Source organism: Phalacrocorax aristotelis, chromosome 6 (assembly GCF_949628215.1).
Source record: "Phalacrocorax aristotelis chromosome 6, bGulAri2.1, whole genome shotgun sequence".
Taxonomy (NCBI): Eukaryota; Metazoa; Chordata; class Aves; order Suliformes; family Phalacrocoracidae; genus Phalacrocorax; species Phalacrocorax aristotelis.
The window spans coordinates 34,828,458-35,069,931 of NC_134281.1; the positions used below are offsets into that span (position 1 = coordinate 34,828,458).

The 241,474-nt window shown below is 47.7% G+C and overlaps 5 protein-coding genes across 19 annotated transcripts; 4 read left to right on the plus strand and 1 right to left on the minus strand.

Moving 5' to 3' along the window:
* Positions 1-3,909: 3,909 nt before the first annotated feature.
* On the minus strand, positions 3,910-12,360 carry SEC22B (SEC22 homolog B, vesicle trafficking protein). The gene is made up of 5 exons (XM_075097134.1): positions 12,043-12,360; positions 11,656-11,765; positions 6,783-6,943; positions 6,281-6,427; positions 3,910-5,920 (listed from the first exon to the last, which is right to left on the minus strand). The coding sequence occupies exons 1-5, from the start codon at positions 12,115-12,117 to the stop codon at positions 5,766-5,768; spliced, it is 648 nt and encodes a 215-aa protein (XP_074953235.1). The 5' UTR covers positions 12,118-12,360; the 3' UTR covers positions 3,910-5,765.
* A 59-nt stretch (positions 12,361-12,419) lies between these two features.
* On the plus strand, positions 12,420-97,177 carry PACS2 (phosphofurin acidic cluster sorting protein 2). 11 transcript variants are annotated; one of them, XM_075097135.1, is made up of 24 exons: positions 12,420-12,618; positions 43,457-43,544; positions 46,818-46,907; positions 51,365-51,490; positions 53,511-53,673; positions 54,722-54,795; positions 55,560-55,640; positions 57,938-57,997; positions 59,277-59,434; positions 61,515-61,605; positions 62,351-62,428; positions 63,202-63,323; positions 64,088-64,223; positions 64,929-65,033; positions 66,559-66,665; positions 67,384-67,538; positions 70,953-71,063; positions 77,155-77,263; positions 84,386-84,428; positions 88,161-88,203; positions 89,442-89,577; positions 92,937-93,163; positions 95,062-95,175; positions 96,173-97,177. In XM_075097135.1, the coding sequence occupies exons 1-24, from the start codon at positions 12,491-12,493 to the stop codon at positions 96,289-96,291; spliced, it is 2,664 nt and encodes an 887-aa protein (XP_074953236.1). In that variant the 5' UTR covers positions 12,420-12,490; the 3' UTR covers positions 96,292-97,177. The 11 variants fall into 11 exon arrangements, with proteins under 11 accessions (XP_074953236.1, XP_074953238.1, XP_074953239.1 ...); XM_075097137.1 differs by having other exon boundaries at positions 62,354-62,428; XM_075097138.1 differs by having other exon boundaries at positions 62,354-62,428; positions 64,091-64,223.
* Positions 97,178-105,451: 8,274 nt separating this feature from the next.
* MTA1 (metastasis associated 1) lies at positions 105,452-194,687 on the plus strand. Of its 3 annotated transcripts, XM_075097148.1 has the most exons (20): positions 105,452-105,720; positions 124,866-124,933; positions 127,275-127,368; positions 136,212-136,338; positions 136,525-136,588; positions 142,004-142,121; positions 143,712-143,814; positions 147,123-147,222; positions 148,653-148,841; positions 149,968-150,042; positions 158,002-158,060; positions 167,902-168,017; positions 168,874-169,025; positions 170,680-170,869; positions 171,245-171,334; positions 173,175-173,327; positions 174,394-174,429; positions 185,605-185,636; positions 188,509-188,660; positions 193,006-194,687. In XM_075097148.1, the coding sequence occupies exons 1-20, from the start codon at positions 105,693-105,695 to the stop codon at positions 193,142-193,144; spliced, it is 2,085 nt and encodes a 694-aa protein (XP_074953249.1). In that variant the 5' UTR covers positions 105,452-105,692; the 3' UTR covers positions 193,145-194,687. The 3 variants fall into 3 exon arrangements, with proteins under 3 accessions (XP_074953249.1, XP_074953251.1, XP_074953250.1); XM_075097150.1 differs by lacking the exon at positions 185,605-185,636 and having other exon boundaries at positions 105,457-105,720; XM_075097149.1 differs by lacking the exon at positions 174,394-174,429 and having other exon boundaries at positions 105,457-105,720.
* A 9,306-nt stretch (positions 194,688-203,993) lies between these two features.
* CRIP2 (cysteine rich protein 2) lies at positions 203,994-219,518 on the plus strand. Of its 2 annotated transcripts, none has more exons than XM_075097151.1 (8): positions 203,994-204,136; positions 213,921-214,015; positions 215,980-216,037; positions 216,498-216,638; positions 216,816-216,884; positions 217,322-217,416; positions 218,218-218,275; positions 218,439-219,518. In XM_075097151.1, the coding sequence occupies exons 1-8, from the start codon at positions 204,094-204,096 to the stop codon at positions 218,504-218,506; spliced, it is 627 nt and encodes a 208-aa protein (XP_074953252.1). In that variant the 5' UTR covers positions 203,994-204,093; the 3' UTR covers positions 218,507-219,518. The 2 variants fall into 2 exon arrangements, with proteins under 2 accessions (XP_074953252.1, XP_074953253.1); XM_075097152.1 differs by lacking the exon at positions 203,994-204,136 and adding an exon at positions 207,816-207,985.
* Positions 219,519-228,743: 9,225 nt separating this feature from the next.
* On the plus strand, positions 228,744-232,945 carry CRIP1 (cysteine rich protein 1). 2 transcript variants are annotated; one of them, XM_075097155.1, is made up of 6 exons: positions 228,770-228,826; positions 228,862-228,904; positions 231,824-231,918; positions 232,039-232,096; positions 232,230-232,277; positions 232,585-232,945. In XM_075097155.1, the coding sequence occupies exons 2-5, from the start codon at positions 228,865-228,867 to the stop codon at positions 232,268-232,270; spliced, it is 234 nt and encodes a 77-aa protein (XP_074953256.1). In that variant the 5' UTR covers positions 228,770-228,826; positions 228,862-228,864; the 3' UTR covers positions 232,271-232,277; positions 232,585-232,945. The 2 variants fall into 2 exon arrangements, with proteins under 2 accessions (XP_074953255.1, XP_074953256.1); XM_075097154.1 differs by having other exon boundaries at positions 228,744-228,904.
* The last annotated feature ends 8,529 nt before the right edge of the window (positions 232,946-241,474 follow it).

A 241,474-nucleotide genomic window follows, 5' to 3' on the forward strand; every position in this document is an offset into this window, starting at 1 on the left:
GTGCAGCCTGCTCCAAGGCCACACTAAGCTGCAAGACTGCCTGGCCTCCCTTCTCGCCTCAATGGTCCCCTCTTCTCCCAGGGCAGATGCCGGGGGCAAGATGCCACCACAGCTGCGAGGGGCTCATAGCCACGCATGGAGCAGGGGGGACACACGGCTCTACGAGAGGTCCTGGGGAACCACCTGCACCCCAGGCTCATGTGGGCTCTGGCACCATGGCGAGCCACGCGGGTCCTGGTGTGGAGGACCTGGGGTCACTGTGACTCCAGCAAGCACATTTAGTTCTGCTCCTTCATGCAAATCCTGTGTCTGCTGCCATTTTTGGGGGCCCCAGCAGCAGCCGACAGGGAGGGTGCATTTTCTGCTCTGGGTGCTGTGCTGTGATGAGGCTGGGGAGGCCCATTTCCAGCAAGCGTGGGTATTGTGCCAGGGGAGCAGAGTGTGTTGGGGCGACTGGGGAGCACCTGCAGGGCTGGGGTGCTGCTGGTGGGATGCTGGGGAAAGGAAAAGAAAAAGAAAGCGGTGACAGAGGAAACAGGTTAATCATCTCTCTGCAGAGCACTGGGGCTCAGCCGTAGGGGTTTTTCTGAGCTATGATTCAAAATCACACTGGGCTCCTCCATGCAGCCGTCAGCCCAGAGGAAGCCCCATGGCAGGGGTCTGGCAGCCCCGCCAGGCTGGGCACGGGGAGCGGGGACTCCCCAACTTCTGCTTTAACCCCTCCAGCAGATTTGCAAGCTCAGACGTGACTGCAGCCAGCTGGGAGCAGCCACGCAGGATGCTGCAGGCCTCAGTGCTGTGGGCACGGCCCCCCGCAAACCCAAGGGCACCCCTGCACCCGCAGGGGACCCAAATGGTGCCCAAGCTGGGGGAGAAGAGGGGGAGGTGGTACGGCTGCCCTGGGGGAAGCAGAGCCGAGGACATGCGTAGGCAGCTGGGTTGCAGACTGTGCAGGAAGCGCAGGCAGAGCATCTGCAGTGGAGAGGTCATACACCACCTCCACCCCCGATGATGGCTGCGGAAGCTTGGGAACAGCCAGACCCCCAGTGACCCCCAAAGGGCTCAGGTCTGGGGGGCCAGCATGAGTCCAGAGATGGATTGAGGAGGCTGCAGGGGCCAGGTAGGTGCTCCAGGTTCTGCCCAGCTGTGTCACCCCGGACGGGGGAGTGGGGTGGGAGAGTTTGGGGGTGCACTGGGATGGTATGCAGCGCTGACTCAGGCCTGTGCGGGAGGGCTGGTCCCAGCAGTCAGCTGCCCGCGGCCAGTAGCCAAGCCCAGCACCTTGCCATCTGAAAAGCATTCATTTTCGGGCAGCAGAAAATCAACATCCTCCTTTCTGAAAGGTCACCTCAGCAGCAACACAGCAGAGCAAATTGCAAGGAGAGGGCAGAGAAGGCGACCTGCTGAGCGCCGCAGCCCAGCTCTGCGGGGGCCTGGGTCTCTCCCTCCCTGACCCTGGTGGGATCAAGAGCCCCCCAGACAGAGCATTTGGCTGGGAAAGAGCCCCTGGGTGCCAACCAGCCCACAGCAGCCCCCAAGGGAGGGAGGACAAGGACTAGGGGGCTTGAAGGCTGAACCCCAAGCCCTGCCACCCCGGCAGCCCAGTTATCTGGCATTGGGTGCCCCCGGGCAGGTGCTTGTCCTGCTGCAGGGATCTGGCACGGTCCTCCAGGCCACGGGGATGTTCACTCATGGCAAAGCAGCTGCCAGAAACCACCCGCAGTCAAACTCCCCTGGGGCCCCAGAGGGAAAGATGCTGAAAGTAGGTTTTTTCTAAAAACCTGCCTGAAAGAGGGGTTTGCAAGTGCAAGGAGCTGGTTCAAAGAGGGGGAAGCAGCTGGTGCCCAAGTAAACACAGAAACCAAAACCTTGCAGTGCCTGAGTGGCTGCTCCCCAGGAGTGATGACGGTGCAGAGCATCACCGTGGCCCCTGCCAGGAGAAACCTGGTTTGTATTTGACACCATGGCTGGAGCACCCTGCCAGCCTTCACCGTCCTGCACACTCTTCCTCTCCGCAGTGCCGTGCCCCACCCATGGCAGGTTTGGCAGCGTCCAGGAACCAGATATGCCTGTCTGCCCTTGCTGCTTCACTTTTCAGACTTTTGGGGGAAAAACCCCAGCACCCAGCACTCACATGCCTGGCAGTGTAAGCCACCCAGCACAGCCCCGTGATAGGTCAGGGTGGGCACAGCCACGCACAGTCCCTCCAGCAGACACTACCCCCAACAGCACCCCTGGCCCTGTGCACACAGAGTCACCCAGGGATGCCCAGACCTGAGCTGAGTAGTGGCAGCAGCAAGTGCAGCCAAAACCCAACGGCTTTTCTGAATGCTCACTCTTGTGACAAGGTTTGCCACCTCTGTGCTTAGACGATGAGCAGAGCAGGCCCTGGGGCACCTCTCACCACCCCCTTTTTCTTTGCACCCTGCTGCTCTCGGCCTGTACCCTGTGCCAAGGGTTTCCCAGCGGCAACAGGCATGCCATGGGGCTAGGGAGAGCCCAGCTCCGCCCCTCACACCCTCCAGGACAGGAGGCTCGGGTGCTGCAGAGGTACCAGGACTTTGCACTGCTCCCAAGTCCTGCTTTCCCTTCTGCTCCACATGCGCCTGGCATGGGACAGTCACTCTCGGGCTCTGCTGGGCTGAAGGGAGCAGGCACAGGAACCCAGGGGATGCCTGGTGGGGGAACCCAGCAGGCAAAGGCTGCTCTGGAGGCAGAGGGGCAGCTTAAGAACAGAAATGAGGTGGGCATCGGGTAGGAGGTGACTCAGGCAAATGCTCTGCTGGGAAGCATCACCATCCTGCTCAGTCACAGCATCCCAGCTGCATGATGGGATGAGGCCGGGTGGCACAGCCTTGAGTGGCATGGTCTGGGAGCCCTTGCAGGCAGACCCCCAGCTCCATGGGGATGCAGCCCAGGGCCAGCGAGAGGCACAGGTGCCCTCCGGAGGAGCCCCCTTCCTCTCCCCAGCTCTGGGCACGGCTCTGCACCATGCAGCAGCTCTGTGCAGGCACTGCCATCTGCAGGCAGCAGCTCCAGGGCCAGCTCTGGGCCTCTGCCAGCACTAAGTGTGCAGCGCTGCGACTACAACCTCTCCCAGCACCAAGCGCAAAGCACCATGACCCACAAGAGAGCAGCAACCAACAACCATGGTCACTCACACCCAGCAGGGCTGCACCCACAGCTCACTGCTGCACACCAGGGCAGGGAGCCACATCCCTGAGCCCACAGGTGCTCACTCAGCCCAGCCTGAAGCAAACTGTTGGTTAATGCATGAAGAAACCCCTCTGCCCCAAGCAGCCGCGCAGAAGCAACCAAGCTCACACCTGGCTGCTCAGGAGGCACAGCTTGCCTACACCTCCTTTACACAGAACATCAGCGGCGCCTCTGTCCTGTGTGATGGAGGAAAAGGAGCTCTCTGTTTTTAACACAGCAAAGGAGTTGCTTAAAAGTGCTTCCTGGAGTCTCATGCTGGCATGTGGGAGAGACTGTTCCTTGTCTTTCTCTTTAGGAAAGCAGCATTTACAGCTCCATGCCTCGTTACTACTCACCCACACTCTGCTCCTAGCTTGCTCTGCTTCACTTGTGCCCCAGGTGAACATCACCCTAAAACTGTCCCCATGAAAGTCTGCCCATGCACCCATGAGGCTCTGCCCATGATGAGGGACTGCCTGCCCACATCCAAGAGGCAGAGACAAATGCCAGCAGGGAAAGAGACACCTGCTGTAACCAAAGTATAGTCTTTCTGCCAGAAAATGGCCGAGATCATGTTTTTCATCTAGCTCTGCCTCCAAAAAGGAGCCCTTATCCCAGGTGGCTTCAGCTATGGGGCCTTTACCCTCTTACATCCTTGGAAGGAAAGAACGCATCCTCTGAGATCACAGAAACAAGACATGGGAAACTCCGCACTGCAGAGGGGATTTTTCAGAAGCATTTATTTCACTGCTGACACTGGGGCTGCAGGAAGCAACTGCTCACCGAGCTGCCCTTTGCTGCAGAAACTTCACCCCCCTCAATCACAACCACCCACCTATGGTCAGTGTCTGCTCACCTTTCAGCACCTACATTAGACAGACCTACATCACTGGGACATTCACTTGTTAGGGACACCACTTAAAAGGATTAAAAATAATGATGATGGTAAAGCAATCTACAAAGTTAACGCATGGAGGCATCATGCAGCAACCAGATGATTTCAGACTACGTACAGATCAGATTTGCTGGGTTTAGTGGTGGATGAGTGCTAACTGCTTCCCTGCCAGTCTGACACGGTGCCACACTGAGGAATGCTCCCAGACAGGACAACAGCTCCCTGTTTCCTACCCAGTGGTAGGAAACGCTTCCAGGTCACAGCTTATACTTCCAGAACTACACAAGATTATGTGTTTGTAAAAGGTGCTGGGAAGTCCTGAAGCTTCCTTCTGTGACACTGCCTGCTTCCTACCAAGTGGCAGACACCTGAGTGCAGAAGAGTGCCTGAGCTGTGGGGTTTCTTTTTTCTCTTTTTTTAAATAAAAACAAAAGCTAACTGGTAAAGTGTTATTCTTAGCAGAGGTGGACCAAAAAAAAAAAAAAAAAAAAAAAAAAAAATCACATTACACTGGACATATATAGATTGGCCCATGAGAAAGAAGCTATATACTATATACTATTGTCCCATAATGAGCTTTTCTTCACCTACAGTTTCAACTTCCCAAGCGAGGTAGGGAGAGGGTGACCACAGGAAAAAAAGATGGTGTTTCCAAAGGATTCCACTGCTTTAAAGGTATCCTTTTAATCCCTTCATGTAAAGTTCTTTAAGGAAACACTGCCTTTTCTTCACAACAACATTCAGAGTTTTGGTTTTTTGGTTGTGTTGGGTGAGGGAAAGAGGGAGAAAGAAAACAAGCATCCCAGAGACAAAATGCTGGCAGTTTTGACACACTTTGGAAGGAAAGCACAATTATAAAAAGGAAGGAAATAACATAGTGAATCTGCAGATAGAAGGGAAAATAGTGCTGGCATAGTTTGCACTGTGCCCGCTCCAACAGCACTTGAATTACACACCCTGCTCACATGGAATCATACTGTCATGGACAGCCATCAGGAGAGGGAAAGTGGACACTAACAAACCTGTAGTTTAATTTTGTAGGAATCAGTAATACAGAAGCCTTTCATTGCCCCTCCTAGTACTAGACAGAATGTATTTTAAGGCATAATTTAACATCCATTTCTTCCTAAAGCAATTTAAAGTGTAACAAGCCAAGATGTCAGACACAGAAAACTCAACAACAGCTATTCTGACAGAGGTGAAAGCTATTATATGTACAGTGCAGTATTTGCCTTCGAATGGGAGAGTCTCGTCTTAAAAAAAAAGAAAAATTACTGCAGACCCAGATTCTAAAAAAAGCAAACATTGCCAATACAAGGAATGTTCATTAGAGTCCAGTTCCCACTAGAGCTATTCAACAGGCAGACATACACTGCACTGATTGACTATTCCCAGAGCATGCCCCCGGGAGGGGGGCAGAACCGTGAGAGGCCAAACTCTGCAGTACCCTAGTGCAAACTGCCTCAGAGGAAAAGCCTGTAGTCAACAAGCCTTTACACCTACTGTTAGGCTTCACTAAGAGATGTTGTAGTCAGGTGCCACCTAACAATTTCAGGACGCTCCCATAAAGGGGATGGTCCTGTGTGGATTCTAATGCACATCCCCCGTGAACAGTGTCCTGTACACATACACCTGCCAGGCTACCGGCTTTCCCTCTTCTGTGACTGCAACCGGCTCACAGCCACCAGAATCTCACATAAACAATCAACATGATAAAAAAGACAGCTACAGCCGCAAGCTTGGCATAAGTGGAACGCATATTCAGATACTTGGCGTCCTGACGGTACTTCTTGGACAAACTGGACAAGTTGTTGGCCTTGGAATCAAGAGCTGTTAAAGGGAAAGGGGAGAGAAGTTAATATTAGCTCTACCAGATGTTCCCCAAATGTTACATTAACTGTACAAGTTTCTCTGGAGCAACTGGAAGCACAGCAGTTCCACATGCCAGCACACCGTACGCCTATCTGCAGTGCTCTAGTGCTTTTCTTGCTGGGATGAGAGCCACCCAAGCTGGTGAGATGCTGGTCTCGCCCAAAAGAGGCACCAGTACCTACCGGGTACTTCAGGATGCAACTGACCCACCGAGTCCGTTGCTTTTCTCAGGAGGCTCAGGGATCAGCAAGACTTTCCCTCCGGTATGCTCGACCTATCCAGCTGACCAAGGGGACAAATACTGGCCATTCCCTGTACCTGAAAGTGCCTCTCCTCGCTGTAAGACTTCCTCAATGTTGGCCACCATAATCCTCTGCACATCTTGCAGCTCTGTGTTGATGGAGCCCAGGTTCCTCCTCGCCCGGCTATCGATGTAGAGCTTCTTGGTTTTCTGGATGTAAGTATCTGGAACAAGAGGGGGCCATCAGAAGGAACCTCACCTAATACAGAGCAGCCCGGCTGCCGAAGGAGTGGGAGTGCTGCTGAGACAGCCAGCAGACTGCATGCAAATATTCACTGAGTGAGGTCAAGAGACTTAAAGCAGGAAATCTGAATCAAAGGACATTTACCATGTCCCTACCACCTCTCTCCTCTCTTGCTCAAAACCACCCATTTCTCTAGTGCCAAAAAAAGGCTGAACTGTTGTTGATTTCACAGACCAAGCTGAAGAGGATCCTGTGGCTGTTGCTCCGTCCCCCCACCCCCACCCCCACCCCGGAGCAAGAAATTTCCTAACTAGCCACAGGGAGAGGGACCTCACCGAATTCAATGAAGGAATAGGGCCTGGAGACTGTTGGCACCTTCTTGCCATGCTGCTCATCAAACTCTGAATGCAAGTCTTCCAGATATGCAAAAGCCAGTTTCTTGGGGAATGCAGCTTCACACAGGACCAGGTAACACACTCCTTTCTCAATGATGTAGCTAGAATAGCAGACAGAGCCTTCATCAAACAATTTTGAACCTATTCTATCAAACACCAACCTGCATACCTTTATTCCTATGAAGCAACGAGAATTGGGTACAAGGAATTTCAGTCTGCCACATCTGGATAAGGTGTAAACTTTTCTACAAAGTAATGGCTTATTTTTTCTTTACCTAAAATATATTTTCTTGTAGCTTCAGACCCTGTACCTGTGCCAATGGCGCCGAACTTTGACTTCCTGGAACAAAAGTTGGCCTGTGAGTACCATCAGCTTAACAAAATACCAGCAACAAAAGAGTTATAATTTTGGAGTGAAAAGGGGAGGACAGTCACCAGAAAGAGGAGAGCACAAGAAAGTTTGCCAGCAGATTAGAGGGGAAGGTGGCCAACACGGCTCTCAGACAATGCAGTACAGCCAAGTACCTGAGGCCCACAAACGGGAAGCTCTGCCCTGAGATCAGGGCATACACAAAAATTTGGTCTCAGTTTGCTAAAAAGCCACCCAGTGACTGCCAGGTCCTGCTTTCCATTTCGGAGGGCTGGATATCCCCTTCCCCCGCACCCCAGCCTGCTGGTGGGGTGTTGCTCTCCATGTGCATGACCTCAAAGGCAGCTGGAGAAAAATACTGGTGCTAGATGGGTTCTGGTGGCTTCCCCTGCAGGTTTGCCATCAGTAAGCATGTCTGTGCTACCAGCTCTTCGGCTGCGATGTTAGGAGCTCCAAAAAGTACACTGGGACAGGAGCTGCTCTTGCTGTGCAATGCTGTTTGGTTTGTTCAGCAGCTGAATGCGCAGAGGTCCTGTTCTCCTCCTCCCACCACTCCATCCCAGTTACATCTAATCTGTATTTGTTTGCAGAGGTTTAGTGCTGACCTTGTTTCAGTGTGAACTCCAGCTCCTCTGCCAGCACTGAGAACAGGGGCCCTTCATTATAATTCAGCTAAAAAGTCTACTGAAAGAAGGGATAAGATAGAACCAATCTTGAGATTATTTAGGTTATATCTGCTTCGCTACAACCGTCTGCTGTTGCACATTCCCAACTACATTTTCCTCCTCATTTAGCCAATTAAAAAACAAAGGCAACAGTATTTCCACCAAAACCAAGGGAGCAGAGACGGTAGATAGCCCTGCACACACTTGTGAACGTTCCTCTATATTTTTCAGGGTGGAACTGAAATACTGCTTTTGTTACCTTCCTTTGACTTTCTGCATAATGCCATTATGTAGCAGTCTAGTTAGCATAAAGATTAACAGTGTATTAAAGAACTGGCTCAGTCACGAGGGCACTGTAATTAAATAAGTAGCTTAAAATTTTGTTAATAGTTGCATCAGGCTTACCAAACAACTTGCCCTTCACACTGCTTTTCCAATTACCCCAACAGGTCCAAGTCCTTTGAATTAACCATCCTCAGCTTGTTTCTGGGCTCAGGAGGATCCACTTCTCCTGCCTCTGTGTGGCCCGTGTGTGAATCCCACCAGCCTTCAATAACAACCAATCCACCCCAACCAGAAGCAAGAAACGCCAGTTACTATAATCCATTCCACAAGAACGTCCCCACAAGCCCATGCTTTTATTCCTTCTTATGTCCCTCAGCTTGGACTGCATCAGCACGTAAGACTAATCCTACAGGACGTCACACCTCTTGTTCTTCCTTTACCCTTGGAGACCTGCTTGACAGCTTGGAGCTCCTACAAAGAATCACCTGGAGCTTGATTTAGCCACTGTCATGAACAGCAATATTTGAAAAAGTCTTTTGAAATAAGCAAAACTGGTGTCAGATAGGAATTCTGTCAGTGTTCCTTGAGAGCCAGGGCAGCAAACGCAAGATGAGAGCAGTCAGAGGAACATTCTCCACAGGAACAGCTCTGCTATCTCTGCTCCAGCCAGCTGGTCCCACCTGGAGCTCTTCAGCTGTATTTCCTGCTTGCTTTTCCCCTGATGTGATATTAGATGTCTTGGATTTAAAGCTGATCATCAGCACCACAGAGAGCAAGCATATCTCATCCTGTCCCAGACAGATAATTTTGTCAACCACAGAGCAGAGCTCCTGCACAGCTGGGCTCCTCATTTTTACACTTTGTGCATGCCTCCAAGCTTTAGCACAGCACCTGAGCCTGCTAACTGCTCAGCAGGGTATGCACACAAAGGGTGGACGCTGCCATTTGCCGCTGCTTATACTTCTGCACTCTGGATTTCCACACACTGCCTACAGCCAATAGGTTTCTTAAAATTATCTTGGATCATTTTGATAGAAAAAAGCTTTATCCTGGTAACAGTGGCAAAGGCCAAGGGTTGTTTTCAACATGACAGTTTAAGAGCCCGTTCAGCCATTCATCAGCCAAAGGTCAACTACTGGCTGACAGCAGAGCAGACGCCATCTGTGTTTCTGTAACTGCACAGCCACATGCACCGAGCAGTGAAACTGAAAGGGTGACACAGCTTTTGGAGCCGAAGCCTAAACATTACATTTGACAGAAATCACTTCAGCAGCTGTAGTTTAAGCTTCACGTTTCAGCAAGACTAGACTCTTCTCTGAATTGGTCAAGCTAAAAACGTTCAACGCCACCTCAGCAAGTTCAGCAATATCCTTGGCCACACTTCTAATTCTCACACCACAAAATGCTCTTCACTGGTTTGTGCTGCCCTCCGCAGTCAGAGCTCTGATTTGACAGAAGAGAAAAAAAAAAAAATGGTGTGCTGCATTAACAAGCAGCACAGTCAGCAGTCAGCATTATTTTAGACTAAATCTCAAACTCCCCCATTTGCTCCCCTTCCTGTACTATTATCACAGGAAGCTTTCTGATCTTTTCAGACAGGTCCTGCCTTAAGGGAGGTGGTGGTTGAGTGCTTTGCAGCAGCAGCTGTCAGTTGCCTGAGGACACTGCCTAGGGATTAACTCAGTACAGGAGAAATGCTCCTTTCCCTGCCTATCTGCCAGCCAGGTAACCTGGCTGTTTCTTTGAGACAGCTGTCAAAATACGAGCTTGCCCAAGTACTCCCACCTCGTCAGAACTGGTGACATTACAGCCACCATTCAGATGCTTCGACCTCCCAGGAACTGCAAGTGACACAGTCTTCCCAGACACAGCTCTGCTTGCATCATGGAAGCAACACAAGAAGGGATTTACTAGGCTCTACACAGACTCTTTCCCAAGGCATCACTGCCAGTCAGTGCTATACCTGTGCAGTGCCATAAAATGAGTTTTTAAATTCTAGTAAGTTAAAACTTCTAGAATGAAGTTGATGCAGAGCAGTGGTTTGCAGTTAACTCTGGCAACAGCACCCAAACCTGAGAGGAGATGGGGATGGCCAGACTATTTTAATCAGGGCCATCCTCTGACCGCTACAACTCCCTGTCTAAGGCAACCAGAAGCCAAAAGAAAAAAGATAACAGGAACTCTTGCTGCAGTTATCATATGTAAGCCAACCACAAGGAAAGTTGCCCTCAAAACCTCATGGCTTTTGCCAAAGATTGCCCTTCCAAAAAACTCCTGTTCCTATCTTGTCATGTTGCTGAATCTCTGAAGGAAGGGACAGGGCAGGAGATTAGCTAAAGAACGCTTGTTATAGAAGCAGAGACCTAAAGCCCACCTTGCCCTGCATTCAAAGGCCATCCTCCTGCTCACCCAGCTGTAAACATGCACCTTGTCACCAGGGCTTGGGAATCAAGAGGGATCCCACAGCTGGCAGCATGGCAGAAGCGGCGCCAAGCACAGAAAATCTTGGTGCATTGCTAGCAAAACTGTACAACTCTGCCTTGGTGACCTCCCATGGCACCTGATCTCAGGGACTTCTCACACAATTATTTCTGCTAATAGCATAATCCTGATTCTTGACAAGATCTTGGGCCTGCTTAAGTTCCCAAGCATTATTCTGCTAGGTAAGTATATGTCAGGTAGAGAAGCATTCCTGTTCTCAAACATCAGCTTCCTCTCCTGCCTTTCACTGACAGTCAATTCTTCCTCCATTCGCTTGCTTTTCCAGTCCCCTTGCCACGGGTTAGGGAGTAAGGATGTCTGACCTGCACTCTCTGTAAGTTTTCATTATTTTATGTTCAGGTTGCCCTGCTAGAGCCAAAAGCGCTTTTAAATTGAGAGTTTCCGAACAGTTTAGGAAACCCATTAAACACACCCAACACATTTGGCAACAACAAGACTGACTTTACAAGATGAGAGAAAAAAAATTGTCAGTTATTAAGGAAACAATAGTTTAAAAAAACCAGGGATGCTCCATGTGCTTCTGCACATGAAGATAGTGCATGGAAAGGTATGTTCTCATAGGATACGCAGAGAGGAGAATCTTGTGCAAGAGGGGCTCACAGGAGTACTGCCAGCCTGGTTTCACCAAGGACATTCTTTTCCAAACAGAAAAAACACAGGAGGTACAGAAGACGCGCTGAAGGTATCTTGGAGTGCAAACAGAAAAAGCTTAAAGGGAACAGAAGCATCATTGTCTTCAGCAAAGGCAGAACTATGAACCCACCTGAAAAACAAGTACCAGGCAGCAGTGCTGAGAAGTAACAACTCACACACTCTCCCCTTAGAGCAGCGATTACACTTCAGCTCGCAGGGCAGAGAGCTCAATAACTCACCCTCTCTCCGGCAGCCCAATTTCTAACAAATCCTCACTCTGACCCAGAAGTGCCTTCACTTACTTCCGCGGTGGCAGAAGCCTGTGAATATGTCCCCCACCACACCTGCAGGTACTTACTGGAAAGCCATGGCTCCCGCTTCCAGAGTGCATCTTGTGGGGGACTGCTCGTTCAGCTTGCGGAAGAGCTGCTTGGCTTGGCTCTGGTACTGCTGCAGATCGCGGCCTGACTGAGGAGGGAGGGCAGGCCGTCAGGGGCGGCTGCTACCGGAGAGACGCCGCCGCCCGCAGACAGGGTGCCCGGGGGGGCCTCGGGCGCAGTCCCAGGAGAGGGAACTGCCCCCAGCACCGCGAAGGCAGCTCTGCGGGCGGGACATGCTTGTGCGAGAGCCGCCCGCCGTGTGAGGTGCGGCTGCGAGGGGCCGGTTGGGCCGCCGCCGCCCCCCGCCCGCGCCTCACCGACGCGCACCAGGCCGGACACCCCTCCCGCCACATGCGCGGCCCCACCTGCTCGTCCTCCTGCATGGAGGCGGCCAGCGGGAGCCCGTCCGCCACGCGGGCGATCATCGTGAGCAGCACCATCTCCGCGCCCCGCCGCCGCCTGCCACGGAGCTAGCCGGAAACGACCGTTCCAACATCCGGTCCCACCGCCGCGAGCAGCACGGGCGCTTCCGGCCGCGCGGCAGGAAACCGCCCGGGCGGCAACACGACCCCCCCGATAAGGGGCCTCAACGGGGGCATAGTAGGAAAAGCGCAGACCCGGGCGCAACGAGACACCCCCTCCTTGACCACGCCTCCTCAGCACAGCCACACCCCCGCTGAAGCACCGCCCATACGCCACAAAGTCACGCCCCAAACTCATCCCACCCAGTGACCCCGCCCCATCACACGTGACACCCTCCCTCACTGGGGCGGGGCGGCGGCGGCCCGGTGGGCGCGCGCCAGGGCGGCAGCCATGGCGGCGGCGGCGGAACGAAGCCGCCTCAGCTTCCCGGGCGGTGCCGGGGCCCTGGGGCGGCCGGTGCCTATGAACCTCTTCGCTACTTGGGAGATCGACGGTTCCAGCCCGAGCTGCGTCCCCAGGTAACGGTGGGCAGACCCTTCCCCTCACAGAGGGCGACCCACCGGGGGTTTCGCGACTGGACGCGGGTTGGAGGCCCGCACCCAGCCGCGAAACCCCCGGCGGCTGCTTCCTCAACGCCCCTTTCCTCTCCGCTTTGTAGTCCTTCTCTCAGTTTTAGGGTCCCTTTCCTCCATTTTGGGGTGTGTCGTTCCCCCCATTACTTCAGCGATGGGCAGGTTCCTGCTACCCCTTCAATGGATTTTGGGCTGGGCGGGGGGTGCAAAGCCTGTGTGAAAGCACCCCCTAACCCTAAAAAGGGAGGGGGTACCACCCTCTGCACCAGGTCGCCCTATGGCCCCCCCATGCGTTGAGTGCCCCCCCCCCCCCAAAAAAAAAAAAAAACCCAAACCAACAACCTGGCTTGGGGTGTGTGTCGGTGGCAGGTTTTGGGGTGTCCAGCTCCATCTTGCACCGGGTTGTGCTCCCTGAGCCCCACCGTCCTGCGTGGGGTGTCCCGTTAACGGGGCCCTTACCCCATAAATGCCCCATGTCAGTTGTCTCAGGGAGGGCATCACTTTCTCTTTTGCTGGTTTTTCACCCGCTACCGCTCTCAAATCTTTCCCCGCCTCTGATGTGTGTGTATAAACACATGGATGCATCCCTGGCTGTGCTTTTTTTAGCGTGTATGGGAGGGATCCCTTTTAGCTTTTATAAAACTTGAGCTTTTCAAGTCTGGCTTTAACAGAATGCCTTTGAGGATTTAAACACGGCGAAGGTGAATCTTTGAAGCGCTCCTCTTTCCCTCTGTATTTTTTTAATGGGATGCAGCAAGTGAGCAAAAAGGGAACAGAGTCATCGGGCTGACCTCACAGGAATGTAAAGCTTTGCAAGCTTTACAAACACCCCCAAATCCCTCTGTCTTTTGCACCATCCAGATAGCAGGTTGGACTGGATGGCAGTGCCTGTGTCTTGCAGGGCTAGCAGCTTGCTTGTGGGACTAGTAACTGTCTTAGCTTAAACATTACCCACACTCGTAGTGTGGGTGACAGCACGGGCAGGAAGATGGCATGGGGTAGAAGAAAACCTGAGTCCTGCAGTTGCAGATGGTCTTGGTTTATAACAGCTTATCTGTGCTGACAGCACCTTGGAATATCTGTTGGGCAGCAAGTTTCTCCACTTGTGTCTTGTTTAGCTTTTCTTCTCTGCAGCAGGAGATCTTGGAAGGGGAATTGCACCAAGGGGAACGTGCCCCTCTTCAAGGAGTCACTCTGCTGTGGAAGGAGTTGCCAGTATGGGAGGAGCTGGAGAAGCAGTTGGTGCACTTTTCATTTTTGCACTGGATTCCAGTGCGGCTTGCATTGACCCTGGTGGTGTACAGAGGACATGGGAGCCCTCGTGTAATGCCATTTTGAAAACTGTTCTCTCCACTGTACTTCAACTACAGGAAGGTAGTTGGGTTTCTATCTCATCCAACCTCATAACAGTGCCTGTTAAACTGAAATTAAAAAAACACAAATGTCTGTCACTGTCAAGGACTTTTAGTTCTGCATTATCATTTATGCTGATACTTGCAGATCTGAAAACGAGCTCACAACATAGCTTGCTTCTTTGCAAATCTGTAGATGACCAGAAAATGCAGTGTAAGGACACTGGCCCTGCCTTGATGCGGTAGGGCATGGGGGTGCATCTACACAGGACTTGGCATTTAGGTGGGTCCTGGGTGCTTGAATTGGGTTGGGCAGGTGGGCAGCAGATTGCAGGCAGCTGGTTGAGGTGCCTGGAGGAATCTGAGTGATGCAAAGGATGTGTGGGTACCTGGGCAGGTGGGGCAGAACTGGGGCTTGAAGGAGAAATTTTGGAGTCACTGAAACAAGCTGTGAAGGAGGGGCTGGTAGAAGCAGTCAGGTTGTGTGCCCTGGGGCCTGAGGCAATGGTGGGAGGGCTGGGGTAATTGGGACTTCTAGGAATGTAGCTTTTTTTATGAGGGAATGTGTGTAGCAGTGGATCCCTCTGGTTTCAGCCCTATTGTTGCCATTACCTTTGCTTGCTGTTCCTGGGTGCCCTTTTCTCCTGGAGCCCTGTGGAGTAACGGGAGATCCAGCTGCTGCATCTGCTGCTTTCACAGCAAGCAGGTCTTTCCACAACCCCGCTGGACGTGGGCTGCCCCATGCGGGCTGGGCAAGCATGCGAGGGTTTGTATAGGGTGCAACGTGTGGCAGGTCTGCAGTTGTAGCTGTGGATGCCAAGTTTTTTGTTAATCTGAAATGAAGTCAGGAACAGCTGAGGTTGCAGCTCCTGCAGTGATGGTAGTCTGATTGCATGGTGAGGTGTGTGCTATGCTGCTTGTGCTGGGCAGTCAGTGAATCCTGTAGCAGCAGCTGGGGTGCAGAGCCTGGACGCTCAATTCTGCTGTTTCTAATCATTTAACATCATGTCTTGTGATGCTACACTGGGTCCATGCTTTGCATTTCATTACAGACTTTGCAGCAAACTTCTCTGTCAGAGAAGGCAGGAGTTTGAAAACCTTTAAGTTATACTATTGCCTCTGTAATTTAAGTTCATGTTGTATTGATTTTTCATGTGCACAAAGGCTTTTAGGATTCTTTGTGTTAAAGCGAGAGAGACTGGGGTGAAAACTGCAGGGGAAACAATATTCAAAATGAGCTTGTTCTTCAAGGAGACATCTGTGAGGATGTGGAGGAGAGTGGACCTTGGTGTGTGGTCAAGTACTGTGGAACTGCCTTGGTCTCTCCTGAGATTTCCATCAGTTACAAGTTCCCCTCCGGGTTCCTGTTGACAGGACAGGCCTTCCTAGTTGAGAAGAGGCTTGAACTTGGCAGAAAGTCAGAGGATTCATGGCAGAGGGGCATGTGTTTGGGGAGGGAGTGTTGCTTCCTTCCCTTTTCTTTTTGGTACCATAAATCTTACCCCATTTCTAAACCAGCTTACTATTGGAGAAATGGAGCGGGAGGGGCTGGGTGGAAGCAGCTCCTGGAGCAGGCTGTGCTTGTGTTTCTCTAAATTGTGTGGGTGGGTGTTGAGGTGGAGGGCCTCGTGCAGATGTGGTGTATGCTTCCCAGACGATGGCTGAGAACTAGGCTGTGGGAGGAAGATCACTAAAGCACTGCTCTTCAACACACTTTTCTTTGGTGCGTGATTTACTGAAAGTTGATTCAGCCTCGGGGGGGATGTCAGTGAAACCTGGAAGGCTGCTGTGGTGCCTCCGTAGAGTTTGCTTGTGTGAAAAGGCTGTGTCTAAACTTAAGGAAGAATAATAGAGATGAACCATAGCGTTGTTCCGCAGTTGTGTGTTCTGAATGAAACACAAGGTTAGGTGGTGTTTTGCACTTGTGCTGGTCTCCCTTTCTCTTCTGCCATTCGCTGAAATGATTTTCTGACTTCTTTCTTCAGCACATGTAGCTCCTGGGGGTTTTGACTGACCACAGTGCTTCTGAAACGCAAGTACTTTCTTTTAGTCGCCCCAGAAACATGACTCAAACTGTGTCACTATCTGGGTGTAACTGCTACATACCAGGAGGGAGAGATGCCTACCTTTTTCTGCTGTTTCTTTCTTCTGTGCATTGAAACATTCTCCTTTGCGGAAGGTTCCATTATGTAAGGCTCTCCCTACCACCTGTAAAAACTGAGAGTGGTCTTCTTGCTGTGTGACTGTAAGAGAATCAAAACTTTTCCCTCTGTTTGCTCACACTGAAAAGTAAATAATACTTGGGGGGGCATAGGGTTGGGGTTAGGTTTTTTCTTTTTTACTTTCCAATCTCTTGATGAGGTTGTGGATGTGAATGGCGGGATGCAGCACCATCCTGTTTTGAAGGAGCCTCATGGGGAGACAGCAGCATGGGGAGGCTGTCTAGTGGAAGAGTGGTCATGGGGGAAAGCTTTGTTGGAAGGGGGTCTGGTGGAGCAAGAGAAGGTGAGGGTCTGTGCTCCCATTCAGAATGGGTTTTGGTTTAGGCTACTGCCTTAATTGTCACATACTTGGAAAAGTTCCTGCTAAGCTTTGAACTGGGAAGTGAAGTTGAGTGTATTGAGACCAAACTGCACATGGAGCAGATGTGACTTGGTATCCCTTGGAGACCCGAAGGCAGCTGTGGAGCAGATCTGGGAAAAGACAATGCTGGAGATCTGAGGCTGCTTAGTGGGCGCTGCCTGAGCATTTCACATGCCACCTTGTGTCAGTACCTTGTCTGCTGGGTGAGGAAACACGAAGGGAATCCGCACGCATCCCCTGGACTTGAGCAGGAGGTTACTGGTGCAGGGATGTTACTGATCAGTGTGCCGTGGGGATCGTCTTGCAGCACAGGGACTTTGACACCAGCCCTGGCGCGGACATCCCAGGGGCAATGGAAACTGATTGGGGTGAGGCTGTGGATTCACAGCAGCTGAGTGGATCCTAACAGTTTGCTCATGCTCCAGGCTATGTGCTCCTTTCCCTCTGCCAGCTCCCTTCTGATCTGTGTCTCTTGGTTTCCTGTAGATTAATGAGTTGCAGTCGTTTGCAGAGGGGTCTGCGAGCATGTAAAGGTAACAGCACAGGCGTGTGACTAGGAGGGACATAGTGAGGACTGCTGGAGGATCCCCTCTCCCAGCTGAGTGCTGAGGAGGTTGTGACCTGTGTGGAGTCCAGAGCTGGCTGTTCTCTGCGAGGCTTTGCTGTAAATGTGCTCGGAAGGGAGAGGCTTTGCCTCTTGGTATGAAGGATATGGTGCCTATGCTGGGAATGGGGACTTCGCTTGGCCAGTCAGAGCATGTTCTGGCCCGACTCGAGCAACGGCAACCATGTGCCGTATCAGCAGAGAAAGGCAGGTAACTTGCTAGAGTAATTATTATAATCAGGTGAAGATACATAATTAAAAACGCTGATTAATTCAGACAGGGAGAGATATGAATTTAAATGTATCTTAACCTCTTGATCTATTGATATGCTGACATTTAGGAGAGAACTCTTGTTTGTTAGGATAACTGCTGGCATGTTTGTTTGGAGCTGACTGTAGATTTTTGGTACATTTGGAACTAGGAAAATGTCTAATTACTCAGATGACTAGGTACGTTTCAGAAGTGCTTAGTTGGAGGCTTTGTTTTGACTTTGTTTGAATAGCACGGAATGCCTAACATTTTACACTGAAGCGAATTGAATACAAATGAGTGCACAGGATAGGCTTAAAAAAAAAAATCACTAAGGTGATGTTGAATATTTGAGATACATGATGAAAAGCATCCACAACTGAGCAAAGGAGATGAAATGCTTGGGGTAAAGTGCAGTGGCCAAAACCAACCCCTTTATTCTTAGAGCCAGGAGATCCTATTTCTCCTAGTCTTCATGGAAGAGATCAAGACCAAAATAACATTACTTCAGGCAAGATCAAGTGATCCCGTAATGCTCCCCATGTAAATCCTATCACAGCAGTTACTAAATTTGTCACTTTGTACAATACTACTACAATACTGTAACTTGGACTCTTGTATTCAGTGGCAAAAATTTTCTGTCTAGAGGCTGAGTGGTTTGTTGGAGTCAAACTTCCGGTTAGACCTATTTTGAGTTGTCTTTTAGCTGACGTAAGGTGAAGCTTGTGCATGTCAAGAACAATTCTGAAAAAGTCTTAACATCTCAAAGGCGCTAGCAAGACATCTCTGGTCAGGGCTGTGCATGGTTTTCATTGGGATGCTTTGCACATGCCCGGTGCAGAAGGGCATTGTGAGTGCAAGGAAAGGGCTGCTCTTTCAAAGGGCCTCTTTCCTTGCCTTCCACCTAGTGAAGGTGCCCATGGGACCTTCCCCTTGTGTCCTCTGGACAGTCTGGCCTGTGCTCCTGCAGCCCTGTGTGGCAGGAGGTGACCCTGCAGCTGCTTGTCCAGGAAATATCAGCTCTGTCGAATGGAGCCATTGATACTCCATCTTTCATCAGCTCTGAGCCTGCAGATGATTTCTGTGGCAAGCTTGTGGCTGTATCAAATTAGCTATGAAATGATTTGCATAATAGATTAATCAACCAGTAATAAAGCATCCCTTTTCTGCCAAGAAAAGAAAAGCAACAACTCAGCTGTTACAAGAGGCCATTATGTTCCTTGCAACCCTTAATCTTTCTTTTTTCGCGAGCATTTCATGTTTTGGCCTCGCGCAGGAAGCTGGCCTGCTCACTGGTTTTATTTGTCACATCTTGGCAGGTTTTTCCAATTCTTTTGGGCCAAATTTTGCCACCGTTATGGCGACCTTCTAGGGAGGGTACTTCCTATGGAATTGGTGGCCGGCTGCCAAACGACTCTGTATTGCCAGGTCCTCCATTAGCGTCTGCTTTCCATTGGCTTACTGAAGAAAGTTAAATTCCTTTGGGCCCCTCATGTCCCTTCAGAACTGCCCCATTTCCCCAGGAAGTCGGGGAGCAGGAGGACAAGTGGGAGTGGGGAGCCTCAAAGAGCATGTAACTGTGAGTGGGCAGGAACGGTCACTGTATTTTTTTTTCCTGTGTTTTTCCCTCCCTGTAAGATGGCTGTATGACTTTCCTAACCTGTATGGGTCTCCTTTGGCTCCAGACATGACATCTGTGTGTCCTTGCTTGGTCAAAGAATGCCATCTCCTAAGCAGTGCTGGGGGTGTTTTAGTCCGAATGGATCCTTCCTTGCAGATAAGAGGCTTAACTGCCTAATTGAATGTGATAGCGTGAAGCTCCTCTCATGGTGAGGTTTAATTGGATTATAGTACTGTACAGTGATGTGGAGGCTTGCAAGGCATGCAGCCAGCTTCACAAGGAGAGAGTGAATCCTTGCTAATCATTCACGTTTAAAACAACGAATTGCCTAGAGAGCTCTGACGTGCATGCTGCAGCCAGGAGCCGGGGAGGAGGGATTCCCCAAAAATGAGGGTCATTGACTGCTGCACATGCAGACCCTGTCCTTGGGTCAGTGCAACTGTAGTAGAGGGTCTGCAGATCTGCCTGGTGAGCCCAAGCCTGGGGAAAGGAGGAGGAGGTGTGCTCCTCATGCATGGAAATGTAGATGTGTGGGCTCTTGTTGCATGCTGGAGTCTGGAACACGTTTCCTCCTCTAGAACCACTTCAGCCTTTCCTGCAGTGCTTTGTGTGGCTGTGTCACTTGTCACGAGCTGTGCCTTGCTTCTGAGGTGGCCAGCTTGTTCCTTCTCATCTAGCAGCTGCAAGCCTGCAGGCCAGTCTGGCTTCAAGTGCAGTTTCTTGCAGGGCAGTTACTATTTTTGATCAGGAGCTCAAATGCCAGTGTTGGATCTCCCTGCCCCAGTGGGAAAGCAATCTAATTTTTAAAATGTGCAGCAAAAATAAAAATCAGAGCAGTTTATATGCTGTGAAGTTTGCTTGGTGGAGGTTCTCGTGCATATGAACTGGAGATGGGGTCTGCAAGCCAGAAAGTGTGCTGTTGCTTGCCTGGGTTGGGGTGGTGCATGGTGGCTGCTGCACCTTTGCAGCACTTGTGTTTCGGGTGCAGCTCCCAAAACACAGGCTTTGTGCTTTGTGGAAGTCGCTGCCTGCCTGAACTGCAGAGTGGCTGTTCTTAGAAGTTTTTGCACGGAAAGCGTTTGGTTTACTGATATTTCAAAAGAGCTTGAAATCTACATGGTTGCTTAGATCTTATTTCAGAAGAGTTGTCATGGAAGATAGCATTTGTTCTCCTGAAAGCAGACAGATTAGCATAAAATTTCAACTTTGACATTGTGCGCAGTGTGCTCCTCATCCATAGACTCTGCTAGTTTGGAGAGTTAACTCTCTTTGATTTTTGAACATGCATGAAATGCCCCCAAGGACAGTGTGTGCCATTTGGGCAGGGAGCAACAGCGCTGGGACACTCGGAGGTTTTGATCAATTCACCCTGTTCCCTGCAGCAGCTTGCCTGAACTGTGTTAAAGTGAAATAGATAAATGTGATCACTTTGTGGTTGTTAGGAGGTGGTAGTGTAACCACTTTCTCCCCTCCAGAGACAAGTGCTCCAAGATGTATAGGACACCCCTTAAGCTGTAGTTTGGTCTAAAGATAAACCAACTCCCCTCTCCTGGTGGTTCACCTTACTGGGCAGTCAGGTGCTCTGGAGCTTGTAGGAGGTAAGCGGAAGAGAGTAAGGAAGAGGGAACACTGGTGTTTAACCAAAACCTGCAGAGCCTGCAGGTCCTCCTGGGTCTTGGGGAGGTAGTTTCTTCTGTTCTAAAAAGAAAAAGAGAAACAAATCTGGTGATCCGGGATGGATTTCTTTAAGCGTATGTTGCTGGGGAGAGGTGGAAGTTTGAAGGTGTGAGGCTATAAAGGAGGGAGGGATCAAGTGTGTGCCTGCGTGCAGGGTGAAGGAAGACACATTTTCACTGCTCAGCAAAATGTTTTGCTGTAAAAATCTTCTGAAGAAAGACACTGTCTCTTTCCATCAGATCCCTTTGCTCTGTTAGGCTTGACTGTTCAAAAATCCTTCCCTGCTTCTTTTATTTTTCTACAAAGCTACTGTAGTGTGAGGGCTTGGAGGTGCTCCTCGCTGTTGGTAAGTAAATGTCATGTGTGAGAGAGATATTCCTAAAGGGGTCTTTGCCTCTGCAGGGAAACACATGGAGAGCTGCAAATTGGAGACATGGGAAAACCATGGAGCTCATAATGTGGTTCTAGTCTGTGTTTCAAGGGTTTCTAGTGCAGGGCTCATTAATGGCCAAAATGAGCAGCAGCTTGCACATATATTTGTCTGAGATGTGTTTCCCAACAGGCACTAGGGCCGGATCTAGATATAGAACAGAGAATAACCCCCATCAAGAGATTCTTAGGAAGCCTTATCTATATATAGTCTATATAAGTTTGTATCCCCTTTCTGCTGAGAGGACAGTTTCTGCCTGGGGAACGTGGTTAATGCAGATATACCCCAGCTTCTGAGAACCGGGCAAAGGTCCATAAGTGTCACACCTGCTGCATCCTGTGTGAGTGATCCTCAATGTGTCCAGGCTCCTATGGCGGTGCGTTGCGGTGGGGAATTCTCTGCCAAGGGCCCCAGCTGTGCTACCCTGTGCTGTGAGTGTGCTATTGTGGCGAGCTGGTGACATGCTCCTGTGGCCAGCAAGGCTTATCATCTGTGGGAGCACGCAGCAGCCACCGGCCAGAGGGAACAGCTGTGAAGGCTGGGGCATGTCGTTTGTGCGGAGGTGATGGTGCCTGCGCCTTCAGAGCACGCTTGTCTGTTGGGTACTCTCATCGAAGTGGTGAGATTGTAGCTTGGCAATGCCTTGTCGTGAAACAGCTTTTGTAGGACTTTATGCCAGTGCAATTCCCTTTCTTCCTGCTTACTAGAGTGTACCATGAGAGGAACCTGCACAGACATATTGCTGCTTCTGGAATGAGAAACAATTTGCGGTGCTCAGTCTACCTGCTTCATCTTAATGCAGCCAAAAAAAAAAAAGACTAGCAGGTGGCTTCGGTCAGAAGTGGGAACACACAGCGAGGTGGACAAGGCTGCCCTTTCATACAGCAGCATGGTCTCTTATTAATTTATGGGAGGGTGCAGCTTCACAATTAGATGTCTGAGGCAACTCCCAGCCAGCCTCCCTTTCCATATAGTACACAACTTTTTCCAGCTGGTGCACCACCGGGTTTCATAGCTGTCCCGACAGCTGCTGAGGGCCAGCTGTGGAGGACCATAGCCGCCTTTCTACTGCAGGGAGTTTGCTGCCCACCTAACATTTTTGCAGTGCATCCTGAAACCAAAGAAGTGAGAGTCTGGGGAACTTTGTACCAGCTTGAACTGTTGATCTGTGAATAGCTTGTGAGGTTCTATTGGACCTGCTGGAGCCACAGCTTCTCTTTGGATGCATTTGGCTCTAGGATTGTGGGTCTAGGTCTTTTTAAAAAAAGAGCAGCCTTGTTTTCTACACTGGAGACGTTGATTCCTTTCTCATGTCTTTTAGGGAGGTCTGACAGCATAACTTTTAACCGTGTTCAGGCTGAATCCTTGACAAGATGTGCTTTGCCTTTCCTAAGCCCATGAAAGTCGTAGGGCTGTTGGAGGACATCTCCTCACACACATTTTTACAAATATAGCAGGATCATCTGAGGTCACTCGGTCTTGAGTTTCTTCAGGGAGAGCACACTTCAGCTGGAGGCTGTGCTTGAGCTAGGTTTTACTGCCTCTGGAGGGGCTGTTCTGAAAATGAGTGTCTGTAACGTGGGGTCTAATCTCAAGACAATCCTGCAAACTTTCCAGCGCATCAGATATCCGTGCAGATTCTTTATTTCACCTTGTCACGTGTGTCCTGATTTCGCTGCTGCCTCAACCATGTGAACTCAGTGGTTTGTAACGGGGACAGAGATATTACCGTTCTCAGCACAGCAGTTGTATTATCCATTTCCTGGCTGTGGGGTGCCAGCATTGGGGTCCCTACCTTTTTACTGTTTCATCTGTGCAGTGGGTTGTTTTGGGGGTAAGACATTAAGCATTTACCAGTCCTCTGCCTGTTCCAGCAAAGCTCCAGCAGCTCTCTTGCTGACGAGCTCTTTCTCGGATGTGTGCAGAGCTGTGCATACTGTCCTGACACCCTTCAGGTAAGGTTATAGGTAGCTTTTACCAGCTCCTCTTAGGCTGAAGTGTCTGGTGGCTCTTTGTAATCTACCTGCTTAGGCTGCTGCTTGCCAGCACTTTCTGCCCTGTACCAGTGCAAGCATTTGAGAGTTCACATGGTAAAGCAGACCAGGGCAGGATTTGGGGCATAGAGGTGAGGAAGTGGGTTGTATATCAGTGGGATTATCCCTCTGCTGTGCTTTGCTGCATGATGGTCCGAATGGTTGTGCAGGCAGAGTGTGGGGAGGAGAATGGAGCAGGTAACCCATTTAACCTAGTGCTGCAGTTGGAAAGGCATCAAGTGGAAGCAGTAAGTGGTTTTGCATGCTCCTGATGCATGCACCACATCTCTGATTTAGCAGAGCTTCTCTTCAGGCTGGGGAAATAATTTTTAATAACCGTGGGAAGAGAAGTGTAGCCCGTTGTTTAGAGGCTTGTGTTCTAGCTGTGTGCTAGAAACCCTGGGTGGTCCAAATCCTTGTGTGCATTCTCCAGCTTTAGGCTGCTGCTATCAGAGCTGCAGAGTGGGGCAAGGGGAAGAGATGGTTGGGGTGGATGTGATCATTCCTTCTTTTGGGCTCGAAGGGGAGGTCTCTGGTGGAAAGAAGATTTTGGGAGCTAGCAGATTGTCAAACAGGCACTTTCTAACTTGAGTAATTGACAATGTAACCAAAGCTACTGGAGATTGTTGGGGCTGTAACTGAATCTTTCACACCGATTCTTATGCAAATTCAAACATGTGCTCCTCGTTTCTAATGGGACACCTACAAATACAACTGGCTCTATTCAGAACTCGGCATCCATGCACTGGATCTTTAATTGCTAATGACTATAGTAAGAGTGTGACTTGTAGAGCTGCATTTCTAACAGTTTCTCAGTGCTGCTCTTACGTGTACACATGAAGTTTTCCTGTAGATTTTATGTTAGTGACCTATGGAAGTTCTGGCACGTGGTTTGGTGCTGAAACTGTCCATTGCCATACTGCTCTGGTTCAGCAGCAGTGTGAGCTTGAACATTTCAGTGCTGTTTTCTTTGCTGATGTGTTGGGGCTCATTGAAGGTAAATTAAATGGCCTTGAGCTCTGCAGAAAATAATTTGGTGTATTTAACACTGAGTGCAAATAATCTCAAGTTTCTACCCAGCAGATCTATGACCGTGAGTTGATGAGCACATTTGATAAGTATTATTTTGGGCTCCTGGGGGAGAGATTGGTGTCTGCAACCTCCTGGCATAGCTTCAAAATTAGGCTTGTTTTTTTCATAAATGCGCCACGTGGAGTTGTTGGTCAAAACCATGTGGGCTTACTTTCTTTAAAATATAAACAGCCTAAAATGTTTGTGTATGTACTGGCTGGATATTTTGTGACTGTAAGCATTTCCATGTTTCTACAAGAAATGAAGGTAATTATATAATAAGCAAAGATTCATATGGCTTAACTTGTCTCCCATCTGGCATTAGTTAAATTGGTGTTTTCATCTGCATGACCCCTCTCTGGGTGGGGACAAACGATGAAAACAGAAAATGTGGCTGAGAAAGACCTTACTAGGTCGTCTTCTCGCCCATGTAAAGGCTGGAGCAGCTCTGCTGAACAACCCCTGACAGCTGCTTGGGGGAGTGACTATTCCCTCTCTGTCATGGTCCATGTTACTGGGTAGGTATTGTAGGAGTTTTAAAACAGTTGGGTTTAGTTGACCAAGGAGTTGCCTGCCCTGTATGCAGTCCTTCCCCAGTGTATAATTTTATATTCAGACTAAACAGAATGAACAACAGCAGGAAGAGCTTTCTTTTTAAGAAAGCAAGCTATTGTTAGAGCATCACTTACCATAAATCTCTAGTGCTTCTAATCCTGCTTTCCTGCCATGGCCCTTTCTACCCTTCTATCTGCATACCGATTTACAGTTTGCAGGGTCTGCTCTGAGTTTCGTGGGGCTGTCCTGCAGCATTCCTCTGTGGTCTTTTCCTCTTGGATGGGCAGTTTTCAGTGTCAAAAGGATAATTCCAAAACGTCTGCTTTTATGAAAATATACCTGCATGCTTTCTAACTGATAGAAAGATGATATGCTGCTTTCCTGATCAAGTTGCACTCACTGCCTTAAAATGAAGGATTTGCAAGGAAAGCCGAGAACTGCAAGAACTGGATCATACATATTTCATGTTGCTAGTGGCTTGCTAGGGGCTGAACTCCCTTTTATTTGCTCTTCTACCTCTTCCCTATGCTGTGCCTGAGACCGTGCCAGAATTTAAGGTGCTCCTATTTCTCCTTAAGGCTGGCGGGATCTGTACCTTCTTTCTGCCAGGATTCTGCTTTATTTTGCTTAATAGATTGAAGACTGTTAATGTAGGCTTTGTCCTTGCTGCACAAATAGACTTCTGGGTGTCTCTAGGTACTTGGATAAGCTTTGCCTGCTTGTGTTTGGTCCCGGTGAGGATCTGAGACAGCTGCTTGCAGCTACCAAAGCAGATCAGAGGACTTTTTTTTTTTTTTGTCCCAACATGTAGCATTCAGCAGCTCAAGTGTAAAGCTGCTCGCTGAGACAAAACTCTGATGGTGCTTTACCCTTGGCCCATGGTGAAGTGCTTGAGGACCAGAAGCCTGGCCAGTGCTCAGTTCAAGCAAGTGGATAGAGCCTTTTCCAGGGGAACGGATTTCAGAGGGGGATTTTCTCAGTTCAGCCTTCGGTCAGCATGCTCCTGTTTTTCTGACATGTAAATGGCAGGTCCTGCTGGGTGTCCTTTAAAAAACGTTTATAATAAGCTTTTGCTGTTCATTTGATTGTTTCCTTGTTCCAGGATCATAACCTAAATGTACATGCAGCCTGGCAGTGCTGAGTGGCTCTGTTTATATTCCTCCTGCACCTGTGTTCAAGACCAGCTTTCTGGTGCTGGTCCCTTGCCATGCACTTGTTGGGTGCAGAGTGCTCAGCGCTTCCCGGTGCCTGCGCAGATGCTGATGGTACTGTGTTTTGAAGAGGCATTTGCCTTGTCTGGGTTTGGATGCTTAGGTTCTCTTTGCAGCATTGCTCTCCTGAATGTCCGAGTAGCCTAGTTCCTGGTGTTTCTTGCTTTGAACAGTGCTAGCATCCAAGAGTATCTCTGGATTAAAAAAACACCTGTTGCACCCAGGTGCTTGAGTACACACTGTGGTCCAGAGCTGGGTTGTGAGTAGGTTTAGCCTGACCTCACCAGTGTTTCAGCCGTGTGCTGCCTCCTGCGGTATTGCAGTATTTACATCTCTGGCTTCTCTCAGCATTGCCATAGGACACTGCTGCGGCTTCGAGCTGTGAAAGCAATGTGTAGTGCTTGGCCTCCCAGCAGACTTGGAGTCAGCGCATGCTTTACTGTAGAACGAGTCACTGTAAAACTATATGGTGAATATAGTAAACTATATGGTGAATATGGTAAAGTCGTACAGTTCTTCACAGGGTCCCTGGAGAGGCAGGGAAAAGGTGCTTTGTATTTTGTGTTCTTCTAAGTGCCATGTAAATGCCTTTGGTACTAAAACAAGAAGCTGTGCAGGAATCCTCCTTTGCTTATCTCTGACTAGCAGCGTGCTGGATACTGGGCCTGTGTTTGTGAGAGGCGGCCATGATGGTGAGCGCTCAGAGGTAGCTCTTGGTTTAGGACAACCGTAAGATGATTTCACTCTGCTTTTCTTTGCTTCCACTAGGTTGTCGTGTTTCTTTCTGGTGGTGGTCAGATTTGCTGATGGTTCATATTTTAGCTGGGAAAAATGTCCCTTGTTGGGATTCTGGTATGTCTGTGTACAATCAAAAATGTTGAGTGGGCTGGGAATAGCTTCCAGCATAGCTGTATCAGTTTCTTGGAGCTCTTTTGTTCGGTAGAAATTCCTTTCTTTTCTCTCCCCCTTCCCATCCCCCTGACAACCCACCTCTTTTCTACAAGGACATGCTGAGGTATAATTCACAATCGTGTGACTGAAGTGAAATATGCACAGCTGCAAATGCTTTTTTAAATGATACTTCATTGTTAAGGCATCTCTGAACAGGTTTGCCGTTCCAGTAGCCAAGTGATCAGAATGTGGTAACAAAGAAGATTTTGTTGAAAACACTTGACTCTCTTTTATTTTTATCAAGCTCTGAGAATGTTTTGACCACTCACTACTTTTGCATGCAAATAAGAAGTATCTGGAGCAGGGTGGATACACGGTGGGGAAATACATTAGATGTGTCCCTGAGAAAAGGGTGCGTAGTTGAGTTTTCCTTTGCTCTCCCTGTGTTGGTATTGCAGAAATCATATGGCAGCTGGAGTATAATAGAGGACACATTAGACAAAAGTTTTATTGATGTCTGAAGCATCAGGGCTACCCAGTCTTGCATCCTGCAGCTCTCCTCTATCTTCACACTAAACAGAGAAACTTTGCAACTCTCTTTTCTCCTTGGATCCATCAGACTTGACACTTTTGTGATTTCTTGCTTTTTATGGTGCATAACAAACCCCAGCAGCTAGAAGCTGCAGGCATACAGTGTTCTGTGGCAGTCACTGTGGCCCAGGACTGCCAGGGTTTGGTATGGGGCTGACTGAATCACAGCCATACCAAGAGTCAACCCCTGTTTATAGGTAAGTTGAAATAGATTTTTGACATCCAGGTTATCACAGAAGGCTTGTACCAGTTTGAAGGCAGAATTTGGTATAGCTCAGTGTGAACAATTCTCTAATCTCTGAAAATTCAACAGTTCATTTTGTCTCCCAGAGTTTTTGTCTCTTCAACAGTGAATTCAGGCTCCTTCTCTGTCTTTTGTTCCTCTGTTTTCTGTCCTCTGCCAGCAGACTGCTGCTCCTCCTGCTGACAGTCTCCTGGGCTATCTTGGTTCCAAAATTATCACCAGATTTTCCAAGCTATTGCATGAGTAACTTCAGACTTTTCTCCTGTGAGTGAATTGACACTCTCCACCAGCCCTCCAAAAGGACCTTCTCTGAATAGAAGCTAATCTGTGTTTGAGATAGCACATTTGCAAACAGATGACCCTGCTAAGTATCAGTCTTGGGGGGTCATCTGTCTCTGCAGTGTTCTTGCTGATTCAGGTGTGAAAACAAATTGCTTAGTAATTTGTAATTATATGAACATTTATGTGTGGTCAGAATTCATATATGTAACGTACGAAAATCTTAGTCAAACAGTTGTAGCATGCACTCTCTTGCCTCTCCAGTGTTTCCCTTCAGCCAGTTTCGAAGTGCTTGCTGTGAGCTGATGAGCAACCTTTGCTTCACAGTGGTGGAAGTGAAGGCTACCACCTGGGGAGTGGTAGCAAATCTATGCTGGGTCTCTGGAGAGCTTGGGCTCACCAGGATTGAGGGAGCCCCCAAAACATTTTTCTTTTTCTTTCCCTCTGTAGGGAAATATGATTTCTTCAGAGATGTGGATTTGACTGCCTCAGTGCTGACTATCATGCCAAACGATGGCCTGGGAGACTTCTTGCAAATTGCATGCAAAATCTTAAAATGGGAGGCGTTATTCTACTGTTTGTAAGATGTGAAAAGGCAGGGATGGCCCCTCTCATCATAGCATCAGTGTAAGTACCCAGGTTCCAAAGGAGAAGAGCACAAGGGATGGTGGTTTTATATTGCCCTGTAACAGATGGGCACAGAGAAGCAGGTTTATTGTTTTACAAGTACCCCAACAGAGAATTTGTTGCATCATCCTTTTAAATCTCAGCTCAATCTGCCAGATGTGGAACATTTAACAGCTTTAGAAAATGTGGTGGTTAGTAGATTGTTTGCCCTGTTAGTGTATTTGAGGCTGTTCATGAAAAATCTCAGCAGAAACACATGAAATGTATTTTTGTACATTATATATGACTAGCTATAGGCCTTGATGCAAAGTTTAATGTGCTTGCTGTTAGCTGTAGTCATGTAGTGAAAATCAGAGGTTAAGTGTGGTCCTCTGAGTGAGGAGGGCACAAAAATTAAGGATACATCCTATCCTGATGGTTGAAAAAAAAATGTTGTGGTACTTGTCCCTATCTCATCCCCACTGATGACCCTCAACTGTTTCTGTGACAGAAATGCTCTTTGACAGGCTGAGTATGTGCACCTGCTTTCAGGATGTTCCTTGCCTCATCCATAAACAGAAGCACTGACCACAAAATAACACTGATACCTATTCCTTGCTCTTAGCATCACTGTCATGTTAGTGTTAGCTGATTGCATCAGGCAAATGTATTAGAAGAGAACATTTTCAGTTTGCTGAGACTGGTCTGGCTGTAGAGTTTGGCCTCCATGAGTGATCTCATGGTGTGGTCCTATTCATAAATGGAGTAACTCTGTCTTAATGCTCCTTAGGCTCCCCGGTAATCCCTCCCAGCAGTGAACCTTAATATCCTGCTGAGGAAGAGCCGCCTCGCATCCAGCCTCTGCTTGTTCATGCCTCATTTACCTCTGTCTGCTTATTCTGTAGAGTACCTACAGTTTATCTTGATAAATCTGGGAGTAGTGGGAACTTGTAAGCCTGATGAAAGGTTGTGGGGACTAAATGGGTGGTGATTGTTACAAATCACTGTTTTATTGCTTATACTAAGCATTAAAATCTTAAGAGGGTCTGGAACAAGTTCTGAGCAGTGAAGACCAGCGTCCTAGACCACTGTGTGTCTATCATGGCTTACTGTTTTGCTTGTTGACACAGGTCACTCTTATATTTTAATAAATATGCTTGACAAATTGAACTAACAAGTTCAGGCATTTGGTTTGCTTTGCTACTCCCTTATTGCTTTCAGGAATGAAATATCACCAGCAGTGATGCTGAAGAAATGTAGTATCTAAATAATATTGAATCTCTGCTTGCCAGCTCAACTTACGACAGCTGCTGGAGAGGTTTAGAATATTAAGCAAATGCAAATGTTTCTCCAGAGTACATCCCTGCATTCTGCCTGCTACCGCAAACATTTGGCACTGTGGGTTCTTCTGAAGTCCTTTAGTAAAAATTGAGGTTCCTTTTTTTCCCTGAAAAAGGTGATATAAGCTTTCAGAAAAGAGGGTAAGCAAAGTCTGAGTTGCCAGGTTTTCTTCGTTTTCCATGAGAAATGCAGTGAAATCTCAGTCATGGTGGGGGTTTTTACAGAAAAGAAAACAAGTAGAAAACCTTGTGCTGGGTTATTTCCAAACAAGTTCTTTATTTTTCAGTAGCGGCTCTTTAAAGTAGAGCATACAGAGTATATTTAGATGTGAAGAGAAAGACTGCGGGGGAGGGAAAGACATTTTTAAAGTGTTGTTGAGAGACATTTTGAGATCACCTGGAGACTGGGAGCTTCCCTAAAGGAAGCTGCTCTCACTGAGAGGGGATCAGAAGTCCTCTGAAACCTGAGCTGTTCACAACCCCACTGCAAGGCCTGGAAATGCATCTTCTTCTGGCTGTCCCCAGGCCGTAAGGACAGCCTGGTGGTGTGGGCTCCTTCCTGTTCAGGTATCTCCTCAGAGTCATGGGAAGGTGCTTGATGCAGTCTTTGTCAATGCAAAATCTGCTGCTGCACTGTAACCTCCACAGGTCAGCTTTAAAGATTGCAAGAGATCCTAGTTTCTGTTCATTAGTGCACTTTTAGTGGGTTCTGTATTTTTCAAGGCCTTTGGTGGAGAGCTTGTGTTGTGCTTGACAGCAGGCTAGGGACTGCACCCTCTATAAGCCTTTTCAGTCCAGTTTGGCTGGTTTTGGAATTCAAAATACCGCTTATGGTTACTGCTGAAGTTCCTTCCCTGGCAGTAGTTTCAATTCGGCCATCTGGTTCTTCCATCAGCCTAGGTAATGTGGCTAACTGTTTGGCTTTTAAAATCTCACTGGATCCTTTATTCCTGTTCTCTGGTGATTTCCTCCCCAGCTTATCTGTGCTTTTCTGAGCACTCCAGCAGGCAGTTTGCAAATAAGCGGAATATTTGATGGAAGAAAAGCAAAAGATAGGTGCCGGAGCACAATGCAACTTCACCCAGAGGCATCGAGACGCATTTCTTGCCTTGCAAGGAATGCTGAACTCTTTTGCATTTTCAGACCTCCTCTGACCACTGTTACTTTTGCAAAGCTCCGCTCAGTTTGCCCCTTCCATTCTGGGGAGGCATATCTGCAAGGGATGCTGTATTTCAGCTGCTTTACCTTCGATGTTGTGTTGCAGTTTGAGGGATGTTAACCAGTGTTTCCAATGTGTTTAGTGCTGAATAGTTCCCCAGCTTTAGCGGCAGGATCGGGAGTGCTTTGTGAATTATATTTAGTGCTTATGGAGGCTGCTTTGTCAGCTGTGTTTTGTTGCCTTGTAAAAACTGGCACCATTCGAATCTAAATATATGCTTCTGGGAACGAAGAACCTTCCTTTTATAATTATTTTCATGTGTTTGATTTGGGAACATCCTTTGAGCTGGGACCACAGGGTAAATCGGTTGTCAGAGTTGTTATAGAATCATAGAATGTCCTGAGTTGGGAGGGACCCCAAATTCACACCATGTGTGTGAGGGTGTTGTCCAAGTGCTTCTTGAATATCGCCAGGCTTGGTGCCGTGACTGCCTCCCTGGGGAGCCTGTTCCAGTGCTCCACCACCCTCTGGGTGAAGAACCTTTTCCCAATATCCAACCTAAACCTCTCCTGGCACATCTTCCTGCCATTTCCTTGAGTCACCAGAGAGAAGAGTTCAGCGCCTGCCCCTCTTCCTCCTGAGGAAGCTGCAGGCCGCGGTGAGGTCTCCTCTTAGTCTCCTCTTCTCCAGGCTGAATAAACCAAGTGACTTTAGCCACTCCTGATATGGTTTCTCCTCTAAACCCTTCACCAACTTCATGGTCGTGCTCTGGGTACTCTGTAGTAGCTTTATATCCTTAATGTACTGTGGTGCCCAAAGCTGCACACAGTACTCAAGGTGAGGCCGCAGTGCAGAGTAGAGCAGGACAATCCCTTCCCTTGACAAGCTGCAAATCAGGGCTTGATGCACCCCAGGGCACGGTTGGCCCTCTTGGCTGCCAGGGCACACTGTTGGCTCATGTTCAACTTGCCATCAACCAGAACCCCCAGGTCCCTCTCCGCAGAGCTGCTCTGCAGCCTCTCATTCTCCAGTCTGTATGTACATCCAGGTTTGCCATGCCCCAGGTACAAAATCCAGCACTTGCCCATGTTAAACTTCATACAGCTGGTGATTGCCCAGCTCTCTAATTTGTCCAGATCTCTCTTCAGGGCCTCTCTGCCCTTGAGTGTCAACAGCTCCTCCCAGTTTTGTGTCATCAGCAAATTTAATTAGTCCTGCATCCAAGTCATTAACAAATGGCCTCAATTAACCGGCCTCAAGATGGATCCCTGCAGAACCCCACTAGTGACTGGCTGCCAGCCTGATGTAACCCCATTTACTATGACCCTTTGAGCCCAACCCGTCAGCAAATTGCTCACCCACTGCATTACATGTTTATCCAGCTGTACGCTGTACATTTTGTCGAGGACGATACTATGAGAGACAGTATCAAAAGCTTTACTGAAATCCAAAAAGATTACATTGACTGGCTTTCTTTGGTCAACTAAGTGGGTGACCTTGTCATAGAAGGAAATCAAATTTGTTAGGCAGGACTTTCCCCTTGTGAATCCATGGTGGCTAGGACCAACGACTGCATTGTCTTTCAGGTGTTTTTCTGTAATTCCCAGAATAATCTTCTCCATAATTTTACCAGGCACAGAAGTGAGACTGACATGCCTGTAGTTACCAGGTTCATCCCTGTTGCCCTTCTTGAAGATTGGGACAATATTTGCCAGCTTGCAGTCAACTGGGACCTCTTCACGTCCCCAAGAGCATTAAAAAAATTGAGAAAGGTCTTGCTATGACATCAACCAGCTCTTTAAGTACCCTTGGATGAATCCCATCAGGCCCCATCGACTTATAGGGATCCAGCTGGAGCAGCAAGTCCTGCGCAAGTTCAGTGTTTATTAGGAGTTTACCATTGCCACAGTCATGGTTCACTAGCCCAGGGCTCTGGGGGGTCCCTGAGCCCACCATTGGTGTTGTAGACCAAGGCGAAGAAAGCATTAAACGTCTCCACCTCAATGTGTCCCTGCTTGTGAGGTGACCATCCTCATCAAGCAAGGGGCCAATGTTATTTCTAGCCTGCCTTTTGCCAGAGTTGCAGTCTTCTGTGCGAAGCCCCTGTGCACAAGTGAGCTGGTGCTGTGGGGCTCAGTGCTTGCCTGCCATGGTGCTGTCGGAGCAAACAGCTGAGGTGCTGCCAGCATTACACAGGGTGTTTGTTACGGCTGCAGAAATGGCTCTTCATGGAGCTGGTGGTTCTCCTAACCTTCTTTCCAACCTGCTGTTGAATTCATTGGGGTTTGGAGTTGCACCTTTCCTGTTGCTGCTTCTTCCCTGTAGCTAAGGTTATGTGTGCTGTGTTTTGGAACCTCTGCATGCTGGAAAGAAATCATAGTTTGGGGTGCTATATAGTCCTGCTGTGCTTGAGGCATGATGAGAATTGTGCAAAAAAATTGTCTCCAATATATGTAATGAGTTCTGATAGCTCTCTGACTGTTGTCCCATTCATCTCTGGAGTTGGGGAGGGGGGTGCTGGTGTTAAACATGGAGCAAGTAATGGAACAGCATAGACCATCGGCTCTGCAGGGTATTGGGGTGGCTGGCTGCACATGCTGAACTGGAAGAAGGCTGGAATGGCAGGATTTGAAAACTGCTGCAATGAGAACAGCTTTGGGATCTGTGAAGTGTTCTAGTCTGAAACCAAGCCTGCCAGTGGGATGCTTTGCATATTTGATTGCTGTGCTGGCTGATACCAAACGTACCATCAAAGTTCACAAATGTTTTGCACTGCTGCTGGCTGCTCTGCCTTTACTGTTACAGGACATTTTGAGTTCTCAGTAAAAAAAGGCAAACAGCCGCTTGAGGTCTAAATTATGCTTGTGTGGTTCTCCCATCTTGTTTATTTCAGGCCGTACTGCGAGCTTCACAAGCAAAACCCTGTTCATCTGGCACTCAATGCAACTAGTTTAAATCAAGATTACAGAATGATGGTCTGTTTAGAATGGGCCACTTGCCCTGGCTTTGCTGCCTTGGGTCCAGATGGGTCAGCAAGGGAAAAGCAAGCTTAAAAAACAAACAGAAAAACCCATCTGTAAAACCAAAACTCCTTTTAAAAAAACCTCCTACAACAGTTTTCAGAAAGTCTGTTTGTTCAGAGTGGTGTAAGGTAGTTATCTTTCAGAGAAGTACTGAGTCTTTTTGAATTCCATGCCATCAGGATCTTGGCTTTGACTGGGAGGGCCGCGTGTCTGACGGTGGCTCTTGAATGGGGCAGCATGTGGGGATGGCTGAGTGAGAAATAACTTGATGCGACCCATGGTATGAGCCTGTCTGGTCTCTGGAGCGACAGGCTGTTTGGCTCACCTGTTATCAGAAGGTGTTGTGGAAGCTGAAGTGGAGAGGAATAAGGCCGAGAGATGGCAAATTGTTCATGCCCTGAGAGCAAGCTCTAATTTGGGGACACCAAGAAGCCATCTGTCTTTCCTTGCCTGATTTCTTAGCTGGAGGCTTCTTAGTTCTGATTTCTCATGATGAAGAGATCACAGTGACAGGTAACACGAGCAGAACTGAGCTCTTCATTACAGGCTCTTCTGACATGGGCCTGAAGTCAAGGCTCCTGTTGGCATAGTTTTCACCTCTTGATGGGGGCCTTTGATGGCTGATTTACAAAGGGGAAGATAGGATATTTCAGGCCGAGTCCTGGCCTCTAATGCTTTGCAGGCCTTAGGGACAGTATGTGCTGTGGCTGGGACTGTGGTGTCTTGCTGGGGTACCAAGTGGCTAAGAAGAGTGCACAGAGAGCACAGCACCAGGTGGCACAGCAGCAAGTTCTTGCTGTGGACCATTCAGCAGTGGGAATGAAAAGCAGAATAACACCTAGCATTTTGAAAGTAGTTGAGCGTTGAGAGTGCTTGGAGACCTGTGCTTCATGCTACCGAAAAGAAAATGGTAAATACTGTAACAGCCTGGCTGGTGCAGGACCTCCCTCTGAATCTACCTACGCTCAAATGTGTGCCAGCTCCTCGCTGCTGAGTGCGTATACAGGCTTGAGGCGGAGCAGGGGAGCTGCTGGGGAAGTAGGTGTTCGGAGAACAGGATTCTTGATGCAGTAGTGAAGGAGGATTTGCCATCAGACTACTCTGGAGGGGAGCGAGGAGGAACAAGCAGGCTGTTGGAGAAACTGGTCTCATTTGTTGCATGGTTGAGGGGAGCTGGTCACGTGTGACTGTGATATCCCTAGTTGCTGTGGAGATATTACATTTCCCAATCTGATGCTGATGCTGCGTTTGGGATGCTGTGCTCAGGGCTGAGGCATGGATGTCTTGGGGGGGGGGAGTGAGGTTTATCATCGAGGCAAGGCACATGCTGGAAAAAACATGTCCCTTGAGGCATTTTCTTAAACCTTTTCATCTCATTGACTGATCCCTGTAACAGAGCCAGCTACCACTGCAAGGATTTCCTCTGGTGTGTGCTGGAAGGCTGGGTGCCGTCTTTGTTCTTGCAGCCGGCTGCTGCATTGTCAGCTTGGGAGGGGGATGCTAGTACAAATGAAGGCAGAGATGTGCTGCTCTGTGCTTTGCAGCAAGCTGTGGATCAGGAAGCCTTTAGCTCTAATGTTTCTTCTCATCTGCTGGCTACTTCGTGCAGTTCCCACTAGTCCCAGAGGGTTCAGGGGTGGATGGGGACCGCTTCTGGCAGGCAGGGAGAGCGTTCCCATGGTATGCCTTGAATAGCCAATACCAGCGATCAGCCTGCTGTGTGACAAGCGCTGCTGTCTGGGGCAGGGGGGCCAGCGAGGAGAAAGCAGGATGCCTAAGGGAGGGGAGAGCTGCTGGGTTTGTTCCAGCTGCCAAAGTGTCTCTTCTTCATCCCCTACCCCCCTGATTTGTTTTTGCGTTCTTCCTCCCAGGGTCTCCTTTTGGTCTGGGGTGTGATTCATTTGGTCATTTGTGTATATGCTTTTGTGCCAACCTGTAAGGCATGTGGTGGGAGCTGCCCTCTACCATGGCCGGCTCACATAAGCTTAGTGGGTTGTGCCTCTGTTTTGTTGCCAGCTAGCTGAGAAACGAAGCCCTAGCTGCAGAAATGGCTTGACCAGCCTACATCCTAAAGGCTCCCTGTCCCTGACATGTGCTACTTTGCTCTCGTTAGGTGCTCAGATGGGAGACTTGCATTTCACTGCTGCAAGGCTTTCAGGGCGAGAGGCTGTACTGGAGTGCATGGGTATCTTGTGCAAGCTTGTTAGACCCACAGCTACCACTGGTCTTTGGTCAGACGATGTGGCTATGCCTGGTCTGTTTCCATCTTGGTGGTGGTACCTTTGGTTACTCCAGCTACTACTAAGTTAATACAACAAATACCGGGTGTGTTTGTCTCATCTGTAAAATAGAAAATGTAATCCTCATGGTCTGTCAAAGGAGCCTTAAACATGAATCAGCTTTTCATTATTTGCTTCCTTTAGTCTTTAAAGCTAATAAAACACCTTCTTACTGCCGCAAAACTTTAAAAACATTGATCAAACCTAATCTACCAGTACCATCAACTCTTCATTGGTGCTCCCTTTGGTGTCAGGATGCTGCACAGTCCTGGTGTTCCGGATGCCAGGTTTGAAAGAGGCAAGCCAAGAGAGGTGTATTTAACTAGTCTTCTGCCTGTGCTTGGCTTTGCAGGCAGCATGGTGTGAAAACATAGGTGGGTTTGTCTAACTCCTCTGCGCTTCATTGCCTGTCTGAGAAACAGACCTAATCCCTGCTTCATGTTTTGGGGTTGGTTCCCTGCCCCAGGTCACCCTGTAAAGGGATTTGAAACCATCAAAATGAAGAGTGAGAAGCCAAATCTATAGCAGTGTGTGCAAGAACAGAGGTCTTGGCTGAGATCAACAGATGTATGAAGAGAGCAGTTTCAGCTCTCACTGAAATGACTTCTTAAAGGGAGAGAAAGCTGTTGTTTCTTGGTAGCACAGTTCAGAGCACGTACCTGGAGGCGAGCAGTTGGCGACAGACAAGCTGATTTCCTGCCAGTGTGACTTGAAATACATCAGATCTCAGCCAGGAATACACCAAGTCAGAACATGGTGTGACACAACTGTGAGCTTCCACAAGAAGTTTTGCTTGGCTACCTGAAGAGTATGTGGAGCTGTGGAGATTTAGCTTTAATATCTCTGGGTTTCGCTGGCTTTGCTGTCCCTCAGTAGTGCCCTTTCCTTTCCGGACTGCTGAAGTGCTAAGAAATGAGTAGTGCCAATGGAATATGTAAACTCTATGTATTGTGAGCCAGGGAAGGGTTTAGAGGAGAAACCATATCAGGAGTGGCTAAAGTCACTTGGTTTGTTTAGCCTGGAGGCCGAGGGCAGACCTCATTGCAGCCTTCAGCTTCCTCACAGGGGGAGGAGGAAGGGCAGGCACTGATCTCTTCTCTCTAGTGACCAACGATAGGACCCGAGGGAATGTCAGGAAGGTGTGCCAGGGGAGGTTTAGGTTGGATATTGGGAAAAGGCTCTTCACCCAGAGGGTGGTGGAGTGCTGGAACAGGCTCCCCAGGGAGGCAGTCACGGCACCAAGCCTGGCGATACTCAAGAAGCCCTTGGGCAATGCCCTCAGACACATGGTGTGGATTTTGGGGCTGTCCTGTGCAGGGACAGGAGTTGGACTCGATGATCCTTGTGGGTCCCTTCCAGCTCAGAACATTCTATGATTCTATGATTTGGCTTGCAGGGATCCTGATTCCTTTCTGCCTTGGGCGAATCCCCTAGAGCCAGACAGCAATGTCTTGTCCCACTGAAAGATGACATCTCTCAGCATTTTCCAACTGATATGTTGGGGTATCTAAGCTCTGATGCACTTAATCCTTGGTCATATTAACTGCATGCTGCTCCTCAAGTAGCAAATGTGCCCATGCAGATTTCTAGGATCTTTTAAAAATGATGCAGTTCTGCAAAATTTTGATACCCACACCCCTTTTGCATGTTCAGTGTGGAGCAGGTATAGTTGAAGTGAGCAGCACAATATTTCAGCTGTAAAATGATAGTGTCTGGCTGTGTGTGTCCCTGTGAGGTCCTGGGTAAAGCCTGTTGTGTAAAATAAGCTGCCATCCTCTTACCTATCCGAACAAGACCTGCTTGCTACAGCATTTCTGTGGATCTTAGTCTCTAGAATCTTAAGAGCTTCATTCTCTATTAATGCTGGGAAGAGGATTTCAAGATCCTTGAGAGCAAGAACAATGAAAATACTTGCTCTGCAATTGTTTCCTCGTCGTCTTAAAGCTAGAACAGAACAGCTAGCTTGAAGGTTGCTGTTTACCTTGGTGGTGTGAATAAAGGAGAAGCAAGCAGAGACTAATATGGGACTGTTACGTTCCTTTGCATGTTACTCAGATTGTTTCTGGCATGACAAATTGGGGCGTGTGACCTCTGTCTCCTCATTTAATTTGTTCCTGCTTTGGAGGTTACTTGAGAATGGGACCAAGATTAGATCGTTTTGAGGGAATTGGCTCATAAGCTCTGGGAAGTGAAGAAACATTCTTCCTGCAGCTTCTACCATTTATACCCTTGCCTGGAGGCCCCACTCTGATCCTTCAGTGACATAAGAGGACAGCTCATCTCCCCTGCTTTCTCCCCAAGCTAAGTGTTGTAGGCCAGTACAGAGTTCTGCCTTTAGCATGTAAATATGCAGCAACAACTACATCCACTTGTTCTTTTCTTCCTGGCCATGGGTGAAGCAGGTGTAAGAAACGGCTTCTGCAGTTGATTGTTCATGTGCTGCAGGCGTTCATACCTTGGTTAAGCAGCTGTCTTAGAAAAATGCTGTGCAAGGCTTCTCACTCCAGCCTCTCCTGCACAGATGCCCCTGCAGCTATGTGCAGAATGATTCTGTCTGGGCCAGTGTGTGTGTAGGTGGGTCTTTGCCTCCACTTCTCCTTCAAATGGCTTACAGTTTATTTTGGGACTGACTTGGGTGTAAAGTGTCAGCTCACAGCAAAACACTCAAAAGTTGAGGTTGAAAGCATCGGGGTTGGAGGCTGCTTGCTGTCCTGAAATGCTGAAATAACTTGGGTGAGGTGAGTCAGATTGGACTGAGTGACCAAATGGAAACTATTTTTTTCCTTATAGCCATTGGCTGATTGAGGTTTACAGACCTCAGAAAAGCACACTCCTGGCATGAAATGTTTTCTCTAGGAACAATGTCTTCACAGCTTTTAGCCTGGACAAAGGGTATCTGTGTAGTGAGCTAGAGTCTTCCTGCCCCAGCTCCCATCTTGCACTTGGAGCCCACTATAGCTGTGGATGCATCTGTTATTACTCTCAACTTCTATGGGGCTTAATTAAAATACAGGTCTTTAATTTTTAATTTTTCCTTCCTGTTGATTCGACTGTCTCTGCATGAATGAGGTCTCAGTACAATTACTATGCTCCCTGTGGAGACACAGACATTTAATTCAGTGAGGCAGACTCTTTCTTGGAGGGAGTTTATTTTCCTGATCTTTCTACTCGGAGGGATGCAAAAGCAAAACATCCAGTGACTAAAGAATGTGACGCTTTATTTGGCTGTTTCTGGGCATGTTTGCTGGATCTTGGTTACTAAAATGTTATGTTCTTTGCAGATAACTGCCTGTGCAAAGAGCTAGTGATGAAGCTATTCAGCTCAACTTGCATTAGCAGGGAGAGTTGAAACCATTGGGTCAGGTCCAGGTTTCTTCTTCAAAACTGCATTCTAGCAGCAGTGATGTAAAAATGAAGAGTTTTATTCTTGTGGAACACATTAAGCTGGCTGATGATTTATTAACCTGAGAATGGGGTCAGGCAGGTACCTTGTGCCTTCTTGCCGTGGGGGGGAATGCTTGTGACCAGAGGGAACGCAAGCTCCTCAGCAGGCACTGCCTGCTGCTGCGTGGGACCCAGCTGTGCTCCTAGCAGGGAGATCTATGAACCTTCAAAAAAGGGTGGAAATCTTGGCGCTCAGATTTCCGTTGCCCTTATTTAACACTGCTGTGGTAACTTAGCACTTTTGCTGGCTTAACTCCCCATGTGCAACCACAGGTCAATGTTGAAGCAAACACGCAAAGAAAGGGCTTGCACGCACGTCCTGTGTTGTAGTCCCAGGCTTTTTATAGACTGCTCAAAATACTTCAGGCTCTTTCAGCTCCAGACTTGAGGCTTCTTCAGTTCCCCTCGTGTGTCTGTGCTCTAGGTTATTTTCCCTCCGTTCACGGAGATCAAATATATATGTATGTGAAACTTGCAAATTAACAGGCTCATTGATAGAAATGTTTTGTGAGACCAGTCCCCTTCTGATCCCTGAGATTTAACGGAAGTACAGCAAAATTTAGGCAAAAGATAAGTGTGTGAAAAGAGGTGCCACCATTATCAGAGGTAGTTATGGCAGACAAATCCTTGCCGTACCCGTGGGTGTGAGCAGTTCAGGATCCCTGTGCTGGCGGCAGGGGCACCGTGCTGGCTCTGGATGCAGCGATGTGCTGGAATATGCCTTTTCATGATTACTTGAGTAAGGTACGGCCCCGTTCTGCCATGTATTCTGAAGATTGCTTTGATTTGGAAGCTGCAAACTTAAACAGAAGATCCGGAACAGTAGGTGTGTTGAGGGTAAGAGTGATTTGGTGGGATTTAAACTCTGATTTTATTCCCCCCACCCCGTGATGGAGAATATAAACATTTCATTGTTGTTTGTGTGAAACGCCTTCTAGTACCAGCAGCCCAGCAACGGGGGGATAAAGAAAGCAGATGCATCCCATGTCTTTTTAACTGCTTTTGTTTTTCTGATTGTTGTAAAGGAGGCTTTTAATATTTTTAATTTTTTTTCCAAGCAGCAAGTGCTCCACAGGGCTTGATCAAAGCTCATAAATGATGAATTGAAGGAATGCCCAGCGGAGAACAGAAAGCCCTCCTTGTGCTCCGTTGTGTACGCTGAGAACACCATTGTTTCTTCCTGTACCTTTTTCATCCTCGAGCTCTGGGCCAGAGAGAAAAGGCCTTTGTTCCTTGCCTGTCAGCTGAGACAATGCCAGTGTGTTGTCCTACCTCTGCTCTCAGCACCTGATGGCCCAAGCTCTGTGGGTTTTGGCAAACCAAGCGTGATTGTTCTCCGGCTACAGCGTTACAAAGAAAACAAATGGCATCACAGCCTGCTTTCTCCAGATCCTGGCCCGGCTGCTTCACTGCAGCGGCCACGTGTGTCTCTGCTTACCACTTTGTTCGGGATGTGGAGGGAAAGCTGGTGGCCTCTCCCACGCTCCAGGCTGAGGGATGCAGCTTCACCTGACTTCGAGTGGACAGGGACACTGAGGTTTGCGGCTGAACGTGCTGGCCTGTGCTCTCCTGCTTGCACAGGCACCTGCTTTGTTCAGGCAGAGGCTCTGCCCATGCGTGAAAGCACACTTGGTTTCCCCTCTGCCAGCCCAGCAGCGGCTGCAGCTGTCCTGCCCGCTTCTGCCGTCCCTCCGCCAGCACCCAGCGCCTCCAGACTCGCGCTCTCTAGCACGTTTGTCTCGATGACACTGCACAGCTGCTGGTGGTGTGACAGAAGCAAACGGAGGCCCAGGCAGACCCAGTTTTTCCACCTTCCTTGTAATTTCTGTAGTGTCTCTGGCAGTGCTGTCTTGGTGCAAAACTCTGCAAAGGAGAGAGTTTGTAGTTCTCTCTACCTTGTTTGGGGGGTACAATAGTAGGAACCAGTGCCTTGCAAATGAGCAGGGGGAGCAGATAGCATGGGCTAGGGTGGAGAGGAGGCTGACAAGGGCAAGTTTGGAGAGGTGCTTGAATTAAGACCATGAGGAGCTATGACCATCTCTTCCCTGTTCCTAGCCCCGCATGAGAGGGCAGAGTTCAGGCAGAGCCACAGGTGTTTCTGGATAAGGCAGGCAGCAGCTGTTGCAGCACCCACCACTGCTCCTGCTGGGAATAGCCTTTAGTTGCGTCTCTCCTGCAGTTCTGTACCCAGGCTGATAGTGTCTACCTTTGGGCATTGCAGCAAAACAATGTTTCAGCTTCCTGCTGTGGTGGGAAGACACAAGTCACCCTTGCAGTGGTGATTTGTCAGCTTCCTGGCACCAGTGTGGAGTCCTCTAGATCAAGAGCAGGTCAGTCAATGGCACTTGTGCTACTGCTGCCTAGGCTTGCACCAAAATCCACTGTCAACTCCTCTTCCCTTTCTGTCTCCTGCTAGACTTGACGCCTTTGTGAACAGCCCTGATACTACACTTTATCTGGGAGAAAGAGTGGGTTTCAGAGGACTCATACTGAGGCTTGCAAACATCCTGTGGCAGAGGCCAAAGAGGCCCATGCCGTGGTGTAGGGACCTGACATAAAGGCAGTGCCAGCTCCTGGCCAACATGACAGATGATGTCTAGTCACTAGAATCCACCTGGAACCTTTCTCTGGCCTCTGCTTTCCTCAAGTTGAGCTGTCTTTCCTTCAGGTTTATACCTCCCTGCAGTTTGTTTTCTAGGAAAGCCCTCTTAATTACACCAGCTAGTGGTAACTTCTGTGAAATTGTGACAGTGCAAATATTGTGGACCCATTACCTCAGAGCCTTAACTCAGCTGCACCTAGTCCAAATTTTATCCCCGCCCTGGCTCCCTGTGCTGGAAGGCAGAAGTGCAAACAGCTTTAACCAGAACAATGTAGCATTGCCCGGGTAAAGAATGTGATTTACTTGCATATGTGTGGCATGTGAAGGACAGGGCCAGAGGGCACTGCTTGAGTCCTCGCCTTCTTTCTTTTTTCTTTTTTTTTTTTTTTCCTTTCCATTACAGATGCCTGAGCCACTTGCTAGCATTTTTGTTTGGGGGGGAGGAGGAGAATGCGTGGGTTGACAAGAGGAGGTGGGAGTGAGATCTTTGGGAGCCAGCAGTCTGAACCTGAAAAAGCCAACAATTTAGGAAAGCTTTGTGGATGGGTTTAAAATTACCCTGACCCAGTGCTTTTATATTGCTGGAATTTAATTCCTCTGACTTCCAAATTCCTCTGACTTCCAAAGCTTTTGGTCTGACTCAGAGCAAGAGTTCCCAGGCTGTGGTCAGTAGAAGTCTGTGCTGTGAAGTGCTCTCATGCAGCCATGGGTCTGTACCAAACAGACAGACGCACCTTCTGTCCACCTCCGTGTGTTTTCAGTCTGAAAAGCCAAGGACACCTCAGATACTTCTGCTGGCTTTATGTCTGTATCGGTGTGCAGCTTATGTCTGGAGCCTCTTTTCCCTCAAACTGGGATACCTCTGCATGTAAAGTCTGTTCAGAGCTTTTTCTTTTCCAGACATGATTATAACTGTTTCTCTTCTGTTCCTGTTCACAGGTTATGCAGCTTGACATTAAAGAAACTGGTAGTCTTAAAGGAGTTGGATAAGGAGCTTATTTCTGGGGTCATTGCTGTCAAAATGCAGGTAATTGCTGCTCAGTTCTAAGAAACGAATGTGTTGCTTGGGTAAAAATACTGGGAGATGCCTAAACTGAGCTGCTCCTCCATGTGAGGGTCTATTGTAGCCACGGGCTCCTTCCCAAGTACATCAAGGCATTCCGGAAGTGTGGAGTCTCTTGTGATCCTTCCCCCATGTTCGTGCTGCGTTTCACTGTTTTAAGAAAACATATTGTTCACTGAGGGCTCAGCATGAACTTCTCTCTATGTAAAAATGCTCTTTGCAGATCATATGCTTTTACCCCTTTTTCCTGAGCTGTCACTAAATCCAAGCCTGATTCTCTGTTTAACGTGCTTCAGCTCGCTTTAGGGCTGAACATCTTGGTAATTTGGCCCTGGTTTGGGGGGTCTGGAGTCTGGGCCTTCCTCTGCTGAGGGACAATGCTGCTGTCAGGAATCCAAGTCACTTCGTAGCCAGGTGCTTGTCAGTGAATTTGTGCCTGTACATTTTCATTTGTTTCCATAAAATACAGATGTCATCCTAGGTAAATAACCCACTTTACAGCATGCGTTTGTGCCATTTAATTAGGTGTCTACATGTAGGTCACAGTGCCTGGAGGCAGGCTAGGAAAGAAGGGGACTCAGTTCCACAGTATGTCACAGCATCAGTTTGGCTGACATGCTCCCACCACTGCAAATGCTGAAGTACTTAATGAGTAAAAGCCTAGCAGACCTATAAGTAGAAAAATACCATTAACCATGCTGAAAAGCAGCTGCTTTTCAAATAAAGAACCGGGCAAACCCCTGCAGAGAGCTGGTTGTGTCAAAGCACACAAAATCTAGCTTGGAAGGTGAACTCATGAAAGCTTTCCAGTGCAAGAACATGCACCTGGGGATTTAACTGGTATATCTCATCTCCATAAGCAGTCCAGCTGGGGTAAAAATGTGTCCCTCTAGGTTGGAGGGGGTGCATGCACACACAGCAGAGAGTAGAAGAGCAGGGAATCTTTTCATACACCTGGATTCATGCCATCCTCAGAAGCAGCACAGCAGTGGGTTCCTAGGCTGTCGGATATTGCTTATCAGGACTGAAAACTTTCCATGTGTTTGTACTCCTAGATGGTAGATGCATCACTGTAAGGGCCTGAGGCTTGTCAGTGAATGATCTATGCCCAGAGTGTGTCAGACATGGGTTGGAGAATTCAGTAGCTTTTACTAGAGCAAAACCTTCTCTTCCTGTCTAGGTTACTGCTGACTGCTTATACTTTCTATGGGTGAAAGCTTGCCCCAGACATGCAAGTCCAAAGGGAATTTTAACACATCGGACTTTCATGTCTATTTTGAGTACATGTTGTGATCTGCTTTGCTAAAATAATTCAGATGCTGGAACCTGAGCAGTTCTTCTGTAGTCCTCTCTACAGCAGGGCAGATTCCTGAAGCACTGGAAGGCAGAAGGACTTGTCCTGTTTGGGATGCTCATCTGTCAAGTCCCAGGCTGCAGCTTGCATCCCCAGGCCATCCTTATTTTTGCCCTTGATATGTCTGTCTGGTTGACCTAGAGGTGACAGTGGCTAGAACGACCACTGTCCCAGAAAGTGCCTCACCTTGGGTGTCCCATATTTCTTTGTGATGTGCTATTTAATGGTGGTCAGTAGCACTGCAGCTATCTCGGACACAGGCAGATTCGAAGCCCTGTTACTAAAAGTCCCTTTATAGCTTGCAGGTTATGATGATGATGCTAACAAGCTCTTTCAGAGACACTTAATTTGCCAGCACTCTGGTTTCTGATGTGGCTATTGTTTGAGGCTGATGATACTGGATCATCAAATATACAATCTCTGTCAAATGACTCACTGCCTTTGCATGGAGAATTGTGAGAGAGAGGTGTCAGGCACTGGAGTCCTTCCAGAGGGGATGACTGAATTCAGACCTAATGAGAGCAGCTTACCTGCATTTCCCTTGTCTCCTTGCAGCTGCCTGAACAGTGATGTTCAAGGAGTTGTCAAGTGTATTTCCCGAGCTGTTGCTCTGTTCATCCACTGTGGTCTTTTAAAAGCAGCTATATTTGGTTTTGCATTAGATTTTGAGTTGCATAACAAGTAAAGCCAGATTGTTGCTATTAGGAGCTTTGCACCAACAGAACAGATGCAGCTGTTGCCAGCGGCGAGGTTAACTGTGCTTTACTTGCATGCCTGCTGCTTTTCCTGGGAGGAGCTTTTCAGTTCCTCATCCTGCTCTGCTCCATCTGTCTTCTGATCCACTGGAGCTTAGGTGCCTTGTCTTTTCCACAGCGGAGCCTGTGCTGTGTTGTGCAGGAGCTGAGGCACCGCTGCAAATCACAGCATTCACTCTGGCTGCACCAATGACATATTTGGGGAGTTGTAAATGAGTCTCTGCTTCTCTCTCATCTTGGGATGCTATTTGGGGCTGATGTGTGCAGACCAGATTTTCCTTCGGATGTAGCTGGGAGGTGTTTACTCCCCGAGTCTGCCTCTGGTTTCCCAGATGCTGCTTTTTTCAGAGCTACAGTTCTGTGCTTCTGGGAGATCAGCCTGTCTGGACAAAGTCAGATCTGCAGCCTCAGCAGAACATTGAGCCAGGGACCTCTGAAACTTGCCACTGATGTTTGAACAGTGCAGAAGGATTTGCTGGGCAGCAGTCTGTTGCACTTTCCTGCTAGTGTTCCCTGAAACATTCCCTGAAATGAAATGTTCACACAGTAAATAGCCCAGTAACTCGGTTAGCATACAGCAGCCCAAACACAGGGTTGATTTGAAGTTGCCCTGTAATACTCCACTGTGATGCATAGTGGACTTTTTTCTTTTATAACTCCAACTACTCACAGCTGTTTAAACAAGTTAAAATCTCTACTTTCCCCAGGGAGGGGCATGCACAAAAAGAAAAGACTAGTCTATCGTGGCTAACACTGGAGATTTAAGTATGACACTGCGGCCTTCAAACCCAGGAGATGATGAGCCTTGTTACCTATTGGCTGAAGTAAAAATACGAGACTTGAACTTGAGGGGTGGGGGTTGACTCATAGCTTTTCAATGCTGGGGCTTGGCAGAACAAAACCTGCTTTGTTTCAGTTACGAACAGTAAATATGCCCAAATCTTTATTAGTCAAATCTCTCCCTTTCATCTCATTAATATCTCACAGAAATGCAAGGTCAGACCCATCCATTCACTTTCTCAGTGGTAGTCCCTGACCGTGCTCCCCCGTTTTCAGTAAATAGCACTGGGGTGGGATGTAAGGACTGGCTTCTGGGGAACTCACCCGGTGGACTTGGTTTCTGTACAGGGCTCCAAGCGCATCCTGCGGTCTCACGAGATTGTATTGCCCCCGAGTGGACATGTGGAGACGGAGCTTGCGCTGACCTTCTCACTGCAGGTAAGGTGCGATGTGGCCTTAGGCCATGTGTGCTTGCTGGACTTGTTGCTTTGCAGTGAGCAGAGGTGCACTGTGGGTCTGACGTGAAGATCCTTCTAGTGCTGCCAGAGATGCTTTTTCTTAAGGCAGTCCCAGACGTTTCTGAAGAGCTATCTGAGCTTTTTGGCTTGTCTCTGGGTAGTCAGCTGTGGGGAATTTGAGCACAAAATGGTGCCGATCCAGGATCTGGGAAGGGAGAAGCCCACTAAGAAAGCTGCTATATAAACCGTTAGAATTGTTCTTGGGGCAAACTTGCGTCATGGAAGGCAGATCTCCAATACTGACTTGTCTGGGGGGAACAGGCAAGTTAGATGCTAGCTGCAATTTGCTTGTCCTCAGTGCAACAACACACATTTATCTGAATTGCCTCTTGCATTGGGGGCCTGGAGCAGGGTGCTGGTTCACAGTATTAAGGGACATTCCTTGTTGTGCATCGTGTGTTTGGAGCCCAGGAACAAGAGGACTTTGCTGCAGTCTGTGCTCTTCACGTTATGGCTGTGGCAGGAACTGGAGCAGAGCAGGATGGCTCTCTTGCCTTTCCTTGCCTTGCTTATGAATCGGCACTGGAGGGTGGCATTGTGGGGGGTGGCATGGAGTGTCAGGCTGACAGAAGGCAGTAGTAGGAATGGGACAGGTGAACCTCTGATTTGGAGTTGCTGAGGGAGGCACCATTTGGGGAAACAGGAGCACTATGCAGTTACTCCTGGCTCTAGAGACATAGAAATAGCTGGCATTTGGAGCATTTTATTGGTTCCTCTTTTCCTCAAAGCATGCTGTTCTGGTGCTGCCTCCTGAGCAGGGAAATAAGGTAAATAGAGGCTGGCTTGCTGCAAGCAAAAGGGAGGATCCTGCATGCCTAGAGCAGAGCCAGGCAGACGCTCAGAAGCATTCATATCTGGATTACCTGTGTTTTGGGACTGTTGGTTAGATCTTTAAATCAGGAGTTTGATCTCGTAAGGAGAAAGGCTTAGGCGACGTTGTTAGACTGGTTGTTACTCAGACCTGTGCAAACTTGAAGCAGATAAGATTGCAGACGGGTGATAATCCTGTGGCTAACCAGGCAGATACACAGATGGCTGATGCTTCTGGTTCTGTCCTGATGCAGCCCACAGACTCGGTTAACTGCAGCATTGCATCCCCTCCTTTTGAGAACAGAAATAACAAAGCCACATGCCAGGAATACATATTAATGGATCCTGAGGCTGCAGCTTTCGCATGGTTGGGACCAGAGCTGTAAGATGAGCCAGGTCTCCCTTGCAAGTCCTTATCAGCAAGGAGCAAAGTATTTCTGCAGATCTTTTTTGAATTAACTGGGAATAGGGTTGGGTTTTTTCTGGGACTCAGAGCAGTGCTGCAGCAGGACACAGAGCATTGCCTTTAACTTGATTTCTCCTGAAGGGGCTGGGAATTGAGCCAGAATAGGGGAGAGCAGTGTCCGTGACAACGAGCCTTCTGAAGAGGTGAGCAAGCTTAATGCAGACATGTGCTACTGGTCTCTGACTGCAGGAAGGATTGGTGGTCTTGGATGCAGTAAGGCCTGGGAAGCCTTTCTGAAATGGCACAGCAGGATTTTTATGACAGCTTTTATTGTTTCTTAATTGGATGATGGCTGGAAACCTAGCTAACAACTGCAGCTTAAGCCAGATACAGTCTGAATTTAGTGCCTGGGATGTATTTGAGAGTGGTGATGGGCCTGAAAGTAAAAGCACATGGATGTAGCAGTGCAAGAGGATCTTAGTGTCTTGCAGCAGCCAGTATCTCCATATTGCACTGTCAACTCTTCAAACTGTATGCCTTGCTATGTGCTAGCTGTCTGGATTTGCAGCCCCTCCTATGTTCAGTCACCGCATTCTCAGCTGCTTCTCCTGCGTGAAATGCTTATCCTTTGCGCAGAGTGTTTCCTTGTCAGAGCTAAGCTAGAAAGGTGACAGTGCAGGTTGGCATAATAGTGAGCAGCCCATTGTATCTGGCAGGCCTACACTCAAACAGAAGGGAGGAGTTTCCTGTTGCTCTATTATACAGCTGGGGTAAGACTGGAGTTATTGGTGTATCCAATCCTGTTTCACCTTACCAGCTAGGGCTAGACCATTGGTAGCCTTTCTGGCTGGTGAGCTGCCATCACCCTTACTGCTGGAATCACTGATTCTCCTGACCTTCTGTGGGTTTCGCAGGATCAAGTGGAATTCCCCAGATATACCAAGCACAACATCATAGCTCTCTGGAGCACTTAATTCCCATGTTTAATCTAATAAATCTTTCCAGATGTAAGGAATTACATCACTGGAGCTTCAGAAGGAACGTCTTGCCCTGAGTCTCGCTGTTCTGCTGTGTGTGATAGATCCTTCTTCTCACCCCTCAGAGGTGCCTTGGAGTGCCTGGTGTCTCCTCTAAAAGCCTTGTTTTCAAACGTTTTGAGCCAAAACGTATTCCTCTCAAATTTCTGTCATGGGCAGACAATTACTGAGAAGTTTTGATTGAAACCATTCCGTAGAGTTGATAAGCCATGGCTCATGTTAAAAATAGCTCATCTGTGCTATGAAAATGGCTCGGCTTTTCTTCTAGAGGCCCTTGCTTTTAACTGAGCAGCGGAGTGGCCTGAGTCTCTCTGTACCTTTCTTTTATCATCTCCCTGAATGCTCATCAGAGGTGGCCAGGCAGCATACCTTTGAAAAACAGAAACTTGCACATGTATGGACTTGAGCTGTCCATTTAATCCCTGAAAACTTGTACACATTGAAATCAAGCTGGCCTGGGACCAAGTGTGACTTGGGACTTCAGTTGTGGGCTCATACTGCAGCAACCTTGGTGTGGCCCAAGTGCCTTGATCCAAGAGCAAGGTCTCCTTGCTCTTGGATCTCTTGCTTCTCTTCCCAAACACGGAAGGGCCCCAGAGGTAGGGAGATGGTAGATTTGAATGCAAAAGGTGCCTCTGGCTTTTTGAGCCCCTTTTGCCCCTTTCCCCCCAATAACTTTCTTCCATCCTTGTTTAGGGCCCTTGCATGTCTGTAAAGTTAAATTCAGGCTTGTTCTGGACTGCAAATTAATATCTTGGGCTTTCTGGTGGCACTCAGCATTTGTATTTATCAAACATTTTGATAGGCAGGAAGTTATTTTTACAATGTCCCAAAGAAAAAAGAAAACCCAAAACCAAAAAGAAAGAAACCACCACCAAATGTAGGTTTTGCCTATGAGAGAAGCATCCTTCACTTGGGAATGTCCTGTTTGAGATCCCTGCAATTAGGTTCTCCTGTCTGCAGGTTGCTTAGTGCTATGTATTTGGTATATTTGGAGCATGTTTCCCATTCACCTCTCTTCTCAAGATGGGACTCTGCTACCTGGTCAAGTGGCTGCTGTATCTTTTCTTGAAGGTTGCTCTTCCACTGTATGTCATCTTCCTCCCACAGCCAGTGAGCCAGGCCCCAGGGGCTGTCAATGCTCTGGTGGGCATCCTGGCAGAAAGAAGGGCCTGACTGCACTAATGGTCTGTGCGGATGAGCAGGCCAAGCTGAAATAGTGTGGTTAGCCCCACTCTTTCCCTAATAGCCTCTGCATGACATCATGGCCTCTCTGTTGTTGAGGACGTTTTGGGGTGATACATAAACAACTGTATTTTCTTGTATGGAACATGTCTTGAAAGGATTTGTCTTTGCAATATAGCCCGGCAGTAGGATGGGATTTTTTTTTTTACTTAACTACATAAAATACAACCACTGGGAGTAATAGAAGTTTGAGTATATTAATGCTGGAAAACATTGATACTTGCAAAAGCTGAGTGCCTGAAGGAGACCACATCGTCCTGGAGAGAATCATCATGTGACCAATTTGGTCTCTGTGCGTTAGCAAATTAGGCATCAGCAAATCTTTGGCCTCTTAGTAGCTGTGCCTCTCTTCGCTTGCCATTCAGAGCACAATAGGTTCTGAAATGTGTGCAGCAGGGGGTCAAACAGTGTGCTGGAAGAAAGGCAGTGTCCTGCCAAGTGTGCAGGGGTCTGCGGCTGTCCCTGCCACTGCAGGATGCGCTGTTTGCACAGAGGCAGCCCACACCCCCAGGCAGCACCTCTGGGGCTCCAGTTCTGGACAACCTCCACTCAGCTGTTGAAGGAAATGTCTCCTGGAGGCTGCTCATCTCCCTGGAACCGGGCTTGGGCTCAGCCCTTCCTGAACCGAACAGCTCTGTGCCCCTGGATTGTGTTTTCAGTGTGCTTGGCTGGGGAAATGAAAGCCCAGAGCTGAGCTGTTTGGGCAGAGATGAAGGCTTCCTTGGGATAATGAAGGCTTGTCCACTGAGTGCAAGTTAGCTGTAGGCACTTCTAAAAACCCTGGGGTTAGGCCCTAGGAGCGGAGTTCACTTGTGAAGGCAGCTTGGGAGATAATGTCAAGAGACATAATAAACTTTTTGATTGTGTTTCCCACTGCAGTATCCTCACTTCTTGAAGAGAGAAGGCAACAAGCTTCAGATCATGCTGCAGCGGCGGAAGCGGTACAAGAACCGTACCATTTTAGGTTACAAGACACTGGCTGTGGGGTCTATCAACATGGCTGAGGTGAGCAGCATTTGACATGATCTGTTTACAAAGGTGGACATTTTCCCTTCTCTTTAAACCGAGTGTTGTCACTTTCCTCATTGAGAAGTACCTGGTGGGATTTCACATAGCTGTCTTAATAACTGTAATCAGTATTTACAGGGCAATATTTTAAGCAGCTTTTACTACTGAGTAATAATACTGAACACTTTCTGTATAGTATCTTGAGAGCTAAAGCTTTAATGAGGCTAGCTTGTTACCTTGTGGGCGTTTTGTTGTTGTTGCATGTTTTTTTCAGAGTTAAGGGGTCCAGATTGTGAGTGCAGAACAATGCAGATAAGGTCACTCATGCAAGCCTTCCAACCCTATGAAATGTTAAAATTACAGCAAGGTTTGCTGTCCTTCTCTGTGGCACTCTATGAGAGTTCAGGATCAAGTCGTTTCTCTCATTTTGCTTGAAACACTCTTTGCAGTTCTTATTTCATGGCTGTTGGTAATTTAGGTGGAGTTCTAATCATGAGAGGTAAATGATAAAATTTTCAGATTCACACCTGAAAATTAATGCTGGAACCAAGTATGGATAAATTATTCACTAAGGCTTTCTGAATGGCTGAACTCCATGCTTCATTATTTCATGCCCTGTTTAATCTTTGCTGTTTCTGTTTCTGAGCATTTAGAGATGGGCTGAGCAGTAGCAAGTTCAGCTTAATGCCGATATTTTTCATCAGACTGCATTCTGTCAACAAATCATTTTCATGCAAAATAAGCTAGTGTTATGCTGTGGTGAGATATTACTATATTAAATAATTCGTTATAAAGACATGACCTTGTGAGTTCAGCTTCCCTTAGCCTTGCAGTAAATGGTGAACTCCCCATTTGAATTGGCTAAATTCAGATTTGTTGTGGTGTAGCTAACATTTTTCCTGTGCGGTGTTTGATTTGTTTAAGAACTAGAAATTAAATACTGCTGTAAGGCAGAAAACATGTGGGGCCATTAGTTAGACCCATCAGTGAACTTCTAAGTGTTGGGCATTTGCTGCTTCTGTGTGTGGTTTTCTTATGTCTTTTTGTAATGTCAGCTGACTGGGGTTAGAGTCAAAAATTCTAAGGTCCGCTGTATAGGAAATAGTTGCTCTCCAGCTCATCTGGAGTATTTCTGAAATTGAAGACTTCAGGAAAACAAATTTTACAAGCACCCCCCTCCCTTTTGCAGTTTATAGTATAATGACCCCTAAACAGCACTGACACATTTCTTAAAATTCAAAAAAAAAAATCTCTTAGCTGTTGAAGCAAAGCAGTGAATTGGAGTTGTGAGTCTGAGCAGAGTTTAAGAGGAATGGAGCGTATGTTCCTCATCAGCTCAGGGGAAAGCCATGTGGGAAGCTGACAAAACAGCCTGGTGTGTCTTACAAAGCTGAGGTGCAGTCATGGAGAAGTGCTTTCTGACTCTGGTGGGGCAAGAGAAGAACATAAGAGCTGTCAGTGGCAAAGGAAGGAGAAACCCACACTGAGATGTCCCTCTGCCCCCACCACTGTCTTGGTTTTTTGTGACTAAATCTCCTGAGATTCAAGTGCCAGCTCTCTGGAGCAGGGATTTTTGCTTTAGGAAGCACTTTGCATCTGTACCTCACCAAAAATTTTTGCCTTTACTGGCTTTTCTGCTGGGCTTTAACACAAAACTAAGTTCCTTAATTAAGTGTTCAGAAGGTTGGTAACTTGATAATTCAAATTAGTACTGTGCCATGGAAACAAATTCATAGTAATGAGGTAGTGAAGTGTTGTGCTTCAGGGATGAGATAATCAACTGTCAAGCTTAGAACACTTTTTCTTTCTTTCCATCACTTCCATTAGAATTCGAATAAAATCTCAACTAGCATTGTGTATTGCATGCAAGGGGCTCCTGGAGTTGCAGGTTGTTGGCTTGCTTCTGTACTTGGAAATGTGGAGTAACTACATTAACACAAATGACTCTTGTATTATGCAAATTATGCAGGTTTAAAATATTTAAATACAGGTTTCTACTGCTTAATTTCTGTCCCAGGTCATGCAGCACCCAACAGAAGGTGGCCAGGTTCTGAGCCTTTTCAGCAACATCAAAGAGGCTGCAGTGAAGGTAGCAGAAATCTGGATCTTCTCCTTGTCAAGTCAGCCGATTGACCATGAAGACAGCACTATGCAGGCCAGCCAGAAAATTAAGTCTACAGGTAAGAGCGCAATCACATGCTCTGAGGACCAGTGTTTTCCTGAACTAGCTGGACTGAAACCCCACCTGGGCTCAGATGATTCATGGGACAAATGAGAACTGGTTTGCGCAAGTTGCTGTGTCTAGAACTGATTAATGCAAAGAAAACCCACTTTGCAAACCTGTTGCTGTATAAGCAGGGAGTGTGACAAGAGTGGGAGATTGAATTGTCAAAGCTTCTCCTGCATATCACGCCAGGCCTGAGCCATCCAGCGAGGGTTGGCTGTGTTCTTACCAATGCTCTTCCAGTGTTACTGGTGGGTGTGTTGAGAACCTGTAGCTTCTCACCTGGCTAACAGTGTTGTATACAGGAGATCTGCATTTAAGCTATTCTTCCAACTTTTTTCCTTTGAGTATTCTACAATAAATCTCATTAACTTAGATGAGACCTGCAGACCTGCAACATGTTTTACTGTGGTCTGGTTTAATGAGTGTAAATCCATGGTGGTGTGCACCATATAGGGAAGTCATTAGGTTTCTACTCATGACAATCTTTTTATTTGGTACCAGCCTTCTGCTCACTGGTGGAAGAGTGACCTGTTGAAGGTAGTGCATGCAGGTGCTTGTGTGTTGTTGCCTGAGGCCAGGCAGCTCACCTGAAGTGTCATTTCAATAAAGGATTTAGGCTCTCCTGGCATGTCTGACTTGCTCCTTTAAGCCAGTTATGCCCATGTTAGGGGGAAAAGTAATTTCCCTTGTGGAGAGACCCCTTTACTTGCTGCTGTCTACCAGATGGTTCTTTCCAGGGTAAAAGGGGGTGGTGTTTCAAGAAGCCTTATCTGTGTGCTGGTCCTTCCTTCCTGTTAGATGTGTTTCTGCTTATTCCTTACTTCCAGGCGGTTCCCATCTCACTGGTTTTAGCACAGATAGAAAATAAACAAGCAGGTATCTCCTTGTCTGCCTCCTTTCTTGATTTGTGACTGTTAGTTGACCTTCTCAGCTCCTGAGATGAGACTCCCTCACATTAAAGGAGTTTCACAGGATATCTCCATTCTTTCCTTCCCTTTCAGACAACTATTCCGAGGAAGAGTACGAGAGCTTCTCTTCTGAGCAGGAGGCCAGTGATGATGCCGTACAGGGCCAGGTACTGTTTAGGGCGTGGCTTCTCCCTGCAAGAGCTTCAGCTGAGTGTGTACACTCTCAGCTCATGCTTGAAACTAAAAGCCTATTTCATGGCAGTGCGAGACTGTCACCAAGTGTTTAGCTGCAGTGGCAGAAGGCGGGCACAGTAACCCATTTCTTCCACCATGCTGTGATTTATCTGTTCACATATTTGGACTTGAGCTGCTTTTGAACACTAAAACATGAGCATCCTCGTATGTTTCTCTGTTTAATGGTCCAGTCATCAGTTGATTGATTCTGTAACGCTGACTGGATTCAAAGAGCCCAGCTAGATCCCCAGCTGTAATTAAAGGGCCAGTGGGGTCTGAGTCAGTCTTTAGTCTTTATACCTTCTGCAAAATAGGTCCTTACAGAGAACCTCTGGCTAGATGTTTAGACGCTTTTGAGTTTGGGTCAAATTTGCCTTCAGACTCTGGCATCACCTGCCTTCCACCTCTTGGAGGGTACTGAGAGAGGAACCCACTGAAATGTGGGGCTGTGACTGTCCTTGTTCCTTGAATGTAGGACTAGGGCTGTTTTGTTCCTCCAAGCAGTTATTCCTGGCTCTCTGCATACCTGGTTCACTTCCTTTTCCCTTCTGCCATCATAAGTACAATTAAGGCAAATGCTGAAAGCCTTGAAGACAGAGCAGCAGGTTCATCTTCATAGAGGGAACATTTTATAGCACTTAAATGCTCGTGTGTCTCCAAATCACAAAGGTAACACAGGAATCCTCTTTCTGTTCAGGATTTGGATGATGATGAGTACGAGCTGGGGAAGCCCAAGAAGCAGCGGAGATCGATAGTAAGAACGACGTCCATAACCAGGGTCGGTGGAAATTAGTTTTACTAACACTGACGGGGTTTGGCCAGGATGTGCAGTGCATGTGGCTGATGGGAGCAGCAGTTCTAGACATGCTGGCCCAGCAGAGAGTTTGGGCACATGGTCACAGCATGTGAAGAGCTACCAGAAGCAGCCAGTTCAGGGGGTGGGGCTGTCCAAGGTGTGTGTGTGTGCTGTCTTGAGTGTCCTTTGGCTGCAAGGTTAAGCAAGCTCACTCCCATGAGGAAGCCAGTCCAGGATCCATGCTTGTGTAAGTGCTGAAAGTAGCTTTAAGTGAAGGGAAGCTCTTCTGTTTGTGCTCTGCATGGGAGAGGCCAGTGGGAAGGTATCAGAATGGAGTAGCTCAGTCAAGGGCTGGAGCTTGAGAGATAAACCTAAGGTGGTGCATGTGGTGCTGAGGCAAAGGAAGTAGCTGGATACTGAAGGCTTTGGCAAGTCACATGCTTTTCTCCATCCTCTCACACCAAGCATGCGTAGTCCTGCAAAGCTGCACTTCTGTATGGAGCAGTGACTTGTGCTTGACCACGCCATAATGCAGCTTTCTGCTTACGCAAGTGTTTATGCACATCTGTGATGACAGTAACCCAAAACCACCAGGGTGGGATAGGTTTTTGGTTTTGGACTTAGGAGTAAGTTTGGAGATCGTTGTACCTTCTGTAAGGCTATTTCTGAATCCATATTTTGATAAGGTCTGAAATAAACCCGGTTTTGTCTTGAATCTGCCACTAAAAAGACCCTTTGTATGAGACCGGGAGCGTGCTAGTTCATATCCTTTGCTGTCCTTAGTATCGTTTTCAGGTGTCAGTGACCAGCCAGGACAAAATACACCACTTGGTTATTAAACGAGTAACTTCATCTTAGTAAGAACAATGTCTTTCTGGCCCTGACCACTAAACTAATACCGAACCTCCAGTGTGTGGGGCTGGTGCAAAGCTGGGTTTGGTGCTGCCAGTTAACATCAGTCCAGCTCCAAACCCAATAGGTCTGTTGACTGTCAAACCATTCAGGCCACCTAACAGCTCTTGCCATGTCACCTCAGCTACTGCACACTGTGTGTCCTCCCTCCACAGACTGCTGTGCTGATCCAAGGTGGTCTGTGTGGTGGACAGTTTTGCTTGGCATCCTGAGGCAGGGGATAACTCTCACTGTTGTGAGAAAATCTTGGCCTCACAGTGCATTGGGGACAGAAATAGGGTGGTCTTTGGAGAGTCTTGTTTGAGGACTGGTGGGTTTATTTCACCTGAACTTCAGCTGCCAGAAGGTGGTTACAGCTCACAGGATTTGAATTCAGAGGTAAAGGGCTAGGTTTGGGGCAGTGTGAAGTATCTGAGGCCGGAGTGGGAGCACGCAGTTGGACTTGCAAGGGCAGCTCGTGTGAGATACAGGAGAGCCAGCAAATGAGCAACTTTTTTCACCTAAGAGTGGCCTGGTACTAGCCGTTTTTTTTCTTTCCCTTTCCTCCTGACACAGGGATGCCACCTCAAATGCTGTGTACCAGCACTCAGGCCTGGGCCCTTCTCATCTTCCTTTTCCTCAGAGTGTGCATATTAGCTTTGTCCAGGACAGACAGAAAGGCAGGGCAGCTCATGGCAAATCTCAGCTGTTTGGTCCTGAGAGAGAGAGCGCGCGCTCTTGGGAGCAAGTAAACAAGTGCAGCAGCAGTTCAGTGTTGTTTTGGACTTGGTGTCCGCTGTGTCCAGGATCTAGGGGTGTCAGACTCAGAAAGCATTTTTCTGATAGGCAAGTGCTAAGGACAAGCCCCACAACTTTTCTACAGTGCTGCTAGTCAAATAAAAGAGCCTGCCAGGATGAACTGTAAGCTCCTGAAAAAACCCAGTACTTTGTTCATAGAAAATACATTTGTACTTCGGGTCAGTGAGTAGATGCCTGTGTTGGCTTATCCTCGTTAAGAATCGGAGAAGTTGACTGTCAAATGTTTGCCAGAAATATATTAAACGGGTACAGAAGGCGATCTGGCAGATAAAATAATTTTTTTATCCACTGTGTCCCACCAAGAGTGGTGTGCCATCCGTGAGGGCCAGAAAACTTACAGTGCTTGGTGGAGTGGGACCTAGTTTGTTGTAATGCAGGAAAGAAAGTGTAGGTATGGAAAAGCAGATTTCAACATAAGAATAGCAGAGACTTGGTTTGTGGTGCCAAGAGTTGTTTGATTTGAAGAAGCATCTAGAGCACCAGTGTCAGACGTGTCTCGGCTTCTTGCAGACTGGGAGAAAACAGTTCACTTAACGCTTTATTTATGTAAAAGTGTCTTTGACTTGCAGCAACAAAACTTCAAACAGAAGGTTGTGGCACTGCTGAAGAGGTTTAAAGTGTCTGATGAGGTAAGTAATTCTATAAGCCTTCCTGTCTTATGTGTTGCCCCCTGCTTTGTGTGTCTTGCTTTAGTCTTCAGGAACACTCTCCAGTTTCCCCCTAGTTCCCTTCATTTTGTTTTCAAGTCTGCAGTGGATGTGACCTTTCCTTATGCCCTGGCCTTGCGTAGAGGTTTGAGGGCCAACTTTAAAATGTCATCAAACATTTTCTAGATCAAGTTTTATCAAAAGCAGATGTTGGGAACCATGTGTGTACCCATTAGTTTTGCAGACTGCCTTGAAATTACCTTTGACCCTTTCAAAGGCAATTAGTCTATAGTGTATATTGCTTGTGAAGTTAAATTCCAGCCTGTTTGAGTATCTTACTTAGAACAGCCAGGCAAGACATGAAAAACTGGGATAGGGAATGCAGATTCACAGGCGAGTCAGCTGCCTGGTCAGAGCTGAAAATGAGAGAGATCCAGAACCCAAGAAACCTGTGTAATGTTAAGTATCTCATATAAAAGCATTTAACATCTCAATTGGCTGTATGGCTGTGTGCTGATTTTGTGGCTTGTGGGAAGAGTGAGTAACTCCTCATGCTTGCTTACGCTTCCGTACAATCCTGTTAGCTTTCCTCTTTTTCCCAAGTTAGCTCAGCAGAGTCAGCGCCCATAGCTGAGGTCGCAGCCAGCTGAGCTGCTGCTTTTCTGGAGCTGCCAGTCAAAAAGCAAGCTCTGAACTGTGCACAGCTGCCTGCTTACTCTGGTGTATATGTTAAACAACCTGTGGAAGTGTTGTGTGAGATCTGTTCTCTTCCACTCTGTGTGTGGGTAGCGGCTGATCCTTGTCCAGGTTTCAGGCGCCTCCTGTGGACATTTTTGTCATTTCTACCTGCTTGAGTAACAAATCAGGAGGTGTCATGGCAACTGTTTCAGTAAAACCCAAGACAGGTTGGCAGTACTGCATGTCTCTACTTGTTCTAGGAAAACTGGGGCTCCATTAAAGGCCTTTTAAAAGCTTTGTTTATAGAATGGGGTTGAATAATGGACACAATCTTGTGGTTAATAGCTTGTTCGTGGATGCTTAGTCCAATAGGTAACTCCTGCTTAACCAGACACTGACAAGCTTGACCTAAACCAAGCATTTCTCACACACTTAATGTTTCTGTTGATATAGTGTCCTTGTACTAGGAGCAGAATCTTACTCCCAAGACTGGTGTGCTGCAGCCCTTGGGGGAGTTCAGGTGACATGGGGTCGGTCTGGCTCCTATCAGAGTCAGCAATACCTGCTTTTGTCCTGCATGTAGGTTCTGGATTCAGAGCAGGACCCAGCGGAGCATGTGCCAGAGGTGGAGGAGGACTTGGACCTTCTGTATGACACGCTGGATATAGAGAACCCCAGTGACAGTGGGCCAGAAATGGAGGACGATGACAGTGTCTTGAGCACTCCAAAGCCAAAGTTGAAGTAAGTGTGGGGTGGCTGATGCTGGGTCAGAGAGACCATACACAGTGTCAGCACAGATTAGATGTTGTTTCTATTCCCATCCCTCCATCCTGGCTTTCCCCCCCCCCCCACCCTTGACCTGGTGTGTGTGCTGTTACAACATGAATGACTGCTTGTGAGCTGGGGGCAGTGTGTATATGGGGGGGCCTAACTTCCCTTCAGTCTCATTTCTTCCTTGCTCCTTTTGCAGATGTTCTGCCTGTCCTGCCACCTAACCACAGGGGTAGGAATTGCTGATGGGCAGGTGGTAGAATTAAATGGTACACAGGTGTTTTGAAGAGGTGGTAGAAACAGCCAGGAAATCTGTGCTAAGGCGGAAGGAGACATGGTTGGAAGCTGCAGAAGCAGAGGCAGGGATGGATAAGGTAGACTGTGTCTGCCTGGAAAAGCTGATAAGACCCTGTGTGGAAAGAGAGTCTTTGCAGGGATTAAGGAAGCAGAGCTGAGGGAAACAAAGGAGTTCCTTAGGGCCCAAGGGGACTGACTGCAGCACATGTAAATACACGCATGCCTGTTCTGAACTGGCTTTTGTGGGCACTGAAGTATGGGCAATGATAGCACTGTGGAGCTGAGCCAGGGATCTCTGGCTTGGGGTCTTGAGCAGATGCAGAACCCTGAGCCTAAGAGCTGTGTCACATCCCTGACAAAGAAACACCAAAAACATGAGGCTGTTCAATCTGCACTTACGCTTCTGACTGGCATGTGGTTGCATGTTCAGGTCTTCAGTGTTGTGACGGCTCTGAAACAAGCAAAGCCTACCACTGCGGTTGGTCAGTACGGTATCTGCTAAATGCCAGCTAATTACCAGTTCTCATAATATCCTAATTAGCATATAATAACCTAGTTAGGCTAAGAATAGATTCTGAGTCTGGAGTGACTTGTTCCCTATCAGTGAGCCAGAAGATATCAAGGATAGACTGGGGCAGCAGAAGTAAGTGATGGGGCTGGTACTTATAAAGGCGTTTGGAGCTTGACCCAATATATTGCTGGTTGGTAGGCCCTACCTTGAAGGGATTTGAAAGTAGATGTTTTGTGGTAAGCAACTGCTTTGAAACAAGCCAAAATGATGCATTGTGCACACTGAGAGCTTGTGTCCTGTTCCGTGGAGACAAGGAGCTAACTGTTCTGGGATACGTTATCGCTGGAATATTGCTGGAATAAGAACTTATTGTGTCTGGTTCTGGGGAGACACTTTGTGGTTTGCTGTGTCCAGTTCTTACATTCGTACCTTGAAAGGGATGTGATAAATGCTGATGTGTGTCAGCAGGTTTTTCCTGTAACAAAAAAAAAAAGTCAGTTCCATAAATTGTGATTGAGTCTTGTAGCCTGGTGTGATGAGCTGCCTTTTCACATGGAAGCGCAATCTGATTGTATGTGTTCCCTTATCTTATTGAGCAAATGTGTAACTGGACCCTAGGGCTGGCAGCCAAATCCAGATGCAAGCTGGAAGTAAAATGCATATTAGCACCAGGAGTCTCTTACCGCAGGAGCAGAGTGGGGGGAGGGGGGAAGTAACTCTACTTGTATTTCAGTCAAGAGCTAGACCCTGTCTGGAATGGCAAAGCTGAAACAGGAATTGCAGTGTGAAACTTTGCACCTGGTGCTTGGGATAGTGAGGACACAACTACTTGTGTGAGGTGAAATGTACATTCTGTTCTGCCATGGGAAAATGCTGGACCCACGTGCCCACCCTGGATTTTATGGAAACAAAAGCTGCTGTTTGGTGTGTAGTGTGAGAGCATGTGAGCGTCCTAGTAAGAGCTTTATAAATATGGTCTGCTGTGTGACAGGTGACATGTTGGATCCATTAGGTGGAGGTCCGTCAGTCAGCGTCAGGATTAGGCAGGAGTCTCTGGACTTTCTGGCTTTCTCTGTCCTGGAGACCTCCCCCTCCTTTTAAAAGTAACCTATCAATTTTACTGGAACCACTGGGGAGCCATAAGACACCCTGAGACAGTCACGTTGCTTTGCTGTGAATGTGGTGGACTTTCTCTGTTAGTGTTTTTGATAATAAGAAACTGGTTTTGCTTCCTGTATTCAGACCTTATTTTGAAGGATTGTCACACTCCAGCTCTCAGACAGAAATTGGTAGCATCCACAGCGTCAGGAGCCAGAGAGAGCCATCAAGTCCTGTAAGTTATGTTTCAAGAAGGTTATCTATCTGCAGGTAATACAGCAGGCCTGCACTGCTCTATTTGGATGTGTAAATTAAAGCACTCTGACCTCCTCCAAAGACTTGGATGCAGAGATTAATTTTCTGCTAAAACAAAAAATGTCTGGCTTTTTTGGGGGCAGTGGGGTGTTTTGGTTTTATGGTTGTGGGTTTTTTTGGGGTCTTTGTGGGGTTTTTGTGTTTTTGGTTTGTTTTTTTTTTAGAAAATATTATGTTAACTCAAGGGGACATCTTCAGGTTATGCACTGAATAATTGCTAATGACATGAATGGCTCCAGATTTCCATCTACTTGAAATTACTGTCAGGGTGGGAGATATTGCCTGGAAGTTTTAGGGACTCCTTGATACTGGAGAAAGCTTTACCTTACTGTTGTTGGGATACTTTTCATGGTGGCTGGGAGCAAATGCTGAGGGGCAGCTCACCCCTTTTTCCATCCCCTCAAGGATGGGCATATTTGGTGCATGGAATATCAGCCCTTTTCCAAGGCACTTCCTTGCCTCTGCTGTGTATTGTGCATCAGCTACTGCTTTGCCACGTTCCACACTGTGTTCGGTCCTGGTGTGACCAAAAAGCACTCCTGGTCATCCTGCAGAGCTGTGCAGTGTTTAAATGGAGAAGTGTGTCTTTTGAACAGCCTGATGCAGAGAGTGTGGCTGAAAACTGTGCCGGTGCCATACCTCCTTATGATTTTTCTCCTCTCAAGCAGGTAGAAGTGCCTGAAAAGACCAAGAGCCTTGGAACCAAACATGCAGGCGACAGTATTTCTGACACTGTCTCTTATGTAAGTTGAAAACATACTTGTTACTGTTCCTCCTGACAGTTTGGGTGTCAACTGTGAGCTGCATTCTGTAGCACGTGTCTGTCTGTCCATATGGTTGCACATGCAACACAACTTAGGTAACATTAGCTGCAGTGAAGACAACGCTGAGCTCTCTTCCTGACCTTACTTGTTGGAGGTTCTTGTCTTTCAGCTTTTTGAAACTGAAATGCTTTACGTAGTCTTCTGTTTAAACAGCCTTTCTCTTGGTTTGAGGAAGTCTGGCCCAAAGTATGCTACTGAGCATGTGTCACCCTGAAAAGTGTTCTCAGGGCTGTTGCGTCTTATCAAACAGAAGTATTACTTCAAGCTGAATTGGCAGAAATCAAGCTGGTCCTGGGGTAAAAATCCCAAAGCACAAGTTTCTCTACTGCGGACATGCAGTTTGTAACATTTCTCCCATGTGTTTCTCTCTCCACTAGTTCATCTAGGTAAGCTGAATTAATCTGCATTGCATGAGGAGACTTTTCCTTGGCTTTGAGCTGGGAGAGTGCCTATTCCAGTGTATCTGAGCACCTTTCCTACTTCCAGCTCCCTTGTGAGGCAGAGCTGGGAACTGGTAGCCCCAGATAGCCTGTATTGGCCTATCCCTTTTAGCAGTGAGTAGCATATCTGGAAGAGGCGGGCTGAATTTGTTCCAGACAGAGCTAAGCTGAGGTGCCTCCTGCAAGCCCTTGTGGTAGTGAGACAGAGGGGAAGGTTTGTTGCTGATGACTTGGTTCTCTGTGTTTTTCCAGGAGTCTAACCAGCAAGCCGAGGTCCAGGAAGCTGAACTTCCCACACCAGATGTGTTTGTTGAGAAGCTCCCACCCAGCGGGAAGATCACTAAGACTGAGTCCCTCATTATCCCATCCACGAGGTAGAGTAGTGACCCAGTGTTGTGCCTGCTGCAGGGCTGCTTGGGAAGTCATGGGCAGCTTGTTAGCATTTGTTTAGGATGACCTTAAGTCATTGGCTGCAAGGAGACCCTCATTGTGTTCAGGCACTTAAGTGATGGGTTTTGAGCACTTGATAAATGAATACTCAGAACCCTGACAGGCAGCGTTGCTCTGAGGTTGTTCCTGTCTCCTCTGTTGTCCTGTTCCATGTCCAAGGAAATTTTTATAAAACTCTGGAGCTGCTTGGTCAAAGATGCTGTTGCTAAGTCAACATCTGATGCAGATTTTGGCCTTTAAAGGTGGCTGTCAAGTCTAACTTACGTCCTGTTAAACCTTCCCAAATAGGGTAGTGAATGTGGGATTCAGCAACCCCACCATATAGTTTCTCTGGTCATTTGCAAGAAAATAGATGTTCTTTTGAAGATGTATTTTGGGGCTGCTTTTGGGTATGTGACTGCAGTTTGCATGGCTGGATCCTATTACACTGGTGTAGCAATAGTAGGGTGGTGGTGTGGGTCTTAGCATGTGCCTTGGAAGTCTGCCTGGGAACACGTTCTGTGGCTGAACTGTGTGCTCTGCACTATCAGAAGCAGAATTAGCAAGTCTCAAGCTAGATCAGATCTACGTGCACGATCCCCCAGTGCCTCCACTCACATTGAGGTTGCCAGACTGAGTGATCTGGGTTTTGGGGAATGTATCTCACTCAAATATGAGCTAGCTCTGGAATGCAAGCACATCTCTCTAGCAGGTCTGAAGGGAAGCAGACAGGACGTCGGGGAAGGAGCACATCTCTGAAGGAGAGGCAGCCAGTGAGGCCACAGAATGAGAGAGCAAACAGTCTGGACAATGAACGCTCCCCAGATACCCGGCACCACTTACAGGTGTGAAAAGATTGCTGTCTCTCCAGCCACTCGACTTTTCCTCTTCTCCAACTGCCTCCTGTGGTCCCTTTCCTTCTGGTTCAAGTGCTGTCCCTGCTGGAAAGGAACTGGGCCCTGTGGCTTCAGGAAAGAGGGAATTTATGTCTTGGCTAATACTGTATCTTCCATCCAGTCTGCTGGGTTTTGCCAGCTTGTTGCTTTGTCAGCCCGCCATAAGCTGAAAACACTGGGACAGATTCTTACGATGAGAAATGAATAGGGATGTGTTGAGGAATTACTCCTTTGAAATAAGGCAAATTGCTAAGGATTGTACTGGGGACTGACTTGTGCAGAGCCTGTGCGCCATGCTTTTGTAAGCTGCAGGACTTGCTTAATTCCCTCCTTGAAGGAGATTGTTCCTGGCTTCTATGAATCCTTGGGCTACTGCTAGTTTGTATAAAGTGATGTAAGTAACTGTGCATGGCAGAAGGCGTAATGGCCAACAAAACCAAGGTGGCTAATAGAGGAGCCTGCAGAATGCTGCAGTGTTGAAGCTAATAAGTGTCAGTCCCAGCAGCCAGCGCAGCTGCTAGCGTGTCTTTGCTGATGGGGTGACTGAGCACTGGCCAGCCGTGCATAGCCACCTCTCATGAATTGCAAGAGCTGGAGCTGGTAGCTTGATGATTAGAGCTGACATCTCCTACTGTTCTCTGTCTTTATTTCCAGATCCCCAGGAAAACAGTGTATGACCAACTAAATCACATCCTGGTTTCCGATGACCAGCTGCCTGAAAACATTATTCTTGTCAATACTTCTGACTGGCAAGGCCAGGTAAAGGCAGGAGATGTTACCTGAAGCACAGTTTTCTTTCACTGTTCCTCCTCAGGAATGGACAGGCCTTGAGCTCTACCACTAACCAAGTAGGTTCTGCTGCTTGGTTGGAGGAGCAGTGGTGGTGCGTGGGGGCTGGCAGCATACAGAGTGTTCAGTGCCTACAGATTGGATTTCATTTGGTGAGGAGATGCTGTGGATCTTGTAAATAAAGCTTTGCCACCAGAGTCTTCCACAGAGGTTTACTCTCTTCTACAAAATGCCATTCGTTCTGGTTAGCAGCACACTGGGAATGGCTGTAGACCCTTGCGCTCAAGAGCCTGCTTCTTGACTGTGGTAGACTGGGACAAAGGAAGCAGGGAGGACCGGCCTGCAGTTTAGGTTGAGATTTCTAGGCACCAGGTGGTAAACAAAGGAGAAAACACTTCAGGACAGCTCTGTTGCCTTGCATGCACGCTTGTGATTCCTGACTGCAGGTATGTCACCCAGTCTTTCCTGAGTGAGTGATAGTTGTGTTAAGGAGAACCCTGAGCAGTGCTTTCTTATGCTGGCAACGTGGGGTCGTTTGTTATGGGTTTGGAACAACTTTTTGCTCCTTTTGGAACCTTAGTCTGAGAAAGCAATAAAATATGTATGGAAGAGGACCAGTAAACATGTGCTGGGTGTACTGTCACCCATAAAATTTGTGCCAGGCCTGTGGAGTTACACTGTCTGGTTTGGCTTTCTGCTTCTGGAAGAACTAGGGTCTCAGTGTCTGAGAGAGCAAAAATACCAGCTGAGCTACTGGTTCTGGTTTCCCTATACTTGGAAGATAGAGAGATGCCTTCTAGAGATGGACTGAAAGTGTTGTAGGTCATCTTCCAGTAGTTTTAGCAGCTTGTTGTGACTGCAGTATCAGAGGACATGAAGGCAGCATTGGCTGGTGTGTGTAGATTAGTGGTGAAGAATTTGAAAGTGTGAGATAATTGCTGAGTCTCATCAATACCTGAGGTGTGTGTCAACTTGTTTCCCCATTAGCTGCATGGAGGGGAAACAGTCCCTCATGAGGAACTTCTGTGTTGGTGGCACCCTTCCCTTTTTTTTAGTGTTTGATGGTGGGCAGAACATCGCATTTGTTTAGGTCCTCTTGAAATGAGAGAGCTGCAACTGCAGTTCCAGAAGCAGGCAAGTAGACAGTCTGCTCTTACACAGTGCTGTCTGCTAGGTGAATGGCCTTTTGCTGCTGCCCTGCTCTCCACAGCCATAAAACCCTGCTGTTCTAGAACTGTTGTTGCCATGTTTTGCATATAGTGTTGGTGTTTGTCAAGAAGGTGCAATGTTCCCATATTTCTAGAGGAAGAACTTTCTTTTGGCTGATGCACACGGATGAGTTATTTGGGAAACAGCAGTATCACTTACAAATTGGACATTGGGAGAGTGTCCACGCTTGGGTGTGAGAATAACTAAGGGGCTGGGGGAGGCAAACCACTTTCTTGTGACAAACTGTACCAAAAAAGGACTATAAAATATTCTGTTCTTTCCTCAGTACCTATCAGATGTCTTGCAAAAGCATACCTTGCCAGTGGTCTGCACATGCTCCTCAGCTGATATTCAGGCAGCTTTCAGCACTATTGTCTCCAGGATACAGAGATAGTAAGTTCTCACCTTGCTTGTGTTGTTTGTTTTGTCTCAGCTCTAAAACCCTCTCAGCTCCTGTGCCCCCAGTGCCCAGGGCGTTTTCTATCCAATAGCTGAGAAATACTTGTCCCTTCCAATACTCCTCCCCGATCTACTCTCCTGAAGTCAGTGTTGTGTGGCTCTTCAGCACTCTGCAGCCCTGCAAAGTTGTTGCTCTTCTGCCATGTGTGTGGGGTACAAGTCTTTCATCGACACTGGTGATTTTAGAAGACTGTGCTTTGGAGGCTGCCTCACAGGTTAAATCTAATAACTACTAAAACATGCAAAGCTAATAGGTAGGTTTTTAAATAGTTCTTGCTCCGCCCTCCAAGTAATTCCCAGATTAATTCCTCAAGGCATTCCCTAGATACCTACTGAGGGCTGTGGCTACCTGAGTATGTTCTCTAACACAGTAGTTAGTTGCAATAGGTACATCCTAACCTAGATAGTTGAGTCCAACCCTTTAGATTATCAAAACATGTGAAAGGAGGAGCAGGGAGACCAATCAAGAAAGTACTGAACAATGTTGTATTTTATTAATAATGTTTGACGCTGCTGATAATCATTGTGATATTGCTTGTGTATTGAACAAGCTCTCTTCTGCTGTGGTTGTTATTAATCAATTTTTTTTTCACGTGTTCTGAAATAGCTGGTTGAAAGCACAATTATGAATGTTTCCTCTTTTTCTGTCTAGCTGTAACTGCAATTCACAGCCTCCAAACCCAATTAAAATTGCAGTGGCTGGAGCCCAGAATTACCTCAGTGCTGTATTGAGGCTTTTTGTAGAGCAGCTGTCTCACAAAACCCCAGACTGGCTCGGCTACATGAGATTTTTGATCATCCCTCTAGGTAAATAAGGAACAATTTTTCTTCATAGAAAGATGAATGGGTTAAATGTGATGTGTTCCCTCAGGAGAAGCCCTCCTGGAAGCTTTTGCTAGGTATATGGCTGTTAAATGAGGCAAATGTCATGCTGTCATAGTACTGTGCAATGCTTGTGTTGCTGCTCTCACATGAGTGAATTTCATCTTTATGTTCTTGATGCCAAAGTCTGCTGGTAAACCTCTTGTTTGAAGAAAGGGATTGAGTACTTCCTCCCCATACAGGGAGGCTCTTATGTATATTCTTGTCATGTTGCAGTGAAGGCATAGAATAATGTACTGGAAGCCCTTTCCCTAGCTGGAATCTTAAATTCATTGGGCACCATGTTTCCCAAAGTGATAAGTGTTCTGGCCTCCCTGAGCCTGACACAGAAAATGTTTTTTGGAGCCAGGGGAGGGGTGTGTGAAAATTTTTTAAAGGCTCTGAAACTGCTGAGTGTGTTAATTATTCAAATTGCATATATCTTTTGACCTTTCCTTTGCGTGCTGTTCTCCTCAGGTTTTTCCCTCAGTTTTTCCAGCACTTTATCTTTGCCCTTCCAGCAGCTCAACAAGCCTGCCTGGCTGGAAAGTTACCCAGCTTGGATCGCTTGTGTTGCAGGAAGTAGAGTGGGCTGATAATAACTTTAGGAGTCTTGTTGTAGTCAGAAATGTGAGGAATGTTGTAGTGGCGGGGCCTGGGAAGGCAGGTGGTTGCTGGTGCTTGTGGGCAGGGGCATCTGGGCAAAGTTGGTGTGGTAAGGGTGTGTTGCCAGAAGCTGGTCTCGTCTGAGGTTTGGCTTGCGTGAACAGGGCACTTAGGTGATGTAGGCAACAGAAAACTTGAAAAGCACTTTTTCTCGGTGTTTTCTGGTCGTCTAGGTTTGGGACCTGCTGATGGCAGTTGCTGTAGGAGTCAGAAGCTGCTGCCCGGCACCATGAACAGCGGGGTTCGGCTGTCGATTCAGTGATGGGATTTGCAGAAGTCAAACGAAAAAGGCAGAGGAAGAGAGCTGGATCCTTCTGTGAGGAAGGCATTTAGTTTCCAAAGTGGTTGGCAGGAAGAGGAAAGAGAGCCCTTTAGGGGGTAAAAACAAAAAAATTATTACTGCAAGGTTAAATGTGATTTGAGTGAGAGTCTCTGTGACTGATGACTTTGGTCCTCATATGCTGAGTGTCTCCTGGCCTCAGAAGAATTTTCTGTCCTGAAGTCTTTAATGATCTGAAAATATTCTCTCTTTGGAAGTGAAACACAAGACTTAGCTAGCATGTTTTGGGGTTGGTTTTTTAATCTTAAAACTTTATTTGGTAATTAAAAAAAAAAAAAAGAACAAAGCACTTTGATAATGGAACTGCTTCAGAACTGTGAAAGCTTTTTAAATGTACTTTAAATACAGAAACTTCTCCAACAGGACTTTTCCCATAGAAATCTGCTGTATTTCCTGATCGGATCAAGCAATTATTTCTGGCCACTTTCTGGCAATTCATTAAAATGATTGAGGAGCAACTTCTCTTTTCTGACAATTGAAAAAGCAACAAAGACAGAATGGTGACCATGCCATAAACGTCTTAACAGAAAAGACTTTCTGTTGTTAGCAGCACGTTCGAAGGAGGAATGGTGGGGTTTTTTCTAAGATGATTTTACCTTCTTAGTCCACAACTTCACGCTGCAGTGACAGAAAAGTCAAGCCGCAGTGGTCTGTTAACAGTGAGAAATGCTTAGTGTCTGTAAGCATCTGTACTGGAGATCCAGTCCTGCTTCATGCTTCTGATTCTATGGCTGAAAGACTCCTTTGATGTTCAAACCAGTGTATGAACAACTGAAAAGGGGCAAATAAAGTAGAAAAAAGGTTGGGGGTTATTTTGGCTGCTGGGGGTTTTTAGCATTTTATTTAGCTCTCTCATGGGTAGAAATTCTTGGGAGATCTCGTGTTTAGTACTTGTTTCCAGCTGCATCTGGCATGTGCAACGTGTTTTCCCGGCATGTGGGAAAGCTTCTCCAGTGCATGGTGCAGAGATGCTCCATGTGCACTGTTTAAAACTCCACTGCAAAAGAAATGATGGGTCTGAAAGTAGCCACAATCAGGAGGGTCCAGGAAAGAACTTAGGCCTCAGCCTCTAATGACATCAAGAGGAGCTCAGAGAGACCTTCTGCTTGAAACTTTCCTGGAAGCCTGGAAATTAGCACTGGTTGGGAGGACTGAGAAAAGACAGTGAGTTTTTTCCACCATGAGCTTTGCTGGAGGATGGTGAGTATAGTTAAGCAACTGGGACCTTCTTGGAAGGAGTTGTCAGGTTACCAATTACCAGCTGATGACTCAACTGTTGCAGTCTCTGGAAGTGTGGCTTGATGTGAGATTTTGGTATGCAGGAAGGATAAAAATAAGCTGATTAAGAGGAACTCTGAGGCCACTTCGTGGCTGATTGTAAAATGTACAGGACTCATGCTAAGCATGACTGAAATGTGGTGACCAGAAAGTGCACTCCTGCCATGCCTTTTCTCTTGTGTTGAAAGACTGGAGGGTAGTTGCGAGAGCGGATTGTCTGGTTTGGGACACGTGTGGCCTAAAATGAAGGTGGCAAATTTTTGCCATCTCTCGGGGCAGAGTTTGTAACTTAAGCGCCTTCCCTCTCCTGCTCAGTATAAGTATGAAGTCAGATATTCATCCAGGGCTGCAAGCTGGAGGCTGGACACACAAACTTTCTGCAAGGAGGTCTTTCGATGATCATAGAGGAGACATAAGGCTTAGCTAGAGCAAGAAGGGACCTGATGTATATGCCAACATTCACTGGGGACTGTAATCCTTGGACTCTGCCCTCTGCCTTCAATAAATAGGCTGTAATTAAACTTGTAGCCTTTCTCCACCAATTAAACAAGCCTCCCTGGGTTGTTTTTCCTGACTGGGGACAACTGCCTCTTCTCAGTATCCCAAAACAGCCATCATGTGAGAATGGTGTCTGGAGGAAGGGGTCCAACTCTTGGCAGATTTGTCCTAGCTGCAGTGCAGCCTGTGGGCAGAAAGGGCTGCTGGGAAAGCCGCTTGTAAAACTGAGAGACTGAGATGGAGAGCTGTAGGGTCTCTGTATCTTCCAAATCATTTATTTCCTCAGCAGTTTCCCAGTCCTGTTTTCTTTGGACTTATAAAATTTAAGGGAGAAGAGGGAGGTGCCACTGAAAGGTATCAGTAGTGTTGAAGCAGTCTATCTGCTGGGAAGTCTATTTGCATGGTCTTGTAGAGATAAGCTGGACTAAATTACTTGGTTAAAATTGAAGAAATTTATTTCTGTGGTGTCTAGTATAGTTTTGATTTTGGAATTTAATTTCTTACAGATAGAAAACATGCTTTCATTCAGTGCTGGGAAGAACAATTGTCATGTTTTCCTTTCTTTCTTTCTTTCTTAGGCTCTCATCCAGTGGCCAAGTATCTGGGGTCTGTAGATTATAGATACAACAACTTCTTCCAAGATCTAGCCTGGAGAGATTTGTTCAACAAACTTGAAGCACAGACCACTGGTAAGACCATGTGTCTGTGTCTGGCCTGTGTGGGATAAAAGGTTTGAATGAGTAATTTTAGCAAAGGTCAAGTAAATACAAGAGGAAGCAGACAAACGTTTTTGTTCCTCTTTTCTCCTCACTCCACCACATTCCCTTTTCAGATGCTGACCTTTGTATGTCCTCCACGTGGTGGTTTGCAAACAGTTGTTGGCTTCCAGAGGCACTAGCTGCCTCTAAGTCACGTTGTTTTTGCCTAGCTCTCAGCTTTTTTCTTTGATGTTGCAGTTTCACCACCAAGTTTAGTACATTGCTTTCTTTGGCCCTTCAGAAACTGTCCAGCCTAAAAGATTTGGAAAACTGGAAACTCAGGGAAGATTAACTTTTTAGTTGTGTGTGAGAATGATCTTGACATTTCTGAAGTCTGCTGGCAGGATCTTTCTCATCAAAAAATAATTTTGTTCTTCATCAGGGTTGTAACATGTGGGAGCTGCTGTATGTCAGATCAACAAGTTCCTGTTCTGAGCTGAGTCTGTTCTAGGCCAGGATAAAGCCTCACTGTGTGTTAAAGTACTAATTTGTTAAAATATTAATACTGTACAGTTTTTCCATCCATTCACCGAATCACAGAATGGTAGGGGTTGGAAGGGACCTCTGGAGATGACTTCATCCAAACCCCCTGCTTGAGCAGGCACACCTAGAACAGGGGGTACAGGAACACATCCACATGGATTTTGAATGTTTCCAGAGAAGGAGACTCCACAACCTCCCTGGCAGCCTGTTCCACTGCTCTGTCACCCTCACAGGAAAGTTTTTTCTCATGTGTAGGTAGAACTTCCTGTGTTCCAACTTGTGCCCATTGCCCCTTGTCCTGTCATTGGGCACTATTGAAAAGAACCTAGTCCCATCATCCTGACACCCACCCTTTAGATATTTATAGGTATTGATGAAATCCTCTCTCAGTTTTCTCTTCTCCGGGCTGAACAAAGCCAGGTCTCTCAGCCTTTCCTCATAAGGGAGATGCTCCAGTCCCCTCATCATCTTGGTAGCTCTCCGCTGGACTTGCTCAAGCAGTTCCCTGTCTTTATTGAACTGGGGGCCCCAAAACTAGACACAGTACTCCAGATGTGGTCTCACTAGGGCTGAGTAGAGGGGGAGGATAACCTCTCTTGATCTGCTGGCCACACTCCTTTGGATGTACCCCAGGATACTGTTGGCCGCCTTGGCCACAACGGCACGTTGCTGGCTCATGGTCAACTTGTTGTCCACCAGTACTCCAAGTCCTCCTCAACAGAGCTGCTTTCCAGTAGTTCAGCCCCCAGCTTATTACCGGTACATGGTGTTGTTCCTCCCCAGGTACAGGACCTTGCACTTGCTCTTGTTGAATTTCATCAGGTTCCCCTCAGCCCAGCTCTCCAGCCTGTCCAGGTCTCACTGGATGGCAGCACAGCCTTCCAGCATATCAGCCACTCTTCCCAGCTTGGTATCATCAGTGAATTTGCTGAGGTTACACTCTATCCCATCATCCAGGTCACTGATGAATATGTTGAACAGGACTGGACCCAGCACAGACACCTGGGGAACACCACTAGTGACAGGCCTTCATCCAGACTCTGCTCCGTTGATCATGACCCTCTGAGTTCTGTTGTTGAGCCAGGTCTCTGTCCACCTCACTGTCCACTCATCCAACCCATACTACTTTAGCTCACCTATGAGTATACTATGGGAGACAGTGTCGAATGCCTTACTGAAGTCAAGATAGACAACATTCACTGCTCTCCTTTCATCTTCCCAGCCAGTCACACCATCGTGGAAGGCTATCAGGTTGGTCAAGCATGATCTTCCCTTGGTGAATCCATGTTGTCTGTTTCTGATAACCTTCTTGTCCTCTACATGCCTGGAGATAACCGCCAGGATGAACTGCTCCATCACTATTCTGGGGATGGAGGTGAGGCTGACTGGCCTATCGTTTCCCAGGTCCTCCTTCTTGCCCTTTTTGAAGAGTGGAGTGACATCTGCTTTCCTCCAGTTCTTGGGCACCTCTCCTGTTCTCCGTGACCTTTCAGAGATGATGGAGAGTGACTCAGCAAGAACATCTGCCAGCTCCCTCAGCACTCGTGGGTGCATTGCATCAGGGCCCGTGGATTGGTTGTGGAATGTCCTTCCAATTGTGGAGTCTCCTTCACTGGAGACATTCAAAACCCGCCTGGACACGTTCCTGTGCCCCCTGCTCTAGGTGTCCCTGCTCAAGCAGCGGGGTCGGACAAGATGATCTGCAGAGGTCCCTTCCAACCCCTACCATTCTGTGATTTGCAAGGATCCAGTTTGCATAGGTAGTCTCTGACCCAATCCTTCTCAACCAATGGTAAGTCTTCCTTTCTACAGATTTGTCCTCTCTTCTCTGGTGGCTGAGATGCCTGAGGGCCAGCCTTAGCAGTAAAGACTGAGGCAAAAGCGGCATTCAGTAACTTCGCCTTCTCTGCATCCAGCATCACCAGGGCCCCTGCCTTCTTCAGCAGTGGGCCCGCTGTATCCCCAGTCTTCCTTTTACTGGTGATGTATTTGAAGAAGCCCTTCTTGTTACCTTTGATGTCCCTCGCCAGATTTAATTCCAAGTAGGCCTTGGCCTTCCTCGTTGCATCTCTGCATACCCTGACAACATTCCTATATTCCTCCCAGGTGGCCAGTCCCTTTTCCCACATACTGTCAACCTCACTCTTCCATTTGAGTTTCTCTGGAAGCTCTTTGCTCATCCATGCAGGTCTCCTGGCTCCTCCCTGACTTCTTCCTCCTGGGGATGCACCAATCTTGAGCTTGGAGGAAGTGGTCCTTGAATACTGTCTAGCTCTCTTGGACCCCCTTGCCTTCCAGAGCCCTAGCCCATGGGGTTCCTCCTAGCAGGTCTTTGAAGAGACCACAGTGTTGGCCCTCTTGAAGCCCAAGGTTGTAACCTGACTCACAGCCATGCTTCTACCTCACAGTATCCTAAACTTGACCATCCCATGGTCACTGCAGCCAAGGCTACCCCCAACTCTCACATCCTCAACCAGCCCTTCCTTTGTTTGTTACAATACAAAGCACATCTCGCCTCCTTGGCTCCTCCACCACCTGCATCAAAAAGTTGTCCTTGATGCTCTGCAGGAACCTTCTGGACTGTGCATGGCTCGCTGTGTTGCTTTTCCAGCAAATATCAGGGTGGTTGAAGTCCCCCACGAGGACCAGGGCCTGCAATTGCAAGGCTACTTCCAGCTGTCTGTAGAAGGCTTCATCAACTTCCCCTTCTTGATCAAGTGGCCTGTAGCAAACGCCCACAACCGTGTCACCCATATTTGGCTGTCCCTTAATTTTTACCCACAAGCTGTCAACTTGTTCTGCTTCCACTCCAAGGCAGAGCTCGATACATTCCAGTTGCTCCCTCACATAAAGCAACTCCCCTACCTTGCCATGTTGGCCTGTCTTTCCTGAAAAGCCTGTAGCCATCCATGATGCCATGCCAGTCATGTGAGCTATCCCACCATGTCTCTGTGACTGCAGTGAGATCAAGGCCCTGCGACCACACGCAGACCTCTAGTTCCTCCTGTTTATTCCCCACACTGCGTGCGTTGGTGTACAGGCATTTCAGAAAGGTGCTTGAGCACCCAGATTTCCCTGGAGGGGCGTACGAGGACCCATCACATGAGGCTGCTGTGGTAGCTTTCTCACTGCTCAGGTTGTCCTGTCTTATTCCCCCGTTGTGTTTGATGGCATTAACGTTGCCAGTTTGTCCCCCTCCCCCCAAGTTCCTCAGTTTAAAGCCCTCCTCACCAAGTTTGCTACCCTGCTGCCAAAGATTCCCTTGCCCCTTCCAGACAGGTGAGTCCATCCCTCCCCAGCAGCCTATGGTTGTTCAAGAACGTCCCGTTGTCATAAAAGCCAAAACCCTCACATTGACACCAGCCACATAACCAGGAGTTGATTTGTATTATTTGCCTATTTCTAGTCACCTATTTTTCTCCAACAGGTAGTATGGAGGAGGAGATAACTTGGGCATCAATATTTTTCACTTACTTTCCTAGAGCTTTATAGTCCTTCAAGAACAGAAAGAAACAGGAGAAAGGAGGATTTGTATCTGACATGAAGGCTTGATACTTGACTATGCTGTTGTGGCAGCATAACCCATACAAAAATTTCACTAGAAGGAAAAGGCTTTGGAGCTTTTAGAGCGCCATGAGGGTGGGGAGGTTGCAATGTGGCTCTCCTGTTGGAATTGCAGAGTGCCTGAGGGTCCCAGGATGCTCCTGGAAGTCCTGTAGCTGTGAGAGGAGGAGGGAGACAGCCCTTCACAGGTGGTTGTTCAGAGCCTTTTCCAGCTGCTGGGAACTTGTCCAGCCAAGGCCCTGGGCAGCCTCTTCTGAAGGTGAAGTTAGCCCTGCTTTGAGCTGGAGGCTGGACTAGAGATCTCCTAGTGTGCCACCAAACCTATACTTCTCCCTGATTCTAAGCTTGAGGAAGAACAAATGTATGGAACTGGTTTCCTTTAATTCCTTGCTGCACTTGAAAATGCAGACAAATGTCAATACAGACTTGATTTTTGTGTCTGGGTTAGGTGTACTGCATTAGCTATAGAAATCCAGCTCGAGAGCTATATCTGTTCTTTAGTTGGCTGTATGCTGCCATCTTTATTTGGCTGCATTCTATGAGGAAAATGCAGCCTCATTTTTGTGCAGTCCAGACCTTGTAGATTCTCCATTTTCATCTGTGGTGAGAATTGCTCAGAAAACCCCATGATGGCTTAAGATGACGTGGCAAAGAATCATAGCTCTTCACAGTTCACTGTTCAAATATGAAGAGTCTGGGTTAAAATGCCCATTAAGGTACGGAAGTGCCTGGTTGTGTGAGGGATTTTGGATGATGGTCTGTGTAGGGCCATGACAGAAAAATTACAAGCTGAACACAGCTGTGAGAATGAGACCTTGAAGAAGGGAGCTGGGAGGATTGTTACTGAACAATATGTTGTTGCAATCTGGGAGCCACTGTTAGCCGGCAGAGCACGCACCTGGCAGGCCTTGTTGCATGTGCTGGCCACGTGTGCGGCAACCTCTAGTCAGTACTTTTCCACTGATTCTGCTGAGGGTATAAAAAAGCATGGTGCAAACTGGAGAGAGGACACAGAGCATGCTCTACGAACCATAGGCAACACCCTGAGGGTGCTGTGCCTACCTCCCTTCTCTGTAACGACCCCGCTAATGTTCACCCTCCTGCTCAGCAGTGTCTCAGGCGTAATTGGGTTGGTAAGACTCTCACAAAGGGAAAACAATATGCTAGTAACTGCTTATGCTAAGCTATAATAGAGCAATATGTTAGTAGCTGCTTATGCAAGGCGATAATAGAGCAATAAATACTGTTGTGCTTTGTAAATACCATGTGTTGGGTGAACTTTGTGCATAGGAATCCTGTCAACCTGTTATGCTGGTGAAGGCCACTTGCATTCCCTTGGCCTCACAGTTGAGGCTCTTTGCCTGAAACCAAAGAAATATGGAAGGCATTTAGGAAATGTCTTCCTGTCAGCTTGAATCAAACCCAGTCTCACAGATCTGAAGTATACTTGCTGCTATGTGATCTTTGTGCTCTTCCTACCCTTGCGTGGCTCTCAGTCTTTTCAGTTAATTCAGCAAGGCTGAGAGTTCATTAGGAAATCAGGTAACTCAAATGCTGGTATGAGCAGAGCAACTCATTGAAGCCCTAGGAGAGATGGCTAGGCACTTTCTTCAGCAGATACCTACAGTCAAGGTGCAAAAAAGCTGACTCTGTCTGTGGTACACACTTTCAAAGAAAAGCATTTTAACAGATATGGAATGGCCATAATACTTCAGACAATAATGCCGTGCACAGATAGATGTCTGTGTATCTAGTGTGCCTTACTCATGTTTTCACCTTGATGCTCTTGTAGGATGTTTGCTTTTGGTCAGACAGCGTTACAGTGCTCTGGGTAGGCTGCAGAGCTTCCTTGGAAGATACAGCTCCAATGCAGCTGGCTGGGTACCGCCAGCTGCTTGGCTAAGCAAATGGAGGCCAGTGCTGGTGATGATCTGAGGAGTCACTTAAATTACTTACTCTCTTTGTTCTATTGCAGTTCCAGAAGCGCCTGATGTTGTATCCCGGATAACGCAGTATATAGCAGGGGCAAACTGTGCACACCAGTTGCCCATTGCTGAAGCAATGCTGACATACAAGCAGAAGAGGTATGTCACTAACGTAATACTGATTTTCCAGAGTGAGCATCAGGTTTAAAGCAAAGTGCTTTTCTCACGTCGTGTGCCAGCAGTCTTAAAATCGCTCCAAATTGCAGACACCTTGGGAGCCTTACGGTAGCCTGCACCCAGTGGTGTGTCCCACTTAGATAACAGTGAATCTACGACACTGTGGTTACTTTAAGTGCAGTGATTTCTCTGAAGCTCTGAAAGGTTTGGGGAAGTGGGGACTAGGCAAGATGGGGGATGGACAGATTGCATCTGCTTATGTTCCAGAGATCTCTTACAACAGAGACCTCTCCCTTACCACAGAGGCCTTAGGTGTGTAAGACTGGACTGCGTAATTCCCCCCCAAAGATTCTTCCATGAGACCTGGCCTTTTTACACCGGTGTTGAGGGAACTGAAACCCTTTCTCTTTCGAGTGTAAATAGCAGAGCTTCTAGCAGGAGAGACAAAATCCTTGTTGATTGGCAGTTGCAGGCTCCCAGGACTCCTAGTGGGGAGGGCTGGCGTTCACCAGGTTTTATTTCAACTTCTCGTCAGGGATGAGCAGCCTGTAGGAGGGAGAATTGGGGTCTGAAAACAAGATTCATAAGTCTGTAGAGACTGATGAAGCCATGTTCCAGGTAGAAGAGTAACTGTCACTGAAGGGTAGAGATGCATTGTTTCTGAGTCATGGGAGAATAAGAGACTCCAGCTCTCATCCCAGTAATTTCTGAGAGCAGGACAAACACTCGGCTCACATGACTCTTCTTGATTAGGGACTAGCAATCTCCTATGACGCATGGATGATGTTATTGTTAATTACTGCCCTTCCCATGTTATATCTGGTCTTTCATTTTTAGTCCCTTAACATCCCTCATTGGTGCCTCCTTTACATAAGAACTGGGAGGGATTGAAGGTGTAGGTAGAGTCACTTTTTTCCCCTCTTTTTGGAAAAGCTCATTGTATATTACTTTTCCATTCCTGTGCCTGCTCTACATTAATTTGCAAAAATGATTAGTAAAATTTAGCCCATTCTTTATGGTCTCCTTGGGAAAATATTTCTAGACTGACTAGTCCATTAAAAAGAGTGCACTCTCTTCATGTATTTGTGAACTTCTGTAATGTTAACCTGATAAAGGTGAAGTTTGGATAGCCACAGGGTACTCGAAGCTCTTAGCTTCTATCTTTTATTTTGTTTTTGGTGTGAAGACTTACTTTAGTTTCCAGTAAGGAGTTCAGACACCCCTACTGCAGTGTGAACCCCTTCTGATGGCTGCCTTGTTCTTTCTCTGCACCCTTCGGTTGCTGGGTTCTGCACTGCTCTCCACTGCCTTCTCCATTCTGTTACAGGTTCATTTTTGCCATTAACACACATTTAATCATTTTGAGTGTCTAATGTGCCCAGAAAGGCTAATGTGGTACTTTGCTGAAAAACATCTGAAACATACTTCAGCAACACACGTGCTTAGCCCTTCCAGCAGTGTGCATGACTGCTTTACTGAGCTGGTCTGATCTATTTGGATTTTAGACCCTTTGGACTTGGTGTTGCCATGCCTGAAGCTGTTTATAGATTTAAATCAGGCTCAAACCCTGCAGAAAGTTACTTGGAAGAGAGATTGCTGAGACTTTTAGTCAGACTCGTGGCATAGCCTGCAGTCTCTTAGCATCTCTGTTGTGTCTGCTTTAAAATAACTTGTCCTTTCAGCTAAGTACCCCATGAGCAAACTGGAGGGTGAGTTAGAGGAACAAGCTCTCCCATGGAGTGATGGGCAGTTATCTCCCCCTGTGGCTTTCTTTAGAAATGCAGCTCTCTGTTATTGGCAGCAACTTAGGGAAGGTATTGTGAAAATCCACACAGAAATTGTCTTTCAATTAGCACTATCTGAATGAATGCATCACTTTGTAAGTATAATAACATATTTATCTCTTTCTTTGGTTGCTTTCTGAAAAGGAAAAAGAGCTTTCATTTTGATTTTACCATAAGGTATCAGTTCCTTTTAGGTTCCCCCTCTCATATCCTATCTCTTTTCCCCCATGAACTGGTCTTTTGTGCCTTGTTTAACAGTTCGTGCAGGTCTGGGATGCACAGTTTGTGCTTTAGGTTAAATTACGCTTGCTGCTTTGAAACTATGGCATCTGCTGGCAGAACACATTGTTGGAAATGACTGCTCTGCCTTTGGGACACACATACAGGTTGCCAGGATGTAGGTTGAATGGGAATGAAGGGGGGGTTATTGAGAAGAGTAGCTTTGAGCAGTAAAACATGGAGAAGGTAGGGTTTTTTCTTCCCTTCTTCCTAGCCATCAGAGGATACAGTGTTAGCTCTGAAAGGATCAGGGCTGAACAAAGGCTTTTTACTTCCCATCTGTTGGAACTGGAGTGCTATAGGTGGCACCCAGTGGCTCGGGGTGGGGTTCAGCCGTGCAGTGTCTGAGTGCATACCAACAAATCTTCTCCCTGTCATCAAAAAATTGAGGACTAGTCTTTTACTGGCCAGCTATCCCAAACATGGGACTTCTCTGAGCTTAAGAGGAGACATATGTATGCTAGAAGTGGAGCTATGCGCTCTGAGCTGCCTCCAAGACCCCCTTGCTCTGCAAGGTCACCTGCTTCAAATCATATAATTATTGGACATTGCTTATTTTGTCCTCAGTTCACAAAGTTACTGCAACTCCCTGACCCTCAAGGCCAGAGGTGAATGGCTTCTCCAAAGCCAGCTTTCAAGGCAGTGGTCTGTGTAGAAACAGCAGTGCTACCTAAAAATTCATTGCAAGACAAATCTCCCAGTATCCTAGCATTTGCTCTGTTAAACAAGCCTGAGTAGTCTGAGGAAAGCCAATCTAGTCTTTAGGATGTAGCTGTATGTCATGAGCTGCTTTATAACTTTATTTCCAGCTACCCCTATTTTGACTTACCTCCGCTCTCCTTCCTGTCCCCTTGTTCTGTTTGTCATGGCAAAAGGTTGGCGCATGAACTGCCTGTGATGGACTGCAATGGCGCAAAAGCTTTGTCCCATTCCTTTGGAGCATCTGCTGATCTTACCTGAAATCAGGGGGGCTGGCAATGAGGAAGGGGTTCAGGGAGGAAATGAATTGCCATTTCAAGTCCTCTGTGTTACACTGGGTGACGTGACTGTGAGCACTGGGAGAATTACTGGTTACTGAATTGTCGAGAAACACTGCAGTCCAGGGAACATCTGGGGAGCTGAGACCAGGGTGGCAGAGGTGGGCCTCTCGCTAGGAGGGATGTGTCATCAACGTTGATATCCTTCTGCATTGCTTTCTTGAATAAAACCCTGTGATATTTGAGATCTGAGACTCGACAGACAGTTGTTCCCAGTGTAGCTGGATGCTGATCAGTTCTGTGAACCTGGGCTGGTGTCACCCACTGTAATTCAGTGTTCAGCACAGCTCATGCCATGTGGCTTCTGGATAGCCCTTGCACGAATCTGGGGAGCAGCTTGGCTGTTGGAAAAAAAAGCATTGCTTGCTTGTCAGGGTGAGGGCTGGGTCATTTCGCACCTAGTTACACATTTACCAAAAACTCTTCACTCTTGTGTGTTGTAGAGCATTTCTCCAACTCTTGCTCCCTGGAGCACAAGTGCCTCGGGTGGAGGGTTCCTGGGCAGTAGGTAACACTCTGTTCTGCCTGGTGCGTGTCTCTGAGGCTCTGCAGGGCAGTAGCTAGGCAAAGTCTAGGTAATTTCTGAGTGCTGCTTCTAAAACACACCCTGCAGTGGTTGCTGGATGTGAACACAGCTGGTGAAGATGGACCCGGTCCCTCCTCTGGCTCAACAATGCCCATGTTATCTGGCTGGTTACTGAATGAACCTCCTTGGGCAACTGGTGGAAATGTAACAGGAGTTTACTTGTGCCCCTTGCTAGGCAGAGCAGTGCAGCAGAGAGTCAAGGCTCAAGAAATGCTGGATGTCCTGTTGAGTATGTTCAGCCTGCAGTAGCAACATGAAGGGTGCTGAATGGGAGTTTCATGGGGAAGCAGAGAGGCAACTCATCTGATGTGTCATGGGGACCTGGAGCTGCTTCGTCCCTTTTTTGTGTTTGACCACTGGAGACTTGGTGGAACAGGGACAGTGTTGGCCAGCAGACAGCTACAGTTGTCCAGTGGAGAGGACAGACGCTTCATACCAAAGATGAACCTTAGAGCTGCTGGGAGTGCCTGGCCTGAAATGGCTTAGAGGCCTGCTAGTCCTTTGGTGATAAAAGTCCCCTCTTTCCTATTGCCCCCTTGCAGGACTTGCCTGGAATAAAGGTAGTGCCTGAGACCCTCCTGCTAGCAAATCAGAGGTGTTTGACTTCATTTGAATACATTTTGGGTTGCTTAAGTTTTAAATGAAATCTTACTAAAAGGCTAAGTATTTTGCCCCAGAAGTGAGAGAGATTATTCCTTCCCTTTGTCAGGTGGGTGACTTCTGATGATGTGGCTTCTTCCTAAGAATCCTAAAACACACAAATCTGGCTGTATGTCTCTGTTCAATCTGAATTAATTTCTTGGGGTAGGGAGGGAGCCTGCAAGTCCAATTTTGGACAGTTTACCTTTGAAGGACTGATTGCAGGATTTTGCCCAAGCAAAAATAGTAATTAGACAAATTCCCATTCCAGATAAAGATTTTCTTTTTAGCCTCTCTACATAGGTCTGTTTTTTGTTTTCCCCCAGAATTTGGGTGTGTCGTGTGTGTCCCCCCCCGAGTTAGAGGTGAAGTATCAATAACACTGTTAGTCACAAACCAGGGTAAGGTCTGGCTTTAAATTATAGCTGAGACACTAGGGCCTTCAGAAGCCCTATAGGTAAAACCAATACCTTGGGCATAGCTATGGGGGTAAAACCTCTGCAGCCTGGGAACCTGCGCAGCCTAGGTAATAAGGAGGAGTTGCCTTTCCAGGGACAGGATATTTTAGTTGCAGGGCTGTGGTAGGAGGAATAGAAGAGACCGCTACCAAGGTGAAAGGATTCTGGATTAAAATTTTGGGATCCTGAAGGACAAGAATCAGGAGAGAGCATGAAAGAGGAAGTGGAGAACAAGCATGGTCATCTCATCTTTCCTTTCTTCTACACGAAGAGCAGCTGGTTTGTTAAGCTGCATTTTCAGAGGCACATGTGCAAGATCAGAGTTCCCAAGAGGACATGTGAAAGGACTAAACTAGCCAGGCTGAAATGCAGCTGGATTGATTCAAGAACAGTATGTGCATCATTGTGAGTCATGATAAATGGTGACTGAAGCAAATGATTTATTTCAGAATTGCTCCTGAGCTGCTCTCAGTGGGAGTCTGAGATCCCAGCAGGAACAAGAATGAGTTTTCTGCTGGAATTGAGCACGGTTTGTTTTCTGAGAGCTCGGAGCAAAGCCATCCTGTAGCTGAGAGATGACTAGGTAACTATTGTGCTTCACCTGGTTAGCGGGACTCGCTTCTGCCTGCTTCTCAGCCCATGGTGCTGAAGAAATGGGAAGAAAGCTGAGTCTCTGTTCTGTGCTTCTCCCAACAGTCTGTGGGTTTCTCGTTTCCCTTTGCAAAACTGGAGCTGGAAATGTCATGCTCCTAGGAGATATATTTGCTGAGGGGCCCACAGCTGTGTTTGGAAAGATGTGACCTTTCTGGCTTCCAACACAGAATTAAGGACTCGGTCATTTTGTCATGTGGTTTGGGGAAAGAATGAAGGTGCAGTGCATGGGGTTGTGAGGTACGAAGGGAGCAAAGCCCCTAGCTTTGCCTTAGAGATGAGTAAGCAGAGCTGAGGGAAAGCGAGAGGCTACTTGCAAAAGCACACTCTGCTTTGGCCCAAGAGGGAGCTCTGGCTGGGCCACGTTTGCTGCAGTTCTATGCCATTCTTTCCATAGGGCTTAGATGAAACTGTCCAGCCTGTGCTAATCACACAGTGGTTGGCAGCCTTTGTGCATTTGGTGCATTTCCAATCTGTGCTGGAAGCAGCACAGAAATACCTGCTTTCCTGAAGTATTTGTGGAGCACCCAGCAATATTCTGGATGAAGGAGATGCTGGATGGTTTTTCTCTGAACGTTGTAGTGCTCTGAGCACTGAGGGATGAGAAAATCTTGGTGTTTGTCTGCATCCTACCTGTTCCCTGTGCTTGGCCACTGAGAAACATTGTGTGTCTTGCCTGTGCAGTCACTTCCACTACTGAACTGTAATTCCTCCGAACACATGATGTGCTCCTGCAGTCCTCTCCTCACCCTGTGGGTCTATCTTTATCTGTTGCCCTTGAAGGGAGCAGTGGCTCTGCAGGCCCTCCCAGCCTGCCTTCCTCCTTGCTCGGGTCTTCCCCCTCTTGCCTTTGTTGAGTCTCTCCCGAATTCCTGCTGGGTTTGGCTGTGGCCTTTGCTGGCCCTTCTCCACCCTCTGGCTTCTGAATCCTTGCCAGGGCCGGAGCAGGAGGGGCTGATGCCTTCCTGCTTTCAAAATGTGTGAAGTGTCTTCGGTTGTTTCTGGGACGTGGTGTGCGTTTTGTTCAGTTTGGTTTAGCTGTTGCTGTTTTCAAGTTGGTGTCCTGATCTACCCGGTGTGCTCTGGTGCCCGACCTCTCTAGTGTGCCTGTCTAAGGGACTGCAAGCTCCCAGTGGCAGGCAACATGTATCTGTGTGCGTGAGTGTGTGTGTACGTACTTGCTAGTGCTATACAAATAACCACGTGTCACGGCTTGTAACCCCGTGGCAGGCTAACTGCTTTAGCGGTGCTGCGATATGCAAGGTATGGCACATGACTCCAAAGGTGGGACGCGTGAAGGCCATGTGTGCAGAGCGCTTCAGGGACTAGTAAGTAATGCACAGTTCTCCGTGTTGTTGTGGCACAGATCCATTTCCTTGCAGTAGGAGGTCGTGTGTCTGTAATGACTGCCATGCCATTAAAGCATGTTTCTCTGTCAAGCGTGAGGGAGGGAAGAAGAGACCTTTCCCCCGAGAGATATGCCGTAAGCTGCGTGCTCTTCCCCACCCATGCAGATTCTTAGTGTGCTGGCAGGGGGCCTTGAGAGGAGACATTGGACTGGCGCTTGCATACTGTCCGTCCCTGCTGCATGCTTGAATGCAACATATAAAGTGAGTATTGTGTTCGGTATGGAAGCAAGCTGTTAACAAGTCTTTTCTCTTTGCCTTTAGCCCTGATGAAGAATCTTCGCAGAAGTTCATTCCCTTTGTTGGGGTGAGTGCTATCTTAGTTATGCTGCCTCAAGCCAGTTAGAATGTGTCTACAAGTGTTAATCCAACCTTACCTGTTTTCTGGGGTAGAGTAGGAGCACTGGGTTCTCTAAGGCAGAACATCAACATGAGCATCTGATGGTTGATTGCAACTGCCTGGTACGTAAGCAAACCTCTAAGATCCCTCAGTAAACTACAGGGTGTATTTTAGTTTCCAGGCAGCTGGCTCTGGGCAGCTTTGTGCTGCATGCCTGCCAACACTGAAGCAGGCACCATAGCCTTGCTCTTGCCTTGCTCATTCGATACAGAAAGGAAAGTGTGATGCTGAAGTGCTCTGACCCATGGCTGCCTTTGCTGCAGACCAAAGCACCTAGTTGGTGGAGAATTGCTGCTGGGCCATGTGCAGAGGAAGGTGGTGTGTCCCTGGAAACCTGATCTCGGGGTTGGTGTGCCCAGCATTGCCCTGGGTGATTGATTTGGCCAAATTTGCTATTCCAGTGCCAGTCCTCTGTGTGCTTGTCATGAACAGTCTCCAGTCCTCTTAATATCCCATCCATTCCTGGAAAGTGGAGAGTACATCCCACCAGGGAGATAATTTATACTACTAAGTCTGTGGCAGTAGCTATTTAATGCATTTGATTATGTGAATATGTATTTGGGATAGTAGTCCCTGGCTTTTCCTCCTGTCCTTATCTTTAAATGTTCCCAGCTCAGGTGGCCAAGTGCAGGGTATCTAGGCAGGGGTGTGTTTGTGCTTCTGTCGGTGTATTTCATGTACTGTGTGCTTTGCCTTTTCTAGCTTCCCTCCTCTTATTTCATCATGCTCTTCAATTCATTACGTTTTAGGTATAAAGTCATTGACCTGCAACCAAAAGGATATCCCCCGACTGCTCTTCAGCTACTGGATGCCTCTTCACTGTTTTTACTACTCTTCTGTAGCTTCTTTTTCTTACGTGCTGGCTGTCTTGTTCTGCCTTCTCTGTGCTAAGCTCACTTGTGTGCATTCCCGTTTCTATCCCTGTTAGTGCTTTGGAGCTAATCTGAAATCCCAAGGCATTTAAAGAGCTTAGTCTCTCTTGCCCTCAGGCTGACCCCGCTTTCACTCTGGTGTCTCTTTGGAGTGAGAGTCTCTCTGCAGTTTCATGAGGTGACAATCTACTTTTGTTCGTTGAAGGAAAGATGTCTTCTGCAAAAGCAGAGAGACACATCTTCCCAATTTATTCCCTGCTGATGAGCTTTGCTCTGATCTTGTCCCTCCCATGAACTGCGATTGCTGGTGAAGAACTGTTATGAAACAGCTGTTTCCTTTCCCAATAACATGAAAAGCCCAGAAGGGCTTGGAAGCTCCTGGACTTGTCTCACTATAGATGCTAGGCTCTGCAAAGCTTTTCTTTGGGGCTGATTTACTTCAGTGCTATGTGCAAGCAAATGGTGCTTACAGTGCTTGTCCAGTTGCTCTAAAACAATCGTTGTCCTGACATTAGCAATGTGTCTCCAGTCTGAATTTGACTGAAAGTGGGAAGAGTGAACAGGTCTATGTGCATAAACACTGCCAACCCCCAAAGACACTTGCCTTGAAAGCACAGACTGACTTCCTATGTTGGCTGGTGGTCAGATCAATGCTTATTCTTGCTTCTGAAGTATTCCTGACACAGTAATTCCCTATGAGACACATCTGAAGAGACTCTGAAAGGCCAGTTGCAGGTGTCTCACAAAGTCTGAGGCTAAACACAAACACCAAAGCTCTTTCCCTCATCTGCAGCCTGCTTGGAGCTGTTGGCCAAAGAAGAGAGGGAGCCAGCAATATTTGGGTTTGCGACTCCTAATGTTGGCTGGACTCTTGGCTTTTAGGGTACAAAAACTGATGTCCTGCAGCTGGGCTGTGCAGTCTTTAACCCAGAAGCAATCAGAGCAGTGCTGTGCTGCTCAGCCAGGCTCTGAAGTGGTGGGAGCGGAGCCTCACACAGAGCCAGCTGGGTGCAAAACCTAGGGTTGGGTGGTGAGGCTGCATGGTTGTGCACCTGCATTGTGCAGACAACCAGTTGCCAGGAGAATTAATAGAATGCACCGGCTTCCTGAAGGGAAGGGAAGCTGGCTGCTGCAGCATTCCTGGATGGAGGCAGTGTTAGGACTGCAGTCTCAAGCACCTCCCTGAGTGGAGGGAAGGGAAAGTGTTTAACTTTGTCTTCCCTCCGTTTGTCTGCACTCGAGCATCTTCAGTCAGCCATAAGATGGAAAAGGCCAGAAAAGATTTCCCGTCTGGCTTGCAGATCAAGGTGGCTATAGGCAGTTTTCTGTGTCGCTTGTTCTTCCTCTAACTCTTCTGCCTCACCTCCTCTTGCTCACAGACAGTTACAGTCTGTGAAACATCCTCTTGATGTTTAACACATACAGCACAAATGGCTGCTGGACTCCAGAGGCTGATCTGTTGCTCTTTGGATGGGGACTGGCCAAACTGAGCTGCAGCCGCCTCCTCCTAAGCCAGTGTCCCCTCAGGTTGCCTCTGCATACACTGCTGAGCTCCTGATGGCTTCTCCAAGACTGGAGCTAACAGAGAATCCACCAGAGAGCCTGACAGCTCTCCAAGATCTAGTGTTGAACATACACCCTGGACTTGGAATTGTGCAAAGTTTTTTGCTTCTAACGATTAGGTCCTTTTTCTTAATCCCGTAGCACAGAAATTTGCTCCATAGAGATGTGGTCTAGACATGGTCATGTCTGAACTTAAGTCTTCTGTTTTCAAACTAAATAGATTGAGTGACATCATTTCTCATTCTAAAGCACAGTTTATTGACTTGAGATCCCTTTGCAGTTCTTTCCCATTTGTCAGCATTTATATAGGGTCCACATTAGCCTTGGATACAAGTTTCTTAAGGACCTTAAGAAGGGCTTTTCCTCGGCAGTTTTGAGAGTGATGATCCCTGCCCACCTCAGCAGATTACTTCTACAGAAGGTCCCTGTTTTATATCACCAAGGGTCATTTTATCTTTGTAGGCGTAGTGTGTTCTTGGGAGCTTGTGTTTGTAGCATTCTCTGTTCCACAAATTATTGCCAGTGGCATTTATCATTAACCTAAATGTACTAGCTCCTGGTTAGCCCTAGCAGAACACATTTGTATCCTTATTACAGTGTGACTGGGATCATTCTGACCTGTCCATGTGGTGGTTTATCTACGTCTGTGCCCAGAGGCTTTGTTAGGAGCTTTATCTTCTTTGCTGGCCACTTCGCTTGTTTGGATACTAGAGAACTCTGATCAGGAACTGTTGCTTTTGCGGTTTCCTAACAAACTCCAACTGTGCTGCACCCTAGAATTAGCTGCACTTGTGCAGTAGAAGCAATATTTTTGTAATTAGCAGGTGTATCAAAGCAATGCTAAAAGGATATTTACGTTCCTTTCTCCTCCCTGCTGTATTCCCACAGGTGTCACAGACAGGCACTGTAGTTACCATAGGTTGGGGCTGACAATGGGCTGTTCAGAGCTGTGCAGGTCTGTAACAGCTCCGTAGGTCTGTGCTGTATTTGTGTAGGTCAGGGAAGGGTCATGAGCTGGTACTGCTTGGCTGGATACTGCTGGGACCTGCCTGGCTCTTAGAAGACTCTACTTTTTAACATACTTTAACATTACTCTGACTGCAAGGGCAGTGCTAAGGGGGCTGTAGAGATGAGCTTAGTTTGGGGGTTTCCCAAGTTCAGGGGACTCCTCTTTCATAGAGCTCTTCTGTTTTGCCCCCTCTAGGTGGTAAAGGTTGGAATAGTGGAACAATCTTCTGCAACATCAGGTAACAAGCATCTTGTGTGTGCTTTGTGTGTCATACACGTAGTGGGAGCCTGACTTCACAGGCTGGACAAACTTGTCCATTGCTGATGTCTTGGGGTTTTGTAAGGTGGAATTGGATTTTAGTAGCTCCCAATTCTGCTGCCTTGACTTCCAGCAGAAGGAGAGGCCTCTCTCTTAAAAAAGGCCCTTTTTCATTTTCCTTTACAAGGAGCTTCAGGCCAGCTGAAATTCCCACACCCTCATCCAGGGAAGCTCCACTCATATATGTGCAAACATGCATTTTTCTTATGTGTGTTCTCAGTGGGGTGGATTCACCGCTGTGGTTATATGAGGTTCCTGCTCCAAACCAGGGAGGCAGTTCATCAGAAGTTCAGGCCTGTCTCCCTACTCTGGGTTCAATTGCCTAATAAAATCTATCTCAAACATGTGCCTAACACTGGGAACTCTAGGATAGGCAACCAGTTTGCCAGTCTGACAACAAATTTAGACCCAGTTTTTGTAATGGGGGAACGCAAAGCTGATTTACGCAACACTGCCTGCTTAGACACGTGGATGTGGGGTAGTGCTATTTTATCAATGTGAACTTGTTTTCTCCTCCTTCTTGCACACTACTTGTCAGGAATACTTTTTCCCCCATCTGTTGGGATTGTGTCATATATTGCTTCACTATTAAACCCAGATTCCTGTGGCCTGGGATACATGTAGGTTTGTGTGTGGATGCAGCCCTCGCTGCATCCTTGACCTTGTGGTCATTCCTTGCTTCCACGGTGTTCCCACCATCCTAAGGGCTAGCATGAAGGGAATGATGCCTTCGTTGTGGATGGTGGAAGTAGAGGGAATGGGGAGATCCCTATGATCAGCCATGGGGTACTGAATTCTCCAAGAGTCTTGGAGTGGTGAAGCCCTGCAGTGGTTGTGGGCGGAGATTGCCCAGCAGAGATCGATGGGCTCTGGTTGTTCAGGAAGCTCAAAATCAGCTGGGAGCAAACCCTAGGAAAGCATATGCCAGGTGGGGAGCCCAGAGGAGTGTCAATGTCTATGCCTGCCTCTTACCCAAACATAGAAAGTCCTATGGTTTGTGTGGAGGCGGTCAGATCTGATGGGCTAGCTGATCTCTGAACTGAGTCTGAATAAAACCTGTGCAGCCAGAGAATGGGTAAAGAGACTGAGCTATCCCAGCATGTATGTGCTGGGCTGTGAGGCGAACCCAGACAAAGAGTTTGACTTCTTTTCTGCAAGGTGACTCTGATGATGCAGCTCCCTCAAGCTCCAGTGTCCTATCTTCTACCCCACCTTCTGTGTCTCCTGCTGTGAAAGAAGCCTCCCCCACACCACCTTCCTCACCGTCTGTCACAGGCAGCTTCTCGTCCTCAAGGTAAAGCATGTTTTGTCTACTTACAGCTCCCTTGGCTGTCTTACCTGACATACACGTGAGAGGGGAAAACTGCTAAAGGAAAACGCATAGCTCTGCTTCCTCCCTCCCTAGCAAACACTTGAAGCTGTCACCTTTCCCCTTCACCTCTTTTGCCTCTGGAGTGACTGTCCTTGCTGACCAACAAGAAGCTAGGGAGGGTAGAGGGGATCTTGCACCTGTTGGGAAGGCTGTACTTCTGAAGGGCAGACACATTTGAACTAAAAGGGGCAGCCTTCTTTCTGGTAGTCTGGCAGAAACCCTGATTCTGAGGAGCCTCTTTGGGAAGGTTTGTGTACTCCATCTGCTGGTATTTTCCCTTTGAGGCTGGGTTCTCTTGGGGAGATACATAGCCAAACAAAATACTGATCCTAATGCATGTGGGTGCTGGCCTAATCTCTCACGATTCTTATGTTTTTAAGGACCAAGCGGTGTAAGGTCAGAGTGACTGTGGAAGGAGAAGGCTTTTTCTCTGTGAGGGGAGAGGTGACAGTTGTAATGTGGCATAGTGGAGCTGCAGTTCCCATTCATGCATGCACCTGAAAGCATATCAGAACAGCAAGGAGGCAGCACCTGTAAGCAACATGAAGCTCTGGCTTAGCTGAAATTTTCAGGTGTGAAGGGAGGAAACTCCTTGAAAACTGCCAGTAAAGAATTGCCCTGGCCAGGACTTGCATTTTGTTGCTGCACAAAATGTTAGTGTAGCTGTCTAGCACTTTGTGTGTAGTTCTGGTACCCAGAAGCACATGGTGAAGTTAAAGGTTCAAAGGAGTTAGCAAGATCAAGGGGACAGAACAGCAGCCTTGTGAGGGGAGACTAGAAGCACTTGGACTCTGCAGTTTGGGGGAGGAGGAGAGAGAGGTAAGCCACTCAAGTTTTGCAAAATCACAGTGGTGGTGGGTTTGTTGAATATTGAACTGTCATTCACCAAACCTGTGGTACAAGACCTAAGGGCACACAGTGACACTGGCAAGAGCTCAGTTAAAAGACAGAAAGGAAGGGACTTCTGCACACAGCAGGAAAGGCATATTGGATCCACATCTGCCTCTGCTACTTCTGTGGCAGCAGGATCACCAGATCAAAGAGGGGCTAGGCAAATTCATGGACAGCAAATCCATTAAGGGATACTAAAAAGGTTTCAGGGATGTCCCCTCTAACATCCCTAATCCTGTGATTGTCAGACTGGAGAAGACCAAGAGAATGCTCTGCAGTTAGAGACTGGGCTCACCTCTCCCTAAGTAGCATCTCCTATTGTCCCTGTTGGAGACAGAATGTGGACCTTTCCTGCCCACCCCAGAGAGTCCTGTGGGGAACTTTAACCTCTGACTTCTTAAACTGGCTTGAGAGTTCCATTTTAACATGAGGAAATGGAAATGTGGAAGTCCCAGTTTAGCAGGTACCCAGCAACTGAAAGGTGTTAGTGTCCGTTAGACTGTGCAGGAGGCCCAGTTCCCCAGGTCCCTCCTGTTGGCCCCCTGTGGTTTGGTGGCAGGATAGTTCTGTCTGTCCCAGGCTGGGACAGCAGCCACTGGCTGTCAGTGCAGAGAGCTGGGGGCTGCTCAGGCTCAGGAGAGCAGTGCTGACTTCTCATGTGTGAGCTCCAAGTGGGCTTTCCAAAGGTGGAAGTGCTTTGGTAACCTGTACCCCCAAGGGTGTAGGCTATTAAAGTTGTGAGCTGTGATGTTTCTGAAGTTGACACCCTGGCTCTACAAATTCGGTACTTTTTGGTTTCATGCTGTGTGGTAGAATTGTTGAGAAATGAGGAAGTTTAGATTCAACATTGTTCCATCTCCACTGATCAGTATGTGACAGCACAGGGAGGGAGGGTGACCCAGACTTGAAAGATTGTCACATGTTTAACCAGGAATGGAACGGAAAATCCTACCTGGGCATAGTGAATATTAGGATGCTTTGTCTTTACAATTGAGATGAGAAATGTGATGCAAAAGAGCCTTAAAATTCAAAGATGCATCTCCAAAACATCATCCTTAAAGAATCTTACTTCTGAAATTGCCCTGAGAACCCAAAACCTGGTGATCAAAGATGAACTCTGCTTTGCTGTCTGGCTTTCAGCTGAATAAATGGCAAAAAAAGGAAATGATTTGCTGACGGGACCTTAATGATGAGCCATCCTTATTTTACCTTGAGAGTTTCTTATTAGACTGTGTAGAGGGATGTATATTTCACTCAAGATCCAGATTCATCTTCCCTAACAAATGCCATTTCTCGAGCAGGGGTCACAGACTGGTAAGTAAATTAAGTTAGTTTTTTGTCTAGTACTTGCATATTATTCAACACTCTTGTCATTGTGTAGGAAGAAGTATAGGTTTTCAGCTGTAGGTCTGCTGAACAATAAATCCCTGCTCCACACAGGGTTAGCTAGCAAGAGGCAGGGGCAGGGACAGGCAAGGGGTGGAATTTCCCTGGTTGCTCATCTTCCCTTTTCTGGCTCAAGAAAGGCTGGCAGTGTGTTTTGGTGATGCATGTCTGTTACCACGCGATGCGCAGGAATTTTCAACAGCAGATCATGTCCTGAAATCTACTGTTGTTTAGCAAACATAACAGGCCTGACAGAGCATTTTTCTAGGACAGGAATTCCCCAGCCCACAGCAGGGCTGGATTGCCCAGTGCCAACTCCATTGCAGGGACCTGGGTAGAGCAGAGATTCTGTGTGACCTCGTGGAACATCTGGACAGGAAGGAAAGCAGCTGCTGGCAGGAAGAGCTCATGGATGCGGAAGTTTGAAGTGGTCAGGGAGGCTGGGAACTGAGCGCCTAATGTTCAGGGACCCACCAGCTCTTTGTTCACCCCAGTTCAGAGATGATTTTGGCAGTACTGTGCCTGAACAGAGTCACTAACTCATCAGTGCTCAGGAGGCAGCAGCAAGGTGCTTACAGCCCCTCTTCCCCACTTAACTGGAAGTGATCTCGGCCACCTCAGGGGTTGCATTTGCTGGCTGGGTCACTGAACTCAGCATCACGTTAGGAAACTCTTTGGGTGCTCCCTTTCCCACTGCTCATCTGCTCCCTTTCCCACTGCTCGTCCCTGTGGCTGCACAGCAGGTCAGTTTGTCTCAGCTCATTGCAGTTCTGTGCTGCCAAGCCAATGCCACCATGTAACGTGACCCAGACTGCATCACTAAGTGATGACTTGTGCTTTTGTGATTATCAGGTCTCAGTATGAAATGTTGCTGCCTGATTTCCCAAAGAGCCAGGCACTTGTCCTTTGACCATCTGGTCAGGAACAGCAGCCACTCTGACAAAGCACAGATGGCGGGAACTTTCCTGATTGCTGCACAGAAATTACCTTCTCTTGTTTTCCAGCCAGAGCCTTGGTGCTGAGTTGATGGGCCTGCAGGTGGATTACTGGATTGCAGCTCCACCCATGGACAGAAAGAGAGACCCAGAGAAGAAGGACCCCTCCACTACCAAAAACACACTGAAATGCACTTTCCGGTCCCTCCAGGTCAGCAGGTTACCTGCCAGTGGTGAGATTGCCACCACTCCAACAATGTCCATGACTGTCGTGACAAAAGAGAAGAACAAGAAAGGTAGGGTGGACGCATTTACAGTTGTCAAAGGCCAAGAATGCAATGCTGCTCTCCCTGTTGTGCCGTTCCAGGGCTGCCTGGCTTGTCAGTCCTGCAGTACAGCACCTTAGTCATATTTTTATCCCCAAAATCGTAGTCCGTCTGTAGATGAGAAGTGACTGCATAAGGTGATAAAATTTGAAAGGGTGGTTCCTCTTTGTGCTGTAAAAAGGCGGGGAGTGTTCACACTTACAGCCGAACAGCTGAGGTGGTATAGCCCAAAAGAACAAAGGTGGGGACAGAGCAAGAACATTTGTGGGTGGCTGTGCAGAAAGCCAGGAGGTATGCTGCTGTGGACAGCTTCCCTGTGTTCCTGTGAGCCTGCGGGTGCTGATTTTTGGGGTGTTGGATTAGGTAAGAGGCACCTTGTGCCCCAGTCACCGGAGTCAGGGCAGACCCTGCAACCTGTACAGATCTATGCTCTGGTCTGTCCTCTGCCACATGACAGAGGTACAGAGGCAGGATGTGTGTGTGTCCCATCATGTTGCAGCATATGACAGCAGCCCCGGCAGACCTTTTGCTGGATTTGATACGGTGTCTTCATGTTAAAATACCACTGTCACAGCTGGACAAATGCACCTGCCAAACCATTGCTAGGTGTGAATGTACATGCAAGAGGTGTTGTCACTTAGAGCACTGTTGGAGCAACGTAAGCTCTTCTCAGGAGCTCAAATGTTCTTGCACAGAGTGCTTTGTGGGACAAAAGGAGGTAGAGGAAAAATGCTCTCAATGCAAAGCCTGATGTTAACTGTTTTCTTTTTAAATCTTCTTCTCTTAAATTCATGGCTTTCAGTTTATTTTCTCCAAACAAACAAACAAAAAAGCAATTTTAAAAATTGTCAGTAATTCTGTATTTGGTCCTGGCCTTGGTAATGTGAAACATTAGAAACTGAGAACAGCTCTGCAGAGAAGTGTTTTCAAGGAAGCGGCAAGGCAGTTCTGCATTTATATTCAACTGCCAATAGCTGTCCTTCACAACATCTTCCTGCCCGTGGGTCTGGGAGTTATTCCTGGTGGAAGCAGGTGTTTTGGGGGCTCTGAGAGAAGGTCAGCAGAGTCTTCCAGACCTATGGCTACAGGACATGGGTGCGTAACTCTGCAGCCATGTCACATAGCTGTGGCACTGCTGGTACCAGTGCTCCCACCCCGACCATGCCCTTTTTAAGTGGCATGCCTACAGGAGAAGCAATTCTGAGACACTCCAAAAATATTCTTCACTGGGGCTGGCCCAGCCTGGAGCAATGCTGTTCAACACCACCAGCTTTTGTGGAACCAGCTTGTACGTCTTTGCTCATGCATTTGGACAGTTCTTGGGGAGCTGGACTCTTCTTAGCTCTCCTAATGCCTTCCCGCTCCACCAATTGCCCGTAGTTTGTAGTCCCTCCTGCTCTCCAGGTGTGTGTGTGCGGCCCCACTCGTGTTGGGCCGCTATTAGTGCAGTAAACCTGCCTGCAGATACATGGGAGGCTGGAGCACAGTGCTGCCCGGCAGCTGTGTGCAGTATGTGGGACTCCCCCTAGGTGGTGCGGCCACCTGGCAGATCCCCTCAGACCAGCATAAGGCGCAGGCTGGGGATGGCTGCACCTGTGCTGCAGGAGTTACCCTGAAGGTGCCCTTTGGGGCCTGGGTTATGAGCTGGGAATGCTTCATGTAGAAACATTTAGGGCTAAGATGTCCATGTGCATCAGTGATAGTGCTGAGCACTGACACAGGCAAACTCCTGCCAAACAGGGATGATTTTAGGAGTTAAAATTAGAGCTAGAATTTTCAGACGTGAAAGTTTAAATGCAAAACCTCAAACTTGGTGCAGCTCCTGTGAGTGGCAGAGATTCACCGTGTACCATTTGATTTTCTTCCAGTGATGTTTTTGCCCAAGAAAACAAAAGACAAGGAGGTTGAGTCAAAGAGCCAGTGTATTGAAGGAATCAGCAGGTTGATTTGCACAGCGAAACATCAGCAGAACATGCTGCGTGGTAAGAGCAGTGCTTGCATCCCATGGGGCTCTGGGGTGAGGCTCAGCTGCTAGCATTTTCCTCCAGGCAAAGGGCTGACATGGCATCCTGCCCCATGCCCTGGAGCCAATGTAATGGGGGTGTTCCTGGGGAATGGCCTTGGATGTGTCCAGCATGAGGGAATGCTTTAATAGGTCTGGGATGTGGGAAAATCCTCCCTAACCTAGGAACTCCTCTGGATCAGTGCCCTGGATTAGGACAAAGACTAGGGCAGGCTCCATTCCCCTCTTTGTCATTCTGTGTTTCCCTTGAATGTCCGGAAAGTGACGGCAAAGAGCGGTTAGAGTGTGACTGCTCCTCTAGGCCAGACTCTGGCACAAAGGCACGCTGCGGCAGGAGCTGGACTTGCATCTTGCAGGCAGACCTAAAGCGGCTGTCAGTGGAGCTGTGCATCCAGTATCAAAAATATCCCTGTAGACTATTCAGTTGATAATCCCCACCACTGTTAATAGCAGAGGGATCTGCATAGGTCACCTCCTTAATCCTGGGCCAGTCCCTGTGAGACTGGTGAGTGTGGGGGTGGTCACAGAACATGTGTCACCTCTTTAGGAGACACGGATCTCCTGGCTAAGAGTGCCAGTGAGGAGAGACTGTTGTCCATCTCTGTAAGAGTGCATTTGCCCTAAAAAGAAAACGAAGTGTATTTAGGAAATTTGAGAACTCAGATCAGGTGACACTGAAATCAGCAGTCTGGGGAGCTCCAGTGTCAGTGAGCGATGCTGGAACAACAATCTGAGCTGTTCTCCTTAAACCTGGTCTGCTCTCTAGCCTTTTTCCCCTGTGTGTGCAGCTGTTTACAGCTGTGAGGTGGCCAGGCAGAGCAGCGTGTACCCTGAGCACAGAATGTGGCCAGGTCTTCCTCCGCCAACAGCAAGGAGGTTTCTAGCAAAGCTATTTCAGGCTGGCCACTTCCACTCAGTATTTTCTAACTGTTTTCTCTTCTTACCTTCCCCTGCAGTTCTCATTGACGGGGTGGAGTGGAATGACGTCAAGTTCTTCCAGCTGGCAGCACAGTGGTCCTCTCATGTCAAGCACTTTCCCATCTGCATATTTGGACACTCCAAATGTAACTTCTAGCTGTGCCCAGTGGAGGGACCTGTCCGTCCCGGGGACTGCACACCAGGAGCCAGGAACTGCGTGCCAACTCTGACTCGCGTCGCTCTGCCCTCTCCTGCAGAATTAATTACAGATGTGCTTGGATTACTTTTGAATTACTTTTTTCTATTAACTCTTAAGTTTACTACAAGGGAAGGAAACCCCTTTAAACAAAGGCAAAAAAACCCAGTCTTAAATATAGATGTGCTGACAACGTGAAGTCGTGGGGGAGTTGGCAGGAGCAGGCAACCTGCCCAAGAACACCTACCACTTACAAGCAGATAGCTGAATAACTGCACTGCTTATTAACCTGAGACCTCATTGGTGTGAGTGGGCTGGGAGAGCCGTGGATCAGCTCAAATGGATTTTGTGGAAGATCGTGCACGTTATGGTGCGTTTGGCCCCCTTCTTCTGTATTTCTAGGAAAAAAAGATGGCCAGTCTTTCTTCCTGCTGCTGAAGGACAAGAGATCAACAAGTCTGGAGGGAGTTCAACTGTCTGGTTTGAAAAACAAACCACTTGCATAGCTAGGGAGGTCTGGAGAGGAGATCCCCTTTGGCGTGTGGAGTCTGCCATGGGGACGGGCAGGTCTTCATGCTGAAGCGATGCGTGAGGAGGGTTGGGCAGGCACAGGAATTAGGGAAACACTAGGTGTAAGGAAACTTAAGTGTCCCAGGTCTGTGACAATGACCAAACCGAGCCAGTCACAATGTCCCTGCAGCTGGCTGCGCTGCTGAGGGACGCGGCGTCAGTGGGGTCGCTGCTATTTACATACTCACATCAGTTATTTACCTGTCAATAAAACCTCATCCAGCCTCTGAAGGGAAAGGATTTTTTTTAACAGCTGCAGATTTTTTTAATGCTTTCTAAGAAAAAAAAATAAAAAACAATAGAGGAAAAAAAAATAAGTTGCCAAAAAACCAAACCCAGGACGCTGAGCTGTCGTCTGTGAAGTGATACATCACTCTGGTGGCTGGACTGGGAGCCAGCCAGGCGCACTACATGCCCAGCTGCCTTCCCGTCCATCTGTCAAACCGCACCCGTGAGGTAGAGCGGGCTGCTTTATCTGCTCTGCCTTTGTCCTGCCCTGACTGCGCTGTGCTCCCCAGAGCTTGCTGCCATCTCCCCCATGCACCTTCCCAGGCTGGGTGCAGGCTACCTGGCTTCAGGGCCGCTGCAGGAGTGCATTTTCGCTGTGCCCTTGAACCACCCAAGACTCCTCCTTATAGGGACTGAGAGACTGTAACAAAAACGAAGGGTGCTGGGGGTAGGCAGCCTCCTGCAGGCTGCTCTGTAGGTAGATGTTGTCTTTCCCTTCTGCTTTCTGAGTGGTCCTTCCTGTGGGCATTTCTCTGGATTGCATCCGTTCCCCAGCAGGATATGCTTTTGCCCCAGCACAGCATCACCCATGGGTTGAGGCTTTGCTAGGGGTTTCAGTCCCAAGGTGCAGTGGAAGCTGTATCTGGGATGTGAGAGAGGATGAAGCCAGCCAGGTTCTCTGTCCACCTTTGGCAGCAAGATGACCTGGGAGATGGGGGAGTGACATTTTTGGGTGTCTTGCACTGTTAGCTTGGTTCTGGCTGTGCTTGCGTCCACTTTGTACACCTTACTGCTGCCAGGGACGCTTGGGGTGCTGGGATAAGGGGATGCTCTTGCAAGGAGGCAGTGTGACAGGCTGCAGGTCTGGGCAGCTCCAGGTGCTGCAGATGTGGCCTTTTGCCCTCCAGGCTCCCTGAGGCATGCCTGGGAGGAACCTGGAGCAGGTGGTGGGTGGGGTCTGGGGAGCTGAGTGTGCTCACTTGTGGTAGAACAGACATTTCTCGCATTTCAGGGTAAGGGACTGAAGTTTTTGATGGCGTCCTCTTAGGTCCCACCCCTGTGGGCAGGCCAGGCTCTGTGAATTTCTAGAAGCCACTTTCTGAGGGCAGCAATGCTTTTAAACTTTTTTTTTTTGTCTGATCTCTTACCCATGCTTTTTTTAAAGGCTTGGGGAACCTGCTTTGCCCTGCTTGGCAGATCCTGCTCTGTGCAGGGACTGCCCAGGTTTGTTTGGGCAGAGCAGTGGTGGTGTGCTCTGTTAGACCTTCTGCTGATGGGGAGCAAGGCATTACTAGGTGAGAATATGGTCCCTGCTGGATCTAGTGCCTGTTGCAGCTCACAGTGCAGGCTGTTTCATTGACTCTGATTTCATGAAACCCTTTCCCAGCACAAGTGCAACATACTTGGCCAGGGACTGGGTATTCCCTTCAAACCACGCAGGGGAGGAGGACATGGTCCCACACCTGGTGGCGCGCTGCTGGGCAGGACATATTGTCTAGTTGCAATACTCTGTTTCCACCTGCAGTCCCGTGGGCAGGTCTGCCTGCCATCTGCTAGCTCTTGGCTGTGGCAGAAGCTTGGCTGTAGTTCGAATGTCGTTGTGTCCATCAGTTCATGTGTTTTCAGTTGACCTGAGCTGATGTTCTGGGACTGTATAGCGTTGCCTAGCAGCAGTAGCGTGGGAGACGGTGTATAAGCACATCTTTTTCTTTACTGAGGCTGTTGCATAAAAAAAAAAAAACACGGTTTTTAAAGGAAATTAGTCAGCGTGTGATTTCTTCCTCAAGTCTCACGTTGGTGTGACAAGGGTGATGGGGCTGGGTTCCAGCGTCAGGAGCTGCATGCGGCCTGGGCAGCTCTCAGTGCCGGAGCATGTTAGTACTGCAGAGGTGGGATGGACTGACTGACTGCAATAAATTTGTTTACTGGGGGGGTGAGGGGAGAACCATCACTGTGCTCCTCTTTGTATTTCAACCTACTGTAAAGAAACAAACAGCAGCTAGGACAGGATTTCCAGGGTCCTGCCTATCAAATATGTGTTCGCCTGCTCTACTCTGTGTGTGTGTGTGTGTACGTGTGAGAGAAACACTTCTGCTTGTTGCATTTCATGTTGGTTTGTGTTTTCTTCTAACTTTATACAAGTGAATTCACCAGTAAACTTTCTGTACACCCGAGACCTAAGGGCTTGCATCTGTGCAGGGTTTCTCCCCTGTGGAAAGCTGCTGTTGCTCTGAGATGCCTCTTCTGTGCAAGGCAACATCCCAGCTTCTCAGCCTAGTCCTCCCAGAGCCCAGCAGCGGCAGGCTGGGCCTGCCAGCGGGCAGCTGCGTGCCCACAGGGTAGCTGTGGTGTTTCCCAGCCTTGGAGGCAAGGGCTGGCATGCAAGTTTAGTGATGCTGCTCTGGTCAGGGTGTTGCGCCTCTGTTTCTCTTGCATCATGTGGAGCCACTCTGTGCAGGTGTTTTTCGTCCCTGACTGGAGGAGAAACAGGTTTCTGTCTCGAAGGAAAATGAGTGTCAGAGCATGCACGTGGCTCACTCCATTTTGGGAAGCTGGTACCATGAATGAGTGACTGATCTCAGGTCTTCCACCCTCCCAGCTTCCCCAACAGTTTCCTGGCCTGCGGGACCCTGCTGTGAGCAAGCCCCTCCAGCCAGAGGGATCCCTGCTGTGGGACCAGGGGGAGTCACCAGGGCAGCGATGGGCCCATGTCTGCAGAGCTGTGCCAGCCTGGTGGGATTGGGTGTGTGCAAGTTGGTGAGTGCAGAAGGATGGCTTAGAGCAGAGGCAGTGCTGCTCTGCGTTTGGCTCTCAAGAGTTTTGGCAAGGAAGGTGCAACTCGAACAAAGAAACGCAATGGCATTATCTCGCCTGCCTGTTTGGAGCTATGTGGCCTGACAGAGAAGGCAGGGGCTGGAACGGGCAGTATCTGAGCTGATCTGTGGTCGAGAGGTGCTTTGAAGGCAGTGTCCCCTGGTGTCTCTGACCCTTTGTGTCCCAGAGCTCTCCCCTACTCCCCACAGAGCTCATATCTCCCGCTCCCCTGGCTGTGGCTTCTCGAAGCAGACAGTTTCTTTTCCACCTGCTTTTGGGTGAAGGGCCCCCACCTCGCTCAGAGGTAAGGTCTCAGGAATGGGCTCACTGCTCCACGGGGCTCTGCGACACTGACCTAGTTTAACAACGCTGGCTGGTGAGCAGATGAAAGATAGAAGGGTTTTGTGGCATTATGTTGCACCTTGAGTGCTTCCTGGTCCTCCGGGTTGCATTTCCTGGAGACAAAGGCTGGACCTCAGCCCTGCTAGGCTGGCTCCCCTGCAGCGCTGGCAGCTTTGTGGACATCTTGGGCGGCTGTTTTAGCTCAGCACTGCAGTTTCCACCCAGATCAATTGTTACCAGTTACATCTCAGCAGTAACTGCAGAGTCGTCCTTAATTACGCATGAGTTTGGGGACAGCTGCTGTCTCCTTGGCTGTGTTTTGCTGCTTTAATTAGCGTGTGCTTGTGGCTTTATCCTGCAGTGAGGGCAGGGGTAGGTGGCTGGGAGGTTTCTGGGGCTGGAGGACATGTGCCTGTTCGCTCTCCATCATCAAACTCAGCTGAGAACCACACTGCCCTGTGCTTAACCTGCAATTGCAGCAAAGGCCCCGTCCTGTTTCTCACCAGCAGCGTGTGCAGGAGGGAGCACTGGAGTGCCGAGTGGAGGGCTTTGCACCTGGCACCTCCAAGTTTAGGAAGAAAATCCTGGCGAGAGTCAGTAGAGCCAGTGCCCTTCTGCTGCTTGATGTGCTGAGGGGTCAGGAAGGCTGGGATTAGGGCAGTCCTGCTGTGCAGCGGTAAAGGACTGGGGGCTCTGGAGCTTTCTTGAAGCCAGATTAGATGCAGTGCCTCTGTCCCCTCTGTTCAGGTGGTCTCAATCCCAGCAATTAGCTGTGTGGTGGCGTTTAGTGTGACACTCCTTCCGGGCTTGTCTGGCAGGGAGAAGGCCAGAAATGAACAGCAGCATCTCCCAGAGGTTTCCTGGAGCCTCTTCAGCAGGGTTCTCATGGGAGGTGCACCTGGCAGGGCCAGCTCCTGCAGGGTCACTTGGCTGCTTTGGCACAGACTGGGGGAGAAGGGGACATGCTAACCTGGAAAACAGCAGGTCACTTGTTTCCTTAAGGAAGAACAGCAGTATGAGGCCACATCCAGTGGGCTGCTGCTTTGCGCCTCAGCCAGAGGGTTGCTAGAGCATTGCCAGCTTGGTTGTGTACGTGCCGTGGCTGTGGGGAACCGCCTTGCAAGCATGGGTACTGGGGCTGGGTGCTGCCAGCCCAGTCCAGACCACGGCATATGAGGGGACGTTACCACTTTGTAGATTCCTGAGTTGTCCATCTGTTTCATTGTTGTATTGTTTGGGTTGTAGGTTGGGTTTGTTTTTTTTTTTTATGAAGACAGATTAAATGTAAATAGCCTTTTTGTTTTTTTTGGAACAAACTGCAACGTGCTTGACCTCGTCAACTATTTTATGGTACTAATGCAACACTAATAAAACTGGACATGAAAGCACACACCCGTCCCTTGAGTTGTCTCTCAGCAGGGGCTGCTCTGGCATGACTGGGGCAGTTGTCTCCAGTAGCAAACAGCAGCATGGCTTTCTGGTGTGGGGGGTCTCCTGCATTATTTATCCAGCTGCCCAGCAGCACTTGCATCTGGTGGATCGGCACATCCTCCCCTGCACCGAGCCCTCCTGCATTTTGTGCAGCCCTGCTGCCCTCTCCTTTCTGAGGGACCCACTCGCCTCCTGTATCCCACACCTGGCCCTCACCCCCTCGCAGCAAGCAGGGACGAGGCTGATTCCCATTTCTGGTCTGGGGGCTGCGTTGGGTGAACGCAGCTGGTGTTAGGGCACCAAGAGGGGGTCTCAGTGGGGGAGGACTGAGGCTGCAGAAGCCTGAAGCTGTGTGTGCTCCTGGGAGAGCAGTAGGAGAGGGACTGGGGTGTGTGGGGTGGCTGTGAGGTGCTGGGGAATGGAAAGGTGGGGAGAAGGAAAGAGAAGAACTAAACAGCTGTTTTGAGGCAGAAAGGTAAAGAAATTTTGGGAAGTGGGCCCATGGCTGCCATCCTTAGGATGCAGCATGCTGGAGGCAGCAGTGGGAAAGCAGAGCCGGAGCAGCCTGCATCCCTGCGCTCCCCTGGCTGACGGTGGGGGCAGGAGGGGTGGCTGCTGGCGGAGGAGCAGGAAATGGGAGCAAAGGGAGCTCCCCGCAGCAGGCCAGGCTGCTCTCAAAGTGCACAGGTCTTGGTGGATGTCCCAGCTCTTCCACATGGCCCAGCCAGGCTTGCAGGCATGTTTATGGCCTGAGCCCTTTACTGGAGGAGAGGATGCAAATCCCACCAGGTGGCACTGAACCTTGGATAACTCCAGCAGGAGGAAGATATGTAGCTCAGGAGGTGGCAAATCTGGTACTCTTGAGTGCAGTCAGCACCAAAAGCCGTGAAGAGGGCCTGCCTGCTGGAGACACAGGGGAGCACCATGGGGGCAGCTAGGGGAGACAAAGGGTCAAGGCTGTGTTTTGGCTATGTAATTTTTGCAGTTTCAGCTGTAAACCTGCACCAAGGCCCCACCTGCATGGAAAAGGCGCAGCCTGAGCTTCGTCTTCTGGAGCCCACAGAGGAACTCATCTCAGCATGGAAAGGAGGGTGCAAGCAGAGGGGACTGGGGTGGTGGGAAGCCTCAGGAGCTGGTGGGGGAGCAGAGTGCTCCCCACATCACTGGGGAGCATGCATGAGCTCTCCATGCCAAGCCAAAAGCCCTGGTGAGGCTGTGAGCACACTACCTTGTCTTCTGGAAGGGAGGAGAAGGAAATTAGAGCTGAGCAGAGCAAGGATGGTTCAGGGCTGGGGTGTGCCAGGTTGCATGCAATGGGCCTAGAGAGCTTCCCTTGCCCACACGTGCTGGGGCAAGCCAATTTCTGCCAGTCAGCCTCTGACTGGGCTCCCAAAGCACCAGTGTCTTCCTTCTGCAGATCTTGGCCTTTCTCATGGAGGTGCACCCTCGCTGCCGTCTGAGAGGTGTCAAATGCAAGCAATACCCTGTCAGGATGTACCAAAAGCCTTCTGGAAGGACTGGGTTTGCCATGGTAGGAGTCGGCGGCACTCGTGGGAGTGGGGTTTGGTGGTGGGAGATGGGGCGTTGCAAGAAGTGGCTCCTCCTTAGGCTGCAGCCACCGGCACCGGCTCCCCTCTCGCCATTGCACAACGACCACAGCTATTGCTTAACCTGGAGGAGGAACAGTGGGGAAGCTCTGACATGGTTTTGTTACTACCATTTTAAAAACAATTTAGCATCTGGAAAGAGCAGTCAGCACCACATGACCAGCCGCTTCTTCGTGTGCAACTACCAAGAGCCCCATGATGCATATTTGTAAATATTTATTCTGGATAATTTTTCTGTGTCCTACTGAATTATTTTCTGCTCCGCAGAATGGTTGTGGAAGCAGCCTGGGAAGAGCCAGCCCTTACACCCCACAGTCTCCCTGACGGCTGTGCCGGCACGCGCTCCCCAGCCAGCTCGGAAAGGAGGAAATATCACAGTGGTTCCCCCTGGCGCACTGAACTTTTTTGGCTCACCAATTTTCCCCCCCGAAGTGCTTTCCTTGCTCATCCATGCTCCTTGCATGCATTGGAAATAAGAAAACAGAGCCATGTTCCTGGACTGAGATCCGAGGATAGTCAGAGGTTTGGGGTTTTTCTAACACACAAAGCAATTTTTAATAAAAGCCCTGTTCTTTTTCAAATAGATGTATTCCGGCAGATGTCAAGGTTTTGGGTGGTCTTGTGTAGCTGTTTCAGGACCTTATGACAACTGGGGTTGAGAGCACAGGCAGTGGCCATGCCTAGCCCTGGTAAAGCACATGATTGATTGCGCCATCAACCACTTACTCCAGCAGAGAGTTTCATGACATATTTTTTGGCTGTCATGACCTGTCTGACTGTGAGGGAGGGGTCTTGGGCTGATACCTTGGGCTAAGGCAACGTGAGGTGATTCTCCAACTCTGCGATGGAGCCAAGGAGTGAGTGTTGACATCCTGCCATGTCTGACAGGTCAGCGGTGCCCCAGGTCTGCCTGTGCTGACCATTGGAGGTGTAGCTCTTTGTTGGCGTTTACCATCCAGCCTTGGCCGAGTGCGTGAAGTCCTCGTCAGCCCTTGCTGGGGGACCTGCTGTAATGGTGTTATGTACCAAAGACTGATGGTGTCTTGGGGTATTTTTTGGTGTCAGCCCGTCAATTTCCAGAGGAAATGGCAGCAGCAATGTGCAAGTTTTGCACAGCTACCTGGAGCTGGCAACTGCGTGAGTGCTGTAGGACTGCCGAGGAGACACCTGTAGAGGAGCAGTACATGGGTGAAGGATGGTGACACCCCCAGGTCAGTGGGCAAGGGAAAGCTAAGGTGGTCATCTGTGTTTCACCCTTTGGGCTGACACCCAAGGAGGAGGGAAAGCTCCAGTGTGGCAGTGTCTCAGGGGCAGTGGGTGATACAAGTGTGGAAGAGACAGGCCAGGCAGCTCCTCGCCATCGCCCGAGGGAGACTGTGTAGGAGGGGTAGGGGCATGCGAGCAGGAGGAGTGTGGACTTATATGCACGTGTGTAGGGCTGGAGTGGTGTACGTGGGGAGCAGGCAGCATATGAACGTAGGTACAGGCACGAGGGGGCAGGTTGTGTGGTGTAAGGAGGGCTGCGTGCATGAGGACAGGCGGCATGGGGGCTGCCCACAAGAACAGGCGGTGTCTGTAAGTGGTGGCTGTGTGTGAATACAGGTGCTGGGCACATGAGAAGGCCTGATGTGAGGAAGGCTGTGAGTACAGGGTGTGTGTGAGGAGGGCTGCGAGTACACCCTGCGCGTGTGTGTAAAGACAGCTGTGTATACAGACAGATGTGCGTGTAAGGAGGGCTGTGTGCGAGCACAGGTGGTGGTTGAGCATGTGTGTCGGGCTGTACGTGAGGACAGGCCGCGTGTGTGTGTGTGTGAGGAGGGCTATCCGCGCCGGGACAGGCGAGGTGGGTGCGTGAGGAAGGCAGAGCCTGTGTGGCGACGGGCGGGCTGTGCGAGGACAGGCTGGGTGTGGGTCTGTCCGTCTGTCTGTCTCCGCGGGTGGCGTGTGAGGAGAGGCGCTGCCCGCCGGCAGGCCCCCTCCCCTTCCCTTCCCTCTCCTCCCCTCGGCCGCAGGCCACGGAGCGCCGCCCTCACAGGCTGGGCGGCGGGGCCGGCTCCTTCCTCCTCCTCTTTCCCCTCCTCCTCCTCTTTCCCCTCCTCCTCCTCTTTCCCCTCCTCCTCCCTCCCGCCGCCGCCGCCGGGCCCCTCTCCGCCCGGGCCTGCCGCCCCCGGCCCGCCGCCGCCCCGCCCTTCGTCTCCCTCCCTCCGTCTCCCTCCCTCCTCTTCGGCCGGGCGGCAGCCGGCGCGGCCCCTTTAATTCCCCCGCTCCCCTCCCCCGCCCGGCCGCCCCAGCCTCCATTTTCCAACGGATCCGGCACCTGGAGGCGGCGGCGGGAGCGGCCCGTGCCCCGCACCCGGCCCCGTCCCGGGCATGGCCGCCAACATGTACCGGGTGGGAGGTAAGCGCCCCCACACACACACCCGGGGTCCCGGCCCCGCCGCGCCTCCCGCCCGCCCCTCGCTCCCTCCCGCGTGTAGCGGCGCCGCGGGGGCCCGGCGGGCCGCGGCGGCGGGGCAGGCCCGGCCCGGGGCGGCGCGGCGGGAGGCCGGTGTTCGGGCTGGGGGCCGGAGGGGGTCCGCGGGGCGGGAGCGGGGCAGTGGCCTGGCTGAGCTTGTGGGGAGGGGGCGGGGGGCGTGGGGTTACACGGGGTGAGCCGGAGCGGGGTCGTGAGGGCGAGGAGCGGTGTGGTGCGGCTGGGTTCCGTGGGGCGGAGTGGGGAGGGTGAGGGGTGAGGAGCGGCCCTACGGGGCCGCAGGGTTCGGGGGGCAGGTCAGGGCCCGGGGCGTGCTGTGGGGCCGGGGCAAGGCCAGGAGGCCGGAGCGGGGAGGCGGTGGGGCAGTAGGGCCGGGATGGGGCCCGGGGCGGAGGAGATGGCGGGTGGCCGCTTAGGTGGGGGTCATGCGAGGTAGTAGGGGTGGGGACCGAGGAGGAGTTGCGGAGATAAGGAGCACAAAGATGGGCAGAGACCGCTGGTGGATGGGGACGACGACGACTCGCATGAGGCACGTCCTGCTGGTCCTGGCCTCCCCTTCTACTCTTGCTGTTTTGTTGTATGGTTTCCCATTAGTCTTCCATTCAGGGTTGCGCTCCTGTCTGATTGCCCTTTGTTTTGACTCACGTGAAGAGAAAGGAGAGGCAACGGGGTTTGGGACTGCATTTTATAGAATATAAACTGAGGGTGGTCTGGCATGAATTTGTGCTCGGCCATTTTCCTTCATAAAAGCTGCTCTGTGGAGCTTCCTTCTCCCCAGGACTGTAGGATGTGCGGAAGACGTTTTTGTGGGGTTCCCCCCCTTTTCAAAATGTCCTGCTTCTTGCGGAGTTCTGTAAAACAGGAGTAAAGTAAACAAGGGAGAAAACACAGCGAAGGTGGCCAAGCCATCCTGTCTGGCTTCTCTCCATCAACAACTACTTTCCACTTTTTCCGCTTTTCTGGCCTACCCTTGCTTGGTGCTCTGAAAAATGTCACTTCTTTTGACACGCTTTTACTTTTTTTCTGGTTACACTTGGTTTCATAGAGGGATAAGGTGTGCCTCTTGGCAGTCCCGGCTTTGTTTCTTGAGTTGCTACAAGCTGATACCGTGTCTCTAGCATTATGTTAGTTTGGAGATGCTGAGTAGAAAGATGAAGGGCAAGATGAGTTGTGGAAATTTACAGCTCGATTCCTGGTGTGACTTGCAAAGGGAGTTGCTTCCTGGAAATTACTATTTGGCATTTAACGTTATAGGTGCCAGTCTTGTGTGGAATGTCATCTCTAGGATTTTGTATGGCAAAATCTGTACTGTGCACCCCACGGGTGGTGGGAGGGGACCTTTGGGGATCTCTAGGCAGACCTCCTGCCAGAAGTTGTCCTATTAGAGCAGGGTGCTCGGGGCTCTGACCAGCCCAGTCCTGAGTATCTCCAAGGATGGCAATGCCACCCTTACTTTGGGCCCTGTGCAGTGTTTGACCACGCTTATGTCAAATGTTTGTTTCTGTGTGCCCAGTTGGATTTTCTCATGTTCCAGCTGGTGTCTCTTGTCCCTCATCACTCGTCCTATCCCTGCATATCTCTGAGAAGAGCCTGGCCCTGTCTGCACAACATCTCCCGCTCCATAGTTGTAGACAGCAGTAACGCCTTCCCTGAGCCTTCTCCTTCCCAGGCTAGCCTAACCAACCTCTTGATGCCTTTCTTTGCACATCCCGTGCTCCTGCACTGAGCACCTTGGTGGCCTCTGCTGGGCTCCTTCCTGTGTGTCACTTGTGCTGGGGGAGCCCAGGTTGGACTCAGGTCTCCAAATGGTCTTACGAGTGCTTAGGAGAGGGGCAGGATCCATCCCCTCACCCTGATGACTGCACTCCCGCCAATGCGGTAATGCTGGCCACCCTTGCTGCAAGGGTGTGCTTCTGGCTCCTGGGCAATTTGTTGTTTTACCAGGTGCCTTCCTGCAGAGATGCTTTGCCAACAGCCTGTACCACTTCAGGGAGTTATCCTGCCCCAGATGGGGGCCTTTGCTCTTGCTGTAGTTGAACTTCCTGAGATTTTTGTCAACCCATTTTCCAGCTTGTTGAAGTCTGAATACCAGCCCTGCCCTCCAGCACATGGTATGCTTTTCCCAAGTCCCCAGACTTTTAGAGAGCGTACTGTAGTCCCTATCCAGGTCATTAAAAAACTTCGAAGCAGGGCTGGCATGCTAATAGTAACCAGCAGCCAGGTGAAGATTGTAACTGTGGTCACAGTCCTTTGAGCCTGGTGTTCCAGACAGTTTTCCTCCCATCTTTATTGTCCAGTTATCTAGGCCACACCTCAGCACTTTGGTGCCAAGGATGCCATGGGAGACCTTAGCATAGCCTTTGACATGAAATCAAGGTGTCCAACACCCCCTGCTCTCCCCGCAGCTGTAGAGCCAGTCTTTTTGTCCTAGAAGGGGGTGTCAGGTTAGTCAGGCATGATTTGCCTTTGGTATATCCATTTTGGCTGGTCTTGGTCCTTCCTGTGCTTGGAAATGGTGTCCAGGATTTGCTCCATAACCTTTCTGGGCAGAGGGCAAGGCAGCTGGCTGATAGCCAATGTTATAGTGCTCCGTTATTGTACATATGGATGAAGTCTTGATTTGACATATTACCAAGATCAACATATGGATGGATGCAGCTGTTTCTGTATGAGTGCTCTGTTCAGCCTGAGCCGGAGGAGTTTGTATTATTGAATTGTTTCTGACCTCTGGTGCTGGTTATCTCCCATTAATGGTTTTGTGCACTGAAGTTGAGTGTGAACTCCAGGGCAGGATTAAATCCTGAATGGGATTTGTGCATAGTCATTTCATATACTTCTCACTGGAAGACAAACATTCAGCAGATAATCTGTTGTTTTTCTTGTGGCTGCCGAATTGCGTTGTGTGAACTCCAGACCTAACAGCTGTCAAAAGCAGCTTGTTCGCTATAGATCAGTGGTGCTCCTGGAAGTATATGTAGACTTAGAATGGACGGTGATTGCTTTTGGCCTAATCATGAAATGCTGTGAAGTTTTGTTTTCAGAAACCAGTAGGTGGATTGCACTTCTCTGACAAAGGCTAACTTTAAGTGCATAGTTGAGAGCTCTTCCAGAGGACGCGAAGCATCTTGCTCTTTTAACGTTGCCATACAGTAGTACCAGTATAGAGGTGCTGAGGAGCCTGTGCTATGGGGTCGAAAGCAGCATGCAGGCCTTCTCCTCAATGCTGTGTAGCAGAATGAGCAAGCTGGGGGGAGTTAGGAGCTGTCACTTGAAGGGTTGTAATTCTCTGGGGGTAGGCTGGCTGACTGGTGGCGTCGAGTTGCTTAGAAAAAGCAACTGGTTCTCCTGGTTCCTGCAAAGTTCCCCCTGGTACATTTCTGATGGTGGGCTGTCAGTTGCCAATATGAATGGGACTCTAGTAAGCTAGCACAGTTCCCAGGGAATGTAAAACTTTTTAAATGTGTAGGGAAGATGCCAGGGTATCCAATTCCAAAATGAAGTATGGGATCTTGTGCTCCAGAAGGAAGTCCTGGAATTGCCTGACTCCAGTGTAGCAGAGGTGGAGATTTTCTTAATAGCTGCCGTACAGCCATGAAATAAATGGCAGCATGATGAGAGTTGGCTGCTTTTGCTTGGAAGGAGTCATGGTGGGCTGGCCTGCCGCTTCATGGAGCGGACTGGCAGCCTGCACGATCACAGACCGTATGGGTATGCTGGATAAACACCAGATCTGAGAAGCTTGGGACCCGTGAGCTGGAATTTGGGGCCTCTGATGAAAAAAATGCATGTGGGAGAGAGATGTTCATTGTTCTAGCTAGTGCCAGGCTCTGCTTTCAGGAGAATGCTGTGTCAGCTGCCTGGAAGAGAACAGGTCATCTAGATATCAAGAGACTTTCCAATAGCTATTCTGTCTCCACCTTCTTAGGGAGAGTCTAACTGTAGTACGATGATTATTTTTTTGGTGGCAGTAATTGATTGAGCCCCACTGCAGGTTTATACCCCTGTGGCATTCCCTTGATGCAGTGGAACAATGATTTTTGCATTTCCATCTTGCACTGGTTTGAGGAACTAAAATTTTCCACCTTATCTCCTCCTTACCCTTTGTTTTTTCCTGGATTATTTTTAATCTGCATCAGCTACCCGATCTGGTTCACTGTGGGACTGTGTGAACAGCTGAATGGGCTCAGTGGGAGGGCTGGGAACAAGGGGATGGGGAAAGAAAGAAGCGGAAGGATGGAGGAAGAACTACTGAAGCCAACACTTTTGCTGAGACAAATGTCAGTTTATGCTTTTAGATGAAAAGCTTTTTTATATCTTCTTGACTTTTAAGAGTTACTGTCTTGTTTGGGAGTGTAATGGGCTACAAAATTATCACTGCTTTTGAGTCTGTGGTACATTTAAGGTGTGCTTAAATGGCATTGGAAGACACAATCACAGGTCAGTCAAACGCATACGTGCTAGCTGTACCTCACACATTTAAAGTAAGTGAAATGATGACCCTGTGGCGCCTGGCCTGGGCACCTGAGGTTCCCAGCAGCTTTATTCCAGTGTGCTGGGGACTGAAACACAACAACTTACTTGGTGGTGTAATTCTCGCTCCCTAGATTAGACGTGGTATTGGTGTGCCTGTCTGTGCTGCAGTCATGCTTCTCATCTCAGCATAGCCATCCCCAAAGTTTTTAGGAATGGCAGCATAACATCATCTCTCTGTTATTATCAGGTGTTACTAATGTGTATCTGGGGACTGTGCTGTGACTTGCACCCCATCCTGTTACTTACTCCTGTTTGGCATCCAGGCTCTTCTGGCGGTGTATGACTCTTGACATCCATACTGCTGCTGAGAGCTGCGAGCAGATTGGTGCATTGGTCCTCCTGACATCACAATGATGTCAATAACTTTCTGTGCCTTTCCTGGTAAGGAACCAAGGTACAGAGGTATTGAGGAAACTTGCACAGAAACATTGAGTCTGGATCTGGAGCATCTAATTCAGATAATTTAACTACAGGTGCATGCGTAAACCCCCTCCTGTCCCCTTACTTTGTTGTCCGTGTGTACATACTTTGGGTTGCAGGAGTTACTGTGGTTTGTTTGGGCTTTTTTTTTTTTCCTTATTAATTTCTAGCTGAAGTCGAGTGTTTGAAGGTAACTTGAGCTGAGAGTGGGTTTAGTAGAGAGAGGTATTAAATAACCAGTAAAGATAATAAAAATGAGAGTGAGTTGTTGCAACTTACTAACAGGGTTCTGCAGTCATTGGCCCTAATAAATATATGACAGCTTCTAGCTTATCACCTTTCAGCAACAGCCAGGCAGTGGGTTTCTTCATCTTTTCCTTTCATTGTTTCTAGTTATACAAGAGTTTATCTTCTTGTGTTTTACGGTCTTCCTTTCCTTCCCCCTCTCCCCCATATCGGACTGCTTCAGTGTTCCTTAGCCTTTAATTGAGAAGTGTCACATGGTGGGGAGTGTGTTGTCAGCCAGCTTAGGTGTGTTTGGGGGCTAGACCTATACCAATTGTGTCGATAGGTGCTCCGTGGATTTCCAATAGCTGTAAAACTGTTTGCAGCTGGCAAAATGGAGTGAAGGCAGTAAGCTTGCTTCTGCCAAGGTGGGGGGGAATCTGGCTTCCCCCTTCCTCATCCCCAGCAGGCTGGTGCTCACCTGCTGCCTCTTCCCGTTTTTCTTGGCTGCCTCTTTGGCCAGGCTGGTGTTGCTGGCCTGTTAGAAAGTCAGCACAGCAACAGGGAGGGTTTTCTGCTGGGTTAGTGAGGTTAAGCAGTTCCCGGGCTGGTGGGTGGGGAGCCGGGGCCTGCTGGGAGGGCTGGGTGGGGGGATGCAGCTGTCCAGCAGTGCTTTTTGGAGGGCAGCCGAGCCGCACCTCGACAGTGCCCTGGTGGTGTTCTTGGCAGCTGTTGGAGCCCATTGGTCTTGTTTGTGTGTTTTGCCTTTCAGTGGTGGTGATTAAAAGATACTTGATAAGAATTGTGGAAAAGGGACTTTTAAACTCTTTAAGCATCTCCTTTTGTTTAACTACTGAGATTTTGGGTGAATGTAAGAGATTTTCCTTTCACTTGCATCTAGCTGTTGTTTTTCAAGCAACTTTTGATATTTAAACGTCCTAACTTTAAAGAGTGCTTAATCTCTCCCCAGTAGGACAAAAAGAGAATAAGGTGGTTGCTGTTACTGTTTTTACTTCAGTTTATGAACTATTTCTGGGCTGTTTGGGGTTGCTTGAAAGCATAAGTACGAACTGTTGGAGGTTGCCTGTTGGAGGTTGCTGCCTTGTAGTTTTGCCGATCTTCTGGCAACAAGCGATCTGTTAGGTCAGTGTTACTTCTGCAACCAGTAAGGAGTTTTTACACTGTATCTTATTGCTTTGCAAGATCATTATTTTTTTAAATCCCCAAACAGGTAACTGACCAAGCCCTTCAGCTGCTTTGCCCGAGTTTCCCTGTGAGGTTTAGATAACCGGAACTGTCAGGAAAGGTGCTCTTGTAAGATATTATGGTTCTGGGTCTTTAGTATCTCGGAGCTTACTACTGTAGAGCTCAAATACAAAGAGGCCCTGCTTCAAAGTGTTTTTTGAAGTCTGGTATGATTCCTCCTCTCCTCTTCACTTGTAAAACCAAATTTGGTCTGTTGGACTGTCTGTTAACAAGAACTAATGAGTTTCTGCTGTAATTATTTAATGCGTAAGAAAGCATTTCAGTAGAGAAAGACATTGAGGAATTCTTCACATTAATAAAGACAACCTTCTTTGTTATGGCACAGTTCAAAGGGGGTTGAACCACTGGTGCTTAGATGAATAATTTAATTTATTATCCATTGCAGGTGGCAAGTTTCTCATGTCCAGTAGGATATAGGATACAGCTGTTTCTGGAGGTTAATACATTGTGAGGTCCTCAGAGTTGGTGCTGGATATTCAAACATAACAAAATTTAATCTTTCACTATATCAGGCAACCTTTTTATGTTCATATATTTCACAAACTTTCTTTAAATATACGGTAAAGCCTAAGAGGAATTTAAGGAAGAAAACTTCAGAAAATGCCTTGTCCTCTGACCCCCACGCTCGCTGTTCCTGCAGTTCTTGCACACCAGTCTTTTTTGGAAGATTCTTAGTGGATTAAACATGATTTGATGCCTGAAGACGCGTGGAAACCATTCTTAGCTCAGCGAAGAATTCAGCCTGTGTACTTCTGATTTACTTGTTTGCTTCACAAAAAAGCCTTGAAATTTCAGCTTGACCTCCATGAAAAATGTTTGTGTTTACTTACAAGCTCTGATGGTTGGAGGAGACCTAGGCCTGGCTAAACAGAGGAGTCCCCTCAAGCAAAGCTCCTGATCCATATCTTGGGTGATCAGTTTACTGCCAGTGTGGGGGCTTGTCCTTTGCCTACATCTCCGTGGATGTGAGCTCGAGTAGTGTGTCTTGTGAGAAATGTGACGACTTCCTCAATTTGTTATCCCCTTAAGCCATAAGGGAAGGCTTAAGTCTTGAAGAATGAGGTTTCCTTCATGGTCTTGTGCAGAATTGAACATCTGTTTGTTTTTGGTGTATGACTCCTAACTAAACCTCAGTTTCTGCTTGCTGAAGTAAGTGAGGCAGCAGATGAATCACTTTCAGGGGAAGAACCTATGAAGTACCGGTGATGCTTTCAGGCTGTGTAGCCCAGCCCAGAAGGAACCATGCGCACGGTCTCCTTTTCCAGCTTTTTGGCTGGCTCATCTTTAGGAAGGAGGAGTGTTCATGAGATAATTTTTACTTGACATTGATCAATGAAGAAAAGCGAAGAAGTTAGTTGGCAGCCTTAAAGTGAGTTTGCAAGTGAAAGAAAAAAATTTAGACTTCTCCAGTCTTTTACACGTGTGTTACTTGCAAGCTGTTTAGTCTTCATGGTGCCTGGGATTTCACAGCTCTGGTTCTGTGCGTTGCCAGATCACCAATTGTGAACTGTGTCAGATGTGGCCCATGGTAACGGTTCTGTTAAATTGCACATGATGTGCTCTGGTTAATTCAGGGACTTCATGCCTTTATGCAAGATGTAGAAGCACAGACGATACTTGACCAAGCATAAAGTTAGTGTGGTGTGAGCAGATGATTCCTGATTTAGCACAGAGCTTGTCCGTACAGAGTTAAGTTGTCAACATCTGAGCAAATCTGAACCAGCGAAGTGAGACAGTTTCTGTGGATGTTTCTTTTGGTAGCAGTGTCGATCTAAGCAGTGTCTGCTCGCAGACATTTGTTACTGTCCTCACGTTGCTTCCCTAGCTGGGCTTATGCAGCTCAGCGTGCCTCTGCAGCAAAGCAGGTCAGGGAATTGGTTTAGTTGGGAGACAATTTTTTTGACCCGCGTGAGTTCTTAATCAGGTTTACCACGTGCGTGCTTGCCTCTTCCCATCCTAGGAGAAGCTGTCACAACTTGAGGGGGTGGTATGAGAGGGTGGGGGATGAATCAGCTTCACTGGCACTCTTGTTTGAAGAAACATCTGCAAAACTATGGCAGGAGTTTATACTGCGTCCATGTTTCACATTGTGAAGCCATGATGGTTTTGGTCTGGCACCGAAACTCCTACTCCTGGACTTAATATACTGTCATACCATGGCCCAAGCAGTTAATTCACGTTGATTAACTGAAGTCAAGCATTGCTCTTAAACAAACAAACCAACCCAAACAAAAAAACCACAACTTTTTTTGTTGGTGGTTTGTTTCTTGAGGGTGATACCAAACTTGATGTCTGAGTACTTCAGAGCTTCTTGTTTTGCAACTCTTGAGATACTTACAGGGAACATGAAGCTGATTTCTTGTCATCTTCTGTGCTGCCTAAACATCTTCTGGAAAATCATTGATAAGGACAGATAAGAAAAACATTAGAATTGCAATGGAGCAGGCTGTTCCCTTGGCTGCTAGAGAAGATCATTGTTAAGGTGCAGTTTGAGGATACTTCTGTCCCATGTCATGTGTGTCCCCCAAATACTCCCCCATGATTTAAGGAGTTCTCTTCTTACTAGTTTTTCCATCTGCTCAAATGTTTCTCTGGCTCTTCTGTAAATCAGACTGTCCTTGTTTCCCTTACAACCTGCTTCTGGGGAAAGGTTTTCCTTTTTTTAAGCATGGATTATTTCCATGGGCTTGTTCATGGTGTTGCCCCACAAAGAGTTGTAGTGGCACAGCTGAAATTATGTAGGCTCACAACTTTGCTACTGCAGAAAATGTTTGTATGGCTGCATCCTTGGGAATTGAAGTGGCAGAGGAGGTAATACAGAACAGGCTTTGTGTCCAGAGGACTTTGAATCATACTTGGATATCTCATGTAAAGCAGAGAATAAAAAAGTGGTTCTCCAGGAATATTTGGTGCAGGCTTGTCCTGCAGGAAGCTGGAGGGAGTTGACTTAGTGAACCTAAAGGGTCAGTGCTACATGCAAATATGCCTCAGTTATAGCTGGGATATTGGGAGTGGATTAATTGAAATGCATTTCCTTGTACCAGCATGTAATTGATTTCTAGCAGCAGAATAGCTTCTTTATCCTCAGGGTAGTACTTAGGAAACTTAATTTTATTTCCAGGATTCTTAAAAATTCTCTTTTCAAGTCTTGTTTGTACAGTCTCCTCTCCCTACCTTACCTTTAAGCTGGCATCCCTAGCAGCAGTTACTTTAGCTTGGCATAGTTCTTATCTAAGAAGAGTGACCCATGAAGTACAGCTGACACCCATAACCTCTTTTTCACAAATACCAGCAGATTGCTGTCCTTTTTTTTTTTTTCCACAGATCATCTGCAACTGAAAATGGCCAACAGTGCTGTGAGGAACAGAAATAAGGATGTTGACTTTATATAAAATTCGTGTTCTTTCTTCCGTGAGGTGGTGGTTCTTCTTCTGCTCCCACTCCTTTGTAATTTTGCACTTTTACTGGGAAAGGTACTGTATGTATGAACTCTGTGCCTTGCCTAGAGCTGGGATCTTGAGCCTCTAGATTGTTGCTGCTAGACAGAATACCTGCCTTCTTCCCTGACAGAGAGGGTAAACATTTGGGAACACGCTTGGTCATAATGAATCAGAAGTTAATCAAGCCTTGAACAACACTGACAATAGAGGTGTTGGGGGGTGCATAAGAGAGCAAGCACTTTTGATAATTCCCCCAAATGCTGCGAATCTCCAGTGGTTTGCTTTAAAACCTAGTCTATTAATTGTTTCTGAAGTGGGAACCATTTCATATTTCTAATTGTCTGTCTTACCTTTCTCGCTTTCTCTCATAGTTTTAGTATCTATGATTTTAAGATAGGGAACAGTGATCAGACCTTAATTATCTTTGAGACTTCTGTCCCTCTGTGAAATGTTTTAAATCAAAGGGGTCAGGAGTTATTAGGGAAGAACTAATGCATGGATAAAGCAGTTGCATAAACCTTGTTTCGCTAAGAATCAGGCAAAAAAATTATATGAGGCAGCTGGACAGGAATTTTTCTCCTCTTTTGACATGATAGAAAACAAAGAACAGAAGACCTTTGGGAAGTTCCAGATCCCTTAATGTTTCAGAGTTTAAACTGGATCAAGCAATTGTCAGTTTGTCCAAGCAGGTTGCATGTCATTAACTTAAATAGGGTTTTTTTTCTCCAGAAAGGTAGAGAATGTTTCTTAGCTTGAGTAGAGTTGTGTGATAGTTAGTTGAGTTTTTGTTTGTAACCATTACAGGTCCTCCAGAGGTTTGGGTTTTGGATTTATTTGGGTTTTTTTGGTAGTATTTCTTACTACATGAGAAGAGCTTACACTGTTAAAAGTTTGTATCAGGTTTTTTTTTTATTAGGTCTGTGCGTAATCTGTAGTCATGTCACATGAACCTTGCCATGAATTACATCTACTTTAGGGTTATAGTTTGGGGAATATTGAACCTGGAATTTTAGAGACAAGTCAGAAAAAGTGATATGTAGGTTTCATCTCAAAATAGCAAGTGATTTTGTCTGTCCCTTTGTAGATACAAGTTCTGCACATTTGGAAGAAAATGTAACGTGAACATTTCATTTATTGTATGAAGGTGTAGATAATCCTTGTTTCTTGTGCGTTTTACAGCTTGGGGAATTTTTAAGATGAGGACAAAAGCCTATTTCTGCTTACTTGTGTTCATGGCTTTGATCACATTCTCCAGAGGAACTCACCTTTAGGAATAAGAGTTTAGCCATTAGGAAAAGAGATGAATTAACAAACTCAAGACAATCAACTGCCTGTTTCTTACAAGCATGCTGGCTCTGAGTTAAAGTATGATATTGAAGTATGACAAAATAAGGTATTGGTGTTTGCACTGATTATCAGCTTCTACCCATTTTCGTACAGGTGTGTGTTTCATGGGGACTTGGCAAAATGTACATGGATTTCTCATTTGTATATATCAGTTTGCCACTTTTTTCCCTTCTCACTGCCGGGGCCCGGAATAGCATCTTGTTCTGTGTTTTATTATTGAAAATAAGAGTAGAAGCTGGTATGAAACTGAGAACATGGACTTCTGCCATGTGTTTTGAATACGTGAGGCTGAACTTCCTTTAGTACAAAGCATACTTGAGTAGTGCTTCTGCATGCTTTTGTGTGTGTGTTAGATGCATGCTTGGAATTTGATTGTCATCATAGAGGCTTTAGTTTATTAAATGAAACTGAGTTGTCCTTTCCTCGCACGTATCCGGAATCTTCTACTTTACAGCTCCAGGGTTCTTTCAAGACATGTTGGTTTTTATGGAGAAGGGGTGGAAGGGGAAAGTTGAGCTGAACATACTGCGTATCCTTGTATATGCACATCTATAAATACTTTTTTAGAGGTTTTACCATATATTATGAGTTGATAGAATCTGGAGAGGCTGTATGCTTGCTTACCACTAAAGTGCTTGGTACATGGGTGTTACGATGATATATTTGTTTTTTAGTATCTAGGCTGTTGTCTTCCCAATACATCCCTATAGGCTCAGGATTGTATAGACACCCTTGTTATGCTGTCTGCATGCCCTCCAGGATGGTAAAAGCAACTTTCCATTGTAAGGGCTGGTCTCATAGTAGGAAAAAACATTTCACAGATTCCCAGGTTGGAAGGGACCTCAGGGATCATCTAGTCCAACCTTTCTAGGAAGAGCACAGTCTAGACAAGATGGCCCAGCACCCTGTCCAGCCGACTCTTGAAAGTGTCTGAGTCAACCACTTCCCTGGGGAGATTATTCCAATGGTTGACTGTTCTCACTGTGAAAAATTTTCCTCTGGTGTCCAATCAGAATCTCCCTGAGAGATTACAAAACAGCATTGTAAATTAAGATTTTTCTATACATGTAATTTCAGCATGCAATTAACTAGGCATAACCACTATTTTGGAGGGAGTGTGCTCATATAGCCCCCTGGGTAGGCCAACTCTCAATATCTGCTGAACCTGGAAAACTATGGGAGGTAGCAGAGGAGTCATGCTGAGAAACTATCAAGTGAAGAATATTAACTGCCAGGCTGAAGTAGGAAATCATAAAGGGAAGGGTAGGGCTGCAACAGTTCTTTTAAGAGTGTTTTCTGGCTCCAGCCTGAGAAGCTGCAAGTATATCGGGAGAATTTGGCTGTGGATCACTTTGCTTGTGCGTGGAGCCATCCCACCCTCATTGAATTGGAGTTTGCAACGTCTGTAGACCTGATGGTGACCTAAAACATTTGCCTGACTGCCAGAGGCTGCTGGGTCCTGTGACGGGTAGCTCTTGAGGATGGCAGCCTGCCTTGATGAAGGAAGCCTTGCCTGTTTTTACCCAACTTGGGACTGTTTTCACTGTGTGTTTAGAGACAGGGTAGTCACTGTTCTGGGTGGACATGTACACACTGAGTTGAGCCATCATTGCTAATTTATATCTAGGAAGTTTACTGCAGGCTTTGGGCTTAAGGAATTGGTGCAGTGGTGTGTTAATGTTGATCCATTGGTGAAAACCAGCCTTTCTGCTTTAGCAGTGAGAACTCTTTGCTTAGGTAATTTTCCCCTGTTTTGTTGTGGCTAAGCCTTTTCATTGAGACCAAGCAGCTAGTCTCAGGGGGCATATGGTGTGAGCAGTGGATTCTTCTCACCAGCATGGTCTGTATTGGGACGTGTATCTCAGTTAAAGCTTTCAGTCAAGGGTTTATTTATTTTGATCTCTATCCTCTTGAGCCTTTTGCTCAGAAGAGCAAAGTTAGCTTGATTTAACTGGGGTACCTCAACCTATCCTCACTAAATTTAGTGATGCTTTCCTGATAATTGTATGGAGTGGAGATTTCTGCAGATGGTGCTTGCTTTTGCCATGTCCCTCACTAAATGACTGTAGGTATTTCAGATGCCTGTGTGCTTGGGTTGTTGCTCCGTTTCCACTCCTTTTTTAAGGAGTTGAGGGGTAGTAGTGGTATTGCCTGTAGTGGTGCAGCAAGCTGAGGACAAGGCAGCAAGTGTCCTGTGTGTGCAGTAACCACAAACACTGCTGTCCAGTAAATATGAATTGAACTTGTGCTGATAGTATATCTTTAATACCGTTGTTAATCTGTGAAGGACATTAATTGTAAATAGCTGGTTCCCCTGTACTGCTAGGTGTCTTGGACCTCATAATTCTTTTAGCAACAGAAACAAGTGTTTCAGTTTTGCGTTTCTGGGAAAGAAAACATTGTGCTGGTAAGGCTTTCTCTGTTGAAACTTTGTCTGTTCTGTAACTAAACATTTCATCAGGTGACAGCTGCTGTGAGTGATGCTGTTTTTTGAACAGCCAGAAGGCAATGGTACCTGGGCTTTGCCAGGTGAGTTTGCTTGACTTGTATGCTGAAAGCAGCATTAGCCTCTCCAGCCTCCTCTCTCATGAGAACGTAGACCAGGAAGGATTGTATTATCCAAAATATGAAGTGATTGACAGTTTCAGGACCAAGCTGCTGAATAATTTGAAAACCAGAGTTTACTGCAAGAAACTGGCCCACAATTGAGTTGGAAGTCCAGAGTATGAGGAGGCATATATTTCCCATAAGATAAGTCATAAAGCAAGCGGGTCATCATAAGTTTACACGCTCTCTTGATGCTCATCTTTAATTTCAGGCAGGAGCTTTGTGAATTGGGCACGGGTAGTATTTGTGACTGTGAAGTTACTTTTTATCTCATGTCTGGAAATGCATGTTGTACCCAACAGTGGCAGTGAGTCTGGGAAGAGGAAGGCTTCAGCCTCCCTCATGACCTGAGTACATCTGTAGGCTAATGCAGTAAGTAGCGTGTAAGACTTTCTGGAAGTAAGGTAGGGACTATTCAGAGATGTCAGTTCTCAAAGAGTGCTTGTAGCTTGAAAGGCAAATGTAAGTTCGGAAGGATAAAAATACTTTTGGGCATTTTTGCAACTTGATCACCTAAAAGCCTCTAAGGTTATTAGGTAGCTCAGACATGTCTAATCTTATAAATATATGACCTCTAGGCAGTGTGTGTTCTTTCTTTTGCAGTACCCCCTCCTGATTTTCTTTTCCATGGACTGATGTAGACTTAACAGCTGACATAAAGAGGGCAGAGGGGGAAGCTATTTTGCAGTAATGTCTTCAAAAGTATACAACAGCAGAAAGAAAGTCTATGTTTACTGCTAATTGAGAACAATTATTTTACTGCTGTTGTGGAAAATTTCCATCTTCTGTGACCTGTAGGCTGTCATTCTAGTTTTAGGTGTTGTACTGTTGCAAGTGTGCTTGTCTCTGTGTTACAGCAGTTCAGTGCCTGTAAGTTTCTAGTAAGTTGTGTATATTCTCAGCTTCAGAAAAAAATGTTACAGGATAGAAAAGCTTTTTGGGTATACTAATGTATGTGGGTACTCCTGCTCCATAACAGTACAGGGAAGAGGAAGGAATAAATTTTGAGTTCGTGTCAGAAGGTGGTGGTATGCATGATGGTCTTTAATGTCTTGTGGTACAGCCACACTCCTCAGTCATTGCTTTAGCCTGATCATCGGGAATTCTTTAATGTGCACAAGTGATGCTGTTAATTATGACTGTAATGTGGATGCATGGCTGATTAATTCAGAGATTGTGAGTTTAAGCTGCAAGCTGTTCTGAAGGTATGGGATTGAGTCTCCAACCTTTGTTCATGGAGTTGGGTGGTAAGGGGTGAGGTTTGTGTGTTTATGGTGGTTGCTGTTGGTAAGGAGATGTGCTGTGCCTGTGGGGTGCAGAGCAGATAGGCTAGTCCTTTTCTTCAGTTGTGTGGATAGGAAAGCCAATAAATTAGCAAGGACAGTGAGTCTGTTGTGTTTGAAGAGTCTGACTTGTTTTGCTTGCTATCAGGCTCTACTTTTCTGTCCCTAAACTTTTTGTTTTAGTATACTCTTTCCTTCCTGTTCTGTGGTAGAGGCTGAGATGCATATCTTCCTGTTGTGTAGAGGTTTGTTAATTTTGTCTCTTTCCCCATCCTCTCTTTCAGCACAGGGCACAGAGACTCTGGCTGTTGTGCACGTACAGGATGTCTCCCATTGACACCTGGATTGTTGGGAGCCTGTAGAAAGTTTCTGTTATCCAATGTGTGTGAACGTGTGTCCTGAAAGCAAACTGGGAATAGTATTAGTTGGGTAGGCAGTATGAGAAGGATGCACTTTCACAGCATAGGAGGAAGCTGGAGATGGCAGGCAAGGGGCAAGGAGATGTTTTGGAGTGTAGGGGTCAATGGAGCATGGTGCTCTACCTCCTTTAAACCCAGTGTGTGTAGGAAACCAGCCTTCACGGGTTTTGTGGCTTATAGGAGAATTCCAGAGGAGTGCTCTCACCTGCTAAAGCATTGGTTTGGAAAGTAGTTTCTTGAACTTAAAATTTCCATTATACGTGAGGAACAGTGAGTAACTCAAGCATTTCTCTGTGCAGGATAGCATTTTAATTTTAGTTTAAGTATTTAAAATTCCTATGAAAATGCAAATTACTCCCCTCTGATCTACTCACATTTTGTTTTATGTGATTTGCAGTGCACTCTGCATTACTTGGCAGAGAGGAAGAAACCCTTTTCCAGGTAATTTGAGTAATGGGAAATAGGTCTCCATTAGTTGCATAGCTACTGGTGAAATGCTTAACATAGTTGTGGGATTAGTCTAAAACATGGATGAGATGTACTGGGCTGTGCATTTGTGATGTGATTAAGTCATCAAGCACTGGTCTAAATATGCACCTCTGCGCTGTGTTATGTGTCAGCTCTTGACACATCCGGTGGGACAGCTTGGGTTCTGCCTTTCTGCCAGTGATGTGCAGTTGGCTGTTTTGTGTGAGGTTTGTTTGCAGTTACGGGTCACAGAGTGTGGGTTTGGGGATGTTACCGCTGCCGAGCAAAGCAGTGTTTTGGGGGTTTTATTATTCAAAACTGTTGATATCACTGTGAGCTGTTCTTTGGTAAACCATTCATCTGTGATAAACTTTCCTTAAATCCATGCCAGGTTTTACAATCAATAAACTGTAGTTACATGAAAAATTGAGCTAATGTTCACTTGAGGTAGAAAACCTGTCTGTGAGAATATGTGCACACAAAAAACCTGTTAGAAAAATTATGTGAACTATGAAGATTTGTAATGGTCACCTGAAACCTGTGGAATTAAAAATAAGGTTATATTTTCGAGGCAGAGATTGACATTTCCTTTAGTTTCCATTTTCAGTCACAGTGTTAACAAATGTAAGATTTTTGCATTGGCCTCAGCCAAAGTACCTAAAGTGAGGGGTAGCTGGTTGTCTTAGGAGTAATGAGAGGGGTGGAGGGAAGGAACTTGTCCTTTCTTCAGGTGATGGAGCCTTAAGGTGAGAGGTGGCCAGTGAGCTTGGACACACCTGGAAACTTCTACATCCTCCACCACAGCACCCTTGTAGAGCATGGATAGTTCTGCTGTGGGAGAAAAGATTTTTCTTTACTCTGATGATCTTTAAATTGCTTAATGCCTGTCATTGTTATTTCAGTCAGCAGTTGTTATAGCTGAAACTGCCAATTTTCTGGTTTTGTGACTCTGGTAGAGTTGGTGATAGTATTGTTGAGCCTGTTGTTTCCCCTTTGGTATGCTGCACAGAGCGGGTGCTTGGGAGTGGAAATTTAAGATCTGGTTACTTGGGTGTTTTAATAATTTCTGGGAACTTCGTTTTTTTTACAAACCAAATGTCCAGTCTGAATTCCTTAGATGAGGTGATTCTTCAGTCTAAAGCCTGCAGGGGAGTGACATTTGAGAGGAACTGACTCTTGCAGTCAGGAAGAAAGTTTTGGCGTCGCTCAGATGCATGTTACTGTGTGTGAAGATAGCTGATGATCAGTCTGAGAGGTCTGGAGCACAGAATGCACAAAAATATGAGAAATTGAATGTAGTATTTCTATGCTGTGTTAGCCCTGGTTACGCTATGTATGGTTAGGTTGCCCAAGATGCGCACTGTTTGAGTATTGGCATTGCAACCTTGTCACTCATCACTCATCAACTAAGACTCTGTTGAGACTATATTGTCAATGTGACTTTGCGACTTTGGAAAAACAAGACCTTGGGAAATTTCTGCTCTTTGAGTTGTAACCTCTGGACTTCTTGACTTGTGACCACTCTCCCAGGGTAGCTCAGCCTTGTTGAAGGGACATGAGGGCACTTGAGCTGTGTGTAGTTAGTGAGGGCTGCGTGTCCTGCTGGGTCACTTGCCCAGCGCTTGCTGCTGTGCTTGTGTGTCTCCCGCAGCAAGTAGTTTGGTCTGTTAACTCCAGGGAGATTTATGGATAACATGAGCTGTAAGCCATAGCCTGAAAAAAAATCTGTCTCTGGGGCTTGAGTAGTGTTACATGGGGATTTGGAAGGGCTGCCATAGGATGTGATAGGCAAATGCTCTGGTGTCTCCCTGGCCACCCTGGATGGAGATAAGAGGGGAATCGTTAACCCTCATGGTGCAGCTTTTGAGGAGCAGAGACCCTGGGGGGTGTCTTCCTTCCTCTGGGCTGGGGAGGAGGCAACAGTATCTCTGATATTGATTGCCCTTTTAATGAGCGTTTCAGGGAGATGGAGGCTAACAGTTTCAGTAGTTGCCCCTATTTACAAAAGGCTAGCACCGCTAAACACCCATTCAGTGGTGGAGCATCATGCTAATGTGTTCTCTGCGGGTTACCTTAGTCGTGCCCAAGGGCTATGGGCATTTTGCTCCAAATGCAAATGAGCTGGGAAATCTGGAGGGAAATCACCTTAAATTTAGTAGATAGTCTTGGAAGGAAGGAATTGTTTCTAGATCTGCATGCAAGGTCAGCACCAGAGGGTGGGTGGCTGCCTGCAGTAGTGAGGTGAATTCAGCCTTCTTTTTGCCTCACTTAAGACTTCGGGTCTGGCTTCTGGAGTATTGGGAGATAAAGGCCAAGCCCATTCAAGACTCTTGAGCTTCTGTTTCCTTACCTGTAAAAAGGAGTTTAAACTTGGAGCTCAGTAATACCGAATTATTCATATGGCACTCCTTGATGCTTCTCTGATTTTTTTTTTTAAGGCACTACCTTGGGTAAAGAACTAATTTTCTTCCTGTAACTTAAGATGTTTATCCTACTTGGAAATATGGGCACCACTGACCTGTTTGGCTTACTGTATGGGGTTTTGTTGAGCATATTCTAGGATAATACAGGTGTAAAAGACCAGGAAGTAGAGGAAATGATAAAAGAGAAAGAATGAATCTATTTCTATTCTAAGTAAATGGGCAATATGTTGAAGCTGTGCTGGAGGGGAAGAGAAAAGATCACTGGTGAAAAAGATTGCTGGTGAAAGTAGCTGGATTTTGATAAGAGAGAAGAGGAAGCAAATAAAGAAAACAGTGTGATCAAAGTGGAAATAATCTGATCAGAGAGAGAAAGGTCATATGCTTTGCTTTCCAGGCTGACAGTAGAGCTCTTTTTTTATTTAAAGTGAGTGTATGGCCTTCAGATTGCACTAATATATGTTCCTTACACTGACATGGATTTTGTATTTCCTTGCTTAAAATCCTGGATTTAGTAGGAACATTTGAAATACTGCTTCCGCCAAGAAATTAATTTGGTATGGTGTCTTTAACAGGTATACATGTGAGGTTTTGATTAGATTTTTAGCAGTTCATCTTTTAAATTCTTTTTCTTTTTGCCAGATTATGTCTACTTCGAAAATTCTTCAAGTAACCCATATTTGATACGAAGAATAGAAGAGCTCAACAAGGTAAACAAATTCTTCTGTCAAGACTTGGAAGTTAATTGAATTTATGATCTGTTTGATTTGAATAAAATCAAAAGAATTCTTTAGCAGTTCTCTGGTAATTAGAAGTTTAAAAATACTTCTGTCCTCATAATTTTCTGGAATGCTTTAAGACCTGCTAGATTATTCTCCTTTGGTATGAAAGGACGGAACATAAAGGTAGGTCATTCTCAAGGTGATTATGCCCACCTGTAGGGCAGGAAATTTCTGCAGTTCTTCAATTCAGTGCCAAGATCTTCTGATATGAAGATAATATAACAGTTTGCCTAGAGGATGGAGAGCTTTGTAATTTGATCATTCCTGGGGGAGACTCTTGCTCAGCCAGAAGGTTTGGAGCTATTATCTGCTTCCTTAGACTTTGTCTTTGCTGGTTGTCCTTTGGGCCGGTGTATTATTTAATCTGCCAAATTTCCCTTTCATTGGATCTAAAAGGGAAGCATGATAGCTTGTATGTGGGAAGCCAGCTGAAGTCCTCGATGCTGAAATTTCATCTAGTTAAGGAGGGAAGAGTATTCTGAAGCCATTACTGTGTCCTAAACACGCCTCTTTCTCAGGTTTAATACCAGCGTGTCTTTTGTAATGTTGCTGTTTTGGATTTGAATTTAAATTAACTGACTAAAACTAGGTCTTTTTCTTTAGTGGTGGAAAAACATGTCTTTCTAAAGCAGTTACTTGGAAGAGAAAATTTATCAGTATAATGACAAATAAAGAATCTGAAGGCCTAGGACATCCTTGTAACACCTTCTTTTTAGTGGAGGTGCTTTGCAGAAATACTTTGTCTTCCATTAAGGACACAAGAGTGAGTTCCTAATATATTCCCAGTGGGTCCATAGATGAGGTATCAATAGCTGTATTCCATCAGTTACAGGGTGCAGATTTGTTGATCACTTCATAGGAAAGTGTTGTTTTCCCCTCTTTTCCCTCCTGATTCTTCCCCCCTATGAAAAAAGAACTTTCAGCCTGGGTCTGTCATCTTACTGCAACTTTTGTTCAAGCTGTCATTTCTCTGACCTACTCTTTGAAATGGGTCTTTCAGGTTGAAATGAATCATGTGTCTAGCATTGCCTTTTTTTTTTTCCACTGGGTGTAAATGAAGCCTGGGCAATTAGAAGTAGTAGATGGTTTTACATTATAGCTGTCTGTGTTTTAACAAGATGGCTCCTGCCTTTGTATTTTTGTTCCTCAAAATTTAAAAGTTCTGAACTATTTAACAGAAAAGGATAGAAATTTTGCAGCCTCTGTACCAAAAACTGGTCGGCTGCAAGGGGGAATATTTATGCATGTAGGTATTGTCTGATACTTTTTTACTTCGTGTTAGGAAAACTAGTATTATAAAAGATGAAACTTTTTTCCTCCATTCACATCTTATCAACAAGCATGTATATCAGTTTTTATTTTGTTCCCTTGTGGACAGACTGCTGGTCCACTACCTTTTCTGCAGACTTTCCGGAGGGGAGTTTCCGTCTTAGTCTTCTAGTTTCTTAAACTGTGTGCCATTATTATGGTTTTCAAGGATGCTTCAGTAGTAGGATACAACTCTCTTCTTCAGTTGTGCTTTCATTATTTGTTGATTTATTTTAGAGACAGTAGATTGGCTGGGGCTGGTAGAAACCAGTAGGTGTATTTCCCCTAGAGTTTGTTTAAAACCAGTTTCACAATTTGGCAGATACCGTCTTACAAGAGATTCATCACCTACATAATTTTAAAAGTTTTAAGAAAAAAAATCCCAAACCTTTCAAAAATCAAGACTTTTTGTATGTTGTCACTGGTGTGGAGTTTATTGCCTGGTGCAGCTTCCTTGGTTCTCCTTTTAGAATGATTTTGTTAGCTCACCAGTGCTGTCAGAGAAGGAAAACCTTGTGTGATTTCTTTTGTGAAAGCAATAATGGCTGGGTTTGTTCTTGTTTTCTTACTGTCCTACAGAGTTTGGAGAACAGCCTAAACCTGAACTCTGTTATATTTCACAGTTATTTTTATTAGGACTTTAAAGATGCTTTTGAATTCTGCTAAATGTAGGCATCACCTGAAAAGTAGCAAGTGTGTTTTCTCACCCCTTTAAGCATCTGTAACTGCTAGAAATGGTGATCCCACAGAAACAACTGGGAGGGAAGGGCCAAACTCTGTTTCCCTGCAGTGGCATGGACCACACCAGAGTTTGTTAGATTGTGTGTGTGCAGCTGGAGGGTGCTAAAAGGTGATGCTAAGTAGCTCTTGTGCAAAATTCCAAATTACGAAGTTTTCTAGTTTGGTGTGTGCAGTTCCATTCTTGATTTGTGCTCATTTTTTTTCTTTTTTCCTGTTTCAGACTGCCAATGGAAATGTGGAAGCAAAGGTGGTGTGCTTCTACAGAAGAAGAGACATATCAAGTACACTTATTGTATTGGCAGACAAACATGCAAGTAAGCTTGTTTGTGTTCAAATTGCTTCTATGCAAAAATGCCAAACTTGGATAAAACTTCCATATTGCAGTTCCAAATATCAATATTATGATTTTTAAATGTCCTTTTCCTGTACCTATCTTCAGCAAATTGCATTACTTCTTTGGCTGACCCCCCTCCCAGCCCCCACTTCTCTCTCCTCCCCCACCCCCCCCACCCCCTCATTTGATGTATGGCTTGGTATCCCATGGTAGGGACAGGATAGAAGGTTTCAGATAGGGCTGAATAAAGGCATCTTATTGCTTCATAGAAGTTACTTGCCCTTATCCCCAAAATTAAGACATTCTTCTTGCTGTCTCATATATCACTTCTCATGAATGATTCTGTTTGGTTAAAAGGTTAAAAAAAAAACAAACGTCAAACTTTCTTTTATTCAAATAGTCTGATCATAAGAAACTGACTTGAAACATGGCCGGCTTGAACATGGCTAACAGGAATTCTCTTTACATTTCAATATTAGCAATGTTTTTCTCAGTGGCAGCTTTTTTCTGAATATGCTCAGTAAATACATTTTAAAAGCACTGAATCTTAGGACATCGTATCACTATTTTGAATACGCCAAGTCCTTGTGTTAGGAAAATACTGTCTACGTTGAGAGGAGACTTGAAAACTGTTAACTTTTTTTGAGTATTGTACTTTGTGATCTAATAAACGTGAAGCTAAACTATCGTAAAATTTGGGGCATTGTTCATACTACCTTACTTTGTCCTCATTTGCATGTATGTGTTGCATAACTCATTTATTGAATTTTATTATCTTACAGAATGTTGTGTTAACTTATGTTGGCATGTACTTCTCTGTCAAGGAGGTTGTAGGCATGTGAGATACCTAGCTGAGTGGGGATGGAAGCTTATTTCTAAAAAAAAAAAATTTAGTGTTACAATTCTCTTTCAATTATAGAAACAGTTTTAAAATTCTAAGTGCATACAAAAACCAGTTATGTGTCAGCGTAGATGAGAAGCTTGCCTGTATAAATCTGTAAGGCAAGATACTGCAAAAAAAAAAAAATTCAGATAGTTTGAAAAAAAAAAAAAGCACATAAAATAGTTGAGAAGCTGCTGTAGATCTGTGCATTCTAAAATCTCAGAACTGGGTGAGCATGGAGCCCTAACTGGCTCACAAAGGGAGTATCCGTCTCTGGGGGAGAAATAGTGCAACATATTACATGTTGTTGGGTACTTTATCTGGCATGCTTCCAGCCTGTTTGACTCCATTCTAGTTGCCACTGAGGATTAGGTTTAGGTTCATTACACCTTTCTCTGCCAGTTCAGCATCCCTCTCATCCCGTCCTTGCAAGGTGATGGACACAGTACTAACAAAACAGAGAGTTACCAAAACAGGCATGTTGAAAGGGAGAAAAAGAGTAAGCAGGTGGAGTTACTAAAATGTTTTTACTTATAAACAATGGAGTATGTGGGATATAGGTGTTCAGATCGTTTAAAAGTTAGCAAAAAGCATGGATAGCCATATCACTCATTGTAATTCAAGGATCTCCTGTAGGCACATACATAAATGAAAAAGAAGCAATTGGATCTGGGCATGTCAAAATTATGATTTAGCTGCCAAGCATCATTGCCTTTTAATGTGCTGCTTAGTGTATATGTGAATAGACTGTGATGTATATGTAATACAGATCTACATAGTTGTACTGCATGGGGATTGATTAAATCAGATATTCAGTTTTAACAATGAATAGAATGTCTTGCTGTGTTCTCAGTGCTGTAGTGCTGTTGGGGAAAACATGCAGCAAAACTTGCCCCTTATTGATAAATTTGGATATTTTCTGTTTTAGATTCAAGTCCAAATAAGTCCTTCCATTGCAACCATGCCTTGGAAAAAAAAAATCACGTGGCACTGAGATGAGAGCTGGCTGCGTTGCAGAATTGTGATAGCAGGCAAAGCTTTTTTGATATCTCTTCAGTGCAGCAGTACTCATTTTATCCGAGAAAACTGAGGCTTAATAGGAGCTTCATCATAACAACATGTCTATTGATTCCTTCGTCTGTGTCTCACTTCACTAGATTTAGTAAAGGAAGCAGGTAGGAATGATTCAAAGAAATGCACATCTCAGGCTGAAAATTAAAAATATTTGAACCCATATAAATACTCTTTGAACCTGCAAAGGCTGATTTCTTTTTCTGATAAGAATTTTAAGGGTTTTTTTAAATGCAAAGAAGTAATTCATTGTTCATATGAATATGTTTTTGAAAGACAGGAAATTTCTCTTATAGCACAATCCTATTAACAGAGCCACTGAAGACAACTGAGGCTGTCTCTTAGTATAAATTTCATTAGTAACTACATTTTTTCCACTATGTTTCTTTCTGGTGCAGAATAAAATTGCAACTAAATGACTTCCATTTATGTAGATAAATGTGCTGTTGTGTGGCTTCCATTCTTTTTAAGCGGGGAGAAGAGAGTAAAATTAAGCTTTTGGATGGCCATTAGTTATTTACTCTGAAGAAAAAAAATCTACATCTTGCATGATATAATGAAATTAAATTTTGTGGATGTTAAGATTCTAGTACGGATACTCAACACTGTCACTGACTCTGAGTTCATTTCCATAAAGTCTCCTGTTGCCTCATTTTGATGCATTTGCAGTAGATGTACGTATCTGCATCGCTGATCTTTTAACTGCCTTTGTTCAGCTGATTAATGGAGCTTTCTGACTGCAGACATTTCTGGATTCACACAGTCTTCTGTTTAAGATGCCTTTATTTTAGACCTACTGTTGAGATCAATGCAGTGAGAGAACCAACTAATGGGAAGATACGGCCAGAACATGAATGGAAAAAGTATATGTATATTTCGTAATATTTTTTTTCTCTTCCAATAAAGGAAGGAAAAAATGTGATTGTGAAACGAATGTTTCAAAGTCTAAAAAAAAAAGTGCTTATGCGTTAGCTTGTATAATCCATCAGATATCTGAAATAGATGTTTGAGATATGTTGTCTTTTCTCATAACTCTTTATAAAGAGAAATGAGTCGGAAGCACCTTATTCTCTAGTTGGTGACTGTAAATTAGTACCTGATGTGTGCAACCTGATTCTTGGATTTGATCTGTGATCTTACTATTTTTAGCATAAGATATAAGGCTCGTCCAGGCTGTCCTATAAATCTTTCAGCCTTATAATGGCTTCCATACGTTGTTAGCACTTTTCATTCATAAGCCTCTTTAATCAATTCACAAATTATTCTAGGGAATTTCTCCACCTGATTCTGAAATGAACTTGCTTCACCAGTAGGAGACGTTCTCAGGAGACATTACCAGATGTTCTTGCCCAGAGACTTTGTAGTGGTTTAAGACAGAGTATTGTATGCAAACAAGATTGCAGGCAGAACTTGATGGAAGAGAAGTGGGAGAAGCTTGAAAAGAGCTCTTCAAGCTACTGTTGGATGCTATGACTATGTATTTTCTCCCTATGTAACTTATATATAATGTCTTATTTACCGCATTGTATAAGAAACTATATATTTCCAACAGCAGGAATACAACCTCCTGTCCCCTCTTTCTCACTACCCGCCCCCAGTCACCCCCAGTTACTGGTGATCTGTCTGATGACCACAGTTTTTGCTTCATTAAAAACATTTATCCTGATTTGTAAAACAGTGCGGTCTCTAGTTGGTAGTGGTTGGAGAACTGTGAGTAGTTAGTTCCGGCGGTTTGGCAGGTTTATGGTTAGCTTTCAGCAGCTAGTGTTTGGGTGCCAGGCACAGTTGGCAACATGGTTTTGTAAGTGCCAAGCTTCTAAAGATAAATCTCTTGCAGTTGTGAGGTGTCATTACTCAGTCAGTCCACAAGTTGCATGAGACCTGTGTGCCTAAACAGGTAGATGGTTTTTTAAGTTTGGGGTTTTTTTAAATATTAGGTAACACAAGTCAAAATGCAATTTGACAACAGCTTCACAAATGAGTTCATTTATTTCTTCCATTTTCTTCAAACACCTCACGTGCAGATTTAAGAGGAGTTGAATTCATTAATCCACTAGTTACTCTTTTGGCTCTGTTATTACTGAGAAGAAACTGTGATTATTCTCTTCTGGGGGTGGTGCAGTGATGAAAGATAAGCTAAGTGCCCCAAATAGTGTCCGTTTGCTCTGTATGCTACCTGTAATGGTGGCCATGTCTGCAAAAGACAGTCACAAAAAGTTTTGGAAGGAGTCGTAGTGGGATGTCTTGATAATATGGCAAACTCCTGAAGTGTCAAGGTATGAGGATTTCTGTTCGTTAAAACTTTCACTGTATTTCCTATAGCTATAAATCAATATCTTGGTTTTGGTAAAGAGAAGATGAATGAGGCAGATGCTTAATATAGACCATTTGAAACTGGACCTAGGAGAAGGAATGTGGTAGTGTATTGTTAATTTCTTCAAATGCCAATGCTTCTATAATGTCCTTCCAAGCTGTTTAATTGGTCTGTTATAGTACCAAGAGTTCAAGCTTCCTTTGCTGCTGAAGGAACTGTTGACAGGTCAATAGCATTGGTTTTACTCTGTTTCCCCATGCTGTGACCCCAATCTTTTCCTTTCCTTTTTTTTTTTTTTAAAACATTTTGTTGTTAGTGATACTATGCTAAATAATTATAGTAATAATAGTTGACATGCCTGAGGGATGGGATGTGATCCAGAGGGACCTGGGCAAGCTTGAGAAGTGGGCTTGTGTGAACCTGATGAGGTTCAACAAGTCTAAGTGCCAAGGTCCTGCACATGGGTCAGGGCAACCCCCAATATCAGTACAGGCCAGGGGATGAAGGGACTGAGAGCAGCCCTATGGAGAAGGACTTGGGGATGCTGGTGGATTAAAAGCTGGACATGAGCCAACAACGTACTCGCACAGCCCAGAAGGCTTAACTGTATCCTGGGCCACATCAAAAGAAGCGTGGCCAGCAGGTCGTGGAGATGATTCTGCCCCTCTGTTCTGCTCTGGCAAGCCCCCACCTGGAGTGCTGGGTCCAGCTCTGGGGTCCTCAGCACAGGAAGGACACGGACCTGTTGGAGCAGGTCCAGAGGAGGGCAACAAAAATGGTCAGAGGGATGGAACACCTCTCCTACATGGACAGGCTGAGAGAGTTGGGGTTGTTCAGCCTGGACAAGAGAAGGCTCCAGGGAGACCTTATTGCAGCCTTTCAGTACTTAAAGGGGGCTTTTAAGAAAGATGCAGATAAACCTTTTAGTAGGGCCTGTAGCAAAAGGACGTGGGGTAATGGTTTTAAATGAAAAGAGGGCAGATTTATACTAGATATGAGGAAGAAATTTTCTACAATGAGGGTGGTGAAACACTGGCACAGGCTGCCCAGAGAGGTGGTAGATGCCCCATGCCTGGAAACATTCAGGATCAGGCTGGACAGGGCTCTGAGCAACCTGATCTAGTTGAAGATGCCCTACTGATTGTAGGGGGGTTGGACTAGATGACCTCTAAAGATCCCTTCCAACCCAAATCATTCTATGATTCTAATGTTTCTGTTACTATGACTGTCTCCCAACCTGGATAACCTTATGTGCTCTCTAACCTAATTTTGGTATCTCGTTTGTCTTTGTGTATTTCTGAATTCTGACATGTAGCTACTTGTACAACACTCAGAATCCAGAGAAAGGGCTGGTGCTTTCAACCTCTGATGTTGTAGAAAGCCCAATTTTCTCGTGTCTGACAAATATTGATGTTTAATTTCGTGTCTCACACACCCAGTCATTTTAAATTAGTTACTGCCTGTTGAGTTTGTCCTGCCAACTCAAAGTTTACTCTTCCCAATTATTTTTCCCCATATATGTTGGTTTTCACACGAGTCTCATTGTTTGTTTCCAATCTGCCTGTCTCATCTTCAATATAAGTCATCTTCAGGCTTTGTTAATGTGCTATTAATGATTCTGTCATCAAATACCAAATAATACTTAATCTAATACACTCCTTGCAGGATTCCACTGGCTACTTCCACATAGCTGATATATTAGTGTTTGTATTAAGACTAAATGTTTAGTTTTAAATCTGCACAAGCACATCTGTTGAGCTGAGAGATTAATTTTGAAGTAAGGCTTTATGAGAGCATTGGAGTCCCAATGTACTGCACCTACTGTATTCCCATACCACTTATTCTGCAGTACTGCCATAAACGCAGGCAAGTCTTTCTGAAAAGATTTTTATTTTTATTTTTATATCTATACCTAAAAATGTATGGGGTTTTTTGGAGTGGTGTGGGTTTTTTTTTTTAAAGACTATGGTCCTTATTTCTCAAGGGTCACCATCCTCAAGGATGAAGTCTGCTTCAGTTAGAGCTTGAGTGCTTGGGCTCTAGGAGGGCAAAACACAGGCTTGTACTGGAACCTGAGGCTGGGCCAGCCCCTGTTGTGGTTTACAGTTTGACTGAAGCCTTTGCCATCTGCATAGAGGCAGCGAGGTGATATTAGTTACAGTTTTTGTCAAAGCCACTGTTGCATGACTTCAGGGAGACAGAGAGGTTCCTGTGCTGGATCCCGCCCTGTATTCTCCTCCTTCCCTTAGTTCCAAATGCAATTGCCAGGTGATTATTTTCAGTACTAAATCATGGCTTTAGAAAAGCAGGGAAGATGCGTGTGTAGATTTGTTATTTCTTGGAATATTCCTACCTCTGTCTTCATGAACTATGACAATTTTACATCAGGGCAAGGGGCGGGGGGAGTTGTTTGTTACCTGTAGAGATGTCTGTCTTTTAAAAACAAACAAAAAACCCCTTTTTCTTTTGAAAGGCTGTGCATAGCAGAGCTGGCATAAGAAGAAAATGTGTCTCCCACCTTTCTTATTTTATTACAAAAGCTAGGCACATAAATAAAACACTAGTTGGAAGATGAGTCTAGCTGAAGGGATGTGGTTCTGGAGATTAGCTTGGTTGTGATGGGTGGTTTCATTTTGTCTGTAGATTTGATTGGCACATAGTTGTTAATATATTTTTTTTAAATGTAATTTTTAAAAGCTCTAGGCTATTAAATACACTGAAGATATTAGGTTGCTCCATATGGTATTTTTCCTGTATTATACAGTGCACTACTCATTCTCCAAAAGCTCTTGTAAGGGCAGGCCTGAATGCCTTTTCATTTGTGCATCCTTCGGATTTTAGGCGAGCTAGCTTGGAACTTGCTGACCTGTTTGTGGATTGCTGCTGGTGTATTTATAGTGTAGGTCAGCAGCCACAATATTAATTTTCAACTAAAACAGAATCCATTTCAGTAAATAAATTGCAGAACCATGAAACTGTGGCAGAAATGTAAATTTGGTGTTGTAGTTCCTAGGAAAATATTGAAATTTAAGTACATGCTGCTGGACGCTTAACAGCTCACGTGGTGTAAGAGCTATTGTATGTTGCAGTGTGGTTTAATTATGCTACTGTGTTTTTTCTTCCTTTTTGGAGCAGCTTACCTGAGGGGCACATAAACCCCAAGTTTTTTTCCAGGACAGTAAAACGGTGATAAATTGTGGGGAACCTGAAAGGTGCATAATTTTTTGTCACACCCTTTGGCATAATGGTGGCCTATTTAAAACTAGGTGCAATTTTAGTGTTGTATAAAATGGAGATCTCTGTTTGCTTTCTTTTGAGATAACTGTGAGATTTATAGTTAACTAATCTTAAGGGTATATCAGTCATAACTGTGCCTGTATGTGTTTCTCACTAGAAATGTTTCTTGGCAGCAACTGTTGAATTAAGCTGCAGGCATAAGTCTGCTCTCTTTTGAAGAGTACTGCTGCTGTAAAATTAGAGTTTTACTATTATTCATGTATGAGACTTTACAGCTCATTCTACTATGGTCAGTGAAACTTATCCCAGAGTTTTGGAATAAGCAGTAACAGCCTTAATTTCATAGGGAAGGAAAAAGTCATGTTTCCTTTCGCAGTTCTTCATCACAGAGAAGCTTTGCAGCTTTCTTGGAGTGTTTTGGCTTCCACAGCTTTATCTTGCATAATTGACAGGATGCTTGCTAATAAACACAAAACATACTAATAATTTATTTTTTACAAGAAAGGTGCCTAAAGATGTTTTGGATCAGTTGTGTATCGGTGTGGTTGTAACTTCATATATTTACTTTGGCATTTGTTTAAAAACTGGTTGGATGGAGATTGGATAGCTCAAAGGCAGCGATTGTGGATTCTGACTGCAGAATAAAGCAAGCTTTTGAAATGCAGGAGTATTGCAGTCAAATGTGTGTGGTGTAGTAGGGTAGGGCGGGTCGCAAGACTTGCCTTAGGTACTTGGTTGCATGCCAGTTAATCTTGTCATTGTGATATGTTGGCTGTGATTGGGTTGAAGACAATAAAACACACTAAATAAATAAACTAACCTTTTCAGTGAGCATTTCTGGCAAAAGGTGTTGAAGTTGGGATAGGACAGCCTGGGATATCCTGAAAGAGGAGCAGGGTCTAATATAGCTGATGCCTGGCAAAGAGGAAAGACTTAGCTTTTACTGTCTCACTTATCGTGTGTTAGCTTCTTCCCGATGAATCTTAACGGTGCAGTGATGGTCTCCCAAGAGCAGCTCTCTTCTGTCTGTTGGTAGCAGATTTGTGTGACTTTCAGCTTGGTGAGCCAGTGTGGCCCATGTGTACCTGGAATGCTTTGATCCCGGTGGTGAATAAATACAATTCTTCAGAAGCATAATTTAAACGCTATACTAATTATCTAATTTTTAGTTGGCTGAAATGTGGGGATTCAGGTGAAGTTAGATTTAATCTAAATTATGTGTATTATTTAGCGAAGGTTTTGGAGTAGCTCATCCCGACTGGCTCAGAGTCAATACTTGCACTGTTCTTGATTATCGATTTTGTCTCTCTTTAACTAGGAGAAATGGAAGAAGAGATGGAAAATCCAGAAATGGTTGATTTACCAGAGAAACAGAAGCATCAGCTACGACATCGTGAGTTGTTTCTCTCACGACAGCTGGAATCTCTGCCAGCCACACACATTAGGTAATGACTATTTTTTCCAATGCTTTTTATTAAAAAACCAAATGGCTTTATTATTATTCAAGTATTCTTCAGTGTAAGATTAAATTGTGTACAACTTCAGTAATACTATCTTGTGAACCCCATGAGCATTTAAGATGTTTTCATAAAATGTGTTACTCTCTCTTTTTTTTTTTTTTTTTTTTTTAGAGGCAAATGCAGCGTTACTCTGTTAAATGAGACAGAATCCCTTAAATCATATCTGGAACGGGAGGTATGAACCATTTTGTGAATTGTCAAGTTTGAACAGTTTATTCTGGCACAATATAGGGTTGGTGGCTTTTTACAAGTTTTCTAAAAAGAAGGTGGTTCTTTCATTTCTACACATACTGTATGGGCATTGACAGTAGGAAGCTTTAGCCTCCATACAGTTTTCATTCTGGTATAAAACTTGGTGGATCTAGAGGCCAGAGCTGCTGTTTACAATCTTATGACAGTAAGCTGCCTTTCCCACTGTAAAGGGAGCCCTACTTGCTCATCAGCCTGGCAGTCTGGAAGTTCTAACTTGGAGGCTTATGCCCCAGATGGACAGGGTGGAAGATGGAGTAAATATGAAGAGAGGGCAAGCCAGCAAGCAGTAATTCTATATATTTTCTTTATCCTGAAATCTTACTGATTTATGTTCATATTGTTTAAGCTTCAACTTGCCTCAGATTTCTGAGGAACTTAGTTCCCTGGGTTTTGAGTTCACTGTTGTTTACCTATAGTCTTAACATGCCACCACAGACACTGAGGTCCTTGAAAAACTACTGTTGATTAACTTCTCTGCAGAAATTTTGACAATGTGGCTATTTAAAGGTACCTCAAACTGAACACTTGAAATGGAATTGTATTGTGCTGTTAATCGCTATTCGAAATATAAATCCTTGATTGTATGTTTTCAGGTATTTTGGGATTTTAAAAATTATATTTGTTATTCTTTTAGATATATTTATATACCTTTATTTGTGGCTAGACCTCGGCTGCCAGCTGGGTTTGACAGTCTTGGAATTTGACAATCTGGGAGCTTTACCTTGGGAGATCGACGGACAGTTTCAGTATATTATTATTTGAATACATCTGCAAGCATTACATTTGCATTTGAAAACATTAAAATATTATACAAGAGAGGAAATCTTGTAATTAAAAACAGTAGGGTAATGGTCATTACCGGCCTTTAAGAAACGGGGAAAACAGGTTATTTTTTGCAAGGAGCATACTGTAGTCTGTCTTACAGTTGGGCTTTCTCTTAAATGCTTTTTTGACTTTCTTTAGTATTTATTTAAACATAAGATTAATTTTAATCTGATATTCTAGTTTAAGAGAATTTTAAACAAAGCATAGGGATTAAATAGTTGGGTTTCTCTTTGGAATGTGAAACTAAAAACATGTCGAGTCGGCTCAGGGCTTGCCAAATGGCAGCACATCAAACAAGGGCTGTTGTGTTCAGAAACGCTTGTTACCAGCTAGCAGCCTAGGATATGCTGATTTGAAAGCAAAAGGTAATCAAAACTGAAATTAATTCAGATTTACTAGTACCTAACTTCTAATAGGATTTGTTCTCGATTGCTTCCAAGACACTTCTGTTATCACTAATGTTACAGGTAGGTACACTGAGACAGAGAAGGCAACTGGCTTTCTCTGATCATGCAACAGCTCGGTTGCAGATGTAGGAACAGAAAGAGATTTCTCTTTTTCATCCTTTTGAACTCTCAAAATGCAGGATGAGTGATGCAGGTTATTTTTAAAACTGAGCAGGCACCTAGAGATTTCACAGAATGAGAGAGTTCCCTGAATGTGTCCTGTCACTTAGCATGGTATTTTGCTGTGGTGCAAACTAACTTGGACAGATGGTAAAGAAATTAAAAGCTCAGGAACACAAATGTGCTTGGGTGGAGGGTAAAGAGATTAAGAAAAGGAGATAGTTGTTGCCTGGTGTATTCGTAGCACTGGATGGTTCTGTTTTGAACTGTTTATCTTTTTTTATTCTCTCTCCTCTTTTCTTAATCTGTTCTTTGCTTTTAAAATGTTTTGGGTTGTTTTTAAAGCATTAGATTTCCCTATTCTGCAGGAAACTATTTTATACATACCACCTATTTTACTGTTCTGCTAGGAAGAAGGCTCGAGAGGCTTGTGTGAATTTCGCCTGCTGGGTGGATGTCTGGCATTTTGGTACCTTTTGGTATTCCCCTAAAAATAAAATGCTATGTAGTTCAAATATATTCCCCCTCCTTCTCCCCCCCTTCACCCAAACTGACTTCATGAAAGTAAGTTTGTAAGCTGTAATGAACTAACCACTATTTCTGTTCTGTGCTTTTACTTTGAGCCTGTTTTCTTTTTCCAGTTCTTCTGCAGTTTCTTAGTGGCTTTGATTCTTGGCTATAGCTATGGGTAGCTTAGGGGCTTGGGTAGGGAAGTTCTGAGCATATGTGTCTGTGTAACACTTTGGAGAAGTAGAAAGTCATGGTTTAATTTTAACTCTTGGCAGGTCATTTTAATTTTCCAAACATGTTGGGTGTTTTCTGGGATCTGAAATTAAAAGAGAAAACCCTTCTTTTACTTCACTGCTGCAAACTCAGCATATACAGTTTTGATGGCTAAAATGAGCACGGAGATTTTGAAGAGCCATGTTATTCTGTTGTGAACATCACTTTTCCTGTGAAACTCTTCTGAAAAATCGTTTTTATCACATAGTGGTGATCAAGAGTTCACACTCGCTTTAAAGTATACAAGGATCTACTTTGTTCCTTAGATTATAGTTTGCATTGGCACTCAACTGACATTCATTAATGTTTTCAGAAATCCCACTCAGTTTGCATGAGCTGAATTTCATGCTTCTATGGGGGAAGATGATAGTGGCATTGCATTGCCTCTGGGGAAGACAGTCTGTGTTGTATTAACACTTGAGCCCCTAAACTTCCATCTTTTCTCTGTTGAGGAGGCTCTGGTTGGTAGAAGAGCCCACAGGCTTTTAATTCTTTTATTGAACCTGCTAAATTCAAGACAAAACTGGACAAGATGTAAAAAGATGACCTGAGACTGGTACAGAAGGATGGTAGGGTTTTTTTTGTAGGGAAAATTCATAGTGATAATCAATAAAAGAGAAGCAATAGGGCATCTAACAGTCAAATACCATGGGCAAAAACCCCTCCACAATGGAAGACTTTCCCTGGCCAGGAAAGACTGTGAAGAAATCTGTGTAGAATTGGCCTTCCTTGGGGCCCACTGTGTTGTTACACTACAGTGTTTGGTTTACTTATTTGCTGGGCAGTGTGGCTGAAAAGCGTTTATGTTGTACTGCATATGCTTTGTCCTACAGTTAGGTATTTTGGAGCTGGAACAAATAAAACACTATAATGTGGAAGCTTGCAAGACAAAAGCTTTTCCTATGTTTTATTTATGCAGCAATACATTCTCAAAATATTGTAATATCTTGAATTTTGTGTATGTCAGGGAGAAAAAGGCCCAGTTTTCTTCACACAGCTATAATATAAATGAATTTTCATATACTCTAAAGCTCCCTTCTGTCAATAGGTTGGTATAATTTGACCCTGGTGCCTGTGGGAGTAGGAATCAATTCTGTCAAAAATGTCATTCATTTAGGATGCAACCAAATCCCCCACCCCAAACCCAACCACAGGCAACCCTTCCAGTTTAATTGACTGAGTGTTGGAACAGTATTTTGCCAAGTGTTAGCTGTGACTTTTATCCTGTTATCATGACATAACACGAGATCGTTCTTGCCCTTGGAGCTCATGCTTTCACGGTGGGGAAATGGTATGTTTTCTGCTGGAGGAGATTGGTGCGAATTCCTGACTTCCTCTTGTGCTGTGCTGCCTAGGTGATACTTTTTTGTGCAGTAGCTTTCTTAGGTAGCAAAGCAGGTTTGGCTGGCTTGCTTGGCTCTTTTCTGGCTTTTTTTCCTCCCTTTCATAGATGTTGGCGTTTTCCCAGAAAAAATGCTGATTTTTAATAAATTTGGAGCAGAAAACACAGTTATGTTTAACACTCTTAAATTCTTTAATTGGGTGCTGGATGCATTGTACATGCAAAGAAAACAAAGGAGACCTTACCTCTATGGCATCAGTCTTAGATAAATGTGGAGGGCTGGGGAACAGAACTAGTATATACCTTTGAAGCCCTAGCCCACAGAATTTTTGTTATGTTGCTGGGGAAACTCACAGTGATTCTTCCTTTTTTGGGCTTTATGTGACAGATTGGGAGACTCTTTTTCCTTTGCCACCTCTTCATGAAGATGAACAGGGCTTGAAACTGATGCTGGTTTTGTCCTGATTTTTGTTGCATGCTGTTGACACGTACAAATATAGGGAAAGGGAAAATGAGGTGAGCATGAAACGAGATGTATTTAAACAGGGTGCCTGCTATTGACACAGAAATATGGCAAAATGGAAAATAAGGCAGAAACCTGAGAAGTGAAAAATGGTGCATCGCACATCCTGTGTTTCTGTTCGGAAACATGTCTCTTTCCTTGTGACAGTGTTCCTGCAGATGGAGGTTACAAAAGGTTTGTTATTTCGTGCTCTGCCAGAGCGCTCTTCCTGCCCCATATCCCACACTATGCTTTGACGGAGCATACGTGGTCTCTGATGTGCTACTCAATAGCTATAGTGAAGTAATTATCCATGCAGAAAAGTTTAATTACTTATACTGTGCCATTTTAAGTAGCTAAAATTTTGGCTGTTTTCTGTCCTCACCCTGGCAAGACATTCTCATTCTGGTATGGCTTCTTGCTTTAATTTTACACACTGAGGTAACAGAAGCCAAGCAGCTTTTTTTGCCTTTTTCTTGTCTACTTGAACAGAAGCAACAAATTAATGTATTGCCACCTGCAGCTAATTCCTGCTGCAGCCAAATCTGCTACCCGTCTCCCAGTAATGAGCAGAAGGAATGGTGGTCAGAGCATGGTGATTTAAGCTTAGATGGTGGCGGACAAGTTGGTCAGCAGTGCATCTTTCTGACAAGGAAAGCCAAGCACATCCTGGTCTATATGAGCAGGAGTGTGTCGAGCAGATGAAGGGAAGGGATTAATCACCTCAGTTCGTCATTTGTGAGACCACTTCTGGAGTGCTGTGTCCAGCTTTGGGCTTCCCAGCATGAGACACATTGACATACTGGAGCAAGTCCAGCAGAGGCCACAGAAGTGGTCTGGGGCTTCATATCTCCGTGGGGTGTTTCGTTGGTATGGCTGTAATGCTCTGAAGTTATGCTTTAGTTTGTACCAATACTTCTGTGCGGATAAGTCACTAGCATCTAGTACTGCTATTTTGGTATATGGGAAAGTGCAATTTTGTGTTCTGAAACAGCTGATATTACTAAAAATTATCTCCTGGCCCTTCTGAGCCTCATTTGTGCAAAAGGAGCTTTGTTCACTTCAACTTCAAAGACTGTATGTTAAGGGATTGGCTGCGTTTGAGGACAGCCGTTACACTTATAATATAGAAGAAAGTGGCAGCATTTAACATAGGGTTTTAAAAACTGGTGGTTCATTTATTGTTTGTTCACCCAATTTTAAAATCTGTGTATAGGTAATAAAACCAAACTTAAAATGTAAAAGCTTGCTAGTAGGTATGCAAAGCTGAAAGTATCAGCTAATAATACTGTTTACTTTTTTGTTCTTTTTTATTTTTAGGATTTCTTCTTTTATTCACTAGTGTACGATCCTCAACAAAAGACCCTACTTGCTGATAAAGGAGAGATTCGAGTCGGAAACAGATACCAGGCAGATATAACAGATTTATTAAAAGAGGGTAATTTCCATAATTTATTTAAATTGTCAAGAGGCCATGTCAAATGTGGCTCCTTTTGTGTGTGGCCTGCACAGGTGTGGGAGGTGGAGGTTTCCACTGCCAGGTTGTGCATACAATGATGGCCTGGTCTATTGGTGACTGAAGCTGTTGCCCACTGAGCACAATTAGTTATGTCTCAAACCAGTCTTTAAGTGGGCTTTTGTCCAAATCATAAAAGTTGTTGAAACAAATTGAATTAATTTGCTCTCTCAGAGCTTGCACACTTTTTATTAAGAGATTTCAGAATTTCCATGGGAAACACAAATTTCCATTGTGTCTGTAAAGCCTTTTGTATTTTTAATCAAGCCTCACTTCCCTGTAAGACCCCCTCCCAAATTACTGCCAATTAAATGCTGTCTCCCCTCATCAATTTGCTCATTATTGCTGGGTGCCTTTTCCTTGGAGCCCTCTCCCCATCCCAAGTGCTGGCTGCCAGCCTAGACTTCTCACCTGCAGAACAGACAGGAGGAAGAATTTGCTGGCCTGAACATGTTGTGAGACCTCAGCCTGCCCCCACTGTGTTATGGAGCAGTAGGACCATGAGGACCCTGGCCCAAGGCAAAGGGAGTAGTAGCAGTAACTGATACTAGTTACCAAATAGTACCCTACAGATCCAAAAGTGGGTGGAAAAACTGAGAAGGTTGGGGAATATTGGCATCTAAGTACTCTTTTTTGAGACCTATGTAATTTCTGGGGAAAGGTCTGTTGGTATGCCAGAGGTAACCCCAGGAGAGCGGGGGTTGTGACCCATGTTGGAAGGGCCTTCTGCAGACTGTTTGGGCAGCGATGTGAAAGCAACAAGACACTTCTGTCTTTGCTTAGGAGCTTTGCTGATACTGTTAGCCGTATGTTAGAATAGGCAAACAAATTGGTCAGGACTCTTGTTTAATTTGTCTATGAAACTGGTATTTATTCAGCAGCTGGGCAAGCCTCCTAAGTGAGGATGAACTAATTTGAAAGGCATTCTCTTCCCTCAGCAGGCCAACACGGGGCTTCAGAGAAGGATAATCTCCAGATGCTTTAAAGGGAGCAGGAAAAAGAAAAGAAAAAAATCTCAGTAGCTCCTGTATTTTTCCAGGGCATTTTGGTTTGTGTAGAATCAAGAAAATAAAAGCAAGGGAGTCTCGTGCTATGATTTCCCCCCCTAGAAAGCAGTGGATGCAAGTTGAACCAGCTACTCTTTGCTCAGAGCAGCTGGAAGTGTGTCTGTTTTCCTGGAACTGCTGCAAGAAAACGGAGAAAAAGAGGGGAGCTGGGGAGAGGGGCTGAAGAGAGACTGTCTAGTTGGGAGAAGGTTACTGTTTCCCATTACGTGTGTCTTTTCAAACCAGTTCTTGAAAATCTGATTGCCCGATTGTGAAGAGCTGTGTTGCTGTGTCTGTCAAGCTGAAATTGTCACAGGGGAAAATTTCATTCACCTATTTACAATGGCCTGTTAGGCAGAGTAACTGAGATGGGTTAGCAGTTAAATTATTGAAAGATGAAAAATCTAGAAAGTACTTTTATTTTAAAACAGCCATACCAAGCATTTCTAATTTGTTTTTCAACCAGGTGAGGATGATGGAAGAGATCAGTCAAAACTTGAAACAAAAGTTTGGGAAGCCTTTAACCCGCTAGTAGACAAGCAGATAGACCAGTTCCTGGTGGTAGCACGGTAAGAGCATTTTACTTCTCCTCTGAATAAGTGAGTGTCAATAATTCTTCCAAGCACTTTTGATGTTTTACTAGAATAAACGCTGGTTTTCATTGCTTGATTTACTTGCTCCATTTTGAAATTATGAACATTTTACATGCCTTCCTTGGAATTGCATGACTTTATGAACAGCTACTCAGATTTACGACTTAGTTAATCACTTTCATAAAAGGAAGGCAAATGGCATGTAAAAACTGCTCTGTAATTGGTGAGGTTTTTCAAATACTTCGACCAGCATGCAGAAAGCTTAGTGAACTAAATTCTTGACAGTTCATTGCTCTGTCCATTTTCTCAAATTTTCAAATCCAGTGACATTTTAAGATCTGTTAATATTTGCTAAGAAGTCTGGTAGAGTTTTTGATGGACCATGGATGCTTTCTAATGCCTAGGTTCCAACAGGTAGGCACAACAAAGTAAACCCCTACTCTTTAATGTCTTCATAAATGACTTGGATGCAGGACTTGAAGGAATACTAATTAAGTTTGCTGATGACACAAAACTGGGAGGAGCTGTTGATTCTGTCAAGGGCAGAGAGGCCCTGAAGAGAGATCTGGACAAATTAGAGAGCTGGGCAATCACCAACCGTATGAAGTTTAACAAGGGCAAGTGCTGGATTTTGCACCTGGGGCACGGCACCCCTGGATGTACATACAGGCTGGGGAATGAGAGGCTGCAGAGCAGCTCTGCGGAGAGGGACCTGGGGGTTCTGGTTGATGGCAAGTTGAACATGAGCCAACAGTGTGCCCTGGCAGCCAAGAGGGTCAGTTGTGTCCTGGGGTCCAACTCAGGACATTCTACGATTCTATGAAATCTGGACAGACGGTGAAGTCTGTGCTGTTATTTAAGCCCAAAGCTATCTTTGTGATCAACTTTTTCCTTCTTAAAATGTTCTTGAACTTTTTCATTGGTATGCACTTATATGAGCAGAAGCCAATATTAAATTTTAGACTCTCATAGCAACTGGCGACTGAATAGTTGGGGGGGGGGGTGTGTGTGTAGGAAAAAAGAACACTCTCCAAATTCTTTGTCTTTTAGGTAAGTTGGTAGGACTGTGTGGGAGGAAGGTGGTGTGAGTAGATTGATAGTTGGACCTTTTGATGTTTTAATTGAGGTGAATGAAGGAGATAGTGAAATGCAATGTTTTAAGTACTCAAGATGAGCAGTGTGTATACTTGGAAATACACACCCAAATCAATTTTCCATGTACTTTGAAGACAAAACTTGCCATTACTATGCACTTTGGCCAAAACTTTTAAAAATGGCTAATCTGAATTGTGGCACTTAAAAACCTTTGCATGGCTGCTTGGGCCTTGTGTGCGAGCCCAGTACCAGGGAGCCAAGAGTGAAACCAGGTTGGTTAAGATTAAAAAATGTTAACTGCAGTCCAGATTAAATAAAATTTCACAGTCAGAATCCATGAACACATTTTTGCCTCTGGTTAAACATGTGCTTTTAGTGGTATAGACTTTTTTAAAGTTCATAGACTTAATAGTGTTCTGGCTACACTAAAGGATCACCATAAAATTTAGGCTTTTGGAAGTTTCACTGTGCTACTTAAACAATATATTGCTGTTTCCCTTGACCTGTGCCAACAATAAAGTCAAACTGGGTGAACTAAGTGATCTATGTGCAACAGATTAATTCTACTTGATCAGAAGGACTCGTGGAAATGGAGGAAAGTGGGGAGAGGATAGTCTCCACCAGTGATGCGGAACAAACAGATAAAGGAGTGATGGGGAAAGCTGGGATATCTCCAGCAAAGGGTATTCCTGCTTCTTATGGGACCCTTCTTGACAAGGCTGTTGTTTCACAGTTGCTTCTAATCAAGTCAAGTACAGGACACCACCAAAAAAGCTAAGGAATTTTTCTGGGTAATTTTCAGCAGGATTGATTCAAATTGCCACTCAGCCACACAGTGCTCTGGTGTCAGTGTCAGGAAGACCCAGCAAGAAACAAGAGGGTAGAAGCGCCCCGGTGGATGCGGGTTTGCATGTGGGTTGGTTTAGAGTGACCCCAGAGCTGCGTTGTGGTGGGGGTTTACACCTTGTGTAGGCTTTTGGTAGCAAAGCTGGTTTTAGTAATGCTTTCTGGCTGTTCACTGCCACCCACTGGGTTTGCTGATACAGCCACCTGAGTGTGCGTGCTGTAAGAAGAATCACCAAAAAGATCAGTATAAAAATCACTTCAGTCTGGAATCAGCAAAGTGATCCAATTTATAATTAGATGCCGCACACGGGGGCAGGTGGGGAATCTCAGTTTAGCTAAAGCTGGAGATGGGGGAGTTATAAGCAGGGATGGGGATAGTGACTGGGAGGCTGGAGAAAGGGTGAAGTGTGAATCGCCACAGAAACTTGGGTGGGGGAGGCTGTTCTGGAGTTTGGCCCAAATTAGATATTTGATGACAACCACTGCTTAGGCACTTACCTTTCCTAGTCCTGCACTGCTTGGCACTAGTTTGTTCCTTTGTGCTCTCAACTAGTTTGGGGAAGTGATATGAGTGGAGGGAGGAAAAAACCCACCTTTTTTGTTGTAATTACTCAGAAGAGTTCAGCCCCAGTTCACCTGTGAAACAAGTTGTTTCACCCATGTGATGTGGCAAGCAGCAAGGAGAGTAAGAATGACTAGAACTGATGTTCCTGTTTTAAAGGTTTCTCCGACTAATTTCTTCAGGTGTTAAATGAAGAGCATGGGTGTTGTGGTCTCAAGCAGGCATAGGTGCCATTGGGAAGTACTTGAGAATTGCTGTATTCTCATGTAGGCTCTATAATATATATGTTATACTATATTATGTTGTAAAATATAGATGGTTTTCAATTTTCCTGAAACTTAGGAAAAAATGCTTGCATTACTATATTTTTTTTCTGCCTGGTCTTGTAATCTCTGTACCTTTGGACAATGCAGTGCTGCTGTTGCTGTTGTGGAAGAGATTTTTGCCATTCATAAGGCTTGCTGTGCTCAGTTTCTGTTAAAGCTTAATTCTGTTGAGAAACGGGACAAGAGTAGTTCAAAACTCCCTGTTTGTGATTCTTGAGTCTTTCACTGTTTCCCGTCCTACGCCTAAGCCTCTTTGGTCGTATGAACTGAGTAGAGTAAAGCGTTCATAATAACAAACCACATCTGAAGAGATGGGTCTCTGGCTCAGAACTAGCGCCAAACCATGTAATCTTGTTACTGAGAAGTGGAGTCTGCTGATCTCAAAGTGTTGGTTGGGTGTTTATATTTATCCTTTTTTTGTGTGCAAAGTTAATGCTCTGTTTAATTTTTTTCAGGTCTGTCGGTACGTTTGCCCGAGCACTAGATTGCAGTAGTTCTGTCAGACAGCCAAGTTTGCACATGAGTGCTGCAGCAGCCTCTAGGGACATCACGCTGGTAAGATTCTTAAGAGGACTTTAAGTTTTTCAGAGATGTAAAATATTCACCTCAGCAATAACAGTTGGAAGAGAGAGGGGCAGATGGATTGTAATTGTGGCCTGCTGTGAAGCAGATCCTGTCTTTGTAAAGGAACCCTTTATTTACATATGAAGTAACTTTCTGGCCTTGTGCCTCCTATGATCCATCACGGATAATGCTATGAGATAATTTCTTGTTTTGTTTTAATAAAATGTTTTGATGGCATGCTTCACAGCCCATCTCTTGCACGGGCTTAGTAGCACTCTTGAGAAGAATGCAAATGATTATCTGCCTGCCTGCAATGTTATAATGCCAGAATGCCACTCCTCATCACTTCCCCAACACCAGACTGTCACTGGCATCCTTGGGCAAGATCATCTGAGGTTGTGGTCAGATAAGAAATTTCAGTTGATCCAGTTCTTCTCTTTGAGCTCTGTTTTAGAGTACCTGAGGAGCAGTGACATTGTTAATATTTAATAATCATAAATGATTCTAAGTAGACAGAGGAAAGGGAAAACTTGAACTTCTATGCTAGAGAAAGTTTAATGCAAATTTGAATCAAATTTATGAAGTCTCTAGGGAACTGTTATCAAAGCCTCACCTCATAGCTGGAATGATGTGAAATCATATATAGAACAAATTCTAGGATAGAACACTGTTGATTAATTACGCATGTGCACAAAACTCATATGATGAAAGGCAAATAACATCCTGATTAAAACTACAGAAACCAGGAAATAAAGCCAAACTTCCATTTACTAATACCAATTCCTCCCTCGCAACATCTTCTCAGCCCTTGTAAATCACAAGTTGCAGGCAGTTGTAGCTCAGCTTTCTGAGGAGTAATTGCTCCTGGGAGTAATTCTTTTTTCCTACTTAGCTATGATGTGTGACTTGACGTGAATCTTTTCTGGCCTTTGGGGGAACTGTGTGTGTGTTGCTGCTCTTAATTATTTTTCTTATATGCAATTTTTGTGGATTATTTGACAAAGAAAGTGCATGGCTACGTTTTTTAGAAAATATGTCCTCAGACCTCTGTCTTCATGCCCCATCCGTGGATGGTACCTAACAGGGCTGCTCAGTCCTGGGGTGAGAGGGGCTCTATCCTGTGCATTTTCTTAACTGTAGTGCTACTGTGGTGGTGCTGGTGAGTAGCTAAGTAGGAATTATTGATATGCAAGGGCTCATGTTCCACAAACACCACTACTGGTAGTGAATGTTAGACTTCTATGCTGACAATTACAGTGAGTCTGAGGTTGGAACAAGTTTTACTGACTTTGTGTTAGGTATAGAATACTGCACCCGTACATCTTGGTGCAGAATTTTTGTTATTGCTGTTTCACTGTTAAGCACTTTTGCCCCCTAGATGCTTGTCTTTACATTTATCTTTCTCTTTTACAACCATGTAGTTCCATGCGATGGACACTTTGCACAAAAATGTCTATGACATTTCCAAGGCAATATCTGCGCTTGTGCCACAAGGCGGGCCAGTCTTGTGCAGAGATGAGATGGAGGAGTGGTCTGCTTCAGAGGCAAACCTCTTTGAGGAAGCACTAGAAAAATATGGAAAAGATTTCACTGACATACAGCAAGATTTTGTAAGTATATAAAATGAGGGCACACATGGTGTGACCAGTTCTGGTCAGCGACAGAGCTGGTTTACAGCTTGTCTAAACTGTGTTGTTTTCCTTCGTGTTGAAGGAGAGGGCTTTGTACTAGAGCATGTGGCTTGCTCTGAACTGGGGAAAGGCAGACCTCATACAGATGACAGCCTGTTGTACAGTCAGAATTTCAAATCACAGATGATAGCTTTTCCTTTAGAGACGTTAATTTAAAATCATCTGCTCCACTACAGCTGAGGGAGGGTTTAGGAAAGTGTTGTGACAGCCTAGCTGCTGTAGATTAATTTGTGTTTGAAGGAGGATAAGTACTGGGCCTTCTGAAACATGAAAACTTAGTCACTTTTATAATGTGACTTCAGAAAGGGCCTTTTGAAAGTTTTAAAAAGAAATCTTGGGCATTCAGGGAAAGTGTCCTGTAGTTTGGCCAAAGCTCCACCCTAGGTGCTCAGCCTGCAGACTGAATGGAGCACTGTAAAGAGAGCCAAGTTTCACTGTATCGCTGTTCGAGCCCTCAGGAACAAAACAAGTAGTTTGTGTTGCTTGTTCTGTGCTCTAATCGTTTAGACAGAGGGACTTGGAAACAGCACGATCCTCTCTGTGGTCTTGCTGAAATCTTTGTGCTTCTCATGCAGAGAACAGAGCTGGCAGGGCACAATTCTGTTAGTAGGGGTTTTTGTTTTGCTTTGGTTTTTTAAAGTGCTGGCTCCATAGAAGCCAAGCAAATCAGAACTGTGATACTGTAGTTGTGGTTCTTGCCTGAGTCTTTGCTGCTCAAGCAGAGAGCGCCTTGAGCCAGTGGGCTCCCTTCACATTGTGCCTCTCTTGAATGGTTTACTGTGGAGCCAATGTGGCGTGATTTACCTGTAACGTGCTCTACTTCTACACTGAAAGTGCTATTTTTTGAAAAGGCATTTAATTTAACATGGGTCCCGTGCACCTCTAATGCCCATAGGAGATTCAGACACTGTCTTTTTTGTTTCTTAGGAGGGTTAGTAGTCGCAAGACTCTGCTATAAACTGTCTGTCAAAGGAATTGTGTGAATTTCAGTGAGGCTGTGTGCCAGCTCCGTGCAATGACTGCTGCTTTTCCTTTATGTCCCTAGCTCCCATGGAAGTCCTTAACAAGCATAATAGAATATTACTATATGTGGAAAACTACAGACAGATATGTTCAGCAGGTAAGAGAGTCAGAATCACCTCTTTCATTCTAACAGAAGATGTTTTTCTTGCCTTTGAAACCAAGCATTTTTGCTTTATTCTCTCTCTTGGGGTTCAGCCCTTCCCAACAGGTGGGTTCTGTAATGATCTGGAGCACTGAACAATCTCTCGTCACTAAACTCATCAGCCGTTCCATATAGACACGTAGCATTGGCATTTGTGCCTTCTTTTCATGTTTGCTGCTACTTTCTTTGTTTGGAGCTTTCAAATGTCTGGTTTGGAATTCAGCAGTTTAAGGGAGGGAATACAGTTAATTTCTACCTGTAGAGTTCAAGGTCAGCATCAGCTTTGGTTTTGACATTTTATGGGGGTGTGGGCAGTTGCTGTACAACAGGCACCCCGTGCTAATTCTCCACTTCTGCCTGCCCATGACTTTGATTGTAGATGCACAGAGGCTCCCCATGTAAGCACTCCAAGTAAAGTGTTTGTCTGGGAAGTGTTGATGGCTCAAATTCCCAGACTTGTTATTCTTGAGAATCAACTTTGACTAGTGGTTACAATCATTTTTATCTCTACTTGTTTGAATACGAAGGCTGCTTGTTCCCTTAAATAAAGAACAATGCAAGCAGCATGCAAAATGTTGCAGAGTATCAGTTGCTGAAAACTACTTATAATATTTAAGGAGAAAATTAAATTAAAAGAAGGGAGAAATATACAATGGATTTTTCATTATAATTATCAGTATTATGTTTAGGCTTCTATTTGAAGTATTAGAAAAAGTGGAGTTATAAAAAAGTCCTGCAACTTGCTTCATTGGAAATTCAGCCTGGGATAAAGACTAGATGCCCGAGGCATTGACCAATATTTGGCATGTGCTGTACTTGGGCACTTTGGTCTGTCATGTGATTTTTTAGTATTGTCTTTCTGATTGGAACACTGTTTAAATTACAGAGGGATTCTCAGGACAAATGAGAACTCCTTTTTTTTTTTTCTTTCTTTCTTCCTCTCTTCATCAATTCTATATTTCTAAAAAATATTAACTGCATCCTCATTCTAGTATTTCCCCAGGTTCATTCTTTGATTGAAACTTTTCCTTTCGGTAAGGAAATGGGTGGTAGAAAAGTGGGATGGTGATGGAAGCTGGCATGGTGGGGAAAAAATGTGCTGGAGAAATGAGGTCATGGTCTTTCCTTCCCCATTGAACTGTGTGTACTGCTGATATAGTGAGTGCTGCTATACTCTCTGACTACAGCTGTTTAGGTGACAGCTGAGTGTACTCAGCCTGTACTATGCTCAGTATTTGCACTAAGAGGAATCCATTTATCTCTTTCCCCCATCTTATCTTGCCTCTCTTTTAGTGATTAAAAATCCATCTAGCAATGTGGTAGGTATCAGAAAAAGTGAGGAAAGTTATTTTATCAGTCAGTGAAGACTAGAATCTTAGGCTGTTGCATGAAAATGTCACCCCAGTTTAGTCAGAACAGCAAACAATAGTAGGAATTGTTGGGAAAGATTAAACCAAAAAGCATCTCTATACTGCTCAGAAAGTCCAAAATACATTTGCAGTGGTGAAGTTCTATTTCTGCCCATCTTGAGGTATGTAACAATGGTGATGGTGGGAATAAGGGGTAGGGAGGAGTTTCTTTGGTGCTCACTCTTGGGATACTGTGGGAGACAGATCAGAATAGTGTCCCAGGTATTTGCTTCCAGGCCTACGTACTGGGAAGGCAAAACAATGGAGAAGCTGTGCCCTGATTAGGGAGTGGTTAAATTCTTTTGCTTTTTCCACTTCCTCTAACTTTGCAATTTTGTCTGTGTAATAAGAAAGGAGATAGTTCCATGGAAGACTTAGATTATTTGTTCTTGCAGCAGTTAAACCCAACAAACTTAGTTTTGTGTACTGTTTTGCGATGTTCCTATGCAATGGGTTTTCTGCCATGGTTATACTGTACCTGTCATGCGCTGCCCAGCAGCGTACCAGGGAATGGGATTTGGAGAAAACTTCCCGTTAGAGGCTCTGCACTTAGTAGACTGTATAAGCTGAACAGGTAGAAATTGCAGTACAGAGATATCACATCCATTAAGCCTGAACTGAGCTGAAGATCTCAAATTCCCAGCTTGTACAAGCAAATAATACTATTAAACATTTATAAAAAGCCTGCGAGAACTATCTATATATAACCACAAAGAAAGCATAGGAAGCTGTAGTTGAAATAATGGTGTATTACATTTATATTTTACTTGATGTGTGCAAAGTCTCCGGCAAAGCGTATCCTTCACCACTTTTTCCACCCGTTTCTTCATAGTGTTTTGTCTGTGTAGATTCTTTCCTTAGTCTAATACCACAAAATTGTTCTGGGTCTAACAGCATTGTTGCACGTAAGATATTGAAAATGCGCTAAGTAAGGATATGAAAAGTGTGTATCCCAAGTTGTTTGACTTTCACTTGCCCTCCTTCTAAGAGGATGATTGAATTATATTCCAAGGCTGTGTGTTATTGTCTTTAAAATATTGATAAATTGCTCATTCTTGTAGAATCTTTGGCTGAATGAATGTAAAAACATCCATTTAACCTTTCTATTTCTGTGAGTTACACAACATAGTAATGAAGTTTTTTGTCATCAGCCAATTGCCTACTTTGATGAAAACCAGTTATTTGGGAACTGTTTACGTCCTTCTGTATTTTCTTGGAGTGTGAAAACACTGTCATAGTCCTGAAGGAGAATCCATCTGTTTCTTGCCATTGATGAAGCTAAATTTTGAGTTGGCGTCAAGAGAAGACCCTTTCTCAGAACTGAACACTAAGGTGTGCTTATGCTTGGTATACCTAAGATGGAAAGCCTTGATACAGCACTTCCTTGTCTTGTGGGAAGGATACTGCCATTGAGATACAAGCAAATTGACTTGTTTTGGAGCATGGACTTGGATCTCTTATCCAATAATTTTTTATTTGTCTTCAGCTATACCATGCTTTTGAAGGTTGCCAGTGTAACGAGGAGTTCAGTCATTTCCAGAGAAGGACTGACCCTCCAAAAACAGAATTGCTTGAAGGAGTAATTCTACTGCAATGTCAACGCAGAATTTGTGGTCTCATGTACGCTCCTGACCATCTGTCCAAAGTGATCCCAAGAGTTGTCCTGTCAAAGACACCCTTTGAGTTGTTCTGAAGAAAATGAGGGAGATGCATTCCAAACTCAGTATCCCACGTCTCCTTTGAATGCATCATTTTCTTGAGACAGATTTCCTCTGTCAATTCACAAGAGCATATATTTCTGACTCAGAAAGGTTTGAAATGGCATCCACTGAGTAACTGCTGTTTGGTGGTTTCCCCAGAGATTTGAAAACTCTTTAAGAGTTGATGTGATGTTTGGTATGCCTACATTTTCATTCAAAGTAAAGGTTGAGTTCTTACGTAGTTGTGAATTCCAGGGTGATTTTTTTTTTCAAACAGATCTTTAAATGCTCCTACTGTTCATGAGGGGAAGTTCCTGAAAACTTTAAAACATAACACTTTCCAACTGCTGAGATGCAGCTGAGAAGAGCTCAGGACATGGCAGTGACAGATGACTGTTTGAATTAGTCATATGCTTTCTGAGAGCTGAAGGCTTTAATTTGCTTTTTGCATTTTTATTTGTGCTTGAGGAGCATGTAAGAAGATGATCAAGAGGAATTTCTACTGGTTTATTTCTTATGTGGAAGTGCCATTAGAAAAATGTAGGAGGAATAGAGAAATTTTTTAAGATATGCACAGTGTTGAGACGATACTGCAGAAAGTGGAAGTTCAATTATATTTGACTACATGAGGTGGGGAGCTTGATGTGGATAGAAAACATGTTTATTAAGGGAAGCAAGCCTTCATTATACCTAGCTAAGAGCTGTGAGTGACTTTTTATTGTACTAGCCTTCATAAAGTCCTGTGTGCTAGCAAAGTAGAAATAATATCAAAGAAATGCTTTTCCATGTACGTAGGACATTTTATCCCCAAACACCTCCTGTTAAGCCTGCAGTAACATGGAGCTATGGCAGTTTTGGCCAGCGACAGAGACCATAGGTACCACACATCAGTGCTGAGATGTGTTGCTGGAGCACAAGCAGCTGTAAACACTTCTCCCAAATGCACCATGGACTCATTACCTTTTCTTTCCCATCTCCCCTGCCTCCCAGCAGCACTTGTGTGTTCAGAGTTTTGAAAAAGAATAAACAGTGTGAAAGAAAGATCTTCCCCGTCATCAACTAATAAAGGCTTAATAGTTGAGGATGTTCGAGGTGTCCCCGTGCTGTCTACCAACCCAACTCTTGCATTCCAGACCTTGAAATATCCTCTGTGTTCCTGGATTTCTTCTGTAATTTCCTCTTTAGAAATGTTTGCTCTTCAGAAAATGACCACAAACATTTGCTCCAACATTGTCATGTATTATAAAACTCTTTCAAGCTCAGTGGGTAGAATCAAAGATGTTATATCTAGGGAAAAGGTATATAAAGGACTGATGTTTGCACCAACTTGAATGTACTGTGCTTAGTAATTTAATCTCCATGTCAGTCTGGGATAGACAAGTTGGTAATATCTCCCTTTTATAGATGGGGGAAATATGATGAGGTAAACAAGAGGATATATTTAAGATGTGCATATATAAATAACTCAAAGACAAAAGATTGCATTTAGGCCAAACTACTAGAAAAAGTTAAATGTTCAGAGGTTTTTTTTGTGGATGAGGACATTCATGACTACATCAGGCAACATTAAGAATTTATACTGTAAATATGCTTTGGGCACAAATAACTGGCAAAGGACCTAGCAAAGCACTTTGTCTGTGAAGGGATTATTCTGAAATTGTGCATGACTCTGTTTCAGGCACCCTTCTTTTGTACCTTCTGGTATCAGTCACTGCCAGAAAATAGGAAACTCATCATGTCTGGTCTATTGATTGTCCATAGCTGCAAGTACTTAGCGTGAAACCAACCTCCTCTTATTCAATACATTGTGGTACCTTCTGAAAACCTTCAATTCTCCTGGTATACTAGTTTGTAATAAAGGCATACTCTGCATGCTGTGCTCTGTACTGATCCCCCAGGCAGCTAGCTGTAGGAGAGGAAGGTATTGCTAGGTCCAGGTGACTTATGGCAGTTGTTAGCTCAGAGCTCGCACTATGGTCATCAATCACAAAGATCATCTGTGGTGTGAGGCTAACATTCATCACCAGTTCACTAAAATGTTGCTTAATACCCTAAATTAACCATGTCTCCAAGGCAAATGACTTTAATATAAAGATAGTAGAACATTCCACCTGCTGGTAATGCATTGTGCTTGCTTGGAGCTTTTTCCATTCATAGATTTCCAAAATTGTCATAACATAATGACGCTAGACAGTCCCCCTTGGGAGCTTTTTGTCAAGAAAACTGCAGCTCCCCCCCCCCCCCCCGCCCCCCCCAATCTAGAAATCTAGTGGAGACTAAAAAACCATGGTTCTCTACCAGTGGAAGTTCCCAGAATTTCCTGCTTAGGCTTCAAGGAAATACAATTCTTGTACAAAGTTCATCATGCAGTATTTTAAGCTGTAGGTCAGTGTCTGATGTTGGACTTGCTTGTAACTCCCGGGGAGAGTATGAGCTCTGTGGCTATTTGTTTGCTGATATAGCTGCCCATGGTAATCTGTGCCTGGGGAGAGAAGACCTGTTTTTCAGTCCATGCTGTGGGGGAAACAGCCCTCAGTTCATGCGCAGAAATGTACCTGAGAGTGTGCATTTTGCTGAAGGATTATTTTTTTGGGGGGTGGTGTGGGGTGTGTGTGTAGTGTCTCTCTGGAAGATGGAGGAGGGTTTCTGATGCTGTTGGAGAACCATTGTCACAGCAATTTTTGAGGCCCATCATTGGATTCTTTGGTTTCTTACATAAAAAGAGTTGAGCAGGGTGTTTTGAAAATATTAAAATGGAATTTGTGGTTTGCATTCAGGGGACAAACCTCTTTAGTTCCATCACCGATTGCCAGTACAATGTGTACTATTGATTCCCCGACATCTGTGGGATTGATGAGAATCATCTCCGTGAAGTCTTCATTTGGGTTTTCTTGAAGACAGTTTTCAGGTAGCTGTCTTTGTCCTAGATGCGATTTAATAGAAGTAATCTGGGAAACTTGCCCACGCCAGCAGAAAGAAGTCAGCTTTTGGATGCAGCTGTCTGAAGGTGTACCCGTAGTCTCTGGATAACTTTCAGAAGTTCTGTTTTCTTGGTTCTTGTTCTCTTGTCTAACAACTTCATTCTTTGATTTCTAAGATAGATTGACTTTTTTTTGCAGAAAGAGGTAAGGGGAATTCTTTAGGAATCTAGAGAGCTTTGGTGAGGAGCTGTCAGGCTGTCAAATGGAAAACTGTTGCTTAAGACTGTCCCTCTGATCAAAGCAAGCTTTATGCTTATGGGAAGCTTTTACTTCATGGTTTTTACATGTGTCCATCATGTCACTGTAGAAAGGACCTCTGTTTGTCCACTTCCTCGGTGACACACTCTACATTTTCTGGTGCTTCTTGTGTCTATGAAGATACTGACTTTAGCTTTACAATCATTTTCCTAGACTGTACCTTGAGGCTGTTGCATAGAAAATGTTAAGCTAATCTGTCTAGAATGCTGGTTTGTCTGGAAAGCAGTGTCATCACTTTATGCAGACCACTGTTACTGGCATGGATGTTGGCATGGGCCCAGCTTTGAGCAGGAGGTTGGACTAGAGGCCTCCAGAGGTTCACCCTACATTAATTTAGCTTATGTAATAAAGAGAAAACCTGACCCTCAGAATGCCCTTTTTACTTTTTAAATGGTGTGAAGGTTTGAGTTATAAAAGGAATTTGTGGCCAATTCGTAAAGCTCATGCTAATTGCCTACCTCTGCCATGTTCTTGTGGGCTATCAGCAAGTTCACTGCTGTAGCTGGGGAAAAAAAAGGAGCAGTGCTATTCTGGGGAATTTACTGCATACATCTCATAGGAAGGATTCTGTAACCCATTTACTCTACAAATGTGGACAGAAGTTAACAGATGGCTTTATTGAAGTAGAGATACAAATGGTGTGTACTTCTAAACGTGCATCCCCATGCTCTGAAAGTCGTCTTCTTGTATGTGCTTTCCCTTAAACACGTCTCTTGTTATGTTCCTTAACATCTCCTGGCAATGGTGTTTTTCATTAAGGGCTGGTTGTTTGGTCTAGTTAGCTCCTCCCCTTTTTACCCCCTTGATGTTCTTTGCTACCTGTGCCCTGAGGTTTGCACGTGTGCCTGGGGTTTATTTCCTTTTTGTCTTAAAGGGGATAATATGTGTGTGGTGTTTGTGTAATTAGAGCTGCTCACCTTTAGAAAGTGCAAATGTACAGGTTGCCCATGGCTGATGTTTAATCAGAAGTGATTACATACCATAATTAAAAAATCTGTAGGGTAATTCTGCATGAGTTTTGAGTTGAGCTCTAGACCTTTTTAACTTTTAAAGATCTCCTGTGTCCCTCACCCTTCAAAAATGAGGACTATCAACAAAACTCTGTATTCAAACTCTGAATTAATTCAGCTGTTGAGGAGATATGATGGGGAGGGTGCATTACTATACCTGTTATTGTCCAGGTGGTGAATATTATTGTGGAGAACAAAGACTGATATGTCAGATCTTCCTCTGTATGGAAGAAAAAAAAAAAAGGTTTGTGGGAGGAGCGATGCATGAACTTGTATTGAAGTGAATGGGAATTAAAAGTTTGTCCTTACAAATAGTAGATTGTCATCTCTTTTTGAAGTTTTTGAAAAGATGTGTACATAGTCATTTGATGCCCACAGTCGTTTTCAGTGGATATTTTCCTGTTGGAAAAGGATTTTGTGATAGCTGCTCAGTGAAAGGAGATTTCATTGCTTGTTACTAAGCACTAAAGTTTTTATGGTTTTTACATAACTTGACTCCCAGGCAGAGTAGTCCCTATTTTCTTTTTATTCTAACTTTTTTCTTTTCTTTTTAAAGAAACGATTGAAAGCAGCAGAAGCAGAAAGCAAGCTAAAACAAGTGTATATACCCAACTAGTAAGTATCTTTTTGTATTGTTTTGTTTTCTATTTCATTGTAGAGGGTCTGGTGTAGCAGTTTCCGTGGCCTTCCAGTATTATGTATTTGCTTTAATTGCGTAATGAGAGACATAGTTGAACAGACATGTCAGAGAACTATTAAGTTAGGTTACCAATATGACAAACCTTCTGCTGATGCTTGAATAGGCTTGAGTCCCTTTGTATTTTAGCTGAGTTAGTGCTAACCACCCTGATGCTAATAAAACAGCTAGGAACCCCGTGGAAGAAAACACCATAGATCTAGTATTTCAATGTTGGCTAGAACAGAGCAGCAGTCCTCCTAGTATGCTTACACTGCTGGTTATGAGTGTGCAAAAGACAAAGCTGTTCCCACATGCTGACCTTCCACTTCTGGAACACAGGGTATTTCCTCCACGGGCAGCTGAGGACTTTCCCTTTGGGGCTTTCCTGGTTAGGATGCTGTGCTGTCATGTTGCTCATTTCCTTCGTCCTGTGTAATGTTCCCATCCAGAAGCGACCGTTCTTTGTCGTCTTATTATTTTTTTTTTTATAAGGACTGGGAGTTGGGGACTTGGTAGCAGGTCAGCACAGTTGTGAACGAAAGGGTAGCTAATTAACTGCTTAATATATCTGGCTTTGTTTATTTTTGTCATCAGTGGATCATCAGTGTGTGGTTGTTTCCTAATGTCTTTTATATTAAAAAAGTTTATACATATAACTATATTAAAAATAATATATAGTGATAGATAACGTGTATATATAAATGTACATATATACATGTTTATATATATGTGTACATGTACATAAAAACCTTAGTAAAATGTGTTTCTTCTCTTGCGTTTCCTCTGCATAACCTAGTCAACAGTTGTTACAGTGTGGAACCTTAAATCTCCCCATCCTTTCTCTTTCCAGCTTTCACTCTCAGATATGCTCCCATGTGTATAACCCACATAACTCCTTTACTCTCTTATGCTATCTCCTTTCAAATATTTATGAAGTTCTACCATGTGTTCTGTTACTTACAGCAAAACTAAGTTTTACATATTTAGCTTGCAAGGTAGTCCCTTATTTCTTGTGAAAACAGAGGATCCCTAATTTCTTTTTTGGTTTGAAATACGTTGCTATCTCTCAAGTAAATTCACTAAAAATTAGGTGTAATATTGCTTTTTGTGGATGGCGTTGCTCTGCAGGGGGACACTGGACATCAGATTAAACATGAATTCACAATATGATAAGCTTGTCAAGCAAAAGCCAATGTAATTTAGACTGCAGATGCAAAAGGATATTGCAGATGAGAGAGCCTGGTAGTCTTGCTATTGCTCTTGGATTGTAATGTACGTAGGTAGGGCTTTGTATTTGAAAGGTTGTAGTGCTCATTTGATAATGGCTGACTGCAGTGGTATCTTACCCCTCAACACTGTATGTCAGCAAGATAATTCCTGTTGTTATCTAGAGAATATAATAAAATCAGCAACTTACCTCTCTGCTTCAGGAAAAGTCTCTACCCGTGTGGTCGCTGGTTTTGTCTCTGGCTTTGATTTCCAGTCACAGTTGATTTGTGAGTGTTATACCTTTGACTTAGATGTTGTTTAACTGATAAAATGGGTATCAAGTTTTCCTCCTCCTTCAGTATCATTTCATGTGTATCAGGAAAAGTAGCAATTGTGTACATGATTCATTTAATCCCACGTGAATGCTTCTACTGCTTTTTTGCTATTAACACCTTCAAATGCAGCAACAATTAAGTACTTCTGAGATTTTTGGATTATTTCTACTCAAGTTTCAGTGCAAGGTCTCTGGTGTGGTTTAGCCCCAATCAGCAACTAAATACCACACAGCTGCTCACTCACTCTCCTCACCTCTGTGGGATGGGGGAGAGAATCAGAACGGCCAAAGTAAGAAAAACTTGTGGGTTGAGATAAGAACAGTTTAATAATTAAAACAGTAATAACAATAATAGTAATATAATGAAAAAGAAATTAACAAGAGAAAGAAAAAGAGACAGATGGCCCCTTGGGAGGAGGAAAAAACCAAAAATCCAACCAACAAGTGATACAACTGCTCACCACCTGCCGACCGACGCTATTGGTCTCCGAGCCGCAATTGCCTCTCCCCCAGCCAGCCCCCCCCAGTTAATATACTGGGCATGACATCACATGATATGGAATATCCCTTTGGCCAGTTTGAATCCACTCTCTTAGCTGTGCCCCGTCCCCTCCCAGCTTCTTGTGCACTCAGCAGAGCATGGGGAGCTAAAAGAGTGCTTATATTACTCAAGGACAATCTAACAACAACTAAAACATCAGTGTATTATCAACATTATTTTCATACGAAGTCCAAAGCACGGCACTATGCCAGCTGCAGTGAAGAAAATTAACTGTATCCCAGCTAAAACCATGACATAGGGACACATAGGGAATGTATTGCATTTACATTATCTTGTGACATAGATGATGGTTATATTCTTGGCTTGTAATAGCAATAGCAATACATGATGTATGGGTCTAAATATCAATGTTATTGATACGTCCTTATCATGTTACTGAGCCCATTCCTGTTTGGAGGCTTGAACCATAATGATCCACTTGTCACCTTGAAAATAGATTACTTGATGTAGGCTGTCACAAGACCTACACAGAAGTGTATCAGCTGATTGAATGAAATGTATTCTAACAATAGCTGTTGTAAAATTGTTTGTGAGGAGAGACCCTGGAGAATATTGGACTCAAACAGTTTTATCTTTTTTTAATTTTTTTTTTGGCTGTCTTTTATTGGTAGGACTCTCATTTGTTCCTGTGATGTAAATAGGAAAATACAGGGAGAGGGGAGGAAAACAATAAGAAAAACAATAGAAGTGGTCTTCAAAGGTTATTTCTCATGTCACGTACATATTATGCAGCAAAAAATCACTGCTCTACGTGGAGATTCAGAGATATTTTTTAACTTGAGACTGTGCCCCAAATTTATGATGTGGGTAACTGAAGCATGGAGAGTGATATAGGTAATTGATGTGACATTATCAAGTCCTAAACCAGCATCCTAGATATTGGAAGAACATTTCTGTCCTAGATATTGGACAAACATTTCTGTGCTCCTTCCAAGAACAACCCTGGTTTTAGGATAGACATCTGTAGTTGGTGTGACTGAATGCCATGTTTGTATGCATGGCTTTGTAAGTGTATCCCTTGGGCTGAAAAGCACTAATGTGCTTACCTGGTGAAAGGAAAAAATATAAAATCAGTTGAATTCTGCATTCTGGAAATACTGGAAAAAAAAATCTTTCCGTTTGTTTTCTGTAGCAGTTACTCTGTCAGTGGGAGTGGTGTTAAATAAAGCAGAAGCCTGCATGCACAAAGAGATTCCATGTTCTTACATGCTCCATCCTGTCATCCACCAGTGTCAGTGTGGGGCTCGGAGATCTTTCTTGTTGCAGATGTAGTCTGTCTCTTTCTCCTTGTAGTGTGTATCCAGACATACTCTTCAGGCTGTTGTGGAAGTTATGGGTATCACAAATACCCATATACTAGTTACTTCTTTTTCATGACAGTCTGCTACAAACACTACCTTGCAAACATTTGTAAAGTAAGGAAATGTTATTCTCCCTACTCTGCCTCTTTTTTTAAGCAAGCAGGGGAACTGGAGGAATAGGTCAAATCTTTGGCTGACTACAAGGGGGGCAGCTGCTTAACAAGCTGAAGATAATTCCTTTGTCTGTTGGTTGCCCTCTGCCTGAGGAGCGAGACTTTTCCTTCCCTGTTTAATTGTGCATAGGTCCCATTGCAGCATGAAAAATGTGAAGGTGTAATGCTGTTCTTTTGTAGTTCTGCTAGTTAAAACGGTGATGTTCAATATTTTGTTGGAGAAAGGTTCTCATTTTCAAACATTTTCATTGTTTAGGGGTCATTAGACCTGTTCTTAGAAGTGGGTATTTACAGTAGCCTGTGATGAGAGCTCACCTCTCTGGATAATGAATTCAGACACTTGCATTATATGCCTAGAGGTAGACGCCATAAATGTTCCTTACAAAGGATTCAAAATTGTTCTTATTTCTGAGGCGTGATTTCTTAATTGTTCTGTTGCATCTGGCACCACTACGGTTTCCTGAATAACAGGAAACAATCACTGATGGTGTTAAGTTTATAGCTGGTTTTAACAACTAAAATTTTATCACTGTGCTGTGGGTGGAATGCTAGTCAGTCATATAGTGAAGGGATTTCAGCATTCTGTGTCGCTCAGGGTTATCTTCAGGTTAGGTTTCTTGGGCAGGGGCTTCAGTCCATGATGGCTGGCATCCAGTGCCGCCTTTCTGCTTGTGCTCTATCACCTTAGTTTCTTGAGACTTGTCTCCTGCAGAATACAGCCTGGAAGTCTGTACTTAGTGATCTAGAAGGTTCCTGCAGAGCATTGAAGGATAACTTTTTGGCACAGGTGGTGGAGGAGCCAATGGAGTGCTGCTGGAACTTAGACTAACAAAGGTCTGGTTGAGGATGTAAGGGTTGGGGGTAGCCTTGGCTGCAGTGACCATGAGATGGTATAGTTCAGGATCTTGCCTGGTAGAAGAGGGCAACAAGTAGTGTTATGACCCTGGACTTCAGGAGAGCTAACGTGGGCCTCTTCAGAGACCTGCTAGGAGGAATTCTATGGGTTAAGGCTCTAGAAGGTAGGGGGGCCCAAGAGAGCTGGTCTCAGTATTTAAGTACCACCTCCTCCGAGCTCAAGATTGGTGCATCCTTATGAGGAAGAAGTCAGGCAGAGGAACCAGGAGACCTGCATGGATGAGCAAAGAGCTTCCAGAGAAACTCAAATGGAAGAGTGAGGTTGACAGTATGTGGGAAAAGGGACTGACCACCTGGGAGGAATATAGGAATGTTGTCAGGGTATGCAGAGATGCAACGAGGAAGGCCAAAGGCCTGCTTGGAACCAAATCTGGCGAGGGATGTCAAGGATAACAAGACGAGCTTCTTCAAATACATCAGTAGTAAAGGGAATACTGGGAAAACAGTGGGCCTGTTGCTGAAGAAGGCAGGGGCCCTGGTGACACAGGATGCAGAGACGGCAGAGTTACTGAATGCCTTCTTTGCTTCAGTATTCACTGCTAAGTGTGTCCCTCAGGCATCTCAGGCCCCAGAGGTGAGATGGAAGATCTGGAGAAAGTAAGACTTGCCCATGGCTGAAGAGGACTGGGTCAGAGATCTTTTCAGGCAAACTGGATCCTCACAAATCCATGGGCCCTGATGGGATGCATCCACGAGTGCTAAGGGACAAAGCCACTAGCTAAGTTGCTAAGCCACTCTCCATCATCTTTGAAAGGTCACGGAGAACAGGAGAGGTGCCTGAGGACTGGAGGAAAGCAAATGTCACTCCAATCTTCAAAAAGGGCAAGAAGGAGGACCTGGGAAACTATAGGCCAGTCAGCCTCACCTCCATCTCCAGAAAGGTGATGGAACAGCCCATTCTGGAGGTGATCTCCAGGCATGTAGAGGAAAAGGAGGTTATCAGAAGTAGTCAACATGGGTTCACCAAGGGGGAAGAACATGCTTGACCAACATGATAGCCTTCTACGATGGCGTGACTGGCTGGGAAGATGAAGGGAGAACAGTGGATGTTGTTTATCTTGACTTCAGTAAGGCTTTTGACACTGTCTCCCATAACATCCTCATAGGTGAGCTAAGGAAGTGTGTGTTAGAAGAGTGGACAGTGAGGTAGACAGAGAACTGACTGAACAGCAGAGCTCAGAGAGCTGTGATCAACAGGGCAGTGTCTGGATGGAGGCCTGTCACTAGTGGTGTTCCCCAGGCGTCTGTACTGTGTCCAGTCCTGTTCAGCATATTCACCAGTGACCTGGATGAAGGGACAGAGTGCTCCCTCAGCAAGTTTGCTGATGATACCAAGCTGGGAGGAGTGGCTGATACACTGGAAGGCTGTGCTGCCATCCAGTGAGACCTGGACAGGCTGGAGAGCTGGGCCGAGGGGAACCTGATGAAATTCAACAAGAGCAAGTGCAAGGTCCTGCACCTGGGGAGGAACAACCCCATGCACCAGGAGAAGTTGGGGAATGACCAGCTGGAACGCAGCTCTGCTGAGAAGGACCTGAGAGTGCTGGTGGACAGCAGGTTGACCATGAGCCAGCAATGTGCTCTTGTGGTTGAGGGAGGTTATCCTCCCCCTCTACTCAGCCCTAGTGAGGCCACATCTGGAGTACTGTGTCCAGTTCTGGGCTCCCCAGTTCAATAAAGACAGGGAACTGCTTGAGCATGTCCAGCGGAGAGCTACCAAGATGATGAGGGGACTGGAGCATCTCCCTTATGAGGAAAGGCTGAGAGACCTGGGTTTGTTCAGCCCAGAGGAGAGAAAACTGCGGGGAGATTTCATCAATGCTTATAAATATCTAAAGGGTGGGTGTCAGGACAATGGGACTAGGTTCTTTTCAATAGTGCCCAACGACAGGACAAGGGGCAGTGGGCACAAACTGGAACACAGGAAGTTCCACCTACACATGAGAAAAAATTTATTTCCTGTAAGGGTGACAGAGCAGTGGAACAGGCTGCCCAGAGAAGTTGTGGAGTCTCCTTCTCTGGAAACATTCAAAACCCACCTGGATGAAGTCCTGTGTACCTGCTCAAGCAGGGGGTTTGGATGAGGTGATCTCCAGAGGTCCCTTCCAACCTCTACCATTCTGTGATTCTGTGATCCCTGTGCTAGCATAACTGACTGCTCCAGCGCAGTTGAAACCCATTTTAAAAACTTCCGTTCTTGATGTAAGAACTGGAAATGATAGTTCACCACCAGAATTCTTGCTACTTTATTTGCATCTTTCACTTCAGCTTCATTAATTGCCTAATGATTCATCTAGTTATTCATTGAATTCTCTTGTTAATAGCTGTAGCAGGTTTTGGTGAGATCAAACAAGTTTAATTAACATGTCATCAACAATAAGAGCTTTTTGCTTCTCATATGATGAAGACATTAGCTGCCTAAATTTGGTTACTGCCACTGTGAAACTTGACCTTAGCTTTGGGGCAGGATGCTTTCTGGTGCTTGTTGCAACTACGTTAATTGTGCTGTTCAAAAATCCTGAAGTGAAGTTACTTTCACAACTACAGCATGACAATTTTGTGATCAGCGTGATTTTGTGATTAGTGTGATTTTGTAATCAGCTTTCACCCCTGCATCCCATTCACTTGCATTTGAAATACAAGTTGGATAAGGGTTGTAGAGAGGACAACAGAGTCAGGCCATCACCCTCCTTTCTGCACATGAACTTAGTACTTTGCATGTGCATGCCAATATGTGCAGTCTTGTTCACAACTTACTGTTTACAACTAGACATATCAGGGCTTCCAGTGTGCTGCTCAAAAAAACCCAAAACCTTTTTGTGTGCTTTACTGATGGATTTAAGATTCCTTTACTGCATTTTTCAGAGGATAAATGAATTTATAGAAGGGAAGCCACATGTCTGTTGTTGAGCCGTAAGACCTAGAGTGGAATCTTAGTTTTCTTTACTTCAGTCTTTTGCTCTGTCTGTTGAGCAACGCTGCTTCTAACAGTGTGCATCTGTCAGGGCTGTTTGTTTTACAGCATCTTGGTAATGTTTGCACATGGGGTTTGCTAGTGAATCATTGGCAAAAGTTCTTTTGCAGCAGGTTACTATAGTGACATCCCGGAGCAAAATGCTGGGTAGCATGAATGTGTACCCTCTTTCAACTTTCACTTTGTTAAATGTGTCTGTAGATCTCTGGCCATCTGTGGTGTCAGAACTTTGTGCCGTTCTAATAAGCACCCTGAAACACTTTAATCCTTGTAAGAGCTGGGCAAATTAATAAGCAAAAGGAGAAGAAAACCTAATCAGGCTTGTGAATCTAAATACATTTTTGTTTGGTTTTGGGTTGGGTTTTTTTGTTGTTGTTGTTTTGGTGTTTTTTGTTTGGGTTGGGTTTTTTTTTTCTCCTCTGCTTCTTTTGGGCTGTATGGGCAGCTCAGTGTACTGAAGAAACAAACTATTTACAGTATTTCTGTGCAGCTTAGCCTCCTAAGCTTTCTTGTCTGCAGAAAGGCCTTCAACTTCACAGCGAGGAGCACCATCAGAATGGTATCTGAAGTTTGTTCTTGGACTGGGCAAATACTCTCAACTCCTTATTCATTGTGTGTGTGGTCCTTGTAGGACATGCACAGCAGATTCTGTTTTTTTTTTCTCTATAGATACAGGGCTTTACCAAGCTCTGTACCTCAGTACCTGATCAGACATTTTCAAACGAGAAGTATGACCTTCTGGCTTCCAGGGCAGTGTAAGCTTTCCAGTAGTGTTTGGTTTTGTTCCGGAACTGGCAAGGGCCAGTTGTCTTCAGAATTCAGTCACTTGGAACTCCTTTGCTTTTCGGGGTTGTTGCTTAGAACGTGAAACCTAATATTGATGCCCCATTAGAAAGAAATTAATTTGGCTATATTTCTACAATGCTGGTTTTGCAGCGCTAGCCAGGGTGAAAAGTAATAAGTGTTCTTGGTCACTGAAATCACTGAGACTTCTGTGTCAGTGTGCAACTGATGTGTAAGAAAATGTGTTTTCAGAAAGCCATTTTAAGATATTTCTGCTTGAACAAGTGGATTCCAAATCATGGGTTTATTAATTGGAAATAAAACAAATATACCCAGTCCCTTTGGTCTTTAGGTAAAAGAATATGAGGGAAATGTAATCAGCATTACACTTTGGGCTTATGTTCAGAAGCTGGCAGCAAAGGCTGCCTGCTTTTTTGTTGCTTTTATAAGCTGAGCTCCTAACAGCACCTGGGAGTCCTCGCACGTTTTATAAGCTCCTTGTGTATACCTCTCTGAAACTTGTTGTGTGACTTCTCCCATCTTCCTCCGTTCCCCAGAAGTCCTGTCCCTGCAATATCAATTCTGTGTCCTTGTTCCCTCCCATGCCAAAGATTTTTTTGATGCCTCATTTTACCCATCTGACACCTCTTCCTCTGCGGATATTTCGTACTATTCCATACTGCTCTCTATGCCAAGGTTTTGTTTGCCCTTCCATTCTCAGCTCCTGCCAGTAGCATTTTTTTTTTTTAAATCCCTGGGTCAACATTTTTTAGAGAGCATAGGGATGAGCTGAGGTGATTCAGACGTTGTTATATCAGAACGTATTAGCAACAACCATCAATGCATTTCTTGCTCTGCGTTTGTTAAGCTTTCGCACTTTTTCCATGTAGTAGAAACCTAAATGCCTCTTAGTAGAAGGACAGATCATAGTCTAAGACTTGCCAGATGACTTGTATTCATGAATGTCTCTGTGTATACGCTATGTCCAAAGATTTTGTTCGATGTGTTGGGCGTTTTTGTGTGAATTGTGGCTACGTGATGCAAACTTCTGCAGTAAGACATTGTGGAAATATTTGTGACTGCTGTCTAGGGTTAACTTTCCCTGAATAAGGCAGCGAATTGACCTTTCTACATCTACCTCTGCTGCTCCTTCCCCCCAGGCATCTTTTTGGAGACTTAAGTAGAGTATCACTCATGTTGAGGACTGAGGGAGATCTGTAGATAAGATCTTTTTGTCTGGGATAGTAAGTTATCTACCTGGCCTCACTGGTTTATTGTTTTTTAAATGGTTTTGGACTCTTGAAAATAGCATCTAACTTACTATATTTATTTTTATTATTGGGATGATTTAAATATTTTTGGAGACTGTTTTCATGGGATTCAGATTGATGGTAAGTGCAGCTTGTTCTAGCAGCCACATAATGAAAATTTGAATCTTCAAACATTTTAGGCCATATTTTTAAAGTCACATAGGAAATCGCATGCCTCAATTAATGTTTGTTCTCCTTTTTCCTTTGTGTTTTAAGTAATAAGCCAAACCCCAACCAGATCAATGTAAATAATGTCAAACCAGGAGTGGTAAATGGTACTGGAGTACAGGCACAGAACGCAGGAGCAGGACGGGCCTGTGAAAGCTGTTACAGTAAGTGGCATGCCAGTATGGCAGTTGTGCATAGAGAGCATGAATGCTGTGTTGCACAGAGTAAAATAAAAGCTGTGTTGTGGTGGGGGGTGGGAGAGAAGGCCTTGCAAGGGTGGGGGGAAAGAATTTGCCATCGCAGCATTTAAGCAAAGTTTGGGGTTGGGGTTGTTGTTTTTTTTTTTTTGTTGTTGTTACTGGTGTTACTTTTGTAGATAAAATTGTGAAGTAATAAATGAGGAGTTAGTAAGTGTCCTACATAATTGCAGTTAGCTGTTGAGCAAAGACTTAAATCACCAAAGTGTGAACTTGACAATTCTTTTCATAATTTTTTAGTAGTTTTCAAAATACATGATATCGTTGTATCTGGTCTGCTGCCTGATATCAATATACTGAGTTTTAATGATTGTGCTCGTTTATGGGGAGCCTTTATTGATGCTGGAATGTAGGAGATTTCTTATGTTCTTTAGTCATAAAATTAAGTATGGGGAGTTCCTGAAGACAAATCTTCCCTCTCTCTGCCCCATGCTTTACAGAAATTGTTGTCTACTGGTCTTGCAAAAGAAGAGCTTTCAGTTTCATTGGCAGGAAACTTACCTATCTTACTAGTTGGGTTTTTTTCTGTTCATGTTTTAAAAAGGGTTTCTGTGTGTAATTATTTCTGCTGAAATCACAAGTACATTTAACAGTGGCGATGACAGTGAAGCCACCATCACGTTTTTACGGTCTGTTTGAGCTTTGCGTGGTCTTTGTGTGGGGTTTGGGTTTTTTTTTTTTTGGTGATGGTTCTAAAGAGAATAAGCTCTGAAAAGTGATCCTGTTTAAGGGTATATATAATTTCCGCCTTTGTTATCTCTAGCCACACAGTCTTACCAGTGGTATTCTTGGGGTCCCCCTAACATGCAGTGTCGCCTCTGTGCATCCTGTTGGACGTACTGGAAGAAATACGGTGGCTTGAAAATGCCAACACGGTTAGATGGGGAGAGACCAGGACCAAACCGCAATAATTTGGTAGGTATCTGCAAAGCAGATTGCTTGGTGCTCTTGCCTGGAAAGCTAGGTGCCATGGTATCTAACTAATTGTTCACTGTTCTTAAATATTTAACAACAAAAAGAATGCCTTCAGCCTCCATTGTTGTCTTTGGGTTTGGTATTTCATGTCTTGTAAAAGTTGGCGTATGAACATTGGCTATAAGTAGTTTGTTGCCAGGTACTGCTCTGAGGAAAAAAAACCTGCCATTTGTTCAGCAAACAAGCAAATGCATGGGATAACTTAATGAAGATGGAAAAAACTGAAATGCCCGCCAGTTTTTCTGGTATTTGGTTGCCATGATTTTTGCTGTAGGGGAAAGAGGACTCCCCCCCCCCCAATTAAAGGAATTCATTATTTCCCAAAACCTGTTCCCTTTCCTAAGGCACATTCAAAATTAGATACCCTAAATAGCTAGTGGCTTTTTAGAGATCCCTTATCTTGGTTTTCTATTAATCCTCCTTCCTTTTGGATAGGTTTTGAGTAAGTATTGTATGATCTTCTGTTTAATTTTCCCCCTTAAAAACCAAAATTCTCAATTTTTCTGAATTTGGTGGAAGTTCAGTCTGGAAGCACCATATGTTGAGCTGATTGGAAAAAATAGCTGCATCACATGGGCAGAAGAACAGTGCACCCTGAACTTTGGTCTTAGATTAATTTCTTACCTCTCTCCTAGTCTTTGCTATCATTTCCTCTCTATTCTATTTCTTTCACTTAACCTCTGTTCTTTCCAGGCTTCTCTTTGCCCTCTGAAGCTTCCTAATTTCTGAGATAACTAACAGGTTTTTTCAGCCTTATACTTCTTTTTTGTTAATTTAAAAGTATGTGAATCGTCAGGGGGAAAGCCTTGTTCTCTCCAAACTGAAATTTCCGCCTGTTTTCCAGTCGTGGGCTGGTTTGAGATAACAAGATACTACTTATATTACTTTATTGGTTGACTTAGTTGCTTTTCATGAAGAAATACTGCTTGTGCTCTCTGTAGTAGATAAAGAGTAATACTGAAAAGCATTTATTTTGCACAGTGAATATTTGATAACTCTGTAAATGCATTCACTGAGTTCAGAGTAAAAATTAAAACAAATTCTTGCAACTTTGAGAGAAAAACATTCTTGCATGCTGTAAATTTGCTCTGGGAAGTGAGGTTGTGGTGTATATTTTAGCCATACGGCTACTTTCTGATTTTCTTCTCCTTCTTACAAATGCTTTCTTTATAAGGAGCTAGCATTGTACATCCAGAGCAACTCTAAGCACCCAAAGTTTGAGAGTCTTTCTGTTGGCTCTGTAAGCACTAAATCATATGATAGCATCAGGTAACTTCTTTAGGTCTGGCTTTTGGATCCCTTGTTTAAAACTTGGGACAGCACAGAGATGAATACTTCCCTGTGAAGAGAAAATCTTTACCTTCGTTTTATCCTTTGAGATATTTTGGAATAAAATTTCAAATGTTGAAGGGTAAGATTTGGGAAATGGGGGATAGCTGGGCTGAAAATATTTTCATCTGTAATACTGTTTCTGTTCTTATGTCTGTGAATCAGTACCTGAAAGTGATTGTATATGATATTCTTCCACTTCTTTAAAACCATGTTTTCTAATAATTATTTTTAAGAAACAGTATTTATTTTTCTTTCTTTCTAGAGTCCTCATGGGGTGCCAGTACGGAACAGTGGGAGTCCCAAGTTCGCTATGAAGACACGACAAGCTTTCTATCTCCATACAACAAAACTGACAAGAATTGCCAGACGTTTATGTCGAGATATCTTGCGCCCTTGGCATGCTGCAAGACATCCCTATCTGCCTATTAACAGTGCAGCAATCAAAGCAGAATGTGAGTGGTGATGCAGCTGGGCACCTACTTGCAAAGGAGCCCTTTGAGATTCCTTTCCTATAAAGGAATTCAACTTCTTGAGAGGCTCTCTTGCTCATGGCTAGCAGTTTCACAAAATCTGGCTATACCTGCAGAGTGTTCTGATTGCAGGCAAGACAGATAACAAGTTAACGAGTTGTTGTTTGTTTTAAAATATTCATGTTTGCTATTATATTTAGCATTCTCCTGCATTTGTGTCCTGTTGCCAAGACATGTTTGCAACCTGTAAAATTCCTTTTGATTGGAAAGCTCTTTTGGGACACTTGAGTTATTAATTTAGTTTTGCTATAATATCTAAATGTCTTTACCCTCTAATTATTTTTCTTTGTTTTATAGGCACAGCACGTTTACCTGAGGCATCAGAAAACCCATTGCTACTAAAGCAAGCGGTTCGAAAGCCTTTAGAAGCAGTACTCCGGTATTTAGGTATTAAAAAATCTCAAACCCAACCACCACCAAACACAAAACCACCAACCAAACAAAAAACCCTACTAGCTAATTCTGCTAACGATCTTGTATTCCATTTGGTTCTGGATTTAGATGCTGGTTCTGGATTAAAAAACAAAATGTGAAAACCTTCCCATGAACATGCCCTTTTTCCTTTTCCTACTTAATTTCACAGACCTAGTGGCTCTGCAGTCCACTGTGGGCTCACTGAGCTGTATCAGAGTTTTTCAAGTGAAGGGAGGGATGTGTTTGCTGTGGTCTCCAATGTATTTGGGGACAAGTTACCATCTGCTAATGGAGGCATGAACATAATGTTTTGGGAACAATTGGTCAGTCACATTGTTCAAATTTTTGAGCTGTCTGGAGGCAGTTCCTACAGTTGGGTTCTCCAAGAAGTCTCTCGGGTTTAGGACAGCACTGTGTCCCACACCTTGTGAATCAGTTGCTGAATGTTCTGTGCTGGAGCCAGACAAATGGACTATATTTCCATTCTTTATGTCCTCCTTGGTTTTGTTGGGGTGTTTTTTGGTTGGTTGGTTGGGGTTTTTATGGTTTTCTTGAGAACTTGGGCCTCATCAGCTGATCTCTGGGGGAGTACTGAGTAGGTCTGTCCAGGACCTTGGTGTAAGTTTTAGGTGCTGGAAGAGGCCAGCTATGTGACATGCTAGCTCTGATTCCAAATGAATGCAAAATCATTTTTTCTAGTGTTGTCAGTTGCTAGAGATACCCTAAAGACTTGTCTCAGGTTGTTACAGCAGCCTAACATGAGTCTAACCACAAGAAGCTAGCTTGGACAATAGTACTCAAAGGCTTCCAGATTAACAAGGAAATTGATTGCCTTTTTACTCTGATAGGGAACACTGGAGTTGATTTTATGTTTCTTTGAACATATTTGTTGATGAAATATTGTAAGGCTTAGGGTTTATTAAATATTTAGTGCTTTTCTGTTGTGTTGTACTTCTGTATACTAATGAGATACACAGATTGAGAAATCTTTGGATATGTGTAGTGCAAACAAATAAAGCCAATAAGGGGGGAAGTGTTGCTGTTGGTTAAAATCCTGCTTCTAATAGTTGTACAGAATGTAGCTGTAGATTGACATTTCATTAGCGCTGTGTCAGGGAGTCCGTTTGACTGTTGAGCTGGGAGAAGGGAGTGAAAGAAACGGAGGGAGGCTGATGGACTGGCAAGAACGTATTTTTGGAGATGTCACACTTGGTATGCTTTAAGTTATGTGGCTGTTGGGACCGCGAGAGAAAAACTTGGTTGAAGCTCCCATTTGCTGTTGCTTGTAACTTTCTCAATCTTTTCAGTCCAACAGCAAGTGCACGATCTCAGTCTTGGACAAAAGTTTGAATTCAGACTCTCTTCTTTATGGTGGTGCTTTGAGTCCTCGCTTGTTTGGCCAGTTTAGAAATTGTATTTTTTTTACAAATCTTTCAAAACTGGCAAAGGTATAATTTCCCCAGAGTGTAGGGGTATTGCATGGCTGCCCAAAGATGGCTTTTAATATAAAGCACCCACAAAATCATCCCAAGCTTTCCACTGTTTTGGAAATAAATACAAAGTGCTTTTGTTATCAGCTCTTATTTTAGGATAATATTATGACATTGGTTTTAACAGCTTCAATAGAGGTGAGTTCCTAAATGAACTTAAAATGCTTTATATAAATAGCAAATAGTCAAAATTATTGACAGAGATAGTTTGTATATAAGGGGAGATATGCTTAGTCACCTTGGAAGTTTGCAGGTTGTTTTCAGATTTATAATTCCAGTATCTTTACTAATTAAAAAAACTCCACCTTGCTGTTTTACAACAGAGTCTCATCCGTGTCCTCCGAAACCAGATCCTGCAAAGAGCTTGTCCAGTTCTCTCAACAATCTGACTCCTGCTAAGTTTACGCCTGTCATTAATAATGGGTCCCCAACTATCCTGGGAAAAAGAAGTTATGAACAGCACAATGGAATGGATGGTAAATATTTTTCTGCAGAATGCATATTGTCTATATAGGCTTTTTCTCTGTCCTTTTGGTATACAAGGAGAGTATTTAAAACTGTAGTCCTTCATATAAGTTCTGAGTTTCTTATTCTTGAGGGAGGTTAGTTTTTTCCTTTTGTAAAAGTCACTTGTCCCATTTCTCCTGTGTGAGATACGTGATGTATACTGCCTGGGTGGTACATGCACATAAAGCTGCTGTGCTAGTGGAACTCTGCCTAGCTTGACCAACCTTGCAAACAGGGCAGTGGAGGAGAAACTTCCCTTCAGTTTTTAGCTAAGTAGTGTGGAGAAAACCTTAATAGCTTTTTCCAGTGATGTTTCCTTTTTCTTTTGAGGTCTACAGCTTTTTTTTAACCTGTAGGTAGTAGCTGTGCAGTTCCCAGGTGGCTTCGTAACATGTGGATCACCTGGCTTTCAGCAAAGCTACCAAAGGCTGCATGCCACTGAGACAGGCAGAGGCAGCTGCTTAGCTCAGGGAGGCAGATGTCCCAGATCTGGTGTGGCGTAAACCTCCTCCTGCCCTGCGCAGAACCAGAGCATTTGCTTTTGTTGGCCCCATCACTGAGTACCTCTGCGCAGTGGAGTTTGGGTTTCATCTCCTCAAGAATAAAAGGCAAGGGGAAGATATTTGAAGTGGGAAATAGACGCAGGATGTTCCTGGCACAGACTCCAGGGCTCTGTTCTGAAGAGTTGCTCTTGCTTGAGACCACTGAGGAAGAGAAAGTGCAGTCTTTTTCTCAGAGAGGATAAAAGTGTCTGTTCAAATGGTCTTAACAGGAGCGAGAGCATGGAGGGTAGCTCTCCTTCACAGGGGAAAGGAACAGTTGGTTTAACGGTGACTCTGAGCAGGGAGGGAGATACAGAGAATCTTTCCCATTTTTACCTTTACTTTTAACTTTTTATGTGGCTTATCTAAAATATAACTACAAACATTTGATATCTTATTGTTTGTGTTTTAACATTAAGAACTTTTAAAACTGCTGCTGTTCAGGTTGCTGATGTGATGTTTTTCTCTTTTCTGTTCACTTGTGCTCTATCAGGCAACATGAAGAAGCGCCTGTTGATGCCTAGCAGGGGTAAGACCTTGAAGCTGCGCTCAGCTTATGCTAGGAGAGTGATTTTTAGTTTCATCTGCTGGCTTATCTGTGCTTTGTGGCTAATGAGTCTGTGTGCACCTTCTGTGTTGATGTCTAAGTGTTCCTTGGGTAACCATTTCCACCCATGGTTATGCTGCTCACCTTCCAGGCTTTTCACATACAGGTGACACGATGAAGTTCAGAATTGATTACTAATTCCTCAAGTTGACAGAACAGTTTTCTAGCAGTTTTGTGGAACTGCTGAAAGCTGTAATAGTTGGTTTGAAACTAGGTGGCGTTTCACTGTTTGACTTTTAAGAAATCCAACTTTCATGCGTCCTGAACTATTTTAAATTCACATCAACCAAAAGAAATAGAAGACAATTCACATCAGGTCCCAAGTTCAAGCCTCCGTATTTTCCACTGTGAGTGGACAGTCACTGGTGAGAGATTGCCTGCATGTTCTCTACTTGCAGTAGAAATGGTTTTCAGAATTTCCACAGGTTAAAAATTAATCTGTTCCAACTACTGAATAGACCTCAGAAGCTTTAGTTTGTGATAATGCAGGAAACATACGTATGGTGTCACTTAACCATATTCAATAGAACAGACCAATTTTGAATAGTCAGGATATACAAATGTCATTGTGAGGCAGGCAAACACAAAAACTTAAGCTTACATGTTACCATGAAATGGCCCACACTGCATGCCCTGATGTTAAGCTTTGTGTTTAATGGCTGAGACAGTGGATGACTGTTATCAATATTTACATGCATGCATATATAAGCGCATGTGGAGAATGCAGTAAGAATGAGGACAGTGATCATTCTACTGTCTTGCTCTCTTTGGGAATTTATACCTTGATATTGTGTTGCTGAGTTTTTAATGTGCTTTTCAGCTTTTGTGTTTTGGGAAGAATAACAAAACCCTGCCGCCTCAGTCAGTTTGGCTTCCTTGGAAGCTTTGTCCAGTAATGAGGGATGTAGATGTGGAGTAGCTCACTGAATTTCCACAGCTGCTAGTGACAACCTGCTTTTGGGCATGCCTGCTGCTCCCTGCTAAAAGCCCTCGTCAGCAAGGGGACTGCTGGGTCACTCAGCAGATGACACACTTCTGAAGCTCTGAGATGTTGTGATCCAAAGGAGGGAAGTGGAAGAAGAACTGACACTTCCTCAGGCTCTCTCTGCGTAGAGCACTGGATTTGATAACCCGAGACTATTTACTTACTGGAAATGGAAGATTCTTATTTTAGTGTTTTAAAGCATCTGTCTGCTGGTTTACATATTTGATTAGATATGTTCCAGTCATAACTGTTGCTGGAGTGGTTTGCAAAAAGATGATTTTGGTGAAGTACCTGTTCAGGCTGCTCAGAGTATGTGTTTCTCTGAAGTATATGTGTATAGTTGTGCAGGGGCCGGATCTTACGGAGCGTCTGCTGCTTTATCTGCATGGTCTGTTCTCAGCCAGCCACTGAAATACTTGGAGTAGTATTTGTTTCTATAACTGCTAGGTAGTGGAGTACGGATCAGTCCCAGAATCTATTTACCTGCTGGGGTAATGAATGTTAACTGGATATTATTTTGAGCAGTTCAGCCTAAACTTGTTGGTTGGGATTTATTTGTGAATGGAAAATGTTTGTCATGCTGCAATTTTGACATCTGGAATATTTTCTGACCCTGGCTTGCTGGAAGGTTTGCTGAGACAGAGAGGGAAGGAAACCATCTGCAAGGGAGCAAGGTTTAAAGAACTTGGATCAAGATCTGCGGGGCACAGGGAAACAGATGGTGGAAGTTTGGTGGATCTGTTTCTGGCCTGGAGCCAGTTTATGTGCCAGTGCCACTTGGCACTGGTTCCCAGTTGCCTTGCGTGTAAGCTGGTAAGCATTGCTGGCTCTGGGTACGGCTAATGCCGGTTTCCTGTGCTGTGCCAGAACTGGGAACATGGCTCTGAGACTTCTCCTTGGCTCTGGATGGAGTCATACAGGCTTACTAGTTTGGGAGGCTGCTGGTGGGAAGGGAGGGGAGGACGTTAATGGAGAGGAAGAGCACAAGTTGGAACCATTGTAAAGAAAGGGTGAGTGGCAGCAAGAGCAATGAAGCCTTGTGACCAGAATTTAGGAGCCAGTGAGTTAGTATAAAGGGACTGAAATAAACCCATCTATCCAGAATGACTGATCTTTTGATTATAACTGACCTAAAATAGAAGAAAAAGGTTAACGAGAGTAAAACTGAATTCTAATAACCATTCAGATTCTTCATTTATATAGCTTCTATATATACGATAGGAAATTGTGGGGTTGTTTTTGTTGTTTTTATGTCTTTCTCCTCCTTAGTAATACAAGGTGGCATACTGGCTGGTTTAGGTCATTGTAGGAGTGTACTGCAAAGAAAAGCTGGTGTTAAGGCAACTGTATGAGGAGACTGAAAATATTATTTCTGCACAAATTTAAGTCGGGAAGACACTTTGTCCACCTATGTCAAAATAGTTTTCAAGATGATGTTAACTTACTGCAATGTTATATGAATTATCCAGGGATTTTTCTGTTTCCTGCTGACGTGCTGTGTTGATGGCACCTGGAAGATATCTTATGGTTTGGGCAGGTCACTGTGTCAAAGCCTCTGATATATGACAACAGGCAGCTAGTATGCTGGGCTTTAGCTGAAGTCTCTTTGGTGATAAAAGCCTTTTGGTGCTGGGCTATTACTTCCGAACTTATGGGGGAAGTATGTATGCTGTAAATCATGGCTGCTTGCTGAGCTGATTGCATGTGGTGACTTTGTAAGGCTTTCCTCATGGCCAGACCTTAAAGCAATATAAAATCAAGAGATTGCTTTGCAGGGAATGAGCCAGCTAGCAGCTAGTATTTTTGCTTAGTGTAAAGCATTAAGAGCCATGTTTATACGTATATATTGGTGACTAGGTTTCTAAGGCATTTAAATTCTCGTGGCACCTGCCTTCATTTAGAATTAGGCTGTTTAACATTGCTGAAAACTGAAATGTTCATGTAGGTTTTTGGGTGTTCCTTCAGGCATCACTGCTGGAAGATTTTAATCTGAGGCTCCACCACCCCTTGGTGTTTAGGACGATGGGTGGTCGGTAGTTAACTTTTCTGAGGACTGAATTCTAATGAGTGAAGTTCCTGCTTAAGTGGAAACACCGTTCCTAAATGTGCCCAAATGATGACTGAATGTGGAGGGGTTGGAGGTGGAAGACCACCTAGCCTATGTGCAGATGTAAGTTGGTCAGGTTGAACTCTGTGTGAAGTAATGGGAAGCAGGGAAAAGGGGAACCTTGGCAGTGAGACATCAAGGAGGAAAATGAAAGGAGTCTGTTGTTAGTGGGCTGCGGCCAGAAATAGATAAAACTAATTATGGAAATGTTGGAAATTGCTGAACCTTATAAGAGTACTTCAGATTTTTCCTCTGGAATTTTGTTGTTTACTTGTTTGGTTTTTTTCTCTTGCTGCTGTAACTCCAGCTAAGTATCTTTAACTTTTCTTTTTCTGATTCATCCCTGCTTAACCCTGGAGAGCTGAACTTTTTCCAAGCTTTGAATATGATTTGTCTGGCCAGGCACCTAGAGTTTTGACTGGTGCTTGAATTCCAAGAACAGGGAAATATTCTTAACCTCATCTCTTTTCTCTCCCTGCACTCTCTTTCATAAGAAGGGTGTAATCCTTTCATCTCTTTTGGTTTCCTCTTCTCCTTTAAATCATTAGGCATACAGTGGACTTCCCAGCGCTCTTGCAGCATTTGGTTATCATGGACAAACTCCTGGATATTCATATTTTTGGAGCATGAAAAGTACATGGGGTCTCATAAGCTGCCGAATACAGTGAGATGTTAAAAATTTATTAGTTTATTGCTTTTTCTTTAATGTTCTGGACCTTGGCTGACAATATTTGTCCACGAGGCGCACAGAGGATGTTGTATGTTCTGGAGCCTGTTTACTTTTTCCCTTCCAGCTCTCCAGTTTGGGGTCTATGTGATACTTGTCTATGCAAATTCCTACTGGGGGAAGGGAGGGAGCATTGTTAGATTTCCTTCCCTCCCCTCCCCCTTTACACCATGTTAGCTTTCATCTAATCCAGTTTGGTTTTCAGGGTCATCACATGCACTCTAAAATTGGCAGAAAGAGAGAGAACATAAATGAATAGCTGAAATAAAAGGAAGGCTTTTCCCAGCAACAAACTTGCACTGATAAAATGGTAGCAGGTCGTATGCTGAAAATTGGAGAGGGTTTATAGAAGAGCCGTGAAAACAGCGAAGGGACTGGAAAACACACTGTATAATGCAAACTGCATTTATCAAAGTGGAAGTTGTAGATGTTTGTCTCCGCTGACAGGAACAGCAGAAGTGCAATAATAGAGGGCTTTATAGTCTAGCCAGGAATGGAATAATGAGCTGCAATAGCCAGAAGGTGCAGTAGAAAAACTTTGGCTGGAAAAAACTGCTGCAAATTTTTGAGTGATGTTAACTGTTGGAATACCTTGCTTCTGCTACTGAGAATTTCAAAGCCAAAATGGAATGTTGGTCTAGTTTAACGTGTTCTAGTTCATTGTTTCTCATCTCCTTTGGGGGAAACGTGAATGAACTAGAACTGGAAGCATTCATCAGCCTAGCATGGCATTAGTTTAATTATCAAGACATGAGCATGAGAGTGCAAATACTGTTCTTGACCAAAAGCATCTATTGAGGTGGGAATATAAGGAAATTCTCTAGTATCACTTCTGAAGGTGACCAGACTTATCTCAAAGGGTTTTTTCTGGCTGACTTAGATCTTCCAGAAAATTTGGAGTTACCTGTATGCATAAGTTGCATTAAAATTCTACCCTTTATCAGCAGTGGCCCTGGCTGCCCTTCCAAAGCCAAGGATAACCAGCCAAAGGAAATCTGCTCAATCAGGAATGACTGTAAACATCAGGGAGTGTTGATCCTTTAGGGAATAATGTCATACATGGGGTCCTGGGGAAAAGTCCTGGCTTTAGCTGTTGATATCTGGACCAGAGTAATGCTGACTAGTGTCAAGAGAAAAAAAGTCCAGTGCTTCGTAAAGGAATCACTGTTTCTTGCCAGCAGCAGCACGGCTGGGAAGAGTGAGAAGTTGCTTGAAATGCTTTTTGGAGACCCCAAGAATCATGTGCCTGTGCAACTTCCTCACTTTAGATTATATGCCAAAAGTGCAGATTATTTTTGAGAATTATACTTAGGAATTTGTATTCAGATGTTAAGTGAAACTTTTTTTCACTTGCCTTCAGCTTAGCTGTGATACTGTGATTAGCCTCTTCTGGTGTTATGCAGAAAAACCTGGATATGAAATCAGGAGATGGGCATCATGCTTTATCGATCAGCTAGTGGAAACCATTTCATATATGAGGGGTGGCATGGAATAAGATGTAAATGTTGATCTGAGTGAGAGGAGAGTGCGTGTCCTAAGGCAGTGGTAGGGAACAGGTGTAATTAATATGAGAAGAAATGGAAACATAACAATGCAAGGGCAGAATTGCAAATGCCCATGATAGTACAAAGCCTGAACTTGTAATTAAGTGGAATCTACATGTGTGATACATACCGTATATCTATATACACACATATATGTATGTATATGATGCACAATGATCCCAATTCTAAGAACAGTTAATAACTCGGTGGTTTCTAGTTTACCTACCTTGGATCAGCACATCTGAAGCAGTGAGGTGCATGGTCTTGTTGCCCCTTTTTTTAACCATTTAGTGTGTTGCAGCCAGACAGAACATACTGTGATGCTCTTTTAGGGATGCAGGTGGATAGTATTGATTGACCCAACACCAAGATAGATAGTGGCTGTCTATTCTCAACCTATTTGTCCTAGGGTAGCTACTGACTCATTGTAGTTGGATGTCACTGCCCAGAAAGTATTAGTAGGGTCCTTGAAGTACTCTTAGCAGAATGTTCATGCAAAGCTGTACCAACACATCATCTGTGAGTTACTGTGCAGCAAATTTATGTGAAGTGTTAGACTAAGCATTTTAGGGAGTACTGTCCAAATCCAGCAAGGTTAATGTGTAGGGGTTGGTGGAAGATGGATAACAAACCACTACTTACTCATGCAACATTAAAGTTCTTCTTTGTGGAGTCTCTCATTTCGAGTTACTGTTTGTTTAATGTTGTCTTGGATTTATCTGTCCAACAGAGAACGGTGATCACTTCTGTGTTTCATTACAATGAAAACAGTCTGTGTTTCTCTATTTGTTGCATGGGGCTGGGCTACTGTGTTCTGAACTACATGAATCTTTCCTTTTTTTTAACCTTAAATCTTTTTTTCCTTTTCCTTTGCCAATCTTGGTAGGAACTTACTTAGGTAAGTAAATTGCAATTTTAACATTGTTTTTCTGTACAACAGACTTCTAAGAAAATGTGAGTCTAGGTGGTGTTTGGCACAATTTATGCTCTGTTCTATTTGTTGCACTTGCATTCCTGAAAGCTTATAACCTTTGATTGTTAGAAGGCGGGCACTCAATCTGCTCACAGCAGTAAAACACTCTTGGCAGTTCAAGAAAGAGAGGGGTACTAAAGCATTCTTATAAGCTTGCAAAAACTGTGTGTGTGTATATGTCAGCGCACAGACTACTTCAAGTGAAGCAGTAACTTGGAAGTGAAATCCTTGTTCATCAAGCCCCATTCATGCATGAATTTTTATATCTTTTTTTTCTAGCTTGCTCACAAATGTGGTACTGTTGATGTTTTTGTTACTGCTGGGAAGGATGGAATCCCAGGAGAAGGATTACTTTTGGAAAAGGAAAATGCATATGAAGAGTGTATGGATTTTTGAAAGCATTGTGTTTTAGTATAGTAAGCTTTCTGGCTGTGAAAATGTGTGTTAAATTTTCTACGTTCATTGTGACAGAAGACGTGCTTATAAATGTTACTTCATATTGCATGTTCTGCATGATACTTCTCTTTGGTAAACAGAAGTTAAAAACAAAATGCCATCTGTGACTAATTGCTTGATGTCCTGATTGGTTTAAAAAAAAAGAAAAGATTAATTATGTTAACGTGCGATGAAGGACCCATATTTCTGTGTGTGGTGGGTATGCTGAAGATCGGAGTTAGTAAGTTTGAGTAAACATAAATTTAACAACTCAAAGTTATATCCAATGGCTGGAAGCTGGTCTACTCTTTCTCCTTGGTACTAGGGTCAGCTCTGTACAGGGTTCCTCTGCCAAACTATGAAATGGTCTGTAAATATACAGGCAATGGTGTATGTGTTCAGGCATGGAAGAGCATTGGAAGATTTCTACCCAAGTAGAAAAGTGGCCATCTTTGGTGCTTATTCTGCCGCTGCTTGATGCTTGCTGTAGTAATTTCATGGAAATATCCCTGCACTCCAGTCTGAGCTAGGCACACTGCTGAAGGTTTAGGCTCTCCTGCTTCTCAAAATAGCAGTTGCATATTGTGTGGAGTTGGCAAAAAAGGCTGAATTTGTGTGGTGGGAGTAATTTTTGAATGCTGTCATTCAGATGCTGAAGTCCTCTCACTGGACTCATGGGGAATGGGACCGGATCAGCAAGAAGCATGCATGTCTACTCTCAGGCTTCCAGTAGGACCAGATGTGCTGGTTTGCTTCCCATTGGCAAATTAGATTCCTCCGTTCTGCTCTGTGTGGTCAGTTGCCAACTATTCCCTACTCCCGCAGCATGCTCTTGGGGTGGTGCTCTAGCTGCTGCAGGAAGTTTGGGTATTCTCTTATCTTAAATTTAACAAATCTGAAAGCATTAATTCAAATGATACGAGATTGTTGGAAAAGAAACAGGTTCGTTGACTATGGGGTGGTTCCTCCCACCCCCAAAAGATAAAGCTGCAAAGTAACAGCAGTAACAGACTTGCATTTGCTGTTTGTGATAGTCCTTCCCCACTCCCTGTTTTCTGGGGAGGGTAAAAGTATATTCATCTGCAGCTTTGATACCTGAAGAATGAAAGAATCATTAGGGCATAGTAACCTGCTGTGTCTGGTTTTGAGCCAAAATCTCTGTAATTGTGCTTATGCTTGAGGAACAGCTCAGAGATCTTTGTCACTGAGTTGTTGGGAATGGAGGAGGTGTGCTCTGAGGGTGTCAATTTCTGTACTGTGATTAGTTGTTTTATTGCCATTTCAGTAGCAATGTAGAATCACCTGTGGCAAAGGACTTCTCTGCTTATCTGCAGACATACCTTAAATTTACCATGTCTACATTTTATCCTCTGGACTTCCTCTTTATTTCAGACTTTGGTAGGAGGAACTGAATGGGAAGAGATTTTGTAGGGCTTTGGGTTTTTTCAGTGCTATGGGGAAAAAAAAAAGTAATCTTGAGTTTTCAGAATAAGTTTCAATTTCTTTGGCTGAAGAAGAATGGAAGATCTTCTTAGATTTGCAATTTAGGTCTACAGTGATGAATATATTTTTACATCTAAAACCAACCGAGCACTGTAAAACCACTTTGTGGTTTTAAAAGTTTGGTCACCTCCTTTTTTTGTTTGTTGGGTTTTCTTTTTCCTCCTTTGGAGGAGTTTAGTGTTGTTTCTGTTATGGAGCTATGTAAATTCAAGCACTTGAACCTTAGATCTCATACAAAGGAATATTCACACTGTGACTTCTCTAGACATCTGTCTATAAAATATAGGGTTTTTTTTCTGGTAGAGATGCTGCCAGAACCTTGTTGGATTTTGCTCCTGGTTTATATTCATATGCTGTCCTACTTTTTTAACCTGCTTGGGGATGCATGTGTGTGAGAAGTCTCCCTCAGACCTTGATCTGTGAAAATGGAGCAAGCTCCTTGGGGAGGACAAAGTTTCATATGGTGGGTTACCTGTCTGTACCAGTCCTCACCCAGAGATGGAGGATTGGTTTAGTTCTTAGAGATGCCTGTCTTGCAGACCTCATCTCTCGCCGCAGGAGCCACAAAAAACTTTTGGGTGATAATCCATTGTTTCCAGTGCAGATGTATCCTGTTGACTTGACAGCTGTTCTGCAATGGTTTACAGATGTTATGCTGTCTCTCTGCACCTCATTGGTGACCACTGCGGGTAAAAGTTGCTCATTTCGTAGCAGTGCTTCAGCTGCGTATGCTTTTAGTGTGATTTTTTTATTATTAAAACTTTTTAGTTTTAATAATAAACTTTTTAGTATCTGTTTTTATATTTGTTTTTATATTTATTTTTATATTTATTCTTTCAAACTCCAGTTATCAAAGGGTGACTAAAGGGAAAATTCCAGAAAGCTAAGATTAATATGCTAATTGATACCTTATTGCTGTAATAGCAAGAGTATAAATTGTATTGATTCTGTAACTTTGTTTTGTGTCTTATTTTACTGGAGCAAAAAGTTGTCATGGGCAGCTTTATACTGGAAGTTACAGCTTAGGGGGTGAGGTGTATCCCTGGTGTAACCACCACTGCTTCGTTGTTTGAGGGCTCTGAAGCCTTGGGGCTCAGAGTAAATAGCAGTTCATGCTCATCCTTCACTCAGTTTGTGTCAGTCTCAACATCTCTTTCTCACCATGGAATATTCTGTGTTAATTCTGGTGCTTAGGAACAGTACCGTTTACTCTGTTTTACATCCAGCAATAGTCATCACAGCAGCCACGTATCAGCTGCTCCTGTAGGCTAGTCTTTTCTGGCATCAAGAATGTTCCTAGCACAAGAAAAGAGCTGATCTGGAGTGTGGTTAAAATTAAATGTGTGGCTTCAATCCATGGACTAGCATCGTTTTGGTTTACACCTCCTGGAGCTCCTGTGAATGGCGAAAATGTTATCTTTCTGTTATGGAAGGGGGAATTAAAAACAAGTGCTAGAGCTCAGCTCTGAAGCCAACAGATACAAGTTGCATCCTGCTGGCTGTGCTGTTCCCCAGCATCCGTGGAACTCTTTGTTCATCCATCTCAAACAGCTGCTCACAGCTGTGTTTTGGATGCAATTGCTGCCCCCATGTAAAAAGGAGTGATTATCTGGTGCCTACATCGCCTTTGTCAACATCCAAAGGTTGTTACTGGTCTTCTTGCTTGGTGCCTGGTACATCTGTTCTATAGATTTGATGGAAATCTTTCTGGCAATCATTTCTGCATCTCTGTGGATACTTAGGCTCAAAAATGCTGCAAAAATTGAAACTATGTGTCTTCATGTTTGAAGTAGCTAACAGCATATGTCTACACAGAATGGAAAACACACTGTTGATTTTAATGTGGTGTCGTGATACTCAATGCTCTGAAAATGTCCCCCATTCCGCCTTCTTCCCCCCCAATACATTGCTATGCCATGTGTTTCCTGGCATACCTGCTGTGAGTACATTGTGTTTGCACTGATGTTAATGAAATGGTATTTTCTGGGAAGATGCATCTTAGAAAATTAAACGGTGCTAACAAAAAGGTTTATTAGGTCTCGCAGTCCATTCTGTGCCATATCCTGATGCCTTTTAGCAAGACATCATTCTCTTATATCCCAAAACCTTTGTGTGTCCTGCAGGGTCTCATATATGTACAGTTCAGTATGTATGCTATAGCAACATGATAGGGACCAGGGTAGTATAGCAGATAAACAAGTCAAATCAAGCCATGGCGCTCGGTGCTTCATGGTGCTGTTTGTGTTACTGTGCTTTGTGTGATAGCTGGAGTTGCTGTGCTCCACGACTGATGAGGCTACGCCTATGGAAGTATTTTCTTGTGGTAGGTTCAGCAGGTACAAGCTAACAGCTTGTTGCTAACGTCTGAGCTGAAGAGTTCCCTGGGGATCCAGGGATGACAGGAAAGATGTTATTTGTTGCTGTCTTGACAGTGTATAATACCTTCCACTTTCTACTTCTTGCTGTCAGTAAATTCCTCCAAAACTAAAACAGAATGCCAGATTTTCCCCAAGTACACCAAAAGTACACCAAGAGAAGGTGTACTTTTAGCAGTAGTTTGACGAAAGGTGTGATTAAACAGAGAAAAGACTCAGCAAATGGAACATGTTTTTAACTTGGGGGCTCTGCTCTTCAAACCTGTGGTTAAGGAAGCTCTTTTCTCAGTTACCTTTCAAGGAGGGGAGAAGTTAGTTTGGTAGACAACTCTCATTTTAGCAAAACAACACGGTTGCAATCATAGCTGCGTGTGTTTTGATTTTGTACTTTTTTCTGTCTTGGAAAAGCAATGGTCTTACCAGCTCTATTCTCTTTCCTGTTTGTTAGGTCTGCCTAACCACGGACAAACCAGACAAATGGTAAGAGAATGTTCATTTAACCAAAACAGGGAAAAGAAGAATTATTAACCCATGCTAGATAGAACACCCCTTTAAACCCTAGTGTTTCACTTCCATCTTTGCTGTTTGCAGCTGGTCAAACTTCCCAATTCATTTAAAAGTTTTAAAAAAAATTATTTTGGGGCATATGAAACGTTGAAGTGGTTAAATACAATTTAAACCTCAAATCTATTTATCTATATAAATGAGCTTCTGTTTTGAATGGAACATTTTGTTTCTGCTCATACAGAAACTGAGTGGCTGTTCATAGCAAAGTTCTGGGATGTGTTTCTAGGTGGAATGTGTTTCACTGAAGGAGGAAGCCTTAACTGATGGAAGAGTTTGTTTGGAAAACAGTTCTGGATTGTTGTTTGTTTGTTTTTTAGAAAGTTGGTGTGCAAGTTGTCTGCTGAGAATGCTTGTTTTTATGTTCTTTTTTTTTTTTAGTTAAAATTATTCCTACCCTTTCATCCATTATGCTGAGTTTTATCAAAGGACAGAAGCAAATAGCCAGTCTGATTGATGCATCTCTGGCAAAATGCTTTCTCATAAAATTCACCTCGGCGTGAAGGGGCCAGCAGAAAGGCTGTGCATCGCTTCCCCCCTTACGTATGGCTTATGGGAGAGAACTTCAAGCATAATTTTTTTTTCCCCAAAAAAATGATCTTCTGGTGTTGATAAAGTAGAGCTTGCCTCATTAGGTGAACTGCCATAATATATTAGTGTCAGTGGAGTCACTCTGACATGGGTCGATCTGCAGCAGGTATGACTGATGCTCACTGAATGGTGATCACAAGGATTATTAAATCTAATAATGCTCTCGGGTGGTGTACATTATCATGAGGATAGGCTATAACCTGAGCATGCTAGTCTGCTTGTAATAATGAAGCATTCATTTGGTTTGTTACTTGGGCATCTGATATGAAGTAGTAAATTGTATTCTTCCTTGAATTCAGCTTCATTGCTTGTCACTGAGGAGACTGGCTACTTGTTTGTGTCTGCTGAATAAACCAGCTCAGTGCAGTGGGAGAAATCTGTGGTGACCTAACGCTTTTTAGGTGTTTTAGGGTGAAAACCCTGAACTGCCTTGATTTCTGGTTGCTTGAGAAAAGTGTGCTACTGAACTGAAAATTAAAGGCCCACCTTTCAGGATGTACCATTTGAAACAGATTGCTCTGTGCAGGTAGAGAAAAGGCAACCTGGAAGCGCAGGGGTGCTCCTTCTAGGTATTTCCAAGAACTTTCTCCGGAGTTGTTCTCCTGTGTATGTAGCATGTGCGGAGAAAATACCCTTCGCAAAACTAATGAATGGATTTTCTTGGAGAAATCTGGAGGGGGTAAAAAAAAAAAACCAAACAACAGAAAAACCTTTTATTTGAAATCTTTTCCTTAATAAACCTCAAATATAAAAGCAATTCTTGAAGTATTTCAGTGGTCTACTGTGGTGCCGAAGTTGTCTTGTATAGCATGAAGCTGGGCAACTAAGAAATCAAAATGTTATTGCACTTGTATGTAACAGCTTTAAAGAGCTTAGGATTTTAAAAGGTAGGATTTTGTTTGTTTAGATCTAAAGCCCTAATTTTCTACTAGAAGCAGATATTGCTAGTGCAGTTTATTAAGGCTGGTCAAAAAAAAAGTCATCGATCATTTTCTGTTTTCTCCTCAGAAAAAAATGAGATAGATGCAGGGTTTTGTTGGTTTTTTTTTTCTTTGTTGACACACCAAAGTCTTCCCTTTCTTAGTCAAAGTGTTAAAATTTGGTTAAGCTTTTGCCATAACCTAACATGGAAGGACTTGAGTACCTCATGTCCCCATCTTTCCTTTTGAGGTGGATCTCCAGGGCCAGACATCCCTCATATACACGCTCAGTTTCCTATTTCACGGGCAGGAGGGGAAGCCTGGGTGCATCTGGGGAGATGGTCTGACCTCGGAGGATGACCTGTGAAATATCAGAATTAAATTTCTACTGGGGTCTTTTCTGACCAGCTTTAATTTATTCATATGAAATTTTCTGGGCCCTTATTTTGTATCTTTCCTGACTTGTCCAGTGTTACCGATTTCAGTGGGATTTCTCAATGTGTTAATCACCAGGAAGAGGGGCAGCAGAACTGGACTTCAAATGATCAAGGACAGCTGCATTTGAGAAGCTTAATCCTTTGCTCCCTTGCATCTGCACCTCTCATAATAACAGCTCATGTTTTTCCAGCTGAGTGGAAGGGGGCTACTGTGGGTCTGGAAAATTATATCTGTGTCGATTCGCAAAGCAAATGCATTGTATATGGGAAATCTGCGGTGTTAAATGCTAAAAGGATTTTATGATGAAAACTGCTAAGCTTTGTAGTTCTAGATTTGTTTTCAACAGCATATTTAATATATCATTAAATATTAACCTTCCTAGAACAAAATGATATGGGTAAGTTTGGTACCCCAGAATAACTGTAAATTCTCATTTTTATATTTGATTTGCTGTGTAGCTAGATGTCTTTCCCTGAAATCAATAGAGTTACTCTAGATTTATGGTAGTAGCAGAAATCTAAGTCTTATGCTCAATCTTTCAAACTTGATGTCATCTTTCAGACACCAGCAACAGATACCATTAATGCCTTCCATTTCTTATCTGTCCTGTCGCTGGAGTATTGCTGTCCTATTGTATACTGAAGGTGCCTAACTTCTGCTTGTGGACAATTGCTTTTATGTGAATTCTGTGTTCAGTCATGGGCAAGAGGGGATATATTTACCAGATACTCTGAACAACTGATATGAAAACTTTGATTCTCTTTTCATTTGAGTGCTTATCACGTAGTACCATGGGTTTGTTGCAGTCCATAATTGTACTTTTTTATGTATCACGTTAGGGACCAAGCCGAAACTTGCTGCTCAATGGGAAATCATACCCAACAAAAGTCCGATTAATTCGTGGTGGATCCATGCCTCCAGTGAAAAGGAGGAGGATGAACTGGATTGATGCACCAGATGATGTTTTTTACATGGCCACTGAAGAAACCAGGTAGGAAACTTAGTCTTTTCAGAGCATTTAAGGGAAGGTCGTTTGGTTTATGTTCTTCGTGGGTGCTGCAGCTGATTTTGTGAGTAGACAAGGATCTCTTCAGCAGATCTGTTGCTACAAACTGAATGCAGACACCACTGCTGGTGTTTAGGTGGATAAAAGCTGTGGTATACCTAATCGTGTCTGATGTGCCTAATCATGCACTTGTGTTCCAGAGAAAGCAGATTCTTCCAGAGCAGTTCCTGTAAGATATGGGCAATAAGGAGAGGAAGACTGAGGTGGGGAGTTCACCTGGTTCGGACCGATAAATGCCTTTGGAGGTCCCACCACAGTGTCTCTGTAACAGGATAGGGGCCTTCTGTCACATGGATGATGCTGAGGGACAGAGCCTCTTATACGTAGAGCTCTGCATGCCCTTTTGCGTGCTGAAGTGTCTTGTATTACCTCTCAGAACATCTCGTGTCTGAGTAGTGAAACACTCAGGTGACACAGACGGTTTCCAGGGGCTGAGTTGCCTCATTTCTTTGGTGTTTTATATTTGCCACCAGTAGCAGTGAGATTTAGCCCTGCAGTGTCTGTCTTCCTCCTCTGGCGGTACTGCTTCTGCTAGTCCTTCTTGTTAGCCTGCCCACAGGATAAAAATAGTAAAAGAAGCTTTCCTTGTGTGAGTTTCACTTGAAACTGTTTACAGGCTGCTGACAGAGTAGAAGCTATGTGGCCTAATCCTGAAAGCAAAGGTATTGTGTGCATGTTCCCAGTACTGTGTTATTCCTAGGAAGGGACCACTGCTCCTGGGTGTGGTCAGAAAGGTAGAGACACATACTTGTGTGGTTTCCTTCCAAGAACTTGATGCCTCAAAGAATGTCAGGGCAAAGCTGCAGCCCTGCTTTTCAGCACTCTCTACAAGCAGAGGTGCTTTCTGGCTTGTGTCTGTGTCTGAAGCCTGAAGTTATCAACACTTTGAGTATCTGTGCCCCAACAGCAGAGAAGCACTCACCTTTCCTTCCTTTATTTAGCAGAGATGGACATGCAAATTACTGGATGTCTGAGCCCTTACAAGTGACCAAGGAGGCCAGGAGCTTTAAGTACTTCATCCCTTCTGATACTACTAAATTTGGTGCTTCTGAGTATTCATTTGCACAGCAAGAAGTGCATAGTCAAGAGTCCTGACATCCCCAAACTCCTCAGTCTGCAAAGTATTTCAAGTGCCAACTGACCTGTGGGCCTAGTATCAAAGATGGGTTTGACAGACAAACAGAGATCGATAATGTTCAACTTATTAACCACTGATCTATTGCATCATCAGAGTCCAGTGCAGGAAATGCCCCATTAGAACTCAGAAGAAACATCAACTGAATTTCCTTGTCAGACTAGTTCCTATGGACAGCTTTAATGCAGCTGTGCATTTCATACAAGCTTACATCTTTACCTTGTCTTTCCCTTCTTCTTTTCTGTTCCTGCAAGATGCTTTGAAAGTAAGCAGTGAGGTCCCTTACATAACTGAAACTAAAGTGACAGAAGTATTTAATTTTCAAGGGAAGCGGTAAAGAGGTACTTGGGGTCCTGTTACAGACCTTCAGCTCTGGCAAATTCACGTGCCATTGCGCATGCGGAGTATACAGTCTCTAATTCAGTCCTTAGATGCTCAAGGCTTATTTCATAATCCTGCATCTACAAAACACTTGACATCTTTATCATCCACAATATATCTAAATACTGCAGGTCTGTGGTAGTAATGTCGCAGTACTGCTACAAGGTCCTGCCCTTTGATCTGTACAGAACAGTGAGAATACTTATCAAGTGTGATGTTGGTCATGAGAACAACTTACTGTAAGGGCACAGAATCATCTGCTCATACAGACCCACTGACTGAGGCAGGAAAGATCAGCCCCACAGCAACCAGCACCTCTCGTAACACAGAAATTGTAGTGCAGTGAGAGACGTGAGCTCAATAAGACCTTATCTTGTCCGTTTAAAAAAAAAAAAAGAACAGGCTTCTTTGTCTGACAGCCTTGCTGCTTAGCTGACTGATGAGTGCTGAAAAGAGATGTTTGGCAGCCTGCTGAAAAGCAGGGAAGCTGAAGCGATGTAGCATTGTAAGTGGCACGGGTTTTCTGTTGGGCATTTCACCTCTAACTTTTCCCTGAACCATCTGGTGCATTCCAGTGTCAAGAATGTAAGACCTGTTTGTGAGCTCTGAAACAATTTGAGCTTTGTGTTGGCTCCACAGCAATCAATCTAGCAGCAATATCTGCATATCATCCTCCAGCTGAGGGTCAGGCCGTGTTTTCAGTCACAGAAAGTAGGTTTTCCTTAAGTTTTACACCCCTCCTCCTCCCCCTTTTGTGTAGCACTGCTGAGAACGGTGCTAGAAAGCTGGATAGCTTTGAGAAGTTTGAAAAGTTCGTCAATTGAAAGGAATAAGTTTTTGAATTCAAGCCTCACAGTAAGGAACTTGGCATTTATAATTAATGCAAGTGGAGGCAGTGAGTGACCTGATCAGAATCTAGAACTGCTACGAGATGTGATTTTGATGGCAGCGTGTCTAATTGAGCACATGTGGGTACTCTAAGAAGCTCCGCTGACTAAAAGCAGATCAACTTCAGCTAAACGAGTCTAGGAAAAATCATCACATCAAGATTTTTTTTTTTCGTCTCACCACCACCACTTTTCCAACATGTTCTCTCCTCTTCCCACCCTGTGGCCTTTCAGCTTTGGAAAGCACTGGAGAAATGGGGGCTCTTAGCAAACAAAAGACATGTCTCTGTGTGTGTGAGGTCTGCGTAGCAGACTTGTTTGGCTCAGTGGGCAAAAAAAGCAAGTGAAGAGATGACCAAATCTCAGCAGAGCTGATTCAAAACCTTCAGCTGAAGTTGTTGATTTGTCAGTGCTGGTGGTAGGGAGGGTAGATTTATTTTAGCTGGGCGCAGGGGGGACTATTTTGACCAGTTTCTTTTATGAATGTGTCTTGTCTTGTTTTTTGTTTGTTGGTTGGTTTTTTTTTTTCCCCCCCCTTACCCCCCAGTGAAAAATTTCACCCCAATTATGTTGAGTAACCAAAAATATAAAAATTATCTTTGGGAGGTACATTGAGTTGTGGACTGTAAAGCCACATGGCTGCCCTTCCTCTAGTACAGCATTGTGTCTCTCTCGGTAAGTTAAAAAATCGTTAAGGTAGGAGCCTATAAGGGTAGGCAGTGCTTCCTTATCAGACCCTCCTTGTTGCCTCAGTTCCTGAACTGAAGGCTTTGTGTAATACATGCTGGTCGACTTTTCTTGTGAATATTTATCACTTTCCTTCCTAATCTCTATATGCCTTTGACCACCACAACATCCTCTGGAAATGAATTTTTCATTGTAATTACATAGCATATTTTTCATTGTTGCCTTTTTTTAAGGATACTTCCTTTAGCTCTAACCCCGATATTGACAAAAAGAAACAAGTAATCATTCTGTATTGTCTCTTTCTACCTTATTTTGCTAATTTTAAAACTTCAGTGTGTCCTCTTTCCGTTCTCTCCCTCCATATGGAAAACAGCTTCCTGCGTCTGATAAGACTTGTTGCTAGTCTTGTAACATGTAGGGAAACACTTAACAAATGCAAGGTGTGAATATTACCCATTTCTAGGTTGGGTACATGCAGTGTAGGAGAAATAAGAGGGGGAAATGCCCTGTTAGTGTTCCCATCCCAGTGGAGGGGGGAAGGCTCCAAAACTGGTTCACTGGTTAGTGGCCGTCATGGGGCTCCCCTGCAGCAGCTCGGCCTCGAGGCATAGCTCCATGGGAGACCAAATGTTGCTGGCTTGTGCTGAGATGAGTTTCTTTTGAAGAGGCAGCTGTGTGCACCTGCTTGAGGCTGGGGAATGTCGGAGAGCTCTGTGAGAGATGGATTAACAGGTGGGAAGTGACCAACATTGCCAGAAGAGGTTTGATTGTAACTTGGCTTTGTAAATTCCCACAAAGCTGCGTGCAGCATGTCCAACCGATGTGTCTGCGTGCATCAAAATAAATTAGTGGTATGGAAACTGTCTGTCATAACTATTTCAAGTGTTATATTAACAGCAGTAGACCCTGGTCCTACAAGGCTGGACCAGAATGCCTTCTGCTGTGCAGGGGAAGGATTCTGGAACAGAGAATGCAATTTCTTCTTCACTGGTGGGTTTATAAATCAGAAAACAAAACGTTCCCCAGGAAAGACACTGCTGAAATAAACAGTGTCAGCCCATCCCATTATTGAGCAGCCTCTACATGTGCATGCCTTGTTTCGCTTGGAGAAATTGAGAAACCTACAAAGCCTTAGTGTCTGCTCTCTGTGATCGGTTCCTTTCTTCCTTACTGTCTGCAGGAAAATCCGCAAGCTGCTTTCCTCTTCTGAAGCCAAGCGAGCCGCCAGACGCCCTTACAAGCCTATTATCCTCCGGCCCATCCAGGCAGTGCAGCTACGCCAGCCCATGAATGATGAACCCATAATCATTGAGGATTAACACATGCTGAGCAGCTCTCCAGATGACGGTGGATCTGCCTAAAAGAATCTCTCCTCCAATATATACTTGAGTTTCTATGGCTACAGCATTGAACTAACTGTTGAAGAGAGGGAACTTTTGAGGAACTGTTTTGCATCTTTTAAACCCCTAAAAGGAACTCAGCCCTGCTCTGAGCCTCTGACCACAGACTGCTCTCTCTCTCTCTCGCACCCTCTCTTTCTCTCTCCTTTCTTTTTTTTCCTTTTTTTTTTTTAATTTTTATTTTATTTTTGGTAGCCTCTTTTCCCCTTTGCTTCTACCCCTTTTGTAGACGGGGGAGGGAAAGTCAGTTTAACTTATTAAGAGAATGTGGACTAGTACTTTTTAGCTTTGTTTCCTCTTCTGATGTACAAAGAGCTAGAACCCTTCATTTTGTGACTAAGCTCTTGTTGAAAGCCGTTTTTACGAGGCTGTGTTGTAAGATTTTTTCTTTCTTTTTTTTTTTTTAAATTTTGTGGACGGTGCCATTTTTTATTTCATTTATATTATTTCTTTTGTAGATAACTTTCCAACCTTTAACTGATATTTGGAAATAGGAGCTGAAAGAAAGCCCCAGGTTCAGCCAGTTTTCTTTGGTCCTGTCCCTTATGTTTTTTGGATCATTTTGCGCGGCCAGTTGTGCTCATGCACAAGACAGAAACAACTCAGGCTGAGAAAGGAGTGAGCTAAGGACTGAAGAACCTTGCAGAACATTACACTAACGTTGTGTGCAGTGGAGGCCAGGCTACCAGAATTAGGTGTCCTTACTCTAGTCAATCTCTGGGAGATCTGGCCCGTGGCATTTTTCCCAGTAACCAGCAGTTTGCGTGCTGCCTTCTCTCTGACATCTGGAATCCTACGTGCTGTTATACCACCAAGACCCAGCAGTAGGCCCAGCAGTCCAGCAAGTGTAATGAATTGCTTTGCTCTGGCTCCAAGAGTCAAGTACACCAATGCCCAGGGACATTTTGCTTAGAACTCTGAACCTGTTTGTGAATCAGTGTTTTTGGACACATCTCTCCCCAGGACGAGACCTGGTTTCTCTTTAATTGCGTTATTGTATGTTTCCCATTTTGAAGGGAATTTAAATTACAGCTGGGTTTTCATTTGAACACATTGTGTCTGAAATTAAGTGTTTTTTTCCCCCCTTGACATTTCTTGTGTTTGAGGTTTCTTGCATCTCTTGAACTTCTTATGTATTTGCAAGTCTGTATAATTTCTTTTTCATATGTCTTCTCATTGCAGTGCATTTGCTGAATGCCCTGCCCTGTTTTGAAAGGATGTAAACTATTATTTGCAACTTGTGCTGACCTGTACATGTACCTGCCTCAAGCAGACACAGCATGTAATAACCCCCAAGTCATTCCATATGTGTCAGCGGTGAGATGAGCCAAAGTTGTATTTGGGTTATCACAGTCCAACCGTGATTCTGTGCAACTCTGCTAACCCACTGGGTTAGACGGAAAGGAATCCCCACAAAATGAAAACAGTTCAGTTAACTTTACTTAATAAACCTGGAAAATGAGCTTTTGTGAAACATCTGCTTTTTGTCTCTTCTGAAATAGCTGCCAAGACCCTTGCTCAGGGTGCCATCTGGCTGGCACGCACGCCTCTGCGCTCCTTCCTTCACACTCCAGAGTTGTGTTCCGCTCTCAAGCGTTTGCATAGCTGCAGCATGTCCCTGTGCCGCCAGTGCCGCTATGTTGTATAGGGCAAGAGTCACTCCTAGTTTGATTCCCCTCTGTGACTCCCTCCCTCCTTTTAAATGCAGCAGCAGATGCAACACCAGAGCTCTGAATGAGCCTTTTGTCCGTGGTGGCTCATGTGTCTTGCAGATCCGTGGTGTGACTCTGGCATGTGGCAGAGTGAAATCCCTGGGGGTCAGCAACCAAACCCGCTGACATTTAAGTACTACTTCATTTCTACGTTTGCTCCTTACTGGGATAAGCAAAGTGGGCTCAATGTTTGGTTTCATTTGTTGCTTGGCAGTGGTAAGATTTACTCTGTGGCTGTGAGTAGCTGTGTAACTGAGCAGACGTTTTAAGTTTATGCTGTACTGGTGGTCACATTTTCCTAGCCATAACTTAAAAGCAGGAGGGGACAGCCATTCCTGAAGGGTATGCTACATATGAAGGGCACCAAGCTTATTAGAAAGCTTCCAGGCTGTGTGCAACAGTGCAGGACTGCACCAAAGACCATTGGCAGTTTTACTTTGCCTCCACCAATCTCTAGGGTTAACCCTATGTACATAAGAAATATTGTTGACTGCAAGAAGGTTTTGTAACACTTGGGTTTTTCTCTGTGAGGGAAAGGTCTCGCAGGGATTACTTCCTGTTGCACAACAAAATGTGAAGAAATCGCTTTGAAAAATCTATGTCTGAATTGCCTTCATCCCCTCTGCAGTGGGATTCGGAGCCGATGCCTTGGCTGTAGCAGAGGGCTGTACTTGGCCATAGTGTTGGGGGAGCTCTGAAATCCCTGTGTGCTGGGGATGGGGTGTGTGTGTGCACTTTGGTTTCAGTGGGTGAGCTATTGATGAGACTTGAGAGCTGTTCAGGCTGCACGAAGAGCTCAGTAACCACTTGGGGGTGCCAGCCCTGCAGTTTCCAACAACTTAAAAGCTTTCTTGGAGCAGCTCCAGAGATTACTCTGGGAATGAGTCCAGGGAAGTAGAGAGAATATCCTGTGCTGCCCTGACTTTGAGGGATCCCTTGTGTGTCCTTTAATATGGATGCTGGTTTTTGGTGCGCAGTAGCAGACTTCACTCCCTTGTGTTTCACTGGCTTATGTTTGTATCAGTGTGGGAGGAGAGTTTGGAAGACATCTTTAGCAACCAAAGAAAAATACTGGCTCTCAGGAAGTGCAGAGTGAATGGTAGGTCCCACCACTCACCTGTCTAAGCTGAAGCTGTCACTCTTAAACTGGCTGCTGTCACTAAGCCTCTCCTACACCAGCCTCTCTTCTGCTGAAAACTATTCACATTCACATGCTGATGTGCTGTTGCTGCAGGGATTGCTTTTGTTTATTCCCCTTCCCGTAGAGCCTTGTAAAAAATAGGTTTGTACAGCTGGGGCAGTTACTAATTTTCATCATCCCTTCCAACCCCTACTTCCACCTCCTAAAGAGCCCTTGAGATCATAGAGGACACATTCTCACGGGAGCTGCAGTGAGAGACGCGGGGCTGGCGTTCAGGCACGAGCTCCGAGCTCCATGGTGCAAAGCCTGGCGTTTGGAAACACTTATCTGCCCAGAGCAGGTAATTTCTACTGCACATGTCTCCAGTCCCCAGTAAGTTTTGCCGTATGCCTTTGGATATTTTCCCTTAGCCGTGCGTCCGCGGCATCCCCATCCTTCACTTGCTCTTTTGCCTTGCAGGTGTGGGAGCAGACATGTCACAGGCTCAGGTCTGATCTCTTGGAGAAGCCTGTGCTTTACGCTCACGTGGATGGAGCGTCCTGGCCTCCAGGCTCGCTATGATGCGTACGACTTTACAAGCTTAAAAGGAGCAGGAAAGGTCAGGAAAGTCTTTTAAAAGAAAAGCAAAAAAACAAGCATTCCTACAATACTTTATGACAAAATGTTTTAGAGATTTTACTTTTTTTAGTTAAATTAGGAATTTTGGGTTTTTTTACTTTACATTTTGCGTTTTACCAGCTTGTCAGTAGCAGCCCCCTGTGATCTCTGATTTTGATGCTGTACACGAAGGCAGCGCACTGTCTGTAACAGCACTGTTGAAATAGCGTGGAAAAATAAGCAAAACATGACCAAAACTAACAATTCTGAAACTGGCATTCCTGCTGTGGGAGGTGGGCTGTAACCGGGACACTACTGGAGAGTTGTAAAGCAAAATACATGCTGAAATTTCCTTTGAAATGGAAATTTGGAGCCCGTGCCAGCTCTGCTACAGGCTCTGGCTCTCAGTGTGAGCTTTACACAAGCCAGACCTTGGGAATTCTGTGAGTCTCTTTCGGATGGTCAGTTTGCATCATGATGGAGCTGCTTTTGACTGCTGAGGTAGGGCTGTGGAGGAGGCAGTTGACCTGCTGGAATGATGGTATGAGCACTGCTGGGCAGAGTAGTGGTATGGGAGGTGTGCACGCCTGGGGGATTTCTGGGAAGACCAAGAATAAAGTGTAGCAGGTTTTGACTAGGAGGAGGAGGAAGAAGGGTCTGATACAGTTATAGAAACTGGACCAGGCATCTCTTCTGTTTTTCTTGATCCATCAAGAGGTCACAGGCTTAAAAACATGTTAAACATCGGCAACAGTGTTAGAGGGAGAAGAAGAGATTGCTGCAGAAAGGCAAGCCCCGGCAGGGCAGCCCTCTCTAGCTGGCAAGCATCTGTTTGCTTGGGCTTTTTCCTGTGAATGTGCTTTTTAGTCAATACTTTTCTAGAAGAGCCTGTAAGAGCCAACAGTGATGGGATCTGTTACGATCCCCATCTTCAGGATACAAACATGACTTGAGCATGTGTGGTCTTTACAGCCCTCCATGAGGGAGGATGCAGGCACGTTCCCGCTGCCCTCTGCTTCCTTCCTGGGGTCTGAACAGAAGGGTTTTGCCCTGCGTGGCCAGCTTTGAAACCTGGCAAAGGACTCTGCCTCTGATGGTCATGTTTCATCTGTGCAGGCTCTTGGGACAGGGAAACCGTTGCAAGAAAAGGCACGTGGTAAATACAGATGGGCTGTGGGGGCTGAGAGCTTGTCTGCGTCTCCTCTTCAGCCTGGAAGAAAGTCAGGCAAGGTTAGGGATGAAGCACACTTGATTCCTGCCCTGGGCTTTGCAAGTTCATTCACCACATTCTTGGAGCAAGTGCGAGTAACATAAATTCAGCATCTTTCTGCAGACAGCTTCCTCTCCTCCCGCCTGCAAGGGGACTCTCCACCTAGATCCAGTACTCTGCAGGATGCTGGCGCCATCACAGCCAGTAGATTTACAGGTCCTGTCCAGAGGGTTTCAGCCAGGTTGTGCTTGTTTGGAGACTTTCCATCTGAGCATTTCCAGCACAAGTGGGTTTGTTCTCCACTGCCTATATCTTGGCTGCTCCCATGCGGGACATGCGAGACGGGAGCATGCAGATATGGGGCCAGGCCAGGTGGGTTTGTACGCTCATTTCTCTGCATCCTGGGAAGATGTTTGTAATGTGTAATGGGGACTGGGGGCAAATGCATCCTAATGGCTGGGTCTTCCCCCTCCTCCTGCCCAAGGAGGCGATGGTGCTGTACGGGAACGTGGGGACATCGCAGCACCTGTGTGGCACTGGGTTATGTGTGCCCAGACCTGTCCCTGCCCCGGGAGCTCACCAACAGCTGTGTCGTGGAGGGGGCGTGCACATGGGGCACACAACGAAAACCGGGCAGCCGCTGTGCATGCTTGTCCTGCCCTCACACCGGCCCCCAACCCCGCTTTGCACCACGCTGGCCCGACCTCTAGCCACAGGGTGTGTCTGAGGGACTGTGGGATGGGGAGAGCTTAATGACAAACTGCCAGGAGCTGAACTTTGCCACCGAAGCCCAGCTCTGAGCACAGCCCGTCCCCCAGCACACCCTTTCCTTCCACTGGAGAAGCCAGGGGAGAGCCACTGCTGCCAGCTGCCCTGACACCTGGCTGCCCTCCGCACGGCTTCCCTGCTGCAGGCCTGTTCCCAACCATGGCACCTGGCTCCACGGCAGGTTTGAGAGCCATGCTCATGTGTCTCCAGCTGGTTTGCTCCCTTTTTTAGGTTAGAGTGGTGCTTTTCAAGCACGTGCATCCTGCCTTGCGGGGGCATCATGCCTGCTTGGTGGAGATTCACATGCTCCACACCAAGTATCTGCCACCTTGGCATCTGTGCAGCCTGCTGGCGTGCTCATGGGCCCTGGGCGGGCTGGCAGCTACAGCCCCTTGTGAGGGGGCCGCAGGGACATCAGGGACATCCGTTCCTGCTCGCAAGGGCAAGTAGGATGTCCATAAACCTGTTTATCACAGGCATGACAGCGCTATCTGCCCTGCCCGATAACAGTGGAGGCTCAGATGCCTTTTAAAGGAGAGAAGCAACAAGTGGATAGCTGGAGCTCCAGATAGCAGGCGCCAGGGCCAGCCGGTGACGTGCTGAGCACTGCCCAGTGGCATGTGCTGCCTGACGAGACCCAGCTCCTGCCAGCCCCTCGGCATGCTCTTCCTCCAATTCTCCATCTTCCCGTCTCTTGCTAATCCTTCCTAAGCCTCTGGGCAACCTTTTCTGAGCCGTCTCTTTATACCACGGCCACCGTTTGGCAGCGAGGCTGGGTACCTGGCGTGGGCAGGCTGTGTCCCCGCTGCGTGCGGTTGCCTCCCTGTCCCAGCCAGCCCCGGGCTCCTTGTGTTGGGGAGCAGGTTTCTCTCGCTGCAGACAGGGTGCTGCCCTGCTCACCCTCCCGCACAGCCCAACCTTGGGCAGCCACAGAGCCAAGGGGTGGCCGGATTTGGGCTGGCAGGCACTGCACAGCCACGAGGGCCATGCAGAAAAAAATGAAATAAAAAAATAAATGTTTTGCCTGGTTTTGTGAAAGGCTTCTCTGTCACATCCCTGAGCACCCACCAGGAACCACTCCCAGGCCACAGATGGGAGCCCGACCAGTTTTGCCTTGAACCTCCTTGCAAAAGGTGAGGACCGAGCCAAAATGCAGGCAGAGCTGGGGTAGCCGGCAGTCAGCGGCCATCGATTGCCACAGCCTGCAGCAGCAGCTGGCTGCTCTGCCATTTGTCACCATGAGCACCTGGCCACAAGCTGCATGTGGGGATATGGGAGCTTTAGGGGTGACAGGAAGACCCAGTGTGTCACCCTGGGGGGACCCTGACACGGGGGATGGAGGGAGCCAGGCGCATGGATGCACACAATGCACCGGCTGATGGTCTGTGAACCCAGACAGCAGCCGGTTTTTTCTTTAACTTTTTTTATATCGGATATTTTTCCCCCAGGCTCTTCTTGCCTTGTAACAAATCCAACTGACCCTAGGTGCCAGAAAATGCAAGACACACAAGCAGAGGCGAGCAGAAGAAGGCTTTCCAGCCCCAGCTCCCCATACGGGTGGCTCTGTTTCAATGTGTGAGTTTTTGTGGTATTTGCATCTAAAGGAAGACTAAAGAGCTGAGGGGAGACGGCATGGGGAGGGGGAGAGGTGAGCCAAAGGAGAGGCAGCCTGGGGGTAGTTATTCCTTATTTATTCCATACTTTCCCTTAATCTCCCTGCAAAGCTCTCTGGTTGACCTGCCCCAGGATGAGGTCCAAAACAGCTTCACACCTTTTGAAGCTCCCAGTGGAGGCAATCCCTGCTTTACAGCCAGGGCTGGCCTTCCCCAGTCAGCAGAACACCCCCACCCCATGTCATGCAGCCCCCTTTGGGCCTGGGGACAGTTGCTGCTGCCCAGGGGATGGCCACATGTGCTGGCACCAGCTTTAGGATCTGGGCTTGCTTTGTTCTCAGTCCCACCCAGGAAGGAGGATGCTGGAGGGCTGTGGCTCCTGCTCTGCTCCATGCAGCATCCCTGCAGGAAGCAGCTAAGTTACAAAGCCCTGACCACATGGCCCCCAGTTTATCAGAGAGGGGGATGCTGGTCTGCCAAGTATTCTGTGGAGGAAAACCCCCACCCTGTGCCCCCACACCCGCTAAGTGGGTAATTACAGGCACGTCCAGATCAGCAGAGATCAAACATCAGTGCCTCACAATGTGGTGTGTTCTGGTCTGCGTGAGCCAGCTGGCTGCAGCAGCTCAGGAAACCCTCAGGGTTCAGGCAGAGATGGAGCCCCCAGATTTCTGATGTGAAATGTATCGTTTGCTGAAGGTGACTCCAGGGTAACAGCACCCCAGGCTCGTGCTCAGCCTGCTCCTCCTGGTCTTGGTATGATGGCAGATGTACCCCCAGCCTCGGCATTAATGTAGCTGTCTGGGGACTGACCAGGCAATGTCAGTGATGTCCCGTGTGCTGCCATGCCACTGCACGCATCTCGTGTCCCCACCGGTGGCAGGCTGTCCCACACATGTTCTTCCATGCCTGGCACGGGGCATGCTGGCCCCAGAGAAGCTGTGCCAGACCTGCTTGTTCAGCCATTGCCACTTGAGTCACCCGTCCTGCTGTCCTTGTGGCCCCGGGACAGCACTGCCCTTGGTGCAGAAGCATGCCAAGCCTAAGCCAAGGCAGATTAAGACACGACCAGCTAAAGCCACTTTGCTTCTGAAGGAGCATATCCGCTTGGGATTTAGCGCATTTGCAGGCAGGGATTCACACCTTTAGGTGATTTGTCTTAATTCCCCACAGCCTCTACGTGGGAAAAGCCCTTGGTGGGTGAGAACCTGGCTGGGTGCTGGTTCTGCAGTGTGACTGAGCCCAGGGTTTCACTCGTGGCTGCCACACATATGCTGTCAGGTGCGTGCAGCCTCCCTCCTCCTCCTCCTCCTGCTGTCTCCCCAGCCCCCAGGGCTGGGACACCAACTGAGATTTCCTATGGATCTGGAGGATTTAGACAGCAGACCCTTTTTGGGATGTCCCTTGCAGTGTGGGAGAGGAGCTGCTGTGGGCACGGGGACGATGCTGTTTGTGCTGTGCTGGCACCTGCCTGTTGCCATGGGCTGCTTTAGGGCAGCAGACACACCGGGTGCTGCAGAGGGATCCACACAAGTGCCTGTGGGGCTGCGCTGGCGGAGGCAGCTGGCCTCCCAGAAATCAATATCTCCACAAATCTCCAGCTTCTGCCATGTCCCGGTGGCTGCTGGCGCCAGGGGTGGCTGCTGGCCGGGGCCTGGGGGCGCCGGCTCCATCCTGGGGCACGCAGGGCTCAGCCGTCCCTCCCCGGGGCCGTGCGGGGCCAGGGCGTCCCAGGGGCACCACCGCCACCTGCCCCCGCGCGGGGACCCCGCAGGCCACAAAGCCCCACATTGTTGTGACAGCAGCTGGGCGCGGAGTGACAGGGACGCCTGGGTCTTTCTGACCCAGCGGGGTGCACGGCTGATGGAGAAACCCACTGTCAAGCACCCCTGTCCTGCCTGGCCCTGTGGACTTGCGGGCCAGGGTCACCCCGTTCTGTCCGTCCCGGAGCTCTGGGTTCTCTCCTCAGGGCTCTCTCTATGCCTCTGGCCGGGCGGCCGCTTGGCAGCCGCACCAGCTGCCGACAGAGAAAGGAGGAATTAGATGACAATGGCGGCGGAGGAGAGCCAGGCTGCCGGCTGATGAATAATGCAACGGCTTCGCTTTCAGGAGCAGCCGATTTCCTGTTTACCAACACCCGCCTGAGCCTGTGGGATGGCAGTGCAGGGGTGCAACCCCCAGAGCACCCCAGCCAAGGGCCCTGCTGCCCCACTCGCCTGCCCTGAATACCCCCCTCCTGTGCACCCGCTGCCTGCAGCAGCCCCATGGTGCAGGATCTGGGCACAGAGAGGCTCCGCCTGGGGCAGGTGGTCTGAACCCCACCGTGGGGCATGTTTTATAGTGGGTGAAGCCGGCACTGCCGTGTCAGCATCACTTCATGGGTCCTTGAGCATCCCTTTGTCCTGGCGGCAGCTGGAGGGATTTTTGACACAGGCGTTTCCATGGCAATGAAGCAAAATGGCGCCGGGAACCAGGGGATTGCTTGGCACTGTGGCAAGGCGGCCTGCGCTGCTGGAGCAGTGTTATGGGGAAGGGCTGAGGGTGCCGGAGCAGTGAGTGCATTGCTCACCCTGCAGATGGGCCAGGAGATGCCCAAGCCCCTCTGCTGGGGCTGGCCCCAGGGCCAGCACCCTCATCGTGCACCCCAGGGCCATGGCGCTGCCCTGTGATGCCATGCTGTGCCGTGCCATGCATGCCATGCCATGCTAGCAAGGCTGCCAGGAGATGTGCCTTCCTCCCTCCCCTCGCCCGCCTGCCCTCACCACTATCTCTGCTCTCCCAGGGCCTCTCGCCCACGTCCCCTTGCCGAGGTCTCCCATATCAGGCCTGTTGTCCTGACTACTTAATCTGGGTTTCTCGGTTACCCCATCAGGAAAAAATGTGTCTAAGAATACCCAGCGCATTCACAGCACTTCCTGGGGCAGGGGGCTGCTGCCCCCCCAGCTCTGTGCGCACCACCAGCCCCTGCGCCCTCCGCTCCACCTGGGCACTGTCCCACCAAAGCAGCTCCTGCACAGCCCTGGCTGCACATGCTGCGATGCTGGGGCCGTGCTCACTGAGGGCAGCCGCTGTCAGGATGCAGCTGGTGGTCTCGGCCACTGCATTTGGTGCTGGGCTTCCTCAGACACCAATCTGCCACCCCGAAGGACCACAACAACTGGCTGTACACCCCTCTGCAGCCACCCAGTCCGTCTCTTCCACCAGCCTAACCTTGCAGGGTTGTGTGTGTACATGCTCAGATTTTGAAAGCACCCCCAGGGTGCTCCCGTGTCCCTAAAAGAGGCAGCAAGATGGCTCCTGTCCTTGCCCCATTTCTCGCATGGGGGCTGGGGCTGGGGCTGGGGGTCGTGGCAGTGGGACCTGCTGGTCCCGCGGGTAGGTACCAGCCCGCAGGGATGCAGGACTAGCCCAGGGACAGGCAAGGTGGCACTGCTGCTCGGGCGTGCGCTGGAGGGGCCTGGGCACACAGCTGGTAAAACCCCACAAGTCGCATTGTCTAATTGCAACATTTTTAACTTTTCTTTTTCCTCCCCCAGGAAAGGGGTATCGTGAGCAATTGCATCATTTGGGCTTTCGGAGATGGAGAACAGGGCGGGGGTGCGATGCCCCAGGCTGGGGCTCCGCCGGGCGGGACCGTGCACCTGCCGCGCTCGGACCGGGCCGTGCCGAGCCGTTCCGAGCCGTACCGGGCAGACGCTCCGCCGGCAGCCCCGCCCCGGCCCCCCCCGGGCGGCGGCGGGGCCAGTGGGCGGGGGCCGGGCGGAGCGGGGCTCACGGCTCGGCTCAGCTCGGCTCGGCTCAGCTCCGCTCGGCTCCGCTCTCCCGCCATGGCATCCAAGTGCCCCAAGTGCGACAAGACCGTGTACTTCGGTGAGCACATCCCCGGGGCCCGGCCCCGCATCCCCCTCCCCGAGCCGGGGCGCATCCCCGGGACCCCCGCTCGGCTCCCGGTGCCCCATCCCGGAGCCGGCGCTCATCCCTGCCTCACCCTTCCCCAAGCCCCGGTACATCCCTGGGCCCTCTTCTCCCTCCCGGCGCCGGGGTGTGACCCCCGGGTCCGCCGTCCCCAAGCCCGGCGCATCCCCTGGGTCCCCGCTCGGCCGCGGCCCCCCCGCGCCCGGAGACCGGCCCGGCAGCGGCTGCTGTTCACCCGGGACCCCCTCGCAGCGGCCGCGGCCCCTCTGCTCTGCTCGTTCCCCCCCGAACCCCATTCCCAGGCTGTGCTGGGGGATGCTGCCTGCTGGCCCTGGGGTGGGGGACATGGGGGGGGCTTTTAGAGGGGTCCCGGGCCCCCTCCCCTGCTCCGTGGGCTGGGGAGGTGAAGCAGGGGGCGAGGAGCCCTGGTTGGGGTGTGTGCCCGCAGCCTGTTTTGGGGCTGGGGGGGAGGGGACCTCACGTCCCCGTGTACCCTCTGGCTTGGTTCATAGGGGAACCCAGCCCATCTGACATGGACGTGGTGCTGGGCAGGGGGCTCCCATGATCCGGGGGGGTCCCTTGGTGCGGAGGAGCAGGCAGTGGCAGGTGCAAACAAAACCTTCTCCCAGCCAATTTGTTCCCATTCCCTGCAAACCTCGCTCCAGGTGTGCTGTTCAGCCCTCCCCATCTCACCTCTCACCCAGCCCTCTGCAGGGTGCTTCTGGGCGCGTGAGCTCACGAATGGTGTGGGATTTCTACGGGACTTTTTGAAAGGCAGCGTCTGGGCTCAGAGGTCCATCTCGGCATGCCCGGGCCGGGGTTGGGCAGCAGCAAGTCTCTGCAGGTCTCCGAGGGCCCTGTTTGGGGTTGTGGCTGGTCAGGATCTCTGGGAACCAGGGCTGGGGTGTCTCCCATCGGGCATCCCTGGGTGAGCGCCGCCGCCCAGGTTGCAGAAAAACGCCGGGGGCGGAGGTGGGAGTGAGGGCTGATCCCCTGCCTTGGTGCCTCGCTGCTGCTCCCCAAGGAGCCTGCCTCCGCCCCCTTCCCCCTGTGCAGTGGTGCCCAGCCAGGAGCCTCCCGGGGTGGGCATCTCTGGGGCTGCGCTGCAGACTCAGGGCGGCTCTGGGGACAGATTCAGCACTCCAGCCTGAGCTGTTTCCTGGGCCCTGCTGGCCACAGGGTCCAGCTGGTCTGGCCCGGTGCTGCCTGCACGCCTCCCTGCCCGTCTCCCTCCGGTGCTCCAGGGTCCGGCCCCTGCTGCCTCAGCATGTTTGTTTGGTGGAGAAATACCAAAGGGTCCTGATGGTGCCTGAGTGAGGCATTGGTGCTTTCATTCCTTTCTGGCCATCTCCAAGTAAACACAGAGAAATAGGAATTTGCTGTCTTCCTCCTTTAAATAAACCTATTTGTGTGGGGGTGGGGAGGGCTCGGCCCTTTGGATGTCTTTCCTTGTGTGAATCTTTTCCTTTTTAAGCAGAAAATAGCATGTCCGTCCAGCCAGCTGGGCACTGGCCCGGGGTCAGAGTCACTCCTCTTGCTCTGGGGATGAGCCTGCCCTGCATGGGGGGGGCTGGGGCCAGGCTCAGGGACCCCTGCCTCGCTGCTGGAGGAGGCCAGGAGGTGAAGTGCCAGCCCCCAACAGTGCCTGTGCTCTTTCTCTCTCCCTGTGTGCTGGGGGACTTGTGGGTCTCTCTGGGATGTGGTCTGCGGGGAGTGGTTCTGTACCCCATGCCCCCAGCTGCGTGCTGGCTCTCTCCCCTGGTGGGTCTCTGTAGTTGTAGTTGTCGTTGTCTGTGTCGAGGTCTCTGATGCTCCTTGGCTTCCTGGTCCTTGTCCCCCTGGGGGACACCTTGCTCTGCGGGCAGGGAGGAGGCAGGTGCCCAGCAGTGGGGGAACAGCAGTCCCCATGACACACCTCCCCACGGGGATCATGCAGCCCCTGATGTCCCTAAGAGAGACCAGGGGGTGAATTGAAACGGGAGTGAACCAAAAGCTTCTCTGTGCTTGGATTGAGATAGGCTGGAGCATGTCCTTGCTTGATGTCTTGAGCTTTGCCTTGAGGAACTGCCCAGGCTCCGGTAGAATAAACCTAGGTCCATTTACTTAATGCGTAGAAACTGGACATAACCTCTGAGCCGCCTTTCTGGGACGCAGCTCCGGGGCTTCCTCCCAATGGACCACGTGGTTCGATGGGAAGGCGACGGGAACACTGCGCCCAGCGTTTGGTAACGCTTGTGAATTCCTCGGCTGGCCTGAAGCTTAACGGGGAGGTGATTCATAAAGCCCCGCTTGTTCGGGAGCGCTCCTCGCCTGTGCTGAATGAACGCTGGCAACTATAACTTCTCGAATGCCTGGGATTGCAGCCGTGGGTCATGTGTGAGAAATGCCACTGCGTCCCGTTCCCGGCCCCGCGCAGTGCCTGAGCGGCTGACCAATGCCAACAATCGTGGGTACCGATGGAAAAATCATTTCCAGCCTGCCTGTTGCTTCATGCTCCCTGGAAAAATCCAGTGGGCTCCTCCCTGTGCAGTCAGGAGGATGTGGGCGTTTCCTGAGCTACAGAATGAGCTTTTTTCCTTTAAAAAGCACAGGGAAATATAAAAATAGTTTTCTGGCTTCTTTTCTATTTTTCTTTTTTTAAAAGCAGACTGAGGTCTGTGACATTGTTTCCAGGAGTGGCTGAGGCTAACTTTCCTGTTTTGGGGAGGTTGGAGGGATGAGGTGAATGTTTAACTGGAGGAGCAGCGCTGCCGGCGGCTGCCGGGGCTGGTTCCCATCCCGCGCTGGCAGGTGGCGGCAGGCTGGGTTTGAAGTTGGGTTATCTCTTCTGGCAGGAAGACCTGGAGGGACCAGAGTCGCCTGAAGCCAAACAGCCACACATTTCCCCAGCTCCCTTTTGCATCGCTAGCCTTAAATGAGTTTTGCAGGGTTGCCGGGAGCCCTGGCCAAGCCTTTCTGCCTCCCACCCTCTCTTCCCAGGGAACTGCAGGAGATCGTGGTGGCAGGGGGTTTCCTGTTTTCCCATCCCAAACATGAGGCAGGTGAAAGCCCCAGGGATGCAGCAAGCACATGTGCAGCGTGGTCTGCCAGCGGGCAGCTTTCAGGGAGCTTTCTGCACGTGCTGGGGTGTCTGAGGGCTGGTGGGAGGCTGTTTTTCTCTTTGTTTGGGAAGGGGCATCCTAAAAGCATGTGGGAGTCACCCAGTAGCCCCAGGGCTTGTCCCAGCTCTGTCTGCAGGCAGAACAGCAAAGCTGCTCTCTGGGGACAGTTTGCCAGCGGGATGCCAGAGGAGGACTAAGGACATGGACACATCCAGCTGGGAAGCAAGGAGGTTCCAAGCCTAGTGTGCTCCGAGGGGCCTGCAGCAGATGCCTGACCCTGCTGCCATGCTGACGTCTAGAGTGTGCCAGAGAAGAGGAGTGCAGCAAGACACGAGTGCAGTGAGGTGTGGGGTGCTCTCCCTGCAGAGCACTGTGCCAGTGGGTCAGCCCTGCAGAAATTCAAGCAGCAGAAGCTGCTCCACAATTAATAAGTAACCGCTGTCCTTGGCTTCGGGCACTGGCTGTTGAGGGATGGTGGCCTGCCAGCGGCCCGGCAGGACAGGCAGGAGGGCTTTATTTCCATGACAGTCATCCCTGATAAAGGAAGCAGCTCTTCAAGCACAGCCAGCACAGCAGTCGGCACGTCAGCGTCGGCACGACCCCTGGCTTGCTAGCATGAGGGCTGGCTGGGCTCCTTGGGTAACTGCCGGCTCCGATGTCTCTGGGCGGCTGCTCTCAGAGCGTGCACATACCTTGCAGAATGGTAACTAAGGATGCACCAGTTCCCTGCTCCCCATGCAGGGCCCTGCTGGGGGTGGGGGGATGCCTCTGTGGGAAACTGAAGAACGGACTGATTAGCATTAGCTTTTCCCTCAGGAAAATAGTGTGAGCTATAGAAAATTATCTGTGGGAGGGCAGGATGGGATGGTGTGAGGTTTCGCACACTGTGAAGCGCGCGCTCTGCTGTAGCTGCTGGAGCTCTTGCACTGTGTGGTACCGGCATCTTGTGTGCACGTTTATGGGCAGTTGCCAGCCTTGTGGGGAGCTGGGGCTCAGCTGCTGTGGGACACAGGGATCTGCAGGGATGTGCCCACAGGAGTTGTGCCAGGGGTTTGTGCTGACCGTCCCAGTTGCCTTGCTCTCCCTGTGCTGCCAGCCTGTGGGGAACAGTGCTCCTCCTGCAGCCATGGGTGACAGAGGCTTGGGGCTGGCAGGCAGCTCTCTGCAAGCCTGGCTGGTCCTGAGCGACTCTGTTTGGTGTGTGGTTTATGGAGCTCTGCACCCTTGTCTCAGGTCCCAGGCAGGCCTTGGACAGAGCTCCTTGTGTTCCTGTCCTCCCTCCCTGTCCCTGGCAGGAGCACAGGGATGGGGAGATGTGAGGTGTTGGGACTGGAAAGGAAATGCAAAGAAAGGCAGAACAGAAACACCCAAGTGAGAAGTAATGGAAAATCTGTCACTGCAATGTTGCAATCAAATACGGAGCTCGGAGCCTGCGCTGTGGTGCCATTTTTGGCTGTGGTGGGGTGGTGGTGCCCATCACTCCTGCCAAGGGGCTGGGAAGCCCTGAAGCAACTAGGGACGTGATGGTGGGGGACAGGTCCTGGCATGCAGGTGGGGAGAGCTCTCCCACCAGCCTGCTGTGCACCTGCTGGTGGGGAGTGCCGGTGCTGCAGCCCCCAGAGAGGTCCTGAGCATCCTCTCCCACTACCATCTCCGTTCACACAGCCCTGGGCCAAACCCTGCTTGGAGCTGGTTGTGCCGCACAGCTGTGGGAAGCCAGCAGGGTGTGGAGGTGAGCAGCTGTGGGGCTGGAGGGGCGCTTAGACAGGCTTGGCTGCTCCAGCATGTCTCCGAGTCCTGCTCTTGCTGACAGGGGCCAGGGAACTGTCTCACCCTCCTGGCGCTGCCGGCCAGAGATGGTGTCTTAGCACACAGGTGGAACACCATGCTCTGGACCCCAGGGAGGGGTTTTGCTTGTGTGCCTGCCCATGCCCTGTCGCTCTGCTGGCCACTCTGCCCTCGCCATGTGGTGGGGTGAGAGGATGGCTGCAGGCTGCCTGGATTCCTGTTTCTGGCTGGGGGTCCTGCCTGCAACGCCTTGCATGTAGGTCTGTGCCGTGGCAAGAAAGCAGATGATTTCTTGAGCTCAGCCCTGGCTGAACCAATGCCTGGCAAGAGGCACTGCTGATCCTCTCCCAGCACAGCCATGGTCGAGCTGCCTGGCCTCAGAGCCAGAGGGATGCATCCTGTGTGGACGCTGCTTGATGAAGTACAGCAGGCCTGTGGAAAATGGAGAGGGACTTACTGGATGCAGCCCTGGCCCTGTGAACCAGAGCAGGAGGTTGAAGACTCACAGCCAGGAAAGTGCCTGCAGTAGGTGAGGTTTTGTCAGCAGAGAGGCAGGGAGCGGGGGTGGATGGGAGCCACGCCATGCATTAGGGCTGCGTCTGGAAATCAAACAATCCTTGCTAATACCCGAGTGGCTGGGCTACACTGGGGCTACACTGTTGGGCTACACTGGGGAAGACCTTGTCTCTCTCCTTGTCTAGAAGCAAGGCCCTGGGAAGTGGGACCCCCTGCCTGGGGTATTCCTCATTCCCCCTCCCTGGCTGCACTCCCTGGTGAGGCTGTACTGAGCTGGCTTTGTTGCACACTTGGAGGGAGCCCAGCAAGTGAGCAGCTTGGGGCTGGAGGGCTTGCTTTGCCTTGCTTTGGGGGGGAGCTAAATATATATGTACGTCTTGGCCACAAAATCACAGTGCAGCATAACCGTCTGCACCAGCTGTGTGACAGGGGAGAGGAGCTGCCTGGCTATGCCTGAGAAGGGCAGGAGGGGATGGGGTGGGGGGCATGGGAAGGCAGCACAGACCATTCCCAGGGGACCAGCAGGGCACCGTGCTGGTGGCATGGCGTGGCAGGAAAGTTCCTCCACCTTTTCCATCTCCTAGCCATGCTTTGAAGGGCTGGGGAGGGGATGAAGCTTCTGGCTGCCTGTGCTCTAGGCTTTGTTTCCAGCCATTCACCAGGCTCCTTTCCCTGTGCTCATCTCTCTTATTCACTCCTTTGTGCCTGCGACTGCCTTGAAGCGCATCTGCAGTTGATCTGACTGCACCCCTCTCCTCCAGGGATGACTGTCGCTGGGTTCCTGAGGGGATTTGGCATCTTTATCGCCAGACTGGGCTTTGTCAGCCCTTCTCTGCGTCCTCCCCGGGCTGTGGTGGGATGGATGGGGCACAGCCCAGCCCTTTGCAGAGATGCGGTTGCAGCTACGCTTGCATTTGCCGAATAAACCTCTGCTGGAAGCAGTGCTGACGTTAGGCTGTGGAAATACCTGTGCAAGGGCCTGGAGCTGGCTTGACATGGCCCCAGCTCTGAGGCTGGGAGGAGGGATACTCCCTTCCCACCCCGAAAAGATGCACTCACCTCTAGCCTGTGCCAGCTGCCTTGCCTGGGCATGGCAGGTAATTAAGGGATGAGCCACGTTGGCTCCTGGGTGGGGCTGCCACAGAGCTCGGGGAGCAGACTGCCTCGGCAGCCCCCTCAGGCGCTTTTCTGCTCCTTCCCCCTTATTTTCCCTGTGTCTGGTGGTGTCCCTCATCGGCACGGGCTGCACCTCCTGTATGGTGCAAATCCACCCCACGGCTACATTCTGCAGCTGGCCATATACCCAGCTGTGCCTCCACATCTCTTCCATGGGGGCATTTCTGCTAGGGGAGAGCTTTATGATCGATGGGCACCTGGTGCCCACCCACAGAGAGGTGGGTAACCCAGGGCAGGCAAACCCAGAGCTGCGGACGTTTGGCAGAGGCCAAATTCCTGCAGCCGACTACCCTTACCTCTGCCCTTCCTGTGGGTGCTGCATGGGTGGTTTAAATTTCGCTGCTCTGGCAGTGCTGATGGTGGGGTGCCCCCTGGAGTTGGGGGAAGTGGAGTGGGGCTCCCCCCAGGAGCTCCCCGGGGTCTCTGTCACGGTGGGAGGATGTGGCCAGGGACTTCTCCTCTGGAGCTGATGCAGCGGTGGAGCAAATGTGGCCAGGTGACAGGAAATCTGGGCTCTGGTGCTTTCCCTCCTCAGTGATTTATGGGGCAGTTCAGCCATGGGCAGGACGCCACTGCCCTGGAAATGGGCTGGGGTGGCTCCAAGCTGCTTCCTCTGCTCGGCGCGAACAATGCCGCCTGGAAAGCTGTCCCAGCTATGCCGGCCCCCTCCACAGCCCCTGGGGGCCCTTGTTTGCAGCCAGAGGATGCCTGACCAACCTCTGCATGGCATTTCCACCCGGAGGCAAGGGGCAGCCCCCGTGGTTCCCAGGCTGCCCCTGTGCCCTGGGAGCAGGACTGTGCAGGGGGCCACCTCCTTCTTCCTGCTCCATCCCCTGCCAGGGGCTGTGGGTGCTGGTGAGGTCCCCCTTGCTCTGTGTGGCCCAGGGATGCCTTGGTGGGGGGGTGCAATCAACAGGAAGCAGCAGAGATTTACAGCTGCCTGAAATATTACAGAGGGGGGAGACATTGGGAGGGGCATCTCGTCTTGCAGGGGCAGGAAGGAGCTGATGTGGGCTGTGGCCAGCTGTAATTGCAATGGCCTCTGGAAAACATCCGCCAGGAGTTTCCTCCTTGCTTTGTACCCAGGGTTGCAACAACACTGGGCTGGGATGGCGGGGGTAGCCAGGGATGACGCAGCCAAAGTGCAGCCTGGCCTAACTGTGCATCTGCTGTGACAAAGCCAAGCAGCTCTTTGGCCCCGAGCCCCTGGCTCAGCTTTCAGCCCATCACGCTCTGTTTCCCAACCTGGTCACCCTGGGGAGGCACCCATTCCTGCTGGGGAGGGCTTGGGGGGGGATGCAAGGCTCCTATAACATCCCCAAGACAGTGGGGTGCTGGGATCTGTGTCCCCCTCACTTTTGGGGACCGCTTGCAGGGTTGAGGACTGTGTGTCCTGGGGCTGGTCCTCTGCCCTTGGGGGAGGCTGAGGGCTGCAGAGGAAGGGGAACGCAGGGTCCAGCCCTGGCCCCTTCCCCATGTGCTGCCTGCTGTGAGAGGCTGGGGAAGCACGAGCTCTCCTGAGCCCTTGGGCTTAGGGGCCAGCAGGGATTTGCCCTGGCACCTTTGAGCAGGCAGGCATAGATCCCTAGCTGCAGCGGGGCACACCTTCATCCTGCATCTGCTCCTGCCTGGGGTTTGGTCCAACAGCCTGGACTTGTGGGTGGCATCACGGCGAGGTCATTTCAGAGCTGCTTCCAGCTGATGCTGGTCCCCCAAGCCTGTCCTCTATGTGCTTGCTTGGGGATGCTCTCAGAGCTCTCCCCTGCACCCCAGTGCAATGGCTCCATCTCTGCCCCCTCACACTGCCCTCCTCTCCCACCGGCCACCCTGCTTTGCCCCAGGGCTGATTTTCTGGGTGGTGGTGGCAGTTGTTTCCGCTTATCTTGGCCCTGCAACATGCCCTGGACACAGCTGTTTGCCTTGGGAGGAGGGTGGCTCTGGAAGCCAGGACCTGCCCTTGGGGAGCTCTTGACCCCTATCTTGACCTGATGCAAACAGGTGACGTTTGCTGAGGTCCTCGGGGCGGGGGGAAAAAGGGTTGGGAAACCTGCTGTTACAGAGGACGTGTTGTAGAGCAAGGCTGGGCCCTGGTTGTGCTTTTATTTGCTTGTTAAATATTTTATTTGGCTCTTGTGATTTAGTTTTACAGTGGCTTTAACGGGATCACGTTGTTTTCCAGCTGTCTTCGCGCATGTGTGGGGGAGAGGGAGGATGAACGGGAATCAGTGGGGGGCACAGGGCAATGCCCAGCACCCCAGGAGCAGGGACAGTGTGAGGCTGGGGATGCAGGATGAGGACTGGCAGCCCATGCTACCTCCAGGGTGATCCTGGAGACGTACAGTTCGGGGCCAGCCAGAGGAGGTGCATTTGTGTAACCAGCCCCAAAGCATTTTTCTTCCCTGAATATGCCCATTTGAAATGATGCTTTGAAACTGTTTTTGGTGTGGGCAGCAAGTTGCTCTGCAGGTTTCTGGCGCTCTGGGGCAATGCAGGGACCATGCCCGCCTACCCCTCTGCATGTCACACCTGCTTCTGGGCTGGGGGCAAGGGGGGGAGCTCTCACACACCTAAGAGACGGGTGTTTTCCAGGGCCAAACATCCATCCTTGGTGACACTGGAGGCTGTCTGCCGTCCCGTCCTCCCAGCATGTGGGTATCCTGGGAGCAGTGCTGGGGGCAGCTCTGGCTGAGGGCTGGAACCTTGGCCAAGGCTCCCCGGGGAGCACTGGGGATACCAAGAGGCTGGGTGCATGTGGGGGAGGCATGACGAAACAGGTGGGGTGGGGTAGGCATGGTAACACCAGATATTTGAAGGGGAACAGGGTCATCCTGGGAAATGTGGTGGGTAAAAATAGACGCAGGGAGTTGGAAGGCAAACGCTACCATTGCTGGACTGGTGCGTGGGAAAGGGTGTCTGTGCGATGGCAGAGGTGGTGCTGTGGGGATCAGAGGCTGGAGGGCCTGTGGCCATGGTCTGAATGGGTCCAGGGGACTTGCGGGCTGCAGCAAAGCGGTCTCTGCAGTGTGGCTGATTTGCACAGCGCGCCGATGAGCAGCCCCACTTGAGCGCAGCCCCCCCGTGGTGCCTGGAGTCTGGCTTCCCCTGGGGCTTTAGCAGGTGCTGGGCAGTCGCTCACCCCTCCCTCATGTTCCCTGCAGCTGAGAAGGTGTCCTCCCTGGGCAAGGACTGGCACAAGTTCTGCCTGAAGTGTGAGCGCTGTAACAAGACCCTGACCCCAGGTGGGCACGCTGAGGTAAGAGCCGCTGGGGCAGATGGGGTGGGGAAGCCGTGTTGCCATGCAGGGGTGGCCTGGTGGTCTCCCCAGGGCTCTCCAGCACCCCAGGGATGGGGAGTCCTAGGAATTGGGCTGGGGCAGGTACCTGATGCCATGCAGGTGGGCTGTCCCTGCAGCAGGCAAGCCCAAGAGCGCACGCTGTGGCTTCAAATGCTGCTGCTGCTGTGACCTGTGGTGCTCGAGAGCTCTCGTGCATGGTCCTGGGCAAGCCACAGAGTGGTGCTGGCACCACGTGTGGTGCCTCAGCTGTGCCACTTCGGTGTGGGCTCCCAGGCAGCCTGTGGCAGGGCCTGGTGTGCCCTGGCAAGCACTTGAAGCAGCTCTGTGCACTGAGCACGCTTGTTTGAGCATCACGCTGGCTATGAAGCCATGTGGGTGCCGAGAGCCTGCACCTGAGCATAGTTAAAAACACCAAAAATGGGGGATGCGTGGGTTGCCATGGCATTGGTAGCTCAGCACTGGTGCTTTTGGCACCCTGGGGCTTGCACTGGAGTGTGATGCCCAGCGCTTGGGAGCGCAAGGGTGCCGTGCCGGCGATGGCAGGTGCTTCAGGCCTGGGAGCAACTGTGTTTTTCTTGTGCAGTGCCCCAGCGTGACACCCAGTGCCCTGGGTTTTGCACAGCGCCAGTCATGCCAAAGTGTCACCAGCTCTTTAGCGCAGCTTTAGCACGTGGCACAGCTGGGGAGCAGGCGGCAGTGGCAGGGGCAGTGTGCTGGTTGCTATCAGCCCATGGAGGGAGTGAGGCCGGTCCTGCCTGGGGAGGATGGGGCTGCGTGGGTGGATCTGTGCTTCAGGCTGGGTTAAGCCCAGGGGATTTGCTGCTTATCCATATAAGGCCAGATTCTGCTCCCGTGGGGATGGCAGCCAAGCCCCCACTGACTGTGCCGACAGCAGGATTTGGCCCTTCCCTGCTTTTTCTCCCTCCTTCCAAGCCAGCATGTCCAGCTGGGTGGGAAAGGTGTCGCTGGGAGACCAGCTAAATGTTTACCCTCCCATCCAGCATGGTAATGCTGCGAGCACACTGATCTTTGTGCCTTGCGATATTTTGCAGCTGCCTGCCCGCTCCCCCAGCTGCACCCAGCCCTCACATTCAGCATGGCATTGCTTGAGGAGGTGAGGGAAGGGACATCACTTCTGCTCCACTACTGTCCTGCCCATTTTGGACAAGGCATCCTTGCCTTGCAGCAGAGGGTATGGAGGGCAGGAGCATAGGGCGCGAAGCAGGGCTGAGATGCTGAATGGAGCTGAACAGGTGATGGGGTGGGTTCGTGCCTGAGAATAGGGTCCCAGTGGGTTTTCCACACAGGGCGTGTGTCTGGCAGCACCGCTAGCCCCCTGCCCCAGGCACAAACACTCTTTCTTTTCTGTTGGACTCGGTTCCTGGTGGCCCATGAGAAACAGCTGTGGGGAGCTCCGGGGCTTATCACCCACTTCATGTCTTCCTGTGATAATCACCCCCAGGCGATAGTGGGGCCGATAGTGGCTGGGCTGGGACCAGCGTCCACGCAGGGCCTCTGATCTCAGGCCAAGGTGAGGGGGGAGGCGAAGCTCGGTGGAAGCCACTGTGCTCTGTGTGCCTGATAACATCCTGACCAGAGGCTTAACGGCAAAGTGGCGCCTTACTGGGTGCCAATGGCACGCCACTGGGTTGGAGCTTGGAGATGCTCTCAGCTGAACAGCCACAGAGCGTTGATGCTCCAGCCCCACGGTACGTCATGTGCAGAACAGCCAGTGTGTTTGAAGCAGGTGAAATCCTTGAGTGCTCAGGTCGGGTGAGGCTGTTGCTGGCAGACCCGCAGGCTGGGTGTATTTTGGGGTGTAGGCATGGCCAAGGTGGTCTCTGAACACCAGTGGGGATGGAAGCAGTCCCGAGGGAACTGTGGTCACCACCTGGCATCCTAACACTCCTCTCTCTCCCCAGCACGATGGGAAGCCCTTCTGCCACAAGCCTTGCTACGCCACGCTGTTTGGCCCCAAAGGTATGTCTGTGCTCCCCCCCGTGCCTGTGCAGCCATGCCTGGGGCTGCAGAAGGGGCCAGGTCCCCCTGTCCTCACTGGAAGGGAGCTGTGGCCCTGAAAGCACCCCAGGTGCCAGGCTAGCATGGGCTGAGCATGGGCTCCCCTTTTGCAGAGGGAGACAAGAGCTGCTGGAGGGAGGGAGGGATCTGTCCTGCCAGCTGTTGCCTTTTTTTTTTTTTTTTTTTTTTTTAATTTGGAAGACAAATTCCCATTCAAACAGAAGGTGGAGTCACTCTCCTATCCCAGACATGGTTGGAGAAAGCCTGGGTCAGGAGAAAGCAAGCCAGGGCTGAGGTGCAGCAGTGTCCGCAGTGGCCCTGTGGCTCAGTGGGGCTGGGGGAGGTGGGACAGGGGGCTGGGGGGAGGATAGAGACCCCAAGTGCTCCCATGCCACTGCAGCCTCTCTCTGCCTCAATGCAGGGGTGAACATTGGTGGTGCCGGGTCCTACATCTATGAGAAGCCGCAGATCGAAGGGCAGGCCGCTCCGGGGCCCATTGAACACCCAGCGAAGGTGGAGGAGAGAAAGGTGAACACCGCGCCTCCCAAGGGACCCAGCAAAGGTGAGGGCAGGATGGGCAGCCTGGCCCTCTGCCACGGCATTCAGCAAGTCCAGAGCCACTGTGTTTGGTGATGGAGTGGGGTGCAGGGTGTGTGTGGGGGGTCCTCCGCACTCGTGCGTCCCGGCTGAGAAGTCCCTCCACTTCCCATGCCCATGCCCATGTCATCTCTTCTTCCAGCCTCCAGCGTCACCACCTTCACTGGGGAGCCCAACATGTGCCCACGCTGTGGCAAGAGAGTCTACTTTGGTAAGGTGGTGAGTGGGCAGTAGGTGCATGCCCCAGTGTGGCACGGCACCACGGTGCTGGGGCTCCGTGCAGGACCCCGGGGCATGCAGAGGGGCTGGGAGGGGGTTTTGGCTCAGAGATGGAGTTGCAGGCACAGAGGGATGTGCTCAAGGAGCCTGCAGGGATGGGTTGTCTTGGAGGAGCTCCTGAGTGCAGGGATTAATGTGTCGTGTCCCCTGCTGTCGCTTCCCAGGTGGGTGGCATGGGCTTAATAGCTGTCCTCGGACAACCTCTGTCACCTGTGAGGCAGCAGAGGGGTGGGAGAGACGCAGGAGGCTGGGGTGCACAGGGTTGTCTCAGGATTTTTTGTGCAGAGGTGATGTCCCCATGGGGTGTGCTCCCTCTCGGCACGTGTGCAGGGGGGCTGGCATGACCCTCCTTCTTTGTCCCCACTCTAGCCGAGAAGGTGACTTCACTGGGGAAGGACTGGCACCGGCCCTGCCTACGCTGCGAGCGCTGCAGCAAGACGCTGACCCCAGGGGGCCACGCCGAGGTAAGGATGTCCCGGCCCCCAGAGGCCTGGGCAGCGCACATGGGGGATGCCAGGGGGGCATGGCTGAGCTGTGCCATGCTGGCTGGGCAGCCCCTGCCTGTGCAAGAGGACAGGACAGGGCTGGCAGGGGCAGCTCCTGCAGTCTGGGGGAGAACTTGGGGGGCTGGGGTGTGGGTGTCCGCAGGGGATGTGCAGAGTGGGAGAGGTGCCCAGCCAGGGGTACACATCCTGGGATGATCATATGTTTATGTCCTCTGTAATATAAATGAAGACACCATCATTGCTGTAGCAAGCTGATTGTCTCCCGAAATTAAAAATCTTTACGTTATTCTTAAATGAAAGTAAAATGTTTAATTCTTAAACAGCATTAGTGCGGATACTGTCTAGCTGCTTTGAAACAGATCTAATAGCAAATAACATTGGTTATTTTCCTATAAAATAAATATTAAACTATAAATTTCGTATTAGATTTATAAATATATTTTATATTTATTTATATAAAAATATAAAATTATTTTCCTATCAAAGCCTCCCTGGCTTTCCCAGTGGAAAACAAACAGAGGGATGTTACGTAGCATGGTGACACTGTTCCCCCCAGCATGGGGTTGCTGAGCAGGCGCAGCACCTGAGCGGAGCTGCCAGTGGAAAAGCCCAGGCCTGCAGGCCAGCAGCAGTGGAGCTGGAATGCAGTGCGGGGGCATAGGCCACCCTCCCCACCCCAACCCCTCGGAGCTGCCATGTCCAGAGCCTTTCCCCAGCCCCCTGCCGCAGGTGACGTGCTTTTCTCTCTGCCCCACGCAGCATGATGGACAGCCGTACTGCCATAAGCCCTGCTACGGGATCCTCTTTGGGCCAAAGGGTGAGTGCCTGGGGGCGCATGGGATCAGGAGCTGGTCTGGGGGCACGTGCCCTGCCTGGGCTGCTGCTCTTGATGCTCATGCCACCACCCAGAGGGGACATCTCCCTGGAGCGTGCCACCTTCCTGCCCAGGTCCTCACCCTCCTGTATCTCCCGCTGTGCAGGTGTCAACACCGGAGCTGTGGGAAGCTACATCTATGACAAAGACCCTGAGGCGAAGAACCAGCCCTAGATGGCATCCCCCTGCCCGCCTGCTCTGTGCCCCTGTACTAGCCTCCTGCTCGCAGCTGGAGCAGACCCTCGCCAGGCTGGCCACGGAGCTGTGCTCTCTCTGCTGTCTCTACTCTGGGCAGGACGGCCCTGCCCAGCGGTTTATATATTATAGTCTTTAATATAAGCTTTAATATAAGCTTCAGTGTTTAAAAGCAAAAGTAGAAGGTGTCTCTGGTGGTTCCCAATGCGCTCTGCCCTCACCAGCCCTCCCACCAGCCCCCTAAGTGCGGGAGGCAGCAGAGTGGGTGTGGGGATGTCACCTTGCACAGGGGACAGTGGGTGGCACCCGAGGAGCTGAAAGTGGGGGGGAGGTGGTGGCAGGAGTCCCACCATGGGAAGGTGCTCCCCACTGCCCCCCGCATGGAGGACGATGGAGCTGGGCAGGCATCCTGTGGCACTTGGGCCGGTGGTCAGGGTGCCCAGTGCTGTTCCTCACCAGCCACTGGGGATGTGTGGGTCCCCTGAGGGCTCTGGCCCACCTGGCAGCACTGCCCTTCTCCTGGCCCTTCCCAGGTTCCACGCCCTGGCTTTCACTCTCCCCGGGGCTTGCAGCCAACCCCAGCCACCACTGGGGTTGCAGGGTTGCAGAGCTGGGGGGGCAGCTGGTAGCCGCAGCCCCTGGGCAGCGGGCTGCTTCCTGCCTTCGGAGGGCAGAGCGCATTGGGCTGGCTGCTCTGTGGTGGGACACCTGCCCCCTTCCCAGAGCCGGAGGTTTCTTGTTGTGGTTGTTTATTTATAAGCAGTTGTAAATGTGCCCCTTGCTTTGGAGACTGACACACGCCCACCAGTCTCACCCGTCCCCCCTGTGTACACCCAGCCCCACTGCTGCCCAGGAGGCTCGGGAGGGAGCCAGTGCAGGGGACCTGCCAGGGCAGTGAGCCCTGGGGTGCCAGCACCCTCCTCTCTCCTGGCTCCCTGCACCACTGCAGGGCTGACTTTTGTTATTCGCTGACAATAAAGGTTTTGAGAGATGTGTTGTGTGGCTTGGCTCTGGGCAGAGCAGGGGGAAAGCTGTGTGCCCTGTGCAGCATCTCTCTCGTCCCGGGACAGTGTGCGGACCCTGCTGCTACGGTCCTGCCTCAGTTGGCTCCTCCTGGGGCAAGACAGAGTAGCCTTAGCCCCAGCCAAGCCCGAGCTGCCCAGGCCAGAGCTGCTCTTGGTGCAGCACAAGCCATGGCCTCTTCTGGGCTGTGAGCAGGACGGGCTTGTAGGAGGCTGTGCTGGCCCTGCAGAGGGCATGGCATGGGATGGGATCCTCCCTGGCTTTGCAGGGTGGAAAACTAATGGAGGGATGTTACATAGCATGGTGACACTGCTTCCCTCAGGATGGGGTTGCTGAGCAGGCGCAGCGCCTGAGCGGGGCTGCCAGTGGGAAAGGCCGGGCCGGCAGCAGCAGGGCTGGAATGCAGTGTGGGGGGTATGGGCCACCCCTCCTACCTCCTGGGAGCTGCCATGTCCCCAGCCAGATACCAGCCCTGCTGCCAGACCTGGTTTTAGACATCCAGCTATTCCCCCTAGGAGGTCGGTGTCTGGAAAGCAAGGCACGGAGGCTGGGGCTGCCAAGGCAAACACTGGCTCTGGGAACCACGGGTCTGGCTTGTCCCTTCCAGCAGGTTCTTGCAAGAGCCCTGTTCAGCTGGCTGTGTGCCCCTGGGGGACACAGGCATCCTGCTGGCCCTGTTTGCTGGGGAAAACAGGGACCTGGTGCCCCTGCAAGGTCTTGCATCCTTGTAGTAGCCTCAGCCCTGGAGCTGCTCCATCACCGTGCAGGAGTGGGGTGGGTGGGCACCAGCTGCAGCCCCCAGCCTTGCTCCTTGCCCAGGCATGGCTAGGAAATGCAATGGGCACTGCAGAACAGGAATGCTGGCTCTGTCCGTGCGTTGTGCGTGTGGGGAGCATTTGGCCACAGTGGCATCCCCTGGGCTCAGGCAGCTGGCAGAGCAGTGGGCACGGGAGCTGCTGGTTTCCCCTCTGCTGGTGGCAATCCCAGTGGCACGCAGCCTTTTCCCAGGCGTGGAGGGCTTGTCAGCGTGGTTACCAGGCCAGGGAATGGGCTGTGTGTGTCCATGTTTTGGTGAGGTTTCTATGGAGATGTGACCCCTCTGATGCTTTAGGGGTCAAGGCTGCTGTGTAAATCAGCATGGTGTTGCTCCGCCAGCTCCTTCCCTGACCCACAGCAGAGAGCTGGGCCCTCGCAGCCAAACTTTAATAAGTTTGCCCCATGCAGCAGCAGTGGTGCTGGGGTGGAATGTCCCCATTGCCTGTCTAGGACCTGGCACAGCTGCCAGCAAAGCCCTTGGCATGAATCCAGCTCTCTTTGCAATCATTATTTACCATCATTAATTAACAAGCTTAATATACCAGCTTTTTTGCTAGCCCGTAGCAATCTCCTGCAGCAGGGAGTTTCCCTGAGGGACTGCTCAGGCTGATTTTCTTCCCCACTGCCCTGCCTGCAGCTCAGTCGGGGGTTCACCCCCCGCAGCACCCACCTGACCTCATGCCATGCACCCAGCCCGGCCTGGCAGCCCTGACAGCATCCTCGCCGTGGGCGCTGGCCCTGGCCCCTCAATGGGGGCCAAGCAGCAGGCTCCCTCCCCGGCACCTCTGGGCAGGATGCTCGCTGCAGGGGGGAGCCAGGCACGCCTCGGGCCTCACCCTGAGAGCGTGGCCAGGGTGGGATGGGAAGGAGCTGATGCAGGGCTGCTAGGACTAGGTAAGTCAGTGGTCTTGAGACAGGGAGAAAGGCAGTTTGGGGTGGCAGGGATGGGAGGGGATACCCTGAGGGCTGGTACCTGGGTTAGTTCTGGGTGTGAAGCGATATGGGGCAGGGCAGGTGGACCATCCTGGCTGCTGCCTGCTCCTAGGTGACAGCCATCAAATACAGGATTTTATTTTGGTTTGGGGCTGGCTTTTTTTTTTCCTCCTCCTTTCTTTTTTTGCTGACATTCTCTCTTCCCCATGAGAGTTTTACTAGGGGAATGCATTAAAATTAAAAATAGAAAAAATTCAGCTCTGCTTGCGCAAGGGGGTGCCGGGAAGCCTAGGCGGACAACCCGGCTGCTCAGGCTCCAGGTGGGCGATGTCTCTTCACTTTCCTCCCACCCTGATGTGGTGAGGGGGGCTGGGCACCCCTCGTGGCAGAAGGTGGCCCCCAGGTACAGCAGGTACCCGCAGGGTGGGTGTTAAGATGAGGAAACTGAAGGATGTAGCGGGGCTTTGGGATCACACATGGGGGTTATCTGTGTGCGTGCTGAGGGGTTGTCCCTGCGCGGCTGTGTCGGTGTGGGGACCAGGGCACTGACACAGCAGAGTGGCACTTTGCTCGAGCAGAGAAGGCAGCTCTGGCCTCTAATCCTTGGTGCATTTTTGTATTTATTTTTGGGAGGCCTATGTGAGCTGAAAATGCTCATTCACTTGAGGCTTGGAAAACATCCTTCCCCTCAGGGATGTCAAATTTTTTTTTTTCAGCTCAGACTTGCTAGTGGGATAAAAAAGTTGGAGGGCTCTGGTGATTACAGACATGGTCTCCAGGGTACGGAGGAAAATAGCAAGCAAAGTGGGCACAGCTTTGCTTGGAAATATCCCAAGTCCTGTGAACTTGTCCTGGGCAATTACCCTTGCTGGCCCCCAGCCTTCCTGGGAGCCAGCAGAGCTCAACAGGGAGCTGAGCCTTGCAGCTTCTCACTGGGCACAGGGCAGGGATCCCACCAGCTGCCACAATGTACTGGTGGTCAACCTGTTTTGAGGGCAGTCTGGGTGACAGGTGCCAGCCCAGGTATCCCTGAGCTGCAGGAGAATTAGTATTGTCACCTAGGGGTGTTTCTTAACAGAAGGCTGAGGTTGCCTGCGCCACCAGAAATGGGGCTGCATCGCTCGCCCTATCATTAGTGACCCAGAAAAAGGACGGGTGAGTGTACAAAGCCTGGTCCCAGAGGGGCATGGAAGGCTGCGCACACGGAAAACACCAGGGAGGGACTTGGCAGGGGTAGGAATGATAAGGGCAGGCCTGTGCTACATCTGAGCTAGTCTGTGCAGGGAAGGGAGGTGCGACCCTCACGGAGTGGAGGGGCTCCTGAAATGCAGGGAGATAGCAGGACAGCACAGCCATGGCTGGCAGCACGGCTCTGATATGTTGGGGCCGGAGCAGCACAGCTGGACAGCAAAGAAAGACAGATTTAAAGCATTTACTGGGAAGTCAATAAATAGGAGCCAAAAGGGATGAAGTGCTGGAAGATGTGATTTAAGATGGGATATTAAAAGCAATCCAGTAAGCCCAACTTGCTTCTACAAGGGCCAAGAACCAGCTCCGATACTCCCTGAAGTCAGTGGTGTGGCTCTCCCTGACTTGGCCGGGCTTTGGCTCAGTCTCAGGGGGAGGTTAAAGTACTGGGTGTAAATACTGAAGAGGGCGCAGGAGAACAGGCAGGGATGAAGGAGGAGGAATAGCATGAAACCAAGTAGAGGAGGGTTTGGGCTGTAAACCCGCCTGCCAGTGCAGTGCACTGGGCTGTCACGCAGGGAGGGCTGCTGGTGCACGCTCTGGCTCTGGCACTGGGGAAGAAGGTGCTGGCTCTGTTCCTCAGCACCTTCCTGGCTTGTTGGTACCTGGGGGCATCCCTGAGGGAATTTCTCTCCAGGATGTAGGCTGGGCTCTGCAGCAGCCTTTACATCCGCAGTTGGTTTCCAGGTGGGGTGAGAAGCTGGGGGACCACCCTGGGGGCTTGGGAGGGCTCCTGGAGTGCCCAGGGCTGCTTGCTGGGGGAGAAATGCCTGTGCTGGTGGGATGGAGGTGTGCACAGTGCTAATGGGTGTGCAAACCTGCAGCTCCTCCTCTCCCTCTCCTCTCTGTTGCTCTGTCCTGACCCTCTGTTTTGCTTGGATAAGGCAGAGTGGAGCAGCTATATCCGTCTCCCTTCCCTGTACCACCACCACAGCATGACCACACTGAGCAGTGTGCTGACAGAGAGCAAACACCTCTGCACCCCTTTGCCTCACCTCCAGTGAATTTTTAACCAGTAATAAAAGGTGTGGCGTCAACAGCCTGGACCCAGCCCAGAGCAAATGGTGCTGCTGGGTGAGCATCCTGGGGCAGGACAGGGCTGGGGAGGTGGTCCCTGGCACACCAGGGACCCTGTGAGCAGCCCCTGAGCTGTGCTCACACTCCCTGCCAGCCCCCAGCACGGATGTGCATCTCCCCAGCAGCCAAAGGAGATGCCTCACAGGTGCTGGGTGACTTCCCAACGCAGTGGCATTGCTTCCTTGATGATCCTGGCTGGATTCTATAGCCCCACAGAAACAACAAGAGCTATGTCAGGAAAATGCACCAAACCCTCCCCCAGCAGGATTTAGCCAGGAGGTTTCCTTGGGCTACCGCTAATGGAAAGCTTGCAGAAAAGAGCAGATGGTAGTGAAGACTTTGGCCAGACGGTACACAGGCAGACTGAGAGAACAGTGCCTGGATGAGATTGGAGGATTGGATGGAGATTTTCCATGTAGCTGGGACTTGGAGGGGTTGGAGAGACAGGTAAGGGCTACTGTGCTCTTCTGTCCCAGATGGAAATCCCAGATGCATCCCCAGCATGGCTCTGCATGGGCAGCCCCATGCTCTGCTGGCAGCAGGGCTCACCCCATCCCCACCCAGTCCCTGTGACGTGGGGCAGTGCCTTGCCGGGCTGGGAGCTGGCCCCTGGGCTCCTGGGTTTGTTATTGCTTGCGCAGTGTAATATTAACTGTGTGATAATCACTCACGCCCTTGCTCTTGAGATTGAGAGCTGACCTGACAAGTGACTGCTGTGGGCAGCCAGCTGCCTTATCCAGGCTGGAAATATTTTTACAGTTTCTGCTAGAAACAGCCATGTGATGGCCCGCGCTTACGGCGGGACGGATTCCCCACTCCATCCAGGATGGCAGCGAGCACAGATTTTGGCACAGCAGTGAGCACGTTTCGCAGGTTCAAACCCTTTGGGGCTTTACAGCACCAGTGGCAGCGTGCTGGTGGATGTGCTGGGCTCCCCTGCTAGCGTCCCCCAGGGTGGCTCTTTCTGAGGCCCCTCCCCAAGCCCCCAACTCCTGCACTGCTGTCCTGTTCCCAGTTACTCCCAGCCATCGGCCGTCTGTCAGCTTTATGAAGACATACCCCAGAGTTTTTCCTTAGGGTGTGATTTGCCCTGACAGCTGCCTTCATGCTGTTGTTTTCCCGGCTGGCTGGTAATGGGATTAGCTGTGTGCAAATCCGGAGGTGACTGAAGGCAAGTGGAGGGGAGTTGGCACACCGGCCCCCCGCCGCAGGGTACTCCGTGCCGCTTCACAGGGCCATGGCGCCGGCATCTTGCAGGCCTTTTGATGGGATCATGCGTCTGGCAGCTCCCCCCAGCCTCTGCTGGGCTTTCTTTGAGCCACCCTATAATTTTCTTGTCAAATGGGCTGGGTAGAGCATATTTTACAACAAATTGTCTTGGCTGAGTGGGCCCTTGACTTGCACAAGTGTGGGCTGAAATATGGCCAGGGAAGGAGATTTTGCAGGACTTGCAGTTGTGCGAGTGCTGGGAAAACACCAGCTCTGCCTCCAGCCCACCACTGCACCATGTGCCCTGACAGTGCAGCATCCTGCTGCCGCTCCGTGATTTCCCTGAGTCACGTTTTCCACAGGGGGGAACCCAGCTTGGGAGGATCCCGGGCTGGGGAAGAAATTAGATGGGATGTCCTAGCCCTTGGACCAGGGTGCTGCCATCCTCCAGGTTGTGCCTTCCCTGGTGCCATTAGGTTCCCCCCATGCAAGCATGCTCAGGGGGCCGTGATGTGAGAAGGGGGGCAGGAGGAGAGCTGGGAGCTGCCGCCCTAGCATATGGGCTGGTTTGCTACACGGAAATAGCTGTTTTTTTCTTGCTGTGTTAGCAAAACAAACACAAATCGGCTCATGTTACCCGCCCTGCCTGCTGAAATGCTGGTGCGTTTTCCAGTCATTACTCTGGTAACCACCAGGGGCCAAATTGCTCGAGGGGGATATTTGGGTGGCAAACATGTGCCCAGAGCTCTGGCATTCCCCAGGTGTTCTTGCCTTGTGCCCTGCCCTAAGAGCTCCAGGGACCCCTGGGGGTTGTGAGGACTTTGCACCAAATGTCCTGCAGATGGGCTTGGGGAGCTGGTGCTGGTTCTTGCCTGTGTTTGCTAAGGGACCAGGAAGGGACCCCGGCCATAACAATGCCACCCAAACAAACGAATGGGACAGCCCAGGATTTTTGAGGTCCTCCTCAGAGAGTGCTGTCACCTGATGCTCCAGGATGGAGCCTCACCCACAGATTCCTATCAGAGAGTACAGACAACTGAGGTATGCTCTGCTCTGATAGTTAAATTAGCTGGAACAAGGTCTTCAGATAAGATAAAGCTGTGGTTTGCTGAGGAGACTATTCTCTGTTGGCATTAGCTGGGTTGTTCCCCCAGCAGGCTATGAACCTTGCTTTGGAGTGGTGCTTGCGCTGGGACCTGGCTTTGCTGAAGAAACCACCCCTGCCCTTCTCCTGCTGCTCCCTGGAGCCGTTTCTGCCCACCACCAGAGCTTGCCCGCTGCCTGCCCTTGCCCGTGTCTGTGGGCATGGCACCATGGCAGTGCCCCGCTGCAGAGGGACAAGCTGGCTGCTGCTCACTACCACTCTGAAACAGCTCACAAACAGTCACATCATGGTTTTGGCTCCTGGAGGGACCCTGGATAGCAGAAGGAGTAGTGACCCCAAATGTCAGGCTGCTGCAGTGTTTCCAGCCAGCTCCCTCCAGTGCAGGCCGGTGAGGGCTCAGTTTATTGCCCCGCTGCGGTGCGCTGATGGGTTTCACACACTAGCATTAGGAGTGTTTATGGACGTGCTCCCTGTAAAATGAGCAAGAGGCCACATCCCGTGGGCTCCCGAGGTGGTGCTGCGCTCCAGGAGCACCTGCAGCCCTTCTCCCCTCCCCACTGGGGGCCCTCCACTAGACAGCTTTGCTGTGCTGCCGCGTGTGCACACCGGTCAGTGGGATGAGAGCAGGGCAGTGGTGATGAGCAGGATGCATGCACAGCCCCAGCAGGGCACAGAAACAGGGGCTACTGATGCATGACAACCTTCACCCTGATATTGGCTCAGCGGTTGCATGGCATACCACGCGCTGACACTGTGCTTCGGCTCACCGCTTCGTGAAGCAGGCTGGGGTAGCCCAAGGTGTGCATATTCCTGCAGCAGGGCTGGCCAGGCTAAACCAGGGGGCTGGGGGGTGGCTGCCAGGCATAAAGCCCCGTGTGGGCAGGCCTGGCAGAGAGCAGCACGCGGCTCGGCGGCGCCTGCTTTGTGAGAGCTGCTGCTGGTTTTGTGCCCATTCTGTTGTGTGAATAGTCTCCAGTAAGTGCATGGGGGAACCCAGGCGAGGAGGTGGCTGGGCTCTGCTCAGCTGGGTCAGTCATCATGCAGCGCTGTGTGGGGGCACGGGCTGTCCTGGCTGGGACAGGAGTGTTCCTGCCGCAGGCTGAGCCGTCTGTGGGGACTGGCCACAGGGGTGGGCCAGCCAGAGGAGACCTGCGAGAGGCCAGTTTTCAGCCGCCTGCCAGCATAAGACCCACCTTAAAAGGGAGCACAGCTGAAGATGGCTGTCCTAGCTGGGCAGAGGCCTCAAAGCAGCCTGGCACCATGTGGTGCCAGAAGCAGGGCCACTGGAGGGAGGACATACCCTGTCCCCTGTATTTCATCAGGGTGCCAGTGCTACCCTGCGTGGGGCAGAGATGGGGATCCTGGCCCAAGCAATGCAGCTAGGTGCTTGTGGGGCACTGTGGCTCAGTGCAGGGGGACGTGGTGGGGCTGAAACACTGTGCTTGGTTGTGTTAGGCGCCTTGGGGCAGGAAGGATGAGGAGGAGGCAGGGTGGAGGCAGCAGCCCTTGCAGGACACCCCTCTCCTCCCATGCTGTAAGACACTGTCTCAGCGTGACTCACGCCTTAGCCTGGAGCAGGCTTCCCAGAGATGTCCCTGCCAGCACGGGCTGCTGACCGCCCTGCTGAGCCCAGCGGTGCCCTTGCAGCAGTGTGCAGGAGGCGCTCCCCAGCCTTCGGTGGGGCTGCTAGCAGGTGGGGTGAGCCCTGGACCGAGGGCCACAGTGGGCTCCCTCTGGGAGGGGAGGCTGGAGCTGGGCTGGGTCATAAAGAATCCCAGCTAAACCATGAACTGCACCTCCACACACAGCCTGCTGCCTCTCCTCCTGCACCCACGGGTGGGCTCTGGTGTGAACAGGGCCCTGTTTGTGCTGGCGGGAGGGCAAGGGGTGCCCTGCATTTCGGGAGGCAGACACTAGACGTCCTGGCACTGTGTTTCACAAGCCCTCACGACCTTTGCAGCACAGCAACATGCCCTGGGGAGGATTGTTTCATACAAAACAGACCTTTGGATAGGCTTTTGGTTTCCTTCGCAGCCAAGCACAAAGGAACAGCAAGTTCTTGCTCCTGATAAAATGACAACAGTCAACGATGCAGATGGGCTGGGTCTCTGCAATGAGCGGAGCCACGTCCCACACCCACGCCATTCCCCGAGGTCCTGCAAGAGGCGGGTTACAGCCCTATAGCTCCCCTCTGCTTCGTCTCGTTCTCCAAACTTCCCCACGGGCAGAAGTAGTTGCCTGAAGGGTGACTTTTACACTCCCTTGGGAGAAACAGATCTGTGCTTGGAGGGGTCGAGCCCTGGTGGTCAGCATCCCATGAATCATTATCTGGGACTGTGGTTAAATGACAGATGCCAATCATACCTCCAGCCCCGCTCAGAGCAGGGCTCTTGGCCACCTGCCCAGCACAAGCGTGGGCAGGGAGCATGAAGGGAGCCAGGGTGCAGTGACTTGGGGTGCAGAGGGGGCATGGCTGCAGAGTGTGGGGTGTGCAGGGGGTGTGGGGTGCAGTGGATGTAGGGGTGCAAGGGGTGTAGGGTGCAAGGGTGCAACTGGTGTAGGGCTGCAGAATGTAAAGGGCATGGGTGCAAAGGGTGAAAAGGGGTGCGGGGGGGGTGCAGGAAGTGCGGGCGGAGGGATTGCGCTGGGCAAAGGGTGCAGGGGGTGTAGGGCTGCAAGGAGTGCAGGATGCAAGGGGTGCAGGGCCCCGCCCTGGGAGCCCCCGCAGGGCTGTGCCCCGGGTGCGTACCTCCAGCTGCGGGCGGAGCTGCACATCTGGGCGGAGCGGGGCGGGGCGGTCGGGCAGTGACTCCGGCGGGGCCGGCGCGGAGCATCCCACAGTCGGTGCGAGCGGCACCCCGAGCCGAGCCGAGCCGAGCCGAGCCGAGCCGAGCCGAGCCGAGCCGAGCCGAGCCGAGCCGACAGCATGCCCAAGTGCCCCCGCTGCCAGAAGGAGGTCTACTTCGGTAAGGGCTCCTGCTCCCTCCCCGGCCGCCTCCACACCGCGGGGACCACAGGGCTGCTTAAGTTGGGGTGTCCCAATGCTGCACCCCGCTGGGCTTCGGATCGCGGGCACCCCGATGCTGTGGCTCCCCGGTGCTTACAGGCTCCTGTGCATCTCCGCGCCTCCTGTCCTGGGTGCCCCGATTTTGGGTGCCCCAGCACTGAAAATTCTTGGGGTGCCCCAGAGTTGTGCACCCCTGCTGCTGTGGGTCTCCGGGGCTCCCCAGGTGGGTGGCCCTCTAAATCCACCCAAGGAGAAGGTGCCTCGCTGCATGGTGTGGGGTGCTGTGGGTAGCCCCAACCTGCACACGGGGCCACGGTACGGCACATGGGCTCAGCCCTGTTTCCTTCCCAGCACCTCCTGCAGCCCCATGCTGAGGCAGGCAGCTGGGCCAGCCCTGAAGTGTGCTCTGTTTGGAGCCCAAAGGCCCGGCTGGTGCAGCCCCCTGCTCTTTCAGAGCCTGTGCATTTTCCCAAGCACTTTCCCAAGGGCAAATCCTGCCCTCGGGCATAGTCCTGGGTCGGTGCATTGCCCACATGTTGTCCTGTGTGGTTTATTACAGCAAGATGACAGCCCTGGGGCGTTACTTTTAATCCACTGTTGCAGGCTATCCACGACCTTGTTGGGCTTCTGTCTGCTGCTGGCCTTCAGGAGGCTCTTGGAGCCCGGTGGTCATGCTCAGGTCCTCCAAGCTCCAGGCTCCTGCCCCTTCTGGTACCGTGGTCCTGCTGTCCTGCCTGAGGGTATCTGGGGCATTTGAGCCTCTTGCGCTGCTGGCAGCAGCTGCTGGAACAGGGAGGCTCCATCTGCCAGACCTCCCCTCTTCCCTGGTTTAGCTGAACTTGGGGGCATTTGCCAGAGGCAGCTTGTACGTGCTCCGTGCTTTTTAATTTACTGGAGATGAGGGAGCTGCAGTCCAAGTGCCATCCTTGAATTCTGCTCTTTCTGCCTTATTTCTGCTCTGCTTTTGTGTGTGCGCCCCATCTTCCACTTCTGCCCTGCCACAGAATTTGCTGCCTCAAACACAGGGGTTGCTCTCCTTGCCAAACAGCCGTGTATGTTAGTGATGCCCACCCTGGTTGTTGTGCTGGACTGGCGTGGGTGCTGCTGGGGATGTGACTCCTGTGGTTGGGGAACATCTTTGCTTAAAATTGAGCTTAAATTGCTCAAAGCCGCTTGCAACCAGGCTTTGAGGTTGGGTTTCAGAAGTTCATGGCTCCCTCCTGTGACCAAGGGTCCTGGGGCACCCCATTTACCCATGTGGCTTGATGGCAGCAACTACCAAGGCACTGGTGTCAGTGTCTGCCTCTCCTGTGTCTCTGTGGATCTACTTTGATCCCAAGTCCAGGCAAGCTGGGTTTGCTGTGCCCACAGGTGTGGCTGCAGAGGCGTGAGGACAGGGCCGTTTGGCCAAGGAGGAGTTTGGCCCTGTGCTTATCAGGCTGGTCTTACAAAACCATTTCTATTGATGCAGAGGCTGAGGAGGGTTTAAAAGTGGCTGGAGGATGGAGCTTGCTGCCTGATTTCTGTGCCTGGAGATAAGGAGTGCTGGCAGAGGAGGCAGGGCAAGCTCTGCTCCAGAGCACCCCGGGACTCTTGGAGCCTGGTGGTCATGCTCAGGCATGACGTGGGCTGCTTTTGGATGAATTGTGTCTGTAGGGATGTGGGGGAGGTGATGCTGAGAGGACTACCACCAGCTTTCCAGGGCAATCTTGCCTGGGTGGCCAAGAGCTGCGGGGGGCCCTGCTGCAGCGAGCCTTGGCAGAGCTCCTGCCTGTGTGTTGGTGCAAATGCTTGTGCAAGAGGTGGGGAGGCTGAGCTCCATCCAGAAACCTTGTGATGGGAGGGCCCCGCCGTGGGCCAGGCTTGGGCTTCTGGGGCTGTTAGAGGGAGGATGCTGTGGCCCCCGACAGGCTGCAGACACAGGAGGCTCTTTGTGCTGCTGGGCGATGGCAGCGGGGCTGTCTCGTGGCAATTCAGCAGTGCCCCCGCTCCCACCTCTGCAGCTGCTGGCTTGCTCCTTGCATAAGCTGTTGTGGGCATATTTGGACTCCAGAGAAGAGGTGCTCTGGGCTGCCGAGGGCCCCCCCCAGGGCATGCACTGCCAGCAGTGGCTTGGTCCCATCGCGCAACCTCCTTTTGCAGGCATTGGGAGAGTCAGACCTGGCTCTGACTGCGTTTCTGTGTAAAGTTCTGCCTTATCACTTAATAAGTACCCAGGAGTGCAGCTGCTAATAGGACAAGCACATGAATCTGCAGAAAATACCCTCCTTCCCCACCGTGCCACAATTAAAAGCCACCCTGTGTTCCCTGCTCTCTCTATAAACACGTCCTGGCCCCAGCAAACAGCACATTGTCCCCTGCCCCCCGCTGCCTGGGTGCCAGCCAAGCTCCAGCCCCGCTCTGGTTTGCCATGGTGTGTGCAAAATCGGAGCTGTGGCTGGAGCGGCAGCGGCTGGAAGGGACTGGTTTGTGTCAGGTCAGGGCATGGCAATGGCTTTGCCTCCCTGGTCCTCACCAGCATCCCCCCTTCACCCCTGCCAGCTCTAGTGATCGCTGGGGCTCCAGCTGGCCGGGAAGATTCATCCCCTTGCAGGCTGATGTTGGAAGGTGGGAGGACCCCAAATTTCTGGAAGATGGATGCAAGTTGGTCCATCCACATGGATGCATTGGCATTCACCCTGGGCATGGCACAGTGGTTTCAGATCCAGGTGCCTGGATGAACACAGCAATGTGTGCGTGCAACGAGCACTTGGGTTTGAAACATGGTGCCCTCTGTCTTGGACAAACAGACTTGAGAAAATGCCCAAAAATATCCTCCCTAGGCTAACCTGTCAATACTGATCACTGCCTCAACTAACCCATCTCCTTTCTGTGGCAGCTGAGAAGGTTACTTCTCTGGGGAAGGACTGGCACCGGCCCTGCTTGAGATGTGAGAAGTGTAACAAGACCTTGACATCTGGAGGCCATGCAGAGGTGAGGTTTGTTGCCCAAGAGGTCCCTATCCCCTGCAGCTAGGGGCTGCAGGAGGGGTGGGATGGGCAGAGATGGAGCTGGAGGGCAATCGGGGTTGATGCTCTTACTCTTTCCCTTCAGCATGACGGCAAGCCATATTGCAACCACCCCTGCTATGCTGCCTTGTTCGGGCCCAAAGGTAGGGCTGCTGTCCCTGGGGTTGTGGGAGAGAGGGGAAGGGGGGCTCAGGGCTCCCACCTTTTGGTGAGGTGCATCCCTTGGTGCACTCGCTGTCCCATGGTGAGACTGACCTGGCTGTGGCTCTCTTCCAGGGTTCGGCCGGGGAGGAGCCGAGAGCCACACGTTCAAGTAAACCTCAGGTTGGTGCCTCCCTTTGGAGCTCCCCTCCTGCCTCCGGCTGGGAGGGCTGGCCAGGCTCTATGGGCTGGCTGTGACCCCCAGCTCTTGCGCTGGTGCTCAGTAGCAACCTACTGGGTGCCAGCTCCTCCTCTCTGCCAGCCCGAAGCGACCGTCAGCACCCACTTAGCTCTGGCAGTGGACCCAAAAGGCTTTTGCTTTGTGGCGTGTCAGCTAAGATGGTCTCTCCCAGAGCACTGTTGTCCCTGGGATGTCTCTGCTCCCAGCCCAGCTTGAATACATCCACCCCTCTCTTCCATCCCTCTCCAGGTCTGACGGCCAGGGTTCCCAGCACGGACTGAAGACAGCACAAATGCACCGCGGCAGACATGCATTTTCATTTTTAATTCACTCTACACTAGACTAGCATGTTAAGAGCAATAAGTAACCGAGGCTGGGGCTGGTGCGGAGAGGGGCTCCACTCCAGATGGAGTGCTGCCGGGATGGGGGCGTTGGGACGCCCTGCCGGATAGGAAGTTTGGCCAGTATTACTGAAGGCCGTCTGGAGAGGAGACCGCACCCTTCCAGCCAAAACCCAGCCCTGCTTCTGGCATCCAGGTCTTGTGGGTGGGCCCACAGATGTATTCTCAGTCTTTAATAAACCCAGACCAAAAGATGCTTCCCCCATGTAGCAACTGTGCTCTCTGTAATGGGGATCCCATGGGCCTTGCTTACAAAGCTCTTGCCGCTGGATTAAGGACCCTCCATGGCCTCTGGATTGAGCCCCATGCTGTGTGATGGTTCCATGTGCTTTGGCTCCTGGTGTGTGTGTGGTTCTGCCCTTCGCTGCCCACCCCAGGGGCTGCCTGAGCCCTGGGGGTTGGGAGCCAGCCCCTGGGTGCTGTGGGTGCTGGGGCTGACTGCGCCCCAAGGAAAAGTGTGGTGGGTGTGTTTTCTGGGATTGGGGTCTCCCTGGGCTTGGGGGGAAGACCCTGCCCCGCCCATGGCCTCACTGGGTCTGTCTCATGACATTTGCAGAAGACTAGAGCATGATGTCTCCCGCCATGAGCCACCTCTGTCACAGGGTTAAAGCAGAAGCATGGACAAGGGTCTGAGATTGCTGACCCATGGTCTCTCCGGCACTCAGCAGCCTCCTGGCCACATCCCTGCCCCCTCACAGCACCTGCTGAAAAGCCATGCCTGTGGGCAGCCCTCAGCTCTTCACTCCTGGATCTGAGATGGCACTTTGCAGCCCTCACTTGGCGCAGGGAAGTGTCTTGCTGGAAGGTGGTTAACTGTCACATTAGGCATACCTAGTGTTTGCTGCTTTCACTCTGAGCCACTGTATGAAAAGGCCAAATAAGGCAGGAGGTTACCAGTTAGGCAGAGCCAGCCTCCCTCGGTAGGGAAAGCAAAGGTGCAGTATTACTAAGCGAGAGCTGCCTTGCAAACGCTTTGCTCTTCTGTGTTTCCACCTCTTTGCCCAGCTGGAAGAACAGCACTGACAGATGTAAAAGATGTTGACTTGAAGGATGCTTCTTATGGTTTCTTAACCGTGTCTTTCCCTCACCCGAACCACCCCATTTACATATTCAGAGATACTTCACAACACACTGGGATATTTTTGTCTACAGTTTATGCATGCACTTCCTTAGAGACTGCTCTGCATCGTACTCTCATTCTGGCCTTACTAGGACTTGGCTAAAACCCTCAGGGGTCAGAGGCACATGTCTAATGTAGAAACCTTTGGTGTCAAAAGCAGCCCAATCTGAGAAGCATCTTAGAACTTCCCATGTGCTTGATGCCAAAAGGCTCTGCACCCACTAAGTATGCATCAGCAGGACAAAGTCGACCAGCTGGTGCTGCCTTGCCTCCCACTTAGGACAACAAATGCAGGCATCTGTGTCAAAGGCAAACTCGGATATTGCTGTGCAGCCACCACTACACTTCCCAGCCAACCAGGTCTCATAGGACCCCCTGCTCCTGCCGCTGCCCTTGCCAGCAGCCTCCCGGGGGTACCAGCATCCACAGCTCCTAGCCAAGACACAGTCCTGCTCTGCATCTCCGCTGGCACCCAGCCCACCCCTGGGGCACTGGGGATGTGGCTTTCCTCTGCAAACTGGGCTTCAAAGCAAACTAGCGATATAATCTCAGCAGCCTTGAGATAGCCCATGAGATAATGTTTATCCTCAGTGTTAAAAATAATGGCAAACACAAGTCTTGTCATTCTCTGGGCTTGCATAACTGTGTTCGGGAGGGAAAGGGAACCATGAATTGGGCTGCTGGTGTTTCCCAGCAGGGCCCAGCACCAAAACTTTTCTGGAGAAGCTAATTCCAAATGCAAGGGGCCAGGCTAGAAGGGATGAGCAGGCAACCACCGAGAGATATGGAAAAGCAAGCGCTGCTTGGGGAGGTGCTGGTGTGATCCAGCCCTTTGGCTGAAAACCCTTTCTGTGGGCAGTGGCAGCAGCTGGGGCAGGAGGCTGTGTGTTGCCATCTGCTCCGGTCCCTGACACTGATTTGCAGCGTAGGGGTGGTGGCTGGGAATGACTCTCCCTGCCCTGTGTGCATGGAGGGATGTAAGAACTATGCAAGGTCTGTGCAGCCTTAGGAAACCTGCAAAGAAGCTAAATCCAACCCTGCAGCTGCCTCCCTGGAGGAGGGGGGAAAAACTGGGGGTCCCTTCAGCAGGCTCTGGCAACAAGCCCTTGGGAATTGATTCCCAGTGCAAAAAGCTCCTTCAGGCTGTCCTATTTCTCTGCCCGCCCTGCAAGAGGAGCTCCCACTGACATGGTGATTAGCCCCAGAACTTGCTGTCAGGATACTCCCCTGTGAGTGCTGTGCTCGCAGTCACGCTCTCTGCCTGCTCCAGACTTGATGCTGTGAGGTTGGGCAGTTCAGGAGCAGGTCACATCTGCAGGGAGCTATGGTCAAAGAAAATACATGATAAATCGATTTTTTAAAACTCCCTTCAGTCTTTGGAGAGGAAGCAGAAACAGCTGTATCATATTTGGATAGGAAATCTGCACCCAAGCCGGGTGCTCCCCTCCGATGTGCACTGAGGCTCAGCAGCTGCCGGCGTGCTGGGGAGGTGGGCACAATTGTCAGCAGACACAATCTCTTCTCCATTGAACAGTAAATCTCCATGGCCTGGAGTGTGAGCTGTGCAGACAGACAGCAGTGTGGCCTCCAGCACAGCTCATCTGCAGTGCTTTTGGCCGTGAGACCCAGCAGGACCTGGGGACAGACAAAGACAATTCCCTCCCAGTGCAGTGATGCCCTGACTGTGCTGCTTCTGCAACAGGGGAGGTGGTGAGAGGTGCTCAGGGCAAATCCCAGCTTTTTTTTGGGATCAGCGAAGGATGCTCGCTCCGTGTGACCTTCCAGCTGCTCCCACCACTGGTGGAAGACCCTCAGGAGGTGGCCACCACCCCCCACATCCTGCCCAGTCACCATCCAGCAGCCACGGGGATATCACTGCCATTGCAGGTGGTCTCAGGGCACAGCCCCAGCCCCGAGGTGCCCGCCTGTAACAGCAAAAGGTGTCAGATGATTTCCAGCATGGTGATGCCCATCATGAAGATCCCCTGCTTTGTTGACCTGAACCACCACTGTTGCTGACCCTGGAGGAATGGGCTGTACTTCCTCTGCCACGATTTCGGAAGCCTGGGCTGAGATCAGTGATCGCTGAGCCTTGGTTGCTATAAACACTTCATCACTGTGACAAAAAAAAAACAAACATCACCCGTTCCTCTGATGGCTGGGTGCAGGCAAGCCCCAACACCCTGGGCAGGGAAGCAGAAGATGTTTTGGCAAAGGACGGGAAACAGGATGGGTTCAGAAACTAAACTGCTGCTGTTCCCCCCCGCCCTGCTCTGTAACTTTCTGTACAGAGGAAAAAGGAGAGGGTGATAGAAAGGGTGCTGGGGGGGTCCTTTAGCTGATCTGTAAGAGATGGGGATGTTTTGTCAGCCCCCAGTGGAGGCAGAGTGCAGGCAGGAGGGACTGATGTGGGTTGCCTGGCCCTGCATCCTCCTCCCAATGCAGATGGGACAGAACTTAATCTGAAGCAGGGGACAGATGTGACCCTGAGCCCACAGCTGGCAAGGGGGAGAGCTTAGGCTGGAAGCCTTGCAGCAGGGTGCTGCCCTCAGCGTTGCTCCCTAGAGCTGTCCTTAGGGCAGCAGCCCCATGGACAGAGTTTTGTCCTGCCAGCGTGGCCGTGGGAGTGAGCTACAGCTCACATCTGGGCTAACATCTGCTGGGAAGCCAGGGATCTGGTTCAATGTTGCCTGGCTGAGATGCCAGCCAGGCCACTGAGCCTCCCCTGCCAGCTCTGATGGGGATGCTAATGTGAGACCTCCGGCACTTCACTTGCGGTCTGGTGCTCTGGGTCCACAGCAGCCCTTGCGGCACAAGTGGGGCCAGGCACCTACCATGGGTCAAGCAGTTTGTTTCCCTGTGGGCGTGTTTCTGCAAATAAAGCTGTGTCCTCTTCAGAGACAGGCCAGGCACAGGCAGGGCTGGGGGAACGTGGCATGGGGGATGTGACAGCAGGTGTTGCTGCTTTTTGCTGCAGGGGGCTCATGGGGAAGAAGCCAGTCTAACTGGGTGGTACCCAGCTCACCACCATATCGGGTATTTTTAAGGCTGATTTGCGTTAAGTTCAAAAAGCTTTGATATCTCATGGGAGACCAGCTGAAAAAGTGTCTGCCCATCTCCTAACACCTCAGAAATCTGCCTTCTTAACTGGGCAGTGGTAAAGAGGGACCATGCAGCTCATGTCAGGCAGCAGCAGCTCTGCAAACTCATGTGGCAAGCTGGGACTTCCCAGCCCAGTTCTGCAAAGCAGTGGGTTGGGGAAGCCCGGTCCCATGAGCGGAAACAGCTTTGCATAGGTGGCAAAGAGGGAGTCAAACCTCATTCCTGATGGGGAACAACATCCCCAGCAAACACTGAAGCAGCTGAAGGTACTGAAGGCAGAGGGGGTCTGGTTAAGGGAGATGGCCAGGGGTGTAACGAGAAGCAGATGAGACCATGAATCACAGTACTGGAGACTGAGGTCTAATCAGCGAGCAAGGAGAGGAGGTGATGGGCTGTTCCACCATCACCACATCCCTGCCACTGACAATCCAGTGTTAGAGAGGAGCTGGGTGTGAAGAGCCCTGGGGATGTTTGCCAGGTCCTGGTGGCTTTTTCCAGCAAGGAGCCCAAAAAGAAAAGTTGGCATCAGGCATTAGAGCTGTGTTTTGCTTTCACACCTCTTGTATTATTTTCAAGGAAACAGGGAGAGTTTCCAAGGGGGAAGGTATTAGAGCTTCGCACAAAAGCCTCTGTCTTTCTTTGGTGAGTCTTAGGTTAAAGGCACGGGGGGAAGAGGGCAGGGGGTGTTTCCCTTTGTGCAGAGGTGGTCAGCTTGGCTGGTTAAGTAAAAAGGAAAGAGTGAAACTTCTGAGAACAGACAATTGTGAGATCTCTAATTTTTTTCCCTAATCATTCCCAATTCACTTATTGTACTGGAAGTGCAGACCCTGCATCAGGGGGCCTGAAACCCTAATGCCTACAGTAAGCATCCAACTGCCGGGAGGTGACCTTGATTTTTGGCACTTACAGCCCACGCATAGGCCTATTGCAGACTACTAATTCACTGTGTCCAGGAAAACCTGCGCTAGGCTATTTGTGTAGCCGTTATGGTCCCTCTCGGGGATCCAGTGATCTGTAACTGTTACATGATGCGACCGGCCATCCCCGCAATGTCAGCACCCCTTGCACCCACCAGCAAGAACGGTGCCAGGAGGCAGCTCATTCATCTCTGGCAAGGAAATGCCTATTTGCAACCTGATGTGGCTGCTCTGAGTGTGCTGATGGCTGGACTGCAACAGCAGAGACCCCAGGGTGGCTGGTCTAGAAGTCACCATCCTCTCCCCAGCCAAGGAGGGCTGCTTGGCTGACTGAGCCCACAATGGATCATCATCATCAGATGCTGGGGCTGTTCCATACCTATTGGGAGCTGTGAACCCTGACCCTGCTCCAGGCGGTGTGGGACTGAGCATCGCTGCAGGCCTGCCCTGCTATGCAGGTGCTCTGTGTTCACAGCCCCTGTGCTGTTCTGCTCCTTCCTGCCAGCAAGATGTTTGCCCTGCTGCCAGGCCGTGCCTTTTCCTGCTCAGATTAACCCAGCATCCCAGCAAGGGGAGAGAGCCAGGAGGGCGCTGGGGAAGAGCTGGAAATATTTGCAGTAGGAAGCACTGCAGCCTGCCTGATCTGCCCAGCGTGCGAGATGCTACGGCCACCCAAAGCCGCCCTCATGCGGGCAGGGAGTGCGGCTGTTGTCTGCTCTGATGTCTGCTCAGCCACCGCTGCTGCTGCTGCAGGGAGGAGAAAGGAGAGGAGTGAGGAGCTCCGGCTGCCCAGAGCTGGCGGCAGAGTGTGGGAAGCACTGATGCACGGCCTGGGGGCCTGGCCAGGAGACAGGCTGGCTCCCGCCTGCGCCTTCACGGGGATAAAAGCATTAAAAAAAATAATAAAAATAAAAGAGCGGAGGGGTTGCTTTCCCAGGAGACAACCTTACACCTTCCTCTTGGTAGAGCTGGGCTGAGGTGACATCAGGAAGCCGTGCTGCTGCTGGAGCGAGCAGAGGTCGCCGTTATCGCATACAATCTGCATGAGGCAACGGGCCGCGGCTGTCACCTCTGGCAACGGCCGCAAACAGTGGGGCGGTCTGCGGCGGCGGGTTGCCATGGTGCGGGTGCAAACAGGCACCCTCGGCCCTGCCTGAGTCACCCGGGGCGGAAATGACCCCAGCTGACACATTGTGCGGAAAACGGTCGGCTGCGTGGCTGTGCGGCATCGCCCGAGCCCCGGGAACTGAGCGACGGTGTAGCCCGGTGACCTCTCCCCAGGAGGAGCATCCCTGGCTACCCACTATGTGCCCAGACCTTTCCTTCCTGTTCTGGTCCCCAGTGCTGTGCTCGCTGCTGGGGCAACTCACAGCTTGGCCCATCCCGAAACTGCCTTGGTGCCAGGGCAGAGCTGGGGGGCCCAGAGAAGCGGCTGGGCAAGTCAAGCTTATGACCCAGCTCCATCCTGCTTTCCCCTGCCATACAGAGGATCCTGGAGGCTTCCACGAGTCTCCTCTGTCCTCACAGGTCCACATGGTGACGTGAGAGTGGTGTGCTGATGTCAGACAGTCATTGTTCATTTGCTTCTGTCAGTCACTGCAGGACCAGGGCTTGGGACAGTGGAGGCGAGGGTGGCCTGGATGCAGCGTGGCAGGGGCTCTGCTGCTGGTGGCGTGGCGTTGCGGTCCCTGCTGGGACAGCATGCTGGGGACTGTCACACTGTCACCTCCTTTGTCTGTCCGCAGCACAAGGTCCACTTCTGCAGCAGGAAACCATCACCTTCCCATTGGCTTCTCCCACCCTGGGAAAACCGTCCAGGCAGCCGGCAGAGCAGATAAGTGGAGCCTCGTGTGCCGGGACCAAGCCCCTGCCATGCTGTGCCATGCTGGAGAGGCTGGGATTTGCCACCTAGTGCCTGACTTGCCTGTGGCCAGGTGCCAACCCTCCGCAGCACCAGGCGTCTCGTGTCAGCTGCGCCCACAGGGCTGTGTGCCAGGGGAGCCATGGGGCCGGGGACCAGGGAACGCTGGCTGGGAGGGCGGCCAGCCCATCTCCAGGGCGCCGCACAGCTGGTCCGGACAGTGGGATGGAGAGGCGGCACGGGGGTTCTCAGCGTGCCGGGATGGCATGCATCCCAGCTGCTGTTCCAGTGCCAGGTGATGATGCTCACTGGCCAGGGCACTGGTGTGTTGGTTGGGGGGACAGGAGCCCAGAGCGGGGGCGTGATGGGTAGAGTCACCCATCAATGCGTGCCTGGATACTGCAGGAGAGTCCTTGTCTCGGCAGCAGCAAAGCAGGCAGCTGCCCTGGGGAGGAAAGGCCTAGACAGAGGAATGTGTGTGGGGACAGGGATGGCTTTGAGCAGGGTTTATAGAGTGGTCAAGAAAACACAGGAAATTGGCTCCAGCTGAAGGTCCTCCTGCCCGGAGACTGCAGCAGGAATGGGAAAATAGACAAGCGATGTGTCATGGAGGGACCAGACGGTGCCTGATAGCAGCAAGGTATGGAAAGCTGAGAAGGATGCCAAAGACAGCAGAGGATTATCCAGGTCCGATAAGGCTCTGGGCAAGAGAAAAGGACTTTATGGGCTGTTGGGAACCAAAGGCAAGGAACTATGTGGACATGCCAAACCTGTTAGGAAGGAGAGCAAAGTGGATAGAGATTGCTGAGCTAGGGCTGGACGAAGGATAAGGAAAATGCTTTCCAGGCCATTATGAAAGGAGGGTGTGAGACAACAGCTGCTAGAGAAGATTTTTTTAAAAAATCCTTAAGCCTGGATAACTCACACCCAGGGGACCTTCCAGGGCTGGCTGGAGCAGCATCCAGGATCCGTGGGACTGGGAGAGCACTAATGCAACGCTTGGCGTCAGAAAAGGCCATGCTCCTCAGCATAGGGGTGGGAGGCAGGAGAGGCAGCAACCGGAGGGAAAGAGTGCAAACACAGTTCATGCTAGCAAGCAGGCTTTGCTGAAGGTCTCGTCAGACCAGCATGATTTCTCTCCTCATTGTGAGCAGCCGTTTGGCTGCAACAGGCTATTCCATAGCTAGAAGGAATTTCATGTGTTATTTCATGGTGTTCAGATATTGAAAAAAAAAAAAAAAGGAAAAGCATGATGCTAGATCCATATATAGTGCATTCAGTGGGTGATGAACTGGGTAATTGGCCAAGAAGGCATCAGTGGGGGTTTTGAGCAGGTCTTAAGTATAGGAACAGGCAGGATCCCCGCTCTGCTGGTGGAGCAGACCAGTGTCCCTGGCATGTGCCGGTTGTGTCCCTCCCTAAAGCCAGCAGCAGGAATCCATCATAGGGCCAGCCAAGACATGGACTTTCCATCTCAGTGACTCAGGCTATCTCCCAAACAGTAGAACCATTTACCCCCTGCCCCCGCCAAGGATTAATCCCTGGGATTGCTTCAATTAGGAGTTTCTAGGCCTGGGGACCCAAGCTGCGTGCATCATACCCCACAGAGCGGAAAAGTTGCAGTTCTTCTCTTGCTGAGACAAAACACGGGTAGGAAGACGGGGGTTGAAGGTGAGCCCCTGCTGCCAAAATGTGCGCTCCACCACTGGCTGAGAAATGATTTCTTGGTCTGACAGCA

Coding starts and splice junctions, on each gene's coding strand:
- SEC22B (XM_075097134.1), bottom strand. CDS start 12,117: ATGGTGCTGCTCACGATGATCGCCCGCGTGGCGGACGGGCTCCCGCTG. Junction 6,944..11,655: donor GCGGGAGCCATGGCTTTCCA/GTAAGTACCTGC, acceptor CTGCTATTCTAG/CTACATCATTGAGAAAGGAG. Junction 6,428..6,782: donor CTATTCCTTCATTGAATTCG/GTGAGGTCCCTC, acceptor CTCTTGTTCCAG/ATACTTACATCCAGAAAACC.
- CRIP1 (XM_075097154.1), top strand. CDS start 228,865: ATGCCCAAGTGCCCCCGCTGCCAGAAGGAGGTCTACTTCG. Junction 228,905..231,823: donor CCAGAAGGAGGTCTACTTCG/GTAAGGGCTCCT, acceptor TTTCTGTGGCAG/CTGAGAAGGTTACTTCTCTG. Junction 231,919..232,038: donor CATCTGGAGGCCATGCAGAG/GTGAGGTTTGTT, acceptor CTTTCCCTTCAG/CATGACGGCAAGCCATATTG.
- PACS2 (XM_075097135.1), top strand. CDS start 12,491: ATGGCGGCGGCGGCGGAACGAAGCCGCCTCAGCTTCCCGGGCGGTGCC. Junction 53,674..54,721: donor CCAGAAAATTAAGTCTACAG/GTAAGAGCGCAA, acceptor CTTCCCTTTCAG/ACAACTATTCCGAGGAAGAG. Junction 95,176..96,172: donor TCAGCAGAACATGCTGCGTG/GTAAGAGCAGTG, acceptor CTTCCCCTGCAG/TTCTCATTGACGGGGTGGAG.
- CRIP2 (XM_075097152.1), top strand. CDS start 207,898: ATGAGGGCTGGCTGGGCTCCTTGGGTAACTGCCGGCTCCGATGTCTCT. Junction 214,016..215,979: donor CCCCAGGTGGGCACGCTGAG/GTAAGAGCCGCT, acceptor CTCTCTCCCCAG/CACGATGGGAAGCCCTTCTG. Junction 216,639..216,815: donor TCCCAAGGGACCCAGCAAAG/GTGAGGGCAGGA, acceptor CTCTTCTTCCAG/CCTCCAGCGTCACCACCTTC.
- MTA1 (XM_075097148.1), top strand. CDS start 105,693: ATGGCCGCCAACATGTACCGGGTGGGAG. Junction 105,721..124,865: donor CAACATGTACCGGGTGGGAG/GTAAGCGCCCCC, acceptor TCTTTTTGCCAG/ATTATGTCTACTTCGAAAAT. Junction 148,842..149,967: donor CTGACATACAGCAAGATTTT/GTAAGTATATAA, acceptor TTATGTCCCTAG/CTCCCATGGAAGTCCTTAAC.